The sequence below is a fragment of the Puma concolor genome, chromosome C1, assembly GCF_028749965.1.
Source record: "Puma concolor isolate L17-30 chromosome C1, mPumCon1.1.hap2, whole genome shotgun sequence".
Classification (NCBI taxonomy): domain Eukaryota; kingdom Metazoa; phylum Chordata; class Mammalia; order Carnivora; family Felidae; genus Puma; species Puma concolor.
In genome coordinates, this window is record NC_141674.1 from 55,836,750 (window position 1) to 56,125,107 (window position 288,358).

The following is a 288,358-nucleotide window of genomic DNA, read 5'->3' on the forward strand; positions in this document are numbered from 1 at the left end:
CCACCAGGTGCCTCATTTAGCACTGTGTGCCCTACTCTGAATTCAAGGTAAGGGAGTTGCTGTTTAAATTGCTTCTTTAATATTTCCCATGCAAGGCTGGAATCTTCTTCTTGGTAATAATAATGTGTAAAGCACCAAAAATACAGCAGTTATACCAAGAATATTATAAGCAGCAGGTATGTGTAATAGAAAAATTACAAAATGCACACCTGTAAAATATTTTCAGATCTAAGTCATAATAATCATTTAAAATCTAGACTTGGGGCACCAAACTGTCTCAGTTGGTGAAGCATATGACTCTTGATCTTGGGGTTCCAAGTTCAAGCTCCATGTTGGATATAGAGATTACTTAAAAATAAAACCCAAATTAATTAATTAAAAAAATGAAATCTAGGTCTGACCACCAAATGTATCACATAATCCTGAATTGAATCCTACACCAAGGGCAAGTAAGAGGAGAGATCTGATATCAAGATTATTATTAGAACATTCAACAAAATCTTAATATGAGTGTAGATTATTTTTAGATTGCTGTATCAACGTTAAATTTCCTACATTTGATACCTGTAATGTGAATACTTTAAAATGTATCTTTATCTATACAAAAGCACTCTGGAGTATAACTAAAAGGTCCATAATATATGTAAGCAACCTCTCTTAGATGGCTTAGTAAAATAATTATATCCAACAAGCTTCCGGTTATGGAATGAACAAATCGTGGGAATAAAAGGTACAGCATAGGGAATGTAGTCAATGATGTTGTGATAGCGTTGTATGGTGATACATGTAGCTACACTTGTGGTGAGCACAGCACAATGTACAGAGAAGCTGAATTATTATATTGTATTCCTGAAACTAATGTAACATTCTGGGTCAACTATATTCAGATAATTTTTTTTTTTTTTTTGGAAGAGAGAAATTGTATCAAGAGAAAAAGCAGAGGGGAAGGAGAAAGGGAGAAAAAGTGACAAAATGTTTTAAAATAATCTGGTAAAAGTTATATAGGAATTCTATATATGTATTGCTTTCATCATTTTTCTGTAAGTTTGAAATTATATTAAAATAATAAGGTTAATTAAAAAGGAACACTAGCTTTAGACCTAGAGTTCTGGGCACAGGCTCAGGTTTCCCATTACCCATGTGAGTGACATCTGTCCTTTCACAACACCTCTCTGGACCATGTAAAACACAAAAGTTCTGTTTTAAATGTGAATTGTCATCCCATTATAGGAAACAGCTCAGCCACTCCCTTACACTGGGTAGTTCTGACTTTTTCACTATTACTAACAGTGCTGCAGCTGCATATACATGGTTCTTTGGGCTCAGGTACAAGCTTATCCTAGAGTTAATCCACATGTATCAACTGGGATAAACTCAAGAGTATAAGACTGAGTGAAAAAAAAAAAAAGCACACTGCAAAAGGATCCATTAATATGATTGCATTTATAAAAATGTTCAGACTTTAAAATATATCATAAAAATATACAAACATACACTGGGTTGATATATGCCAAATTCACCAGGCAGCTTACCTAGAGGGGAGGACAAAGGAAGTGAAAGTAATGGGGATTTAGTTGTGTCTATAATATTTTATTTCTCAGAGACAGAGAGAGAGAGAGAGAGAGAGAGAGAGGAGAGAGAGAGGAGAGAGAGGGAGAGAGGGGGGAGAGGAAAGGAAGGAGGGACAAAGAGAAAGAGAGAGATAGAGGGAGACAGAGTGTAATAAAAGGATTCAGCTAAAGAACTTCTCAGTCCCTTCCAACTCTAATGATCTATATTCAAGTTAGATTTGTTACCTTAACAAACATTATAAACTTTAGTCTCCTTATGAGTGTATGCAGACTTAACATAATTCAATGGGCACATATTGAGAAAATACTTCATTCAAGGCATTGAGCTACCTACCAGGTAGTGAGAGATAAATAAAACTTGGTTTGGAATTCTTTGAAGGAAAAAGGACTCTGACATTGTATTAAATGTTGGTTAATCATTTCCTTGAGATAATGGAACATAAGCTACAACTAAAGGAGAAAATGAATGGGGGTGGGGGTGCAGGGGTAGGGCAGGTTTGGTTGGAAAAATGCTTTTAGCCACGTATTCCTGATGTAAAAACAGGAGCTTTTCATTCTCAGCATTGTTGGCTCAGTGAACTTGTTGGCCCAAGGAAGTTACAGCCCAGAAGGAAAACATGTTATTACACATTGAAATTGGCCTTTCATTAATAGCTACAATGTTCTGAAATAGCAGAAAACATAAGCAAAGAAAAAATATTTCTGATTCAGGACTGATATCACTTAAAGTAAAATGAAGGGGAAATTTGGTAACTACCCACTGAATCTCTGCAACTTGATACACCAAATAGGATAGTTCATGCAAAAAAAGTACATCTATTGGTGTGTACACACAATTACAGCAAAACGTATCTCTCCACCTCTGAAAGTCAACTTTCGTGACCTTATGAACAGGAGTTATCCATCAGTCTCTTTTGGTACTAAAGAGCAGGAAACCTGACTCAAATGAACTTACATGAAAATGGGAATTTATTGGATCAAGCAACTAAAAAGTTCAGGGATAGATTTAACTTCAAGTACACTTTGACCCAGGTGCTAAGGCAATGACATCAAGACTCTCCCTATCTCTTAGCTTGCCTTTCTACAATGTTAGTTTTGTTTTCAGGCTTCATGTGGTGGCCACAAGAACTCCAAACTCAGGTCACTCTACGGCTAGTCCCAGGGAAAAAGAGATGGTCTCAGCTGAGTGGTTCCTACATAAATTCCAATAGTGTGTTGGGCATAACATGCATCACATGCTTATCTCTAAACAAATCAACCACTGTTGCCCCGGAATGCAATGTTCTTGCTGACCAGGCTAAGTCACATGTCCATCAGAGAAGTTGCAGGATGTGGGGGAAGATTAGCTTCACTCTCAGCACATATAGGGGATGAGGTGTTCTCAGGAAACACTTCTCATACCTTAATGTGCATTAAGTTGCCAGGGGAACTTTTAAAATACAGATTTCAATTCAGTAGGTCTAGAGAAGCCCCAGAGAGTCTGCATCTATAACAATCCCAGCCATAGGAGACTCCCAAAGAGCATGCTAAATGGCTATTTTAGGATTGTAACTATAGTTAGTTGCAGGCTGGACCAGCTACATAAACAAAGGGGTCTGTGCAAAATGAAAATGTAGGGCTCCTTATTCAACAATTATTAAGAATTTCAAGAAGACAGGGGTGCCTGGATGGCTCAGTTGGTTAAGCATTTGACTTCAGCTCAGGCCATGATCTCACGGTTTTTGAGTTTGAGGCCTGTATCAGGCTCTCTGCTGTCAGTGCAGAGCCTGCTTCTGATCCTCGGTCTCCCTCTCTTTCTCTGCCCCTCCCTTGCTCTCTCTCTCTCTCTCTCTCTCAAAAGTAAATAAGCATTAAAAAAATAAGAAAAGAGGGGCGCCTGGGTGGCGCAGTCGGTTAAGCGTCCGACTTCAGCCAGGTCACGATCTCGCAGTCCGTGAGTTCGAGCCCCGCGTCAGGCTCTGGGCTGATGGCTCAGAGCCTGGAGCCTGTTTCCGATTCTGTGTCTCCCTCTCTCTCTGCCCCTCCCCCGTTCATGCTCTGTCTCTCTCTGTCCCAAAAATAAATAAACGTTGAAAATAAAAAAGAAAAAAAAAAAGAAAAGAATTTCAAGAAGACAACAGCAGAGCATTAAATTAGCACAGGGATTTTCTCAGTGTGGAGTCTGTGTAACTGCACGGGTCACACATCCATGAAGCCAGCCTTAAATTGCAGACTTCTTTTTCCATGAGTTTGAGGCTAGAGCAAGATTGCTGTGAATAGTAAGGGAAAGGCTGAGGCAGACCTTGTGATCTTCTCTGCTTTTCTCCCAAACAGACGCAGCTTCATCTCAGCACAAATTTCAGATAACTGAAATTACCCTGAAAACCATGTTCCTGAAACCATATTAGCCTGCTTGTCAAACCCACATATCTCAGTCCACCTCTCATTAGAAGAGCCCTGAAATGCTTACACACCTCCTCAGTTGCCACTGAGCTTACTCCCATGTTAGGCTAGTATTCTTGCTGTGTGTCCCGAATGCATCTTACACTTTCATAATCGCAGCACTTAGCACATATTATTTCTGTCAACTAGTTTAGTTATCTATCTTCCCTCTTGGACTGTAAGTTCAAGGAGGGAAGTTTAGTGTTTTTCTTCTTTATCTTTGTGACTCCTTTCTCTAGTACAGTGCCTGGGATAATGTTTTATAAATATCTTAACTGGGTCAATACTTTAACACTATTAGATGTTTAGCACTATTAGATGGGTGAGTGGTGGTATCCCTTTGTGGTTTTAATTTCCTTTTCTCTGATGTCTAATGAGGTAGAACAACTTTTCATATGTTTCTTGGCCTTATGAATACCTTCTGTATTAGTCGCCTGGGGCTGCCATTACAAAGTACCACATACTGGGTGGCTTAAACAATGGAAATTTATTTTCCCACAATTTTGGAGGCTAGAAGTTCAAAATCAAGATGTCAATAGGGTTGGTTTCTTCTGAGGCCTCTCTCTCTGATTTGTAGATGTCTGGTTCCCCCTGTTTTTACACAGTCTTCCCCCTGTGTGTCTATGTTCTAATCTCCTCTTCTTATTAGGACACCAGTCATAATGGATTATGGGCCCATCCTAATGGCTTCATTTTAACTTGATTAGTTCATTAAAGACTTTATCTCCAAATACAATCATATTCTGTGGTAACAGAGGTTAAGAATTCTAGATATCAATGGTAGAGCACAATTCACCCCATAACATCCTCATTTGTAGAAATGTCTTTCAAGACTTTTGCTCATTTTTCTTTTGAATTGTCTGCTGCTGGGAGCTATTTTCCTATCCTGAATTCTGTCCTATTAAACCTCTTTTCTCTCTATGGATTCCAGCTGGATGTATGTTAGACCTTTTTATTCTGTTCTATATGTCCTTTATATCTTTTGTCTCTCCCTGCTTTAGTCTGGATATTTTATTCTGACTTGCATTCCAATTTACAAATTTTCTCTGTAGCTGCATCTAGTCTAATATTAAATCAATTCATTCAGTTCTTACTTTGTATTTTTTAGTTCTAGAACTTTCATTTGATTTTTATAGCTCTCAGTTCTCAGCCAAAATTCTCCATCTTGTCATTTAATTACTTAAACATATTCTCCTAGTTATTTTAAAATCATGTCTAAGAACTTCAATATTTGGGGGCACCTGGGTGACACAACTGAATTCAGCTCAGGTCATGATCTCACAGTTCAAGAGTTTGAGTCCCACATCAGGTGAGCATGAGCCTTGCTTCAAGTAAAACACAAGCCCCAGGTAAACCCTGCCTCTCTCTCTCTCTCCCTCACTCTCTGCCCCTCATAGTATTCTCTCTCTCTCTCTCTCTCACCCTCACTCACTTGCACCCTCTCTCTCTGAAAAATAAATATAATTAATTAATTAATTTAAAAAAAGTAAAAACTCCAATATTTCTATCTCCTGTGGCTGTGTTTCTATTGTCTTTCTGGTTTGGGTCAATTATTATTTTCATAGGCTTCATTATTTTTTATTGAGTTTTAGACATTGTACATGAAGAATTACAAAGGCAATTTGAGGCTCTGGGTTGACTTTTACTTCTGGTAAGAAGTTTGGCCAAAGGTGGCTCATCTTAATGCAATCTGAGATTAAAATAATGCAAAGCCAGGCTGTGGTTCTTATGGAGCCTAGTTCCCATTCACATTTACTCCTAGGATGAAGCCCTTCAGAATCTCAAGTGAATGTATGGAGTATTTGCCAGGTAACCTCTGCTGAGCTCAATCTTTCTGTCCCCCCCTTCTTTGTCCCACTCCTCATGGAGCTTCTCAGTCACCACTTTTGTCAGACATCTCTAAAATAGGAAAGAGAGTTGAAATGCCAAACTCCCATTTCTACTGAGTTCTTTTTCTTCCTTGTCTTGGTCCTGCACCTTCTCATTGTCTTCCCTGGTCTCTTGCCAGATGGGTTTGGATGGGAAAAGAAGTAAACAGAATCAGCTTTTTGGAAGCTGACTTTCTCAACATGTTCCACTGTCAGGACATACTGACTGGTCTGCTGAGTTGTGCTCCAGTGTCTCATGGAACCACTGCTATTGCCTTAAGAACAAGGAGCCCCAATTTTGGCTTTCTCTAGCTGGCTGGAGTACACACACCTAGGAACAAGTAAGCCTTAAAAAATATGTTCTCCAGGGGTTCCTGGGTGGCTCAGTTGGTTAAGTGTCCAACTCTTGATTTCGGCTCAGGTCATGGGTTCAAGCTCCACGCCAGTCTCTTCACTAACAGTGTGGAGCCTGCTTGGGATATTCTCTCTCCCTCTCTCTCTCTCTCTCTCTCTCTCTCTCTTTCTCTCTCTGCCCCTTTCCTGCTCATGCTCTGTCTCTCTCTCTCTCAAAATAAATAAACTTAAAAAAAAATGTTCCCTACAGAATTACTGCTTTGAAGACATTCATTTTCCATGACACCTCAGCCAAATCTATATATTTTTTTAAGTTTATTTGAGAGAGAGAGAGAGCAAGCAGGGGAGGGGCAGAGAGAGAGGGAGGGAATCCCAAGAAGGCTCTGCACTGTCAGCACATAGCCCAACATGGGGCTTGATTCCACGAACTGTGAGATCATGACCTGAGCCGAAATCAAGAACTGGACATTTAACTGAGCCACCCAGACACCCCTGTATATGTTTTAAAGTAGATAATAAACTTCATCTTGAAGCTAGGTTTTGGATGTAAGCATAGCCAGCAACACGAGCACTCTGTGTGAGCAGCCCAATGTGACAACTCTGCCTAATAGCAGTTTGGAGAGTGACTGTACTAGGTTGAATAGCGTCCCCAAAATTCACGTCAGCCCAGAATCTCAGAATATGACCTTATTGGGGAAAAGGGTCTTTACAGATGTAATTATAGTTAAGATAAAGTCATACTGGGTTAGGGTGGGCCCTAAATCTAATAACTGGTGTCAAAAAGGTCACATGAAGACAGAGACAGAGATTGGATGCTGCCACAGCCATGGAGTGCTGAGGACCGCTGGGAGCCACCAAAAGCTGGGGAAGAGCAAAGAACAGTTCTTTCCTACAGGCTTCGGTCTTTAGAGGCCCACCTTGATTTCAGACTTCTAGCCTCCAGAACTGTGAGAGGATAAATTTCCATTGTTTAAATCACTGAGTTTGTGGCAATTTGTGACAGCAGCCCTAAGGAACTGGCACAGCGACTAACAAATTTAATCATAAGTTCTCTCATTAGTATTAAATCTGAGACATTGTTTTGATGGTGTGCTCAGGATTTAATTTATAGAGGTGATTGAGTGATGACATGAAGAGGTTAATGCCATTGAGAGAAGCTTTATAACTCACAGTTCCCAAGAGAAGGTGCATATCAGGCCACTTGGGACCACATAGGAAAGATTCAGGATTGGTCAGGAGGCAGAAGGAATAAGGGTATAGCATGGCCTAGAGACATTTTTGTGGGGTGTGTGTGTGTGTGTGTGTGTGTGTGTGTATGCACATAGACACAAGTTTAGAACTGGGATAGTTGGAATAATTTCAGGGGGCTCTGGGCTACAGGGGTAGTCTTTAGTTGTCTGATACCTGGATATGGGATAGTTTAAGGCACGAGAAATTCTGACTTGATGAGTGGGAATGAGATAAAAGTATATGTTTGGAGATATGGGCTTTGGATTAATTGGTGTTATGGACTAAATGTTTGTCTCCACCACCTCCCACCCCAATCCATATGTTGAAGCCCTAATCCTCAGTGTGATGGTGTCTGCAGGTGGGGGCTTTGGAAAGTAGTTAGATTTAGATTAAGGTGGGACTTTCATGATGGAATGAGTGCTCTCACCAGAAGAGGAAGAGAGAGAGATTTGTCTCCATACACATGTACTGAGGAAAGGCCATGTCAGCACACAGTGAGATGATAGCCATAAACAAGCCACGAAGAGAGCTCTCACCAGGACCCAAATCTGCTGGCATCTTGATATTAAATTTCCAAACCTCCAGAACTCTGAGAACTAAATGTCTGTTTTTTCAGCCATCTAGCCCTGTGGTATTTTGTTATAGCAGCCTGAGCAGACTAAGACAGTTGGTTTCTAAGTGAAAGGAGTGTTTTTAGGCAAGTTGTTTACTACCTCAGGAATCAGTTACTCTGAGAAGGGCAGTCTCTCCCTGGGTCCTCAAGGCCCCTAATGTCAAAGCATCATAAAATACAGAAAATGAAAAACATGATTAATACAGACAAAGTCCCCACAAGCAGAAGCAGTATAGAGAAGTTGAGAGAAAAGGAGACAGAATCTGAAATTTCTTTTTTTTTCACAACCAAATTCATTGAAAGAATAACTTACATTTTTTGTTTATTTCTCATTTCCTCACCAACTACAATTTGACTTTTCCCTTACCTAAAATCTAAAAACTTCCTCTTATGTGGACTTCCTTAATGCCAAATTCAATTAATAATTTCATTTATATCACCTTCTGTGTGAATCCTTTCCTTTCCCCCTGCCTTCCACAGGTAGAATTGGTTTCTTTTTCATTGATGCTGTTTCTGTACCTTACAGAAATTTTTATCAGGCACGTGAAATATTTCATCACACGTATTTGCTTATGTATATACTCCCTCTATTAGAATGTAAGCTTCCAAACTCTGAGTTTCTACCCAATTTTTAGAACTGCTTCCATTCTTAATGTTTAGAACCTGACACACACATTAAGTTTCCAATTAACCTTTTACAAATGACTAAAGATATTCCTTCAGAGCAGAACTTAGCATTTTGGACTGTTCCTTCCCTTCTTAAGCTAGTGCCCCCCCACCCCTTAGTTTCCATAGCCTCATTTTCTGCCCCTACCTCTTACTGCTTCTTGTCTAACTCATATTTTCACATCCTTTAAAGACTAGTATTCCTAAGGGTCCCAAGAACTTTATAAAATCTCCCCGGATAATTTCATATACTTTCATGTTTTCAATTACCACCTTCATGTTGATGACTTTAATATCTTAAGGCTTGGCTAGATCTCACTTCAAAGTTTCAGTCCTATAATAGCAAGCTGCCTACTAGGCATCCCCCATCACACCCCCAAAACTGTCTCAAACTCGTCATATCCAAGGCTGAACTCATTATCTTCTTTCCAGACCTTGTGCTCAAGTTTCTTTCTTTCATCCTTCCTTCCTTTCTCTCTCTCTTTCTTCCTTCCTTCCTTTCTTTTTTTAAGTAGGCTTCATGCCTGGCATGGAATCCAATGTAGGGCTTGAACTCATGACCCTGAGATCAAAACCTGAGCTGATAAAGAGTCAGATGCTTAACCAAGTGAGCCACCCAGGTACCTGGCCCCTTAGTTTTCTTAATCTCCCAAGCCATCCTAGACTCATTCTTCTCTGTGACATTCTGTAATCTCCTGGTCAAGGTTTAGAGTGTGTTCCTAGTTATTTCTTCTCCTCCGCATCTCTCTGCTCCACTTGTAATGTACTCATTCTCTCCTTACTCCAAGTCATTCTCCTCTCTATTTATCTTAAAACTTAGTGACTTAAAAAGAGGATTAGGTCAATGTTTTTAGTCCCTCAATATCCCTCTATATACTTCAGGATAATTACCCTTCCCTAAACATAACATGCCCTTCCTTTATACTCTCCCTGGAAGACCCTTCCCATTTTATCAGGCTGCCAGTCTCCTGTCCATGTAATCATTCAATTAACTTTGATGAGTACTTTCCATGTGCAAAACACTGGGCTCTTGTATCCTCCTTCAAAAAGCTTCCCTGATCTGTCTTCCCATTTCACAAGATAGCTACTTTCATAGAATTTATCAGACTCTATTGTGATTACTTACTTGTATGTCTCTTTTTTTCCTCAGCTTTACTGAAGTATAATTGAAAAATAAAATTGTGAGATATTTAAAGTGTTCAACATGCTGATTTAAGTATACATTGTGAAAGAATCCCTCCCACCATCAAGTTAATTAATGCATATATCACCTCATATTTACCTTTGTGTGTATGTGAGAACATTTAAGTTTACTCTCTAAGCAAATTTCAATACATGTCTCTTATCTCTTTCCTGTGGGGTTTACCATAATGTTCCAACCTATACCAGAGATTTAACAAATTGTTATTAGTGGAATGGATGGCTGAATCTTTCATGGGTCCTCATAAAATACAAATGAGTATCTTCTCAATCTGATTCACCCTACATTTCAGCTCATGTCCCAGCACTCTACCCTATGAATCTTGTTTCACAGAAATTACTCGAAACTTCCCAAGCTCAACCTGTACTTTGTCTACTTATTCTAACCACACTATTCCATCTCCATGGATGGTCTCTCCACACTCTTTGAAACTGCCAAGTTCCTATTCATCCTTCCAGACCCAGCTCAGGTGTTACATCATGTGCAACTCTTTTTTTATCCCTTCAGAATGACTTATTCTTCTGATACCCATAACAATGCATATATTCTAAAGTTTACTCTTGCACATACGCTGTGGGTTTTATTAAAATATATACATATGTGTGTGTGTGTGTGTGTATATATACACACATATATATCTTTATATTTGTTTTCTTCACCAGAATGAGAAAAGATGGAGGACATGAAATATCTACATATCTTGGTGTTTCCAGAAATTGACACTATAAACCAAATGAACGGTTGAATGGCTAAACAAATGTTCAAATATGGACTTTAGGATTAAATAAGATTAAATTGGCAAAAGAGTAATTAGGAATGTAACACAAAGACAATGAAGACCTAGGCTACAATGAAGACTAGACACTGGTAGTACTGATAGAAATACTAAGAATATCATGGTGGCAAGGTTGAAAGGATCTGACAACCAAGCAAAAGTTAAGAAGGAGAAAGAAAAAAAGTTAATTGTAAGTCAATTTTATTCAGTTATACACCTTTTGAAAATCTGAAGAAAGCTAAGGGCATTCATTCTTTAAAAAAATGTTCATGTGCTCAGTCACAAACTTTTTTGCACATTAAATCAGGAGATTCCCTTACTAAACATCCGCACCTCAACTTCACACACTACTACTTTAAGGTTGTAAGATTGGATGGTTTGGAGGATGGTAACACAATTAACCAACCTATAAATAATGGGAGATAGCTGCTTTAAAGGAGTGGAAGGAATTTGGGTTTTGAAAATACAGAAGACCTTAGAGTATGCATGGTTTTGACATCCTTGGGGAGACCCTTGGGGGGCATAACATGCATAATTTCTAAGAATGCTGAAGCATATTTGAATCCCGAGGTGCTGCTATATAATAGCAGATCTCTCAGAAGTTAGCCCCGCTGAGCACCTAGCAAATACAACTTAACTTCTTTATACACCTTCCCTAACAAAATGAAAAAGATCAGCTTGTGGAATGGATACATTCAAAAGAAAATCATGACTAATTTAAAGGCCAATTTAAATTCCTTAATGTGTATTTATTTATTTTGAGAGAGAGAGAGAGAGAGCACAAGTGGGGAGGCACAGAGAGGGGAAGAGAGAGAATCTCAAGCTGGTTCTGCACTGTCAGCACAGAGCCTAACGTGGGGCTTGATCTCATGGTCTGAGCTGTAATCAAGAGTCAGACGTTTAACTGACTGAGCAACCCAGGTGCCCCAAAGGCTAAATTTAAATTATGAATCTAAACAAGCATTTTCTAAGGAGAGAATTAGTAGATACATTCCTTCATCTTGTATATCAAGGTTTACTGTGTTGAATTTGAAATGCTAATGAGCCACAGAGCCAAGGATGCTCATTAGATGGTTGAAGTAATTACTGGGGAAAAAAAAACCCTGAAATTTAGATACTGATTTGAGAGTCATTCCTGCTGAGGAATGAATTTCACATACGAAGTATGAGATTACCAAGTGCGGTAGGTGGCAGGTGGAATTCAAAAATGGCCCCTGGTTCCTGCTCCCTTGTAGTCACACCTTTGTGTACTCATCTTCCCTTGAGTGTGGGTGGAGACTGTGACCTATTTACAACCAATAGAACATGGTAGAGATAAGAGGTTATCACTCCTATAATTATGTTACCTTATATGGCAAATGTGAAAGTATTTTGCAGTTAAGGTCCCTCATCAGGTAACTTTGAGTTAACTAAAAGGGAGATTACCTTGGGGGTGTCTGGGTGGCTCAGTTGATTCAACACCCAACTCTTGATTTCTGCACTATTAGCGCAGACCCTGCTTGGGATTCTCTGTCTCCCTTTCTGTCCCCCGCCCCTCTCTCTCTCAAAAATATTTTTTTTTTTAAACAAGGAAAATTATCTTGGATTGACCTGATCTAATTAAAGAGGGACTAAATCTAATCAAAGAGGGACTGAGGCCCTCCCTGAGTTCAAAGAGATTCTCTCCTGCTAGCCATCCTGTGTTCTATAGCTGCATGGAAATGAATTCAGCCAACAACTCTGTAAGCTCGGAAGAGGACCCCAAGACTCAGATTACATCACAGCCCTGGTCAACATCTTGACTGCATCCTGTGAGCCCTTGCACAGAGAACCCAGTTGAATTGTACCTAGACTACTAACTCACCAAAACTGTGAGGCAGTAACATCTATTGTTTTAAACTGTTACACTGGTGGCAATTTGTGATACAATGGTAGAATACTAATACACCAAGGGAAGAAGACTACAGAGAGAACCAAAAAGTGACAGGGAAAAGAAATTAAACAATAATCGGTATTAAAAGGGGGTGGCTGCCAGGTGGTATCTTAGTTCGGGCTGCTATAACAAGAATAATGAAGACTGGGTGGCTTAAACAATATTTATTTCTCACTATTTTGGAGGCCATAAGTTTGATATTAGGATTCCAGCATGGTCAGATGCTGGTAAGAGTCCTCTTCTTGGTTTCAACATAATGTGAGAAAGTTTGGTCTCTTCAACCCTTTATAAGGATACCAATCCCATCCTGGGGACTCCACTCCATGACCTCATGCAAACCTAATTATTCCCAAAGGCTCCATCTCCAAATACCATCACATTGGGGATTAAAGCTTCAACATATGAATCTGGGGTAGAAAAACACAAACATTCTGTTCATAGCAAGTGGAGACTTCCAGATAATAATATAGCAGCTGGCACAGGAAGCTATCTCTAACTCCAAAAATACAGAAATTCTGAATATATTTTTTTAATTGTTTAAAATACAGAGCCAAGCCCAAAGCAGGAAAGCACAATCCCACTGGCCAGAAATGAAGTTAGGCCAAAAGTAAAAGCATCATCAGGGTAAGAGGTAAAACTTAACAGCTCATAGGTTAAAGAAAATACTTACACACCTTTAGGATTAGAGATTTACTATCTCCAAGGAGAATAAGCAGATAGCCTAAGACTCATGCTTAATGGAAAGCTTGAATAATCCTATGAATGACATAAGGCTGTCCTGTTAGTGAAAATGGGGCAAGGAAAACTCTACCAAACCAATAGATTAAGACAATAAAAACAAGTGAGAGAAGACTTAGAAATGAAGAGACAAAGGTTTCATTATTTTTAGGCGATAAACTATAAAAAAAAAAAGATAAACTATGATAGCCAGTAAGTTATTATAATAAAACTATGATAAAAAGTTATTACAATAATTTATCAAAACAAAATCAGTACAGTGAAGCCATTAATGTCCCTTAGTCCCAGCAATACCTAATTAGAAAATATAGCCAAAAGACTTCATTTATAATAGCAAGAAACAATAAAGTAAGTTGGAATCAATATAGTAAGTAACACCAGACCTTTCTGTAGAAGATTTTAAGTAAAAATTATTTAAAAATAAATATAGCATAGAATTTGAAATTTTAAAGTACAGAGAGAATGAAATATTATTTAAAAATTCCCTACCTTTCCCCAGCCATTCAATTCCCTTCTCCAGAGGTATCCTAGGCATACACAGGCAAACATATTTTTTCCTAATTTTTACAAAATAACAGCATAGTAGAATACTTGGCACCCCACCTTTCTTCACTTATCAATACATCTGGGGAAAACTTCACATCCAGACATATGAAATTGCCTCACTCTTTTGAAGTGGAGCATTGTATTCCATTTACATAATCAATCCTACATAAATGGAAATTGGTACAAACAATGCTGTTGTGAAAAATCTCTGTACCTAAATCATTCCCCATAATTTCATGTGCAAGAATATCTCAAGTTAAAATTGCTAGAAGGGGAATTGTTAAATCAAAGGGTATGCTCATTTAAAATTTTGAGATAAGCCAAATAGTTCTCCATAAAAGTTGCACTAATTCACATTCCCACCAGCAACGTAGGCCAGTGCCTATTTTCTCCCAATATATTCTTTTTTTTTTTATTTAAAAAAAAATTTTTTTTCAACGTTTATTTATTTTTGGGACAGAGAGAGACAGAGCATGAACGGGGGAGGGGCAGAGAGAGAGGGAGACACAGAATCGGAAACAGGCTCCAGGCTCTGAGCCATCAGCCCAGAGCCCGACGCGGGGCTCGAACTCACGGACCGCGAGATCATGACCTGGCTGAAGTCGGACGCTTAACCGACTGCGCCACCCAGGCGCCCCTCTCCCAATATATTCTTTACCTCAGTGTTAAAAAAAAAAATTTTATGTTTGCCAGTATGACAGATAAAAATGGGTCTCATGCAAATGGCAACCACAAAGGGATACTGCTTCACACACACTAGGGTGGCTATAATCAAGCGGACAGATAAGTTTTGATGAAGAACCGTCATACGGTGCTAATGGAAGAAAATTTAAATGATGCAGTCACGTTAGAAAACGGTTTGGCAGTTTCTCACAAATTTAAACATAGTTACTATTTGACCCAGCAATTTTACCCCTAGGAATATACCCAAGAGAAGTGAAAACATATCCACACAAAAATTGGTACACAAATGCTGACAGCTGCATCATTCCACCAAAAGATAAAAACAACCAGAATGTCCACCAGCTGATGAATGGATAAACAAAATGCAGTAAGTATATCAATACAATAGAATAGTATTAGTCAGCCAGGAGTAAGGTAATAACACATGCTACAACACAGATAAACTTTGCAAACATTGTGCTAAGTGAAAGAGGCCAATCACAAAAGATCACATTTGATTCTATTTATATAAAATGTCTAGAATTGGCAAATCTATGGATACAGACAGAAGATAGTTGCCCAGGGTCAGGAGGGACAGAGAGGTTGGAGGGGATGGCCAAAGGTTACAGTGTTTCTTTGTGGGGGGTAAAGAAAACAGTCTAAAGTTGATTGTGATGATGGTTGCACAACTCTGTAAATATACTAAAACCACAGAATTATACACTTTAAATGACTAAATGATATGGTACATGAACTGTATCTCAATATATCTCATGTTGTTATAAAAAATGGTCTCAGTGTCGTTTTACTTTGCATTGCTATTACTAAGTGTGAATTTATATATTTGCCTTTCACATATTTTCTTCGGTGAATTGTCTTTTATATCCATTACTAGTTTTCTATTTTTTTTTCCTTACCAATTTATAGTTCTTTGTACACTTTAGCTACATGGAGATGCTTTACAAATTAGCAAAAATTAGAAAGTCGGTATGGTAGGCAGAAAAATGCTACCCTCCCCTCCATCTACATTCTAATCCTCAGAACCTGTGAATAGATTAGGTTACGTGGAAAAAGAGAATTAAGGCGGCAGGTGGAATTAAAGTTGTTAATGAGTTGACTCGAGAGAGGGAGGTTATCTAGGCAGGCCCAATGTAATCACAAGCATCTTTAAATGTGAAAGAGACAGGCAGAAGAGGGAGTTTCAGAGTGATATAATATGAAAAACACTTGACTGGCATTGCCATATTTAAAGAGGGAAGGGAGCCATGAGCCAAGAAAAGCAAGTAGACTATAGAAGCTAGGAAAGGCAAGAAAATGGATTCTCCCTTGGAGTCTCCAGAAAAGAACGCAGCCCTGTCAACATATTGGTTTTAGCTCAATAAAACCCATTTTGGACTTTTAATCTCCAGAGCTATAAAAATGTGTGTTGTTTAAGTCACCAAGTTTGTAGTAATTTGTTGCAAAGCAACAGGAAAGCAATACAATTGAATAATATAAATCCTGAAAAGAATGAGGAGAAACAGATATCCTCAAGTGTCCCTCATATGAGTGGCAACTGGTACAGCCAATTTTGGAGAGCAATCTTGTACTAAGTGCTGTTGAAGTGTGTACATCACTATGACCTAACACTTCTATTTCTGGGTACACACAGAAACATCCACATACATGCACAAGAAAAATATACAAGGATGTTCATTCATCAGGGTGTTATTATTTTTGGTAGCAAGGAGTTGGAGGCAACCTAGAAGACCATCAATACAAGTACGGATGTGGAAATGTGGGTTATACGTTTGATGGAATACCATGCAGCAAGCTGAAACAATGAACCAAAGCTACTTGTAACAATATGGATTGATCATAATTTTATTTCTCTTTAAAACATGTTTGTTTATTTTTTATTAAAAAAAAATTTAGGTTTATTTATTTTGAGAGAGAGAGAGAGAGAGCAAGCAGGGAGGGGCAGAGAGAGAATCCCAAGCAGGCTCCACACTGTCAACATGGAGCCCGATGCAGGCCTCAAACTCACAAACCATCAGATCATGACTAAGCAGATAGCAAGAGTTGGATGCTTAGCTACTGAGCCACACAGACATGCCTCTTTAAAACATGTTTAAAGAGAATTAAAATTCTCTTTAAAGATGTTTTAGGAGAAAATTTAAAACAGTACAAATTTATAAAATAACATTTTAAAACACGGAAATATTAGATACTTAACACAGATTCGTATGTATATAAATAAACACAAGGAATATGGATTGGAAAGACATGTAAATGAGAGCATCAATGGAATGGGAAGGAAAATAGAATAGGACATGGAGGACAGGTGCAGGGGGCACGGTGAGGGGGGAGACAAAACAGAAGTTAACAGGGCATATTGACTAGTCTCACCAAAAAAAGAAAGAGCCTAAAATCAGAAATAAAAGGGTAGATGTTATAACTGATAACAAAGAAATACAAAGGATCATAAGAGACTACTATGAATAATTATATGCCAAAAATTAGACAACTTAAAAGAAATGGATAAATTCCTTAGAAACATACAACCTACCAACACTCAATCATGAACAAATAGAAAATCTGAATGACTAATTACTAGTAAGGAGATTGAATCAGTAATCAAAACCCTCCCAATAAAGAAAAGTCCAGGACCAGATGGCTTCACTGGTGAATTGTAACAAATACTTAAAGAATGCCAATCTTCAAATTCTTCTGAAAAATAGAAGAGGAAGGAACACAGTCAAATTCATTTTATGAGGCTAGCCTTACCCTGATACCAAAATGGGACAAGGCTACTAAAAGAAAATTATAGGCCAATATCCCTGATGAATATAGATGTAAAAACTTCTCAAAATATTAGGAAACCAAATTCAACAATACATTAAAAGGATTGCAGGCATAATCAAGTTAGATTTATTTCAGGGATACATGGAGGGTTCAACATCTACAAATCAATAAATATGATACACCACATTAACAAAAGGATATGAAGGATAAAAATCATATGATCATATCTTAATAGATTCAGGAAAAACATTTGACAAAATTCAAGACCCATTCATGATTAAAAAAAAAACAACTCTCAACAAAGTGGGTATAAAAGGAGCAAACCTCAGCAAAATAAAGGTCATAAATGACAAGCCCACAGCTAACATCATACTCAATGGTGTAAAGCTGGAAGCTATCTTTTAAGATAAAAAACACAAGAATTCCCACTATCACCACTTTTATTCAACATAGTACTAGAAGTCCTAGCCAGAGCAATTACACAAGAAAAAGACACAAAAGACATCCAAATTGGAAAGGAAGAAGTAAAATTGTCTCTACTTGCAGATGACCTAATATTATATATAACACCCTAAAGTCTCCACCACAAAGCTGTTAGAACTAATTAATTAATTTAGTAAATTTGCAAGATACAAAATCAATGCACAAAATTCAGTTAGGTCTCTATACACTATCAGAAAGAAAACAGTCCCATTTACAACTGCATCTAAAAGAATAAAATACCTAGGAATAAATTTAACCAAGACCTATACATTGAAAATTATAACATTGGTGAAAAAAATTCAAAAAGACACAAATAAGTGGAAAGATATTCTGTGCACATGGATTGGAAGAATTAATATTATTAAAATGTCCATCCTAACCAAAGTAATCTACGGATTCAATGCAATCTCTATCAAAGTTCCAATGGCATTTTTCATAGAAATAGAACAAATAATCTTAAAAATTTTTAATTTATATGGAATCACAAAAGACTCCAAATAGCAAAGCAATCTTGAGAAAGAAGAACAAAGCTGGAGATATCACACTTCCTGATTTCAAACTATATTACAAAGTTATAGTAATCAAACATAAATGGACAGCCACATCCAAAAGAATAAAACAAGACCACTATCTTATACCATACACAAAAATTAACTCAAAATGGATTAAAGACAAATATAAGACCCGAGACCATAAAATTCCTTGAAGAAAACATAGGCAGTAATTTCTTTATATTGATCTTGGCGATGATTTTTTGTATTTGATACCCAAAACAAAGGCAATAAAAGCAAAAATAAATAAGTGGGACCATATCAAACTAAAAAGTTCCTGCACAGCAAAGGAAACCATCAAAATAATGAAAAGGCAACCTACTGAATAGGAGAAAATATTTGCAAGTCACATATCTTAAAAGGGGTTAATATCCAAAACATATAAAGAACTTATACAACTCAGTAGCAAAAAACAAACAAACAAAACACAACATCAACAACAACAAAACCCAAAGTCTGATAAAAAAAAAAAATTGGCAGAGTTGCTGAATAGACATTTTTCCAAAGAAAACAGAGATGTCCAACAGGCACATGAAAATGTATTCAACATCACTAATTATCAAGGACATTCAAATCAAAACCATGGTGAGATATCACTTCACATATGTTATAATGGCTATTGTAAAAAAAAAAAAGAAATAACAAGTGTTGGTGAGGACTGGAGAAAAGGGAACTCATGCACATTATTGGTAGGGATATAAATTCCCATACTATGGAAAATAGTATGGATTTCTTCAAAAAATTAAAAGTAGAACTAACATATGATCCAGTAGTTTTATTTCTGAGTATTTATCTGAAGGAAACAAAGACACTAACTCAAAAAGATATCTGCACCCCATGTTCACTGCAGCATTATTTACAATGGCCAAGATATGGAAGCATCCTAAATGTCTATTGATGGATAAATGGATAAAGAAGTTTGGGTACACACACACATCCCAGGAAATTATTAAGTCACTTGCAACAACATGAATGGACCTTGAGGGCATTATGCTAAGTGAAATAAGTCAGACAGAAAGACATATTATATGATCTCACATACACATGAAATCTAAAAAACAAACCAACGCTGAACTCATAGATACAGAGAACAGATTAATGGTTGCCAGGGGCAGGGAGCAGGTGGTGGGGAAATGGGTGAAGGGGGGTCTAAGGTACAAACTTCCAGTTATAAAATAAATACATGCTGGGGATATAATATACAGCATAGTGACTATAGTTAATAATACTTATTGTATATTTGTAAGTTGCTTAGTTAGTAAATCTTAAAATTTCTCATCACAAGAGAAACAAATTTGTAACTATATGTAGTGATAGATATTAACTAGACTTATTGGGATCATTTTGCAATATTTACATATATTTAAGCATTATCTTGCACATCCAAAACTAATATGTAATGTGTCAATTATATCTCAATAAAAAATTACAAAAATGCACTTTCCTTTATGCTGAAAGTGTATTTACAAAAGTGTATCCCATGAAATAGTCACACATGTTCTTAAATACATATATAAACTATGTAAACAATGTTTCTTGCAATATCATGTGGAATAATAGAAAACTACAAATAAAATATCCATTAAAAATGGAAATAGTTCATGAATTGTGGCCTATTTGTACTATATATGTGATGAAGTTGTTTAAGAAAAGCATGAGGTAGACTTATACACTCTAACGTGGAAAAAACTCCAAGATGCATAATAATTCAAATAAAGGAACAATGAATGCACATCCTATAGTCCCAAATACACTCACACAAATCAAGGTGTATGTTTGTTAATACAATGAATAGAAAGTGGGTGTAGAGGTTAGAAATTGTTTAACAGTAGACCCAGGTCAAAGTTGTGTTTGCTTAAAACTTTGCATAAATTGAAAAAATAGAAAGTGTCACTCTCAAAGTATGGTGTAGAAGAACTGATGGAGATTATGAGAGAATCTAAATCTCCCTAAGCCAAATGTTGACAATTGTTGAGTTTGTGATAGAGCTGGGGGAAGATAGATTGTTCATATTGTTTTCCACACTTTTGTATTCTTGACTCTCAACCAATAAAAATAAAAAGTTATAGTGATGTATTAATTATAAAAAAAGGGAAGGGACAGGACTTTAAAAGACAATTGTATGCTGTGTATTCCATATACTAACAATTATACTCAACACAATTCTATGCATCTAGGGCAGAGTCAGCAAACATTTTCTGTAAAGGACTAGATAGAAAATATTTTAGCCTTTGTAGGTCACATAACATTTACCATTTCTAGGGTTCAGTAAAAGAAATTACTAAATGGGCAAATAAGCCCACTAAATGGGCAAAGAGTCACACTTAATGTGACTCATAAGGAGAAAAATTGGACAATAGAGATAAACCTAGAAATAGCAGAGATAATAGAAATAGAAGACAAAGACTTTACTACTATTATAAATGTAATCAAGGATTTAAAGGAAAAACTGATAAGCGATTTGGAAACATAAAAAATAACCAAATGGAACTTGTAGAACTGATAAATATTTTAACATCTTGTATGAAACTAACTGAATGCATTTAACAGATTTGGCACTGAAGATACAAGAGCAATAAATAAACTTGGGGAACCTGGATGGCTTAGTCAGTTAAGCATCTGACTCTTGATTTCAGCTCAGGTCATAATCTCACGGTTTGTGAGAGCAAGCCCTGTGTCAGCACAGAGCCTACTTGGGATTCTCTCTCTCCTCTCTCTCTGCCCCTCTCCCTGCTCATGCTCTCTCTCTCTCTCTCAAAAAAAAAAATATTTTTTTAAGAACAATAAACTTGAAGACACAGCAATAGAAACTATCCAAACTAAAGCAAAGAGAGGAAAAAAGCTAGGGGTGGGGGGGAAGGAGCAGAGCCTCAGTGAACAATATAAAGCACTCTAAAATTGTGTAATTGGAATCTACAAGTGGGGACATTAGAAACATTTGAAGAAATAATACCTGAAAAGTTTTCCAAAGTCAGCAAAAACTAAAAAAGAAAGAAAGAAAGAAAGAAAGAAAGAAAGAAAGAAAGAAAGAAAGAAAAAGAAAGAAAAGAAAAACACCACGGATCTGACAAATTTAACAAACAGTAAGCAGAATAAATACCAAGGAAACCACATGACAGCACATCAAAATATAATACTGAAAATCAGTGATAAGATTTTGAAGGTGTTGAGAGAAAGAAAGACATTACATACAAGAGAATAAGGTGAGCGTTCCACTGACTTCTCATCAGAAACAATGCAAGCCAGAAGACTGTGGAATAATATCTTTAATGTGTAGGGAAAAGAAAGCTGTCATTTCATACACAGTAAAAAAATTTCTTCATAAATGAAGGTGAAATAAAAACATTTTTAGACAAACAAAAGCTGAGAAAATTTGTCACTAACATATCTGTACTACAGGAAATGTTAAAGGAATTTCTTTAGACAAAAATGAAAAGATACCTTGTGGAAACTTTGATCTATACAAAGGAATGAAGGGTTCTGGTAAACACAGCTATGTGGGAAAATGTAGAAAACTTTTGTTTTCTATTTTTAAATTTCTTTTAAAAAGATAAATAGTTAAAACAGAAGTAGTAACAATGTATTGTGGGTTTATATTATATCTGAAAGTAAAATGGACAGTGAAAGAGCACAGAAGATGTGAAGACAGAAGTATATTGTACATTTCTTACATCATATGCCATTTGAAGATACACTGAGATAAATTAATTATACATATTTGTAAAAACTATCAGACATATGAAAAGATGTTTGTAGTGAAGTATGTACAGCTTAAAATGAGATTCCATTTCTCATCTATTGATTGATAAACATTACAGAATATAGACAGCATTCACTGTTACTGATAATGTCGAATGCTGTAGGTGTGAATTACTACAGTTAGGATAAAAACCTGGCATAATCCATTAAAGTGGAAAAGCTCATACTCTGATTCAACAAACCACATGTGAGATTCTATTACACACAAATAAAATTTCTGTATATCTGTATATATGCAAAAATATTTGCATATATTCACTTATTTTGGTGAATATCTTATATTTTTGTTTGGGGGGAAAGTGAAAAAATAAACCCTGAAGATCTGTAAATAAGAGAATCATTAACCAAATCTTAGTACATACACAGTATGGAAAATTGTAGCTATTGAAAACATAATTAGATCAATGATGTGTTATGGAATGTTTATGCCATATGGTAAAGAAAAACAAACCAAAGATAGATGGATAGATGGATGAATAGCATGACTCAATTTTAATTTCCAAATAGAGGGGGAAAAAGTCTGTCATGTTTTTACACATCTGTAAAAGCAGGAAGAAAAATGTGGAAAGATTCTCACAAAACTATCACTGGGGAAAGAGATTGGAGGGAAGAGGACAAATTATGAAAATCTGATATTACTCTGTTGTGTTTGACTTGCAGGAAAGGACACTTAATTGAGATTCTTTCTGTCCCCATTTTAGCAGAGAGCCTATAGGCCAAAATCAAAAATTCTAACACATCACCCAGTAGACACCAGCGCTTCAGACTGGTGTCTTCTGGCATCTCACATGTTTCTCCTTGCCAAAGGGGAGCATTCTCTGTTCCCGTTCCACAAGTTTACATTGTGGGTGGGGTGTGGGGTACAGGTAACACGTGTTTTGGGATTACAGGCAGAGGAGTTATAACCCACTAGGTAGCCACTGCTGCTCACTACCCAGAGGGCTTGGCTCTGAGCTGGATGCAGTGACAGGACAAGATTTGGGCTGTCTCGCTCGAGAAATCAGAGATTATCTTCTATATATGGGAAGCATGGAGCAAAGGTATATTTGGAGCCTCAAATAATGAAATACAGAACAGACTGCTAATGCTCACCAAGCATCCATGTTCCAGAGTGTTCTTCGTTAGGCTTTTATTGAAGAATTCTATAACTAACTAAAGGAACATGTGTGTGGTTTTATGTAGAAATATTTGTGAGAAATTTGTCTTTTATGTGAACCATTCTTCTCTTTATAAGAATCTACAAAACACTTTCTTTTGGGCCACCAAAGTTCTGCCCCTGATGACATGGTTATGAGCCATTATATTATGGAATCTGTGAATCCTGTAACTCATATGTCTCTTAGATTTAGCTGCTGAGAATAGCAGAGCCAGATTATGAATCAAATTTATATTGTGTGGGACCCTGTAGCTGTCCGTGTTTTAAATTTGCCTCCTGTCTCACTGTACTCTTTAACCTTTCCTTTCATTTAATAGGGCCTATGGGCAACCTAGAAACCTCTTGAAATTGCACTGCTCTTATCCAAGACATGGCATTTTCCATGTGGTTTATTCATCTGTAAACAACATCTGTGCTTGCTAAATGTCAGTTGTGGAAAAGTTACAACTCTGCATTTCAAGAATCTTTGGGGATTACTAATAATCTAAGAATCTTATACCATGGTATTTTATATAAGCCTTTCAACATATGACATTACAGGGGCACCTGGGTGGCTCAGTCGGTTAAGCGTCCAACTTCAGCTCAGGTCATGACCTCATGGTTCATGAGTTCGAGTCCCACATTGGGCTCTGTGCTGACAGCTCAGAGTCTGAAGCCTGCTTCAGATTCTGTATCTCCCACTCTTTCTGCACCTCCCCCACTCAGAGTCCATCTCTCTCTCTCTCTCTCTCTCTCTCTCTCTCTCTCTGTCTCTCAAAAATGAATAGACATTAAAAATAAAAAACATATGACACTACAAGTATAGGTAGGAGTTATATCGGTGTCCTTTAAGTGTACTACTTCAGACAGATGAATGAAATTAACAAATGAAAACTTTTAGAAATGAAATTTTTGTGAAGTTGAAACAGCAAGGATGAATAATTAATCTTAGATTCTGATCTTATTAAAGTAAAAGGTTAAAATATATTGTCAAAACTTCCTTACCAAGCTTAACTGGTGCCAGCATCTATCTGATGCACTAAATCACTGTCTTAATACTTAGTCTGACAAATGACACACAGTTGTCATAGCACAGTGTGTGTTAAATATTTTTAGGACTTTTGGTATCAACAATGAAACAAGATAGACACGTAAATGAGTGGAAAAGTACCAGAAATGGAAACCGAACTAGTATTTCCTAGAAAAGTCTTTGTCGCTGTCACTGTGGTTATTCACTTAATTGAGCTTTTGATTTGCAAGTACATTCATCTAGCTACAGCCTTACAGAAGGCCATTTCACACCCATAGACTTAATCATATTAACAGTCATAGGTTGATATTTTGGTTTCTATGTTAGGCTCTTGCTTCATTAGGCATTCTCCACCATCTAGGGCTTATTCTCAGAAACACAGAAGCAAGATTCTTTTTTCCCTCTAACTAGACAGGCAGCTACTAACAGACATGCACCTACTAGGGAAACTCCAAGATACTAAAAGAAGAAGGAGGAAAAGAAAGGAAGAAAGAAAATAAAAAAAACCTCTACAGTCTATCAAATAAATAAGTTAAAACAGAAAAACAAAAGGCCTCTATAGAGGGGCAGATTCCATATGGAAGAGTCACTGGTTTGCCAAGAAAAACTACATATAATTTTCCAACTACTTTTTTTTTAACTTGAAAATTTTGAAGATTGAACGCCTATAAATTTTGTTGACTAAAGAGAGTGAGGTCTTTCCAGAACAAGTCAATTCAGCGCAATAAACATTTGTTGAGTACCTCTCATGTGCCACTCATTGTGCCAGGTGCTGGCGATAAATGAAGAAGCAAGACACATGTGGTCCTTGCATTCATGGAGTTTACAATGCAGGGAGGATGCATGAAGGATGAGAGAACTGCTGTTATGAAAAACTATTAGCACAAGTCTTCCCTCAATGTTTAACCCTAATTGAATGACAGAGATGGACTTAGATGATACCTTCTCTAATAATATTTATGTAAGAATGGTCATCTTGTTTATTTGCATCTAGGAAAAAGAAGAGAAAAAGGAAGGCTATTGTTGCCTGCATCTTATTTGTATTCTCATAATTTGTTTTGTTTGCTTAACAATCGGATTCAAGTCCTTTCTCCAATAGCTTCATCCATGCTCCTAAAGAAGACGGCTCAGGTGAATTTGGAACACCATCTCATATCTGATTTAGCAATTTTGTGACATGCTGCGATCAGAACATTTTAGATTGTGCACTCAAGGAAAAAGGAGATTAGAAAACACATTGTCAATATATGTTTAGTTGTTTTTTCACTTACTTACAAATTTTGTATACACATAAATACGCACTGCAAATATATATTTACTATATTCAGTAAGATGTACACAAAAATATAAATTAAACTTTAAAATGAAATAAAGAGTAAAATAAAATTTGAAATAGTTTATTAACAAAATAAATGCCTTTCTTTTCATGAAAAAAAAAACCACTGAAAAAATAAGCTAATCCATGAATTGTACAAGCTCATTATTAACATTTGGTTACCGTATTTTTATGATCTCTATATTGATTAGTTGTCCTTTCAAACTAAGCAGAAGCTGCATTTTCCTATTTTTTTTAAAAAAAATGGTTTAAAATTTACTGAACTACTCAACTGAAACATTGAAACAAGACAGCAAATTGTTTCCAAGGCTTCTTAAGTACTTCTTTTGTAGGTGACAAACATAATTTTACCAATCCACCCCCACCCCCACACAATTATGGCAACATTTTGAAATACTGTACTTGTTTTCAAATGTTCCCTTAATAGCACTTTTTCACTCAGTGTTAAAATATTATCTTTATCGTGAAGGGACAAAAAAAAGCCTGTGATTTTTTTTTTTTTTTTTCCGAAAAACCTATTTGGAAACATGCTACTGATAGATGCATAACATTACAGAACATATCAGCAAATTTAGAACATTTACCTTTTTTGGTGAAAAAGATAAAAAAAAAACCCTCAGTTTTAAGGTAACTCTTTTGACTTTGTTGCAAATGATTTCCACAACCATTCACCATCTCATTACACAGTAATGTTAAGGTTCTACAATTTAAAATGTTTGTTTTTATCCATTATTTATGGAGACAAATTGCTGAAGTGTGTAAATACCACCATATGTCACCGTCTCATAAAAACAATCCAGGGTACGTTGTTGATTCTAAGATGTTCATTTTTCATATTTAATGTCTCCAATAATGGGGAGTTTTATGCCTACTGCCCAGTTTGGTGAGGGGGCTGGTTCTGAGCATGCCCAGCTAACTTAGGTTGGTTTTGGTGGCCTGGAAGAATACCCTAGAGACAACACTGGGACACTGTTAAGAAATGCTGCCTTATTACAACTCTTCTGTCACTGAGGATGATACTGGGTGAAACAAAAAGGTGATGGGGAGCGTTGGACCCAATGTGAATGTACCTGAAGAATATCTTAACCAATTGATTTTGCTTGTATTTCCCTTTTCCTTTTGTGAATGAAGAAGAGTGTTAGATAATACAAACATATATTTCTAAATAAATCTAAAAGGGATATTTCAATAAATAAAAATTTAATCAAAAGATATTAGGTGTCAAGAAAGCATGTGTCATAGCTTATGTGACAATTCTTATTTCTTACTGGTACCTAAAACACGGTAAGTAGTATCGTCAATGAATTCCTAGATTCAGTGAAATACTGTCATAATTTAAGGGTCCTGCTGTCATCCCCTCTGCATTTGTGTGCAGTTTTCCCCCTTCCCTCAGAACCCCACTTACAACATATCGAACACGGGACCACTTAGGGTCGGTGTCATGCCATCCAAGAGTGCTAGTTATCTGTCATCGCACTGCCCACCGTGGAGAGCCTGCGCGAGCGTGCGGAGAGGCGGGCAGCGCAGAGCGCGCAGAGGAAGGACATCTCTGAGGAAAGTTCTCACTCTAACATGAGTCAACAAAGTGACTCCTTGTGGCTGTGCAAACTGAGGGCATGGTTTTGTCGGGCTGGTCCTACCTCGCACGTAATTCACCGCACGAACTCCGTCAAGGTTCGCTCAACCTTAGAAGCGAAGGCTTTGCGTCCGCATTTTGTGTCGGGAAGGCAGGTGCCCAGCGATAATCCCCCTGCTCCGGGCGACACTGGGAGCCCACAGGGGCGGGGGGCAGGACCAGGTCCTGGCTGGCGTGGAGCGCGGCGAGGAAACCGCAGGCGCCCGCGGGGCCGAGGGTCCGGCAGCTGCGGCGTGCAGCCGCGTGCCCCGCCCTCCTCCACCGCCGCGCGCGCGCCCCCCCACCCCGGGGTCGACCAGCCGCACGTGGCGGGGGCGGTGGCAGCAGGGCGCGCGCTGGCGCCGGGACGCCCAGGGCTAGAGCCACACGTGCGCCCCGAGCGCGAGCGGCGCCGGGGCCGCGGGGGCCTCGCCAGCCCCAGCCCCCGCCCTCATACCGGCGACGCGCGGTGAGTGACCAGGGGCTCGAATGGGGTGGGGGCGCCGGGGACCCCGGGACACGGACTTAGCTGGGTGTCTGAATGCCCGGGCTTCGTGTCTCGCCTCTCCCGGGGCATTGGGTGCGGCTGAGAGTTCTCCTCGTCAAGGTTCTCGCTCTCTGGGTGCTGATGTGCATTTGAGGGTGCCAGGTTGGGGTTCGGCCAGAAGGAGGGGAGAGGGCGCTCAGGCTGAGTGAGCCTCACGGGACGCAGAATGGTGGGTGTGTGGGGCAGGGAGGGCTGGCATCTGGGGAAAGGGCCGAAGGCACGACTCGGGGTCCAGTGTTGGCGTGACTCGGGCTAGAAAATGGGCCTTTTCTAAGGCATTGCAGTCTTAAGTCTCGCGTGGTGGGTGTACTGCCCCATCATCGGCAGCACTTTCCCATAGACACACCTGGAGTCCCTACCTGGCGCGTTAGCTGCTCGTGGAAGGGCAAGCCCAGCCCACTGGCTAGCCACCGGCCAGACTCAATTTCCTCATTTGAGGAATGTCTTTGGGAAGGCTCTTCTCAGCTGGTTAGGGGGCACAAGTATAAACATTATAAGAGATTAAGTATCTGCATGATTAGATGGACATCTTAAACTTCATAACCCAGAAACATACAAAAGACTTTACCCAGGTATGTCCAGAGAACAGGACAAAATTAATCTTTATCCCTCACCTCTGGATAATTGTTATAATCCCTTATGTGTATATCCTCTGTAGATAAAAGTCTTTGCTGAGCCTCTACTATGTACCTGGCCTTTGAGTGTATTTTGTGATCCTTTATAATTCTTTTAAAAGTAGGTGAAGTGGCTATCAGTGTTCTCACTTTACAGATACGGAAACTTCCCTGCTTTCACAGAGATGGTGAGTTACAAGTTCCTGGCTCCAAACTTTGTGCTGCTTGCTGGCTCATAACATTATATCCACTTCCACTTGGACAAACATTATATTCTCATTGCCCATTAACTGGAAATGGTACAGTGCCCGGTTTCTCTGTCCAACATATAACCTTAGTGGCTAAGAGCTGACACTTGTTCCGCATTGTAAAGTAAAATCCTCAATCATTACCAGTAGTACTTTGTTAGGCATGAAACGCTGTATAAGAGTCTGCAACATTCTTTGTTGATGTGTCTTGTTTCTTGAATGTCATGATGATTACATAGGACGGTCAGTTTCCAAATTTTGGCAAGCTCTGAATCATGTGTTAGAATGAGTTTCAGGGTGAAAAAAATTCTAAAGCATATGTAAGATTTTTATGGGAGAAGAATCCTCTCAGTATAGTAGATTTTGCACATTATTTCTCAAGTGTGGACTTATTTTTGTATTAGTATACCTGCTTTGTCCTCTGGCCAGTTATCTGTCATCTTTGTAATTACACTCACAGCACTGCTCTCAACTTCTACATGTAAATTTGTGCAGACCCATGTAAAAAGAAAGCCCAATCCCAAAGAAGGTTTGTCCAGTGCCTTTTGTTCTTGGAATCTTGTGGTGCTCTTTGCTAATGGAAACAATGATTTTTTTTAATATAAATATGTATTGAACAGCTATTATGTTCAAGACATTGTGCTGGTCACTGTAGTAAATATAAAGAAATGTAAGACCCAGTTCCTGTCCTCAAGAAATGAAAACTGTTTGAGAAGACAATAATTATGAGAACACTTAGTATGTCATGGGTGATAGGTGGCATAAAGTCACCTATTACAAGGAAGGTATGGGATCTAGCTTTAATCAAATTAATCTTTCAGTGATGAGTCAGATGAATAGGCAAAGAGAAAGGTCAAAAAGCAAGCCTGTCCAACAATTCTGATAATATCCTTGAAAAGTAGGTGATATTATCCTTTTTTCTTATAATAATAAAAGCAGATAATATTTATGGAACTCTTGATATATACCAGGCACTGTAATAAGAGCTGCTCATTTAATCTCCACAATAATCTTGTGATGTCGGTGCTATTTTTATTCTCATTTTACAAATGAGGAAACTCAAGTATGGAAGGCAGTTCTAATTTATCTAATTTTGAATTTACTTCTGGGTTTTCCTTTTTTTTTTTAAGTTTGTTTTGAGACAGAGAGAGAAAGTGGGGGTGGGGCAGAAAGTGAGGGAGAGAGAGAATCCCAAGCAGGCTCTGAGCTGTCAGCACAGAGACCGATGCAAGGCTCCAACTCCCGAACCGCGAAATCATGACCTGAGCTGAAATCAAGAGTCAAATGCTTAACTGACTGAGCCACTCAGGTGCCCCACTTCTGGCTTTTCTGTGTTAACTTGGTCAACTTGAGGATTTCCCACCTGTAGCATAGAGATACCAATAGTTTATATAGCAGATGACCTAATATTAACAACTCAAATATATGCTCTGCATCGTGATAAATTGCTAAGTAAATGCCTGTAAAAGATGATGAAGATTAGAATCTTAATTTACATCTCTTTTACAGTGATATGCTCAGGAAAAGGTAAACATTGAGTAAAACATCAGGCAGAGATGTTGAGACATGGAGTTGTTTGTGTAGAGACTTCACCTGAATTTTTCATTTATGTTAGAAACCTTTAGGAACATTGTGGAATGATGATCACTAGTCTCAGTTCACCCCACCCCCTGGCAGTGTGCCTCCAATTATCTTTAATTGTGAAATTCCTAGAAAATTCTTTAAACAAAGTAATTGTAATGTGCTTTAATATTTTTGATGCCTCGTAGCACTTTATGAAAAGACTCCATGGTTGAGGTTACAAGGTGAAGCAAAGCTTGCCAGAATCCAAAAATAATAATACCCAAGATGCAAAGGTGAACCCCCCACCCTCTGCCACTGTCCATAAATAGAGACTTCAAGATTGAGGAAGACCAAGGAGAAACCCTTCCAATAAACTAAGGAAAAAAAGTTAGTAAAAGAAATTTAATTTTCTCAATAAATGTCAGTTGCCATTTTTCAAACAAGGAAAAGAGGCTTTGAAATGTGAAGTTACTTGGGATGGTGACACAGGTAGAAATGGAGGAACCAGGCACCCAGGCCTCAAGCCCCAGGCACCATGCTCTTCCCAGTACATCATCCTTCCTGAAAGACAATGACTTATTTTATTTATAGCTCTAGAAGGATATGGAGGGTGAAAATAGAGAAGGTTGGATTTTTTTTTTAAGTTTATTTATTTATTTTGAGAGAGGGAGAGAGAGCACAAATGGGGTAGGGACAGAGAGAGAGGGGAGAGAGAGAACCCCAAGCAGGCCCATGCTGTCACCACAGAGCCTGATGCAGGGCTCGAACTCATGAACCATGAGTTCATGACCTAAGCTGAGATCAAAAGTCGGACACTTGACCAACTGAGCCACCCAGTTGCCCCAAGAATGTTGGATTGTTAAAACTTAACAAGTGCAGGGCATCTGGGTGGCTCAGTCGGTTATGCAACCAATTCTTGGTTTTGGCTCAGGTCATAACCTCATAGTTTGTGAGTTCAAGCCCCATATCGGGCTCCTCACTGGCAGCACGGAGCCTGCTTGGGATCCTCTCTTTCCTTCTCTCTCTCTCCCCCTCCCCTGCTCATGCCATCTCCGTCTCTCTCAAAATAAATTTAAAAACTCAAAAAAAAAATAAAAACTTAAGTGGTATGAAAATTGTTGGCTTGTGGAGCTAATCAAAGAAAGAAAACAGGAAACAAAGCAAATAACACCAATTGACTTGAGAGTACCTTATTTCTTCAGGACTCCATCCATGTCTTGTTTCTTTTATTTCTTTTTTGTAGTTCTCTACAAAATGAAATCTCTACAAAATGAAATGCTTGTTCAATTTATAAGACAGTTCACAGTACAAATGATTCCAGGGTTGAGATAAGATTCCCTTATGCCCTTTAAATTTATTTATATGCAGTATTTCAAGAGTCTGTCTATTATGTCCAGTGTGATATATCTGAAATGAAAATAAAGGCAAATAGAATTAACAGAAGAACATTTCAGAAAAATATAAAAGAAGGGGAAAATGTGTAAAGGAACTTTTGTTAAGAAAAATGATGAAGAGGTCATAAAGAGGGAAAGAAGAAAACCCTCCAACAGAATTAAAAAAAAAAAAAAAAGGACCAACACTTCAGAAACACTTCAGAAGTCTCCTGCTTTCAAGCAAGAAAAGAATGTGCCTACGTATTATAGGTAAAGTTAGGAGTACAAATGCTTACCAGTGAGACTGGAGGAAATTCTAGAGAGCCTCAGCTGCTCTCGAGAAAGGAAAACAGTGTCTGTCTAGTTTGTTGATGTAAAGTGTGTTGGGGCTATTGGGTAGAAAGAAGAAAAAGCAGAGAGGTTTAAGTTGATGTTACTTTCCTTGCCAGTCACATCACCTAACATGACATGATAAGGAGACTGATTTGATGATCAGGGTCAGACAGCACAGCATTTGTCCATGTTAGAGCTTGTGAGATTTTTTTCACCAAATGGCAGACTCAGAAGGAAAAAGGAGATAATGCTTCAGTCAGGAGACTGTTCTTTTTCATGACTTAGCTCATGAAAAGTCATGGAGAAGAAGGTTGACTCCAATGGCTAAGTTGCAAGCTTGCTACTTGGTGGATTTGATTTTCCTTTTCCATCATCCTAGTGGAATAGATCATTAGAGGTGGTTACATATTGTCTCTATACTGTTTTTGTATTTGTCTCATTCTCTTTTGAGGAAGGGAAGGGGGCATCAGAATGATTCAAGCTGTGAAGATTAAAGCATAAGGCATTATAACTGCTTTACTAGTGGGTATGATAAAGAATGCATGTAATGTGCATTGTGCCTGGAATATAGTAAGAAATCAATAAACTAGGCATTAGTTTTGACGGTAGAATTAACATTAGCACTATTTTTACTATTATGCTGCTACTGTTGCTACTAATCAGAAGCAGTCTCACATGCTTGAAGTAATGTTAGATTAGAAACCAGAAAATCTATGTTCTGATCTCGATTCTGCTATTAATAACATTTGGCAAGTCCCCCTCTTTTCTCTAAACCTTGACTTATCTGTCTGTAAAATGGGGAAGGTGAAATAGATAACCTCCAAAGTGTTGTCTTTGTACTGAGATGCCACCACTAAGACATGTCTATAAGTAGCTTTGCCAGCAGAAGGGAAGGATTTTGTACTCCACATCATTGAGTCAACTGGGTAATTAATAGTATGCATTTGTAAGAGAGTCAACCTTGATAGACATCTAGAACATCATTTGGTTGTTCTGCAGTGTCCCAGACTGAAATGTCAGCTGTTGGAGGGTAAGAGCAGCAGGATCATGGCAGTGACTAGCTAACCTTTGAAGTGCCTTCCTCCTCTGACTTATTCAAGTATTTGATACTAGGGTTAAGAATAAAGATAGCCTCAGGGCACCCAGGTGACTCAGTCAATTAAGCATTGACTTCCGCTCAGGTCATCATCTTGAAGTCTGTGAGTTAGAGCCATGTGGGGCTCTGTGCTGACAGCTCAGAGCCTGGAGCCTGCTTTGGATTCTGTGCCTCCCTCTCTCTCTCTGCACCTCCCCTGCTCTCTCTCTTTCTCTTCTCTCTCTCTCTCTCTCTCTCTCTCTCAGAAATAAACATTAAAAAAAAAAGAAAGATAGCCTAGCATATGATTTTTTTTAAACCTAGTTTTACAAAACGTATAGTTCCAGTGTAGTAAAAGTCATAAGTGATTTAGAAAAGACATCCATTGGGGTGCCTGGGTGGCTCAGTCAGTAAGCTTCCGACTCTTGGTTTGGGCTCAGGTCATGATCTCACAGTTCACGAGTTCAAGCTCCATGTTGAGCTCTGTGCTGACGGTGGGGAGCCTGCTTGGGATTCTCTCCCTCTCTCTGCCCCTCCCCTGCTTGAGAGAGAGAGAGAGAGAGAGAGAGAGAGAGAGAGAGAGATGCAAAAGCAGGACCCAGAAGGGAAAATGGGAGCTAGCCTCAGTGGAGTGCCTATTTTGTTCTAGGTAATCTCATAGGTCCATGACACTATCATATTAATCTTCCCAGTAACTTTGTCCAGGTTCCTATTACTGTATGCACTGTAAGAATGAGGAAATGGCACTCTTACAGTTAATAGTGCACAGTGGAACTAAGGTTCACTAGCTTTTTTCTTTTCCACAATACTACACTGCCCCCTTGAACTTAACATAGTGCTACCATGTTAAGTAAAGTAATGTGGAAGTAGGAAGTGCTCCTGCCTACATGCAGTTATCACCTGTGGTAAGGGTTTTTCCTAGCCTACTAAAATACAGTTTTGCAGTAATGTGTATTTTGTGCTTCTTCCTGGAGCAACAGAGGAAGATACTCACCGGGGAGTTATCCTTGCTTCTGCCTTCCTGCCAGTTGTAGTATTTCTGGCTCATCCTTGTCCCCCTCACTGAGATAGTATTTTCACTGTGTGGAAACTGTCACAACTTGAGTGATGGGTCAGTGACGAGTCAGTGAGGCAGCATTCTCTTTGATTTTCTGATTCAAGATAGAGTTGTAGTTTTAATATCAACTCTCCAGGCAGACTGTCTGAAAGATGTTTACAGTTGATAGGAAGTTTCATTTTATTAGAAGATACCTCATTTACTTGAAGGTCTTGGGGTTCTGAGTTTCTTATAAGAGGAGAAACTATTTTACTGGGTATTCAAAGAAAATGAGCAAACACGTGTTTGAGCAAATTCAATGTACTGTATAAACTCAACTCTATCCTCTAATTTGCCTATTTCATATATAGGGGTGTGTGTGTGTGTGTGTGTATTTCATATATGTATATTTCATATATATTTCTTATGTACATATTTAATATGTGTTTTATATATGCATATTTCATATTTATACATTTAAAACATTCTTATAACTAATTAAATATTTTGCTATTACTATTTTATTTATTTGGATAATGTCATAGCTCCATAAATTGCAAAGCATATTGAAAGATACCCTGTAGATACCCCTTATAGTCAAGAAGCAGAAATTTATTTAATCCCCTATGTAACTGTTTGTTCATAATCCAATCATCTTCTAGTTGTCTTCTCATTCAGTTTGTAATTTTCTTTATGCTAGAATATTCCACATTTTAATGAAGTAACTAAGGTAGTGGTAATAAAGAAAAACTTACTATTAATGATGTCAGCCATGATGTGGCAGAATCAGATTTAATGTAGTTGTAGTTACATTAAAATAGAAATAAAATAGACACTACATGAATAGACACTACTGGTCTGCTGGCTTTACTCTGGTCCCCATACACGAGGCCAAGACTAACTTTTTTGTTTGTTTTTTTGCCTTTGCATGTGTTTGTTTAATGTAATTCATATCTTGTAACACCTTGACTTATCCCCAATTAAAACTCAGTTAAATAATTTTTTTTAGGGGCGCCTGGGTGGCGCAGTCAGTTAAGCGTCCGACTTCAGCCAGGTCACGATCTCGCGGTCCGTGAGTTCGAGCCCCGCATCAGGCTCTGGGCTGATGGCTCAGAGCCTGGAGCCTGTTTCCGATTCTGTGTCTCCCTCTCTCTCTGCCCCTCCCCCGTTCATGCTCTGTCTCTCTCTGTCCGAAAATAAATAAATAAACGTTGAAAAAAAAATAATTTTTTTTAAAAACGTTGAATTAAACATCAGTGGTTTCCTATAGATTTGAGAGTAAAATCCAGGCTCCCTTCCATGGTAAACAAACCCATGGTAGATGTGGTTCCTGGCTTCTTCTCCATTTCATGTCCTACCATTCTCCCCACAGTCACTTCCCCTGCCAACCTGCCCTTTTTTTTCTGTGACTCACCCATAGCCAGCTTTTTCCTCTGCCTCTGGGCTTCATCCTGAGTCTTCACTTGGCTTGTGCCAGTCTCAGCTCCAACTTCACCTCTTGCATTGACCAGCTTCTCTCCTCCCCAGTCTTTCTCTCCCCTTAGCTTCTTTTGTGGTTTCCTTTTATCATTGTCTGAATTTGTTATTTATTTGTTTTCTGTCTCCTTATTCCAAAACGTTGGTTCCATGAGAGCAGAAACCCTCATTATCTTGTTCTTCACTCTATCCCTAGCCCCTGCCACACAGCAACTGCTTGATACATATTTGTTGATTGAATGGCTGACTAAAAGGTGTCTGAGCTGAGTTGGAATGGATGCATAAGACTTAGCCATTCTAGGGGTACCTGGGTGGTACAATCGGTTAAGCGTCTGGCTCTCGATCTCGGCTCAGGTCATGATCTCACAGTTTGTGAGTTCAAGCCTTGCATTGGGCTCTGCGCTGATGGCTTGGGATTCTGTCTCTCCTTCTCTCCGTCCCTCCGCCACTTGTGTGTACGCTCTCTCTCCCTCAAACTAAATAAACTTAAAAAAATTTTTTTAATTAAAAAAAAGATTTAGCCATTCTAAGAACAGTGGAAAAGTAAGAGAATAACATCAACAGGATGTTGCAGGAAAACTAAGCAGCTAGAGAGTAGAGATGGATGTGGTTGGTAATATAGACAGAAATTAGCTCACAGAGGCCATTGTAGGCTGTGACCTTGGACTGGATGTTTAGAGAAAGGGAAACTATCAGCTTTTAATTTAGATCAGTGTTTTTCAAACATTTTAAACCAAGACCGATAAGAAACACATTTCATATTTTCTGTAAACTGAGACCCACCCTCAGATCCTAGAGGCCACCACAATCTTTGGCTCATGGCACCCCCCTGAATCTGCCACTGTAGATTCTCATATCAGTCCCTGTCATATTATAGCTCCCTGACTGACATTTTCGCCTCTCTCATCTACTTTTAAAGACTCACCTGATTAGATTGGGCTCATTTGAATAACACAGGATATTCTCCCCATCTCAGATCCTTAGCAGTAATCACATCTCCAAAGTCCCTCTATCATGAATTGTAATATATACACATGTTCTAGGGATTAAGGCATGGACATCTTTTGCGGGCCATTATTCTACCTACCACAGGGATGTTTATAAGGAGTTTTTTAATAGCTCATATTTCTTTCCCCTTCCTCCCTTTTTCTTTCTTTTAATAAATGTTTGTTGAATACTCTTTCCTAGTGCTAGGTGCTGGCATAGAGCAGTGAGCCAGTGTTCCTGCTCTTATGGTAGCTTAAATTCTCACACAAAAATAGATGACAAACAAGTAGTCAAGTAAATAAACACAGTAGTTACAGATTGTACCGTGAAGCAATAAATAGGGTGATGAGTAGAAAGTAGCTGGGCAAGACCACTTTGGCTAGGGGATCAGGGAGGGGCTCTCTGAGGAAGTAACACATGATCTAAGATCTGAAGGATATAAGTCAGCCAGCCACTAAGAAACAGAGGAAGAGGATTCTAGCAGACGAAATGGAAAGTGCAGAATCTCTGGGCAGCAAAAGACATGCCTTATTTAGGGGCACAGTCTGAAAGCCAGTATGAATGGAGCAGAGTGAGCAAGGCAGAAAAGTATGGCAAATGATGGTGACAACACAGGAGAAGTGAGGCCATACATTGCCCAAGAGAGCATCTGCGGTGAGGATTTTGGATTTTATTCTAACAACGATAGACATATTGAAGGGCTGTGAATAGTGGTAGTATGAAACATGTAATGTAATCTTATCTATATTTCTAAAAGGTAGTCAGTATGTGAAAATGACCTAGAAAGGGGTAAGGATGGATTGGAAAGACACATTAAGGAGCTACTATAGTCATCTAGGGGAGAGATGACTGGCTTTTGGACTAGGGTGAGGACAGTAGAAACGGAGAGAAGTGGATTGATCTGTAATATATTTTGGAGGTAAAATTAATGAGACTTAGTGATGACTTGGTTGTAGGGAATGAGAAAGAGAGTGGACTCAAGGTCCACTTCTAGGTTTTTGAGCAACTTAGGGGGCAAGAATGTTATTTACTGAAATAAAAAGGGCTAGGGAAAGAACCAATTTGGAGAAGGGAGACCAACTGAACATGTTAATATTGAGTACTATTAGAGATCAAGAGGTGATGCAAAGAGACAGACTGGAACACTGGAGTCTGAGATGAAGATGTGCATCTGAGAGGCATTAGCATACAAATGATTTCTAGAGCCGGGTGACCAGATGTGGAGCTGGGTGACCAGATGAGATCTCCTGGGGCAGGAGTAGAAATAGAAAATAATGTCTTGAGTGAGCTGAGGTCCTCCAAGAGTTGAAAGTCAGGAGGAGAAGGAAGAGCAACCAGCAAAGACTATTGAAAAGATGAGTGATGACTAGGCTAGAGGTAGAAAAGTTAAAGGGGCACGTGGGCACATTTCTATAAACCCACTAGAGCCGGGGCACCTGGGTGGCTATGTTGGTTGAGCGTCCAACTCTTGATTTAGGTTCAGGTCAGGATCCCAGAGTTGTGGGATCAAGTCCTGTGTAGGGCTCCTGACTAAGATTCTCTCTGTCTCCCTTCCTCTCCCCCCACCCCCCTCCCTGGTGCTCTGCTCCTCTCTCCTACTTACTTGCATATGCTTACCTGCTCGCTCTCTCTCTCTCTCTCTCTCTCTCTCAAAACTAAAAAACAAAAGTAAACAAACAAACAAACAAAAAACACTAGAGCAGTACTGTTATATCTCTAGCACTTAACATTGTGCCTGGCACATGAAAGGTAGCCTGTTAAAGGAATAAGTGAATTTTTCTGAGAATGTCTAGTATGTTCTGGCACATCTCTAGGCATGGGAGTAAGACGTGAACATTTGCATTGGCTGGTTCCCAATAGCCTAACATCGCAGAACTTTCCAGCATATGTTATGGATTTTTGGCCCACCTTAAAATAGAATTTAGAGAATTCCCTAATGATTAGTAGAACCATTCCTTAGGTTTAAATTTGGAAACAATCAGAAATCACCAGCTTGCATTTTCTGAACCATTCGAGATAGGAATACTTAGTAAAATAAATGAGTAATAAATAAACAAGCAAACAAACAAGTAAAATTGAACTTCTGTAGAAGACTCAAACAACTCCCTTTCTTATGACCAAAGAGATCGATTTTTCACTAAGTTCTAGGAGAGGGTTATAAGCCACTTTTTAATCTTCTGTTCTGGAAGCACATGAATAGATCAGAAATTCTCATTAGTCTTGGGATTTAACACCATTATGTTTGACTATGATGGTGCAACGCTGTTTGGAAGAAAACAATTTTTGTGTGCCCCTGAGGCTCGGAAGGTTAAGTAACTTGCTCCCAGTCTCAGAGTTCTTAAACCCAGTTCTAAAGGACTCCACAGGCCATACCTCTTCTCCCACCCTTTGCCAACTCCAAGAAGCATAAGTGAATGGGGTTAGAGGTGGTTAAGATTTTCAGTTTACAAGTTTTAAGGTATACTTCATTTAAAAAGAAAAAAAAAACAAATCTTAATGATACAGAGAGATTAAAGGGGCATTTTAAGCCTTTCTGAATGGTGTTGGTCCTGGTATTTTCTGAATGTATTTAACATGAATGAATTTGTCTTCTTTTACAAGGAAAATTACAGAGGTGTGTTCCAGAGTTGACTGTTCATGGCACAAACAAATGGAGGGTGTTCACTGGCACTTATTTTTATCATTGTGTTGTTGTTGGCTAAAGCAAATATAGGTAAGATATTTTTATAATTGAATCAGTAGAAGGATTTATGGGTTAAATTTTGTTACAGATGAAATATATATTCGTGGCAATTGTTCTGGTAGTTGGTCTTTTGTAGTCAATCTTCTATCATTTTAAGTGGGTATATCTGGTTCCATATCTGTAACTAATATGCATTTTATTTAATTTATACTGATTAACATGAGTCCAATCATATCATTTCTCATTAAGTGACTAGGTAACCACAAAGCTGACTTCATGAATGAATGTTTTACTAAAACGGTAGTGCATTTTAACAGAGGGTGTTTATGAGCAAATTCAACTATGGTAAAAAAAATAATGGCTGACGTTTTCCCTGCCTTTTCTTTTTTGGGAGCTTACTTTTTTACTTAAGATCAATGAAAATTAGAGATGCAGAGAACAAATATGCAAGTAGGATAGGGTGAGGAAAGAGGGAGAGACTTTTTCAGTTCTAAAAATAAAAAAGAATTTTTCATTTATAGGGAATTTTTAGTATTTCATTTATTTGATATAAATAACTTCTTCTGGGGCACCTGGGTGGCTCAGTCGGTTGACTGCCTGACTTTGGCTCAGGTCATGATCTCGCTGTCCATGGGTTCAAGCCCCGCATTGGGCTCTGTGCTGACAGCTCGGAGCCTGGAGCCTGTTTCAGATTCTGTGTCTCCCTCGCTCTCTGCCCCTCACCCACTCATGCTCTGTCTCTCTCTCTCTCTCTCTCTCTGTCAAAAATAAATACACATTGAAAAAAAATAACTTTTTCTACCAATTCCTGTTTAGGGTAGTTAAAGCAGTCTTACAATTGCAAAAAAAAAAAAAAAAAAAAAAAAAAAAAAAAGAAGAGACTTTCAGTAGAGGCTTTCTATCACATTTGAAAATTCAGGGCAGAAAAAAAAAAAAAAAAAAAAGAAAATTCAGGGCAAATCTATAATTCTGATGTTCTTTCACCTGCAGTACCACCAAAAACTGTTCATTTCTGAATAGTTGTCATATTTATTTACACAAAAGCTTCTGGAGAGTAAGAATGACCTCTCTTTTAATGAGTTTAATGTAGTATCTGTCAATAAACAAACTCTTTTCATGTAGTGTCACATTAGCTGTATTGGGTTATGGTTCATCTAGCCCAGGGTCTTGCATCTTGAAGGAATACCAAAATATGGCATGGTAAGACCTAATTTTCATCCTTGATGCCAACCACAAACATAACAGAGCCACTGAATATTTTCTTTTGTTATAAAATAATGTTCTAGATTATACAAACTTTATACCATTAATACAGCAAGAGAAAGTGTTATTCCTAAATCTATCCCTTGTAGTTTGTAATAGCCCCTTACAGCATTATTTTTCTTTTTGGTCTGAGTATTGAAGTAAGCCTTATAAATCATAAATGAGAATGGAAACAAGTGTGATTTACTCTGGGAAGTACTTTTCAGTAGCCTGAGGAATAATCTGCATATAAGAGAGGTTGATTTTTCCTGGTCCCATGTTCCTGAATGTTCTCCCAACCCTATTTTCTCAGCACTTTTGGTTCTGGTTATAGTATAACTGTTTTGAGAAGGATGCGTATTTTAATTCAAATACAATTAGACTTTAATGTGGTTACCTTCTGTTCTCATTGTGCATCACCAATTCAGCCAGAGCAGTTTAGGTTATTTATATTTCCATGATTTGATGGGATTAATTTTACCTTGCTCTTGAGGATTACACAAACCCACCATTTTGAGATGGATTTCTTATGTGCTGACTTGTGTCTTATTGCAGATGTATGCAAGAGAGGAGATGTGACCGTGAAGCCTTCCCGTGTAATTTCGCTTGGATCAGCTGTCAATATTTCATGCTCTTTGAAGCCTGAACAAGGCTGCTCACAATACCCCAGTGTTAACAGGTTAATCCTCTACAAGTTTGACAGACAAATCCATTTTCTGCATGGTTACTCCCTCAGTTCTCAAGTCACTGGTCTTCCTCTGGGTACAACCCTGTTTCTCTGCAAACTGGCATGTAGCAAAAACAAGGAGTTTCGAATATGTGGGGCAGAGATCTCAGTTGGTGGTGAGCATTCCATTCTGAATTCTTAAAAACTAGTCATCTTTCGATATTTGTCATGTGTTATACAGAAATCCAAATATAGGACTGTTCTTTCTTTTCATGCCACATGGATATATTTCATCTTGATAGCAATATGAGCATCTCAACGTCAGAAATCCAGAAATCAATAGAATTGGGGTTTCATTTAGTAGTGTTATCTCTCTTTTTCTCCCTCCCCCTATCCGCTCCCCTGCCCACTAGTGTTTTACCCATTAAGACCATTTACCTGTTGTCCTTGGACTCCAGTGGCAGGAAAGAGAATCTCTGCAGCTGACTCTTCATGGCTTCTTGATTTATGAGAATTTAATTCAAAGCTACAACCTCCTAAAAAGACGAAAGAGGTACCTTTTTTGACTTATGAAGTCCAGGTTGACCACCCAAAGCTGAGCAGTTCTCCTTTCCCTAACTTAATGGTCCTTACATCCACACTTACTCCTGACCACTGGTTATACTTATCAGAGGTTAAAAGAAAACTATTGTCACACTATCTTTACCTGGGTTTTCTAGAAAGCTCCCTAAGGCAGAACTGACATGCTTATGCTTCATTGGGAAAGGGGAATTCAGTAGTCTCAAGGAAGCAAGAGTGAGGGGGTGAGCCAGGAAGGGACCAAAGCAAACACAAGGAGGTCAAGTTACTGAGCTGGCCACAGCATCGAAAGAAAATACAGCTGGTTGTTTGGTCACTAGGGACATTCCCAGAAAAAAAGTATGGAAATACAATGACAGAGAACAAGGAGAATTTAACTATCTGTCATTGGTCAAAGTTCACCCACAGGGTATCAACTCCCCCACTTAGCTTGCACTGCTGGTCCCTCCAGGCAGCTGCTGTGCCTAGGGTGAGCTGGCAGCACACCTGCCAAAAGCTTGTAGCCTACAGCCTACAACCTGTAGCCTTGAAGGTCCAGCCGGGCAATCCAGTGAGATTGCATGGGCTCTGAGTCATCCCATCTCATTCTGTGCCTCCGTGGTTGCAGATAAACTCTGGAGTGGCCAGTGAGAGGCATGGGAGAGTAGGAGGAATTGGTATATTAGTCTGACTGACAAAGATGCAAGGACAGGGCCCCTGACATGAAGACAGTGTTACAGAGCTCAATGAGACTCTTTCCTAAAGACGGAAACCACTATTCTTTGACCTGCAAGGATATGGTTAGTGCCAAGCAATCTTGCTGGAGAGTCACCAGAAGCACTGAGTAGAATACCAAGCAAACAGCTGAACAAATCACTGGAGGCTGAGAAGATATAAACCAGGTCCAGTCCTCCTCTTCCAGTTCAGGGCCTCCTATTCATGCCATTTATGGGTCATGTACTCTTGGCTCTGACTGCCTGTGGTGTCCTAAAAGGAACATGGGCTTTGAAGCCCAACCCTGTCACTAGCAGTAGGCAGTTTCAATTCTCTGAGCCCCAGTTTCTCTGTCTGTTATGAAGATACTAACATGTACTTCAGAAAATGGTTGTAATGAATAGATGACACTCAGTATGCAAAGTGCTTAATCTAGTACCGGGCACATGGAAAGCACCTAGGTGATAAGCATTAGGGTTGAAATTTTATGTGGCTTGACTCTTTTATTCCTGTGCACAGTGTGTTGGGTAGGCGACCCCATTTCCCTTAAAAGAACAGTACAAGAAAGTGATAGACAAAATCAAAACTTTTCTAAAAATCACCATTGGTCCTCACCTTCCTTGTCCTCAGAATACATGAATGTTTCACCCTGGGATAACTTGTTAGTAGACCAACATTACATATGTGTATTAGATATTCCCAGGCATAGATGTCAGTTGTGGGTGTTCACAGTGCTGCTGCTGTTTTCTTCATATTTACTAGGCTAACAGTAGCCTTGAAAGTCAGCGTCCTTGCACATGTCTTTAGCCATCCCATTCCATTTCCTACCTTTTCTTAGGTATGTTAGAGTGCTACAACCCCTTTTCATTTTTAAAACTTTCCATCCAGAATATGCAGATGCATTTGTGACAGTTGCAGCATCAGAAAACCCAGGGAGATGGTCAAGAGGATCTGTCGTGGTGCAGCAAAGTTGGGTGGTGCTGCTGGAATGTTGCTTGCACCGCGTGCTCTAGTTGTAACCGCACCACCAAATGGCTGCTCTTTAAGCAAGGTTAGCACCTTTGAGGGGAAGGACTGACTGAAAGTAGCACCTTTTTCTGAGTACAGCTAGTCATTCCAAGAAAAGACACAATGAATTTTGGTTTTGCCTAGTATAGCAAGCTTAATCCTATCTAGTGAGGAAGTAAAGAGCCCCTTTTCTGTGATAAGTGGTGTCCACAGTGCCTTTGTATATCCTGAGGATGCTGTTATAAAGTTGGCTGTTTTCTAAGAACTGGGAATGGGTAATTTAGCCTTTTCTTCCCAGCCCCTTCCAGGGCTTAGGCTGCTCTGCTGCCAAGACCTCATTCCAATTGTGCAGTAACTAAGCAATCAATGCTCTAGCTTAACCTCGTAGGATTGATCCACAAGCTATTTAGAAAATCAAGGCAATAAATGAAAGACAATGGATTCTTGCTTGGGTGGGTCTTTTAATGTTTGTTTGTTTATGAGGGAGGAAGAGAGAGAGAGAGAGGGAGGGAGGGGCAGAGATAGAGGGGAACAGAGAGTCCAAAATGACCTCTGTACTCATCACAGAGAACCCGACCTGGGATTCAGACCCATGAACTGAGAGATCATGACTTAGCCAAAGTCAGATACTCAACCGACTGAGCCATCCAGGTGCCCCTTGGGTGTTTTCAGCATATGCTTGACTGTTGATATTTCTGAAAGCTATTTTTCCAAGACTATTAATTTCCCATAGTAAGTAGGGCTTTTAAAAACAATAACAACTGTAGTACTCATAACAATTTATTATATTGCAAGCTATCTTAATTTTCAGAGGCTTTGATTTCTGTCCTTTTTTTGGTGTCAGCTATTATACACTTGTATTGAAGAGAATGAGGCCTGGTTTCCCCTGGAACAGATAGTCTCTGTCAAAACCAAGTCCTGGGGTTTGGGGACCTCATGCTAGGAAAGTTGACTTGATTTGTGAGTAAAAACTGTGCTCTTTAAAATAAGAGTCTCTGCAAACTTTTAGGAGTAAAGATACGAGTGAGAACTAACTTTTTAATTACTTAAAAGTACCACGTGCTTTATATGTCATTTGGTCATCAAAAGACCCTATAAAGGGTTAGGATGGGAGGGGAGACATATCAACAAACTTGTGGAAGCTAGAAAGCAGGTAGACCAGTAATAATTGGCTTAGCCAGCAGCTGGCAATGAGAAATGTCATGATGCAACATGATTGAATGCAGAAGATTCCACCCCAGAAAGACTCAGAAATTGGTGATACCATGTCTTTCTGAGAGGAAGGGTAAAATAGGACTAAGAAATGAGAGATTCCATTGAAAATCTATTTGAAAAACAGATTCTCAGATCTCTTTCCAAATTCCATGTAGCTAGACATTCACTGCTCCATTACTCTGGCATAAGACTGGAGGCTTGGCATCAGAGGGTCACTAAACTAGCTCCGACCACTTCAGTTGAGATTGGTAATACCATGCTGAAAAACAGAGGAATTAAAGGAACATCTACAAATAGCTCCCTTCAACCCTGTACTCTCCCCCACTAAAGTTAGAATATCCTTTTCTAAGAAATCTGACAAGGCCAAGAGGAAATATCTAAAATTATTGACGATACTGTGGCACCTGGGTGACTCAGTTGGTTGAGCATACGACTTAGCTCAGGTCATGATCTCCCCATTCGTGGGTTTGAGCGCTACGTCAGGCTCTGTGATGACAGCTCGGGAGCCTGGAGCCTGCTTCTGATTATTCTGTGTCTCCCTCTCTCTCTGCCCCTCCCCCACTCATGCTCTGTCTCTCTCAAAAATAAATAAATATTTAAAAAAATTTTTTAATAAAATAAAATAATTGACAATACAGAAAACCTGGCCAGATCACCCTGGGTGAAGCCCAGAATCAGCAAATGCCCCTCAGCTGACACACATGCAGAGCTCCAATCTATAATTTAAATAGTGCCTCACTTCTATACATGAGTAAAAATATAAGGATCTGGGGAAAACGTCTGCTATGAAAGATAGAAACCAGAACATAGGGAACAAAGCATATAAGCAAAGTGGAAGAAGTAGAGTGTATTCAGGGAGGAAATATTAAAAAACAAAAACTATCCTTGATACCCTCAGAGAATTGAGAGAAACTATTGCATACAGAACAAAGATAGGATGCTGTGTGGAAAGAAAATATTCAGAGAATAGAAAACATGGCCCCCAATGATAAACAAATGAAAAACTTAACAAGAGACTAGATATATACACTGAGGAGGTTTTTCCTTGATGGTAGAGCAGAAAGATGAAGAGCTTAAAAAAATAGAGGGTAATATATAAAATTAGAGGAAGATCCAACCGATGAAAACTAGAGATTTTTAGAAAGATAAAAATAGAGAAGAGAGAATCAACAGAAAAATAATTCAAGACTGTTTCCCAAACTGAAGGACAAAAGTTCCCAGAATGTATACACTCCAAGAATCCAAAAGAAAGTAGACCCTCATTAAGCACATCTTTGTGAAAAATCAGAATAGTGGGGACAAAGAAAAGATTTTACAATCTTCTGAAGATGAAAAACAGTAGTTCAAGAATCAGCATGACTGGGGTGCCTGGGTGGCTCAGTTGGTTAAGTGTCCGACTTCAGCTTGGGTCATGATATTGTGGTTCACGAGTTCGAGCCCCACATTGGGCTCTATGCTGACAGCTCGGAGCCTGGACCCAGCTTCAGATTCTGTGTCTCCCTCTCTCTCTGCTCCTCCCCACTCGTGCTCTGTCTCTGTCTCTTAAAAATAAATACACATTAAAAAAATTTTTTTTAAAGAATCAGATGGCTTCAAGCTTCTCAACAGCACCCTAGAATATGGAAGACAATAGAGTATTGTCTCCAGAATCCTAGATGAAAATTCTTCTCAATTTAGAATTTAATAGCCAAAGTATCAGTCAAGTGTGAGGGTAGAATAAATACATTTTTAGTCATGGTCAAAGTAGTTCCTCCCTGTGCCCTTTTCCAGGGAATTACTGGAGGATGTATCCCACCAACACAAATAATTAAATCAAAGGAGAGGAAAGAATTAGATTTAAGAAATAGGATATCAAACACCAGAAAAAGAAGGTATTTCCATGATACTAAGTACTGGTAATATCAGAATAACAGCTGCTATTGTACCAGGCACAAAGCAAACCTATCTTATTGGAAACTTCGCAAGGACCCAAGAAAGAGGTCTTCAGGCAAATGAAACAGCATTTGAATATGGTGAGCAGTGATTCAGATAATTGGCTTGAGAGTTTGGAATTAATAATAAGAAAAATAAACAAATGGAAAAACAAGGCAATTTATTGCTGGCTCCAAGATCAATAAAAAGTAGTACATAAAATGAGAAGTTAATGTAGTGTTCTAAGTGGATTAGTCATAAGTAGTTATGTATACAGATATATAGAGTGTATTTATACATTTAACCATGTTCACAGTATTTCCTTCCCTGAGCCCTTTCTCAGGGAACTGTAACAGTGTATACAGTATATACAGTGTGTGTGTGTGTGTGTGTGTGCACGCGTGCATGTGTTTCATACATGATATATATTTCAATGTAATGTATACATATTTCTTTTTTTTTTTAATTTTTTTTCAACGTTTTTTATTTATTTTTGGGACAGAGAGAGACAGAGCATGAATGGGGGAGGGGCAGAGAGAGAGGGAGACACAGAATCGGAAACAGGCTCCAGGCTCCGAGCCATCAGCCCAGAGCCCGATGCGGGGCTCGAACTCACGGACCGCGAGATCGTGACCTGGCTGAAGTCGGACGCTTAACCGACTGCGCCACCCAGGCGCCTCTGCATATTTCATATATATATGAAAGAGTCTGTTCTTTTAGGAAAAAGAAAATTTATTATTCCATCAAACAAAACTATATGAGCTTCATACTATTATACCCATTTTATAGATGAAGAAATTGAACCTCTGAGAAGTTAACTTGTCCACCATCACATAGTGGGCAATTATCATGTCTGTGGTGTTGCTAAGGACAAAACAAAAAGGGGGGGGGGATTTATTCCATCAATTACAACTTCTTTTTTTTTGGTGCAGAGAATATCTAGGGATTTAGTGGTATACTTGTTTTATCTCACCCAAGGGAAACATCTATTACATGTGGGTCTCAGTATTACAGTACAATGAGATGAATGATTAACAGTGTCTTTTCTTACTTCCACTAAATCTGAGAAACTCCTAGCTTGGGTTTTGCCTTTGACTATAACATGGCTTAATTTACAAATACACACCTTATGGTAGAAGGGATCTTGCCTTGTACACCTTTGTATGTCCATAGCTAGCACTGTGCCCAACTCATGGAAGGTACTCAGTGTCCATGCACATAAAGAATTAGCGTAAATATATGATAACTAATTTGGATGTAAATTTAAAAAAATAAAATTAAAAAATATATTAAAAAATTAAAAACAGAAAGTATTCAAAAAAAGAATTAGCTTATAAATGTTTATAAGGTGTTTCAAGTGATTCTGCAGAAATTAGATTTAGATGATACAACTCAGAAGGACATGACTAGGGCTAGTGGGTAGAAGTGTCTTGGCAGCAAATATCAGGTCTAGGAAGAGAAAGAGCCCCTAGTTTTTAAAGGTTTCTAACATTTGGGGACACCTGGGTGGCTCAGTTGGTTGAGCATCCAACTTTGGCTCAGGTCATGATCTTGTGGTTCATGAGTTTGAGCCCTGCATCTGGCTCTCTGCTGTCAGGTCAGAGCCAGCTTGGTTCCTCTGTCCCCCTCTGTCTCTGTACCTCCCCTGCTCATGCTGTCTCTCTCTCTCTCTCTCTCTTAAAAATAAATAAACATTGGGGTGCCTGGGTGGCTCGGTCGGTTGGGCGCCCGACTTCAGCTCAGGTCATGGTTTCACGGTTCATGAGTTCAAGCCCCACGTAGGGCTCTGTGCTGACAGCTCGGAGCCTGGATCCTGCTTCAGATTCTGTGTCTCCCTCTCTCTCTGTCCTTCCCCTATTCACGCTCTGTCTCTCTGTGTCTCTCAAAAATGAATAAACGTTAAAAAAATATTTTAAATAAATAAACATTAAAAATATGAAGTTTAAAAAAATTAAGTTTAAAGGTTTCTAATATTTGAGTGGACCTCACTCTAAACCAGTAAACTCATCATCACCATTGGTAATGAAGCTAGCACTGGATGTTCAGCTGTCAGGGGAAATGGTTGAATATGGTGGTAAAAGGCTTGGACTCAAGTCAGCTACACCTGGGCTGGAGCCCTGATTCTGCCACAACACAGTTTTGTAATTTGGGGCCAGATATTTAACCTCTAAGTTTTAGTTTTCCTCTTCAGTACATTGAGGATGATAACAATAAATACTTGATGTAGCTGCTATGATATCTAGTTGAGAAAAACCATGCACAATGCATAAGACTCAGCATGTAGTGTTTGATCCATTTTCACTATTGTTATTAAAAGACATTCATGCCTTGGAAGCAAATATGAACTTGATGGAATCTAGACATAGGGGAAGTATCATTGTCTTATTGTCAAATAACAATGTGATTGAGATATCAACTGTGTGGTGTTTAAAATATGAGGCCTTGCACTTTCTTTTTAAAGTTGTTCCGGAACAGCCTCAAAACTTATCTTGTATACAGAAGGGAGAACATGGGACTGTAACCTGCATCTGGGACAGAGGACGAGACACCCACCTATATACTGCATATACTTTACAGTGAGTGAAAGACTATATTTTTGCAGCTGCTTTGTAGGTATTGTCTTAGACTACACTTAGAAATTCAGTTAGATATACATTTAGAAATAACAGTTTTATATTTACCACAGAGAAGCAATAGACACCTCTAGATAGGTACTTTAACAAAAATTCTAGTGTTCATCAGTTAAAACTGGTTCATTCATCCAAAGTGTGAGAACTGATGTCTTGGGTCTGCGATCTAACTCAGAGTTCTCTTCAGAGCATCCAAGGCTTATGTTATGGATGTTCCTCCCTGCTCTAATAGGGTTAAACTGGCCACATTATATCCCTTCTTTTGTGGTTGTAGACTCTTAGGGTCATAATATATAAATAGACTCCTCGTTGTGGTAGCTTTCCATTAGCTTCGGAGGAGTTTCTTTTTAAAGCATCTTTGTGTGACCTGGAAGTCCATACAAAGAAGAGTCTGGGAGATTCTGTTCCCTGGAGTTGATTCCATAATCCATCCAAAGGATAGGATAGTTTGCACATGCCTAACTGAGCAGGAAATGGAAAGAAAGTGGAGCCCAGGGTTCCAGGCTGTACTAGAAGCTGGCACTTCTTTTTGTACAGTAAATGCTAGGGCCATGGATCTTTGGGTAACAGTTGGGTCTGCCCTGAGGAGCCAGGATGTCAGCCAGGGTTTCGGGTTACTTATCTATATGCACATCAAAAAGTCTCAATCTGGTGTGCTTGGGTGGCTCAGTTGGTTAAGCCTCTGACTCTTGATCTCAGCGCAGGTCTTGATCTCAGGACTGTGAATTCAAGGCCTGCATTGGTCTCTATGCCGGGTGTGGAGTCTACTTAAAAAAAAAAAAAAAAAGGTCTCAATCCTACTAAAAAAGGGGAGAAAATATGGTCCTATTTATTACCATAGAATACAAATATTCCCTTAATGTATCCAACTGACCTTAACAAAATGTCTAGAATTTTGAATATTCAAATATTATATCCCTTTTGTACTAAAAGGAACAAGTACTCATAAAGTATGTTGCTAAACACAATTGTCTTTTATTTACAGGCTAACTGGACCAAAAAATTTCACTTGGCAGAGGCAATGTAATGATCATTATTGTGACCATTTGGACCTTGGAATTAACCTAACCCCTGAATTGCCTGAATCCAGTTACACAGCCAAGGTTACTGCTACAAATAGTCTTGGAAATGCTTCTTCAATTCCATCCACATTTACATTCTTGGACATAGGTACATTTTATTTCACACTTTGTAGGTATCATTCATTGGTAAATGAACATTATTCTTAAAATCACTTGAATGTTCTGTACGTGATTGTTTCAAAAGGGACAATGGCACAAAGAATAGATATTACTTTGATGCAAGGAAAAGAGTGCATGATCTCAGAGCCTTATGGAGATGGCCATACAGAATGGAATGTTCAACATTATTCTCTCTGTTGGAGAAAAAAGAACTTAGTCCCACAGAGGCACTAGCTGCCAGTGATAACCATTTGACTGAGGAGAGGGTTCTGCAAGATTGATTATTCATGAAACTCAGTGTAGGCATTTCTTGTCAGAGATATCTTTTTACCCCCATGGTTACTCCACTATTCTGAGATAGGCTACCTGTGGGTTTGCTGGGCCAGCGCAGAGGTGCAAACTATCAATAAAGTGTACCAAGGTACAGGGGTGCCTGGGTGGCTCAGTCAGTGAGGCGTCCAACTCAGTTTCAGCTCAGGCCATGATCTCATGGTTCATGAGTTTGAGCCTTGCATGGGGCTCTGTGCTGACAGTGCAGAGCCTGCTTGGGATTCTCTCTCTCTCTCTGCAGCTCCCCTGCTCATTCTGTCTCTCAAAATAAATAAACATTTTTTTTAAGTGTATCAAGGCACAAATGTATCTTGTTCTGAGAATACCTACTACCATTCTCATCACCTTGGGACCTGGAGTGAGCCAGTTGTAGCACATTTCTGAGCAAATAAAATTGGCCCAGTTGAATTAGAGGCCAGTGTCAAATATCCCTCAGGTAGGACTGTGCTTCTGGTCTGCCTTAACTTCCAGCCTTACATTATGTGTCTCTCTTCTCTCTTCCCACAGCACCTCTTTGCACAGGATATATTGCTATGGGTATCAACACAGGCATTTATTATACATTACTTATCATACTTCTCCCCGTCTTACTACCTTCCATTTCTTTACATTGACTATTTCTGTGTAAGGCACCCTCTTTTCCTCTTATTCTTTCCCTCTGTTCTCTGGTTCCTGTGACCCTTCTGTATGACCTTTCCCTACCACCATTTCTTCTTCTGAGAAGTGATCACCACTAGCCACCTCTGCCTTGTCAGCCATTGGTACTCTGGGGCTTGGTACGTTGGTTTTCTTTATGCATTGGATTAAATGCAGTTGATACTATCACTAATGTTGAAGGTAGTTTATTTGGTAAAAAATAAGGGTAGATTAAGGAGAATTATTTTAATTATTTAACAGTGGATCAAACTTTTTTTTTTTTCTCTGTAAAAGCCATGGATTTCTTTCTTCTATATCTCACCAGCTTTGGTAGTCGTGCATCTTAGAAATGAGCTGTGTTCACCTCTTTCTGGCTTACGTCAAAACAAAGGTTATTTCTGATTTTGGAGCCTGAATCACACGTTTTTGTTTGTCCTGATTACTAGTGAGGCCTCTCCCTCCATGGGACATCAGAATCAAATGTGTAAATGCTTCTGTGAGCAGATGTATCCTTCAGTGGAGAGATGAGGTGCTGGTGTTGCTTAATCGACTCAGATATCGGCCCAACAGCAGCAGGTCCTGGACTATGGTAATGGTTTTTAGAGTAAAGGGGAAAAACAGGGAGGGGCTCCTAATATGACTGCACAGATCTCTGCCTTTTCATGCCAGCAAAATATGGGGTTTAAGAATATTTAGCCCTGGGGCGCCTGGGTGGCTCAGTCGGTTAAGCGTCCGACTTCGGCTCAGGTCACGATCTCGCGGTCCATGAGTTCGAGCCCCACGTCAGGCTCTGGGCTGATGGCTCGGAGCCTGGAGCCTGTTTCCGATTCTGTGTCTCCCTCTCTCTCTGCCCCTCCCCCATTCATGCTCTGTCTCTCTCTGTCCCCAAAATAAATAAACATTAAAAAAAAAAAAATTAAAAAAAAAAAAAGAATATTTAGCCCTAAAGTACACACTTGAGATAGATCAGAAAGTCATATGCACCTCTATTTATTAAGAAATATCTTGAATTTTGATTATTGATTCTGAAATTTTTTAAGCCGCAGGCTTCTGTAAACTAATATTAATTTTCCACAATTAGTTAAGTATTCATTGTACCTTGTTATGCTACCCCTGTTTTACTTTTTAGTAATCTTTTTACATATTAGAAAGAGAAATATTCGGAAATGTCCATAGAGGCTTATATGGAATTGAATATTGCAAAGATAAAGCCCCACACTTTGATATATTAGACATTAATGTTTTTAAATTAAATTTTAGGATTATAATTCCTCCTAGTATATTTGTAAAATAGAATGGCTTATAATAATAACAAAGGATAAGTTCCACATATAACTGAAACTCATGAGAAATTGCTTTTTTAATATAATTAAAATTTTCTTTTTGAAGTCCGTTCTATGTCTGTGATAAAACATTTATCACATTCTAATTATGACCAAATAAAAAATAATCTCTAGAAAATTCTCCAAGTTTTTTCTGAAAATTGGTATTTTTCAGCCTTTACTTACTTTTCAGCTTGTTTCAGGATCCCCCTTGGGACCCTTATAGGTGGGTTCTTAGTCCCCAGAGTTTGTTTTTAATGAGAAGCTATTTCATATTAACATCATGTATATTCAGTAGCCCTGTCATTGGTATTTTTTCTCAATGAATGACAGATCTGAAAAAAGAGAAAGGGTTATCTACTCAAGTTTCTTACCTATGTGTGTCAAAATTCTTTAATTTTAATTGACACCTTTAAAAATCTTGTCTGATTCAAGGTCAATGCTACAAATGCCAAAGGAAGACAGGATCTGCTGGATCTGAAACCATTTACAGAGTATGAATTTCAGATTTCTTCTAAGTTACATCTATATAAAGGTAGTTGGAGTGATTGGAGTGAACCATTCAGGACACAAACACCAGAAGAAGGTATGTGTTCTAAAAAGGAGGGTGGGGAGAGAAGGAGGAAAGACGGGAGAGGGATCTCTAAAGTACTGGTACTGAATCAACAAGTTAATTTAACACATTAATTAACAAGTAAATGAGTACACTAATTAACAAGTTAATTTTGACTTTAGCTTAACTACTGTAATTGTCCAGGGAGATATGTTTATATTGTTAGGGAAATTTTAACATTAAGTAAGTCCTACCCCTGTTTGCCCCATGTTTTCATGTTGGTTACAAGCTTATGCTTCAGTAATGTTTGGTTATAACTCTTATTTCTATTTTTTTTTAAGTTTATTTGTGTATTTTGAGAGAGAGCACGTGTGTGCAAGCAGCGGGGAGGGATAGAAAGAAAGGAGAGAGAGTCCAAAGCAGACTCCACGCTATCAGCGCAAGCCCAACGCTGGGCTCAGTCCCACTGACCATGAGATCATGACCTGAGCAAAAATCAAAAGTTGGAGGCCTAACTGACTGAGACACCCAGGCACCCCTTATTTCTATATCTTGTTTCTATTACTAGCTCAGTAACTCTCTCATTCCACAAAACCATAACCAGTAATTTCATTCCTTTATAGTAAAACTTGATCATTCTACCTTTTGGATTCTATGAAAATTAAAAGCTTAAAAGAAGGTAGACTCGGGGCGCCTGGGTGGCTCAGTCGGTTAAGCGTCTGACTTCGGCTCAGGTCATGATCTCACAGTCCGTGAGTTTGAGCCCCACGTCGGGCTCTGTGCTGATGGCTCAGAGCCTGGAGCCTGCTTCGGATTCTGTGTCTCCCTCTCTCTCTCTCTCTGCTCCTCCCCCGTTCATGCTCTGTCTCTCTCTGTCTCAAAAATAAATAAACATTAAAAAAAAAAAAAAAAAAAAGAAGGTAGACTCTGGAGACATACATTTTAAAATACAGTTTAACATCCCCCAGCCCTCTCTCCTCCAAATATTACAGCACTGCACTTCATCATGCCTCTGATATACACTGCTCAAATGAGGGCCGCCAGCCTGCCCATAGCTATGGAAAGGATATCAAATATATTTCTTAGTCTGATGGGCTTTTCTTTTTGGCAGTTATAGGGATGACAATTTACTGAGGTGTAAAGTATAATCAAACTAAGGTGCAATCAACCATTGATCATATGAATATATAATAGCTATATGAACTTGATGTCAACATTAACAAATCTTTGGGTACACAAGAAATAACTATCTGAATAATTAGTTTTTAAGAGCACTCATTTAGTGACCTACTATACAACTTTTCACAGTCTGTGTAACTTTGGCTCAGAAGAAAAATTATTGGCATATAATCCATTGCTTTATCATCTGGAGATTGTGAAGTATTAACGTGAGAAAATCTAAACGCTTATTTGTAAAACTTATGGGTATGTGTGACTGTAAATTAGTTTCATGATATAAGTTATATTCATTTTTCTGTGAGCTGCTAATGGCCTTTGATAGCTGATTACACTTATCAATACCCAAGTGACTTTCAAGGACCCAAAGACCCTAAAATATAAAATATTTAAATATTTAATATTTAATAAATATTATAAAATATTTAATGTTAAATATTTAAATATACTAAAATATAACACCTAATATATAAATTGTAGAATAATGTATATTTTTCCTTTCTTCTTATATTAATTGCATTTCTGTATTTTAAAATAACTCCATCTAACAAATTATAATTTATTCCCTCTCATTTTATGATAAAAATCTCTTAAAATTGATGTTGAGCCACTTGCTCTCTGTTTAAATGTTTGTCATTTTTATAATCCAGAGTTTTTTATTCTTTTATTAAACATAGTCAAAGTAATGTATTTTTTAATGCCTTATCTATGAGACTTTGTTTATATGTCCTACAGATAAAATTCTTGAAAATGGGCCATATTTTCTGTCCATGGCCAAGGTACTAAAGAGGCTGAGTAGTTTTTAAGTATGTCACATTCGGCTTAACTATAAACCAGGGGTATTCTGGGCTTGTGAATTCTCGTCATTCTTACTGACATTTAATAATGACCTGTTTGGAGGTGTGAGGAAAAGTTTGGGGGTTTTTTTGTTTTTTGTTTTTTTTTCTGAAAGGGTTTATCTGTTAAATTAAAAACAGTTCAAGGTAGGACAGTAACAACAGTAACTTTCTCATAGCCCTTAAATAAACCACTATCATAACAATGAATGAGTGCAGCAACTTGTTATGGTTGTGAACTCATGGACAGTTATGAATCAAATCAAGGAACTGACTTGTTCAGAGTAATTGCAGGCATTCATGAAGAGAGAAACCCATACTCTGAGATGCACCACATTTACGAAGCTGTTGGCTTCCTTTCAGTGTCTGCATTTCCCTTTTCTGTGTTTCATCTTTCTGTGGGTTGATGTAGGACCTCTTCCCTCTTACTCTGAGCAGCTTGGTTTTCTCCCCTTACCGCTATTTCTGTCATCAGTTTCTTTATGAAACACCAATTGATGTAAACTTAAAAGGTGTGAATTTTTTTAACACTTCTTCCTTTTCAGCCTTTGAATGTGTACTCATATGTAACTTGGCATTTAAAAAAAATTGCTAGTAAGCTTTTTTTGTTGTTGTTGTTACTCTTTAAAACTCTGAATGACCTTATAATAGAGTTCTTTGGAGCCTTTGCTGCCCAAAACTGAGAGCAATGTTATCTTCTGGTGGATTGAGCACAGTTATTTAGATCATGTCGGCAGAGAATGAGGTCTTCATTTACTCCATATGGCCCTTTCCTGTGTCATTAAATTCAACTCCTGTTATGGTCCTCCATGGAAAACACTTTTTAAATGACCTTTAAGTAAGGAGTAGAAGGAAAGAAACTGCTTTTCTCTGTTTAGGAGAACAGTCCCTCAATCTTTATCCGTCAAAAGCAGGTCTGATACTGGGAACTGAGCAACCACATTTGGCCTGTAGTGGGAAAACATTCTTGAGTTTGAGCTGCAGGGTCTCCAGACACATCTGGAGAAGGAAGGTGTTGGGGAGGTGATTCCCTCACCACCTAGAACACCCAGGAGGAGACTCCATAAAAAAGATGAACAAGCCATTCCTTAGAGCTATAGTATAAATTAGGTATTTCTGTTTGCTCATTCACCACTTTTTAAAGTCTAATTTACATGTTTTGGTCTTGTTAAACTCTATATAGGCAATTAATAAATAAAGCAAGTGCTGCATACTCAACCTTAACACCAGAGCAATGAAGGAGTAGCCCTCCTCCCCCCACTGCCATAGAGGTGGTGGCATGGGTGGTTGGTGAGAGACTCCCAAAGGGGAGAAAATGCAGGGTCACCAGTTGCAGCCACCCCTTCTCACATTGAGAAGCTAGGCAATTCATTCATTCATTTGTAATTCCGAAATATTGCTAAGATGGGTTAATTTTAATGAATAGAAGAGCTCTGACCATGGTCAGCACTCAATAAATTTAGCTGTTGTTTTCTTCATTTGGAAAATTAAGTGTTAGAGCTAATAGAACTTGTTCAAAGTCTCAGAACTAAGAATTGGAGAAGCCAGGTTTTGAGCACTGGTCTGTTTTATCACATAGCCCAAGCTCTTGGCTCTGCACCCCACAGTTACCTGACTCTGAGAAGGCCAATTAAATACTAGAGGTTATTTTATCATTTTGGTTAACAAGTTCTTAAAAATGATCTAGCTTAGGGGTCAGCAAACATTTTCTGTAAAGGTCCAGACAGTAAATATTTTCAGTTTTGCAGACCATATCTCTGTCACCAGTACTAAAATTCGCTATTGTAGTGTGCAAGCAGCCATTGACAGTGTATAAATACATAGACAAAGCTATGTTCCAATTGAACCTTATTTATGGATACTGACATTTTAATTTTATGTAATTTTCACATGTCACTGAAAATTACTCTTCTGTTTGTTTTCAACCATTTAAAAATGTAAAAACCATTGTTAGTCCACAGGCTGTACTAAAACAAGGAGCAGATATGACCCACTGGCAATAGTTTGCTGACTCCTAAATTAGCTCATTTATCTGAGTGCCTAAGGCTTGAGGATATGAGAATCAAAGGTTCTTAGCCTTCTAAAGAGATTTACATGCAAATGTTTTCATTAGAAGGAAAATGTTATGTTTGAGAGCCAATGACAGTCCCTGCCTTCCTTTCTTTTTGGGTCCCCTCTAAGCCCACCATCTATCCTGGAAGAAATCAATGTCTGAGCTCAATTATTTGACAAGATGGTGATCACCCCAATAGGAAGAAATGCTTTCCATGAAGCCTTCCAAACAGAAACAAATGGGGGAAAAAATGCTTCTCAAGATGGATCTGTGAGAAAAGTGTGTGTGTATCAGGAACTATGCCAGGTGCTGGGACACAGTGATAACTTGTCAGATCCTCAGACTCAAGGACTTCTAATCTGTTTTGGAACATTAGGTAAAGATTCCTGGAGGATACAACACCACGAAGAAATGTAAAGTTCCAATGCAACTTATGGACTTCCCTCATCTGGAACATATGGCCTCCAAAGTCATTGCAGTAGGAGAAGGGAGCTATTTCCTCCCTGAAGTACTTGATTCTTTTGAATTCTGTGAAATCTCATGTTCCTGGATTTTATTCTTCTTCATTGACCAGGTCTTCTTGGTTTCTTGCTAGTCAGTTTTCTCTTCTCAATATCAATCCCTATGGCTTTTCCCTGGGCTCCCTTCTTTTCCCAGGTGACTTTATCCAGTCCCACAGTTCGAAAACTAGACAGACAGATGATAGATAGATAGATAGATAGATAGATAGATAGATAGATAGATATCTCTTTGTTTTTCTCCAAAACAAAATGTTTCCAAAATACTTCTGTTTCAATATTTTCTATTTTAGTAAATGATACCACCATCTTCCTAGTTACTGAAGTCAAAAATCAAGAAGTTATCTTTAAATTCTCCTTTTCCAAATAAAAAGAAATTCTTTTTCCTTATTCCCCAATACCAGCACTTGACTCTCCTAAACATATTCAAAATCTGTTCATTTCTTCTGTTGCCACTATGATTATGCTAGGTTAAGCTACTTTCTCCGTACAAAGGATAACAGCAAAGTGAGCAGTTATGAACCCACCATTCAACTTAAATGCTGTGAAATTACCAATATACTATTGACACTATCCTGAATTATATGTTTATCAGTACTTTTCACATAACTTTCAGAAATGTATGTATCTCTAAACAGTTACTAGTTTTTCTTGTTGCAATATCTGTAGAATGATAGGAGAAAATCTCAGGTGCAACAGGCTGAGAGTGAGTGTGAAGTGAGGGAATAAAGACTAACAATTCACAACTCTTCATGAAGTTCTGTGAAGGAGAGCAGAGATGTGGGGCAGTAGTTGGAGCAGGATATGGTATCAGGAAATGCTTTGTCTGGTTTTGTTTTTAGGATTGGTGAAAAATTGTAGTGTATTTTCAAGGTAATGGTAAGCTTCCAGCAGAGAGGGAGAAATTAGTAATGCAAGAGAAGTAGGGGAGAAGTCCTTGATAAAACAAGGGAGGATGGGATCCAGAACTCAGGTTGGGTTGAACTTTGATGGAAGTAGGGATACTATGTTAGAGAATTGATGGTGAACTTTTCATGGTAGAAAGATGAGGGAATCCCTGCCTTGTTACTTCCTTTTGCTCAGTGAAGTATGAAGCAAAAGCATCAGTTGACAGAAACAGATCATTAGAAGTGGGCAGGTGGAGGGACTGACAGTACCAGCTACTGGGAAGGAACACCTTATGGATGGTGGCCCTTCACAAGTAGTAAAAGAGGTGACAGAAAGAGGTGAAAAGAGAGAGTGAACCAAGTGTTAAACTTCATTTATCAAGAAGGAAGTGGAATGGGGTAGTCTGTATAGGACTTCCCGTGGAGGCATAGCAGGTGATAACGTCTGAAAGTAAAACTTGTTTAATCAAGTAGATACTTGTAATATCTGTTTGAATTGAGTTGTTTAAAATTAGATTTTAGACAAATGGGTCAACCCCAAAAAGTGAACTTCAAGGAACTGAGGCAGTGAGTGACTTACCTCTGTCTTGTCCTGCTTGGAACATGACTTGGACCAAAAAATCCTCGTGTGTTTCATTGAGCCCACTACCTGAAACCTCCCAAGATATGCCTTTTCCATATTTGCTTTGTGTTAAATTCTCCATTTTCACTCTTCTTGGAAATCTGTATGCTCCTTGAGGAAACCTCTGTTGAGGGATTGCTTTCCACCCACGATTAAGTTGCTCTTGTCCACATTCCTGCGTTCGCCTTGGCTTCAGATATGGATGCTCATCTCAGAAGCACATGGATTGGCTCAGATTTGTTTGCCACACCTATTGTTTCATAGAATCCTAGAATCTTGGGATTTTAGAGTTGAAAGCACCTTCAGGGTCATTTAGGTCAATCTCCTGCTTAATTTAGGATCTTCGCTTTTTTTCATATTGGTAACTCTATTCAACTCTACGGTTTTCTCCTTTATCATATAGGAGGCAGTTTCATCTCAGGTGACCTGACTTCCATTTCCAGTATTTGTATTTTTAGTCATTTGTACCCATTTGTTTTGTAATCACTTGGACATTTGGTCTTTGACTTTTCTTTTCTGGCCTGCCTATAATAGTTTTATCTGCCTTTGTTAGGTAACACTGAGGTTAGAATTTCAAGTGATTTTGTGTCAGTTGAATGTCAAAGATTCTCTTTAATATCAGCTCTTATGCTGTTTTAAGCAGCAGTGGTTTGACACCCCTGGTCATGAAATTTTACACTTTGAAACTCATACAGATTCAACTAATGATTTCTCTCCCACAGAGGCTAACACTGCAGGTGGGCACCATTAAAATTTCAGTTTCACTTGCAATTTTTCCTTTGAAGAGACTGTGATTCTAGAATTCAATTCTTAGCTCTGTAGTAATCTGGTAGTTGTAGATCTTTAATGAGACAATGAGTATTCCCTTTATTTGTTACTAATATGTAATTAACTGGAGACATTTAGCACTAATAAGTCATCTGGCTTCAACATGGAGCACATCCAAGTTTCCACATCCTGATTATGTAGTCAATGTCTGGGTTATCTAGTTTGCTCAGATCTCCGCTCAATGTAGTGAACTGTAATGGAAGAGCAGGGTCTTTGGAAATAGTGAAACCTGGGCTCAGCTGGCTTTGCCATTTACCAACTCCACGTGTTCTGGAAATCATTTAACCTTTGTCAGCCTCCTTGGCCTCAGCTCTAAAACAGATGTAATCACACACACACACACACACACACACACACACACACACACACACACACACTGCATTGTGCGAGGATTAAATGAGATAACGTGCAGTACATAAAATGCCCAAATATTTCCTGACACGTTGTAGGTGGTTAATAATGGTCAGGTCCCCTTTCCTTCTGTTGCCTGTGCTTTTTTCCTTTTTGCATCTGGACTAGCAGATAAAAGTGCTAGGCTTGTTTTCTGGGTCACTCTTCATAATCCTGAAGGATGGAGAGCATTTTCACAATGTCTTGGGTAAGCATTTCTTACCTTTAGGTCCTCAATGCAAGGGTAGAAGCTACCACTGGTGGGAAAAGAGGGGAAGAAAATAAGTGAATGTTTAGAAAAAAACAAAAGGAAGAGGGTGAGAGAGGCAGGAAACGGAAATAAAAAAGGAAGAGGGTAGAACACAGAAGAGCACCTGTTGGGCGTGGAAGTACTGTTGAGAAATCACAAGCCTCAGAGCCAGGTAACTGCGGGGTGCAGAGAGGAGTGCTGGCTATGTGATAAAACAGACCAATGTTCAAAACCTGGCTTCTCCGATTACTAGTTCTGGGACCTTGAACAAGCCTCATTTCCAAGTGAAGAAACAACAGCTAAATTTCCTGAGTGCTTACCTTAGGTCAGGGCTGCTCTGTTCATTCAATTCTCACAACAGCCCCATGTGACGTATAGAACTACAATCCTCATTGAACAGATGAGGAAACTGGCTTCAGGATGTAGAGTATGTATTCAGGATGTGGTTAACATTTGTTCAAGATCACAGAGCTGGGATTTGCCCATAGACGGTCTAGCCCTGGAGTTCACACTTTAACCACTGTACTAAAGCTGCATATGTCATGGGGTAAAGAGGATATGGGATGCAAGTGTAAGTGGGCCACGGGACCTGCCCATAGTATGTGTGGGTGCATGTGCTCCTTCCCTTTTTCTCTTCTCCTCTCCCTGGCTGCTTGTCTTCTCTTTTCCTGGTGGGAGTTAATGTTCCAGAAACTTCGTCTGGTTAAATGGGACTTGTCACCCCAGAAGGAACCCCAATGTAGCCTCATCTCAAATACATTCTAAGTGTCACAATGAACAAGTTTCATTGGTGCAGTTGAAGCTTGTTTTCAGGGGCTGTTTCTGTGAGTTCCACCCCTGGCTGTAAATCAAAATAAATCTGATAATGGGAGAAATAAAACTATTCACCCACTCACGCATGCACATGTGCACACACACTCTCTTTCTAGCACATAGGAGTTGACTATTCAGTTTCTTATCAAGTCTGTTTGATTGACTTTCTCAAATTAAATTAGGTCATATTTGACCATTGTCTTAAAGATGGTGGTTTTTCCTTCAATCAGTTCATTCTCTGTTTTAGCATCAAGTAGCTAATATTGTCTGAATTGTTCATTTGCACATTTGTCACCTGACAAAGAGTTGTCAGGAGCCTGTTACATTCTAAGCACTATGTAAGTATGAGAGATATTAAGATGAATGAGATGGGCCTTCCTTTCAAGTAGATCATGATCTAATGATCTAATGATCATAAAACCAAATAATTATGCCACAACATGGTAAGTTCAGGAATGGACGTGAACACAGAGTTAATCATTTGTATTTTTCATTTTTACAGGATCAGAAATGTGTTCCTTATGATTCATATTTTTGTTTTTCTGCTGAGAATTAATTCTTTCTGCATTCCAATAAAAAATAATCACACATACTTTCTTTGAGTTATTTTATTACTACATATTTTAAGAGTAAGTTAGGAATCCAATTTCCTCATCATCATTTTTTAAAATTTGTTTTTAAGGTAAAATTTGTGTTTTCTATGGCCGACACATATGTTCATTGTTTAACAAAAGGAAAGAAATATGGGGGCACAAAGAAAATTGAAATTACTTGATAATCCTACTCTCCTGGAATTGTTTATTAAATAAGCAATTGACTTTAAGAGGTTTTATATTGTGCATGTATGGATATATACATGTATGTGTGTATACATGGAAATATGTTTTTTTTTCCTTCAAAACAGAGCCTACTGGGACATTAGATGTCTGGTACATGAAACAACCCATTGACTACAATAGACAACAGATTTCTCTTTTCTGGAAGGTAAGTTTTCATTGTCAGTGTAAAATTCAAGAGAAGTATATATTTGGTTGATTTTTTGTTTTGTTTTTATTGAGATATAATTAACATATAGAAAGAATTATATATTTGAACAATGTTTAAGGCCAAAAAAAAAAAAGTTTTATTTCCATAGTGGCTTTATACAAGGCTTCAGAGACTTGGTTGAAGCTCGTTTCCTCAGCAATATCCTCAAGACACTTGACCCAATGTCATTTCCTTTTGTCAGATAAGAGTGAGAGTTCCCACTGAGTTCCCTCCTGCACACAACTGCATCTTTTCCTCATCTGCTTGCATCCGTTCCTATCTCCAGGCATGTCCACACTCTGTCCCACTGCACCATTTCTTCTGCCTCTTGCCCCTCCCAGCCACTCTTAATATCCCCTGCATATAACATGCCCACCAGTGACCACGCCACCTTACTGATTCACTTTTTGGGAAATTAAAGATGGGAAGTCTGTGGATGTGGATATCTAGGAATGTATTTGCTATAGTCACTGAAAAGGGAGAGGGTGGAAAGAAGGCTGTTCTACCTCAGGAACTCAAGTAATTGTAGACAATCGTGTGAAGAGGAATGGAAAGCAACTCCTCCTCAGGAATAGTAGTAAAACAGTAGTGATTCAAACAACCTTCCAGAAAACAGTAAGACCTAATGTTATTACAGGATGTGAGAGTTTCACACAGTGCTGATTCTGGTGTGGTTGCTTCATTTAATCCTTTAAAAACCCTGTAAGGTAGGTCGTAGGTATCCCCACTTAACAAATGGAAAACCTGAGGGTAAGAGAGAGGATGTTCTTCCCACAGTCACCCAGCTACTAAGTGCAGAATTGAGACTGAAACCCCATCCAGAACTCTTTCTGCTCTGTCATGACTCATCTTTGTGAAAAGAAAATACTATTTGAATTGAGCTCCTGATTGGCATGCTGCTAATAAGAGGTTTTCAGGTGAGCTGTACTCCTCTTTACTTCCCTACTCCTGCATCCCTCTCACTGCACCTCTTCCATTTAAGGGTAAATCAACAGTTTTGGAATCATGAAGCTGATGAGCACGAAAGCAGAAGAGTCAGAGAAATGAATATCAAGTCCTCTGATGGGGTTAGCATGATAGATGTTGATAACTGCAGTTTTCTTCAGTTTTAAGAAATGAGCCAGGCAAGAATTGAGCTCTTTCTCCCTCTTTTCCTTTCTGTCTCACACACGCACAAAATGTCTGGTATGAGACTACTATAAATAGCTTGGTGAGTCATAATCAAGCTCTTCACTTTGAAACTAAAACTACAGTTTAAAATTTATTTTAAAATGAAGCCATGTTTAAGAGCAAGACAATTCTCAAAGCAAGACATTTAGAGTGGCCATAATTTGTGAATACTATAGAAGAACACAGCTCAGTTCTTGAGTGTTGGTTTTCATTTTCACAAGTAAGCAACTGGTTAAAACCAAAATTCCTCCTTCCATAGAGAATCCTTCCCCCTGAGTGTCCTCAGCAGTGATCTGAAGAGATAGACTGTTTTAGTTCCAATAAACATTTTTTAGCCACAGGTAATGCTCAGCCAACATGCATATGCAAATTCTTCTCTGCTTTTCATTTTAATCTTGCCCCTAAGCCTGGAAAAGCCTAAACTCTAAAGTGAGATCTTGGAATTCAAAAGAACTTGAATTCTCTTCTAGTCTACCCTCCTATCATTAGCACTGCTCCCACTCCAGCCAGGACTGACACATGCCCCTGCTTGGACCGTCTCGGACAGGGAGAATTCCACTTTGTAAGCAGTCCATGCTCTGGTGGGCATCTCTTACTGTTAGAAAATTTTCCGTTTTGTGGAGCCAGAGTTGTGGGTGCATTGGACTGGAACTGGCGTCACTAAGAAACCAAAAATGTAAATACTAGAAACTTCCTGGCACCAGATGGTGATCAAGACAGGGCAACTTCAAGACCTTCTGTGCCTGTCCTGTTTGAGAGAGGCTCCTTAAGGAATGTTGGATCTAGTCCTCAGTTTTTCAGGACCATCACAAGACTAAGTCCTTTTCTGCCAAACCCTGGGGTTCTTCAGTGGCCCCAAATAGGCCACTCACCTGGGAGTGGCAGTAAAAGACTGACGACAGTTACTGAGATGAGCAGGCCTGCTTTGACCACAGAGCCACAGAGCCACAGAGCCGGAGGGAATGTAAGCAGCATGCAGGCCCACCACCCATTTCACAAACAGAAACAGGTCTAGGGAAATGACGTGATTCCAAAGAGAGGATTTCAGGTACTGTGGTGCTTGCAGCTGGGAGCCTTCCTAGGCAGAAGTCACTGCTCCTGTCTGGAACCACTCCAGTCCCACTTGTCCTCCTGGGGATTCCCCATGCCACTCTCAGGCAGGCTTGGGAATTGATGGGGTGGTGCCATGACATAAGGGACCTGTTTAAATGTCAGACTAGAAAGAAACACTGCAGCCAGATCAGGTGGTTTGTGGTGGGGCCCAAATCAGACCTCACCAAGGAAAGGAAGCAAAGATGTATGTGTGTTGATTTTGGCTTTTTTTTTCACTTTGATCAATACTGGGAACCCCAGTGAGAGGGACACCCTGCCACTGCAAAGAGGGGGATTTCAGGTCTTGGCACCAAAGGAAGCCCCAGGTAAAACCCCATTAGTCTATGAACAAAGTGAGAGCATGTTTCTCTGACAGCTGGGGGAATGTGAGATGACCTTTCATTTTTGTAGGATGTTTACATCAGAAGAGAACAACTTGCTGCTGAATGGGTACAGCCTGGGTGTGTGAGGGAGTGAAGTGTGAATATAGGTGAGTATGAGTATGTATGTGTGATTGTACATGTATGTGAGTGATGTGTGCATGTGTGTGAGTGCAGAGAGTAAACGTGAATGTGTGTGTGACTGGGTATGAGTTTTTTATATGTGTGTGGGATGTGAGTGGGAGTGTGGGTATGTATTTATGAGTCTGTGTGTCAGTGTGGGTGCATGTAGGTGAGTGTCTTAGTCCCTTTGGGAACTATAACAAAATACCATAGACTGGGTGGATTATAAACAGAAATCGATTTCTCACAATTATGGTGGCCGGGGTGTGTGTGGGTATGAGTGTTCGTGAATGTGTGTATGGATCAATGTGAGTGTGGGGGTGTGTTGAGGGGGAAGGAGACTTTTGCTTTATTGTTCTGGCTCTTACCTACTTACTCTGGGTTTCTCCTAAAAGCTTTCTTCTAAAAGTTCTCTTTCCTCAAAAATATCTGGTAGTATGTTTTGCCATAGCTATTTTTAAGAGAAAAAATACTTTCTTTGTTGAAGCCAAAAAAGTACAACTTAATCTGTGAAATAAAACACCTCAGTATTGTTCAAACAATAAATGCAATAACAAGTAGAAAATGTTGCTCTGTCACAAACAGTGCCAGTGTCATGTTAGAGCTCTTCACAGGGGGCTTTCTAGCATCCCCTCCCTCACATTCCCTGTATCTTCCTTCTCTGCAAAGATTCATACTGTTTCCTTTGTTTTGATTAAGTGTTTCAATCCATGATTCCAGTACAGATTTCTTTCACTTAACATAGCATGTATCCTTTAGGAAGAAAATCACCTTATAGATAGATAGATAGATAGATAGATAGATAGATAGATAGATAGATAGACAGACAGACAGACAGACAGACAATGTATGGAAAGATGTGCCAAACCTCATTAACCTTTACAATTTCCTCTGTTAATTTCTTAATCATGGCAGGTCATAAACTTTCTGGAATTATGTTTGAGGCCATGGATCTGGAAGTAGTGTGTATAAATGAAGCCAACTTCACTTTATTCATTCATTCATTCAAACTAGCAAATATATTGAAGGCTCTTATTAGTACTGGACACTGTGCTGCATTCCAGAGATATGGAAGTGAACAAGACAAACGCAGTCCTCAGGTGCTTGAACTCACAGTCCAGGAGAAGGACAGACATGGGGATGATGACAGCACTCAGGTGTTAAGGAGGAGTTCAAGATCCAGCTAGGGAGATGATTATCGGGGTTACCTAGTAGACCAAGGGAATGGGTGAGGAGTCACAGAGGATCTCTTGCAAGGTAATACTAGAGCTGACCCCAGAAGAACAGGTTAGCTGGGACAAGGGTGGGGGAACATTTGGCAGGAAACCAAGGACTATGGATTCAGCATGTAAAGGATCACTGTAGTGAAGCCCCATCCCATAGAAATATAAAGCAAGCCACAAAGGAGAGTCATATGTATAATTTAAAATTTTCTTGTAGCCACATTTAAAAAATAAAAAGAGACAGGTGGGATCAATTTTAATAATATATTTTATTTAAGCCCAAGTATGTATGGAATATTATCCTTTCAACATGTAAATCAATATTTTAAAATTATTGATCAGCTATTTTACATTCTTCTTACCCTACTAAGTCTTTGGAAACTGGTGTGTCTACTAAGTGCCAGCGGGTCCAGTGGCTAAGAGCTTGCTTCCAGAGGACGGACATGTCAGTTACACATCAAGATCTTTATGGCTGCCTGCAGCTAGTGACTCCCTCATGTAGCAAACAGCGCCCCTCTAGGGCCCTCACAAGCAATACAGAAGAGAGTTAGAGAAACTCAGTTCCAAAAGTGGGGAAGGTTTGGTGGGTTTTGTTCATTTGTTAAATGATGTAACTCATTCGGATAAACAGCTGCCCTCAAATCACAGAAGACAAGAAGAAAGAAAAGAACAAGCCCCATACACCAGTTCACAGCAGAGCCTCAGAAAGGTCTGTGACCAGAGGCAGCTTAGTACATTCCCTTCATCCCTTTCTCTCTGTATTTCTCTGTGTCCTATGAAGAGTATTACAATCCATATCACATTGCACTGATGAGATGTGTCCTTTGGCCTCCTCATATGAAAGAAATCCAGTAAATGTAGGAAAATATTACTTGTAATCTGATTTATATTGATGTAGAACAAAGGTCTGTCATAAATCCACAGGGAAGATTGGCTGTCAGGAGCCTGAGGCCTTTATATAATTAGAGGAGGCATCCCAATCTCAGAATCAATATTTAAATACAAAAGCAGCAGATGGGAAGATTTTGATAGTTTTGTTGCAATATTCAACTCTGTCTCCTTTCCTTTCCCAACCCCGGTCCTATCACAGGCTGGCACAGCATTTCTGAAGGTATTTTCAGAAAGAAAGGGTTGTTTTCCCTTGCTTACTAGTCACACATATTATAGTATCTGTAATGTAGAGAATCTTAGTTGGATAACAGAAGGTGGTCAATGCAAAGATAAGAAAGTGGGTAGCAGAGAATTAACATAAGATAGAAAACAGAGACAGAAGGGAAGTTCAAGTTTTGCTCTAACAAAGTTTCCATTGTTTTGCTGATTTTCTGCTACAAAACAAGTTAGAAACCATGATGTCATGAGTTATTAGTATCCATTAAATAAGTTCAGGGTAGCAAAACAACTGGGAGAATCTAGAAAGTGCTAACACGACAGCAGTTAAGAGCTTACCCTCTAGGCAGAACTGAGCTGCCTGGGTTCAGGGTGCAGCCTCACCGCCTACTGGCTGTGTGTTCTTAAGCAAGGTGCTTAACCTCTCTGTGCCTTCCTTTCCTCACACATGCATATGGTAATAGTATGTACTACATGAGGTTGTTGAGAAGATTAATGAGAGAATCACGAAAAGCGTTTGCTAGATTATTAGGAAGCAAACGCTGTGCAGGACTCTGAGGACACAAAGGTGAGTCAACAGGCTCATGGGAGGACAGATCCATAGATGGATCATTTCAATACAGTGATTTTTAAACCTTCCGATGAGGGTTATCTTTTGAGGTGCTCCTTCACTTTGGGCTGGGTTGCTGAAAGCCATCATGAGTTCTGAAATCAATACCCGGGCTTAAATTTTTTTTTTTTCAACGTTTATTTATTTTTGGGACAGAGAGAGACAGAGCATGAACGGGGGAGGGGCAGAGAGAGAGGGAGACACAGAATCGGAAACAGGCTCCAGGCTCTGAGCCATCAGCCCAGAGCCTGACGCGGGGCTCGAACTCACGGACCGCGAGATCGTGACCTGGCTGAAGTCAGACGCTTAACCGACTGCGCCACCCAGGCTCCCCTACCCGGGCTTAAATTATACATGCTTTGTAATCAACTGTATGACATTGGTGAGATTTTCATACAGAGCTGTGGTGGGATCCAAGTCAAGATGGCTTGACCTTCCATAGATTGGTAGAAGAGTAATATGAATATAATGGAAAAGTGCCAAGTACGGTGATTTTTATATTAGGGTAACTGACAGCAGGTAACTCACCAAGTGTCTTAACATTTGCCATGCATCCAGCACTCTTTGAAACTGTTTGCCTCCTTCAGCCCATTGAATCCTCCAGTAAGCCTATGCTATACACAGAATTACCTCATTTTACAGATAAGTAAATTGAGCCTCAGAAAGGTAAAATAATTTGGCCAAGGTCACACAGCTGCTATGTGGTGGAGTAGGAAAAACTAAGTCAGTAGCTTTCCAAAACCAACCTTGCCACCCCAAAAGTCTTCATAGACAAAAGTGTGACATATTCAAGTTCCCTACCTTTCTAATATGTCTTGACTACAGACTCTCTTCTTTGACATATTGGCAGCTCTGACATATTTTTGTCTGTTTGCATCAGGGAAAGTTAGAATAAAATATTATTTTATGACAAGTACAGTAGGTTTTTTAAAGTCCTAAGAAGACATGATTTATCAATTCACAGAAACACCCTTCTTCCTATATACTTCAAAACAAAATAGGGACATCTGGAGGGCTCAGTTGGTGGAGCATGTGACTCTTGATCTCAGGGTTGTGAGTTCGAGCCCCATGTTGGGTGTACAGAGTACTTAAATAAAATCTTTAAAAACAAAGCAAACAAAAAACAACAGAGGTCTTGCATTCTGACGTGTACCAGATTTTGTCCTATCACAGATACATTTACCAAGGTATTTTTGATGGTGAAAGCCTTTTCACCCAACAGAACTCTCACAATAGTTTATGAGAGAGCTGTTCACTCTTTGCTTCGTAGACAAACCTGTCAGAAAAGCTAACTTAATACTAAGTTTAGATCATTTCTTACGGAGCAGAAAGAAAACTGAAGGAGACCGTGGGACAGCTTTTCCTGATTAGCACACTCTTACCAATAGGAGAGGCTGACAATGACAGTAGGAACACTGGCTTGAGATCTGCTTTCAGCACTGCCCACAAAGGTACAAGAAGTACCAGAGACATTGGACACATTTTGGACATTGCCTTACACCCACCGTACACCCTCTTACACCCACCTTACACCCTCTTACACCCACTAGGGGGCGCACTAAAAACTTACTTTTCTGTGGGGACTACTTGCATCAGTCTCTTAACCTCTCCAAGCTTCAGCTCCCTCAGGATGGGGAGATGTGAGGACTAAATGTGACAATAGATGTAAAGTTTCTGACTCATGGTATGGCCCAATAAATGATAGTTTCTCCCTATCACTCACCCAAATATACATTAGAATAAAATAATAGAATAAATATTAAAAATAAATACATTAGTGTATATATATGTGTGTGTATATATAATATTGTATATATACGTGTGTATATAGTGTATATATATGTGTGTGTATGTATATATATATGTATATTATATATATATACATACACATTAGAATAAAAGAAGTTCATCTAGAAAGACCCAGCTGGCTCCTCAGATGGCAGTTCTTTGGGATTCACAGCTTGTCTCCTTGTGACACAAGGCCTGTTGGTTCTGGAAAAAAAAGAATTCTGGATCTCCACCCTCCCAAAATTGTTGACCTGATGTCTGCTGTTGATGTTCCACATCAGAATATACTACAACCTTGCAATTAGACAAGCTGCTTTCCAACATTGGGCCAGAGAGTGACTGGGGATTCCAACTATGAAACATGGTGCCCCCTGGTGACCAGTTGTCTCAGGCTTGCCAACAGAAGGAGCAGGAGTAGAGGGATCACTAGTCAAGAGCCTTGGATTCCAACCTCAGCTCCTCCATCTATCCCTTGAGAGCCCTTAAGCAAGTCACTTCATGTCCCAGACTCAATTTCCCTATTGGTAAAATGAAATGTTGAATGAACTGTTAAACTGTAGAATCTTGCCTGGTTCTGAAGTTCTGTGATGATATTCCATTACATCAAGACCAAGTATAATCTGGAGGTGATGTATTACATGCATTATTTGCAAACTTTATGTCATTGTTTTTTTTAAAAGGCAAATTGCACTGTTTTCAGTTGCTTCAGGAGACTATGTGCCCAGCTGGATAAATACCTGTTTTCCTTTTGGCTCATTGAGTTTTTTGTTCCATGGACCGTGTTGGACAAATTGTGCCCGTTTTCAAATTGGTGAAGGAGACCAATTGTCTGAGTGATGTTAACCTTTATCCTAAAACTTGAGCTTAATATTTTATATAAGCATAACTTGTATGTGTATATGTATAAGCATATGTGTATGTGTATACATATATATACATATACATATATATACACACATATTTATACATACATTTACACATATGTATAAATATGGGATACCATATTTATTTCTCTAACTACCTAACTCCACCTTCACCTTCTCAATGATATTTTCAACTCCGAAATATGGGATGTGGAGGGGAAAATGCAAGGGTTTGGGTCCAGGCCCTTCACTACCCTCTAGGAACCTTCACTCATCTTTCAGATCCACATCTCTGTTCACTAGATCACTGCAGTGTGTGGTGTGTGGAAATGAGCTAGATTTCCACAGCAGTCCCTAGGAAGTTCATTGGATCCAAGATGATTTGGCATTTCCCCCTTCTTCTAGCACTCTCCCATAGGATTGAAGGAGATTGCTGATGTGTCTATGAAGGACAGTGAGAGGAAGGTAGTGAGGGTTGAGTTGCAAGGTGTTTTTTTTCAATTAGGGCTCTATTTTCTCAGTTGTCAGAGTAAGACTGAAGCCCCTTGTGTTCCTGTCAAGAATGGGGAGCTTTGTGAGCACAGTTAACTCTTGAGGAGTGCCCTAAGGGGTATATGGTGTGAGGGTGGAATAATAGTCCTATCTCTGGACCTACAGAGGAGATAGGGAAGGATAGAGTAATAGCTAAGGGGATTATCTTCTCCAGCCAGCTTTTGCTTTAACTTATCCTTTTTTTCTCTTGTGACAAAAGGCATGTTTATTTTTTATTTTATTTTAATTTACATCCAAGTTAGTTAGCATATAGTGCAACAATGATTTCAGGAGTAGATTCCTTAATGCCCCTTACCCATTTAGCCCATCCCCTCTCCTACAACCCTTCCAGTAACCCCTGTTGTTCTCCATATTTAAGAGTCTCTTATGTTTTGTCACCCTTCCTGATTGTATATTATTTTTGCTTCCCTTCCCTTATGTTCATCTGTTTTGTCTCTTAAAGTCCTCATATGGGTGAAGTCATATGATATTTGTCTTTCCCTGACTAATTTCACTTAGCATAATACCCTCTAGTTCCATCCACGTAGCTGCAAATGGCAAGATTTCATTCTTTTTGATTGCCAAGTAATACTCCATTGTATATATATACCACATCTTCTTTATCCATTCATTCATCGATGGACATTTGGGCTCTTTCCATACTTTGGCTATTGTTGATAGTGCTGCTATAAACATTGGGGTACAAAGGGCATATTTATTAATAACAGTTCAGAATATCGCAATTTCAAAAGCACTCACTTTAATCCAAACAACAGGCCTATAAAATTGACTGTGGTGTACAATTAAAATATTAACTTTCTTGGTTCTTGCCAGAACACAAAAATGTCTTCTAGGGAAAGACTGAATGTGCACCCAAAAGAGCCCTCAGCAACATGGCATTCATCTGGTGCATTGACCATGGTTTAAGATCCAGTCCTGGACCTTGTGGATCCAGAAGGGCACCTAGGATAGGACCTGCATTAATCAAGTTCCCAGAGACTGAAATATAAAAAGCTAGATGTTCATGGATTAATTTATAGTGAGGAATGCAGCTGTTGGGCTAACTAGGAGGCTTGAGTCAGCAGATAGGAACATTCTCTCTCGGCATGCTAATTATTTCAGAAGCCAAATTATAATCAGAAGGCCAATTTATTCACTTAAAGTGAAAAACATAAATTTTAAGTAAACCAGATGTTCCTGTTATCCCAGTCTCTCCTGAAAGATAAACTTCACAGGAAACAAAATTATTAGAAGATTGCTTGAGGGGCAGGGAATCAGAGAAAGGGGCATTTGGCAGTCCTAAAATGTGTCTTTTAGCAGCTGCACCCATGAAGGAATAGCCTTGCCAAGAAAATGGTAATGCTTAAGTCTCACGGGTTAAACCTTTTTCTCCCTGTACTAGGCATGGACGGGCACTGCCATTGCTGGCCTTGGCAGCTCTCCATTTTCATTGCTTCTGTTTCCCATGGTCCTTATCCAAACAGGGTTACAATACAAATAATTAGTTTTCTGCTTACTTTCTGGGATCCCTCCCAAATGATCTCAATTGGAATTCTTGCAATTCCAAAACTCATTAGTCACACATTTATAAACAGTGTCTTACTTTCCTAGGACAGATGGCTAATCCAGTTCATGAAGTGTGGATTTTACTAGTTTAGCTCTTGAAAATCTCACTTTTGATTTAATGAGCAGCATTACACTTTCTACATAAAAAGTTTGTGTGTGTGTGTGTGTGTGTGTGTGTGTATTTCACAGATTTAAAAATGGAGATTCAGAGGTGCTGAATGCCTTGCGTTGGCTCACACAGCTAGTAATTGGTGGGGCTGGAACTGAAACCTAGATCATCTGAGTTCAGATTCCACTCTTGTTCCATTGGATGTAATTGAGTTTTCTACTGCTGGAAGTTTCATTTTGAAACAAGAAAGGAAAATCAATGTGTCTTTAAGAATTAGCTTTAAAAAATATTAACTGATTTTTTCCCCTAAATGGTGGGTTTTGGTGGAGGCACAAAAATATGCAGTGCAGCAGATGAGAAGACATAAATAAGTCATTCGGATGTAACCTGCTGCTACAGGAGCCATAAGGTCCAGGCACAAAGATCCAGCGACCTTGTTTGAGACTACACAATAAATGGATGTGTTTCTTTACAGAATATGAGTGTATCTGAGGCAAGAGGGAAAATCCTCCACTATCTAGTGACCTTGCAGGAGGTGGCAGGGGGGAAAGTCACAATGCAGAACATCACAGAACACACCTCCTGGACCTGGATCATTCCCAGAACTGGAAACTGGGCTGCAACTGTGTCTGCAGCCAACTCAAAAGGCAGTTCCCTGCCTACTCGTATTAACATAACGGACCTGTGTGAGGCAGGTAAGTACCAAGTTTCCTTCAATTATTGCCTGTGGGAAACTGTATCTTACTTACCTCATATCTCCCACCGGCTCAGCCCAGGGCCTGGCATGAGTAACACAGGAGTTTGGAGCTAACAGCCTTCAGAGGCTCTTTTGCACCCGGCCTTGGACAAGTGAAGTAACATGTCTGAACTTCAGTTTCCCCCTCTCCAAAGTAGGGATTATATTATCTGTCTTGCAGCTCATTGTCAGATTAAATAAAGACTAATATATAGTAGGTGCTTAACAAATGTTAGGAAATATTAGTTACATTAAATTGAACACTAATATTTGGCTAATTTTTCTAGGAGCAAGAATAACATGTGTTGTCAAGTTCTAGAAAAAAATACTCTACACTTAAGCATATTTTAAAACCAATAGTGTTGAAATTCTGGCTGTAATGAAATCATAGTAAAATTTTTCTGTACTATAGCTCTTTATTACACAAATTTAGATATGTACCAATTATCTATATTGAAAATCTCCCGACTAGCTATACACATTTTACAGTTGCATGCTCTGAAAACTAATTTCTCAAGATAAAAGCCTATGATTAGTCAATAAAATGGATATAAATGCTGTTTCTCAAATCTGTATTATAAATAGATTCCATGTCAAGATCACTGGCCTAACTTTTCCAAAAATGCCTAATAAAACTATAAGTAAATCCTTTCTTAAAATCCAGTGGAACAATCTTATCTACATGTGAGTCTAGCAATCATCATTTGAAAGAAGTTTCTACTCAAACATGATTATTTTATGTACACTGTTAAATCTTAGTTATATATCTTTTCAGTCATACAGCCATAAACATAGAGATAATAGAGTAGCTAAAAATAACTAGAAGAAAATACAAATAAATATTGATGTAACTTTGGGTTGGTATATGAGTTGGGAATTGCTCTTAGCAGTAAGGGGTTGCTCTTACCAGAGGTCTGACTAGAGTGTCTTTTATTAATTCTCTCACATATAAGAAGTTCAGAGGTAGACAGCTCAGGGCTGATGTGACAGCTTGGTGATTCCAGGCTCCTTCTTTCTGTTCCCTCTGCCAAGTTGGCTTCCATCCTCAAGATGGAAGTGGTCCAAGATGGCTGCCAGAGCTCTAGCTACTTTCTTCTAGGAAAAGAAGGAAGAGAGGAGGGCCCTCACCCTGAGGAGCTTTGTTCCAGGTCACACAACACACTTGGAGTCATTGACTCTGCCTGGTCACCTGGTCACAGGTGCAAAGGAGACTTAGAAATATACTCCAGGCAGCAGTGTTCCCTTGCTAAAGATGATGAGGAGAGAGTGTTTGGGAGAATGATAACTGGTAACTGATAACCTCTGACAAATGTGGGTAGGTATCTAAGGCAGAAACCCGAAGGAAAAGATGAATTAACTGTATGGAAAAAAAGCTCAAACTGTACGCATAGTAAAATAAAAATTTTTTAAACACCACAAACAAAGCTTTAAAAATGTAGATAGCAATTTGGGGTACCTGGGTGGCTCAGTCAGTTAGGCGTCTGATTTAGGCTCAGGTCATGATCTCACTGCTCCTGAGTTTGAGCCCTGAGTCGGGCTCTGTGCTGACAGCTCAGAGCCTGGAGCCTGCTTCAGATTCTGTGTCTCCCTCTTTCTCTGCCCCTCCCCTTCTCATGCTCTCTCTCTCTCATAAATAAATCAACATTAAAAATTTTTTTAAATAAATGAAATGTTTTAAAAATGTAAATAGCAATTTAAGAAGTGTTTATATCACATTTTCAGCAAAAGGAGATTATCTATTTTTTCAAATAAATAAGTGACCAGGGGATATGAACTGGCAACTCAAAAAATAAATAGAAAAGTAGCAATAAAGATGTGAAAATATGTTCAACCTAACTAGCAATCGATGACATGCAACTTTTGAAAAAACATAAGAAACCAAATCAGACTGAGAAAGAATAAGTAGAGTTAGTATAACCCATGTGGGGAGTGTGTGGGGAAGAGATACCCTTGTAGCCTGCTGGTGGGTATGTAAATTTGTACAACTTTCTGAAGACATTTGGCCATATGTAACAAACTTCAAATGCTAATATACCTTTGACCAAAAAATTTTACCATTAGAAATGAATCCTCAGCAAATGGTAAGTGCTTAGAAGTGTAGGCACAAAGATGTTTGTGGAAAAAATTTTGAAATAGTGAAACACCACAAACAACCTAACTGTTAAATAATAGAGAATGGACTGGCTTAATGTATCATGACTCTCACCTGCCTAATCCCACACTAGCATTAAAGTGATATTCTAATTGTGCTTTTATTGACAAGCAAAAATGCACATAATAAGTAAAAAGGTAGACTTTTTGTAGTATGTATGGGATGATGCTATTTAAAATATGTATTGGGGTGCCTGGGTGGCTCAATCAGTTAAGCATCTGACTCTTGATTTCAGCTCAGGTCATGATCTCATGGTTCATGAGTTCAATTCCCACATCAGGCCCTTTACTAACAATGTGGAGCCTGCTTAAGATTGTCTCTCCCTGTCTCTCTGCCCAGGCCCCACTCACACTCTGTCTCTCTAAATAAATAAATGAAATAAAATAAAATAATAAAATATGTATTAACGGGGTACCTAGGTGACTCAGTTGGTTAAGCATCCAACTCTTGGTTTCGGCTCAGGTCATGATCTCACAATTGTGAGATCGAGCCCCAAGTTGGGTTCCTTGCTGGGCATGGAGCCTGCTTCAAACTCTCACTTTCCCCACCCTTTCTCAAAAAAAAAACAAAAGAAAAAAATGTATTTATATGACTATACATTTTTTGCATCTTAAAAAAAAATCTAGTAGAATGTATATGAAAATGTTAATAGAGGTCATGACGGCATCATAGGATTACAGGTGATTTTCCTTCTCTTTTGCTTTTTTTTATAAGTGTATTTATTTATTTTGAAAGAAAGAGAGAGAGAGAGTGAGCAGGGAAGGACAGAGAGAGAGAGGAGAATCCCAAGCAGGCTCTGAGCTATCAGCACAGAGAGCTTAACCTGGGGCTCAATCTCATGAACTAAGCTGAAACCAAAAGTTGAATGCTTAACCATCTGAGCCACCCAGGGACTCCCCACTTTTGCTTTCTGTATTTTTTAAAAAATTTTTCTTCAGTAAGTACTGCATATATAATTTTTAATATACCCTGTGGGGGTAATTGAACTCATACCACTATTTAGTATCCTGCTGTTGTTAAAATGTAATATGTCAGAATACCTTCTTCAAATGCCACTGCAGTTGGGTCTTGAGGATATAATCTTGGTGAATTTTCTGGGCCTGTTCCAAGTGCTTTATTTATTTTTTTAATGTTTATTTAGAGAGAGGGAGAGAGGGCACACACTCAGAGGAGGGACAGAGAGAGGAAGAGAGAGAATACCAAACAGGCTCCATGCTGTCCGTGCTGTCAGTGCAGAGCCCAACGTGGGGCTCGATACCACAAAGCTGAGATCATGACCTGAGCCAAAAAAATCAAGAGTCTGACGCTTAACTGACTGGGTCACCCAGGCACTCCTACAGATGCTTTATTTAGATTTGGTAACAACTTCTCTAAATGACACATTCATTATGTTAGAGTTGGCCTCTACTTTATTCATTCAGCAGTCATTTATTGAGCATATACTACATAAGGCAGCTAGAATCCAGCAATAGGTAAAATATACTGTTGAGGTCCTCCAGTTATATTCAGTCATGGGGAGGGGGGGCAAACAAAAACAAATAAACTCTGGTACAGTGAACAAATGCAAGATTAGATGGATGCACAGGGAGCTCTAGGAACAGAGAAAAGCTGAAGCATGGGCTTGAAGAGAATGCCAGGGAAGGAGGTAACATGTGACCCGAGCATGGAGAGCTCTGTGAGCCAGGTGTGGGAGTGGAGGTGTGTGCGTGTGTGGGTTTATTTTAAAGTGAGATCTCAGCAAGCTTGTAAGCTGAGAAAAAGACTTGGGTAGGGAAGAGTGTGAGGATTAAGGGGAGAGAGGGACTAATTAATGGAATGAAGTCCCTGGGGAGGTGAAAGATGGTGGAAAGCAGTGACAAACAAAACACCTGTTTCTCTCCTCTCAGACTGGATAGGTGTTAAAAAAAAGGATGAGGCTCCATACAGATGAACATGCAGGGGAGGTAAGATAGGACAGTACTTGAACTGAGCAATAGCGAAGAGAGTTCTGGTCCTGGAAATCTTGGAGTATCAAGGATCTATGCTTCTCCTAAGACGACACCTGAACCACCCAATACCCTGCACGTCCCAGGTGACATAGAGGACACACTGGCAAATTACATGGTCCCACCCTTGAGCGCTCTTGTCTCACACATATTCTGAATGATCTGTAGGGATAACGTACTATGATTTTGTCTCCCTTTCTTTCAGTGTATGTTAATGTATACTCCTCACATACAGAGCTTTCCTTTTAGGAAAAGAAAAATAATACCCCCCACAGGCAGAATTATGTTGATTTTGAGAAAGTAGGGAAAACTTTGTTGTAAAAAAAAAACACCTGCCACAGCATTGCCTATAAAGAAGCACAAGAGTGATTTTGTTGGTTTACGATGAAAATTGAATGTGTGCTAAACCCATCAGTCAGCAAGTAAAAACATATTTAATATTTCAGACCAGTCCCTGTACTCAAGAATTCTCAAAACTATGGGAAAAGTCAGAAGCCAGTACAGGGGTGCCTGAGTGGCTCAGTCAGTTGAGTGTCTGACTCTTGATTTCAGCTCAGGTCATGATCTCACAGTTCGTGAGTTTGAGTCCCGCATTGAATTCTGTTCTGAAAGTGGAGCCTGCCTAAAATTCTTTCTCTCCCACTCCCTCTGCCCCTCCCCTGCTCTTATATGCTCTCTAAATAAATAGACAAATAAATAAAAAGTTTTTAACAGAAGCCAGTACAGTCATAAACAGAGACCCATACAGATGTCAGAGACTGAGGCCCCAGGAGGTGAAATAACCTAGCCAAGATCAACAGATCCAATTAGTGGCAGAACTGGACTGGAAAACAAGGCCACCTGTCTCTTAGATGGGTACTTATTGCAAATACCTTATGAACCTTATAACTCTGTTCAGAAGCTCTCAGGGAAAAAGGAGATGGGAAGTTGAATGATTGAGGCTAAAGGAATAATTCTGAAAGGTGATAGAAAGAAGGTGAGTTGTTATCAGAGTTCTGAAGGAGAGAACATGCCCTGACAAACATCATGGGAAGGAAATTCAGGCTGGTTCCTGGTAAATATGATGAGTCAGGCAGAGCAATGCCAAGTTGATTTGCCTAGCAAATTCCAGAGAAAGCAGTGGTCAGAAGGGGTCTCTGGCTATTTTAGTCCATCACCTGGCAAAGGTACTGGAACCTATAGGTGCTCAATAAATATTTACCAAATGAATGCATTTCATCCTCAAAAAAAAAAAAAAAAAATCATGTGGCATAGCCAGGACATTGATAACAAGGCAAATGAATATAAGGGAACCCCTAGTGGGGAGTTCCAGTCCCTGACAAGATGGCCAATACTCAGGTTATAGGCCCTCCCCACCAAGCACAGTACTGAGGATGCCATTGGAGGGACAGAATAGATGGCTGAGTGCAGTGGGGAATAGTGTTGAAAGGGAGTGCTGAAGTAGCACTTTCTGGTTTCACTCCTTCTTATCACTCATGTTGCCCTGATATGATCATTGCTTAGACATTTCTACTATGGAGCAGGGAAGTCCAGAGAGCAGAACAGAGTAACTTCAGAGAAGCCCCAGCACCTGGCTGTGGAGGGGAGCTTAGAGCAAAGACTGCCTCTGAGCTGGCTGGTCCTTGAGATTTCTCCTGCCATCTACCCCATGGGCCTGGCAATTACAAAAGAGAGTAACAGTCCCAATCCCCCATGCAGAGCAGTGCCAGCCATTAAGACATGAGTACTGGGTTCTGGAGGTACTAAGTATACCTCAGGGGAACCTGAGGACAGGTAGAACACAAGCTAAATCACTGTAGACTCTCTGGCCTGGAACTTTCCACCCTGAAAAGCTCCTCCTCCCCACCTGAACTTACTTGGAGAAGCACAAACTACAGTGAAGCTTTCACTGTCTTCCCACGGAAAGATAAAGGCCAAGGCTGCAACAGCAACCCAAGAAAATAAGACATCCCAAAGGAGAAAATTAGGAGAAATCTGAGGGGCACAAGTTCCGGGAAAGAAAGGCAACAAAGGGAACAACATGTACCATAGAAAATCTCACTAATGCCACAGAAAGAACAAGAGTTGAGAATAAGCATAACAAATATCCTTAGAAAGATTAGAGAGGCTGGTAGAAACATGAATCAGTCAAGTCAGGTGGTTATGAAGAAGCCCCAAATGAAGAGAGTCGGTATGGAAAGTTTAATTGTTGAAATAACACAGCCAATGCGTTGAATCGCAGAAAGGACTCAAGACCGAGCAAGTGCAAGTTTGGGTGAGAGACTTCCAAAAGGCATCAAAAGCCAGGAAAGAAGTTGAAAAATGAGAAAACTTAAAAGACTGAAAGAAGAGAAAGAGAAATTGTGACAACTACTTAAAAGGAGTCCCAGGCAGAGAAAAAACTAAATGAAGGGAAAAAAATACTTGAAAATATTTATTAAAAAATCTTACTGTGTGTACTGCTCTAGTACAGGACGTCAGTAGTGGGGCAGGCTATGCATATGTGGGGTCGGGGTACACAGAAAAGCTCTGCACCTTCCACTCATGCTGCTGTGAACTTAAAGCTTCTCTAAAAAATCAAATCTGTGTTATAAAAGTCTCTGAAAAAAATAATTAGTAGAAAGTGGAGGATAGAGAGGTCAAAAAAAAAAAAAAAAGAAAATAGTGCAGAATGATCAACAGATTGATCCCAAGAATGTAAAGATGGATAAATATCAGAAAAATGTATTAATGTAATTCATCACAATAATAAAAAAGAGAAAGGGGTATGTTTTTAACAGATACAGAAAAGTATTTGGTGAAAAATATTTTTTAATAAATAATATTTTACAAAAATAAACCTAATTGGAAACTATGAAGAAACTAAAATGTTTTAGGTTTTTAAAGACTTGGTACCAAAAACCTTCAGCAAATATCATCTTAATAAAGATATATAAGCACAGTCTCCTTAAAATTTGCAACAATGAAAACAAAAGGAAATAAGAGATTTAAAGATTGAAAGGAGGTGATTTTTTTTTGGAAAAAAAATTTTATGCTTATTTCTGATAGAGTGCAAGTGGGTGAGGGGTAGAGACAGAGAAAGAGAGAGAGACAGAATTTGAAGCAGGCTCCGGGCTCTGAGCTGTCAGAGCAGAGCCCAGTGTAGGACTCAAACTCATGAACCGTGAGGTCATGACCTGAGCCAAAGTCGGATGCTCAAACAAATGAGCCATCCAGGTGCCCCAGAAGGAGGGGATGCCTAACTGTGCAGCTAATAAGATTACTAAGTGGAAAGTTCAACAAAGGCAACAGACAAATTATTAGAACTAATTAGAAACTTTAGCAGTTTACCAGAAATAAGAATGACACACACAAATGGTAGAAAAAGCATTAGAAAATAAGATGTTATTTAAATAGCAGAATAACATGTATAAAGTGTCTAGGAATTAGCCTGTAACAAGGAATGCATAAAAACCTTAAGAAGCTATTTTTAAAACTCCATTGAAAGATATAAAAGAGGATCTGGGGCGCCTGGGTGGCTCGGTCAGTTAAGCGTCTGACTTTGGCTCAGGTCACGATCTTGCAGTTTGCGAGTTCAAGCTCCATGTCAGGCTCTGTGCTGACAGCTCAGAGCCTGGAACCTGCTTTGGATTCTGTGTCTCCCTCTCTCTGCTCCTCCCCCGCTCATGCGCGCGCTCTCTCTCTCTCTCTCTATCAGAAATAAACTTAAAAAAATTTATTTTACAAAGATACAAAAGAGGATCTGAAAAATTTCAATTAAACAGCATATTTATGAATGGAACAAATTAACACTGGAACACCATCATTTCACCTTGAATTAAACTATAAATTTAACTTAATTCCAATAAAAAATAACAGCTGGAATTTCTGGGGACTCTGATAAACTGATTCAAAAGCTATATGGAAGAATAAAGTGTCATAAATATCCTGGACCACTTTGGAAAATGAAGAGCAAAATGAGGAGGGGAATTTACCAACCAAATAGACATCACAGAGCCTAGTAGTATGAGCAGTGTGTTCTCGCAAAGAAGCTGACCCCAGACATAGACCCATTAAATATATGGAACTTGGTGTATGGAACTTAGGGATAGTATCCATTAAATATATGGAACTTAGGGATAGTATCACATTTGGAAAAATTGACTCAAAGTGTGGAAAATATAATAAAATCTATTCCCCTTAATAATTGTATTCCCTTAGCTAGATTTGGATTAAAAACTTAAATGTGGCAGGTAAAAACCAGAAGCCAAGAGGAGAAAATGTAATTGAGTATCTTCATGATCCCAAGATGGAAGGATTTCATAAACAAGACTCAAAATGCACAAGCCAGGGGCACCTGGGTTGCTCAATAGATTAAGCATCTGACTCTTGATTTTGGCTCAGGTCATGATCTCCCCATGTCAGGATTCTCCCTCCCTCTCTCTCTGCCCCTTCCCCATTCGTGAGCACACTCTCTCCCTCTTTCTTTCTCTCTCAGAAATAAACACTTTTTTTAAAAACTGCACAAGCCATAGATAATTTACCTAAATCAAAGTAAATATTTATGTGCAAACATATCATAAAGTTATCAGACTTAAAAAGCTGAAATACAATATTTCTAGTGTTGAAAGCTGACAAATGATTGATATCTAGAATATAAAACCTATTTCTGTAAATCAGAGAAAAGACAGGAAACTCAACGGAAATAATGAGTTAAGTATATGAGCAGGGAGTTCACAGAGGGGGAAGTCAGAATGCTAGTAACATATGAAGAAAAGCTCAGCATCATAAGAAATCAGAAAGCAAAAACAAAACCGTAGTTAAAAACTGCTTTGCATCTACCAGATTGGCGAAAATTAGAAAGTCAGAGATACCAAGTATTGGTGGGGAAATAAGAATCCTTACGCTTTGCTTTTCTTTAAAAAAAATTTTTTTTAATGTTTATTTTTGAAGGAGAGAGAGACAGAGTATGATTGGCGGGGGGGGGGGGGGGGGGGGGGGGGGCACGTCCAGAGAGAGAAAGGGAGACACAGAATCTGAATCAGGCTCCAGGCTCTGAGCTGTCAGCACAGAGCCCGACGCAGGGCTCGAACCCACAATCTGCAAGATCATGACCTGAGCCCAAGTCAAAGCTCAACTGACTGAGCCACCCAGGCGCCCCTCCTTATGCTTTTCCTGTTGGAGTGTCAACTGATTGGCTATTTTAGAGATCACTCTGGCTGTGTTTAATGAAATAATACATGTATTTATACTTGAGCAGCTCTGTGCAGATATATCCAGAGACACTCTTGGGACAGGGACACATGAGAATATGGAAGAGAATGTTCATTGCATCCTTGTTTGTGTTAGCAAACAGCTGGAAGGAACTGCCTGATTGTCGCTTGGACAGAAAAAGATTTGAGGTAGCAGTCAGAAGGAATAAGCTGGATTTACATATAGCAGCAGGATGGACATATCCCAGAAATATAATATTAAATGGGAAAGAAAAAGTAAGAAAAAGCATTATATTTACTCCGAGCACATTTCATGAAAATACAAAGCACAAACACAAAGCAACACTAATTTTCAAGGATACGTAGATCTCTAAATAAACATATGGGAGGTAGATTAGAAGGATGCATATTATATTCATTACAGCAGGCACCTTTGGGGAATGGAAGATGAAGAGGAAAATAATAACTACACAGGGTCCTTGCACTGATGCCAATTCAGATTTGTTGAAAACAAATATGAAGTCCTTTTTTTTTTAAATAAAGTTCATTTTATTTATTTATTCTGAGGCGAAGGAAATGGGGGAAGGCAGAGAGAGGGGGAGAGAATCCCAACCAGACTCCTCACTGTCAGTGCAGAGCCTGACACAGGGCTCGAACCCACGAACTGTGTAATTATGACCTGAACTAAAATCAAGAGTTGGACGCTTAACCAACTGAGCCACCCAGGCACCCCCCCACCCCGCCGCCAAATCTGAAGTTCTTAAAAAGAAATTGTTTTTTTGGAAAACTTTGCTGGGATTAGTTGTTTTTTATATCTTTATCCACCTGTGAATTTGTTTTTGTCTTTCCCCCTTTTCCCCATTAAGAGTTGTTGGCTCCTCGTCAGGTCTCTGCAAACTCAGAGGGCGTGGACAACATGATGGTGACCTGGGAGCCCCCTGGGAAAGCCGCCCCTGCTGTCCAGGAGTATGTAGTGGAATGGAGGGAGCCCCATTCTGGGAGTGACACTCAGCCCCCTCTAAACTGGCTGCGGAGCCCCCCCTACAATGTGTCCGCTTTGATTCCAGGTATTTAATTGTTCACCTTCCTTTTGGAGAGTTACTAAGCTCACATTTTTTGGAGGAAGTCACAGGTGGGAACCCAGAACCTTCTTCAGTTTACAGGCGGCTGCATAAGAGGAATAGTAATGACCTAGGGTCCTTCAGGACAGCACCTCAGAGTATACCACTGCAGGCATAGAATACCAACTGATTGACTAAAATCTCTAGTGTTTATGGAAAATTCATGTGCCTGGCACAGAGCCGTATATGCCAAATGCATCATTGAACCAAACAAACATGGCTGAGAGCTAAGTAGTAATCAGTCAGTGTGATGGGCACCTTTCACTTAGGAGTTTAGGTAATTCTCAGAACAATCTTATGTAGCAACTACTGTAGTCATTGTACAGATGAGGAAACCAGGAGATCTTTCATTACCAATTCTGCATAGTATTTGTGTGATAATAAATCCAGAATTATCTATGTGATAATTAGCATCTCTAGACCCCAAATCCAAATACGTCAGTAGTTACAATCAAGTGATAGAAGGCATCTGAAAATTTATTAAAATGATTGGACAGAACTTAGTCAATGTCACTTTTAGGAATAAGTTCAGCAGAGTAGCTGAAAGTCCAGGTTCTGTGGGTTTGAGTCCTGGCTCTGTCCCTAGGCTGTGTGACCTAGGGCAAGTTATTTAACTTCTCTTTATCTCAGTTTCTTTATCTGCAAAATGGGCAAAATAATATTGCCTACCCCATTGGGCTATTGTGAGGACTAACTGAATTGATGTAGAGAAAACATTTTGAATAGTGCCTAACACATTTTAAGTACCTGATAATTTAGCTGTCATTGTTGTTATTATATGTGACAGGGCTAACATTCTTACAGGCTTGCAAGCTCTAAATTCTATAATATTTTTGTTACACCATGGCAATCATTACACCTGCCCAGGAGGATATACATGCCCTGCCTACAGAGACAAGACAGATGAAATAAGCAGAGCAGAACATGTGACAACACGTGAGCTAGTCATTAACTGTGTGCCTCTTTTATACTGTAGCTGCTCAGATTTCTAGTGGGTTGCATTCGGTTTTAATCACTACACTTAAAGTCAATGTTGTCTAGATAACCCAGTGAACATCAAAGGAAGATGAGAACAAGTCATTGGAGGTCTGGAACTTTTAATGTGGGAACCATTTAGCCTGTAGAAGAGAATTCTAGATGGGGGTGGGAGGTTTGATGGCTGTTGCTGGCTTTGATGTATACATGAGAAAGAGTATGTGTCCTTTGTTGCTCTGGAGAACACAACTAAATCCTCTATGTGGAAATTATAAGGCAGATGTCAGCTCAATTTTGAGAAAGAAATTTCCTTACACATGATGGTCTCTAATAAGACAATTGATTGGCCCTCAGAGTGGTGCATTACCTGTCACTAGAATTGTTGAAATAGGACCAACTTCCCTTTAGGGCTGTTATGCCCATCAAATCAAATGTAACAGTGTAACTCTAAACTGCTACGAAATTGTAAACGCTTATTATAAACTATATTAGGATTTACCTCTGTGGGATACTTTGAGCCCTGTGGTCCCTACAGTTTCTTCCTTTTAGAAATTCTGTAATATTACCCAAATACCATAAAAGAGATGACAGGAGAGAATGTTTTTCATATTTAAGATATTAAATTATTTTTAAGCACTTTATAAATACTCATTTGAATGAAATCAGTATGATATTGGGTGAAATAATTTTACTAATTAAAGTTGTTCCCCTGTTTGAAAATATTTGGTTAGCTATTAGTGTTGATGTTACATTCTGGAAATAAACACTTAACAAATTAAGTAATTCATACTTATGAATTCAATATGGTGCTCTCCAGTCAGTAAGGTGACTCATTGCCTTCGGATCCTTACCAGCCTTTTCTCATCATCTGGCTAGGGCAGAGTTGGGTGTTTTGGAATATATCCTGAAGGTCAGAATACCATCCGGCTCCTAGATTATAGGTTTATGGGCCCAGGCTAGAGACTGTCAGCCCTGTCTTGTGTGGGTAAAAATGGTTCTGACCAAGGGCGCCTGGGTGGCGCAGTCGGTTAAGCGTCCGACCTCAGCCAGGTCACGATCTCGCGGTCCGTGAGTTCGAGCCCCGCATCGGGCTCTGGGCTGATGGCTCGGAGCCTGGAGGCTGTTTCCGATTCTGTGTCTCCCTCTCTCTCTGCCCCTCCCCCGTTCATGCTCTGTCTCTCTCTGTCCCAAAAATAAATAAATAAACGTTGAAAAAAAAAATTAAAAAAAAAAATGGTTCTGACCATATAGATCCACTCCTTATATAAATATGTAGATATCTATCTGTAGATGTCTAGAAATACCTTCCCTGACGCCTAGGCTATTTGGGTCCCTCTTCTGCATGCTCCCACTGGACTTCCTCTATGATCATTCTTCATTACTGATCATTTAATGTTTGTCTTCTCCCAAATTTAATAGGTGAAATTAGCTTTCTGCAAAAAACCCACCATAGCTATAGTTTAAAAACATGGGACAGAGCCTTTGTCCAAGGGTGCCAGGTATATATGTATGCACGGGAGTAGTGGGAAATAGGCCTGGAAGTTGGGGCCAGACTATAGAAAGAAATAAAAAAACTTAGGAATGTGGACTTTGTGCACTGGACGGCAAAACTAAGGAATTTGGAGCTAATGATTAGGGTGTGTTTGTGTAAGAATTAGCCAATAAAACAGGGGTCCTTAAGGTCAGAACCAGGGAACAAGCTTATTAGGGCTCTCCTCTGCATGCAAAGGGAAAAGTCAACTAAGTTATGGATCCACATTTTCTTCCCTCCTCCACTAAGGGTGGGCTATTCACAAAAAGAAGCCACAGCTTCTGATGCAGCAGTCCCAAAGCCTCTGCCCTGAACTCACATTTTGCACGGCAAAATGCAGTGATACTATTTGCCTAATGAGCTCGTCTGGAATTCCCACAGCTATACACAGGCACAGTGGTTGGCCGGATGCTTCCAGGACCAGCGACAGCAGCCAGGCCCTAGCCCCTCCCAGATGAAATATGATTCCTTATTCCTTGTTGCCCTTTTGGCTCCTGGGTCTGCATGCCACTGTGAAGAAGCTTTGGATGACTGGACTAAGCTCACTGTGGCCTTTTCTCTGTATCACCTAGTTCATGAATATGAATGGGAATTCACCATGGCATGAGTTCGGATCTCCTTGTGGTCTCTTCCAACAGTATTGGTTACACATCTGAGGTTTCTGTAGGGCACTTGCTGGAATGTTTAAGGAACAATGGATTTTCATGTAAAACACACCTTATTTAGTAAATTATTCTGCGATACAAAATTCCTCTTCCCCCAAAATAAAATGTTAAAATTGTCAGTGTAGGGGATCAGATCTGCATTAAACAATATGGGAGACAGCCCTTACTCTGACCACATAATCCTATCATTGCCTAGTAGGGATTCGCTCTCTTTTCCCTTTAAATTTCCATTGCGAATTTAAAGATCTGTCCTGGGCAGTGTTTATGAGAAGGGCCTTTTCTTTACAGGAAGTAGAATCTAAAATTCATGGAAATAAGGAATTTTGACGGGAAAGAGCAACTCGCCAGCAAACTTCATGACTCACAGAAAATTGCAAAGTGTGGCATTTTAAAAGCTAGGAAGGGGCAGTAACGTTCCTAGGTATCCTCCTCATCTCCAGGCTGTCAAGCAAGTGAAATGTGACTGGAGCATAGAGGGGGAGGTGGGGGGGGGTGGGGAGAAGGGGAAGGAACAAGGGGTTGGATTACACTGAGCATGCCCTGGTTAGAATGTGCCATCCCGCTGCCTGTCAGATCCCCAAAAGCGTCTGTGGAGTTAGGAGAGGGTTCAGGTTCAAAACAACAGTCGCACTTCTCTGCAAATAGCAAATGATTTGCTTGTAGAAGTCGGTGGGTTTTGCGGGGTTTTTTTTGTTTTTTGGTTTTTTTCCTTGTGAGTTTTGTTTCAAAAGCAGTCTCTGTGGTTATATTTAAATCTTTGTTGGAAATGGAATAGCTTTTGTCTCCTTAATCATGTTGACCCCGGAAAGAAGCTTCAGGTCTGCCTGTTGGCTCACCTTGAGGTGAACTTGAGAGGTAGGAGCAGTTGCTTCCAGAAGCCAGCAACTTGGCAAACAGGATGCTGAGATTTTGTGACTTAGGTCATCCCTTCACCCTCAGTCCAGAAATTTTTAAATGTCTCCCTTTAGTGACTCACATGTGATGCCAAACCTGTTGTAAGAACTCCCTTTTCCTTGCAGGGAACATAAAACCCTACAGCTGTTATGAAATCTGCGTGTGTGCACTGTCGGGGGACCAGAGAGGATGCAGCTCCATCCGGAGTAACTCTAAGCACAAAGGTGAGCCTTGGAACCTTTTGCCGAATTTTACTTTAGTTCAATAGTTTGGATTTAAAGGGTGACAAAAGCTTTCTGTGTTCTACTTTGCAGCACCACTGAGTGGCCCCCACATTAATGCCATCTCAGAGGAAAAGGGGAACATTGTAATTTCATGGAACGAAATTCCAGCCCAGGAGCAAATGGGTTGCATCCTCCATTACAGGATATACTGGAAGGAACAGGACTCTAATTCCCAGCCTCAACTTTGTGGTATGTGTGAGGCACAAATGCAGTGGGGCCTTTCTTATTTAGATGTTGGGAAAACACAAGTATGCGCATGTGCATACATACACACAGGTGCTAACACTGTGACTGGCACATAGTAGGTGCTCAGTAAATATTTGTGAAATTAATTGAGTGAAAAAAAATGGAAGATATCTAAACACACACGTACACAGAGTTACTGACTATATGTTATGTGCCAAGCAAATTGAAGAAATGAAGGTAATGGACTAGGCTCTCAAGGAGCTACTCACATGGGGAGATATTTCAAAAAGCAGTAACAGCTGGGGTGCCTGGGTGGCTCAGCTTGTTAAGTGTCCAACTTCAGCTCAGGTCATGATCTCATGGTTTGTGGGTTCAAGCCCCACGTCGGGCTCTATGCTGACAGCTCAGACCCTGGACCCAGCTTCAGATTCTGTGTCTCCCTCTCTCTCTGCTCCTCCCCCACTCATGCTCTGTCTTTCTCAAAAATGAATCAGTGTTAAAAAATTTTAAAAAGAAAAAGCAGTAACAGCACATCAGTACTATTATATAGACCCTTGAGGTGTGTAAGGGATGAGTTAGAACTTCTGAATCCCCCACATTTGCAAACACTATCATAGCACATTATTTTCTCCTTAAAATGGGTAAAATACAATACAGTTAGGTAGCTTCTTATGACCCATAATTATTCTATAACTATAAAAATCTAAAGCAATTAAATTCTGGCTAGAACATTATCTCAAATGATTTCATCTCTCATTTATGTAGCAGCTCCAAGTCACTTGCCAGATATGATGTTCTAATCTTTGATTTATTCAGAGTTGTTATGGGTTTTTTTCCTGGCTTGACCTTCTTTTTATTTCATAAGCAACTGGCTTTCTTTCAGGAGCATTTATCATAAAGAAGCAACATTTTTTAACTAACTTGAGAATAAAGAGAAATAAGGAAGCAATATTTTTATTCCTTCATGAGAGCTGTTAGGTCCAGGAAGAATGTAACCTGAGATGTGGGTGCCAGAGAGCTGCCTGCAAGATTGATTTTTACCTGGAAAACTTTAGAAGTTGGTCCTTTCTCTTGACCTTAGAAAATCTTCAGTATTGCTTTTCTGAAAGTTATGACTTTTAATGCTAGTTAATTTTTATTATGTAAATACAACTTGCACATAGTAAAAGCACCTAAATAGTTCAGAAAGATACAAAAATGTAAATTATCCCTTCCTCCATACTTAGGCTGTTAGCAGTTCTTTACATGCTCTTCCAGAAAAAAACAAAACAAAACAGAAAAATTAATGCATATATTTAGGGTAATCATCTGCATTCTGATCTACACTTTGCTTTTACCTCTCAATAATACAGGCTGGACCTCTTTCTGCATCAGTCCATATGGATTTGCCTCATTCTTTTTGAACAGCTCTATAGAATTCCATTATAAGGCCTCACAATCTGTCAATTAATCCACCACTAATGAACAGCACATATCTTTGAACAGAACCACTTTGGGCCCGTCAGGGTCAGTTATTTCTGAAATGCACCCCAGAACATGACGAATTGATTGACCGCTTCCTGGGCCATTTGGACACCCCCCACTTTGCATTTTAGCAGAATTGAAACCAAGATGTCTGTTTACAATCAGCATGGTCAGTTGGTTCTTAGAGCTACTCTTGTACATGTTGAAGAAACTACGTATCTTATTTTACCACAAATCTGATGAATCTGAAGTTTATATAAGGGCATTTTAAAATAAATTAAAAGGAGAGGAGGTGCATTGACAGCCTGGAGCCTGATTTGGATTCTCTCTCTCTGCCCTACCCCCACTGGCACTCGTGCTCTCTCTCTCTCTCAAAATAAATAAAAATTAAAAAAAAATTTTTTTTTAAGGAGAGGAGGTGCAGATTCAAAGTCTACTTCACACCAGTTTTCCTTTTATTCAGTAAGCATTCATTGATGAATTAGACCTGTCTTCAGAGAGCTCAATCTACCAAGGGAGGTGGAAAAGCACACAGAGTGATGTAACCATTGTAATCAAGGACTGACAACTACCTATTGTATTTGGCAACTAGAAATCATTGGCAAAGCCACAGGTGCAGTCTCCAGAGAGTGGTAGAGAGCAGTAGGTTGAGGAGGAGGGAGAAAGACACCAGAGAGAGAGGCATTACAAACTGAAGAGAAGGATGGCGAGCCAACGAGGAAGGGGGCCCTGTCCTATGTGTCTGGGAGCTGTCCACTGGGCAGCAGCACTGTGGCCACACGCAGAATGAAGTTGGAGCACTCTGCCCTGCCTGAGCAGAGGAGAGGGCTACACCTGGGGCGGAGCATCCGCATTTTAGTGCCTCTCTCAGGTGGTTCCGGTTCACAGCCACTCCTCTGGAAATGTGTTGATGCTGCCATGTGCACCAATAGCACATTTCTCTACTGGCACACATGTTGGGTTTTGTTACTACTTGGCCGTTTTTGTCAACAGACTCTGAGCATCATGAAGGCAGAGGCCAGGGCAATTTGCTCACCATTGTCTCCGCGTACCAGGCATACAGGAATGAATACTGCCCTACTCTTTGTTACACCAATGTAGATTGTTAGGTAATAACTAGTTTCCAGTAACAATGTGCCTGTTTTGTCTGGTACCACTTGACTTTCTTACCTGCAGCCTTTCAAATGATTGGCAACTATCCCATCTTCCTAAACTGGTGCCTCATTTAACCACCCTGAGCCTCAAGTTTCAGCCCCCCACGGATTGAATGCCCACCTTTATCTCTGCTGGTGATCACAGCCCAGACCAGGCAGCAGAACCGGAATTTCCTGCATGACTTCTTTCTCCCATTTCTCAACCAGGTCTATTTTGCTAGCCAAACTGAGAGAGCCATCACCCTCCTCACTGCTCCCTCCATAGAGTTTCTGTTTTTATTCTCCAAGTATACATATGTGTGTGTGTTTGTGTATAAACTTTTTTGGCCCAGCAAACCTTTCAAGACCCTTCCTTTCTGTTCTGAGGTCTCATTTCACTCTGAGTTAAGGGTGCCTTCACACAGTCGGATGGTTGACTCTGATGCTCACTGATGCTTTGCTGCAGCAAGATGAGAGAAGGTCTCTCCAAAATTAACTTTTTAATCCTCTGCCATAGGAATAAAGACAGAGTTCTTTTTAGTTTAATCACATAGTTTAAGTCTGTGCGAATTCATCAGGTTAGAGTAGGCTTGGAAATTTTCCACATGGTACTTTTTCTCAACAGGATGTTGAATATAGGGGTACCTAGGTGGTTCAGTCAGTGAAGTGTCTGACTTCCACCCAGGTCATGATCTCACAGTTTGTGGGTTTGAGCCCCACATCGGGCTCTCTGCTGATAGCTCAGAGCCTGGAGCGTGCTTCGGATTCTGTGTCTCCCTCTCTTTGCCCCCCCCCCAACATGCTGTCTCTCAATAAATAAACATTTAAAAAATTAAATTAAAAAAAAGGATGTTGAATATAGAAATTGCTCTGATAGTCACAGCTGTTAAGTGATGTGCTTAGGCCCCTTTGGATGGATATTACAGGACTCCTTGCTGGTCACCCATAGTAATCAGGGGTGGGGGGAAGTATAAGGGCTCTCTCTGTTTTCTCTACTAGCTGGTGAACTCTTTGAGGCAGATTCTGTGCCTTTGTATACTTGGTGACTTATCCAGAGCACAAGCTCAATAAATATTTGTGACTGTGGAAATAAATTTAGCAAACAGGAGCATTGTCTGACCTGCCCTGGGGTTTTTGAGCTGGTAACTGAAGTTGAGGCTCAAAAGTGCTGGGTTCAAGTTTCCACTTTGATCACCCACACAGGTGCATGTCAGCTGAGGGAGCCAGCAGGTTACTCCTGCCAAAGTTCTGCCCTTGATCTTCTAGTCCTCCTGCCTCGCAGCCCTGGCTTTTGAGAAGTCAGTCCAAACCTTACACCCAGCAGATCACTGGAAAAGAAGATTGCCTATGTACTACAGGAGGGAAAAAACATCAGCGTGTTGCTCAAAAAACCCAAAATCTTCCCTGCTGAAACTCTGCAGGGGTGTTGAGAGTGTAAGGGACTGATAACCTAGTTAAACTGCCAAATAAATCCAATGTACGTGCCACTGATCTCAATTTTAGATTTTATGTCAGATTGAAGCAGATCATCATGTTAAACTCATTAAGACCAGTATCTAGAACCTACCCCAAAAAAGCAGAAAATCAAAATTAATGTTAAATGTCTATTTCATTAATTGCCTAACTTAGCTTTCTTAAAAATTCCACTGAAAACAATTGGTGTATTTAATTTCCTCCCCAAGAGTTCTCAAATATATCTAATAAATGTTGGAAACAGTATAGTCATAGGAAATAAAGGAATTACTACAGCTGAGTAATTTCAAAGCAGAATGATGAAAGTTCTTTCAAAAGATTTTGCCACAGAAAATTATTTTGGTATGTTGTAGAGTGAGACCTCCGTAAATGACAGTGTCTAGGGCCTAGCAAAATATTAAGTACTAATGAATTAGTAGTTTTAAAAAATTAGTTTTAAAACAGCAATGTGCTTTTCTCTTTCAAATTAAAACATTAACAACAACAAAAATAAGTAAAAGCCCACATTCAAATAGTTCCTGTAACATGTGCCTTTCTTCTATCTTTATCCTCCCTTCAGAAATTCCCTATAGGGTATCCCCAAATTCACATTCAATAGACAGCCTGCAGTCCGGAGTAAGATATGTCCTGTGGATAACAGCTCTGACAGCTGCTGGTGAAAGCCCCCCAGGAAACAAGAGGGAATTTCATCTGCAAGGTAGGAAACAACTTTATTTTTTTTTTTAATCTTTTTTAATTTTTTTTATTTTTTTTTTATTTTTTATTTTTTATTTATATATGAAATTTATTGTTGGAAACAACTTTAAAGATGGCACAGCCACCCTGGATTCTTACCTAGGTGTATACTCCCACTATGTTTGGCATGGAGATTATCAGATTTTCTTTAATTCATTAATTACTTTCTTGCTGTTCCATCTTTGCACTTGCTGTTTCCTTTAGCTGGACTGCCCTACCACTGCGTAGAGAAAGTATCTACTTATTTTTCAAAACTCAGCCAAAGTGTTTCCTCCTCCAGGAAGCCTTCCCAAGTGCACCTCCGTAATTCCTCCATAATGCACTACATTTGACCCCTCTTCAAAACACGGAATCCAATAGGCAGGAACTGGTATCTGTTTATCTTCAAGGTCTGGTTCGGTGCCGAGGACATAGTACTTGTTCACTAAATATCTGTTCAGTGACCAATGAGAATAATCTCAACAATAACAATGGCAGCTATTGCCTATCAGGTAGTTACTATGCACCAGTCGTTGTGTTCAGTGCTTTGCACACTGTACTGGTTTGCTGGGGCTCTTGTAACAAAGTGCCACAAACTGTGTGGCTTTAACAACAGAAGTTTATTTTCTCACAGTTCTGGAAGCTGGAAGTCTTGAGTTCAAGGTATCAGCGGGCTTGTTTTCTTCTGAGGACTATGAGAGAATCAGTTCCCTGCTTCTCCTCTCATCTAGTGGCAATCTTTGGTGTTCTTTGGCTTCTAGATCTCTGCTTTCATCTTCACATGGAGTTTTCCTTGTGTGTGTCTCTTTGTTCAAATTTCCTCATTTTTAAGGACACTGATCATGGTGAATTAGGGCTACTTACACCAGTTTGACCTCATCTTAACTAATTACATCTGCAATGATCCTGTTTCATAATATGGTCACTTTCTGAGGTCCTGGAGGTTAGGACTTCAGTGTATGGATTTTTGGGGTAAAAGGACACATTTCACCCTTCATGACACGTACTTTTACTCATTGAATCCTGACCTCAACCACGCAAGGTGCCTGCTTTACACTGTTGTACCTGGTCACATAGTATCAGGCACTCAATTCAAAATGAATAAAGGAACAAGGGATTAGGATGCCTTTTTACAAGGTTCAGAATGTACAGAAAGATTACCCAAAGTCATGGAAGTGTCAAGTGGCAGAACTACAAATCAAACTCAGATTTAGTTACTTGAGTTAAATTTGAGTGACCTAGCAAACATGGGCTTCTCTCCACTGGCTAAATTGTGATGTTCTCTCTGGCAGCACGTGCCTGCATCTTGCTCCAAGCATGAAACAAGCTGTTCTTGCTTTGCAACATGGAGTATCAGGTTGATCATTTAGGACTTTGTTGTTCTATGCCCGGTACTTCTCCACTGGGAAAGTTGACAAACCCTCTTCTCATCTTCTAGCACGCTAGCACGAAAGTTAACTTGTGAGCAATTAATCAATTAAAACTCAGCATCTTTCTACCTGTGGTACTCCATACTTGCCCCATCTGCCCAGGAAGGAAGACAGATGCTAAAGAAATGTCAGATTGTGCTGATTGCGTGGGGTGGTAACACAACTGCCTGCATCAACACCCTGTTCAGCCCTGGTGACACGCCTGCTAGTCCCTCCCTGCTCACGCTCCTCCTGAACCTGTCCTGCACTCTACCAGAAGAATCTTTCTGCAAGATACCTTGCTCCATGTTGACATCCCACCTCCATCGCAGCCCATCAGTGGTTCCCCAGGGACCTTGAAGCTAGAATTCAAACTGCTTCGTCACCAAGCCCCGCATTATCTGCTCCTGTTCACCCATCTAGCTTCGTCCTCTACCACACGCTCATCTTTCATACTTGAAAGTGTGACCAGACTACCTGGAGTTGCCTGAAGGTTCCATGCCTTTGTATAGTTCTGTCTAGTCTGCTTCCCTAACTTGACTGCTTTGCTGGCTCCACCCTCCAAACCTGAACTTTTGACATCATGCCTTTTGGGACAACATCCTGGGCTGCCCTTGGGATTATTTCCCATGCTGTTCCCTGCTACACTGCCTTGTACATGCCTTTTGTAAAAATGCATATCCCATGGCATCATGATTTATTTACATGTTTATGCATCTATCTCCTGGACTAGATTAATGACTTAAGACAACAGAGTCCATGTCCTCCTCATCTTTGTATCCCAGCACCTAAAAGGGCCTGATACATGGTTAATAATAATGAATGAATAATAATTATAATAATAAAGAATATACTACTAATAATAAATGGATGAATTAATGAAGAATCCCAACACATAGCAAAATACATCTTCATAGCAAGGAATCCAAACAATTTCAAAGACCCTAGTTAGAAGGCTTATCCAGTGGTTTGTTAAAATCAGTAATACCATTTCTCAAGGGCTTCCTATGTTCAGATGCATTGCCATGTGCTTTATATACACCATCTCTAATCTTCACAACAACCTGCAGGGCAGATGTCATCATTCACCTTTTGTAGATCAGGAATCTGAAGTCCATTGATCACATAACAGTGGAAAGTCAGGATTAGAATTCAGGGCTCCCAGTTCACAGCCAGTGCTTGGAACACCACACTCACTTTCTTTCTGCCCCTGTTAGAGGAAGGAGCCCCTTCCTTAGAACCATAGAACTGGATCCCTTAGGGCCCTTCTCCCTAGCTGAAAGAAGAAAAACAAGTTGGCCTTTTTCCTGAGCCCATCTAGCTAGCCAGTAGCTGTGGGTAGGTGCCAGAGGGTTCATGCAAGTGAGTATTTTAAGATGTTCCTTGAAGATAACTTAGTCACAGGGTTTGCTAACTTTTCAGGTAAAGCCAATTGGAGTGTGTTTGTGGCACCAAGCATTTGCGTTGCTGTCGTCATAGTGGGCATTTTCTCAACGCGTTACTTCCGGCAAAAGTGAGTTGGTTACATTTTCCAATTTCAGCAATGTGATTTTTTTAAAATGACAATAGCTGTTGCCACTATGAGTCAAAGAAACGGACGTTCTCATACATTGCTGGTAGCAGACTAAATTTATTCAACTTTCTTGGACAACAGTATTATGTTAAATTTTTTTTAAAGTTTTAAAATAGACCTATGACCTATCAATTCCTAACTGGAAATTTAGTCTAAGTATATGCAGATATTTAATGGCAAATACGTTCACTGAAGTATTGTTCGTTGAAGGAAAATATGAAATAACCTGAATGTCCAGTGAGATGAGGTTGTTTTACTACATCACATTATCTCATGCTGTATAGCATATTATATCCATTAAAGACAGAAAATAAAATGATATATTTGTAATATTACATTTTAAAAAGGTTGCAAAGCAGTATGTACTTTAAAAAGTACATGTACACACGCATACCTATATGTAAGACAGACCATTTAGCATTAAATTTGGTTCTATATGCCAAATAATAGAACTTAAACTAGCTAGCCCTGGACTTTCTCGCCCAGGCTAAGGAAGTAAATTCAGGTTAAGGGCTGGTGTGGTAGCTCTGTAGTCACCAGGCATCTAGGCTCCTTTGATCTTTTTTGTGCCATTATCCGGACTTGGCTTCCACAAGCTCACTTCATGGTCCAATGACTGCAGGAACTATAGCCATCATGCCTGCATTCTACAACTATAGGGAGAAAGAAGCAAGGTACCCATATTTCCCTTTTCAGGAGCTTTTACATGAAGAAGTCAGACATGATACTTCTGATTACACATTGGCCAGAACTGGAGCAAGGGAGATTTAAAATTGCGGTCCTACAGCTGGGCTTGTTGTCATCCCAGTAAATCAGGGTCCTTTTCCTAAGGAAGAGGATGAGGGAGTATTGGGTAGTGATTAACGCTCTTTACCCCAAGGATATGCACCAAAATATTAATGAATGGTAGTTTACCAGGATATAGAATAACGGGATTTTAGTTCTATTTATTTTCTACAATTTCTTTAGGCATTATTTTGTAAAGAGAATTTTTTAGAGTTATTCGATAAAGAGTTTTATTCAAATGTTGTGTAAAGTAAGAGAAGAGGTCAAAATGAAACCAGCTCAAAGTCATTCTACTAGCCATTGAACTTATCTGAAAGGCTTTACATTTATTGAAGCTCTCATATGTGATAGATACTTCAAAGCAGAGCTCTCTTTAGGTAGACTTTGAAAAAGTTGAATTCAAATAGAATCAAGTAGGATCACATTCATCCTCTTCAGGGAAATATTACCAGTTAGGGTGAAAGTTTTTTTTGTTAAAAGAAAACAAACACCCCCAGATATATGGCTTTAAAAATAGTTTATTTCTCTCCCACATAATAGTCCTGAAGTAAGTCATCCAGGTTGTTTGGCAGCCATGCTCCACACAGTCATTAGGGACCCCGTTGTCTTCTGCTTTAGTGGCTCGGCATCCCTTGGACATTGTCCTCATCTGCATGATCTGTACTGGGTCACAGGTACCTCTGCTCACAGTTGTTCGGAGAGAAACCAGTCACACAGACACATCACTTGCTTCAAAGGGCTAAACATCCTGAAAGCTTTCCATTCTTATTAAACATCAAAGCTTATTAAAGCCAATTCTTCAAAAATGTTTCATATTCGCTTTGAATTTTTAAAAAATAATGAAAACATTTAACTCACATGCATTTATTAGAAACATTTTTAGGACTTTTTTCCTTTCATGTCATAAAAGTAATATAAACACATTTTAAGGTATTTTTAAAAAACCAGAGAGGATAAAGGAAAAAAGAAGACCCATAGTTCTTCTGATCATCAAGTACAACTACTGTTAACAGTTTGGATATTTCCATATGGTATTTTTTTCCTAGGCATTTTTTTTTTAACATTGTTATTGTTCCTGTTTTGTTCTTTGTTGTGGTGGTTTTTGTTTTTGTTTTCCTTTTAGCATAATACTTTACCCGTTATTACAAACCTTAAAAATTTTTTTTTAGATTTACATCCAAGTTAGTTAGCATATAACAAACTCTATTTATAAACATTTTAAACTAAATAGTAAGTTCTCCACAGGTGGGAACCATGTCTTCTTGTTTGTTTTTTCATCCCCAGGATATGGCATGTGCTCAACATAATTAGGGGTTCAGTCGGTGCTTGTTGAATGAATGCATGGCTGGACAGTGACAGCTAAACATTTGTTGAGTTAAAGTTCCATAATTTATTTAGCAAACTCCAAATGGTTGCATCATGACTCTATCATCTATGTGAACTTCAGAGAAAACTAGTCTAGCCTTGGATGATGCATCATCTTTCTCCTTCAGTGTTTTTTTATTTTATTCATTTGCACACTCCTACCATGAAATCACCGCACTAAGAACTGATGCTTCCATGCCACTGTGTGTGTGCATGCTTAACCAAATGTCATTGTTTTCTTTATCTATAGGGTATTTGTTCTCCTTTCAGCCCTCAGACCTCAGTGGTGTAGTAAAGAAATTCCAGACCCAGCCAATAGTACTTGGGCCAAGAAATACCCCACTGTGGAGGTAAGGTTATAATGCCTTAGTGGTGAATTGATAGAATTCCAGTGATCTAAGTTTCCCATTAGTTATCAGGAGACCTAGGTGCTTATTAGTCCCTATGGATAAGCTGAAGCCCCTAGTGCTAGGTTACCAACTGAGTCAACACTCCCATACACAGGAATTTTCTGAAGCTTATGCCCAAAAGACTAAAAGACCCATAGCTTTTCATTCCTCTCTATGCCATAGGTTCCCTCCTCACCTCCATTCTTCAAAAGACATAAAAAAGTATTTTTGCCATTTGCTGAGCACTAGCCTGACTCATCCAAATTTAAGAGAACTGAAGCTTTACTGTGACATTTCCTGTCCTGAGCATTGAACAGATAAATAGAGCTCAGACTATTTTGGCATTGGCAGGAAGCCAGTCATTCCATTGTGCAAGGAGAAGGTTTCAAAGGAGAGGTTGCTCTGCTGGCAGATGGGAGAATGGAGAGTAAAGGATGGGAAGGGCATTGCTGCATTGCCCGAGGTGGTGAGAACAGCTCACGGGGGGCAAGCTGGTCATCTTGGGTGAGGGGTCTGGAAGTTGGAGGCATCTGGACATGGAGCAACACTGTGCATTTAAGGGGAGCCAATGGGACAAAGTCAGGATGCCAGTATTCTTCCCGTTGCCCAGGACCTTGCAGCCCCACACTCTACTTCTCACACCTGCTAGACATTCTCCTCCAGGATTCTTCTCCTCAGTTATGCAGTGCATTCTCTCATCCACACCCTTCCTCAGGCCAGAAGGTAGTGGTATCAGCCACTGCTCGGGGAAAGAGCAGGTTTCAGCCGTGTCTGTCTCCGTGGAAATTGAGGTCACTGCAATTAGTGCCTTTGAAATAAAGTTTGGGTGCAGACCCACCTCGCCACTCACCATGTGGATGGCCCTTGGGCAACCTGCCTGATGATCTGAGCCCAAGTTTCATCCTCTGTAAAACAGGAATTGATAATATCTCCCATGTATACTGTTTGTGAGGATTGAGTAAGATGCCATGTAAAGCACATGCATCATACAAGGCAAAGATCCTTCACTTTATTTCCGGAAAGACTCACACTTGACATCTCCTTTCACTATTGAGGGATTTTGTCTCTGTTAAGTTACATTAACAAGAACAATAATAATAATAGTAGCTTTTATATATGTGCACATATGATTATATATTTATTTTATACATATTATATACAGGATACATAATTATATATAATATAGTATATAACTATATTATTAAATAATATACTCAGGGGCGCCTGGGTGGCTCAGTCAGTTAAGTAACTGACTCTTGATTTCAGCTCAGGTCATGACTCGAATTCATGAGATCGAGCCCCGTATCAGGCTCACACCGGGCATGGAGCCTCCCTGAGATTCTCTGTCTCCCTCTGCCCTTCCCCCACTTGCACACATGCACTCTGTCTCTCAAAAAAATAATATATTCATGTTTATATATACAGGCACATGCCAGATTTATTGCAGATTTGGTTTCAAACCACAATAAAGCAAATACTGCAATAAAGGTAAATGACTTTTTGGGTTTCCTAGTAATGTTTTTACTATACTGTAGTCTATTAAGTGTGCAATGCGCTGTCTAAAAACATAACGTATATACCTTAATTTAAAAACACTTTATTACTAAAAAATGCTAATCCTCATCTGAGCTTTCAGCAAGTCATAATCACTCAACACAAATCACCAAAACAAATAATGAAGAAGTTTGAAATGTTGCAAAAATTACCAAAATATGACAGAAACACAAAGTGAGCAAATGCTGTTGGAAATATGCCAGTAGACTTTTTTGAAGGATTGCCACAAACCTTCATTTTGTAAAAAAACAAAACAAAACACAGTATCTGCAAAGTGCAATAAAGCCAAGCACAATGAGTTATATCTATAATATATATATATATATATATATATATATGTATATATATATATATATATATATATATATATATAACTTTTATATGCCAGGCACTTAAAAAAACCTTTCTCAAGCATTAAAATCTAATCCATACAACAGCTTTATGAGGCTGTACTATTGTTATGCCCATTTTTCAGATGAGAAAACTGAGGCACTGAGGACTAAGTAACTTGCCTAATGCTAGTCAGCTAAAATGGTGGATCCTGGATTCACATACAAGTAGAATGTGCCATCTGCCTTTGTATTATAGGCTCTAAAAGATCTTTAAGCATAGGGTGAGCGGAGTATTTCTAGTAGTCAACACCTCTGAGCTGAACAGACTAACCGAAGAGGTATTCACACACTGGGCCCTCACTTGGTGGCAATCTTGCAATGATCTACGGTCATGCACTCAATAAGGATACCAATGCTAGTGTCAGAGGGGATTCAAGTACCAGGAGCTGAGTCAGCTGAGCTTTAAGATCCCTGTCTTCCAATGCTGACATTCCACAGTCCCAAGTCCTAAGAGCCTGAAATAGCACAGTGGGAAGCAGCTCTGGGTCAGTCCCGGACACCTGGCTCCCAAACTTGTAGCTTTGGCGTCATGGTCTCTGTTTGCCTGTTTGAGCATGAGGGGATACAGAGGCAGACAAGGCCTATAAAGGGCCCATAAAAACCTAGAAGAAATGCTGAGAAAGACATACAAAGGGTTAGAGACAGTAACAAGGAAAAAGGTGAAAGAAATTGCCATACATAGGCCTGAAGTTCATTGTAGCATTATAAATAGAAGCCAAAAAATTGGGCATAATGGAACCTGCCACCAGGGGAGCAGGTTAAACATGTGGGTACATCCATAAAACAGGATATTATAAATGAGATCTATAATGTGTCTAAAAGTCCCTAAGACACCTAAAGGTAAAAAAAAATTTTTTGTAACAGCTGTCTGAAGTGGGTTTCATTTGTATAAGGAGAGAAATTTTATATACACTCAACTCCAGCAATGTATAGGATATTTCTGGGAAGCCTACATAGGAAACTGATAATGTTGGTTGGCTTTGGGTAGTGACTTGGAGATAAGAGGGCCACTTAATTTGCATTACAGAGTCTCTCTTTCATTACAAAAAGATGTGCATATATATGTCTTTTGCAAAACAAAAAAACAAAAAAAGCCCAGTAAATTAGAAAATAAAATTTAGCTTAAACATGGCATCTGTGGTGATGGCCTTGAGGCAACCTCAGAACCCCATGTCACTTGACCCTTGAAGTGGGCAGACTGCTTCTAAAGACCCTTCTCTCCCGTTAGAGGCTGAGGCAGACATCAGAAGCACAACAGTCTTTCACCTCCAACAAAATTCTCAGGCCTTAGGTCCCTGTACTTCTTAAGATGTGGCTAAAAAACAGGTCTTTAAGCTCTGGAGGGAAAGGCCAAATCATAAAGGCGACCACTAGGATGTTCTCCATTTTGAGCCTGTAGAAGCTAAACAATGCCCTTGAGATACCTGAGGACTTGCCCTAGGACATGTTACCCAGAGAGCCTGCTTTGTACACACTCTGAGGAGCAGGCTCTACCAATATGGCCAAAGCCTTCAAGAAGGCAGAGCAAATGCCCCACTTATGGAAAAAAATAAGCCATTTCTGTACCCCGTATAGTCCCTCCCACATCTGGGGTAACCGTGCTTTGGCAGCCAAAGCAGAGAAAATGGCAGCTGTGCTTCCCAGAGCTGAAGGCCATCTTCCAAGCCAGACTGTTGTGCCAGGGCCAGTTTGAGTAACCATCAGAAAAGAACACTTCCCCCCACGCCCACCCCCCAAAAAACCCCACACACGCACTTACCCTCTAGCTTGTCAGTGTCCTTTGTGGAAGTCTGTCCCGAGACCTCACCATCATTCACTTTTGGATGCTTGTCATGCTCAAGGAAAGGAAGGGGACATCAGAAGCAAGTCCAGACCAAAAACCACTCTTGCACAACTTGGCATTTGACAGATGAGGGAACAAAAAGCCAGAGAGGTTGATGGAGATTTCTCAGGCTATTGAATATCAGAGTTGGGAGTAGTCCTCAGGGTTTTCCCTGTCATCCTACTCTTCCCTTCAGGCATGAAATATCTCTATTCGCAGATGGCTTACGGACATGTAAAAAACAAAACAAAAAAAAATTGACCGTATAAAACATCATGTACAAAGAAGGCCTTCATGAAAGAGGAAGGCATCAAGCAGAAAAAGGTGCAGAAAACAGGAGGGTGGGAGGCTAGCAGTGGAAGCCCAAGTGTGTTGGTGGCTTAGTAATGTGCTTAGTAAGACCAGGACGGTGTGCCTGAAAGTTTTTGAATGGAAATATGGGGAGGTAGAGGAAGGTGCAGGAACCTGACTGCCAAACTACAGGCTGGGAAGCTTCACTATGTGAGTCTGAGCTGTTAAAGGCTTTGGAACTCTGCTTTAAAAAGATCAAGCAGTGTGAAAGAGTTTTGAGGGGGTAGGTAGAGCCCAATGAAGCCCAGAAAGAGAAATGTTAACAGAGTGGTTGGACCTGGACGACTCAGGAATCTATAGTAAGTTTGGAAAGGAAAGAGATTGGACATTAAAGAACTGGTAACTGAAGTGATGCTGACCAAGATAAGAGTAGAAAAAATTAGCTATAGGGGAAAAAAAGATGAAAATTTTTTCCAAAAGTTACTCCAGAGGGTCTTTAAGAGCAGAACTGAGGAGATTATTACCCTGAACCGTTTAGTTGTATCAAAGCTCAAACTCACTAGCATCCCTTAAAATTCTCTTCATCATGTGACCTTATATTTCCAAAGCTTCCGTTTACCTGTCAAAAGAGAGAACTAGCATGTTCCAGAATAGACCAGTCCTCCTTGCCCATCACTTTCCTACCTGGAAAGTCTCTCTCAAGATTCAGCTCTAGTGTGACTTTTAAAGTCCTCCCTGCCTCCTCCCCTAGACGGAGGCAAGCTCAGCCTTCCCTTTGCACCCACCATGTTCCCTATCCTAAGAAATAGCTAGTGCAGTTGGACTCCTCAGAAATAGTCTGGTTGAAGGTTAAGTTTGGTAGGTAACCACTCATTGGCAGGGGGTTGAGAAGTCCATGGCTCCTGTCTGCTCCCTGACGATGTTAACTGTTTCACTCCTGCCACAAAGTCAAGGTCCCATGATGTCCCACCTAGAACCAATCAGGCGATGCAGGCTGCAAGGCCTTTCAGAACCCTGAAGTCAGTTGTCAAAGGATACTTCTGTAACAGAGCTGTATTATTAGCCCGTTCCTCCCCTTTCTCAGGAGAAGATGCAGCTACCCTTGGACAGGCTCCTGACAGACTGGCCCACTCCTGAAGAACCTGAGCCTCTGGTCATCAGTGAAGTCCTGCATCAAGTGACCCCAGTCTTCAGACATCCTCATCACCCCAACTGGCCAGACAAGGGACAAGAAATCCAAGGTCACTATACCTCTGAGGAAGACACAGGATATAGTGCCTCAAGCCTACCACCTCCCAAAGCTCTCATTGCAGAGACAGGACTAGTGGATCTGTACAAGATGTTGGGGAGCAGGAGCCCTGACCCAAAGCCAGGACACCTAGCTGGCCCTGTGACAGTACTCCCAGTGGACTACCTTCCCACCCATGAGGGATACTTACCCTCCAACATAGAGTATCTTCCTTCACATGAAGCTCCTATAACTGATCCTCTGGAAGAACTAAAGCCTCAGCACATCTCTCTTTCCATTTTCCCAAGTTCTCTTCACCCACTCACCTTCTCCTGTGATAAGAAGCTGACTCTGGATCGGTTAAAGATGGGGTGCAGCTCCCTCATGCTGTGAGTGGTGAAGCTTGGAAAGTCCATGTGCTCCCAGCCCCCAATGTGTCTCTCATCCCCAGCCCACACTGCTCCAGTGGTCATCACCTCTGAGGTGCTGCTATCAGGTCCGTTTCCAAATAGAGGGCAAACAAAAAGCCCAGGGTTTGTCTTGGGAACTGAGAATTGGCTGTAACCCAGATGCCTGTCTTGCCTTCTCCAGAGCCTTAGGACTACAGTTAACCCTTGAACAATGTGAGGGTTAGGGGCACAGGCTTAAATCTGCATAACTTGTGACTCCTCAGAAAGTTAACCATTGTTCACTTTTTGACCACTCTTACTGGTAACATAAACACTTATCTTGTAGATGTATTTTATATACTGTATTCTTGAAGCTAGAGAAAAGAAATGTTAAGAAAATCGTAAGGAAAAAGATTTATAGTACTGTATTTATTGAAGAAAATCCACCTAAGTAGACCCACACAGTTCAAACTTGTGTTATCCAAGATTCAATGGTACACCGTGTGTACCTAGAGACTCCAATCTGGGTTCCCACAACTTTCTTTGCCAGGTTGGCCAGTAAAGGGAAATGATAGAATGGAAACCAAGGCTCTTACTAGCAAGGGCTAAGAATCCAAGCTTTATAAAGCTGCTACTCCATACCAAGTCATACACCTAGATCAGAAGCATCCAGTAGGCCTAAGGCAGAAATGTTCTCTACATTTCTTTACTGTTCGCTGCAGTTGATATGAACCACATTGGCTATTGACCACTTTGGAATGTCTAGTATGACTGAGAAGTGAATTTTGATTGTAATTAGTCACATATAGGAGGGCACAGGTCTAAATTACGGATCCACCAGTAAGAATTACAATGAGTCTTCAAAACAGATCAACCCAGTTTTACAGAGGATGTAAAAGATCATGGTGAACATCAGTATTACAAGGGCTCCCAAATGGTCATGACTGTTCTTATTTGTGAAAGCCTGTACAAATACACCTTTTTGCTAGTTTTCCTATTGTTTTATTTTGTCTTCACTCTCTTTCAGTGAATCAAGAACAACTTACTGGTGGGAAGTTCCTGTAAACCCGCAATATGACCTTGGGCAAACAGCTTCCCCTCTCTGAAATCCAAGGTTTTGGAAAGGAGTGGGCCAAAGGCTTTCTGTCACCTTGTTTCCTCTTCTTTCTGCTGTAGCAGCTGTTGCCTTCAGGATCAGGGCTATCTCAGGGTCTAATGGTTGCACTCACTTATGTCAACCCTTTCTACCCAAGGCATCCTGCTTTTCCTTCCTCAGGAAGACAGAACTGATGCTGAACTGAGCCTAGGAGGTAATTCTTTTTCCCAGCATGAACTTGAAACATGATACATGTTGTATTCACTTAAAGCTGTGGCCACTGGCTTGTCACCTTCCCCACCCCATCACTGCTTCTATCCCTTCACTGTAAGCCCTTCTGCTAAGCTGGTAAGGGAAGTCTTTTCAAAATGCTAATAGTACCCTTTCCAAAGTAACAGGATGAAAAGTCCAAGAAACCTTCTTAAATCCCTGTCAAGCCCAGGGCCTACACCCCAGCCTGATCCCAAACCAAACACTGGCACTGAGACCGCTTTGGTTTACCAAATGTCCCTCAGAGCTCTAGGAACTCAAGTGATGAACATTTGCTCTGCTTGTTCATGTTCAATTCTTTATGCTTCCTGCCATTCCAGATTTAATACAGTTCTTTCAGGCTTTCTTTGAAAAGCTTAGCAAGTTCCTTCCTTACATCCCTATTCTACTCTATTTAGGTGCTGCTCAGCACCGCCACACATGGTTTCTTGAATCTCAGCAGCTTCAGCGTTTGTCTATACCCAGGATGCGGTGCCCCTTGTTTGACTGTTTACAGTGGGTCGTAACAGACAAGGCCACCTCCTCAGAAGCAGGCTAACCTGTCACCTCTTGACAATGGGAGCCAACTTCTCTTGTTGCAATACCTGCTTTACCTAGCTCCGATTTTTCTTTTGCTGGCCTGATACCCATCTTAGTCATTCTTCCCCTCCCCACTCGGACCCAACACCCAACTCCCAGTCTCCCTATTACCCCTCTAGACCCTTTCCCTTTCCCAAGTGATACTACAGTTATTTGTGTTCCTAGAAAGTAAAAATAGGGGCGCCTGGGTGGCGCAGTCGGTTAAGCGTCCAACTTCAGCCAGGTCACGATCTCGCGGTCCGTGAGTTCGAGCCCCACGTCGGGCTCTGGGCTGGTGGCTCGGAGCCTGGAGCCTGTTTCCGATTCTGTGTCTCCCTCTCTCTCTGCCCCTCCCCCGTTCATGCTCTGTCTCTCTCTGTCCCAAAAATAAATAAAAACGTTGAAAAAAAAATTAAAAAAAAAAAAAGAAAGTAAAAATAAAGAATTTACTGGACTGTAAATAACTTGAAGGCAGGAACGATCTGCTTCCCTCACACCATACCTGGTTCACAGTAGGCTATCAGTAAAATTAAGGAGCCATCACCTACCAGTTTTCACCTTGTTCCTTCTGTTCCAGAAGCCAATCTAGCTGTGCCTGCTTCCTTTTGTTGGGACACTTAAGTTTGTATTTGTTCTTCATTCCCAACATTCTACTCTACTGTTCACTGACAGCATTGCTATATAATACATGTAGCAGTGGTTCTTATTTTAAAGACCTATTTGAGCATGCCTTTGGCTGCTCACTCTGCCAGATAAAATATCCTCTTTCCATGAATGACAGAGGATGGGTAACCCTGTTCTGCCCTTGCCAAGTAGTTTTTGATTACAATCCCCTCATCCTGCAGATGCAGTCAAAATACCAAATTGGGCTGCCTCCTTTAACCAGGACTAGGTGGAACTCATAAATATTCACACATATTCATACACCCAACTTTAATTACACAGGAAAATTAGCTATGATTTTAATCCTCACGCCTTCCATACATCCCAAAGCCAACACGGAAATCTCTGCTCTACTGAAACACATCAAACTCCTTAATTCTGAGACCTAAATACTACAAATAGAGTCCAAGTTTACTTTTAATGGATTCATGGGAATCTCCACCACTAATTCTTGTGCAGAGATTCTTATCTTACATTGCCCCTTGAAAGGTCCCTCTTTCCCAGAAGCTAGAGATTCTACTTCCTGGGTCTCTGTCTTCCTTTTAGGCAATAAGAAAGTCAAACTAGTGTTATCTAGTTCTTTCCCTTTACTGACTTTTCCCTTCTGTCCTAATTTCTCAGCTTCCATTAATAGCCCACAGCTGCAACTCACCAATGCCCTGAGGCCAGTGAAAAACATGCCAGCTAGGCACATTCTATTCTTGTCAATCCCCTATGTTCGATTCTTGGTTTTTCTCCATTAGGCTGTCTTTTTCCTTCATGATACAGTTGTGATCTGTTCCAATATCTCAGCTCAAGTCCTCCAAAGGAGCCCAGTTTTTCTCTTCCTAACCTGCAGGACTCCTGGACATTCATAGTATCCACCCTATGAAAGGCTGATAGGTGAACTCTCAAGTAAATCACTTGTCTAGAATTAAGAGATCAGAAAGGTTTCTTCCTTTCCACTAATAAAAGATAAGCAATTCAATCAATTGCCTGTCAGTGGAAAGAAGTCAGATCTTTACATCGCAGCCTATACTAAAGCTCCAATAAACTAAAACTTTGCAAAACACCACACCAAGTTAGATAAAAATAGTTATATATGCCCCCAAATAACTAACTAAATTAGGTGCTCTTACAGATCAATATGAAAAAAGCCAACACTTTAAAGTAAAATGGACTGAGTAGAGCCAACTCACAACACATGTAACTGCCTGGTAAGCATAAAACAATCACCTATAATCAAAGGAATGAAAGATAATGCCATTTTTCACGTATCAAATTAGAATAAACTGGTGCGCACAACCAGGAATGTTAGTTGGCTTTCTGGAAGCAGTTGGACAATAATATTCAATAAAATTTGAGTAAACCAACTCCACACCTAGCAATGCAGACTAAAGAACAGTATAAACATCAAATAGGATAAAGGACTGATCACACCATACATTAAAATGGAGAGGGGGGCCTAAATGCCCTTCAATAGGTACCTGGTTAAACCATAATCTATATAACAGTTTTATGGAATCTAAGATTCCACTAGTTTTAGGACACACCATTACTTTATGCTCTGAGTAGGAAAAAGTGCTAAACTCTAATATGCCATCAATTTCCATGATGGATGTTCCCCCTGCCCCCACCATTTTAACATGCCTGAAATTGGAATGGATCTTTGAACTGATGAAAAGCATACTATACATGCATTTTACAAGTATAATATTGGACATGGAAATGGTCAGTTTCAAAAGGCTGAATTGAATCATCTCACTTTTATAAATCAATGCAAAACAAACAAACAAACCCTGGAAGAATATACACCAAGATGCTGCAGTGGCTATCTCTAACCATAGGTTTTTAAATTACATTCTTTTCACCAAAAACTCATTACTCTTGTAATAGGATAAAGTCAATAAAATATGAAGTTATTACCAATTTCCTTCCGAAGACTTGAAACAGTGGATCTAGAGACAGACCCTATTGAGCACTTTAAGCCCATGCTGCTTTCATCCTCCACCGTGTTTGGCACTTTCACTGACCATTAGTACTCCTGTCAGAGGGCACAGCAGAAAAGTAAAAAAGGCAAAGTAGATGACATGCTTGGTAAGGGTGGGGTTAGAAATTTTAGGGTAATAACTTAAAGCAGTGGATCTTGGAAATACAAAGTTTTTATCATAAGCCAATTTTTCCCAAATCCCCATTCTAATAGGAATAATGACCAGTATCATCAAACAGTCCTTCGTACATGCAGTTTTGAAGGGTGTAATTAATGCAGTGCTCACCCTGACTGGTTAAGGTATAATACCCACTATCAGGTGGGGAAACATACAAATTAAGTAACTTCTAAGTCATATAACTAGTACCTGATATTGGAGAGTCTTGTTTCAGAGAATAACCTTTATAATTCTTTCCTATGCAAAAGACTGCTCTACAAATTTATGTCAACTGGGGTTTTGACTATAGTTGACTATACTATAATTCCATAAAAATCTTTGATGCTATTTTTACTAGGTAACAAAAAACTGGCATTTCCATACTTTTAAAGTTCTACATCGTTATTTTTCTTGAGAAATCTACATAAAACCTTGGTAAATCTTAAATGACCAGAAAATATCTGGCACTCCTGAACTTGCTAATTTATCTCTCCAGCTAATCTAAGTCCTATAAGACACAGGCAGGCCACAGAAAGGAAGTGACTAACACTCCCAGTCAACTCCATTATTTAAAGGAAATTGGTAAATGGAGTATTTAAAGCTACATATAAAAACATTATGCCTTTTCAATAGAAAAATAACCAGAGCAACATTGTCTTTAATTAAAATAGCAATTACTCTACTTAACTTACCTATTGATTTTTTCCAAGTAAAAGGCTCTCTTAGGGCTGCATTTGACTTAATATTTTTGCTTACGTGAATTGTTGAAACATTAATGTCCTTCCTCCATTCTGTAGTAACTGACTCATTTTGCGAGGGGTCATTTATTTCAGCAGCAAAACCATTCTTAAGTTGGTTCTGCTGAGATTTCAATCATATCTCTGAGACACACAAACATATTTATGTGCTGTCATAGTTTACCTTTAAGTCAATTCATGCCTTTTTAAATTTCCACAAGTTTAAAGAATTCTTCCTTACGAGATCCTGGCCTTATGTAGGTAAAAGAATGTTATGTATCTTGTCAATTTTAGATATCTTACTACCTACCTAGAGGTTACTAGGACCCCAAGGGAATACTACAGTAACTATTAGGGAGTTTCTCAGAGAAGAAACTGTTCTCAAAGCCCTGAATTGTCACTGAAAAGGCCCTAACACCCCACAGCAGGATACTTTTACTAGTTCAAAAAACTGAAAATATTCCTTATAAACCAGGTGAAAACCAGTAACATAAGACATTTGTTCTTTATGAAAGAAAATCTCAATTCAGCTGCTAAAATGGCAATTATATACATCTTCCAACATTAGTGGACGATATGCCTATGTTAAGCTGAGGGCACATTTCTTGTGCCATCTAAAACCAAGGAGCCTGGAGACACACATCCCTACCTCTCCCCAACCAAAAAACCTCTCTCAAGGTGAAAATAGAGGGTCATAAGATTTCATTTAGAAACAGAAATCTTACTTTATTCCACCACATAGAGAGTAAAAGATCATTTGTCCCTCTGTAGAAAATACTTTTCCTAAGTTTCTTCTCCTCATACTTGTATTACAACTTTGACTAGATTCCTCTGCATTCCTATACATTCCCTTTAGTTTACCCCTCCTGGTCTATGGCAGGGTAGATTTTCAGAGCAGCTGCAAAGACAATTTTTAGAAAACACCCACTTTGACCTGCTTGCAATAGACTAAAATAACTTGCAAGGATAATTAAGTCAGTAAGCCATTTCTCCAGCTATAGATGCAATCTTAAATCAATTCAAATTTTTCCTCAAAAAATCTGTAGCTATTTTAAAAATCTAATAACTCTAAGGAGCAAGACTGATGATCCTGAAAATAAGAGGAACATCCATACCCTCCTGTAACTGGAGGATGCTTGTTAAATTTCAATTCTTTAATCAACAATATATCGGCAATTTTCTCTTAATAAATTTTGTTCGTTTTCTCCTGAAGAGGAAATCTTCTCAGATGATTTCACTTAGCATTATTCAGCATCCAAAGCCCTTTTCTTCTTCTGTCAACATGACTTCCAGAGCTCTACCAAGACTCAAGAAGTGTGTTGGGGTTTGGGGGCGTCAGTCTAATTATTAAAAACATCGATTTACCAGATTTTGTTAACACAGTGACTAAATGCCACTCAATCTTCAAGGGATACATTAACAAAATATACCTGCTATGGATGCTGACTTCCTTCCCGGTGACCAGTAAAACTTACATCTTAAAAGTAGCTTTATCCAATCCAGTCCTCTCATGCATCCTTCAGAAGCTCTTTAGACTTTAACACTTAAATGAAACCTTGGTAACTATGTACATGAATCAAGTTGAAACAAAATTATCTGTAGTTTTTGGAAAAGTTCTTCCTCTACTGGAAAAAAAAAAAAAGTGTGGAAGCTTCACTGGAAATTCAGAATTTCCAGGGAAAAGACAAACCATCTATCTATCTATAAACAGAACGGTAACTGTGTTTAGTTCAATTCACCAATTATGAAAGCTTATACATTTTCAGCCATGAAACTGGGAGTTGATGAGGTGGTAGTGACAATCAGCATCTTCTTTAATGTGTTTAGTCATCAATTTCCACAACTACCTCTGGCAGTCTGAGCACTTTGAGAGTGTGGCTGCCAAACAAAGCAACATTTTGTTATGGATTACTACACCCTAGGTGTGAGACAAGGAATTCATTAAGTTCCCAAAACAAAGTTTCTGACATTATTCAACAGCTAATAAAAAATTTTAGTCCAATGTAACCAAACCAGGCAAACAAGAACCACATTCAGCTGGACCACTTCATACAACTCTTCATGCTAGGTAGATGGAAACCAGTGCCATTTCTTCAAACTAAGAGAGCTCTTTAAGTCCTAAAATCTTTAAGAGAAATGATCAGCTACAACTGTTAACTGAGGGTAATATAGTGTAATCAGTACCATCCATTTTCCCTACTCAGTTCACCAAATATCAAAATCCTGAATATTAACTAGCCCTTTGCTCTCCACATTTCCATACCAGTAACACTGAATACAGCTGTTTAACTGCCCACACCCAGCCAGAGAGCAAAAGGGACAAAGTTACTGATTTAAAACACTTTAAGTACCTACATAATTAACATATCAAACAAAAACATAATTAGGTAAATTATTTCCTAACTTGCATGAGTCATTTTTCATCTTTTCTTTCCTTCCATTCAGAAGTAAACAATTGACTCCTAGTTATTTATAAGGTAATCAATGGCACAAAACCGAAATTCTGCCCAAATGAATATTCTAAGCTCTGAGAAATGCAGTCCTCAAGAATCCAGTAATTGATACCCCAGCTCAACCTATGAAGTTAATTAAAAGACTTTTGTTTCCTCACCTATATAAAATGTTCACAACTCTCAGCTCACTGAAAAATCACTACACATCAGAAAGAGCTTAGCATTGACAAAAACTGCCGAAACATGAAACATTAAACTATAATCATGGCATTAAGCATAATCTTACAGCGAATTTACTTTCCTAAACAACTTTCAGGAGAATATATTTGAGTTACAAGCTACATAATCTTTTTTGAACAACAAGACCCATCTTTACTTAAACAGGCTACCAGATACCTTGCCCTTATTCTGATTGTAGAAGTTAAGAGGTAACTTGCTTTAAAATACTTCTAACTTCACAACTTCCAGTGGGGTAGGATTTAATTTGTACCTAGAACTCTCACATGTTGACCTGGGAGTGATAGCTTAGATCAGGGGTCAGCAAAGATTTTTCATGAAGGGACATATGTTTCAAGCTTTGTGGGCTACATCTTCATATAGGATTAGTTTTTAACCCTTAAAAAATGTAGAAGTCATTCTTTGCTCAACTGTACAAAAGCAGGCCACAGGCTGAAGTCTGTGGACTCCTAGCTTAGATACAGAACTTAAACACTCATTTCCAATGTTAACTATCTCCCTGAAGCCAAAATCTTGATAGTAATAATGTATCTTTATATCATAACCATTTTATGAAATTAAACTTCTCATCCTTTAGTTACAATTTTTCTCTATATTCTTTGATCTAGTGAATTCCTCTCAGCCTGAAACAGGCTTACTTCAATCACTCCTCCTACGACCTTCATATTTACCTAACTTAAAAATCACATAGGATTTAAGTTGAGGACATGTCCAACGTAAACCTAGGCTGAGCAAAAAGGAACTGAACCCAGATTTCTAAAACCTGCCACTTTTAAACATCTTAATGATAAACTTTGACAGTTTTGTAAATCATGTTAATGAATTATTTCACTAATTTCTAGGTCTGAAACTTTGGTAAGAGATCATTTTACAAGTTGTTATTACTCTGTAAAGCATACTAGTAATCACATTTTGGGCCTTCTCCGGCTAATTTGGAAATGGGACTTATGTTTAGACTCGCTAAACACAGGTTAATTTCAGAATTAGAAAAATATGGGTTATAATCTACTTTTTAAGTATTAATTTACTTTCTTTAGAAAGTAGAATTTACGTGTATTGGAAAGCCCTAGAATTTGCTATACCAGTTCCTTCAAAGTTGGGACAGCTATCCATTAATATATCTGATATAATCTTACCTTAAAATCACAATCATTCAGGTTCCAGGAGCTTCACACTTGTTTTAACCTTTTAATATTTTTGGTTCCTTCCACGTAATGCTAGTGCTCTTAAAGATGTGTTTTAAATATCCAATACACAATATTTAGATTTTGTATGAAACTTCCTAATGGCACAATAAAATTTTCCTATTTCAGTGCAATGATCTCTAGCAATTGGAAAAATAACATAATTAGAATGAGTACTTCATAGTCTCCCTTCAAACCTATACCAAGAAATAAGCCCCAAATATATTTACAACCCTAGAGATGTGTCCTGCTTCCATGTTTAAAATAAAACTAAGTAACTGAATGTGTAGTACCTACTACATTTTAAAATCTTTCCTAATTCCACACAGGTCTCAAAAGACTATTAAACTAAAAAATAAACTAAATCCCAATTATGTGAATGCAAGCTGAAAATGTCTTAGTAATAAATATCAACTCTGGCATTATTCCCATGTAAAAGCACCAAGATAAAAGTTTACTACAACATTCAGTCAGGGACCACTATTATTTAGAGACCTGTATTAAGGGATTTTTAGTATTGTATCATTTGTTTAAAAAAAAAAAGTGGTATTCAGTATGATTAACTTTCACACTCAAAATGTGATTTGCTAAAAGAAATGCCAATTGTCCTGTTAATCCTTGAAATTCATTTTACAAGTTAAGAATTCAGCTTTCTAATTGAAATAGGTATCCCTTCCAAATGTGATCCAACAGCCTGGTTTAACAAAAACCCCACATAAACAAAATCTAAATATAAGCAGGGGGAATGATTATTTTGGGGGTGCACACACAGGTCAGAAAACACATAATGATAAATGGGCTCCTATTTGTTTTCATGACTTTTAAGAAGTGAGCATGAAAATAAAATCTTTATTTTCAGTTATTACCCACCAATAAGAGAAAGTTAGGTTCACAGTTTTAGCTCTTGACACAAAGTGAACTAGGAGGCAAATTTACATCCATCAGATACAACTAATGGACCAACTTTTTAAAGTTCAGGCTATCTTGAAAGCTTGCAACATACCAGATATTGCTGTATTCTACAGTGACAGAATGCCAGCAATGGCTGACACTAAGTAGAACTTGTGAAGTGTTTTTAATAGGAGATGCTTTCTATAGGTTGCTAAAAATCAAGGTTTACAAACATTACACGTCCAGAAACAAGTTTAAGGAACTTGGAAGTCTAACCACAATGATTTAGGAGGGTGTATGTTGCAATCTCAAGAGGGGTCAATAGTCCATATGGACTAAATTAATACTTGCCTCTGGGTAGCAGGTACGTTTGTAAATATAAAATTATATTAGACATTAGCACCAGTGCAGAACACGCTCAGCATCATAAGATCCAAAACACCAGCACAAAAGTTTATGCATCATTAAAAACCAATTACCTCCTTCCTAAGATGTCAAACTAACAGGTAACTAGGTTATAAATCTAATCCAAATGAATAACTCTTGTACTGTACAATTTCTCTTTTAGAAGTATATGGGAGAATTAATCAGCTAAATAGCAGACATTCTGATTTAAGATCTTCAGTATTTTTAAAATTGGACATTACCATACACAGGTAGAAAATACTGAGTGACAAAAGATCTTTAAAACTGTACATTAAGTTCCTTTCCTGTTTACCTGTGTGACCAAAAAAAAAAAAAAAAAAAAATCCTAGAATATCTGATCTGTTTGTTGAGAATTCTCTCCATGTATGTGGTGATGCTCCCATTCAAGGAACCCATTAACCTAATTTTCTGAGGAAGAGGTAAAAGATACTTACTTGTCACTTTCTGTGGAACAGTCATCTATCAACTTAAGACCAAAATTAATAGCAATATAGGAAATTCAGAAACAGTAAGATTTTTGGTTTATATTTCAAGGACGGTGCTGCTGTTCCAACCTTATAAAGTAAAGCTGTCTGCTCTCCAAATTCCAAAAATTAACATACCCCCGCCCCCCCATCTTACCATACAAACCAGTGCCCTTTGGTTTCTTAAGAAAAAAGCAAGGGTTAAAAGGCTGCTGATTATGGAAGAACAATTTTGATTTGGGACCTTCCACACACAAATCATACTGAGTGGCCAGACACTTATTTTACAGAACAGTTTAAATAGTACGCAGTAGCCAAATCAACTTGTTCCACCCACCCTTTGGAGAGGAAAAAACCCAACACCCATAAAACTACTTCACTTGATAGGATGTGTACCAACAAGTAGCTTAAACCTTCACCAACAAGGTGTCTAGTTTGGTTTTTAAAATGGGGGACAGTCACACATTTTAAAAGTAAATATAGGTGAAATTGTCAATTATAAATTTGAACCTAATGAACCATGCAGGAGCAAGGGTTAATAAACCAATGTGCTTTGAATTTGTTCAAGTACTGATAGTTCTGTATATAAAGATTTAGCATATATAACAGCTATCATGAGAAGTGAAAAAAGATTTTCCCCAGAAATGAAAATATTAAAACTAAGTTAAAATACATAAAGTAGTATTAGTATTCCACACAGCATAAAATTTGACAAATCAAAGTTTACATGACCCAGTTGACCATGTGTGAAAATGCAAAGCAGGTATTAAAACTGATATTATGTCCAATATTTAAAACCAGTTTGTAATTGAGAGAACATCTAAATCCTTAATTAAAAAACACAAATGAAGTGAAAGCTTTAAACTGGTACACACTGTTCACACCTATATTTCAAGTTTGGAAATGCATATTTGCAAGCAGCAATACAAAAGTATTCATGAAGAATGCATAATCTCTGAAAATTATGAAAACATCCCTGCTACCAATACATTTCTAAATACAAAACTGACTACCATATTGTTACTTCTGTGTAGCGAGAGAAGTTCATTTTCAAAACAGATAAAATTCAGTCTTTAGGTGTGAATGGTATGAATGACAGTCTTTTTTTTTTTTTTTTTTTTAAATTCTTAAGTCGTTTGGGATCCTTAAGCATGCAAAACCTCAGATGGGAGGGTCCACAAAGGAACCAGGGTTGTCTTATGGCATCCAGTTAAGCCAGAGCTGGGAATGCCTCAGGGTCATCTACATCAGGAGCAGAAGCACTTGACTGAAAAAGAAAGAAACCAAAATGAACAATTCTAGAATCTTGGATTGCCAGTGTCTACATTCAGACACGCAACTCTAAAAAATCATGAGGTTAAATAAAATACTAAGTAAAATGTGGCAAAAGCTTTACTTAAAAGTCAAAGTTATGGATCAGAATAAAACTATAAATATTTACAATGAGCCTTTTCCTAAGTTTTTATCAAAACCTATAGCACTTGCTTAATAATATCATGGGTTTAGTTTTCTAATAAATCACACAAGTAGACTCACATGGAATATGTGTGTGGAATTCTTACTTTGTTGTTTAGTAATTTTTTCCTCCCTTGCTCAATATGAATGGCATCAATTTGAAAGCAGGCTAAGAAACTTGTTACATAAAATGATTTAAGCAGCACATTCATCAGTGTTAGAAAGGGACCCAACTGCTATTTATAAAGTACAAATAACAACAGAAATGTGTTGAAAGAGCCCATATACACAACAGTGATCTTTTTAAAAAAACCTGATGTCAGAGGAAGAAACAAGAAATTATCACCCATTATGGACAAGCATAAAATCTGTTATACTAATCTACCACTATAATCAAACACTGACAGACTAAATCAAGTAAATGGGTCCCCAATTTGCACATCAGGTGTTGAGAATTCAGGAAGGCATCATTGTTGTTTCCTAGCCACACCATTAGAGACAAAGAACTAACTTAACCCAAGTATTACCTCTAATACTTTAGTTTAATAATATCTAGTCATGATACTTTGGCATCAAACAAATCAGAGTTCAAATTCATCAATTAGTAGGGCTTCTATCAAAATATTTCTTAAGAACTTGTTTCATGTCACACACACTGTGCAAGGCATTAGATTATAAAACTAGGACATGAATGAATTCCAGCTTTCACACTATAGTAAAAAAAAGTGACAATATCATCTTGTGTCACACAATTATGGACACAAACGTTATTAATGTTAACATTTAGCTGAGACCTAAAAAAAGCAGCAAAGAGTCAAGGCAAAGGAAGAGGCTGGCATTTCAAGTAGACCTTAGCAAAGGCCAAGAGTTAACTTGGTTCCCTGTATCTAAATTTCTCCTTCTGTAAAACAGGGATGTCAGTGTGCTAACAAGAATTAAGTACCTAAAATGCCTAGCACAGCACCATGACCAGCACCTAATAAGTACTGAACAAAGTGATAATTTTACTAGCAGCACAATTCAATCACTTTAAATACTTTAAACAAAAATATAGCCTAAAATGTAGTTTCTTGAAGGTATGTCTACTTCTTTTTTCTTCTTCTATTCATATCCCCAAAATGGACATAGGGCACTGCTTTACCAAAGAGAGGTCTTCAAATTACTTAAAGAAGTCTTAAAATTACCTTGTCAGTTCTGCTGCCACGGTTTGGACGTCCACCACGCCCACGGCCACCTCGCCCTCCCCTGCCACCACGTCCTGGGCGGCCAAGGTCTCCAAAATTGATCTCCAGCTGAGACGTTATATCATTTGCTGGCTTCCGGAAATGATGGTCCATAACCGAATCTTCAGCATGAGCCTAAAAATTTAAGAGTGGGCCATGGGATGATTAATAGGAAAGCAACACCACTAATTTCTAAATAATTAACTTTCTTTTAAAAAGACCAAAATCCAATCTGCACTTTGTGTGAATATATCAAAAATGATATGTGTCCTTCAGATGAAGACTTCTGGATAGATGTAAGGTTTCTACTGGTGATTAACTGAATCCCTTTTTAAGTTATGAAGAGAACTCTGGCTCTGTACTCTTCCAAGTATGACTTGGAAAAAGAAGTCACGTATAAACTTCTCAGAATGCTTTTCTGTTCATGTACAACTATATGTTCTTCCCCTTAAACTGGAGAACTACAGATTCAAATGAAACACAACTCTACATCAGGGAACCTTGAAAGCTAAGCACAAATAAATCCAAGCCTTAAATATAGCCAGGTAACCTTAAAGTCAACATGTTTGTGGAATCCAGATCCTCCTCTGTATTTATGTATAAGGTATACCACCCACTCTGCAAAACAAAACAAAAGCCAGAGAATTTTACACTGTTTAATTCTTAATTTCTTCTATGTTTGGGATGAATGTGTTTTAATTTTTTTAATGTTTACTTTTGAGAGAAAGCGAGAGAGAGAGTGCGCGCAAGCAGGGGAGGGGGAGATAGAGAGGGAGACACAGAATCCGAAGCAGGTTCCAGGCTCAGAGCTGTCAGCACAGAGCCGGATGCGGGGCTTGAACTCACAAGCCTTGGGATCATGACCAGAGCCGAAGTTGGATGCTTAACTGACTGAGCCACACAGGCACCCCGGGATGAATGGGTTTTAATCTTCTAGTTGGAAACTTTTCTTATACTACTTGAAAAGTATGTTTTAGTTTTCCTAAATACAGGTACAATCCTTTTCTGAAGGAACAATGAACATTTTGTTCTTTCTAAATGTTGTAACACTACAACTGTTAATAACTACCCTTTAAAGTACAAGTAAATTTTGTAGTTATATCTATGTTTTCACCCCTCTAATTGTCTAATATCCAAATTGTCATTCCTCAGTGCTAGGCCAACCTAATCTAAAAGGCAGTAGAAGGTTCTTTTTAGAATATCCATTTAAGTTAATGTTTAAATGTAAATCCACAAAACTGGCAAATTAAAGTCAATTATATATACGAATTGCTTAATTTTTAAACATTTGCTACTGCAAAGCAACAGTATCAATTCATTAATTAGAAGTGTTTTATAAGTTTCTAGAGCACAGAAGCAAAAAAGCGTAATTGATATACTACTGAAGCACCTCAAAGGTTGTACTACACTAATAAAGACAAAGTCTGGATGTTCAGGGCACATCCCTTTAAAGCAGCTAGAACAAATCTGCAGTTTTTTTTCTAGAACCATGAAGGATAATCAGGAACTAAGAGCTCTGACTTCAGCTGTCAATTAACAACCTAATTCAGTTTTCCATTTCTAAAGTTTCTTGTTTTTCCTAACTACTAGTTTGTTGTGAGGATTAGGATATGTAAAAGAGAAAGAGCACTTAAAACATACTGCAACAATCTTGAAGACCCATACATAAACTGCAAGACCATATATGTCAATAAGGCCAGATCTAAACAGGTACCCACATCACAAAAGCAACATGAACAAAAAGGATCCAAACACATAAAAGTGGTTTGATAACAAACATGTCCTGGTTTTAAAGTTATTCATAACAAATTTCACAACTTAATTTTCAAAAATTTCTAATCATATACATCAGTTTGTAGAATTATTTTTGAAAAGTTCAATGTAAAATAGTACTTAAAACTACCATACCTAACCCAAGGTCTATAAAATGCATGAAGAGACTTCAGGGTATTCATGAATCATGTAAAATAGATCAGTATTTTGTGTATGTGTGTCTTGTTCTAGAGAAAAGTTCTATCGGGACCCCAAAAAAGTTACAAATCATTTTGTCAAGTTGCCTAAGTAAATCTTTCCCATTTTAACCTAAGCAGTTTAATAATTACTGCAAATTAACAACCTCTCCAAGATGAACTTTCATGATTTTTTTAATCAGGAATCCTATTTGCTTAACCCTAATACACAACTTTATCTGCAAAAATTACAAAAAAAATAAACAAAGGCATTCAAATGAAGCAAAAAGTTTTTTTTTTTTTTCCTACAGGACTTGGCACTTAAGACAAAGTCCCCATTTTTATGGAGTCAATGCTTAAAAACTCATCTCTAAACCCAGAATATTTAAGTCTCTTCAACCTTTATTTCAAAATGTTTCCAAGTTTGTTTCACAGCTATTTGTTTAGAAAATTAAGATGCAATATCTTACCGAATCTTTTTATTGCAGGTTGCCTTAGTAACAAAAACATTTCAACTTCACTTTATAATCAAAATCTCACACTTGTACAAGCCCTAAATCACGGGCAATGGGCCATTCCTCTAAGAACCCGCCCCTATGACTGTTACCAAATCAAAAACCACCAACATGCCTTTCTCAAATATTTTTGTTAGTAAACCAATTTGCTGGTTCCTGTAAGACATCAATCCTCAGTAAAGGAAAACATTTTTTGAAGAGTCTTGATCATTATAAATGGCACAGGCAGAATATGAAAAATTTAATACTAATGAAGCCACTAATTTATTTTAGATTAAACCACATGAATATGCAAATCTTTCAACTGATTCCCAGTTAGGCAAGACTTTTTAAATATTAGCACAACTCTGAAAAGACCTACCTTATTTCTAAGACACTAATTTTATGATACACAACAGCTTTTTAGGAAAAAAACAAAACCACATTAGATACATTGTGGACTGATTAAAGGACTACTTTTCTTGACACATATAGTAATGCAATTTATTTCCTTTTTGAAAGTTTACCCCAAATGATCCTAGGTAAAGGTTTTCTAAAAACAGATTACCCATGTCATATTTTTAAAAAGTATAAATACAATTCAATACACATCTGAACATTTCCAAACACCACAAAACTTAATTTTACCTCTTCACTCTTTGACTTATGAAGAACAAATCCCTTCTTCCACTGCCCATCAGCACCTTCATTTGGTTTTCGGATATTAAATTCTACTTTTGCCCGGTCCTTATTTTGAATAGCTTTCCACTCATCCAAAGTCATTTCTTTTGGACCCTCTTCCTTTACTTCTTCAACTTCATTCTCCCTGTGAAAACATATTTGTTTTATAGCTGGTAGTTCTTTTAAAGCTGATAAAATCCTAATTTACAATTATAAGGAAGCAGCTAATCTTGACTAGTTGGTATTCTTTAAGAGACTACTCAAGGACAAGAAGACCCCAGTCCTCTTTGTAACCCAAAGGTTAACATGTAACTTGGTGGAGGCTAGAATTCAGTACTTGTTGAATTAGTGAAAGCATGGATAAACTGAGGAATATACAATTTTGAATTATCTTTACCTAAAATACACATTTCTTAAAAACATACTTCTTTAAAACCACACATACCCTTATGTGATTAAAATATTAGGCTTAGCTTCTCCTAAAACACTTTTTAATTTTCCTAATTTCCCACAATATAGAACTTATAACAAAAATAAAGACAATCATCTAGGATGACTGAACAACCAGGACTCATATTCTAGAATATGGAAGAACTATTCCTCTATCCTTTCTTTTATCAACTAACGCTCATAGCAAAACAATTTTAAAAGCCAAGGACACCTATAAATCCAAAATCCTGTATACTCCAAACTTTCAAATCAACCTGACATGGACAGGAAACTGCAGCTTCACCAATACTGGAACCTTCCACAAAACACACCAATTTCAAAACTTAATACTAAATTAGTTAGAACTATTATATACTATCCTTTCCCTTTTTTTCAAAAACAAAGCATGGGCCTAGGAATCCATTATTTCAGTCTAATCTCAACTTGTAATTGTCACCAAACAAGTTGTTTGCTATTTTGGGAGCCTTGCTTCCTTCCAAAGATAGCAGGTGACTCAGTTAGCCTGAGAGCTCAAATATCTATCTCCCTTCCATGCTACTTTTCACTGTTCAACATATCCTATCTTAAAACTTCCTGTACCAAGTTTACACTTAATAAATGATACCTTGGCTAGCAATATCAAATCCAACTCTGTCACTTTGCAAATGAGAAAACGAAGGATCAAAAAAAGATCCTAGTTACTCCCAAGTCATGACACAGCCAAGAATAGAACTCAGCATACCTTTACCACGTCATGAGATCATGACCTCTATCTTCAAGGGTTGTTGAAACGATCAAATGAAATAAAATAAAGGCTCTGGGAACTAAATATAAGGGAGTTAATCAAAGTCAGCCTGTGACTCTTAATCAAAGCTATGCTTCCTAAATTTATACTTCCACATAGAAGATGGAATACTATATTCAGATTCTCCCCTGCTCTAATGTCATAATCTTGATCTTCTTTAGCCCAAATACCCTCAATTGTATTCCTGGGTCCTGAGCGAAAGATTTGCTTGCAATACACTATCAATACATTAATTTCTTCCGATAAACAGTTTTACCACTCAAAATTATGATTTCGTAGTTTCATATAAGTGAAATTTATATTACCCCAAGTGTAACAGATCACTTAATACCATGTATGTTTATCTACTCTAATAGTAAATTATTATTCTTTCTTCAAACAAACCCATGGAATATGATACTATTACCAATAATGGTTCACTGTAGGCGCAACTTTTGGAGAAAAAGAAGAAAAGCATCCCCTCTCTGACTGATTTAAATATACTCTGATTAAGATTACACAAACCCGGGGTGCCTGGGTGGCTCAGTGGGTTAAGCATCCAACTCTTGATTTTGGCTCAGGTCATGATCTCACGGTCGCATGTCAGGCTCTGCCGACTGTGGAGCCTGCTTGGGATTCTCGCTCTCCCTCACCCTCTGCCCCTCCCCCACTCGTGGGCTAGCCCTCTCTACATAAACAAAAACCCTAAATAACTAGCAATTACACAAACCCTAAAAAACTGGCAATTCCAGACTTTAATCCATATTACTATATATAATAAATGACTGGCATGTAACTTCTGCTTGGGTTGATGGAAACTAGAGGAAGGCAGTAAATTATTTCCACCAGCATAACTTGAACTTTTACAATTCTTCCACCCTTGAATGAAAACTTCAAAACCAAGTCTTATATCTAAAAAACTCAGAAAATGAAAAGGATTAAGAAAGCCAGTAAATTAGTAACATATTCTGGCTCTTGCTCTCCTCATACATTTAAAAACAAGACAATAATGCTATGTTCCAAATTCTATGGTGGGGGGGAGGGGGGGAAGCCTTCAGAGACAGAGAAACCAATTTTAAAATGGTCACATTTTCTAGTTTTAAACTATTTTGGAATAAAATTTATATAGACTCCAAAGTACTACCACCTATGCATTCTAAATACTACAATTCTCTTATGTCAACCATTTGGTCTAATTTTTAGAAACCCCCAGTTTTAGCTTCCACCTATTCAATGTCTCTGGACAGCTATCATCACTAGGATTATTCATTACAACTTGTCTACCACATAAAGTATAGCTAAATAAAATGCAGGGCACCTTTCTCCTATTCTCCATTCTCAGGTTAAACAGTTAATTTTTGTTCTTAAGGTGAACAAGTATTACTGTTCATACTGTAAAATATGCATTTTCCTTATCTTTTAAAAGACAACAATGGTAATTTCAAATAGAAATATCCATTTCTATTTTTCAAGCCATTATAGTCCAATATAAAAATGTGTAAAGCAGTCCTCTAAATAGATACTATTTGAGGGATTGGGGCACCACAAAAGTCTCCGGTTAAAAACCACCAATAGTAGCATTAAACCTGCATGCTCTTTTCTTGGTAAAAACCCAAACTGATTGCAATGCTGGGGCATTACCAGTACACATAAAACCACTTACTTATTTTCAGTGTCTGCAACTGGATGTTCTTCACCTTCAGGTGTTTCCTCAGTCACATTTGATTGATCCAAGTCACTGCAATTATAAGATATTGGTTTCTGAATGTATTTTGGGGACTCTCTAAGGAAAAAAGAAAAAGAAAAGCATCTAGGTCCATTTACATGTAGCTGAAGAATTCTTTATACAAAAATGTTTTAAAGTCTTCACATTCCCTAACAATCTTTTCTTACTAAATAAACTTCCCGGTAGACCTAACAGAAAATAACTTAAAACTGCATACTAATTCCAAGTTATAGTTCAAGTACTTTATTCAAAAAGTAGCAGGACAGAGTAGCTTGCTCAAAAACAAAGTTTCAACAGCCTATCAAACTTTTCTAATGACCACACAGGTCAACAGCTAGAAAAGGAACTATTAAAAACATACAGGAAATCAGCATACCCAAATAACTTAAACGTAGGGTTTGAAAAGCTACACTGCCATATGAAAAGAAAAATGAACATCACATATATTAAAATATAGAAAAATTGGTCATTTGACATATTGTATTCAAATACATCCAACGAGATAGTATAAGGAAGTAGCTCTCAGATGAGAGCATCTGTTCTTGTCCTAGGACAAGTAAAACTTAATAGGTATAGATAAAACTCTAATAAAGTATAGAATCTTATTTAAGCATTATTTTAAAAATTCAGAATACCAACGTTAATTCATCTTTGACAGTTCCCCAGTTGTGAGAGCCGCTACCTCCACGTTTGTCTTCGTGCTTCAGGCCACTGTAATGTGAAAAAGAACTAACAAAACTGAGTTAACATAGTACTCTTTAATTCTAGAAATTCAAATTTTGTCTAATTAAGGAAGCAAATTCACATGTAAAAATATAATAAAAACCTATATAAGACTTACGATCTATCACTTCCACTATGCCTATCAAATTCACGTTTGCCACGAGAATCAAATCCATCTCCTCGGCCCATTCCACGTCCACGGCCTCCTCGACCTCTTCCAAGACCACCACGGCCTCGGATAGGCCGATCAATAATCGGTCTACAACAAACAAAAAAATATTATATACCTCCTCCAAGGTTTCCAGGAAAAAAAAAATAAGGAAAATTCATCCAAAGACTCAAATGCAAAAACATATTTACTGGCTAATAATGCAGTGGTTAAACACGTTTCAGAAAATTCAAAACAATCTACTTCCAAACACAGAAATCAGAACTAGGAAGCTCCCCACAGACGAGAAATTTTTGCTTTCTCTAAAACTTTACTGCCAGTGCCTGTACTTTTTCATGGTTATTCATTTCGCATTATAATCCAGTAAAACCACTACACCTCACCAATACACTTCAAAATAAAAATAAATGCATCTAATGTGCACAAGTCATCTGTTTTCCTATAAACAATTACCCAACAGGACTTTCCTGCTAACAACATCTGGGGACAGTAAGGAAAGGAATTATCCACTGATTCGATAGAAGTATTTCATTACAAGAAGTCCAAAACTGAACACTAAAAACTGTCACTAAAATGTTCATAGTAAAACAATGCATACACTCAGACATTTCTCTAAAAAACTGATCAATGTAACCAGCCACAATGCCACCTGGCAAATTATGCCCAATTTATAGCTTTGTGTTAATATATGACTCTATAAACTGACAAATATGAAGAAATTAAAAAATCTTGCCTATCAACTGAAAATTCTCCTCCTTCACCCTTTTCTTCAAGTGGCTTTTCAAATCGCCGTTCACGAGGTGGTCGCCTTTCTGGTCTCCTATCAATTATTTTCCCTTCACCCTGCAGCTGTTGATCAGGTCTTCTTCCAACACGTCTTATTCCTAAAATGATAAATAACCTCCATAAGCACAGTGTTTTTGCAACACAAAAAATTAGGCAGACTACCGAAAAGACAAAAAAAGAAAAAAAAAGTTGCTATTCTTTCAATCCACTATCCAGCACTTGCTGCTGAAAATGGCAAGTGGGCATCTCTATAAAGTATAAAAGTACTTCAGAGAAATTCCTATTTAAAGACAATAAATTTGTTTCAAACTTCTATTTAGTTTGCCAAATCATATCCCACTCCCTCCCCAAGCATTCCTGTAAATGACTTGTAAGTCATCAGGGTAGCCATTATTCCTCTCACTTTTCAAGATGCCACAATCCCTTAATTTAAAATTCCCACTTTTAGAAATTTTAGGCATATGATACATAGTGGCTTTCAAGACACCAAAGATTAACACCAGTAGCCATTCATTAGTTAATACTGAAGCAAATCAACACACTCACCAGATAAGGACCCTCAGAAAAACAGTGAAGGCCACCTACTTTATTTTACATAATCTGGAGGAAATACAACTAATTTCTATGAAATTACAAAACTGATAGGAAAACAAATGGCACAGAGGAATACATCTTCATTGTTTCAAACAGCTAAGTAACCAGAAAAAAGTATCATTTTCCTCTATTAATTTTTGTATGTATTCACATATGTATCCATCCATATCCATTCACAGGGACACACACTGAGAAAAAAAAAAATACTGCTATGCAACCACTAGGAAATAGTCCAATCATTTCATTATTATAAACGGAGAGCTTTCTTTGTTTGCCCTTACAAGTATCTTTGTTTCCGAAGAATCTTTAAAAACCACACACACATAGATCCCTTTAAAACAGTATTTAAGAAATAAAAACCATCACTAGGTGATGGCTAAAACATTTACTGATTTCCCCATTAGTTTTTTCCTGTGTCAGTGGCCCACAAAGGCAACCAATATGCATTATCAGTGGCCTCAAGTAGATTAAATTCATGACTGTAAAATTTCAGGTATGCCTAAACTCCTAAACCATAATTTCTGCCCGAGTCAAAAAGCAGCTGAGGAATTGGTTTTGTAACAGGATCTTAAGTTGATTCACTGATTCTTTCTAAGAAAGTGACCACCACCAGAATGCACCCAATCATTCAGTTGCTTGTAACTAAATTCAAATGGTAAATATCAAACTCTTAAATAAAATTTTAAGGTCCAATCCACATAAACTCTCAGGGTAGACCACAAATGTTAGATCGTAAGGCATCTTAAACAAATGTTGTCACAGGTATAGTGTATTGGGGTGGAGCTATGGAACCAGTCCTTTAATAATGATATTCAACAAGCCAAACACACCCAAATGAACAATGGCTTCCTTCCCCACCCAATATTCATTATTATGCTTACAGAACCTAAAAAATTTACTAAATAAATTCACCCAATGACAGATATTTTTAAAAATTCAAACTTTTCTTACCCTCTTATCTGCACTTGCAAACTCATTTGATTTGCAGTAGATTCCAGGCTTTCAATAAAAAAAAAAAAAAAAAAAAACTAAAAAACACCTTAGTCTACACTCTTAGCGATGTTCTGTGTCAGCTCTCAAATTCTTCAAATGGACAAGCTATGAAACTCATAAAATACGAAATACATATCTAAGATACTTCTAGCATTTGCCAGGACTTATCATCCAAAGGCAAAGAACACATGATTAGGTAGCAATTCTTCCCACTGCAAGAGGCAGGGAGACAGTTTACAGGTCTATCCTTCTCCAATGCCCACAACATCAACTGACAGGTAGTAGGGATCTGAAATCTTTTTCATTCAACACTTTTCCTATATTTATATGCTTGTGTTCCATGCAATTTAAGGTTAACAAGTGAGTGCAATGTATTGCTGATCTGAAGAAAATGTTGACAGCTAATATGGAAGTTTTCCTAAGGAAAGTGTACAGAGTGTGAACTCAGTCCTGGTTATAAATTTATGAAGTAATTCCATAACTTTGTAACCTAAAATACTAGGTTTGAGGTTAAGAGCTTACCTCAAAAGTGGGCTTTATGATCAAAACAACTGAGGGGTTTAAACCAATCTTCATGCTTTGAACATTCAAAATGGGTGAACACATTCACCTGGTACACTTTGATTTATACATTTGACTCAATTTTTTCACACTTTTTTTGGATTAGTGATCAAGGGGGTGAACTTGAGCAAAAAATAGTAAATAATTACACAGCTCTCTGTTACTCAACACAGAAATTAAATAATTATTCCACTGTGCTACAGGTTGCTTTAAAACTTAGATTAAATAGATACTTGGTCTAATCAATGTGCACACATGCTTTCCAACACTCCAAATTGTGCTTCTCCCCACCCTGTAATTTTAATACAAGAATTGTTTTGTTTTAGTCATCACACAGGTTCTTCATTCCAAGCATCACAGAAGTTCTGTATTAAAAAAAAAAAAATCCCAAAGCAAAGCCTAATATCATAATAAATCGTAATTGTTGTGATTTTTAAAATTAGTTGAATGCAATTCAACTAAAATGAGAAACTACTACTTTCACGAGCACGTGGCAGTGAAGAATAATTTCAACTTTCAACGTAAAAAGGCAACTCCAAAGATTCAGAGCTTAAGTTCTACACCTACCTGCTACCGATCCAGTACGCTTTTTTCTGATCCTCAACTGTTTTTGCTTTTTCATCCATCACAGAAGACAAACCAGCAATAAGAGAACGCAAAAATCAACCCCAAGACAACTGTGACCGGCCAATGAATCCTGACCATGCTTCGTGCACATGTGGAGAAAAAGCTACAGACTCAAAGGAGCTCTGCCACGGCTAACATTGTGACAGCCTCTGCACTCATTTCACCACGAGGCCCAGGCGGGGCCACCAATATGAAATACTGAGAGGAGGGGTGACGGGACAGAGGACGAGCCTCACGATTTCCTGCAATAACAGGTCTTCGTTCGGAATTCCCGCTTCTGCTTGCTACAGTGTAACAAAATGTCTCTTCCCAAAAGCTTCCTTCACTCCAAGTTTATAGTTTTTAACAGTTAAGGGGATGGGGGGGGGGCAATAAAGTACATGTGGCACCTGGAACAGCAGCTTGCTCCACAGTATGATAGCGTAGGACACAGAACTAGCTCAGGTGCAAACTCCGACCCCCCCAGCTTTTCAGTGGGGTACTCCGCGCCATCGTGGGACAAGATGGCAGGAGAGAAGCCAACCGCACCTCAAAGCAGCCTCGGGAGAGCTCCGTGCAGCAAGAAGCTGTGGATCCCACACTTCCCCGTAACTACAAAAGCTTCAGCAAGTGGCTAGCTTCCCCGAACCTCGGTCCACGCGCTCGCCCGCCAAGGAATCCGGCGGGAAGGCAACAGCCTCCCAGGATCGCGAACACGCTCGAGGAGCAGCTTATCTCCAGAGCACGCTCCTCCGCTCAGAAACTGAAGCGGGAAGGGGATGGCTCCAGGATCCTTGCAGGTGGTTTGAACTTGGGGCTACCACGCTCCCAGCACCTTAGCGGGACCTGGCTTTTGTCGTGTGGAGGAAACGTGAGGAAATCGGCGGCAAAGTCTCCCGCGGACCCTCAGAACTCCAGAAGCAGGTGGTAGCCGTAAAGTCCCCTCGCTCCTTCCCTCCATCCCGGGTCTCCCCCACCTTCTACCACAGCTTTACCTTCTTTCTTAAGCGCCACGGGCGGCTGCGTCTCCTCTTTCTTGTCAACCACGCCGACGTTGGGGGGCAGTGGGTTCTTGCGGTCTTTCTGGGACTCTTTACGCAGCTGTTTGCCTGCCGCGTTGGAGTTGGTCTGGGCTGCGGCCTGAGCTGCGCTCTTGGCCCCGGGGCCCCCAACGCCGCCCCCGCCGGCTTCTTTTTTCTTGTTCTCTGCTGCCTTCAACACCTCAAAGGGGTCGGATTCGTCGTCAAATAACTGGTCGAATCGGTTGGTGACCACGCAGCCGAAGCCTTCCTGTAAGTGCCCAGGCATGATGGTGGCTCGGCGGCGCGTTCCTCCACGGATTGCAGCGGGCCGCGCCGAGCCAAGAGCGCCTGCTTCAGCTCTTCCCACAAGATGGCCGGGCCGAGAGAGGGGGGCCGTCTTCTCTTCCGGCGCCAGGCACACATCCGGGAGCGGCCAGCGCCGCACGGCACCACGGGGTATGTAGGCCAGAGTCGCTTTTCCTGAGGCGGCTCTCGGCTCCAAGACTACAAATCCCAGAATGCACGGCGCTGCAACTCTTCGCGCGCGCCTAAGAGGAGGGACCTCAAGGAGGGAGTGGAGCGTGCGAGCTGAGGGCGGGGAAGCGCTGTGGTGGGCGGAGTCCTGCCACCTGCTCTTGCCACCCTTAAACTCTCTGGGTCTCGGGCAACGCTGAAAACAGGGAAACGAGACGGCGTATTTTGCTCGCGAAAGTTCTCTGCCTTTGGTTTTACTTACCCGCCTCCGGCCCAGGGCTAACTTTCCCCACCTCCCCGGGGAGGGTCAAGGTGACTCCAGATTTTACAATTAGAGACTCACAAACTTCCAGGGCTGGGAGGTTGCTGCCTCGCGCAGGCATGTCCCGATCTGTTCCAAGTTCTTAGCTGCCCAGGTGTTGGAGTCGCCCTGTTGCACCGCCAATAATGGATCGAGACTCTTGTGTTTAAATGAAGGAGGAATACGCTTTCTCTCGCGGGGACGTGAACTCGGTTAGCAGAATGAAAAAGACCACTTGAACTATCACACAGGAGCATTGCGCGCCTTTCCTGAGTGTTGCGATGGGTGCTTTAATTGCTGTTAACTCTTAACAGTGCAGCACTAGCTAGATACGGGGCAAACCTCAAAAAGGCACTGTTTGTAGGAACACTTTCTGAACTCGATCCAATTGTCCATCAGTGTCCAGCAAGGTAAGGTTGGTAAAATGTGATCAAGAAATAATATTGTAAAGCATCTGAGTGTGTGGGGTGCTGAGAAATGCAGCGAGGAGAAAGAAATGTGTCAGCAAATTAATTGCTGTTATTAAAACCGTTGATATTAGTTGAGAATAGTAAGGTCCATTAAGGCAATAGATGTCAGTGCATATTCAAGCATATTTGGTAACACTTAAAGAGTGTTTAAATATATCACCATAACTTTTCAACCTTTTCCCTTTTACACAAACTAGAAAATGTGTCTCTTATGTTCAAGGTGTTACAAATAACCTTATCTCAACAACAGTTTGTTAGGTAGTTTCCCCTTTTCACAGCTGATGAAACCATTTCAGAGGTGAAATGAGTTACCAAATTCACACCTCTTTAAGTGCTAATGCCAGGAGGTAACCTAGTCTTCTAACTTCACTCTGAGACTGTTGACATCAACTTTTAAATCCAAACTCTGCCTTCTGATAGAGGTCAGTCCATTATTAGTTAATTTCCAATCTTTAATAAGATTTAAATACTGTTGCATGTCAGGCAGGGTATGTAAACATGGCTGAATGTAATCTTATCAATTTCTGAGCAAATTTTAAATCAATTCCTTAACAGGGAAAACAAGAGTCGTATTTCAGGCATGTGGCAGCAAGCCTGGTGATTTTCATGTTTCTAAATCCAGCCCCACTCCTCAAAGTCACTTATTTTTCTGTCATCTCAGCCCCTGCCACTTGCACCCCACCCGCTTCCACAAGCTCTGATTCTTGTGGTTCCTACCAAGACAAAAGGCAAGGAGGTTTTGACTGTACGCTTTGTGCCCCTTTGAAAATAGCTCAAGTGCAGTTTGGAAGATCTCCATGCTTTTAACACACCCTTTCTCTACCAAGGACTGTTAATATTTGCATCTTTGAGGCATCTGCTACAGCTCCTTTTTACCTCTTTCTGGCCACTACAACAACAGTAAGAGCGAAAACTTGGCATTTTACTGTGTGCTTGGTGCACTTTACATGTTGTATTTCATTTAATCCTCATCAACTCTATGAGTAAGTTCATGTATTCCCTCTTTAAGGTGAGGAAAATGAAGTACAAAGAGACTAACTTACCTACTCTTACCACAGTCTGGGAAGTGGGGCAGGCCTATCCTTAGTAATTTTTTCCAATGTACAGATCCCCGGTTTCCTCAAACAGATCCTTATGACCACCAAGTATTATTACATTAAGAATATTTATAGATAAGCTACACATAGGGGAACTGTGTAGCTATGAGTTTCTAGAGTTCACTTAATGCTCCTCAGAGAATTTTACCCATTAATATAACAAAAATAAAAACCTTTGGGGGGAAAAGGGAGAAACTTGTAAGTACTTTTAAGTTCCTTCTCTCCCTTTCTTCTTTCCTGGAATTTTGGTTAATATGGGAAAATTTTAAGGCCCATTTTTAAAGCACACAAATAAAGCTCAAAATGGCTATTCTTTTACCACAATCAGTTACTATTTTATAAGTGGTTATTTTCACTAATGTTTCCCTTCTCCTAAAAAGTTAAAATAGTCCTAAAAAATAGTCAGAAGTTCTTGCTACTTTCCATAGAAAAAATATTGGTTGAATAAACCACAAAGGAGGAGGAAAGGAGACTTCTTGGCAGATTTGTTACTCAAATTACAGGCATAAGTTGTAAACTGAAAAGTGGTAAGATACCACTGATTAGAAATGTAGCCTAAAATATCAGGTCTCTGTAGCAATGCTTGAGTCACATATTGTTCTCTGAAAAATATTCATACAACTTCACAGCTTTATCTTTAGCAAGTTCTTATATATGAGCTCAGCTCTTTTTTTTTTTTTTTTAATTTTTTCTTTCAACGTTTTTATTTTTATTTTTGGGACAGAGAGAGACAGAGCATGAACGGGGGAGGGGCAGAGAGAGAGGGAGACACAGAATCGGAAACAGGCTCCAGGCTCTGAGCCATCAGCCCAGAGCCCGACGCGGGGCTCGAACCCACAGACCGCGAGATCGTGACCTGGCTGAAGTCGGACGCTTAACCGACTGTGCCACCCAGGCGCCCTATCTTTAGCAAGTTCTATAAGAGTTTTCTATCAGTAAATTCTGGAAACTATCCAAATATCTTGATTAAATGTCAAATATAGTTACCTAATGTTAATGAAACTGAGAATAAGAATATTATACATCCTTCCAGTCCTCACTTTTAGGATTCTAATACTCAGTTCTCAACCACATTGCAACTTGTTTTTACTCATTTCTTAATAATCTCAATCCTCTATCGCTAACTGTTGCTAAATTAAAATAATAATTGCTAACAACTACTACAATTTGAGCATTTACTATGCTCTTGACATCTTGTGCTAAATTCCCTACATGCATTATTTCCTTTAATTCTCAGAACAACATTATGTAGTAATTAGTTTCACTACCTCTGCCTCCCTTTTACAGATAGGGACACTGAAGTTAAGTGTCTCTCCCAAGTTCACATTGCCTGAAACAGTCCAGGCAGTCTGATCGCACAGCCTGGACACCCAACTATTATACTTGTGAGGACCATGGCAGAGGGAACAAAGTGTTTCATCTTTATAGTGCTATCATCTAATAGTAAAACTATTATTATAACACTTTGGGGACACTAGATACAGGCACCACATAAATGTAAATAAGAGACTAATTTTTAGTGTAGTCTAAATACATTATGCATTTTTAAAACAAAAGCAGTAAAGGTGGTACTTGTGAAGAAAAGGGCAAATCTGTGTCTGAGGATGCAATGCTAAGCATAAAATTGCAAGTCTACGCTCTTGCTAAAGTTAGAATATCTAAGCTAAAAATAGAAATATACTCTCTATTTTGCCACCTCAAACTCACTTTGAAGTTTGATCCTCTTAATTTTAAACATCCCTTCCTTTTATTTCCCTGCATTGTACTCTTAAAAACAAAAAGATTTATTGAGATATAATTCACAGGTCATACATAATTCACCTGTCTAAAGGGTACTATTCAAAGTTTTTTGGTATCCCCACAGAATTGTGCAACCATTGCTGCTACCTAATTTTAGAACATTTTTATCATTCCAAAAAGAAACCAATACCAATTAACATTCACTTCCCATTCCCTCCACCCCATAGTCCTAGGCAACCACTTATCTACTTTCTGTCTCATTGATTTACCGATTCTGGATATCTCATATAAATGAGATGGTCTTTTGCGACTGGCATCTTTCACTTAGCATAATGTTTTCTAGGTTCATTCATATTGTAGTATGTGTCAGTATTTTATTTCTTTTTATGGCTGAATAATATTCTATTATATAGATAGATGACATTTTAATTATCCATTTACCAGCTGATGGACATTTGAGCTACTTCTGTCTTTTTCCTCTGTTTTGCTGTTGTGAATATTTGTTTACAGGGCTTGTATGGACATGTTTCCATTTCATATATGAATGGAATTGTTGGGTTATATGGTAACTCTATGTTTCATATTTTGAAGAGTTAAGCTGTTTTCCAAAGAGGCTACACCATGTTACAATCACACCAACACTTAATGAAGGTTCTAATTTCTCCACATCCTCACTAATGCTTGTTTCGTCTTTTTGATAATGGCCTCCTAGTGAATGAGTGTGAAGCTATTTCTCATTGTAGCTTTGATTTATATTTCCCTAATGGCTAATGATGTGCTTTTCACATGCTGATTGGCCATTTTTGTATCTTCTTTGGAGAATGTCTATCTACATTTTAACTGGTGTATTTATCTTTTTATTATTGAATTGAAAGAATTCTTCATATAGTCTAGATTTCGAGTGCCTTATCAGTTATATGATTTGTAAATATTTTACCCCATTTTGTAGGCTGACTTTTCACTTTCCTGGTGGTAACCTCTACAGCATAAAAGCTTTTTATTTGATGTGCTCTTTTGTGAAGTTCAATTTATCTGTTTTTCTTTTGTCACTTATACTTTTGTTGTCATATCTAACATGGGTTTGTCTAACTCAAGATCACAAAGATTTCATCTATGCTTTCTTCTAAAAGTTTTAGATATTTTTTACAGTTTTAGCTTTACATTTAGGCCTATAATCCATTTAAAAAATTTTTTTTTTCAACGTTTATTTATTTTTGGGACAGAGAGAGACCGAGCATGAACGGGGGAGGGGCAGAGAGAGAGGGAGACACAGAATGGGAAACAGGCTCCAGGCTCTGAGCCATCAGCCCAGAGCCTGACGCGGGGCTCGAACTCACGGACCGTGAGATCGTGACCTGGCTGAAGTCGGACGCTTAACCGACTGCGCCACCCAGGCGCCCCGCTATAATCCATTTTAAAATAAGTTTTTGTTTCACATATACCCTTTCCTTTTAATTTAAGTTAATTTTGAATATGTCAAACCAAAAAGAAGAACTTTAGGAGAAAAAAAAGATACTGTTATTATTCATCTTATTTTTTTTTAATTTTAATGTTTATTTATTTTTGAGAGGGACAGAGAGAGAGAGAAAGAGAGAATGAGTGGGGGAGGGGCAGGGAGAGAGGGCTACACAGAATCCAAAGCAGGCTGTAGGCTCTGAGCTGTCAGCACAGAGCCAAACACAGGGGTCAAACCCACCAACCGCAAGATCATGACCTAAGCCGAAGTCAGATGCTTAACCAACTGAGTCACCCAGGTACCCCATCTTATTTTTTTTAAAAACATTTTATTTTGGGCATTATAATAAATAGCAAGTTTTTAGGTTTAATACATCCAATGAAGCTCCAAATGCATCTGTAAAAACCCCTTTGGAAATTGAAAATATAGTTCACACTTAATACTACATCTTCATTCTGATAATAAACATTTAATTCAACAATTATTTATTAAACACCCACTAGTGTGTCAAGCACTGTTCTGAGCCCTGAGGATTATGTGGTGAACAAAATAGGCAAGGCTTTCATTTTCATGGAGTTTACACACTGGAGGAAAGAAGCAAAGAGAAAACAAGTAAACAGATACATCACTAAGGTTATTTGCAAAGTGATAAGTACTGTGAGAGTGTAATGTGAGGGAGGGACAACTTTTTTGTATTGCATGGTCAGAAAGCCTTCTGTGCTGAGGTCTGAATCATGAGAAGACATCAGCATTGCAATGATTTAGTAAAAAAAAGGAGGAGGAGGAGGAGGAGGAGTAGGGAGGGAGGAAGAGGGGACTGAAAGCAAGAGACCAAGAGTTAGGAAAGAGCTTGTAGGTTCCAAGACAAAAAAAACAAGAGCAAAACCGAATATCTCTGAGTGTCTGTAGGCAAAAGAGCACAAGATTGGGATGGCAGACTGGAAGACAGATCTTGAAGTGAATACAAGGATAATTAAGACTGTGTATGCTTCCAGTTTCCTTTTTTTTTTAATTTTAATATTTCTTTATTTTTGAGAGAGTGCAGGCAGGCGAGGGGCAGAGAGAGGGGGACAGAGGATCTGAAGCAGGTTCTGCACTGACAGGATGACAGTAATGAGCCTGATGTGGGGCTTGAACTCACAAACCGTGAGATCATGACCTGAGCTGAAGTCAGATGCTCAACTGATTGAGCCACCCAGCTGCACCAACCGCCCCCCCCCCCCCAGTTTCCTTTTTAAAGAAGAATCCTCAGCTAACATGGTAATAAAATTTAAAATTTAGATGAGGAAAATATTCTGTAATCAAAATTAGCACTTCTTATTCTAAAGAGGCCAAATCAACACATTCTTGAAATTCTGACCCACTACCTGAGGCATTGGGAGGCATTCCTACTTGATCCAGTGGGAACTCAAACATCATTTTATTTTTTTACTAAGAGAAAGCCAGCCCCCCTCCCCATACTCCAACTATTGTTGGCTTCTGTGAAGTGGATTAGAGGAAACAACACCAAAGATTGTTGGCAGAAGCTTTCTTCAATAGTGATATCAGATTATTTATCAGGAGTTACCGAAGAGCTGAGACAGAACATGTCCAGGTGTTATCCCTAAAAATGAAAAATCAGAAGAGATAATTAATTATAAGCACATGCTCAACCATAATCAGCACTTAATAAATGGTAGCTATTATCTCAATAGCTTTGGCTGATCTTCAGTGATACTACTCTTGATTGCTGGCCGGAGTCTCTTAGGTTTCTGTTGTTCCCAAAGCAAACAAATGATAAGGGTATGGGGAGATGAAGCCTCTGTCCTCCACAGTTAATGTTCACAGGTGGAGATTATGTGTAGAAACTTTGGAGCAAATTTTGTATATGCAGAGATCACAGGTTAGGCAGAGATACAGGTGTGAGGGCTATGTGCGCTTACTGCCTACCACCACCACTGGGAGTTTCTTCCTTCCTCTAGTGCCAACTTTGTAAAAACTCTACAGAGCACTGTATTAGGTGCTTTAAATGTACTTTATTATCATATAATCAACTTTGAGGTAGGATTATTATCTATACTAAATATGAGACCAACAAATGATAAAACTGGATTTGAATTCAATTCCACTCAGCTCCAAAAACTCATGTTCTTTCCATTATGCTACCAGTACTTCTCAAATTTTTCCAACTAAGTACCCATAATACCTAGAAGGATACCATTTTTGAGGGCAATGTAGAATTGTCCTCATTCTTCCATTCTCCTCTTATCAGTCGTTACATTCCAGCAGTTCTTCCTATATCCCGCAAACATCTCCTCTTCTCCATCTCCATGGCCAGCACTCCAGTGCAGACTATCTACGAGTATCACTGTAATGGATGACCCTGACTTCATATTTCATCCTGGTCTGGGTTACAGATCATATCATTCCTAGACTTGACAGTTCTTCCCCTATTACATACAAGATAAAGTCCAAAACCCTCAGCAAAGCACTGAAGGCCCTTAATAATCTGGTACTACCTTCTTTCCAGCTTCCCATCCCATGCACCCTAACCCTCAAACCCTATAAGACTAACTCACTCTACCCCATGCACATGCACATACTCCATATCCTTTCACATCCTGTTCCAAGAATTCTTGTGGCAAATTCCCTCTTATCTACCAGGTCTCCCCTTGAGTTCACTTCCTGTGAGAAGCCTCCTGACCCTTAAACATCATGTTCCCTTGTCCTACCATGTGCTCTAATATTACCCATTTCTACCCCCATTTGCACTACTCACCATGCTGCATTATCATTATCCAATTTACCTCTTCCAGTAGTTTGTAAATATTTGCAGTGGGGTTGTTTTGTTTAGCTGTTTGCCCCCAGTGCTGTGCTTAGCACGTAAATCTCTCTATTGAAGGAATGTGCCCCTTTTTACCCCCCCACTAGATTATAAACTTTTATTTCTAGTGCCTAGCATACTTCTAGTTCCTAAATATCTGTTCAATGATACTTCATGCTTATTGAGCATTTACTATGTGCCTGGCATAATCTAAATAATATTTAGTGTGGATTAACTCATTTAAAACGCATAATAACTGTGTGAAGTCAATGTTATCATTAACCCATTTTACATAAGGAACCTGAGACACAGAAAGGTTCAATAACAAGCAGTGTGACCTTGAGCAAGTAAATGGCAAAACCACCATTCAAACAGAGTACAGTTGATCCTTGAACAACACAGATTTGAACTGTGCAGGTCTACTTGCTTGTGGGCTTTTTTTTTTTTTTTCATTAAATGCAGTATAAGATTTCTTTTAAAAAAAGTTTTTTTAACATTTATTTTATTTTTGAAAGACAGACAGAGAGAGAGAGAGAGAGAGCAGGGGAGAGGGAGAGAGGGAGACACAGAATCTGAAGCAGGCTCCAGGCTCTGAGCTGTCAGCACAGAGTCTGACGTGGGGCTCGAACCCACAAACTGTGAGATCGTGACCTGAGCCGAAGTCTGACACTCAACCGACTGAGCCACCCAGGTGCCCCTTCATTAAGTGCAGTATAGTATTATAAATGTATTTTCTCTTCTTTATTATTTTAATAACATTTTTCTTTTCTCTAGCTTACATTATTGTAAGAATGAAGTATAAAAGACTATGCAAAATATGTGTTAATGGACTGTTATATTATTGGTAAGACTTCCTGTCAACAGCAGGCTACCAATAGTTAAGTTTGGGGGGAGTCAAAAATTATATGCAGATTTTTGACTACGTGGGGGTTGGTCCCTCTGACCTCTGAGTTCAAGGATCAACTGTAGTCTGGTTCCAATATCTGCACTCTGACGCTATGCCATGTTGCCTATATGTGTCTGTCCAGTGAGGGATGAATAAATAGAATCCTTTCCAGTTTCTACAGGAACAAAAGCCCAAGAGTCCTGAGCCTATTTAAGGAGGGATAAAGGAGCCTATACAAAGAGGTTCTTAATTTCTCATAGATTTCATTGCGAATGGTTGAAATAACTGTGAGAACTTCAGGTACGTTAGAGGTAGTATAAGCAACAGTGAGTTAGAGCCATCATGCCAGTTGTTGGCAGAGCCTTGTGCCTAAGGCTTTGTAAAGTTGACTCCCATGGTGGACTGCTGTGAGATTAAAGGCCCTCCTATCAAACCATCACCCCACTTCATAGCCTCGTGTGTGTGGCTCAGTTCTTAAGCTCTATATCCTCGGTTTATCTGTTAAACAGAGATATCATAGTTAGGATCTTTTAGGATTGTGGGGACTCAGTGAGTTAAGATATGTAAATCACTTAGAGCAGAGCATGCAATTAAGTACTTGAAGAAAGAAAAAGGAGGAGGAAAAAGTGTTTCCGCTTACGGAGGGTCAGTAACGCCAAGTGGTCACGTCAGTGGTTTGTGAATAGCTGCCAGCACCTTTTCTAAATGAGTGAAAGAGGGAGAGAAAGGATCCAGACTTAAGCCAATTCTTTGCTACTTTACATCAAGTTTGGGAATTAAATGTTAGGAAAGAGAAGGCCACTGTAAACTTTTGCTTAAAGGGAAAGGTTGGGGATAAAACACAATAATCACCTTAGGGATTCTCCGTAGCTCATCAAGAAATGCCTGACCATTTTTTTTTATACTTAGAGATACCTCTCTTTTGAGGAATTAAGTGGCTTTTAAAATTAGAGCTTGGGGGCTCTTGAGTGGCTCAATTGGTTAAGCGTCTGACTTCAGCTCAGGTCATGATCTTGCAGTTCATGAGTTTGATCCCCATGTTCGGCTCTATGCTGATAGCTTGGAACCTGGAGCCTGCTTTGGAATCTGTGACTCCCCCCCGCCTGTCTCTCTCTCCCTCTCTCTCTCTCTCTCTCTCTCCCCCTCCCCCCCCCCCGCTAGTGCTCTGTCTCTCAAAAAATCAACGTTAAAAAAAATTTTTAATGAAAAAAATTAAAATTAGACAGAAATTTTCTAGCTCAAGGGGATACTGAATTCTGTTAATCCTTTTATGGCTATGTTTCCTCCTTTTCCTCAATCACCTTTTTACTTCCTTTCCTCTGCAGCTACAAATTTCCCTCACAAACTGCTTTTTCAGATACATTTCTACTAGTGAGCTCCCTGAGTTCTTTTTTGTTTATTTTGAGAGGAAATGGTTAAAAATGAAAGTGGAAGAAAACAGAGGAATACTCAGTCCCCTTGGCTGCCTGCCAGGAAAAATGCCAAATGTCAGAGGCCTTGATGAAAGCGACCCAGCCACAAGCACGAGGGATTGGCCCACCACAAGATTATCCTCCAGGGGAATTTATACCACAGCCTAAAAATTGGACGGCCTTGGGAACTTTCTCCTAATAAGGTCCTACAACTGGACCTGATAGTAAAATATTAAGCTTAAGCTCTCAAATCATTAAACAAGAGCCTGGGATCTCAGGTTATATGCAAAGGGTTTAGATATATGAATATTTTAATCTGTCTGGGAAGCCATATAACACATTGGGGAAGCACAGGCCCTGGTGCCAGATAGACCTTGGTTTGGATTCTGGCCCACCACTTGTCACCTTGGTGATTTTGCACAAATGGCTTATTCTCACCCAACTAGTATGTCTTAATTTTTAATATTAAGAATAATACAAGATCCACCTCAGAGGGTTGTAGTAAGGATTAAATTAAAAGTCCTAACACTTTTAAGTACCCTGCTCAGCAAATGTTAATTACCACGACTACTAGTTTTGCTAGCCCTCAACATTGACAGGTGGAAACGAATACCTCATACTATAGCTTCTAGGACCAGGCCACTCTTAGGTTGTTTTCATTATGTCTGCACCAGTAAGTAATCCCAGAGGATTTGAGTGGTTCTAGTAACTCAACCTTGAGTTTCTAGGGCAAAGGAAACCTAAAAGGGAGTAACTTGAATCAAGGACAAGTGATAGACTTCTTAATAACAGTACCTATTTGAACACCTAATACATTATTTTACCTAATCATCACAATAGCCTCTATGGGAGAATCACTAGAATTCATAAATAACGACACAGAAGCTCTCAGAGGTTTACCTACCTAGTCAGTGGAAGAATTGGGATTTATCCCAGAATTATCAAATACCAAACCTTCTCTTTCATCTCTGCTATAAAGTCTTGGAGCTGAAAGCTTCAAGACTTAGTAATGTATTCTAGAAAAGCTCAATATTTTTACTCAACTGAAGTGTGACAAAAAATCAAAAAGTAGTTCCTCTCGGCAGTCCCTTACCCACCTCAAGATCAGAATCTTCCTTAATGGTATGCTTCTTATAGACACATGCTTGATTAGAAGAAATTCTGAGCAAGACCCATTTTAATCATTTTAGAAAGATACCAAAAGACAGGACCAATACCCTGAAGCTGTTTGTCTATTTACATTTGGTAATGAATGCCTACCAACAGGACAGAGCTTGCAGGAAAGGCTAAGAGACAGAGCACCCAAGTGTAGAAATGGTGTGCCTCAAATAGAATAGCCCTGTGGCAGAATGTATTTTTTTTAAGAATAACACAACAATGTCTCATCCCACGTGCTCTTCTGCAATGTTATCTTGCAACACCCCAATATGAGGTGGAGTTCAACACACTTACCCTTGAGTCTGGGCTGGTTTTAATGATTTGCTTGACCGATCAAATGTGTTGCAAGTGACAAGACATATTGGGTCTTCCAAGGTTGTGTCATTAGAAGCATCTCAGCTTTGGCTTGGGTCTCTTGAACCACTCACCCTTGAAATACTCTCTCTGAGAAGCCCAGGCCATATAGGTAAGTCCTGTGTGGGGACTCCAGGTGATAGCCCCAGCAGAGCTCCCAGTTAACAGCCAGCATCAGCTGTCAGCCTTGTGAGTCAGGCGTCTTGAATATCCCGCCTAGTCAACTCTACAGATTACTGCAGCCTCAGCCAGAACCAGCTCCATAATTTGTAGGACTCAGTGCAAAATGACAATCCTGAGCTTCCTGTTCAAAAAATATTAAGAGATTCAAGACAGCAACAGCATTGAACCAAGTGTGAGGCCCTTCTAAACATGGGGCCTTGTGTGACTGCACAGGTCACATGCTGTATGAAGCCTGCCCTGGCCATGTAGTAGACACTGATTGCATCCAGTTAAGAGGCCCCAAGTGAGAACTTCCCAATTGAGCTTAGTCAACCCGTATAGCTTTGAAACACAATGGGACATTGTTATTCTAATTCACTATGTCTTGGGTGGTTTGTTATGCTGCAAAAGAAAATTAGAACATTACCACAAAACACCTGTAGGTAGCCCTACGAGAAAAAATGCTAAAGGCAGCAAGGCTACCAAAACACCCTCTGCTCAAATACATATAGGAGGATGATTTTACATACAAAAACACAAAAAAATCTCAGATCCAGGAGTAAGGCTTCTCTGGGGTCAGAGAGATTTTTCTCATTGGGCAGATCCTGGGAGAAGGCAGGCAAATAGCTTAAAAGAAGAGGCATTACCATTAAAAATAAAAGTCACACAAAATATGAATGAAATTATACTCTGCTATTAGATTTATTGGAAAAATGGAAGAAAATTAAAAGCGAGGAAGCCAAAACACTTTGGTTATCTCTAAGGTATCAGGGAGAATGAGAAGTTTTCCTGGGGATGCATAACTAACTTTATTTTCTAAAAAAGTTAAAAAGCTGGATTCTGCAAACTATAGCTTAGTTCCCTCATTCTGGGCTAGATTCTGGAATAACATGTTAAAGGAATACTTTGTGAATTACTAAAAGACAAAGAATTGATCACTAAAATCCCATACCAATTCATTAGGAACAAATCATGGTAGACACAGGGCTTGACACACAGTAGGTAGTCAAGAAATACTTGTTCTACGAACTAATTTTCTTTCTTTTTTGATGAAGTTATCACACATTTTGTAAAGAATTCAAGACATGTAGCAACGCATTTCATGAATTCACTGATGGAAAAAAAGAGAAATGTGGGCCAAAGGATAGTGGCATTAGGAGATTACAACTGACTCAACAATCAATTACAAATGCTTTATAAAAGTCAGAAGAAATAGACCACCTGGCGTATGTAGTGTAGGGGAATTAAAGGATGGATTTTGATGTCATTGCTCTGCCATTTGCTTGTGGTAAGACCTTGGGCAAATTGCATAACCTCTCTTATTCTCCCTCTCCTCGCCTGAGTCATAACCCATGTGGGATAGGCATGAAGCAGTTAAACAGAAAACTCAGGTCAGTTGGCTATGTTCCGCCCCCAGAGAACCGGGGCAGGTGGTTCCTCTGCCAAGGAGACAATTACAGTGTGAGGCGGGAAACAACCAAAGAGGAAAAGATTTTTGAGCAAGAGGAAAGTCTTCTGGGCAGTACTTGGCTCAGAAGACTGCCCTTTTATTTCAACAGACTGTAGATACAGAGATCCCTAACAGCCTGTCCTTCACCATAGGTCTGAGAAGAGTCACTGACAGTCTAGAGACTTTGCAGGGATTTTGACGTGGGGGGAAGGGCACCTGGTATTTGTGTGTCTGTTCTAGAACTATTAGGTACAGAAACAAAACATAAGAATAATATAAAATCAGCAACAGAAATACATAATTCAGGGAAACACCATGCTTGAAAGACCCAACTTAGAGCAGTATTGGAGACTGAGTGAAGGCTCTGTGCAGATCAGCATTAAAAGAGAAAAGCAAACAATCCAGGGATAGTCTAGGAGGCCTGACAAAAGGACTGGGCCTCATGTCCAAAGCTCTCCAGTGCAGACTTTTTATATTATCTCCAAATACAGTTATATATTTGGTTGTCCTGGAGATACACTTACAGAATAGAAAGACGGTCATGTTCATGATGCAACTTTAAACTTACTAAACCACACCCCCTATGATGTGTTGTCAATTGATACTTTTAATAATATCAATAAATTTAGTAAGACAATCTCATCATTATTTTGTGCACGACAAAAATAGATTGCTTTTATCATGTTAACAAAAGCGTTACTAAAAACCACGTAATGTAAGTATGTGTGATCACAAGTTTTACAACCTTATTTTAGCATTTTTAAAAAAACATACTAGGATTCTCAAAATCCATACATGGCCTGTGCTTCTTTCAGTCTCTGCAAGAAGGTAGAGGAAAACCAGGTTCAGAATCATGAGTGTGAAAGTAGATGATTCAGGCAGGATAGCATGGACACCACTCCCTGGCTGAATTTCTGTAGAATCAGAGATTTGTCTTGCAATGTTGGCCTTAGCTTTATGAGTAACCATTTGTATTGTTGAAGGTGCTTTGTCTGTGAACACTAGTTTTTACTCTTTAAAAAGAGAAAGATGTTGAACTTCATGATCTCTAATATATTTTCCTTCTTTAACATTTCAATGCAGCTATTAATATCTGAGTCAGGAAGCGTCCCTATCCAAAACATTTGGAGCCAGAAGTTTTCAGAATTCAGAATTTTTCAGTTTTAAGAAAGACAGTTATGTGCATAGAAAGTATATTGTTAGTCTAGTGGGTTATACAGCAGAACTGTAATTGTAATCAAACATTAGTTCTGCAGTAAAATGTATGATTATTCATAGTAAGTGGGAAATAAAGGCTATAAATAGGTATATAACATGTGAGCTCAGTTCAGGTTTGCCACTAAATGAATTCAGGTCAGGTTAGGTCTTGCCAGGAATGAGTTACAAAACAAACAAAACAAAACAAAACAAAACACCAACTTTCAGCTTTTAGAACTTTTCAAAAGCTTTCTGAGCTTTGCAGTTTCAAAAGATTTCTGAGTTATGCAGTCAGTACCACCCTAAAGGTATATCTTCATAGCAAATGGAATTTATGCATATCTAAGTATGTTTCAATAATATTTACCAAACTGTACATTGTTCATGTAGAATGTGCCTTGTCTTTGCTTTTTTATCACTGATCTTTTTTTTTTTTTCCCCTTACAAAGTCCCAGGGTAAAAGAAATCCTTCAAAAAAGGAAGAAGGAAGGTAACTGGCAATTACAAAACTAGTTTTTCATTTATACGGATAACACGTTATTTTAAAATATCAAAACATCAGTAATTTCTTGGTATATATATTTAAATCTGAAATTGAAGCATTTGCTTTTTGAGATGTATCTAAAGAATTATACACTGCATTAAAATCTCAATTCAGACAAAGGTACATGTTTACAAAATGTTTTGATCCTATCCCTCCCCTGTTTAAAAAGTCTTCCAAGGTTTGTTAGCTTTGTTGTAAATTTCCATTTCCATTTCTCAGGTTTCCTGACAAGTTGGCAGTTTTCTTACGTTCGTTAGACCTTTGTACTCCCCCCTTCCCCTGCAGAGTCTGTTTTTGTCTGAGCGGGTCCTTTTAGAATGCTGGGTGGGGAAAGGGAGGGTGGGTGGTGGGTGGAGGAGGTTGTACAGAAAGTGTATAGCTTGGTGGTCAGGGAATGGAAGAAAAGGGGATTAGGAGATGTGATGGGGAAAGATGCAGGAAGGTGTCAAGTCAAATTCCTGTCCTTGCCCTGGAGCCTAACCACTTTCCTTTCCTTAGTTCTGCCTTTCCCTCAATACTCCTTCCCTTTTATCTTCTAGCATCAGCTCCATTTTCTCACAGCCTGACTCTACCACACTTCTAGGATAATTTATTTTAAATGGGATTTTTCCCCCTAGGGATAAGCATGCTACCTGGAGAGAGGAAAGTCTGAAGTGTAGAGAATGCCTGCTTCCCCACATGGAAGAGCATCCTTCCCACATGGAAGAGCATATAGGACAGTGAGGACATACCTCAACCAAGTGCAGAGATACCCATCTTGTCATTTTACTCTGGTGTTGTAATCCTGCAATTGTGAATATTCATCATACTCAAGAACTAAAATTCGTCATCTATCTCCTAGTAGACCAGAGGAGATTCTGCTAAGAAAATCCCTGTGGGTTTACTCCAGTCTCTGTCTTTGCTAGTCTACACGGAAAAAGAGCATGAGCTTTGAAGTCAGACTAAGACACCTTGGAGTAGATATTTAGCCTCCTTGATCCTCAGTGTATTTCCTGTTTAAAGTGTGGACTAAAAATACCTACTGCCTGTAAATTGGTATGTGGTAGAGGTAAAGAATGTAGCATGCCTAATGTAGTGGTGATGTGTACTAAATGCTTAATAAATACAATTTCCCTTTTTCTCCTTATAGGAACTTGTGGCCTCAGCAAACTGACGGAGACGTTAGAGAAGATAGAGAAAGGATGGAAGTTGATATGGGCTCCTGGAATTTCAGGTCTGCTTAGCAAGAGCTGAAGAGAAAGTTGACTGGTACATGTTTTTTTAGATATGAACCGTGTTGGAAGGGGAGAAAGGGACAATTTACTAGAATCTAATTATTTTCCCCAGTTTATCTGATACTTTGGTCATATCCTTTGCCTCTGTCTCATTGCTATTCTCTTCATGACTCTTCTGACAGAAACATGCCATAGCAATAAAGTATCATCTGTGTGGTGTTTCCTGAAAGCAGTGGGGAGAATGAGGTCAATGGTTAGTGACCAGGTTAGAATCAGATAGACTTCTTTACAGTCTCAGCTTTGCCATTTTTTGGTGTGGCGTGGGGAAATCTCAGTCTCCATTTCATCAGCAGCAAAATGGTATAAGCTTACCTAACTCAAAGGGTTATTAATTTGCTTATAAGTATTTTTTTCTGAGCACTCATCATGTGCTAGGTACTGTATTAGATATTGAGGATAGACAGTTAACAAAACGATCCCATTCTTACAGACTTTGCATTCTAAGGAGAGACACAGAGGATATACCAAGAATGTAAATACGTCAGATGGTGACTAGTCAGATGGTGGCTATGAAGAAAAAAAAAAGCCAGATAAACGCACTGGGGGTAAGGGAGCAGGTTACCCTTTTATATAGGGTGGTCTGAAAAGCCTCTGTAAGAAAGTACCCTTTGAATAAAATCTAAAGAAAGTGAGAAAATGAAGTGTGTTCTAGGCCATTGTGAGATTTAATGAGATAATGCTGATAAACTTAGCATATTATCTGGAATACACTGGGCACTATATCAGTGTTAGTTGCTTATGTTATTAAAGAAGGTATTTCATTACAGTGAAGGCTACAGGTAGCTGAAAACCTTTCTAGTTCACCCTAACACACTCCCGAGGGACCCTTAACCATTATGAAAGACAGGGGTGATGGCTCAGAGGACTTCATACACACACATTTTATTGCTGGCAATAAAATGCCAATTGTGTGAGCAAAAGTATTTCTGTAGGAGTGGGATATTTTAAGCTAGCAGAAAAGAGAGTGTGGGGTAAGAGAAACTCTATAGGGTAGTCTTCAGATTCATATTCTCTGTAACAAATATTCCCAACTCTGAAGTTTGCAGGTGTGCACACATATTTCACCTCATCAACAACAATAATGGCAATGATGACATTAATTATGCCATTTATAGGTTTGTAAAAGCTCTTCTTTCAAAGACCTCAAGTGTTTTATGTACGTGACCTAATTCACCCTCACAGCTTCCCCAAAGACAGGTCTAGTCCCATTTAATAGATGAGGAAACTGAACTATAAAGAAGCTAAGTCACCTCTTCAAGGTCAAATAATTACCTAGACAACTCTGATCTAGATCCCAGACTTAATTTTCAGGTTAGGTCCCTTTTTGTTTGACTCTTCATCTTTCTAGATGTCAGAGACTATAAGGTGGGTGCAATGGAAGGAAGCCATGATGCCAGGATGTCAAAGTGCCCACCCTTTGCTCATCACATAGTTAGTGATCAGTAAATGTTGTGTTTTTTTTTTTTTAACTCTTTAAGAAGGGGCTTCTTTAGTGCTACCAAAATATTAACTATCTAGCATACCTCTCAAAGTTTGGTTGATGGAGAGAGCCCTAGTTTAGAAACACCCACATACGTAAATACTGACATTTGGCTTTCCTCTGTGAAAGTCAACAGGAACATAACAAGGGCTCTCATTTTTTGTTGATCATCTTCTCTGGGGTAGGCCTTTTACATATGTTATGTGTTATGTAATCCTCACAACAAAATTTTTCAGGAAAAATAATTGACCGTATTTACAAATTAGGAAACAAAGTATCCCAAAAGTTAAATAATTTATCTAGTGTCACATAGCTTATATATGACAAAGCTGGGATCAAACCCACATCTCTCTGACATCTAAGTCTTGATATCTTCTATAAGGCCAGACTGCCAATTCATAATGCCTCACTCAAATTACCTGCAGTCTGATGATCCAGTGTGAGTCATTTATGACCCATTTCTCCCTTTACATGAAATATTAGCAAAAGAATAAAATCAGCAGGTAAAATTTGAACAGTACAATTTTGCTGTTTTTAAAAAATCCTCTTAAAAGTTTAGCAGGTTGGTATATGCAGCTAAAATTTGGAATTTTGAAAGTTCTGTCTGGATTTTAATTATCTAGTCCATCCCTTTGCTCATCAGCAAGACCAATTGGTAGTTTTCTAAACATTTCAGTGCACTTCCTTTTCCTGTGTCAGAGATAGTCTAGTTCACAGGCAAGCACCTCTGGAGATATGAGGAAGGAATGAAATCTTGGTTTCAGTGACATCAAGACCTTCTCAGGTGCCAGAGGCAAGATCTTGTAGATCTATGCTATTGACTTGGGAAAGAATTTCACTTATAATTTAATTATCTGAATCATTCATACTGGTAAAGTCATGACATAAGCAGATAAATTATGTATATGTAATCTCTTATGCAACCATCAAAAAAGATATACAAAGAAGTATACTCAAAAACACTACAGATAAATAAAAGTGAAATTCTTCAAAACATTCAGGTAACTCATAGGAAGGCATTAAAAAGAAAACAGAAATGAGACAGAATAAAAAGGATATAAAAATAAAATGGCAAACTTAAGCCTTCATATCAATAATTAAACGTAAATGGTCTAAGTACATTACTTAAATGACAGAAATTGGCAGAGTGGATTAAAAAATGTAATCCAGGGACGCCTGGGTGGCTCAGTTGGTTGGGCGTCCAACTTTCACTCAGGTCATTATCTCACAGTTCATGAGGTCCAGCCCCACATCGGGCTCTGTGCTGACAGCTCAGGGCCTGCAGCCTGCTTTGGATTCTGTCTCCCTCTCTCTCTGCCCCTCCGCCACTCATGCTCTATCTCTCTCTGTCTCTCAAAAATAAATAAACGTTAAAAAAATTTTTTTTAAAAGGTAATCCAAATATGTTGTCTGTAAGGAACTCACTTCAGATATGATATAGGCAGGCTGAAAGTAAAAGGGTAGAAAAGATATGTCATATAAACCTTAATCAAAGGAAAGCATGATTGGCCATATTAATATCAGAAAAAGTAGACTCCAGTAAGAAGAAAACTAGCAAAGACAGAGAGAGACAATATATAATGATAAAAGGAACACTATACCCAAAAGACATAACTATTTTATTTTATTTTATTTTTTAAGACATAGTAATTTTAAATACGTATGCACCAAACAACAGAGCTACAAAATATGTGAAGCAAACCTGAAAAACTGAAAGGAGAAATAAACACACAATTAAGGTTGGAGGATTCAATATACTTCTCTCAGTAATTGATAGGATACCTAGACAAAGAACTCAGTAACACAGTAGCATCAGCAAATAGGATTTAATCAACATGTATAGAGTATTCCACACCATGACAGCAGAATACAGACGCTTCTTAAGTGCCAGTGGATTACCTACCAAAATAGACTATATCCTATGATGCTTGCCATAAAACAAACCTCCACAAAATTAAAAGAATTGAAATCATACAGAGTGTGTTCTCCAGCCACAATGAAATCAGCTTAGAATAACAGAAAGACTACAGAAAAATCTCCAAGCACTGGGGAAACAAAACCCATCAGATTATCCCTAGGTTAAAAAGGAAGTCTTAAGAGAAATGAAAAGTTGCACTGAACTAAATGAAAATGCAATATATCAAAATTTGTGGGACACAGCTAAAGCAGTTCTTTGAATGCTCTGAATGTTCCTTTAGCAAAACACAAAACTTTCTGTTTTAAAACCATTCCTTCTAGGGGTGCCTGGGTGGCTCAATCAGTTAGGTGTCTTGACTCTAGGTTTCAGTTCAGGTTTCTTACAGTTTCATGAGTTCAAGCCCTGCATGGGCTCTGTGCTGACAGCATGGAGCCTGCTTGAGATTCTCCCTCTTTCTTAGCCCCTCCCCTGCTGGCACTCTCTCTGTCTCTCTCAAAATAAATAAGCTTAACAAAAAAAAAAAAAAAAAAAAAAAATTCCTCCTATATCTTTTTCTTTAGATTTGAGTGGACAATATCTTATTTTTTATGCCCAAATCTGGCTTAGTGCTCAGTAAAAGTTGCTTGAGCAAATGAATGACTGGATAGAATAAGCTATTTAGCAGAATGGAATTGAGGCCAAACCAATTTCTGCATGGGATCAATCAGAAAGTGTATATGCATGGTAGGTGGGGCCTTACACAGTGGGAGCTGCTGCACAGACACGGTTCTGAGCAGCTGCCTAGTTTGTCTACCAGGAGAGCTTCCTTGGATTTATAGTTGCCAAAAGTGGCATTTGCCTATGAACAACAAAAGTAGAGAAAACTCAGCATACCCAATTCCATATCTCTGCCCTCAGTAAAAGTAATTTCTTTAGTTAATTAAATCAGATTTGGCCTTCTCCTTATCATTCTACCTCAACTATCCAACTTTTCTCGCCTTTTCCTTCATGCCTCTGTGAATAGAAGGGCCATAAAGGTCATCTAGTCCAGCTTCCCTTTCAATAACTGAATATCCTGTAGTCAGTACAGGGGTGAGCTGCCAGTTTTTCTCACAATTGACTCAACTCAACTCTCTGAAAAGAACATCAGTGAGAATCCAAATGTAAGGCGTAAACTCAGTAATTGAGGAAATGACCTAAGAGAGAGTCTGTGAACCTTCCCCTTTCAAAACAAGTGTTTCTACTAAACACATAAAAGCAGACTTATTCTGGAAAACTAGTTAAAGTCAAAAGATGGGAAAATGTTCCAAAAGTTTGAGTATGCTAAAATCACTCAATGGTCTTACATGTTATGAGGCTGGTTCTATTCCTAGGGAACTAAAAGTATGATAAAATCCCTAATTATACACAGGCTTGATGATATATTTCCAGGATTATGTAGATGTGTTTAAATCTTATCCCCCCCCCCCCACAATTGATAATGTGAATTAGTTGACACATCCTATATGCTGTGTAGTTACACTTCTCAATGGGAAAGAGTAAATGGCATTCTAGTTTTTATATATGTCTGTTGTCAGTTTGGTAAGCTAGTCTCAGCATTTGATCTTACCATGGTGAACTTGTAATTCAATTTATGAGCCTTTAAAGGGGAGAATCCTTCCTGGAAATCTAGTGACTCTAACTAATTAATGCCACCATTCTAGTAAACTCTCTAGATGGTCAACTAGCTTGCTTGGCCAAGTCATATCTGACTTTACTCCAGGCCTTTCCTTTCAGATGACAAGGCCCTAACAAAAGATCACACTGCCTATACTTGACTTCTGCTAGAGAGAAGGGACTCAGTATTTATTTCTTGGACTTTACTTGGTGCCTTTAGAAATGCTGGAACTTGTCTTCTTTTCCTTTTCTTCTCCTTGATCTTTGTTGTATCCCTTGGGGCTATGATGAGAAACTTCAAGTTGGTTTAGTTAAGCCAATGTTAAAAACCTAAAATGGCAAAGTAAAATCAGACAAAATAACCAGATAGTAGCAACAATGTTCTTTTTTCTTTTTCTTTTTCTTTTTTTAATGTTGTTTGTTTTTTTTTTTTTTGAAGGAGAGAGAGACAGAGCGTGAGCGGGGGAGGGGCAGAGAGAGAGGGAGACACAGAATCCGAAGCAGGCTCCAGGCTCTGAGCTGTTAGCCCAGAGTCCAACGTGGGGCTTGAACCCACGAACCGTGAGATATTGACCTGAGCGGAAGTCGGAGGTCTAACTGACTGAGCCACCCAGGCGCCCCAACAATGTTCTTTTTTCTCTTGTGATAATTAAAAAGAAAGAGAAGTACAGCAGTCATCACCCCCATTGAAAACCTCACCAGAGGGGCAATCCCAGGAAATCCCTAGGAGCCTCCAAGGGTGTATAGCTGTAAGTCAGCAGCAGTTACCCTCCGACTATGAAGCCAGCAGGGCTGAGGGCTGACTGTATGTGTCCTCGAAGGCCTCATTCAAGGTGCATAAGACTGGTTTTTAATAGTGTGTGCAGTCTGTCAGGATACTGAACTAAGAAGGGTAAGACCGGTGGGACTTGTTTGTCAAGGTCCTAAAATGGGAATTTTCCTGGTTATACACACAACAATGAATATGAGCAACATTAATAGTGGCATGAGTGATGAAGTCAAAAGCTTGAGTCTTGGTCTGCTGTAATTATTAGACAACGTATCCCCAAAGTAGGCTAACAGGGTTCACATTTCTAACTTAGAAACAGTCTACATCTCACCTTAGCTTTAAGATGTGTATTTGGCTCAAGTTAAATTTTGCCGAAGCTCATTTTGCACTAATTGCAGAGTGTTTATACCTTGAGAAGGTTGTGGGTAAGTTTATAGAAAATGTGGATTCCAGAGCTAATATGTTCCAAACAGCTGCTTCGAGGTGATGATTGAAAACTTCAGGTCCCTCAAATAGACGAGTGTTTTCTACATTTGAATTTTCTCCTCCCCGCCCCCCCCAACCTTTAATTCCTATTGAGATGCTGAGATAGTCTGAATTTGGAATACTCAACAGCACATCTGCAAGACTAAGTGTAGGCCTTTGAGCATTTATAACTGCAGCTCCTAGAATAATAACTGTCACAAGATAACCACCAAGGCTTGACAGACTAAGCATCTTCCCCAGTTTGCTTCCCCTGTTATTCCATGAGACACCTTCACTTTATTCACCCTGGCTCAAAGACAGGGGCTAATTTTCCTCAGCTTCGTCTTTTCCTACCCTCCTGTTGATTTTGCTTTGGAGCCATTTTGTATCTGTCCCTGCCTCTTCATACCTTCTCCTAGCATGCTTTACCTTTTCTGTGAATCCTTGCAAGAGCCTCCAAACTAAAGGAGACATTGACTGTTAACAGTTGTTATCTCTGGGCTAGAGATCAAGAGGCACTTTTATGTTCTTAGTTATACATTTATATAGTTTTTGACACTCTTGACTGGCACGAACTGCTTTTGCAATCCTAAAAATTTTTTTTTTCACTAAAAAAGGATGTAGGGAAGTGACATGGTACTCAGAGAGGCCTCTTAGATGTGATGTTACAGGAGTGGGATAGGAACATTTGAGAACAAACACATTTCTATAAGTTTTTCTCATGTAACATAACCCGGAACCAAACTCCAGTTCCTGTAGTAGCTAAAGCAGTGCAACCATCTTCTATAAATAGTCAGAAACACTCAGTCTGGATTCTTATACAATATCATCTGACAGACAAGATGGAAAAGGCATGTTAGTCAGGAACTGAGAGAAAGAAAGGGGAGGGAAGGAATGAGGAAAAGAAAGTCCTAAACAGCTTATAATATAAATTAGTTCTTAAAGGGACTCCTCGGTGTTAGACCCATGTAATAGGAATGGGTTTTTGTTTGTTTGTTTTTCTGAGAATTATTGCTTAGACTCACTGGTTTATGATTCCTGAGGAGCGCCAGCTTGCTCTTCTGACCCACCTCCCATTTAACTATCATGGGTGCTATTTATAGAGCTCCCTGTCCCGGGAGTGAGCTGCCTGTCCCAGGGGTCCAGCCCCAAGCAGGCCCTGTGTACTCTGTGACACGTTCTCCTGAGGGTACACAATTTCCAAGACTAGCCAACAGCTGCTACTAATTTTTACTAAGAAAGGCTAACATAGCAAGGGAGAAGACAACACGAGAGACTCCTGGGTAAAATGGTCTTCTGGCTTCCTCACTTCTGGTTGGATCCAGGCTGGACATGTAGTGCATCAGCTTCTCATGAACCCAAAGCCTAAAGGCTGTGGGGGGGGGGGGGTTGGGGAGGGGGGCCTGTGTGTTACTCTTCTCTTGGTTCATCTTCCCTGCAATTAGTTCTTATGGGGACTCTGGAATTAGGCCACAGGCTTGTGTTTGCTGAGGTATGGAGAGGGTTCTGGAAGCCTTCACCAAGCATGCCTTCACTAATGAGCACCTGCCTCAGTAAGAATACATGAATTATAGGTACAGTGGCAGGAAACTAAGAAAACAAGACACAGTCAACAAATGTCTGGTGAATGACTAGAAAAACATGGTAGTCAAAAGCACAGGCTCTGAGGCGGACTCCCTGGGATTCAAGTCCCACTTACGTAGCTGTGTGACCTTTGCAGAGTTGAAGCTCTGTGGGGAAGAATGCCTAGTTTCTAGTCCAGACTCTGTTTAATAACTGAATGTGCTGGGTCAAGTCATTTCACTTCTCCGGGCCTCAGTCCTGTCATCCATAAAGTGGGATAATTATACCTGCCTTGTCTACCTTACAGGGTTGTCAGTGGGATCAAATGAGATAATGTCATAAAAGCCCTTTGTAAATTAGAATATACTATACAAACGTAAGCTATTATTACATTTAATTCTAGTGACTAGTAAATAATAAAGTGGTGGAACCAACAATCCCATTGTCACCAACTTGAATCTTACAGAGCAATTTCCCAATTCCACCCACTCTACCTGCTAGGCATTTCCACCTACCTACCTCCTCCCATGACTTTAGTCAAAGACAAGAGAAAGAGAGTACCATAATAACCAATTAACTTTCTCAATCAGAGCCCTATAAAAACATATCCAAAAGAAAAAGGGAATGCATCGCAGAGTGTGTACTGTTTCTTTTAGGTAACCTCTCTAATCCCCCAGAGATTTTAGTTCCATTTCTTTGTTTCAGTGCTCCAAGTCTGAAGTTATTTTCACACTGCTCTTTGGGGGCGCATCAGCAAGCTAGGCTTTGGGTCTTCTGATTGCCACAGTTGGCTAGTGAGCACACACAGGTTGTCTTCCCCTCAGTTTCTACCATCTGAACATTCAGGTGTTAAAGTAGATGACCCATTGATCCTTTCCAGTCCTGAATTATAGACCTAATTCATTGGGTTCTCTGACTCCTTCACCCGCTCCAGACAACTGTCTTCAAACTTTTTGGTATTGGGCATATGTGATTTATGCCGGAGTGAGATTAAGAGCAAAGGAAAAATTCGCAAACAGAGCTATCACAGGAACTACTTGCCAAGCTTCTTTTCAAATCTTCTTCCCATCCCCTCTTACGGCTCATCTCTGGAGTGGGTCAAAAAAGCCCTTTTTAAAGAGATAGAAGCCAGAATGGGAGGTTGGAGTGGATATAGAGTGAGAAACTGGATCAGTTCCTCAGCCCCCATTATATTTTCTGCAGTTTGGGCAAGTGAATTAACTCTGGTCTCAGTTTCTTCATCTTTAAAATGGGGCTAACACCGTATTTACTTGCCTTAATTACGTATTTACTGCCTTGTTGACAGGCCTGTTGTTAGGAATAAAAGAAACTGCTTAACGTCAAAGCACTTTGTTGTTATTGTTTACAATACAACAGAGATTGATTCTGGAATCTGAGGGCATAACAGGGCACTTAGATCCAGGCAGACTGTAAACCAAAAATAGCATCACAATTGCACAGAGCCTAGAATAAAGCATTACTAGCTGCCTACCCATCCTTCCCTTCTCCACAGCAAATTCTTCCCAGGACCTTTGTGTTGAGTTAGTTGTCAAATGTTCCCATTCTCAGATGATTCAGGCTCACTTTCTTTAAAATGTCTCTGATGTCTAACACATAACCACCACTGTGGTTTAGAAAGCTCTAAGCAGAGCTGTGGAATTTGGAACTGCTTCCCGCAGCTAAGCTCCATAGGTGCAAGACACAACTGTCAGCCGCTTCTCATTGCAGATCAACTTGATCCAATTGCACTGACAGTGATGGGCCGAATATAGGCCAGCAGCAGGGGCTCACATTGGCTAGGGTAAGCCTGCTCACAGATGTGAGGAGGACTAGCTAGGACAAGTCACGTCACCACTTAGCCTAATTACCCTTAATGGGTTTAGAGCTGTCTACCTGGAGGAAGGGAGTAACTTGCAAGGTTCTGTGGACATGTTTTTCTCTTCTCACTCTAGTCTCTCCCCTGGGTGATCTCACCCAATTCTCATCCTTTTCCAATGACTTCTTCTGTCTTCAACTGAGATATTTTACCTGAGGACTAAGCTACCGTCTATTGGCTGGTCGTGTCACTTGGATGTCCCACTTGTACCTCACACTCAACAGGCTGCAGGTTGATGTCCTCGCCCACGCATCCACAAACCAGCTTCTCCTGTCCTGGTGCTTCCCTTCCAATGAGCCCCATCCTAGGGAATGACCCTTTGCCCACCCAACTGTCCAAACAAAAGGATGGTCCTGACTTCTCCCTCTCACAGTCAATCTCTGATCAGCCTTAGCAGTCCTACTTCCTAAATATCTCTGGAATTCATCTCCTTCTCTTCATCCCTGCTGCCACTCGCCTAATTCAGGCTGTGATTATCTTTTGCGTCATGTATTGCAAGAGCCTCCCAACTGGTTTTTCTTACTTCCATTCCTGTCCCCGCTCTGATCCATATTCCACAACAGGGATGCTCTGAAGACTGCAAGTCTGATCATGCCACCTGTTCCCTTGCTTAAATGTATAAAGAGCTTCCCAGTGCTCAGAGAAGAAAACTCAAGCTCCTTGACACAGTCTTCCAGGCCCTGTGTGATCTGGCCCACTTCACATCTCCAGCCTTAACCTCTTACCACGCCCTCCCTTTCATCCCATGTTCTGTTCCAGTGGCTCTTAACCCGGGCTGCACATTAAAGCTACCTTCTTTAAAACATACTCAAGCTTGTAAATCATCCCCAAGGCTGGGCTCTATCCAAGACCAATTAAGTCAGAACCTCTGGCAGTGGAGCCCTACTCGGCTGCACCTCATTCCCGTAGAGCATCATGCCCTCGCTCATCCTTCATCCTTTGCACGTGCTCTTGGCTTTGCGTGGAAACTTTCCTTCAACCTCGCTTCCCTTCCTGCCACCTGGCTGACTCATTCATCCTTCAAGCCTCACCTGGGGCATCGTGATGTCCTCCAAGAAGCCCTCTCTAAGCCTGGTGCTTTGAGTGACATGTTGTCCTCCATGTGCTTCCAGATAGATCACCCTGTACGTTCCCTCTGGCAGTAGCACCTGTCACACTGTATCATTCTCACTGGAACACTCCAACTTTGAGCTCTCTGAGAGTGGAGACTGGACCTGCTTTTTCTCACTCTGTATCCCCAGCATCTGGCACAGTATCTGGCACATACTATGTGCCCAGAGCATTTGTGGAAATAATTAGTTCATTTTATAAAGTCACCCTGCTTATTCCAGACTTGCCCATCCCTCATAGCAGGAGGGTCAACAGCCATATCCATTTCTGAGTTCCTTTATTTAGTCACTTATAAATTCTTCTAGCAAATATTTGACAATCTGGTATGTGATTGGCATTAGTCATCCTGAAATACATTGGACTTCTGCAAACGAAAAATTCCCCAATCTGGGGCCTGAGACCTATCTGCGGAGAGGCTAGGAAAGAGTCTCACAATTTCAGATTGCCTAGGTCCCAGAACCACAGCCGGGAGACATAGGCAGCTTCCTCTGTGCTCACTCTATCCCTCTTCCATACAGGGAAACAGGCCAGGAATTACTCATGATTGTTTCCAAGGATTGCCTCTCTGGATTCCTGAGAACTTGAACAAGAAAGGCTAAAAAATTGAAAGGATTATAGTAAACCATGAACTGATGATCCCAAAGGATAGAAACTGGTTTCTTAAGCATCGTGTAAGTGAAAACACAGGTGAACATCACTCCAGCCCATGCTGCCCTGGGGGCCTCATCCCCTGCCTCTAACAGCTTTAGAGGCCCAACTGTGGACCCCAGACAGTCACAGCCTGAAGCCCATGGGTTGGTGTGCAAGGTTCCCTTGGAGCCTGGAAAATGCTCAGCTTTTCTTCAGCCCACACCAGGCTGGTTCTGTCCAGTCAGAATTCTGCATCACCACCAAGAAGACCTGGCAAGGTCCTAACTTCACCTCATATAAATGAACCAAGGAGAGTACAACTAACCAAATAGGAGTGAAAGGGGAAGAGGAGAAGAAAGGGAGGGAGGCAGAGACCAAGAAGAAACTTTTTTTGTAATAGTGATAGAAATGAGACAGGCTACCATTGAGCACTTTTAATGTGCCAGGCTTTGTGCTCACTTCATCCTCACAAAAATGCTCAAATTCAGGTCACTGGTGTAACTACAACCCTATCTTCCTAGCCACAAAATTCAGAGAGTCAAATGGAGAGGAAGCTCATGGGGTTGGGGATTTGGGAATTTGCTTTAGTGGAAGTGGGTAAAAGAGGTTTGGAAGATGTATATATAGGCTTTGAAGAGTACAGAGTAGTTCCAAGTAGGAGATGCTTGGGCATGATGATGAAGGCCAGAATATGGTTCTGCTGGTTTCTTAGTGGTACTGAGGGGCGATGAGAAGGAATCAGGTGTAATCCAAGTAGATGATAAAGTCACCAAAGATGGCAGTGGGGGAGAGAGTAGAAAGGTAGGAGCTTCATTCTTCCCATTTACAAATAGATACTGAGCTGAGCTGTGCTGTGTGCCAGGCAAGGCTTAGACTCTGTGGATACAATCATGAACAGGACAGCTAGGGCCTTATGTCATGGAGCTCATGTCCCTGTAGGAGTGACAAACAACATAATCAAGGAGTAAGTACACACACACACACACACACACACACACAATGCCAGAAAGTGACTAAGTGCTGGAAAGTTGTGGTGTGGGTACAGATCTGGGTTTGCACTGGGTGATTCAGGAAGGTCTCCTTGTAAAGGTGACATTTGAGTGGGATGTGAAAGGCAAGAAAGGCATGCAATATCCAGGGAGGAGAGCATTTCAAACATGGAGAACGGCTGGCACAAAGGCGCTAAGTGGGAATAAGCCTGGAAGAAGAAGAACAAGGCCAGGGTAGCTGGGACATGACGAACAGCCAGAGAGTGGTGTGGAATGAGGTCCAAGAGGCGGGCAAGTGCTGGATCACATGAGACCTTATTGTCCACAGTTTGCTATTTGGATTTTAATCTAAGGACAGTGGGAAACTGTGAAGAGTTTTGATTAGAAGAGGGATGATCTGATGTGTGTGTGTGTGTGTGTGTGTGTGTGTGTGTGTGTGTGTGTTAAAGTTATCTTAACTGTGGAGCAACAATGAAGTAGAGAAGGGAAACAGGATCCCCAGCAGAAATAAACCATCCTTTACAGGAGGTTGTTGTTTTGGGTTTGGTTTTGTTTTCTTAGATCTTGAAGTCGAATGCATTTCTAAGGGTCAACTCCCAAGGTCAAGAGTAATCTGAGAAGTCTGTCTGCTCCCTGGGGTTGTTTGTGAGGAAGTCAAGAGAGGCACAGACCAAACCACTTATTATGGAGGAGAGTGTGTGTTTTTCCATTCCACTGAAAAGCAGACAACAGAAGAAGAAATGTACTTGTTTGAATCTCTCCCTGCAGAGGATGTGCCACCCACTGTCCCCTCTCCCAAGGTACCCGGAATCCCTTTCCCTGTATCTTTATCCTTCCAATGGTTTAACATGTTAAACCCTGCTTAATTTCCTAAACTGATTTCCCAAGGGCTCTGGCTTGCAGAATTCCCTTTCCTGTCATAGGAACCAGCTGACTGACTTGGTTTTCCTCTCCTGCCCCTGTCACTAGGGCAGTGGAGCTGGGCGTCACTTTCCTGACTCCACACTGCCCCCCCTCAGGCTTCAGATCCTCCCTCTGGGCCCTCCATTCCTCCTGCTGCTTTGGTGGTCCAGAATCCTCATTTATACCAGATTTCACTTGGACAACATGCTGGGATGAAGGAGGGAGTGACCCGGGTGAGGGAAACCCCCAGATTGTCTTTGCACCCCTGGAGGCTGCTGCCCTGGCTTCCCAAGCCTGCAGCAGTGGGCAGGCTGTGCCTGCTCCCAGCCTGGATTCCATAGATCACCTACCATGAGGTTGCTGGCAGAGCCCCTGTGAAATGGTGGATGAATTCAGTGCAGGAAACTCACCTTTTCTGACTCTTTCTTTAGTTCTGGTTGCTAGGACACTGCACTGAAGGTCACTTTACAAGAGTGGCTCATGCTGAGCGAGGACACAGTATGTGCCTGGCTCTGCGCTAAGATCTGTATAGGCCCATCTCACAAGATCCTCATAATCTTCTTACATAGAAGGGATCTTGATCTCCATTTTTATGGAAAAGGCTCTGAGAGGTTGAGCAACCAGCCTGCCAAAATGGGATTCTAACAAGCTCCAAAGCATCCAGGGGCTTAGCCATGACATGCCTATGACAACCTTAACATTTGTTTGTCCCTCACCATGATTTCAATCTGAAAGTACTCATTTGGTGCAATTTACTTTCATGTCCTCAATAATAAACATTTCTCACCGTGGACTAACTATCCACTCTAATATCTTTTTTCAATATGGGCCCTGGGAAGATGTGGAGAAGGTTCTGACTGATGATGTCAAATATAAGGTACCAAATTTCTCCCAGACAGCCTCATTTTCTTAATCAATGATTTTTATTTATTTTTTTTATTTTTTTATTTTTTTTTAATTTTTTTTTTAACATTTATTTATTTTTTGAGACAGAGAGAGACAGAGCATGAACGGGGGAGGGTCAGAGAGAGGGAGACACAGAATCTGAAACAGGCTCCAGGCTCTGAGCTGTCAGCACAGAGCCCGACGGGGGCTCGAACTCACAGACCGCAAGATCATGACCTGAGCTGAAGTCGGCCGCTTAACCGACTGAGCCACCCAGGTGCCCCTTAATCAATGATTTTTAAACACCACACATGAAAGTGTTACCAGGGGCGCCTGGGTGGCGCAGTCGGTTAAGCGTCCGACTTCAGCCAGGTCACGATCTTGCGGTCCGTGAGTTCGAGCCCCGCGTCGGGCTCTGGGCGGATGGCTCAGAGCCTGGAGCCTGTTTCCGATTCTGTGTCTCCCTCTCTCTCTGCCCCTCCCCTGTTCATGCTCTGTCTCTCTCTGTCCCCAAAAAAATAAATAAACGTTGAAAAAAAAAAAAAAAAAAAAAGAAAGTGTTACCAATGTTTGTAAATTTAGATGTAATGTTGTAGGTACTTAATTGTTCTTTGGAGAATTAAAAAAAAAATTTTTTTAATGTTTATTTATTTTTTAAGAGACAGAGAGACAGAGTGTGAGTGGGGAAGGGGCAGAGAGAGAGAGGAAGACACAGAATCCGAAGCAGGGTCCAGGCTCTGAGCTGTCAGCACAGAGCACGATGCGGGGCTCGAACCTACCAGCCATGAGATCATGACCTGAGCCGAAGTCGGACGCCTAACCGACTGAGAAACCCAGGTGCCCCTGGAGAATTTTTTTTTTTTGCATCAAGCATGTATTTATTTTACTATCAGGATGGGAAAAAAGGAGGAATAGTGGGAAATAAAACAACAACAGAACAGGGAAAAAGAAAGGGAAAAAAATTGTTCAGACTTGTTTCTGACCATCCATGCTGATAAGTTCCCTGTGCAGAGGATCTCACATAGACCATCCTTAGACTTGAGTCCTCCCCTGGCTAAAGACCACATCTCATATCTGTAGTGCATGGTCAATACCCTTGAGCAGAGTTGAACGAAGATTGGTGAGTTGAATCAGATGTGGCCCATGATACACATAGTGCCAATATTGGCTGGTTTGAGGTTAACAGGCCCATAGATTTATTCCCCTAATGAGATGTGAGGTCATTTTTAGTTAGAGATTTTAGAGACTTGAGAAAAAAAAACCTGATGTCATGATTCAATGAGTTCCTGAGGAAACACATAGAATTTTTTGGCCACATATTCTCAGTTTTTTGGTTCATTTGGCATATCGCTATGCTAAATTTGAAAGCAAATGTCAAGCATAATTATTATATATGTACAAATTCACCTCCCAGGGATCTACATTCCTCATCTGGAAAATGAGGGAGTAAACCAGATGCTCCCTAAAGGGCTTTCTAGTACTTGTGCTCTCGGGTTTATGTATTTTTGGACATTGTATTTCACTTTTTGTTTATTATAAACTGAAAAGAGTAAAAAAGGATAATATCCAGCCTCGAATTTCCCAACCATGCTATAACTGATCTACAAATTGGATGTCTAAAGGATTATGTTACTTTGAACTAAATAAAAAGAATAGGTTAGCATTCTGAGAAGATGCTTAGATTGTGGCCTTCTAGATAAGTCCCATGCCTAGGCATTTGCAATGACTTCCCTGTGTCACAAACAAAAGGATTTTTCCATGCCTTTTGAGAGTATACATGAGAGGGAATTAAAATAAGGTACTAAACCAAAACCCACTATGGTTATTCAAGTACTCCTAACTTTGTATTTTCATCCAGAATACGTGCGTCATTTTTTGATTCTTTTTGTGTTTCTTTCTCCTTTTTTAAAAAAACAAGTAATATAGGAGCACCTGGGTGGCCCAGTCAGTTGAACATCTGACTCTTGATTTCGGCTCAGGTCATGATCTCAAGGTTCGTGAGATTAAGCCCCATGTTGGGCTCTGTGCTGACAGCCTGGAGACTGCTTGGGATTCTCTCTCTCCTTCTCTCTCTGCCCCTCTCCCCTTCAAAGTAAACAAACATTAAAACATAAAATAAAAATGAATAATCTATAAATAATTACTTAGGCCTCTTTTATTTTTAAAGTCATGCAATATTGCAGATAAACCCTCCAATGCTCAAGTATATGTGAGGTGATATTTAGTGACAGAAACATGTAGTGGTTAAGAGCAAAAGTCTTCAGTCTCTGGGAGCGTCTGGGTGGCTCAGACAATTAAACGTTCGACTTTTGATTTCAGCTCAGGTCATAATTTCATGGTTTGTGGGTTCGGGCCCTGCGTCGTGCTCTGTGATGACAGTGTGGAGTCTATTTGGGATTCTCTCTCTCCCTCTCTTTCTGCCATTCCCCGGCTGTCTCTCTAAATAAATAAATAAATAAATAAATAAATAAATAAATAAACTTACAATTTTTTTTAAAAAGTCTTTGATCTGTGTTTTGTCACTTAATTAGCTGTACAACCTTAAGCAAGTTATTTAACCTCTCTGACTTCCCATCTATGAAATGGGGATATTAAGGATTCTTTCTTCCTTCCTTCCTTCCTTTCTTCCTTTGTCCTTCCTTCCTTCCTTCCTTCTCTCCCTCCCTTCCTTCCATCTTTCCTTCAATAAATACTTTTTTGAGCACCTGCAGTGTGTGACTCAAGCCTCTGGGAATAAATATAGCAGTGAACAAGGACAGAGTTCCCTTTTTCATGTATGTAAGAATTTAGTTGAGTGAAACATAATAAATAAATATGAATGCCTGGTGGCAAGTACAATGAGCAAAGCATAGTAACGGATATTAGGGATGGAGGGAAGCTACTTAGAAGAGGTAGTCAAGGAAGGCTCCTCTGAAAAGGTGACATCTGAGCTGAAATGTGAACTAAGTGTAGAGAAGAAGATTCCAGGTGGGGAGAACATCAGATGTGACAATCATAAGGAAAGTGTGCTTTCAGTGAATGTTTGGGGAAGAATAAGAAGGTCAAGATGACTGGAACATGTAAAGCCTTTAGATTTTACTCTAAATGCATTGGGAAGCCGCTGGGAGGGTTGAGAGGAAAAGTAAAAACATGATCTGATCCATGTGGAAAAGGACCAACTTTCCAGATGTTTTAACATGTGATTTGACTATGTGTCTAAAGATTGACTTCTCAAGCATGTGTTAAGATTGGTATGCGCTCATTAGGCAGTGTATGTGAATTGCATAGTGTTTGCAGTAGATTGCACTCAAGAAGTAGCTCTGATTATTATGCTATTAGTCAAGTTGATAGACCATCACCAAGGTTCTGCACTGATGATGATAGGACATCTGTCTGAGGTCCAAGGAAATAGGGAGAGAAAACCATCATTTCTTGAGTACTTACTCTGTGCCAGGCCTGAACATATTTAGCTCTGGTACAATAGAGCGAAGCAGCATGCTTTTTTGTATCAGTCTTGTCATGATGCCCAGAACTATTCATAACTCTGGGCTGAGGTGACTTTTAAAGTGTACATTTTAACCTGGGGTGGCAACATCAGGTCCTATTGACCCCTGTTACCTTAATGTGATTTCATGGATCAGATGAACTAGCTAGCCACCCCAATGGCTCTGGAGTCTGAATGCCTATGGTCAAAGTCCAGCTCAACAGCTTATAAGCTGTGTGACTTTGGGCAAGGTACTTAACCTATCTGTGCCTCAGGTTTCCCATCTCAGGGATGATAGTGATAATTATCTTTCAGCGTTTATGTGAGCTAAAGAGAGGTACTGCATGCAAAAATGCTTTATCTGACATAACTATATTATTTTCACAGTTAAGTTCATTAATGAGCCAATCAGAAGAGCTTTCAGGGGTAGAACACAGCACTGGTAAGGTTTTAGGGGAAAGCAGAGGGCCAAAAATGTTATGGTGCTACCATGAGAAGTTCTGTAGGATGAACACTTACTTCCAGGAGTGGGAACAGCTGGTAAAAAGATACTAAAACATGTTTTTAAAAATCTAACTTAAGTCTTTGCAAGTTCTCACTGTAGAGACAGAAGATTCAAGTGATCCAGTGAGAAGTTTTGATCAGTATGCTGCAGGGTGATAGATGATAGGGAGCCAAAGAAAGAGACAGACCTTATAAGGAGTTTAAAAAAAGTAAGAAAAACAGATAAATGTGGTAAAGAAATCAGAAAATCCATAGAGTAAGAAATGCAACTAGAAAACAAATTAGTGGGAAAAATGTTTGCCAATCAAATTAGCAAGGATTAAAAAAAATAATACAAATCCCCTTGCAATTAAGGCAATAAAAATTGCTGAAAGGATTTATTGCTGAAAGGATTATATGTTGCTGAAAGGAATATAAATCAATAAAACCATTTGAGAAATCACTGTGATGACATAGATCAAGTGCCTTTAAAATGATTATTCTCTTTGACTCAATAATTCTATTTCTAGATTGTTATTACCCATTTGTAGATTTTTCTAGGTTTTATTGATTTATTTCAAAAAATTAATTTTAGTATTTTTTAATGTTTATTTATTTTTGAGAGAGAGAAAGACAGAGTATGAGTGGGGTAGGGGCAGAGAGAGAGGGAGACAAAGAATCCAAAGCGGGCTCCAAGCTCTGAGCTGTCAGCACAGCTCCTGAAGTGGGGCTCAAATTTATGAACCACGAGATCATGTCCTGAGCAGAAGTTGGACGCTCAACTGACTGAGCCAGCTAGGCACCCCTGAAAAAAATTAATTTTAGATATAGAGTCTTCATAGAATTTATTATAGCAGGCCCAAATTAGAAAGATTAAAATATCTTCAAATAAATGGCATATTTTGCAACCATTAAAAAAGACATTTATATCCCCATGAAAGAGAATGAAGTTGGACTCCTTCCTAACACCATACACAGAAATTAACTCAAAATGGATTATAGACTGAAATGTTTAAGAGCTAAAACTATTAACCTCTTAGAAGAAAATATAGGAGTAATAGACCTTGGGTTAGGCAAAGCCTTCTTAGATATTACACCAAAAACACAAGCATCAAAAGAAAGAAAAATAGACAATCTGAACTTTATCAAAATGAAAAACTTTTGTGCTTCCAAGAACACTATCAAAACACTGAAAAAACAACCTGAAAGGATGAGAGAAAATATTTGCAAACCATTTATCTGATTAGGGACTTGTATCCAGAATATATATCCAAAAATCACAACTGGAAAAAAAAAAAAAAAAAGACAAATAACCTAATTAAAACATAGGCAAAGGTTCTGAATAGACACTCACCAAAGCAGGTGTAAGAATGGCCCATAAGCATATGAAAACATGCTTAACATCATTAGCCACTAGGGAAATGAAAATCAAAATATGATGAGATGTCATTTTGTACCTGCTAGGACCGTTGTACTAAAAAAGACAGATAATAACAAGTGCTGGAAAAAAATGCAGAGAAATTAGAACCATCATACACTGCTGGTGGGAATGTAAAATGGAGCAGCCATTTTGGAAGACAGTATAGCAGTTCCACACAAAGGTTACCCAGCAATTCCACTCAGAATTCCACTCAGAAATAGAAATATATACTTATACAGAAATATTTAAGGTGGCATTATTCATAATGGTTAAAAAGTAGAACCAACACAAATGTCCATCAACTGATAAACTGATAAGTCAAATGTGGTATATCTATGTAGTAGAATATTATTTGGCAGTAAAAAAGAATGAAGTATTGATACATGCTGTAACATGGGTGAGCCTTGAAAAAATTATGCTAAATGAGAGAAACAGTCACAAAAGACCTGTATTGTATAACGTCATTTATATGAAATGTCTAGAAATGGTAAATCTATAGAGACAAGAGAATAAATTAGTGGTTACCTGGGCTAAGGCTAGAGCGGGGATGGGAATGGGGAGTGATCACTAATGGGCACAAGCTTTATTTCTGGGGTAATGAAAATGTTCTCAAAGCAATTACAGTGATAGTTGAACAACACATGTATACCAAAACCCATTAAATTGTACACTTTAAATGGGCAAATTATATGGTATGTGAATCGTATCTTTATAAAGCTATTAAAAATACATTTGTGTAAAGTATATACTAAAAGAAGAAATGTTCATAATATTTGTGAATGATTTAGAATCATGTATTGTAAATTATGGTTATAATTATTTGGAAAGGAGATTCAAAGCTTTGACATACAAATATAGTATGATTTCACTCATATGTGGAATCTAAGAAACAAAACGTGAACATAGGGAAAGGGAAGAAAAAGTAAGATCAAAACAGAGAGGGAGGCAAACCGTAAGAGACTCTTAAATACAGAGAACAAACCGAGGGCTGCTGGAGGATGTTTGGTGGGGGGATGGGCTAAATGGTAATGAGCATTAAGGAGGGCACTTGTTGGGATGAGCACTGAATATTGTATGTAAGTGATGAATCACTGGGTTCTACTCCTGAAATCAATACTGCACTGTATGTTAGCTAACTTGAATTTAAATAAATAAATTAAAACAAAAACCAACACCAAACAAACAAAAATCCTCTGACCTAAATTCTGACAAGAGATCTACTACCATGTTAATGAAGGCTGTCTTTGGATGGTGAACCATGGTTGATGTTTTTCCCCCTTTGATCATCAGGCCTTACTCTGGTAATAGGGAAAACTTCTGTTAATAAAAGAAATAAGGAGGCCTTTTTTCCCAAGCAGTCCTTGGGCATAACCGTTGTTCATCCTTACCCCCTGCTAAACAGAAAGCATCTGAAAAGTGTTTCAGCTGTTATTCTATAGAAAACAAAGTCTGACTGAGACCAAAAGTGACATTTTTCCATGTTCCCTCCTCCCTCCTGTTCTTCTACCCCACAGGCCCATAAAAGAAAAATGATTCAGAAAGTCCTGAGCAAGTGAAACCTGGAAACGTGCTACACTTGTGTCTGGCAGCCTCATGCCCTGGAGGTGAGGAGCGGACAACCACCATCCAGGGCTTCTCACAGTGAAAGTGGAATGAGGGAGGCATGTGTTCCAGCTGGGGGCATGAGTTAGGGCCTGTGCCAGGTACAAAGAGAAATTTTATTTTTGACTTGAGCGCACACTGTATGCTTATCTCTACTGAGGAAACCAGCTTTTCCTTCTTACCTCCCAAGAGGAGGAGCCAGTCCTGGCTCACATCCCTGGACAGAGTTACACTTCCCAGCTGGCCCCTCTCCAGGCCAGCCAGTTGTCCATCTGTATCTTGGAGGAACAGCTTTGACAAAGTCCTTGGCCCTGTTTGGAAATCCCCTTCCCCTTGCTCTCCCAAACAAAATTAATTTGAAACGGTTGGGTTAATCTGACATTTTTCCTCTGAGGAACATGTGTTCATATGAGGGGGGAGGGTCTCCTGGAGACAGTCTCCAGGCTATCTACTTGGAATCCATATACCTCCCCAACCCTGCCAAACTGCAGTGCATTCAGGGGCATGCGCCTGGGTTGCAGAGGGGTCTGGGGACCAGTTCTCTGAGGAATGGTTGAAGGACCTGGGGCCGCTTAACTTGGAAAAGAGAAAACTCAGGGAGATCTTGAGAATTGTCTCAATGAGCTTATTAAAAGTTTATTTTGGAATAATATCTCAGAGAAAAATTGGAACCAATGTGGAGAAGTTGCAACGAGGCAAATTGCCTTAATATCAGAAAGAACGTTTTTAATAATGAGAATTTTCCAACATGTAATAGGCTCCATAGTTGAGGAGGTGATTTTCATTGGAGGAAATCTATACAACAACTTTCTTTTGGGCACCATCAACTTGAGAGTGTAAAACTTTTTTCCAACAATTATGTGGTGGTGCTCATTATGTACCAGGCACTTTATATATATAATACTTTATATATATATAAATATATATATAAATTATAATATAATATATATATATATTTATATATATATAAAGTACTAAGTACTTTATATATATAATTCTAGGAATACTTACAACATCCTTCTAAAATAAGTGTATTATTATCTCCAATTGTAAGTGAAGAAAAATAAGACTCAGAAAGAGGTTCAATAACTTGCCCAGGGCCACACTGTGACTCAAACTCAGGTAGAATGGCTCCAACATCCATACTCCATCCATTAACTCCTATATTGAGGTCACATTTATACTAATACCTCCAAGATATGACCGTAGGCTCCTACATGTCAAAATATAGGATTAGTCTCTCTCTCATCCAGAGGTGCTCAGATCGTTTCCAGAAGTCCCCACAGAGTGCCTACCTATACCAACAACTTAGTGGATAAGGTACATGCACCTGTCATACACCATGGCTTCCCTCTTGTCAACACTATTCATGCAGCCTCACCAACTATACTAATTGTGAGACCACCAATGTCTGTTTCAAGGGGGCTTCCCCACAATGCACCCTAGTCCATAGGGCTCAAGGCCTGTGTGTTGCTAGGTTCTGAGAGGAATGGAGAATGGTCCCACGTCTGTGCTGCAGTTTGTCATCTGAGTCCCCAAGAAACAATACTTTTGGCTGGAGTCCTCTGTCTCTCACAACAATATGTCCCTCTCAGATACTGGTCCTCATCTCCTTGGGTATAGAGTTTCAGAGACAGTCCAATGATTGGAGGTGGGTCCTACAACTCATGTCCCTCTCTGTCTCCTTTACTTCTTTCTCGACTGTCTCCTATCACTTGGACAACCAAAATAAAGAAAACTCTCTTTCCCCCAGCCACAAAACACAGAGCCTCCATGCAGTAGGTGAAGAGAACTCTGAAGAGATGTCACCTCATTTCTCCCCAGCTCTTGCTCAGTCAAAAAGGACATGGGATATCTGAAAGCAGAAGCAGGAAGACTATTCTCAGGTGTGCTGGAGAATGGGTGTGCTGGATGAAGCTGGAGGCTGGAAAGAATGGTAAGGTCTCATCAGTTCAAAAATGTTAGAATCCTAAGTCCCAAATAGTTTGTTAGAAATGGAGTTGCTTCAGCTTGTTTCTTCAAATAGCCCCCACTGGGTTTGTTTAGGAAAGAGTAGGCTGTGTTTCTAAGTAAAGTTTTTACCAGTTTCTGGATTCTGCTTCATTTATGGAAGGTACAGGGTGAAAGAACTGACTGTCTAGTGTAGCCCATCTTTAGGCAAGAGAGAAAGTTGGGATGTGGAAGGCTAGGGTCAATTTACTGATGGGGAGCAATTAATGGCTCTGATAAGCCTTTTCCTTGAAGAAAAGTTTCAGAGATGAGCTTCCTCTGTTTGTACCCAGTTTCTCTCATGTTTTTCAGGTCTCCCATGTTCTTCAGGTCTTCTCATTGTTCTTTATGGTCAATGTGAGGGATATGGGACATTTAGATTCTTTGAAGTTTCCATGAGAATATTTGGCTGAAATAGGGGAAAGAAGATAGGGACAAGAGTAAAATACATCTCACTGTGGATATGAAGAAAGGGTGTGGTAACCATTCTCAAAATGGCCTCCAGTAATCCTTGTCTTCTAGTGTTTTTATCTTGCATGGCGTCTCCCCCTGCATTGAATCCCTTTTTGTCTGTATGACCAATAAAATATGGCAAAAATGACAGTGTGTGGCTTTCTAGACCAGGTCATGGCTTCCACCTTGGCTCTAGGAGAAGCCAGCCACCATGTTATGAAGGACGCTGAAGCAGCCATGTGGAAGAGTCTATAGGGGGAGGAACTGAGGCCTTCTGCCAAAGCCAGCACCCACTTGTCAGCCAAGTGAGTGAACCACCTTGAAAGCATATTTTCCAGTCCCAGTAGAGCCCTTGGCTAACTGCAGCCCCAGTTAATATCTTGACCACAACCTCATAAGAGATCCTGAGCCAGACTGCCTGAACTCTTCCTTACCTATAGAAACTGATAGAGGGGCACCTCGGTGGCTCAGTTGGTTAAGTGTCCAACTCTTGATCTCAGGTCAAGTCTTGATCTCAGGGTTGTGAGTTCAAGTTCCATGTTGGGCTCCAGCATGGAGCCTACTTAAAAAAAAAATAAAGAAAGAAACTGTGATATATGTTGATGATTTCAAGGTAATTAATAACACATCAATTGATAACCCATGCAAAGAGCAAGTCTGATTATGTGAAGGGCCCTCTAGCATAAGCCCTGTTGGTTGGGCACCTTCATGCACCGTGTCCTTGGGAAGCCAGAGGATTGGCAAACTAGGGCCCATGGGTCAAATCCAGCCATCCAAAGGCCAAATCTGCCCACATCACTTGTCTCCATATTGTCTATGGCTGGTTTCTTGCTACAGTGACCGAAGTGAGTAGTTGTGATACACTGGATGGCTCACAATGCTGAAAATATTTACTGTTTAGCCCTTTATAGAAAAAACTTGCCAACTCCTGTTCTATAGGAACTTGCAGTATGATGGTGAAATGTCTTTCGCACACACATACAGATACACACACCCACTCCAAACAAGATCCTGAAGTACACACATTTTATTTCATCTGCCTGGTAAGCCCTCTGTACTTTCTTCATCTGGCTAACTCCTACTCATCCTTCAAAACTCAGTTTAGATGCCACCTTCTTGAATCCAACCTTTACTTGTGAAATCCCTCTCCTTCTTTGAGGTTGGCTTATGTATCACCTCCTTCCCTTGTTCCCCCAAGCCAAATGAATTCTAACAGCAGTGTTTCCATATCTCTTTTAGAACTCTAATCAATCACATGATGAGGAATTGTTTAGTGTCTTTCTCCCCCACTGGACTATAAGCTCTTCAAGGACAAGGATTGTGCATTATTCATTTTATAACCTCAGAGAAATATACCTTTACTTATTTATTCATCACAAATACTTATCGGATGCTTACTATTTGTCAGATAATTTGCTTACACGGGGATTCACGGAGAAAAAGACTGAGTTCTTGCTCTCAGGTTGCTCTAGGATGGGAGTGGGAAAGCAAACTGGCATTAGGCTGTGATGTGGTAAAGGTGTGTGCAAACTTCATTGTGAGTATATTTGTTGTAACCATATAAACACCTGCAAAAAGAAATTGTTTTTCAACACTTTCCTAGCATTTCACCATAGTTGGACACCGTACTAAGTACTTAAATACATTACAATTTATTTAATCTTTATACAACATGAAGCAAGTACTACAATGTTCCCTTGTACAGGATATAGAGAATAAGAGACGTCAAGTAACTTATCCAGGGTCACAGAGCTAAAAAAAAATGTCAAATGAATTTTGGAGCAATTATTTAGCTGAATAATCAATTCTAAATCTCAAAAACAACTTAAGTAGGAGAAATTGGGATAATGCTGTCCCTCTCCTTAGAACACTAAGTGGATGGTTTCTGTCAAGCTGGAATTTCCAGCTCCAGAGGCTTTCTGATGACTTACACTATGCTTGGCATTTTATTTCTAGGAATTGCCTTCTGGGAGATTCTGCTGTTTTAATGATTGTGCAAGCCTGGTTTCCTCACTGAATTGCACCGTTTGCCACTTTGAAGTCCTCCCTAGTTGTTAGTTTGACTTTCTTAGGACCCCGTGGGGGAAGAACACATTCAACAGTGCCCAACTCTGTTCTTTCCTTGCTAAAGTCAATAGGACTATGGATTGCCTACAGCTGGGATGTGAGATGGGGCTCCAGTTCCTTCTCTCTGACATCACTTATCTCCAGCTGTGATCTCAGTTGTGGATTAATTGGTTCAAACCTTGGGTGTCATTCAGTGAACTGGTTCAGAGATCCTGCATGCAGTGGCTACTGGTGCGGGCTCTAGCTTAAAGAAAACCATTTCCCCGTGTAGTATGAATCACTTAACTGCATTCTGTTTTCCTTTCTAGGAATGAAGACTGAAACTCCGGAGCTGGTCCCTTTTAAAAATACATAAATAGGTATTCTGAGCCATTTGTCTACTCTGTTCAGATCACTCATTTGTGCCTGGTTCCACCTTCCTGCACAAAGATGTGAGGGCTTTGTGGTAAAGACTGGAGGTGGTGAAGTGGGGAAAAGCTTAACGCAGGACAGTGACAGGTGCTGAAAGCAGGTATGTCCCTTGCTCAAGAGCCTTAGCTCAGCGATTCCCTTCCAAGGGTAAGGGTGCAGAGTGAAGTGATGAGGAGTGGTGTCAAAGTAGGTGGGAGAGGGAAAGGCCAGTATGTGCACTCACGGTTTTCAGCCTATTCACCCTCATTCCACAAGTCTTGATGGAATTGACTACGTGCCAGACCTTGTTTACAATCAGGTCCTGGAATTTACAGTGGCAGATGAGACAGATATGGTTCCAGCCCTTCCGAAGTAGTGGGGAAGATCAGAAAGAAGCTAACACTTAAATAAAGTAATTGCAAATTATGGTAAGTGATGGTAGGAATGAAGAGTGGGCTATTACAGAGAATAATCGGGAGGGGGGATGGGACAGGACCATTTATTTTGAATGGAATAATCAGAGAAGGCTTCTTTGGGAAAGATAATGAACATGAAGGATAAGGAAGCCAAGGGAGAATTCCAGGCAGAGGGAACGGAGCATGCGAATGTCTTGAAGCTGAGGTCAGCTCAGGCAAACTGAAATGGCTAAGCTGCTCTTGGTGGGGGCCCCCAGACTTCCAGCCTGCACTGCTTACTCTAGGAGTTCCCCCTGCCCCAGGCCCAGTGCCTTCAGTGCTTCCCTTTGCTCCATCCAGTCATGCTCCTGTGATAGCCTGAGAACCCCCTTTGCAGGATCTACAGTTCATCTGGGGTCTCAGCCTTCAGCTATAGCTCTGAGCCAGAGCAGCTTCATCAAGAAAAGAGGGACACTTAGGGACATGGGCTCCCTTCTCTCTATTTTAGGATAAACAGACCTTACTAAAGCTTAGCGTTACAAATTACTTAGGTCCTCTGGGCTCAAATCCTGGCTCTGCCACTTGGAAGCTTTAAGTATAACGTGTTACTTAACTGCTCTGTGCCTCAACCCCCTTATCTGTAAACTAGGTCTTAAAAATGTATCTATCTCATAGAATGGTTAGTAGATTTAATTAGTTCAGGCCGGCTAAGTGCTTAGGTCAGTACCTGGCTTATCAACATTCGACAATCATGTTATTATCATTATCATACTTCAGCTCTTGTACCCCACTGCCACCTGGAATGGCAGTGAAGGTGTGTGATGCATTCCCCAGAGACTGGGCTCCCGGGGAATCAAGCTGTATGTAGCCTTCTCCTATAATTCAATCCAGATCATTTTTATACCAGGCACTGTACTGGACACTTTGCTACATCATTTCCTTGATCCTTCCAACAGTCGTAAGAAGCAGGTATTACCCTTATTTTACAGATGCAGGGACTCAGGTTTAAAGAGGTTACCCGACTTACCCAACACCACAAAGCTACTGTGGTTCCTAGGTCCACTGCTGCGATCTGACTCAGTAGGCCTGGGTAAATCATTGGGATCTGCATTACAAATACCTACCCCAACCTTCCCAGTTTTGATGTGGGTGACCTCTTTACTGTACTTTGGAAAACCATGGTGTAGATGATCTTTTTAAAACAAAGTTTTTTTGATGTTCATTAAAAAAATTTTTTTTATAAAACTTTTTTTAAAATGTTTATGAGAGAGACAGAGACAGAGCATGAGTGGGGGAGGGGCAGAGAGAGAGAGAGAGGGAGACACAGAATCTGAAGCAGGCTCCAGGCTCTGAGCTGTCAGCACAGAGCCCGAGGCAGGGCTCAAACTCACAAACTGCGAGATCATGACCTGAGCCGAAGTCAGATGCTTAATCGACTGAGCTGCCCAGGCGCCCCAATATTCATTTATTTTTGAGAGAGAGACAGAATGCGAGTCAGGGAGGGGCAGAGAGAGAGGGAGACACAGAATCTGAAGCAGAATCTGAAGCAGGCTCCAGGCTCTGAGCTGTCAGCACAGAGCCCCCTGTGGGATTTGAATGCATGGATGGCGAGATCATGACCTGAGCCAAATTCAGACACTAACTGAGCCACCCATGTGCCTCTAGATGATCTTTAAGGCTACCTTTGGCTGCAAAGTCTGTGAAGATGAGAAAGTCCATACATGCTGAGTATGTAGTTTAGTGAGGAAAGCCGTTTACTGCTGTTGATGTTTATCGTAACAGAATTAACTCAGTTCATGGCACTGGTTGCCTGCTATGGTTACTGTCCAACAGTCACATTGGGGCTGAAAAATGTCCCCAGAGTGTTTTGCATTATGTAATCTCAGTTCATAATTTCTCATCTACAGTTCCAAGTGAAGATAAAATTAAAATGTTCTGAAAACCCAAAGTCTTAAGTTTGGGAAACTCATTTCGGAGTCAAATGTGACTGAACTGAAGTAAGTTTATTTGCAGATATTATTTAATTTTTTTTTTTAGTGTTTATTTATTTTTGAGAGAGAAAGAGAGCATGAGTGGGGGAAGGGCAGAGAGAGAGGGAGACACAGAATCCGAAGCAGGCTCCAGGCTCTGGGCTGTCAGCACAGAGCCCAATGTGGGGCTTGAACTCACAAACCGCGAGATCATGACCTGAGCCGAAGTCAGACGCTTAAATGACTGAGCCACCCAGGTGCCCCAGCAGATATTATTTAAACCACTTGCTGTGAATACTTAAACATTGCACTGCAAAATTATCAGAGTGCTTGATTATGGGGTTGTATTAATGATCTATTGTTGCATAACAAATTACCCCAAAACTTAATGGCTTGCAACAACAAACATTTATTTTCTCACAGTTTCTGTGGGTCAGAAATTCAGAAGAGGCTTAACTGGGTAGTTTTGACTCAGGGTTTCTCATACAGTTACAGTCAAGATGTTGCTACGGCTGCAGTCATCTGAAGGCTTGCCCAGGGCTGGGGGTAGGGGGGAGTCCCTGGCAAGATGGCTCACTCATATGGCTGTTAGCAGGGGAAAGTACAATGCTTTTTATTATTATTAAGTTTATTTATTTATTTGGGGTGGGGCTCACACAAGCTGAGGAGGGGCAGAGAGAGAAGGGGACAGAGGATCTGAAGCAGACTCTGTGCTGACAGCAGAGAGCCCAATGTGGGGCTCGAACTTGTGAACCGTGAGATCATGACCTGAGCCAAAGTCAGATGCTCAACCGACTGAGCCACCCAGGTTTCCCATGCTTTGTGTTTGAGCCACCGAGGTGTCCCATGCTTTGTGTTTCTTGAAAAAGAGTTAGCAAGTTTAGCCCACACACAATAAAAGGAGATTTCGATGACACTATTCGTTAAGAAAAGAATGTAAAAGTTTTTGTGGACTTATTTTAAAACCACCACAGAAGTGTTACCCATATCTTCCTGGAGGTGTTCTGTTATATGCAAGATATGGAGCAGTATTATCCTACAAAAGAATTCAGCAAAGATTACTAAATAATTATGAACTGCACCTGGCACCGAGAGTTTTGGATAAAGGGTTATGTTTCTGTAGTATCATGATAAGCTTGCACTATGGTTTTTACCACTGTAAATAAGCTGAGGAAACCTAGAATGTTTTGGAATATTTTCAAGCCTCAAGGAACTTCACGGATTATCCAGTAACTAGAGTGTGCCCTCATCTCCTTCACTCCATAGATGAGTAACTTGAGATTCTTAAAGGAAAAAAAAATGCTAAAAACATGCATGCTATGTTTCAGACACTGCTAAGTGCCTTAGATATATTATTCTATTAAATTTTTCCAGCTTTACAATGAGGAAAATAAGAATCAGAAAGGTGAGTAGAATGTCCTGGATCAGACAGCTGTGTGTTTTAGAGACAGGGTTAAAACCCATGTCTCTTAAGTGTCAGCCAGAACTCTACACACACAACACCCCCTCTTCTGACCCTCTGGGATGTGAGAGCAGAGCTGGCAAGGTCTAAACACCATATCCCTGGAGGATCAAGGTGAAAAGTCTTCTGTCCACCCATCCAGAGGTCTCTTTCGTCTGAAGATCTCACCAGCCTTCTGCTTCCCTAGCTAGTGTCCAACCTAAGATTCTCTTCTGGGAACCAGAGAAGAACCCCAGAAGCTGAGAAGCAATGACCCCACAGCCTGTTGCCTCACCCTCAAAGTGGGATTCTGAACTTCAAGCTAGGTGGGTGCTGCTGAGGTGTGACAAGCTTGGTTTCCACTTTGAAATGCCTTCTCAGGGTATCTGAGATACACCTCATGTTCACATTCTCACCTAAGAGGCATTGGAGAACAAAACCTCCTGCCCAGGGGACTATGGCTGGAGAAAGCCTTTCCAAGGACTGTCAGCTTTAAACTCTATGAAGGATATGTCAGCATTAGGAATCTAAGTTCAAAAGTTATAGTAATAGCGATTATAGCAATAGAATCTGTTAGGACTCTTTTAGTGACATGTGTCAGAAAATCCAATCTGAAATGGCATAACCTGAAAGGTAATTAATTGAAAAGTCAAGAGGTAGTGTTGATTTCAGGTATGGCACGATGTAGCAAATCAAATGCTCCAGAAGGACTTGGTCTCTCTTTCATCTCCACATTCAGCTTACTCTGTTATTGACTCCAATTTCAGACTAATTGCTCCCTGAGCCAGTCACTATCACCAGAGGGCTACAGTGTTCTCATTGGCCAGTCTTGGGTCACATGACACTCCTGGATGAAAGGGATTGGGGAGAGTACAGACCATCAAACAAAAAACTGGAGGCTCTTACTGAAGATAGGACAAAGGAACGTTGCCAATGAATTAGACAACACTTGAGCTCTTATTATGTGCCAGACTCTACACAAAGCACTCCACACACAAATCTCATTTAATCTTTATAAACAACTCTGTAAGATATGTATTATTATTACCTCCATATAACAGATGAAGAAACTGAGGGTCAGACAGGATAAGTAATGTGCTCAAGGTCACACAGCTAGTAAGTAATGGGGCTGAGTTTGAACCCATTCTGATTCAAGAGCTATCCTTCTTCCATTTCCATGAAGTTGTCTATGGCATCGGCTTCCTCTAGGTCATTTAGGCTGGAAGCGGCAGTGTCTTTTTCAACATCTTCTCTTTATCATCTACATCTGGTAGTCATCCTATCTGAGCTATCTGCTTCCATCTTCTGTTCCTAATGCCACTTCCCATTGCTACTGATCTCTTCTCTCGGGATAATTGGAATAGCTTATTCTCAGAGAACACACATGTGAAGTCTGAGGGCCATTTTAACTTATGAATTAATATTTAAATGTTAGAATCACATAAAAATCTATATTGCATGGCATTCTTCGAAAAATGGAAAACCTTGCTAACACTGGACCAGCCTCATGGCAACAATGAGCAGCACTGTCCGCTGATGATTAGGTGTCTGTGTTTCAGTTGGCCAAGTCCCTGTTGCTTCTTTCCTCCAGGCCTCCTCACTCATGTAAGTTCCTCACCTACCCTCCGTGAGCATCTGAGTTTGCAAGCCTAGTGCCTAGTTTCTCCCCATTTTTACCCACCCTCCTATGACCATTTGGTTTATCTTCCAAAACCGTGATCTGATTATCTCACTTTCATATTCAGAGACATTTAACAGTTCCACACTGCCTATGGGCCCGCTACAAATTGGTCCCAAGCTCCTTTTTTAGGCCAATGTCCTGTTGAACAAACCTCCACACACTTGTTTCTGCCATACCCTTCTGGAATATGCCCCGCATTCCCTCTCCCACTTGCGTTTGCTCAGTTCTTATTCTCTGGGCCCCTAATGTCCTTTCTTGGTTCTCTCTGTGCCTCCTCACATCTGCTCTTTGAGTGCTCATACAACTTTGAATGACAAGGTCAATTCGCACCTCCTCCAAGAAGCCTTGTTAAATCCCCTCCACCAACATTATGTGTTCCTGCTCCATATACCACCAGTACATTACTTTCGAGCACCTATTGTGAATGACATTCATAATACAAAATACTCTTTATCATCAATCAATCAAGTTAATACTTATGGAACGCTACTATGTGCCAGGCACTTTTCTGAGTGTCTCGCCTTCACAACCGTTTTTTGACACATCCTACTCTCATTACCATCATGCACAGAGAAATCTGAGACACAAAAAGTTTAAGTCATTTGCCCAGTTTCATATGGCTGGCAAGCAGTAGAGCTGGATGCCAGGTAGTCAGGACCCAGAGCCTGGGTACATTATTACCACCTTAGATATGTACTCAGAATACATTTTAAAGAAACTGCTCTGTGCCAGGCACTGTAGGAGATGTTGCAAAGGTAAAGATGAAGAGCAGCAAGCTCTCTGCCCTCAAAGAACTCACAAGCTGATGGAAGGAGATGGACATGGTCCAGTGGGAGGAATGAATGTCACAGGTGCCTTGACATAAGTAGAGAAGGAGAATGGGGGCAACACGGAGGTATCCATGAGAATTTGGAAATTGGGCACAAAGGGGATCATAGCCATTGGAAAAGGTCAGGGGAGACTTTGTGGAGGCATCTTAAAAGGTGAGTTACACAAAAAGCTGCATATTATTCCATTTATATGAAATATTCAGAATAGGCAAATCCACAGAGACAAAAAAGCAGATTTCCAGGGGCTGGGGGAAGAGGGGACTGGGGTGTGACTGTTTAATGGGCACAGGATTTCTTCTGACGATGATGAGAATATTCTGGAATTAGGTTGTAGTGATGGCAGAAGACCATGAATATAGTGGAAGTCATTGAATTGTACAGTTTAAAATGGTTAAAAAGGTAAATTTTATGTTATGTGATTTTCATCTCAAAAAGAAAAAAAAAGATGAGTTGCTATCTATCAGGTACACTGAGCAGGGCATGGGGTGGGAAGCATTGGAGGTGGGAGATTTCAGGTGAAGAATGACAGTTTGGAAAGCAGTGAGCTGATTCAGAATGGCTGCTGTTATAGTGCACTTGGTTGATACGGGCAGGGCTTAGGTCTCACAGCAACAACTAAGGCTCCCGAGGAATATAGGAGTGATATAATGATCTTGTAGGCCACTCCCAGGAGCTTGGACTCTATGTTGCAGGAAATGGAGCACCAGTGATGACTTTCAGCAAGACCATGATGTGTTCTGGTGTATAAGGAAGATCAAGCCAATCCCCATATGAAGGATGGGGGAGTGTGCAAAAATCTGGAGACAATAAGGGAATTATTGTAATAGTCCAGGCAAGAGCCAACAAGGAGCTGACTATGTGACCATGGCTGCATGCTGGAAAGCAGAACCTATGTCATTTGCATTTGTAAATTTCACTCATTCAATGAAATATCCCCTCAATGCCCATAAATGGATTTCCATTATGGCCCATTATGTGCTGGTGCTGAGGACACAGCAGTGAACACAGGTCTGGCCTAGCAGCCCTCCTGGAGTGTATTGTCTGGCCAGGCAGGCATATGATAAACCAATAATGACACAATGGATGATTTACAACTGTGAGATGTCCTATTAAAGGACAAGGACAAAGTATTAATTCCAGCCAGCCAGCCCTAGTTTCAAACCCTGGTTCTTCGCTGCTCAGGTGAGAGCAAGTTTTTCACGCTCTTGAAGCCTTGGTTGCCTCATCTAAAAATGTGGGTAGCGACAGTACCCACCCACAGATGGCTAAAGAGATTAAAGTTAATGCTGTAGATGGAGATGGCTACCAGTGCCTGGCAAGCAGCAGAAGCTCAGAAGGATCATTTGATTCTTCCACTTGGTAGGCACAATAAATCCAAGTTGGGCAGAACGATGTTATTGACCTTGAATTCATCAGTCTCTGGGAACATGATGGAAGACACTGGGAATGCTGATTTGCTGTGTATAGAGTGGCCAATTGATCTGTGAAGAAGCCCTTGAAGAAATGTTCATTTTTGAGAACAGCAGGCCTGCCTTAGCATTGTGGAAGGTGCTGTCCTCCCCTTGCTACTCCATCCCTAACTAGGCTTCTCATGGTGTGAAGGGAACAGCCATGGGTTTTGGTGTCTCCCTATAGTTCATCCTCAAGGGAATGACATTCCATAGCCTAGTACAAAATATCCTTTTCTGACCTTTGGAGGCCAATGTGCCCATGCCCCTTGTAAGTCCAATGGAATGATGCCCACCAGTGTCTTTCTCTTACAAGGTTCAGGCTTAGTCATAAACTCCCTTACACATGAGTATCTTCATCCAAAAGTCATGGATTGAATGCCTACGTGTGGCAGTCACTGTGCTAGATGTCAGGATTGTAGTATTGAAAAGAATAATACCCATCCCCTGCCTCAAAGGCATCCTACCTCATGGGGAGTTGGAGAGGTAAGTGAATGCATGCCATTTGTGGTTAAGAGCCTAGAATCAAAGTGGCACAAGCCCTATGGCTGCACAGAGGCACAGAGGCAAACTGAGGTGCCTTGTCTGGGAATGCATATAAGACTGTGTTGGACAAGCCTGGGCCTTGGTGTCCAGCCCCTGACCTACTACTTGGTGATAATAACTGTCACTTATTGAGCACCGCTATGTCCCTGGTATAAAGTGCCAGATACTCATGTTGCTTAATTTATTCTCATGATGATACTATGAGGACTGTTTTTAAATGAATCAGTACATTGCAGCATTTAGAAGAGTGTCTGACTCATGGTAAATGCTCCATAAGTGATACCTATTTTTATTCTATATTCTTTTCTCTCTCTCTCTCTCTCTCTCTCTCTGGATAAAACTGAAATTAGGTGATAGAAGATTAAAAGTCCATAGGGTCCAAGCATAAGTCTTGGGCGAATTCCCAAGGAGGCCCCAAAGGCAGCTTGGGTTTCCATCACTGGCAGAGGGGATAGGTGAAAAGTGGTGGATTCACACAGTGGGCACCATGTAGCAGATAGAAGCGGTAGATTAGCAACATACGTAGCGCTAATGCCAGGAGGAGGACTTGATCATTGGCTCCTTCTGAAGAGGGCTTCTCAGCCGCAGCAGATGGCTGCCCTGTGGGAACGAAGCCTATGACAGATAAACAGAATGACTCGCTCTGCATCTGTCCCTCCTTCCTCCTCATGCCTCCCTGAATTGCAGAGGCTGGAGACATAAAATCCACCTTTCTCAGCTTCCCCTACAGGTCCTGGGTATGATTAGAATCTGCCATTTAGATTTGCTCACAGGAGGCTCAGACTGAATTAAGTGGGGATGAAGGTGAGGTCACCTTGTTACTACACTGTGTCGCTGGTGCAGGTCTGGCCAGTGCAGAGCCAATACCAATAATGGCAGTTCCCCCATCCTGAGTTGTGGCTAAGGTGATAGGAGCCTGGAGTGGGCAGTTGAGATACCATCTGGGTGTTGTTCTGGGTGTTGTTCCGGGGGACCCGGACTATAGCCCGCTCCTCCATCAATTTTGTAAGCACCCTATACCCTGTAATGTTTTCCTGCTTAACATAGCTAGAACATCTTTTTCTTGTCGTGTGTGTGTGTGTTTATGTGTGCTTTAAAATTTCAGTGTGAAATCTCCTGATTTATAAATGAGGACAAAGCAGCTGACCTTTCTGACCCTGGCTTCCTCACCTATGAAATGGTTGTGTGAAGCCGCTTCTCATCCTGTAGTGGGAAGGATTCCGTGAAATGTCATTTGCAAAGTGCCTGTCACACAACAGCTGCTCAGTAACAGAGAACTTCGTGTAGCATAAAAAGCATGGGTTTTTGGAAACTGGGTTCAAATTGTGATAATACTGCTTACCAGCTGTGTGACCACAAAAACCTTTCTGAAGCCCTGGGCAGTGTGGATGATAAAATACCTACTATAGCATGGCCTTTTTGTTTGTGTGCTGTTTTTGGTGAATATTAAAATTTTTTTTTCAACGTTTATTTATTTTTGGGACAGAGAGAGACAGAGCATGAACGGGGGAGGGGCAGAGAGAGAGGGAGACACAGAATCGGAAACAGGCTCCAGGCTCTGAGCCATCAGCCCAGAGCCTGACGTGGGGCTCGAACTCCTGGACCGCGAGATCGTGACCTGGCTGAAGTCGGATGCTTAACCGACTGCGCCACCCAGGTGCCCCTGTTTTTGGTGAATATTAAAGAGCTTGCATATACAAAGATGCCCAGCACAGTGCTTGCTTGGCACTTAGTCGTCGCTTCCCAGATGGTGGTCTCCTTCTTCACCTCCTATTCCTTTCAATTCATAGTAATATTTAATATCCTTGATGATAATGAGAATGGTTGGAAAGAAACTAATGAGGAAAATGGTTGTAAAGGATGCAGTTACACAACCAGCCATTTGCTCTCTATTAGGAGGCTGATAATTTTTGTTCCCTCCATAATACAGGAAATAAAGCAGTATCTACCATTTCTGTGTGTGTGTCTGGGTGCTCTGGAGACTATTCTGCTCACACCTCTTTCCTGCCACCAACTGTCCTTTCTTCTGCTACCAGAGCCATGGCTCAGCTCTGCTTCAGGAGATAGGAGTTGTGTGCTGGGCATCTGGGGACCTGCCAAGTGAGATAAGAGAGGGTTAGGGAAGGGAAGCCCTCTGAGATGCTTGGCAAAGTGCCAACAAAGTAAGAGGAGGAAGGGATGATGCTGGACACATAGTAGGTCTGTTGGTTTGTCAAGAGTGGTAGGAGCCTGGTGTTCTCCGTGGAAGGGTGTGGTCAGGTGTGGAGTAGGCATATTGAGGAGAGTCAAAGCTAGAGACTTGCTGATAGAGTAGGGGACATAGTGGCTATTGTAGGAATATATGATTATTTGTTAGCCTTTATTGCTGTGAGATATACTTTTTGGCAAGAAGTGTAACCAATGGGATGCACTGAAATGTATTTGTAGAAGCCATCAATAGACTCTTATGTTGGCCACTGCCCACCATATGCTCCAATGAACATTGGAGGGAAGAACAGTGTTTTGTTGTTGTTGTTGTTATTGTTATTATTATTCCCTTCCAAAGTGTAGCAGTGGTGATTAGCACACAACCTGTTATTTATTGTTAATGTAGGCAGGGCATCTTGTGGAAAGATTTGGCCATTCAACAAACATTTGTGGAATGCTCACTGCCCACTATATTCCTGTCAGGATCCTTTCTAGAGTCTGAGGATCCAAAGATAAATGAAACAGTCCCTGAACCCAAGAAACTGACATTCGATGGACCGAGGTAGATGTGCCTGCACCTACCAGCCTCTGGGGATGTAACAGTAAGATCTGCTCCCTGCCCTTAAAGATGCTATAGGCTATTGGGGTGGGATGGTGGGAAGGAAATGTCAGGTGGATAGGAAGTTGCAATCTGGTGTGCTTCAAGCTGGTATGGGTGAATTATCCAGGTATGAGGAATTATCCAGGTGACGAGGAGGGGGTCATGTGTGTGTTTATGTTGCTGAGGGTGAGGAGAGGCCATTTCAGGCAAAGAAATCTGCAGTTAGTACAAGAAAGGGCATGGAGCCCTGTCCCCTGAGAGGACAGGGTGAGTTCAATATTGCCGTAGGGTAGGAGACAAGGCTGGGAGGTGTGGATAGGAAGTGAATTTTCAAGCAAGTTGAGACTGGATCTCGCTAAAACTTGTTTGTCATGCTAAGAACCTGATCTTCATTCTGAAGGCAATGGGAAACCAGACAGGTATTTTAAAAGGTAGATTGAATCCATTAATTCTATACCTATTTATTGAGTGTTAACTATATACGTATTTGCTACTGGACTAGATTCTGGGAATTTGATGATGTGTAAAATCATTCTTGACCATATGGGCTTTTTTATGATCTAATGTGAGAGAGACAAACTTTTTTTTTTTACAAGGATAATGTATTAAGGTCGTGTTTACATAATTAAAACTCAGTTAAAATCATCATATACCACACAGTCACCCAACATACATATAAAGTTATTAAATAAGACTAGTGCTGTGAGGGGACTCCAAGTCAGCTGGTGGTAAAATGCCAAATAATGGCTAATAATAATAGTCACAGACATTTGGTAAGTGATCATTATGCAGCTGTCATCATGCTTCATGCAGATCATCTCATTTAATCTTCAAAGCAATCAGATGAATGAGTTTTATCTCCACATAGGGACATATGTCTGACTCCAAGATTTGTGCAACTCATTGAGGCTGGGTTTGGACTTCATCTTTTGCTAATAGCAGCTATGATATCAGACTGGGTAATGGCCAGCCAAAAATGCCCATGCCCTAATCCTTGGAACCTGTGAATATGTTACTTTACATTGCAAAAGGGACTTTGCAGATGTGATTGCATTAAAAAGCTTGTGATGGGGAGAGTGTCCCAGACTATCCAGGTGACTTCAGTGTAATCACAGGGGCCTCATAAGAGGGAGGCAGGAAAGTCAGAGAGAGGGAGGAGCAGAGAGAGAAAGCAGAGGCTGGGGTGATGTGCTTTGTAGACGCAAGAAGGGACCACTATCTAAGGAAGGGCTCTAGAAGCTGGAAAGGCAAGGAAATGGATTCTCCCTTAGAGCTTCCAAAAGGAACAAAGCTCTGCTAACACATTGATTTTAGCCCCTAAGAACCATTTTCCTCTTATTACCTCCGGAACCATAAGGTAATTAATTTGTGTCATTTTAAGCCAACAAATTTGTGGTTATTTGTTACAGTGGCAATAAGAAACCAACAAAACAGCTTCGGAGGGTACTTACTTCACATGGCTGAATCAAAAGCCCTCAAAAGAGGGCAAACTGAGTGTTTTAGGAACTTGTAGAAAATCTGCAGTTGGGGGAGTGAGTCTGAAAGCAAAAGGAGGATGGAAAGAAGTGGGAAAGAGGGTGTTTTAAGTGCAGGGACCAGCAGAAACAAAAGCATAAGGGCAAGGGTGGGACATAGAAGGCATGTGTGGGGGAGGGTTTGGCCAACACGACCAGGCATATCAGAGGGCCAGAGAGCCACCTAAGGTTGGAATTTTGGCTGCAGTCGGACCATGGAGCCGGACCCTGGTGTGAGCCGTGACTAGGAAGCTCACATGGGAGAACTTTGAGTGGGCTGTGAGGTAATCATGCCGCGTTTTATGAAGAATTCCCTCCATTGCTGGGAATGGTGAAGGAGAGGGGCAGGAAACCAGTGCTGAGGCCTTGCTGTTACCTGCCTTGAAAATACTAGTCTGAACCAGGCTGCTGGCAGGGAGAAGAGGGAGAGGAGTCTCCCTGCCATAAAGAACACGGTCTTATACACCAGCATGTCTCAAGGTGTGGCCCCAGGACCTTTGCAGTGCCCTTGAGACCCTCTCAGGGAGTCCTCAAGGTGAAAAATTTTTTTTTCATTTCAAGGTTAAAGTTTTCTTCATTTCCTTTTTCACTCTCATTTTCTCACAGTGCATAGTGGAGTTTTTCAGAGGTCATGCTGTGAAATATCACTGTAGACTCAGTGCAAAAAGAGAATTAATCCCTATTTTATTAAGCCAGACATGAAAAAGACTTGAAAAATGTTTTATTTGTTTTAGAAAATATTTCAAAAAAAATGTCCTTTAAGCTAACAAATAATGACTGGTTACTTTTTTTTTTTTTTTTTTTAGTATTTTATCTATTTGGTATAATTTCATATAATTGTAGGAATTATAGTAAAGTTTTTACATATCAATCAACAGATATCCAAATTATAATGGAATGGATTTTTAACTTATTATAAACTACTATAAATTTTTAAAGTTATAAATTCAGCTTTATAAAAGTTTTTGCTACTATGGCTTATTCTAAATATGTGATGCTCCATAAACATGATATTCCATATACAGATTTTATTTTATTTTATTTTATTTTTTAATATGAAATTTATTATCAAATTGGTTTCCATACAACACCCAGTGCTCATCCCAACAGATGCCCTCCTCAATGCCCATCACCCACTTTCCTCTCCCTCCCACCCCTCATCAACCCTCAGTTTATTCTCAGTTTTTAAGAGTCTCTTATGGTTTGCCTCCTTCCCTCTCTGTAACTTTCTTTTCCCCACTTCCCCTCACCCATGGTCTTCTGTTAAGTTTCTCAGGATCCACATAAGAGTGAAAACATATGGTATCTGTCTTTCTCTGTATGACTTATCTCACTTAGCATAACACTCTCCAGTTCCATCCACGTTGCTACAAAAGGCCACATTTCATTCTTTCTCATTGCCACATAGTACTCCATTGTGTATATAAACCACAATTTCTTTATCCATTCATCAGTTGATGGACATTTAGGCTCTTTCCATAATTTGGCTATTGTTGAGAGTGCTTCTATAAACATTGGGGTACAAATGCCCCTATGCATCAGCACTCCTGTATCCCTTGGGTCAATTCCTAGCAGTGCTATTGCTGGGTCATAGGGTAGATCTATTTTTAATTTTTTGAGGAACCTCCACACTGTTTTCCAGAGCGGCTGCACCAGTTTGCATTCCCACCAACAGTGCAAGAGGATTCCCGTTTCTCCACATCCTCGCCAGCATCTATAATGACTTGTTACTTCCAAATGAGTATATATTTAGACACCTTAGTATTAATTTATAATATGGTAAATATTGATAGACATAAGCCATGTAAACAATAGTTCTTTGGGGTCTTCAATAAATTTTTAGGAGTATAAAAAGGTCGTGAGACCAAGTGTGAAATCTGCTATTGTACACAAATATTTGGGCTTGTCTCTGTTTATTTGGGATATATTTCTAGACTTAGACGAGGGATCCCAGCCTTTTAAATTCTGGAATAGGCAAGGCAGATGTGGCTCCCCCCAAATGCTGGAGGAGGCTCCGCGGGATTAAGGTATGTGCACAAACACACACAACTTGCATAAGTGGAGTAAGGACTGAACGCCATGTATTTAAGCCCAGATCGTGGGCTTTTCCCATTATTCCGCGTGCTGGAGAAAGGGTTGGCCTTCTGGGAGGAAGCCTGGGGAGGACTCGCCCTCAAGCTGCAGCCAGCCCCCAAAGCGCCTGGGTGCGCTCCAGGCTCATGCTTTCCAGCCGTGCCCAGCGCTCCCTCTAGAGGCTGAAAGTTGAATCTACACCCTTCTTGCTTTGTCTTCCTACTGTGGCAGCCAAACTTCGGCCCTAGGAGGAGTTTGAAGTTCCTGGCTCTCTGATGCCTTGGAACAGGCGGTGGGGAGCAAGCAGAACTCCATTTTCACGTGAGGAGGCTGTGGAGTCGAGAAGTAGTGTGTTGCAGTGACTGAGTTCACAAAGTTGGGGGGGTTGCACTTGACCTCTTTGGGTTTCAATTACTCAGGAGGAAGTAGTCTGCACATCTAGCCATAAAGATCCTTCCAGCTCCAGCAGCCTACATCCTAAGTGCTAATTGTCCCCATGGTCCGTTCCGTGAGAAGAGACCTCAAGGAGAAGGCTTGGAGTCCTGGGCTGTAGTCTCTCAGGGCTCTGCTTGCATTTATGGGTTTAGCTCAACCCGAATCCAACTTTAGGATGAGTCTTTGTAATTGTGGAGATCACACATTCTCTCCTTTAGCAAGCTTATTTTTTAAGAACTTTCCTAGAGTTGATCCATTTATTAGGCAAACAAGAATAGGCTGGCATTGACGGAGATATGTGTCAGGCAGTGGGTCAAGGACTATATGTATATTTTCTCATTTGATTCATGCCACAACCCTATAAGCTAGGTGCTAGCATTATTCCCACTTTACAGAGGGGAAAACTGAGGCCCAGGGAACTTAAGTAACTTGCTAAGATCATGAAACAACTCTGGGGCAAAACTAAAATTCAAACCCAAGCAATCTGGCACAGCCACAACACTATACCTAGTCTTGATAATAAGAGTTTGCATCTTTTTGAGGGTTTGTTATGTCCTTGGAGTTTTATGTATGTTATCTCATTTAATACAGCAATTATGTTTTTTTTAAGTTTATTTATTTATTTTGAGAGGGAGAGAGAGAGAGTGGGAGTGGGTGAGGGGGAGAGAGAGAGAGAGAGAGAGAGAGAGAGAGAGAGAGAGAGAATCCCAAGCAGGCTCCACACTGTCAGTACAGAACCTGATACAGGGCTCGATCCCATGACCCTGGGATCAAGACCTGAGCAAAGATCAAGGGTTAGATGCTCAACTGACTGAGCCACCCAGGTGCCCCAATACAGCAATTCTGTAAAGTAGCTTTTGTTATCTCAGTTTTATAAGGAGGGTGCTTATTCTCAGGTGGCCCAGGGCCAGGGCTGAATTTCATCTCTGAGACTGCAAAGCCTGAGCTCTTTGTTGTTATTCAGAATTATTTATGTGCCAGAGAAAGATGAGGAAGACTGACTGAGTCTATGGGGAGCTTCTATTATAGTCTCAGTTATAGTAACAGTTGCAGACATTTACTGAGCACCGTTCTAAGCCTTTACACATATAACTTCAATCCTCACAACAATCCAGTAAGATAGATCTGATTAGTATCCCATTTTACAGACGAGGAAATAAAAGCATGGAGACAGAGGGGTTAAATAAATTGCCCAAAGTGCTTCCCACATTTGGTAGTGGTAGAGTTGGGACCCAAACCCAGGAAGCCTGGCTTTAGTACCAAAGTTTTTAGCCACTACATTATCCAAAGAAAAAATAGTTCCTACAGAGATGCAGAGGCCACCAACCAGGGTTGAAGACAGCCAAGGGGAACAAGCCCAGCCCTGCAGAGATCCCAAGGAGGGAAAGGAGGCATCCCTCCCTGGGCCCTGTTCCTCTGGCCCTGGCTTTCCATCTGTTTATCAGACTGCTACACTTAGAAATTGTGCCTTTTCCCCAAATGTAAGGGCTAAAAGCAGAATTCAGTACATTTCCCCAAAAGCAAAGTCAATACAACTCAATACATTTCCTTCTCTGCATGTCCCTTCCTTGCCAATGTTATCATCATTCCCTCACACCACCAGAACCAAGCTCTGATGGATAATTTGTTGGTGTTAGAGAACTGTATCAAGAAAGATTCTGAGGTGTTGCTTTGTCTCCAGCATGAGCAAGAAAGAGCAATATGATCAATGAAAACAGCTCTGTAGTGGGAATAGTGGGAACTGACCCCATGCGCCATGTATTTGCTATTTCTGAAGGGGGCTCGGTGCTAAGGAAGAATGAAGGAACTGGGTCCTGAGAACAGGTGCTGACAGGCACCAAGCCAATATGAATACCCTGGTCAGTGGGGGCCACGGCTGAGAGGACAGCAGTTCCTGGGTAGAGAAGGCAGGTGCTAAGGCAAATTGGCCAGGCTTAGAGAAAAGGAAATTCTGGATAAGAGGGATCAGCCTGGGGCATGAAAATAAGGTTGCCAAGCTGGGGAAGGATGGCAGGGTCCAAAGGAAAGACAGGGAGCAGATGATTTCTTGTTCAAAAGCCATGCAGAAAAGCCTCAAACCCCAGGATGGTATGAGGCAAGAACCAGCCAGATCCACTGGTGAGGATTTCTCCTGAGCTATGACATTCTCTCCTCCAGAAATACAAAGCAATGGTGCCTTTCGACTGGGTAGGGTAGGGTTCCAGGATAAGCTCCAGTGGAAATGGATTGATCCAGGGTGAGTGAACAGAGGTGGAAGAGGTCAGTTGGGACTTAAAGTGTGAATAGCAGTGACCATGGTGAGTGAGCCTGAATGCAACAGGAACTTGAAATAAGAACAGAGCTGTGATTGTCTCATGGAACCCAAGGATAAGAATGGGCCTGAAACCTGGGAGCCAAAACATCATGCCAGAAATTCTCACTGCCACCTGTCTCTGCTTCTCTACACTTCTACAGCTGTCCTCACTTCTTAGCCCACTTTTTAAAATGAGGCTGCCTCTGGATCCCAAGTTCTCATGTCACAGCTTTAGCCAAAGAGCTTATCAAGACTTTGGATCTCATTTCCTGATATTGGGGGGGGGGGGGGGAAGACCTGATTGGCCAGTCTTTGGTCTGTTGTCTGCCCCTGGGCCAGTCAGCTAAGACTAGAAAGGTGGGGCAAACACATCTGTTAAAGGCTTATCCTCGTGGATGCAGGATGTGAATGGGGAATATCCCCAGGAAGAGGGACTAGAGATGGCTTGTGGGGCTAAGAAGATACCCCAGATGGTATCTGCTAAAGACATGAGTGTCTAAACGTAAAGCACTGGAAGACACCAACGTTGATTGGATGTCAGAGAGAGGAGATGGGGAAGGAAAAAGTCTTCAGGAAGTTAGAAGAAAATCAAGAGAGGGAAGAGAGTTTATTTAAAGAAGGGGTAAAGCATAAAGGGTCAAAAGTCATAGTACAGTCAAGAAGGATGAGCAGGGTCAGAGACCATTTGATTATAGAAAGCACCTTTGAAGGGTACGTTGGTGAAGAAATAATATTTCTACAGGTTAAAGGATGGATTTGGTTGCATTTTTATGGGTAAACATAAAAGTATTTAGTGTTAATGTATTGTCAACTTTGGGGAAAGAGTCCACCTTCACTGTGTTGAGTTGGCATTATTCAGAATTTAACATATATTGACATAGAAACAGTAAATTTTTCTCCAGTCCTTACAGGGTAACACATTGCCTGCATAGTTTAGGTAATAGAAACCTATGCATATTATCAAAACAATGTTTAAAATGGTGGGATGGGGAGCAGGAATCCAAAAGGCCAATAAACGTGAAGATGTGCTCAATGTCAGTGGTAACCATGGAAATTCAGTTGAAAAACACAGCCAAACATAATTATATATCCACCAGATTCACAAAAATTAAAAAGTCCGAAAGTTCTAAGGGTTGGCAAAATGTGGAAAAATAGAATTAATTCTCAAAACTGCTGTTGGGAGAATAAATTGGCAGAGACACAGGTTGCCAATTTACCTTACATTTGAGATGGTACCATTTGTATAGAACACAAGGGGTCATGATGCTCCCTCCAATTCTGCGATGAGAAGCCATCCTTTGGAGAACTACTAGGAAATTTTTAGCAACACTGAAGGTTCACATACCTTATCACACAGCAGTTTCACTATTAAGTATATGGCTAGAGAGATTTGTTTATATGTACACCAGGATAAAATCCAACAATGTGTGAATATCGGAATATGCATATAATAGACCCAAACAGTCGGAATGTAAACAGTCCAATGTCAAAAATAAAATAAAATAAATTGCTGTGCATTCATAATGGAAGACCAGACAGCAAAGAAAATGAAGACCTCACAGTTACACACATTATGGATACATCTCACAAATGTAATGTTGAAGGCAAAAGGCAAGATACATAGGAATATAATAATCAAAAATGTTTAAAAACAGGCAAAGCTAAACTCTATGGTATAAGGGATGACTGCTATAGAGAAAAGTGAAAAATAAATGGGAAGTAAGTGAAGGATTTTCACAAAAGCCAGGATGGTAGTTACCCTGGATTTCTACAAAATTAGGATCTTAGTGGGGCTCACTGAGGTTCCTTGAGTACTGGCAGTGTTCTCTTTTTTGACCTGGATAATAATCACATGGACCTTTGTTTTACAATTATTCATTAACCCATATATATATATATATATATATATATATATATATATATATATATATTCATTAACCCATATATATATATATTCATTAACCCATATATATATATACATATATATAACCCATATATATATATACATATATATAACCCATATATATATATATATAACCCATATATATAGTACATATATTTTATGTACTTTTCTGCATTTATGTTATGTGTGTAAAGAATTAAAGTGTAAAGGGTGGAGTGGGGTTAGATCAGTAAAGATGATATATAGAGCATACCCATTTTATTTTTTGCTCTCTCCCAGAGCCCAGCTAAAAATGGGGTGTGTGTGTGTGTGTGTGTGTGTGTGTGTGTGTGTGTGTGTGTGTTGTGTAAACTCTTAAGGCCAGGAAAGCAGGAGAGGATAAAACAAATTAATGAGTAAAGAATGGCTCAACAAACTCCGTGAAACAAAAGCCTAAACTGATCTTGAAAAAAGCTAAGAACCAACTTTATTTTCACTGCAAAATCTTGAAAAGTTTCAGGAACTTGTGGTACCTGGAATCTCCAGAAATATTGTTAAATAAGTGTTAAAATAAGGAGGACTTTTTGGCAGCTATTTAAGACGTAATTAGGCCCCTAGATTCCCTCTGGTGCCCAGGACTGCTGGATGACTGAAACTTCCTTCTCCACATAGAAGGTTAGAGGTTTTTATTCTAGAGAAGGCAAAACACAGGGTCTCTGGCAGGGGAGAGGCACAGGTGAGGATCGAAGGGAATTTCAAGGCCCTTACCCAGCATTTTTCACCCAGCTCCCTGAAAGCCGGCCACCAGGCCTTTACCATCTATGTCAGATTATGGGTAGCATCTATTTTGGGAAATATGACCAGCCCCAGCTAAAAGACCTAAAGATATGGACATTCAGAGTTCCTATCAAATGACTGAGGCAGATCACTTTATGGTGAAGCTCAAAGTCAAAAATAGCCACACCCCAAAGTTATAATTCAATTTTTATTTCCTTAATTTCTCTCTGTCAATCACGTATGCACTTTCTGTCTTCAAAAACACCTTATTATGGGGCGCCTGGGTGGCGCAGTCGGTTAAGCGTCCGACTTCAGCCAGGTCACGATCTCGCGGTCTGTGAGTTCGAGCCCCGCGTCGGGCTCTGGGCTGATGGCTCGGAGCCTGGAGCCTGTTTCCGATTCTGTGTCTCCCGCTCTCTCTGCCCCTCCCCCGTTCATGCTCTGTCTCTCTCTGTCCCAAAAATAAATAAACGTTGAAAAAAAATTTTTTTTTTAAATAAAAAAATAAAATAAAATAAAAACCAAAAACACCTTATTATGGAATATTTTAAACATAAACAGAGTAGAGAGACTAGCATAATGAATGTACACATACTCATTGCCCAGCCTCAACAATGATCAATTCCTAGCCAAGCTTGCTTCCTCTTGGCCCTCATCAGCTCTCCCAACCCTGACCCCATATCAGCTGAGCTAAATCCCAGCCCTCATATCATTCTGTCTGTAATTATTTCATTATGAATCTCTGAAAGACACAGACACATTTAAAATATAACCACAATATCAGTATCAACCTGAAAAAGTAATTCCTTATCATCAAGTATTCAATGTTCATGTTTCCTTGATTTTTCTATAACTTTTTCCCCCTACAATTAGCATGAACTGGGATCAAAGTCAGTTTACAACTTGATTCATATGTGTCCTGATTATTCTCTAATCCCTAAATTCTCCCATTTATTATTTGACTGAAAAAAATATAAGAATTTGTGTTGCCCTATAGGGTTTTCTTTACATTGGACTTTGCTGATTGTGTCTTTGTGATTGTAACATTTCCCTGTATTGCCTGCAACATGGTAGCTAGATCTAGAGCCATGATTAGTTTCACTCTTTCTCAAGGCTACTTTATAAATTGAATTGGGTACTTCCATCCTGGGGCATGCAATTTATCTTTGTCTCTCTTTTTATGGTGTTAGCAGCCAGGGATGGTCATTGAATAGATCTATTAATTCATTAGGGGTTGCAAAATGATAATATTTTTTAATCCCCTCATTCATCTTTCTTTGTTAGCCAAATTGCTTCAGCATAGCTGTCTCTTCAGCCACTCGGTTGCCAGAAGTTTCTTCTGATTCCTCAGAAAAGACTCCAAGAGGTACTGCTTCCCAAGTTCTTGTCCTTTTCACAGCAGTGTGCTCACTGCCTACATATTCAAAGATCAGTTTAAAATTGGAATCAGCATCACAATCCCAGACTTTAGCCTCTACTACAAAGCTGTAATCATCAGGACAGCATGGTATTGGCACAAAAACAGACCCATAGACCAATGGAATAGAATAGAAACCCCAGAACTAGACCCACAAAAGTATGGCCAACTAATCTTTGACAAAGCAGGAAAGAACATCCAGTGGAAAAAAGACAGTCTCTTTAACAAATGGTGCTGGGAGAACTGGACAGCAACATGCAGAAGGTTGAAACTAGACCACTTTCTCACACCATTCACAAAAATAAACTCAAAATGGATAAAGGACCTGAATGTGAGACAGGAAACCATCAAAACCTTAGAGGAGAAAGCAGGAAAAGACCTCTCTGACCTCAGCCGTAGCAATCTCTTACTCGACACATCCCCAAAGGCAAGGGAATTAAAAGCAAAAATGAACTATTGGGACCTCATGAAGACAAAAAGCTTCTGCACAGCAAAGGAAACAGTCAACAAAACTAAAAGGCAACCAACGGAATGGGAAAAGATATTTGCAAATGACATATCGGACAAAGGGTTAGTATCCAAAATCTATAAAGAGCTCACCAAACTCCACACCTGAAAAACAAATAACCCAGTGAAGAAATGGGCAGAAAACGTGAATAGACACTTCTCTAAAGAAGACATCCAGAGGGCCAACAGGCACATGAAGACACTTAATGTCGCTCCTCATCAGGGAAATACAAATCAAATCCACACTCAGATATCACCTCACGCCAGTCAGAGTGGCCAAAATGAACAAATCAGGAGACTATAGATGCTGGCGAGGATGTGGAGAAACGGGAATCCTCTTGCACTGTTGGTGGGAATGCAAACTGGTGCAGCCGCTCTGGAAAACAGTGTGGAGGTTCCTCAAAAAATTAAAAATAGATCTATCTTATGACCCAGCAATAGCACTGCTAGGAATTGACCCAAGGGCTACAGGAGTGCTGATGCATAGGGGCACTTGTACCCCAATGTTCATAGCAGCACTCTCAACAATAGCCAAATTATGGAAAGAGCCTAAATGTCCATCAACTGATGAATGGATAAAGAAATTGTGGTTTATATACACAGTGGAGTACTACGTGGCAATGAGAAGGAATGAAATATGGCTCTTTGTAGCAACGTGGATGGAACTGGAGAGTGCGATGCTAAGTGAGATAAGTCATACAGAGAAAGACAGATACCATATGTTTTTACTCTTATGTGGATCCTGAGAAACTTAACAGAAGACCATGAGGGAGGGGAAGGAAAAAAAAAAAAAAGAGGTTAGAGTGGGAGAGAGCCAAAGCATAAGAGACTCTTAAAACTGAGAAAAGAACTATCAAAATCTCTTCTACACATTCCCATCCTTTCCCTTTGTTTCACTTTGCAACTCAGGATACTCATATCCGAGGTTTGCTTTATAAACAATACATTGATGTAGAACCAAATAGGTAGCTTTTCCATTTTTAAGACCATGTGCCACCAGCCGGGTGTGAAGGTCACCTGCACAAACAATTCCACCAAGCGGCCAGTTTCTGAAAGCCATCCTGACACTGGTTGCCACTGACTACCCCACTGATCATGCTAAGGAGAGCAAGTAGAGTCAGAGACACCACTTCTGAGTTTCTTCATGGCCAAGACTTTTCCTTTTCTAATACTGGGTGGATGGTATGAAACCACACACATCCCTTTTGGTAAAACGGAGAGCCTGATCCCTTTTGGTAAAATAGCTCTTGCTGTTTTTCCAGCCGGTGGAAAATAGGCTAGAGAACCTGGAAATAGATGACAGTGATGTTAACTGTGGTCCAATCAGCAGGGAGGTGACATCCTGCGCTGATGGTGGAGGCACAGTGCAGCCTACTGGTTAAGCATTGGGAACTGCAGTGAGACAGGTTGGACTGCAATCCTATGGGTACTTTTTATTAGCTGCGTGACATTAGGTAAGTTCCTCACCCTCTCTGAGCCTCATTTAACCTGCCTTATTGTTTACTTCAAAGGATTACATGAAATAATACATAGAAAGGATTTGGTGTAATAATAGGCCCTAGCAAGCATTAAGTGCTGGGCTAGGTCACCGGGGGTTGTGAGCTCCCTGCAGAGATAGAAAACCACCCATTTTTGCAGTTTGAATTGGATAGAACACTTGCTTTAGGCACTTTTCAGCTTTACTAGGCTTGGAAGAGCCCCCACGGAGTTGGTGCAAAACAGAATTATAGGGAAATGTCTGCAGAGAGCAGACTTGCAGTGAAGAAATAATCCATCATTAGCTGTGTATGCAACATAACCACGTTAGCTATTTTCACTGAATGATTTTCAGTAGAAAGAAGCCTTGCACACTGTGACCAAACGTTCCATAGAAACCACTGCTGACAGGGTGGATGTGGTCATTCTGTGCTGTGGATACACACCTTTTGTCTCCCGCCCAGGAAGCCTGGTGTGGGGCGAGGCCAGGCTGAGCTGTGGGCTTGGAAAGCAAACCGGAAGGGCAGGGAGAGCCACCCGAGGGCTGGCAGCGGGCTGTGTGTGTGTGAAAGTTGCTGCCTCTGCGGGTTGTTTTGATCTTCCAGGCACAGAACATTCGAGTGCTCTTTGCAAAACCCTTTTTCAGGACTCATATTGATGATGAAACCATTCCACAGAGGCAGTGAACAAAAAGAACTCGGCTGGACATCTGTATGGGGCGTCCCCAGGCCCCTCCGCCCCAGTGGGTCCTCAACTACACTCATCTCCTGCCTCCCAAAGCTGTTTCTTCTCCTCTGTTCTCTCCTTCAGTGAATGTTAATTACTAAGTCACCATTACTGAGTCACCATACTGAGGCTCGGGGCATCCTCTAGCCTCTTCCCGTCCCTCCCACCTGCCTCCTTCTGTCGCCCTGTCATTCGTAAAATCTGGCTGACTCCGCCCCAGAAACACCCTAGTGCTCCCCATTCTCTGCACCACCCACAGAATGTTCAGTATTTCTTTCATCATGACCTCGACAGCGGCCTAAGTGGACACTTACCCCTGGCCACGTGCACCCCACCATTTCTCCACAGTTCTCCAGAGCCTTCTTTCTAAAACCAGGCATTCACCCCACTAAAACTTTGGTTGCCATTATTGCTAGGAAAAGAAGCGGAGTGTAGGCACTAGGAAACAGCAGTCTTCGTCACAGGCAATGAGAGGCAGGGACTGTGCTAAACAATTTACATAAACCTCTCAATCGTCAGGTGTTTATGAAACAGTACGTGCAGAGCCCCACTTCAAGGCCATTCCCTTTCCTTTTCCTGAGTTAGCCTCTCCTCAAGTACAACTTCCTCCTTGAGGCAGCAGCTAGAGGTCTTTGCTCAATGGCTGGGGAAGCTCCCTTAGGGAAAACATTATCATTATTTCCACTGAGACTCAGAGGCTCAGAGAGTTGAAGTAACTAGCCAAACATCACACAGCAACGAAGCCTTCATCTTATCTTAGATAATCTGACTCCCCAGGCCATGTGGTTAACCGCTTATACCACCCTCAGGATGAGTAACGAGGTCCTTGCACCTCAGGAGCACCTGGGCTGGCCGAAGAGCTAGACACAAACAAGTAACTCCTAGAAAACATGATTCCTACATTAATGAAGTCTGACATTTTCTGGAGCCCCGAGGAAGTAGTGGGCCAACTGTTGTTTCCCTTAGCGCCTCTGCACACCTCACGGTCTGGCTTGTGCGCCACATCAGCACCGTCTTCACAATCTTTAAGTCTAACTATTTCCTTACAAATACTAGGAAATACTGTACAATTGGAGAATGGACCCAGCACTACGCTCCTGTGCCCCCAGATCGCACCCCTGATCAGTGCAGGGCCTTTTTATCCTGCTATTGGAATCATGAGTAGATTCTGACAGGATCTGTTCTTAGGCTGCTGGTGAAGTCGCAAGGGGTTCTCTCCCTTTGTGGGGTTACAGCAGAAGGTCTGACAGCTCACAAAAGCAAGCCCCACAGATCCATCCATCAGCTTTTCTCGCTCAGAAATGTAACTGGTGACTAAACGGGCCCTGGTCTTCATTTCCAGGAGATATGTCCCTGAAACTGGTGTCTCTCCTTTCTCTCTTATGTCTCTCTTCTTTCCTCTTTGAACTTCTAGGAAGCATCTATCTCTGCCAGGTACAGTGCTGGGAGCTCAGATGCAGGGATGAATAAGACATAGACCTCATGCCTGGAGAGACTATTTCCACAGCAGCAGGAAAGAATGGACTTTAGAGCCTGAAGGTCGTCACAGTTATAATTCTAGCTACACTCCTTACCAGCTGTGTGACCTTGACAAGTAACTTAGCCTTTCCAGATCTTAGACTCCCCATCTGTAAAATGGTATAACATAGGTATCTACCTTCTGGGGTTGTTGTGTGAGTTAAAAACAAGATTATATATTCTGCACGGAGAACAGTGCCTGGCACATGAAAATACTATGTAAGCATTTATTGTTATTTGCATACACTACAGTATACTTCTGAAAGCTGTGATTTGATCCCTTTTATTCTCCCGAGATACATCACACAACATGCTAAGAGTTGCCTGGCACACAGCAACCTCTCAATGAATAAAGTTAGCAATCATCGTGATTGTCCCTGGTGTGATTTGAATGGAAAAATCCGGATTATTTCAGGGAAGCTGGTATTTCATTACTCGTTGCTAAGTGTGAGGAACATAAAACTGATTTGTTCGGGGGGTTTTCTGAGCATGACATCTATTATGTCAAGTGACAAAACAATGGTGAAAACCTAGTTGGGAGGAGAAGCTGCAAGACTCAACAGTAGAAGGAAACATGACATCTTTGTTGGCCTGTGGTGAATTCTCTCTCCAGACAGCCAAAAAGTGGTGCTAAGCCATGTAGTTAAACTGAAAAGACTGAATTGTTGGCCTGCTGAGTCTAACTGGGGCTGGCCTGTGCGGTGGACTTCAGCCCTGCACCGCCTGGAGGAGGTGAAAGGAAGAACCAATTTCAACCAAGTTTCACCGTCCACAGGATGCAGATTGTGTGTTGCGCGTGTGTGAGTTGTGTAATGCAAGTGTGGTACGTGCGGGGGGTGTGGTGTGTGGTATGTGTGTCTGATATGTGGTGTGTGTATGCGTGTGTGCATGTGTCTAGTACGTGTATGTTGTGTGGGAGTTATGTGGTTTGGATGTGAGTGTAGATGTGTGGTATGTGTGATATGTGGGTGTGGGGGGTGTTTGTGTGTAGATGGGTGTGGGGGTGAATGTGTGTGTGATGTGTGTGGTGTATGATGCATGTGTGGTATATTTGTGGTGTGCGTGGTATATGTGAGGTGTGTGTGTGGTATGATGCATGTGGGCTGTGTGTGTGTATGTCCATGTGCATTGGGAGTAGAAGGCAGGGAACCTGATCTTGCTTTATCAATGAGGAGGCAAGCATTTTAAATTATTCTTGGACTGGATTTTTTCTGTTAGTTGGGCCATTTCTTTAAAGGTGCTGTTAGTAATAATTATTGCTCTCCTGGGGACCTTACTTTATTTTTATAAACTGAAGTAATCATATGTGTTTGAAGTAGGTCAACAAAAAGGAGTTGTCTGGTTTTGCTGTCTAAGCAACTCTGCCTGTATTGTCATCAGCATGACTTTTTAATTAAAGCCCCTTCCAAGTTCACAAGTTAGAACTTCACCCCCTGCCTGAAACCACAGAATTATTCACACTACCAGATGTCCCAAGAATGGCATGTCACAAACATGAGTAGACAGAAAGATTATGCATGTTCAGATGACTTAAAGCTTTGGTTCAAGTGTCTCTACAGAGATGAATGGACTGGAGCCATCAATATTATTTTGGAAATCATGATATAGCTTGGGGCTTAGTAGGACTCAGGTTGCTTACCTGAAGTCAAAATTGAAACAGAATGATGCTAAGGGTGAGTCAGGCAGATTGACAAACATTCCAATTCTACCCACACCACTTACTGTGTGTCCTGGGCAAGTTTTCTTTTTCTTTCTTTCTTTCTTTCTTTCTTTCTTTCTTTCTTTCTTTCTTTCTTTCTTTCTTTTTATTTTTAAAACATTTTCATTTATTTTTGAGAGACAGAGGTTGATCTTGGGAGGGGCAGAGAGAGAAAGGGAGATGCAGAATCCAAAGCAGGCTCCAGGCTCCAAGCTGTCAGCACAGATCCCGATGTGGGGCTCAAACCCACAAACTGTGAGATCATGACGTGAGCCGAAGTCAGACACTTAACTTACTGAGCCACCCAGGCGCCCCATGGGCAAGTTTTCTGAGCCTCAGTTTCTTTGTCTGCAAACCACAGCAAATAATATAGCCCCACAATGTCTTATCTACAATCCCCAAATCCAAGCGCTATAACAACTGGCATCCTTTTCTTAACTCATTTGGCAGTGAAATCTAATTGATCTGAATTAATTTGGCCATAAAACCCTTCCCTGAACTCACATAAGCCTTGTTATAGTCTGTTTATTTTACTTAATGTGACTATACATGTTTTGCTACAGAATTATGAATGTATTAGTTATGGGGTATAGCCCCAGACCATTGGGTACATAACATTAAATGTTTGGTGCACTTCTCATGATGAGCACCAGGTATTGTATGGAATTGTTGAATCACTGTATTGTACACCTGAAACTAATATAACACTAAATGTTAATCAACTGGAATTAAAATAGAAACTTAAAAAGCCAAAAAAACCTTAATGCTGTCTATTATGATAATAAAAATATACTAAATTTCAATAAATACCATTAGAGTAGAGCCCAATAAATAATTTCCTGAGTTTATAAATGGTATTATCAATTGACTCAAATAATATATTTTAACAAAAGAAATAATAAATTCTTGCAACATATTATTTCTCTAAATTCCAGAAATGTCTGAATTCCAAAACACATTAGCCCCAGGGAGTTTTGATAATGGACTGTGGACCCATGTCTTCGTCATAGGATCGTGAAGACCGCATGAAACAATATTTGTAGAACACCTCGAACACCCTAGGTCATGCTATTTCCATTCCCCTTTCTCTCAGTCAGGTGCAACTTCCTCCTTCAGGTAGCAGCTCAGAGGCTGGCTGGTCAGGTTTATTGCACTTCTGGCACTTCTGGCTATTTGCCCACTTGCTTGCTAGTCTGTAGACCCCTTGAGGGTACGGGTTCAGTGTTAGTGATTCACAGCACAAAGTCCACGAGCAACATTTAAAAAATTAAAATTTAAACATTTAAAAAATGAGTTCAGCACTCATTTAGTGGGCATCTGCTGGGCCTCATGGTCTCCAGATCACCTCTCTTTCTGGCAAAGGTGTACTGAGGGAGGGAGCTGACGTCAGGTGTCAGAGAAGACAAGGTGCACAGTCCTGGGAGCGCCAGCAGGAGAGGCCAGCCCTGGGGAGGCAGTGGCAGGGGTTCCTATATCTAGGTGTGCCCAGCACAGTTCTGGTTTGCCTGTTATCACAGGGTAATTGTTAAGTCCCGCTTTTACTCTTTTATTTTGAAATGTATCCTCATTTGGGTAATAAATCATGTGGTCACCTTATACAATGAGCATCAGCAGGAGTCTCAGGGTGCAAAGCTTTTGTGTGTGTGTATGTGTGTGCCTGTCCTGCCTAAAATGGTAAAGATTGAGGGGTAGAAGAGACCAGAGGTGAGGGTCACTAGCAACAAACTTGACACCCCAGCAATGATTTAGAGCATAATCTCTGTAATTTATCAACTGTAGAACATAGGACATTGAGTTGAGTGGTGCCTTCTCCTTTCCCCCTGAAAAAGAGAAGTCTACCTTCTAATCCCAGAAACCTGTGAGTGTGAGCTTATTTGGAAAAAGGGTCTTTGTAGATGTAATTAAGTTAACGATCTTGGGGTGAGATGGCCCTAGATTATCCTGGTGGACCCTAGATTCAATGATACTATCCTTATAAAAGAAGCACAGAGGACCCACAGGGAGAAGGATGAAGCTGTATGAAGGCAGAGTCAGAGACTGGAGGGATGTGGCTGTGAACCCGGGGATGTCTGGAGCCACCAGAAGCTGGAAGAGGCAAGGAAGAATTCTTCCCACGAGCTTTTGGAAGGAATACAGTCCAGCCAACACCTTGATTTAGGATTTGTGTCCTTTATAACTGTGGAAGAATAAATTCCTATTGTTTTAAGCCACCAGGTTTGTGATCATTTGGCACAGTGACGGTAGGGAACTAGTTCACATAAGGTGAATTACCTTACCTCAGTTACCTCATCTGAAAATGGGGATAAGACTCAGACCTACTTTATAGGGTTGCTTGGAGGAGGAAAAGGAATGATGCATATAAATTGCATAGCACTATAATCGATAGAAATTATAATAATGGCTGATGAGTGGCCATGAAGAAATGCTGCTTTCACCCAGCAGATGGCAGAAGATGGATTTGCAAAGGAGAGGACTTGGATAAGGTTTACTCCCTAGCAAAGCCTGGCTGACCTAAAGTGGTCACAAGCTGAAAGGGAATTAACCCTCACTGCCTCAAAATGAGCTTTCGGTTGTGTTGAAATTAAACTGATTCTGTTTGCCTTTGACATCGTAAGCAAGACTGGCATTGGGGGCAACAAAAAAAGTTGGGGTTATAGGTTCAGCTCTGTGACCTCAACAGGACTCAGTTTCTGCATCTGTAAAAATAACAATAAAGTGAAATACAAAGGGCAATATACATTAGAGGGTGCTATGAGGACAAAATGACCTAATGTGTGTAAGTGCTGGGAAAGCAGCATGTTACACAGCCCAGCAGGGGCCCAGCAGAGATTAATTCTGCGGGAATCGCAGGTCATGGTCGATCTGCTCGTTCAGTTACTCACTTGGCAAACATTTATTTGTGCCAGGCATTGTGTTACGGCCTGGAAACGCCGCTGCGATAAGCTCACATTCTAGTTTGGGAGGACAAACATGTGACAAAGGCGAGCACAGGACATGATTTTCTCCTAGATGCCAGGATAACATCCCAACTCTGTATTTTGGCTTAAGAACACATTTGAATGAACAGACTATCGAATATTTATATTTCCTTCTTAATTGCTTTAAAAACTTCCACCCTTTGGGTCACCTGGTGGCTCAGTGGGTTGAGCATCCAACTTCAGCTCGGGTCATGATCTTGTAGTTCATGAGTTCGAGCCCCACATTGGGCTTGCTGCTGTCAGCCTGTCAGCACAGAGCCTGCTTTGGATCTTCTGTCCCCCTCCTTCTCTTTCTGCCCCTCCCCCACTTGCACTCTTTCAAAACTAAATTAAAATATTTAAAAATAAATAAATAAATAATACAACTTTCCACATTAAAAAAAAAAAAAACAACTTTATGCTTAAGCGAAAACAGAAAATTACAGGATGGTCTTCACAGGAAGCTCCATACAAGTATCTGAATAGTGGCTACCTCTGGGAATGGGTAGAGGTGGTATTTGGGAAAATGGGGCTTTCCCTTTTATTTTCTATACTTTCATACCATTTACGTTTTTTTAACAAGCACCTATTAATTTTCCCATTTTAATAAAGAACAATAATAATGTTTTTAATAACCCTGTCCCCAGAAAACTCTTCTGCACTTGGCTAATTCAAACACTGTGATGTGCATTAATGATGGAGTGAGTTCTCTCCCTTTTTAAAAGAAAATTAAAAGGAAGAAAAAAGTTCATACGTGCTCTTTGTACTCTTATAGGTCATCTAACCGGAAGTGATCTAGTTTTAAAGCCCTTCTCCTCTTCTAAGTGGTTTGCTAACAGTAGCTCAGTGACCCACAGGGCCTCCTAGTGAGATGGACTTATAATAAGAGGCCCATGAGTCACTCAGAAGTGCCAGGCTGTAGATGCCCTGCGTCAGCCGGTCATAACACCCCTAACGTGTGTCTAGGGTTTTATAGTGTTCAAAGGGCTTTCTCCTGCATTATCTAGTATGACCCTTTCATGACCCTTGGGAGGTCAGGTTAACATTCCTATTCCTGTAGTGTAGATGGGGGTGGGGGGGTAGGGTGGGCGCAGAATGAACCTTTTGAATTTTTTTTTTCAACGTTTATTTATTTTTGGGACAGAGAGAGACAGAGCATGAACCGGGGAGGGGCAGAGAGAGAGGGAGACACAGAATCGGAAACAGGCTCCAGGCTCCGAGCCATCAGCCCAGAGCCAGACGTGGGGCTCGAACTCACGGACCGCGAGATCGTGACCTGGCTGAAGTCGGACGCTTAACCGTCTGCGCCACCCAGGCGCCCCGGAATGAACCTTTTGGAAAGTGAAATGACAAGCCCAAGGTGGGGAAGCTAGTTAACAGCAGAGTTTAAAATCACTTACGTGGGGCGCCTGGGTGGCGCGGTCGGTTAAGCGTCAGACTTCAGCCAGGTCACGATCTCGCGGTCCGTGAGTTCGAGCCCCGCGTCAGGCTCTGGGCTGATGGCTCAGAGCCTGTTTCCGATTCTGTGTCTCCCTCTCTCTCTGCCCCTCCCCCGTTCATGCTCTGTCTCTCTCTGTCCCAAAAAAAAAAAAAAAAAAAGTTGAAAAAAAAAATCACTTATGTGTCAGCTACTGCTCAGCACAGAAAAGATGACCACTAACATCAAATTCTCATATAACATACCTTGTGAATTGAGGGGGTAGGAGAGGGAGAAAAGGAAGAGGAGACAGTCTTCCTGTCTAAACTTACCCTCCCTTCCTTTCTCCCTCCTTCCTCCTACTCTTCTGGGAAAGAAGAGGCGAGGAAGAGGAGGACCCTGTGAGAGAAGTAAACAGATCATTACAGTTCAGAAGTCAAGTTGTGTGCAGTTTTTAATTACACTGCAGATTTGAAGCAGTGTGGTAGAAATATAGTAATTGAGTCCAATTTATGTGCCAATATTGAGGAAATGAGAAGCTTCTCAAATTATAAATTGGTTGAGTTGCTTAAGTTTAATGCAGGCAAACCTGGTGGTTTGCAGATGACGTCCACACTTTTGCCACACGGGGCACCACCATTACTGGTAGATAGACACATGTGCCATCCCGTCAGGGTTGGTGCTGAATTACGGGAGTTTTGCATTATACAACGTTGTCAAGGACCTCTTCTGCCTCCTCCTCCAGCCCACCAAATACAACCACTCGATTCAGCGTGATGAAGGCTAATGGAGACAGACAGAGCTCAGAGGAAGTCACCTAGCTCAGCTTGGAAGGTAGAAAGAGTGAAGTGGCTCTCAAAGGAGATGATACATAGTCCTGAATCCTACAGTGATGGAAATGGTTTCCATTCGGGCGTGTCCTTCTCTGCATAGCCTGCTGTCTGTCACGTGGATTTGTACAAGCCAGTGATGTGGTCTTGGAGGATAACAGAAGCTGTGGAGTCCCTCCCCTTCTCCCAGGTTGGGCAGGGTGCCCCACTGGGCCCTTACTTGGACTGTTTACTCACATCACTCTGCTTAAAATGACTACTAACACAACTGTCTCTTCCACTAACTTGTGAATTCCTCAGGGGCAGGGACTAAACTTATTCTTCTTTTAAGCTCTTTCTCCTTGACCAGTGTCTAGCATGTAGAAACTTATCAGTAAGATTTTTTGTCTTTTAAAATATTTTTTTTATTTAAAAAAAATTTTTTTTTCAACGTTTTTTATTTATTTTTGGGACAGAGAGAGACAGAGCATGAACGGGGGAGGGGCAGAGAGAGAGGGAGACACAGAATCGGAAACAGGCTCCAGGCTCTGAGCCATCAGCCCAGAGCCTGATGCGGGGCTCGAACTCACGGACCGCAAGATCGTGACCTGGCTGAAGTCGGACGCTTAACCGACTGCGCCACCCAGGCGCCCCTTAAAATATTTTTAATATTAAAAATTTTAAATACATACAGAAATACGGAGAACAGTAGAATGACTTCCCGTGTACCCATTATCCAGCTTCAGCAACTATCAACTCATGGCCAAAAATCTGTTCTCTGTATTCTCCACTTGGCTACTTTCTCATCTCATTAGATTAAAGTAAATCTTAGACATAAATACATAGAGGTGGATATTTGGGTGTCTATAAGTCATTGTAAGTAAAGAAACAAGAAAAATGTAACTTCTAGGTCTCTCTCACTGTCTTAGAAATGCCTGGATGGGCAGGGGTAGGCAGCGGGAAGGAGGAGCTTTTTGTGAAGGTCTAAGGCTTTTGTGAGACAATTTCCAACAATGAAAACAATTGGAAAGGGAAAGAGGAAGGCATAGTGCTTACTGTGTGCCAAGCACTGTGCATTATAATTTTATTCATCCACCTAGGAGATACAGTTGTGCTTTTTAAAATTAAATGTTTAATTATTTGTTTTTGAGAGAGCATGTGTGCAAGCAGGGGAGGGGCAGAGAAAGAGGGAAAGAGAGAATCCCAAGCAGGTTCCGTGCTGTTAGCGCAGAGCCCAGTGTGGGGCTCAATCCCATGAACTGTAAGATCATGACTTGAGCTGAAATCAAGAGTCAGATGCTTAACCAACTGAGCCACCAAGGCACCCAGGAGGTATAGGTGTTATTATCCCATTTGAGGATAAGACTGAAAGAGATAGAGCGCTGTATCTAAGGCAAAGCTGGGATTGGAAGCCGGCTCTATGTGGCTCCAGGGGCTGTGTTGGTAATCCTATAACAGGATGACACCTGCAATGAAGACCCAACAAAACCCATCCCTGGTCTGAGGCTACTAATGAGAATTTCCTAGGCTACTGGCTCTTATCTTCCTTTCCTTTTCAGGTAAAATCCAGCTTACTTCACAGGGTCCTAGAAACAAACCCTACAGGCTACTCCAACCATAGGAGGAGGAAGGGCTTCCATGCCCAGGATGAAAAAGGGGGAATTAAGTTCCTTATCAAAAAGAAGGCCATTTCCTCCTGGTGCTAGTCCCCAGGAAGTGACAGCCAGGAGTCCTGAAGGACTTGTAAATAAATTTGTAAAGGGTTAAACACTGAAATAGACATATAGAGTTGAGATAAGCCATTTGTGGGAAAAATCCAGGAGATTACGTTTAAATGTGTTTTTGAACAGATGAGGCTGGATTTGGTTGTGACTGAGAAGGAGTCAATAAAGCCCCAGTTACTTAGGGGGCAGGACGACCACATAGTAAGAGATGGGGACCAGCCAGTCGTGGAAGCTTAATGGCAAGTCTCAAGGGCAAATGGTGGTAGTGTCCGTCCATTCTGCATCCAAGCAAGAAGCAAGGTTGGCAAGCCGACCTGAGCAATGAGGTTGACTGGGCACAGCCCCTCCCCGTAGGTGGGTGAGATCTAAGAGATATAAGTCTAATGCTCAACCATCACCCTGCCCCCGATTCCTTGCTCACAGTCTTCTGGATAATTTGGCATCTATAGGATTCATTTTTCAACCAGGAAAGAACAAGCCGTTCTGGCCAGTGTGAACTTCCAGTACTCTTGAAAGTTGATTTTCTCATTATAAGCAAATACATTGGCTTTCTCATTGTAACTTAGCTTTTGCAGCAATTTGCCTTCGGGGAGGGAATGGTCAGATCTCCCTACTAGCGTGTGCTGTCTGCCTGACAGCTGTATTTCTCTTTGTAAAATAACGAATGGGAATTCTGTAGTTTAGATATCAGCTTCTTGAGTGTGTCTGGTTAGTGCCTGGATGCCTGGGTAAAAAGGCGCCGGCTGGGCAGTGCCAACAAAGTCGGGTCTCCAGGCTGGCAAGAGAGCAGGCTCTGTAGGGGGAGAATCCATCAAGGCAGTGAATGCAATGTCCTGGGGTCTCATGGGAGAGAGCTAGCTGCCCTTTCCCGAGGATAGCTTCTGGACCACAGTGACACCTGGGCCTTAATACAGGGAACTCCTTCCTGCCCTCAAGGAACCGAGTTTGGATCCCCTTACCCCTAAGTAGGCCTGGTAATGCCAGTTCAGTTGAGGAGTGTCCCTGCCTTTACTCTCATGGACAGGAGACAAAGTGGTTCAGGGAAGCAAAACTTTGCGGTATTACTCCTTCGGTCCAAACCTTCCCTACCACTTACAGCATAAAGTACAAACTCCTTGGCAAAACTAGCCCTCGTGGAAGAAGAAATAAAAAGGTTATTACCACCCTGTTTCACCAAATGAAATCCTCTTATAATTGTAAGGTGCATTATTATTTGAAGTACTAAAAAAAATCGCCAAATAAGCTGTGATACCTCACTGGGGATAAGACACATCCAATTTCAGAGAGGTTAAAATATGGAAAACATTTCACTGAAATATGGTATTTAAAACAAAATCTGGGAGTTGTTTTTCCCTCTAAAGGGAGAGACACAATTCATTTTAGAGGAAAAGGATTCTGTTGTGTAGGAGCATCATTTATTTGTTTGTTTATTTTGAGAAGAGCTGCCCTGATGGTCTAGGCCTGGATAAGTGAGAGCGAGTCAGAGAGAGGGAGAAACAGACAGCAAGAGGAATTGCTCTGTATAATGAGGTAATGGGAACCAGAGCTTTCCTTAGTTAACTAGGACAATGGGGGAAGGGAGGATCTGAGCAAGGTCTAGATACAGAGCAGTAACCCCAGCACTGGAGGCCCCCTAGACTCACCTGGAAGCTTTAGGGTATATACCTGCCCAGTCCCACTCCCAAAGATTCTGATGTAAATGGCTTGAGGTGGTCCAGGGCATTGGTATTTTTTTAAATGCTTATTTATTTATTTTGAGAGAGAGAGGGCACACAGAGCATTAGTGGGGGAGGGGCAGAGACAAAGAGAGGGAGAGAGAGAGAAACAGAGAATGAGAGAGGGAGAGAGAGAATCCCAAGCAGGCTCCACACTGTCAGGGCCCTCTATGTGGGGCTCCAACTCATGAACTGGTAGATCATGACCTGAGCCCAAATCAAGAGTCAGACACTTAACTGACTGAGCCATCCAGGCACCCCTGGGGCATTGGTCTTTTTAAAAGCTTCTAAGTGTTGGGACAGAGAAGGGATGGTCACAGGAGCCTATGAAGGTAAAATTGGCTGGTAAGAACATTCCTTTGCTGGAGGTGGTCAAGGCAAGTCGGGGCCACCATGGCTAGTGTTTAATAGGAAGCTGTTTCCTTTTGCTCTCTCATGCCTGTAGCAGAAGTTTGCCATGCCTGCAGTTGTGGAAAATGAGTTGGTGCCCAGAAACGATCAAGGGGATGCACAAATGGACTATGGCAGTGGAGACTTAGAGCCATGATGAGTACCCAGTGACAGGGGAGTGGGCAGCCAAGGTGCCAAGTGGCCCAGGAAAGTCTCACCTCCACCAGAACCCCATGAAGACTTGGAGATATCAGGCTTCCCACTGTTCATGGCATGGCTGCTTCGGCTATTTCTATTTGAATATTGAACAAAAGGATGTTTCTAGAAGGCTGGTGGACATGGGGGTCACTCAGGACCAACACTTTGGTTACACTAAGTCTTTCACGGTCTGGTTCCTGCCTATCTTATCATTCCCTCTCTGCATCCTATACCCCACCCCATCCCACATGCACCCCATATTCCTCGGAAAAATGCCCATTCACCTGTCAAGACTCAGTCCAAGGTTTACCTGCTCTGAGAACCCTTTTCTGTACCCTTTCCCCACCCCCACCTCCACTGGAGTAGATTATTTCTTTCACTGCCCCACTGAATCCTGTGCAGACTTCTCTCAGAGCACCTCCAATCTGGGCTAAATTGTGTCCCCCCCAAAAAAAAAGTTATATTGAAGTCCTAACCCTCAGTACCTCAGAATGTGACCTTATTTGGAAATAGGGTCTTTACAGAGGTAATCAAGTTAAAATGAAGTCATTATGGTGGGGCCTAGTCCAGTATGAGTGATATTCTTTTAAAAAAATGAAATTTGGAAACAGAAACAGGCACACAGAGAGAACGCCATGTGAAGACTGGAGTTCCACCGCCATGAGCGAAGAAACCATCAGACACTAGGAGAGAGGCCTGGGACACATCCTCCCCTAGTGCCTCTAGAGGGAGCAGGGCCCTGTTGACACCTCAATCCTGGACTTCTAGCCGCTAGAACTGTGAAACAATAAATGTCTAAGCCAGTTTGTGGTACTTTGTTAGAAAGCCCTACAAAACCCATCCAACATATCACTGCCTTTATCTTTCTAGGACTTATTACCCCCATTAAGCTATAAGCCCCTTAAAACAGAGACTTCTTTAGTCACCTTTGTACCCCACTTAGCTTCACCTAAACATTTATTGAATGAATTAGTGATTGTAGTGCCTCCACCACTTTTCTGAATCGGCTCTCAGAAACAGCACCAGGTGGCAGAAAATGCCCTGGGGCTTAGCCTGGTTGCTGTGATCTGCTTGGCCACCAGCTGTCCACAGTCATCATCAATAACCACAGCAACAACAATAATCCCATTTTCAACTAGGTTTCAGTGGTCATCAAATTGTAAGTGTGCTTTCAGGCAGTCAGTCACTGGACAACCATTCACTGAGTGACTCCCACAGACTGGGTTCTGTGGTAGGAACTGGGGATATGGTGGTAAACAAGACCAGCTGGGTCCCAGGTTTCATGGAGTTTCTATACTAGCAGGAGAGACAGATTAAGTAATTATGTAGTTACAATGAAGGTAAGTGCTAAAAGGAGAAACACAGGATACCAAGAGAATAATTAACAGAGGACTCTGGCTAATTCCAAAAAGCTTCTCAAAGAGAGTGGTGTTTGAGCTGAGCAAAGAGGGAATTAACAGGAATAAGCTAGGCAAAAATTTAGGGGAAGCATGATCCCTGTGGCGCGCATAACACATAAGAAGGCCATTCACTCATCAATTATTCGTTGAGACTTTGCTATGGGCCAGGCTGGTGTTCTAGGTCCTGGGTATGTGGCAGAGAACCGATAAAAACCCCAGCTATTGAAACGCTCACATTTAAGAAGCCAGAACGAGCCGAGGAAAAAGTACCAAAGAAGGAAAAAGCATGGTGGGCGTCTTCAAGGACATGAAATGTAAAAGGTCTGACTCACCGAATCTGTTTTGATCATTGCTACACTTCCCCCACATATAGCAGTGCCTGACTCATGGTAAGAGCTTACTACATTATTTGCTGTGGATGAATTGGAATCAGTGAGGAGGGTGGAGTTGGGTGCGTGTGGTGATTCTAGCACAACCTGGGTGAATGAGCCCTGCACTAAAAAGTGCTTTAGCGTTTGCAAGAATGCTCTTGAGCTGTAACGTTTGCAGCCCGATTTTTCACTGCTATTCAGTGGTATGGGTTGGTCTTGGTGATCTTAAGAGCTCTTGTGGTAGTAAGGTGTTCTCAGCGAGTGAGTGGCACCATGACCTGTCCAGTGTCAAGTCAAGATTCATGACTGTTGGCATTCTTCACCTAAACCAGATTGTATGGCTCTCCAGTGCTTAGAAACCTCAGAAGGAAAATCTCTGTCCTTCCCATTCTGGTGGCTTCCTCCCTTGCTCAGGTCATTAAGACCTTTACTTGGGGCTATTACATAAAGGGAGAGGTACAATCTAGCTCCAAGGTAGATGAGTCTATTGTTTAGAAAAATACTTTGATGGACTTTTTGGTTGATAGATGCCCCTTTTTTTTAAACACGTGATATTGTTCATTGTAGGAAATAACATACACAAAGTCAAATGAAAAATAAAAGTCTTCCGTAATCCCACCTACTGAAAATAACCAGTGTTGCATTTGGGCATATTTCTTGCAGAGACTTTTTTCTCTGCAGATATACCTGGTACATGTGTGTGTATTTATATTTACCAAAAAGTGAGATTTTACATAATATCAATTTGCAACTGACTTAAGCTTAGAAATTTATATTCAACAACTTTCTGTGTCAGTAGATATTCATCAACATCACTATTTTAAATTTTGGCCTGGCCTGGTGTTACAAACTCCCTAATTTTCTATTTCTGACTTCCCCTCACCCTGGGGGCAGATTATTCCTCCTGAAACATCATCCTAGTCCTGTCACTTTCCTGTTGAAACCCTTTCAAATGCTTCCCACTCCTCATTTCCTACAGATGCAATCTAAATTATTTCACCCCAAATTGGAGACCCTCCATGACATGACCCTGCCTCCAAACTACTTGCCCATTTTTATTTTCCATTTCTTTCCTAAATGGACCCAAGGCTCTAGTGAACACTGGAGTTCACAGCTTTTCTGGGTTACCTGTTCTGTGCAAGCAATGGCATTCAGGGACCAGACTCCCTGAGAAATTGAATTTCCTCAGCTTTTAGCTTGGTGTTTCCCAAGGTCCTCACTGTCCTTTCCTATCCCTGCTCAAACTGTTCCCTTCCACTTAGAACGCCATCCGCACAAACCCCCCAGCTACTGGAACCTCAGGCCAACTTCTAGATCTAGCTCAGGTGCTAACTTCCTTCAGAAAGCCTTGTTCCTCTCCAACAATTGTCCTTGGCACTAAGCCAACTGCTTTTCTCATTGTGGGGAAAAATATCATTTACCACAACTTGTCACTGCTAAAGCATACTTTGTTGCTTTGAATGTGCATGTGTGTGCACACACAAACACACATACATGATGGTAAATTGTGCAAAGGAGGGTTAGTTACAGGACAGACTTAGGACTTCACTCCCACAAATGCTTTTCTCATTTCCATAAAGTATTTGCATACATCTACATATCCACGTAGGTATGTCCATAGAACAGATATGCATGTGTGCATTATGTGCTCATATGTAGGCATGTATGTGTGTGTATATATATATATATGCAGTGCATATCAAGATTCTTGCAATTTATTTTCTGGAAGCTGCTACTTCTAAGGTAAAAGCTAATCTTCTTACAGCATTTATAGGTTTCAGTCAACCATGGCATTGTATTAGGGAGCTTGCAGGGAAAAGGCACCTGAGTCATACACTGCATAAACCTGACCACCTCATTCGAGAATCTGGCTCCTCCTTGGTTTTATGCTATTAAATTGACAAATAGCTCTTAATAAATCTACTGAGCTTACATAACCCAGTTTGGGCACTGTGAGACTTGACAGCAGGATGGTATGCTGATTATGGGTAAATTCATATTTCACCAACTAGCTCTCCTGAGTTACCTGTTCTGTGCAAGCAATGACATTCAGGGGCCAGCCTCCCTGAGAAATTGAATTTCCTTAGCTTTTAGAATTAACCCTGTAGGAGTCCAGCATTTCAATACTGCAGAAATAGTAAGGAGGAGCACAGGAAGGAGGTTGACATGGAGACTTTACCAAGAGAAGTTTAGAGTTTCAGTAGTACCCCTCTCGGGAACTGACTTCTTTCAGGGTTATCAGGTTGTAAGAGTGTACTTCCTTCCCTCCCACCTCCCAGCCAAGGCTGCCTTGCCAAATTGCTTGGCTGACCTTCATTCATTGCTGATCCCATAAGCTCCAAGCCCTACACGAAAGAATCAGTGTTGGCCACACGTGATCATCTTCTGGCCCAAGTCTTTACTGTTGATGATGCAAGTATCATGAGGACTTTATTCCAGACTGACTCCTGTCTGTTTTAACTTTCTCTTTTCACTCTGGCCTCTCCCTGAGTGATCTCATCCATTCCTATGGTCTTTAATGCCACTTGTATAGTGACCACTCCCACATTTATACTTGCCCTTTCAGATCTGTCTTCTGAGCTCTGTCCCACGTGTCCAGCCACCTATTTGTCATCCCTATCTGCATATCTGCCTGGCGCCACAGACTCGATACAGGTTTAAAGTGAATTTGCCAGCTGTTCCCTAAACTCATTCCTCCTCTTTGGTTTCCTATCCAGAGGATGACACCACTTCCCATCTAGATACCCAAGGATGAAATCTGGGATGTGTCCTCATTGACACCACCTCTCCCTTTCACCTCCCCTGCACCCAACTATTTGATTGGATAATCATCAAGTCCTGACAATCCTGTAATCTCCTGAGGAGTTCCCAACTCTCTCCGTGGCTCTGCATTTCTCCTGCCAGCTCCCTGCTCCCAGGTACCAGAGTGTCTTACCTGGACCACTACAAAAGACTTCTAACCAGTTCCTCCACATCCATCCTTGCATTGTCTAATCTAGCTCCCACATAGGAGCCTGGGAGACTTAGAAAAAACAAGAACAACAACAACCTAACCGGGATGCCTAGGTGGCTCAGTCGGTTAAGCATTGGATTCTTGATTTCAGCTCAGGTCATGATCCCCTGGTTTCTGAGTTTGAGCCCCATGTCCAGCTCTGAGCTGGCAGCATGGAGCCTGCTTAGGAGTCTTCTTCTCCCTCTCCTGCCCCTCGTCCACTCTTACTGTCTCTCTCTCAAAATAAATTCTAAAAACTTAAAAAAATTTTTAACTAAAAAATAAAAAATCCAATTATATTACTCTCCTATTTAAATACTGTCAGTGGTTTCCCATTTATTTTATTGAAAAATTCAAATCCTTTGCCACAGCTCACAGTGCCATGCATGACCTGGCTACACCCTCCTTATCAATGTCACTCACTATCCCTATCTCCCTTTTTCTATCCTCTTGGTGCTCTTGCCACACAAGCCTACTCTAAGTCCTTAGATGTCATGGATGGACAGAGATCCTTCTATTCTTTCCTCTTTGGCTAATTCCCATTCATCTTTTAGGTTCCAATTTAAATATCTTCTATAGCCCCTGGGACCAGATTAACTCCTGATTATGCTTCTTTGCACAACACCTCTGTGCTTCTGATCATAATGGCTGTTATCTGAACAATGATTTGTTTAATGTCAATTTTTTAGTATGTAAGCTTCATGAAGTTCGGAATTTACTTTTTCCCAAGTAAATGTCTTTCTAACACCTACCACAATGCTTGATATTTAGCAAGTGTTCAATTAAGTATTTACTAAATGAATAAAAAATGTTCTAAGTCTAGATCTTTCTGATGTAGTGGAACACATTAGTAATTTTTGTTAGTGTCCTTCTAGTTTTGAATAACTAGCTTTAATCATTGTTTGTGTGTGGGTTGGTTTTACCTTTCGTTGAATGAACCCTAAGTAGTTGCTGTATCCAGATAATGCACTGGGTACCCAGAATCAAAATTGAATTAGACTTTGATCCTGCCCAGAAGTTTACCAATTAGCAGGGGATAGTTCAAGTTTATATTTTCCATGGGAGGACACAATGAAAGGTTTGGGGATTTTCATAGAAGCAAGAACACCTACACCTGTTATATTCAGTGAAATCATTCATCTAAGAGCAGGCAGGGAGCCAGAGAAAGGGTTATAGGTTCTCTTGGCTGAGCCACTATGGCTGTGGCCAGGTTAATTACAGTCAGAGTACAGCCCAAGGTCAGGAGGGTTGAGCTGACTCATTCTGCAAAGAGAGCAATCCGGAGTCAGGCCAGGTAAGGTTAGGAGGTTGGGGTTCACCCACAAGGGTACAGCCGCAGAGAACTATGGGTGCTCAGACTCACTTTGTTAAATACCTGGCTGGCTCTGGCAGCATCTCCCTGGCCACCACAAGGCCCCTTTGCAGTTGCAGTGTCCAGGTTTATAACTTCTCAGCAAGGGCTGAGCCAAGGTCTTCAGGCAAAAGGTTGAGCAATAAGCCCACATTCAGGCAGAGCTGGATTTGCATCTGGCACTGCTGGAGCTCCATGATTCTAAGCAAGTTTCATCAATTTTCTGAAACTCAATGATGAGTTTCAGTAGTAAGTGAGACAGTTTTATATCCATCACTCATTGGGCAGATAAAACAATGTATGGGAAGTACCTCTCTATGGTTGCTACTCATTTTTTATTGAGTTATAGCTGACATACAATATTAGTTTCAGGTATACAACATAGTAATTCAATATTTGTATACATCACAAAACGATCACTATGGTAAGTCTAGTTACCATCTGTCGCTATACATAGTACTACAGTATTAACGACTATATTCCCTATGTTGTACTTTACATCTCTGGGACTTGTTTATCTATTAACAGCAAGTTTGTACCTCTTAATCCCCTTGAATCATTTTGCCCACTCCCCTGCGCTCCTGCAACCACTGGTCTGTTCTCTGTATTTATGAGTCTGTTCCTGGTTTGTTTTGTTCACTTGTTTTCTTTCCCAAAATTCTACATATATGTGAAATCACAAGGTATTTGTTTTTTCATGTAGGACTTATTTCACTTAGCATATTGCTCTCTAGGTCTATCCTTGTTGCAAATATCCAGATTCCATTATTTTTTTATGGTTATCTTTATCCATCCATCCATTGACAGACACTTAGGTGGTTTCCATATCTTAGCTATAGTAAATAATGTTTCAATGAATATAAGGGTGCAATACATATTTTCAACTTAGTGTTTTTTTCCCTCAGATAAATATCCAGAAGTGGAATCGCTGAATTGTATGATATTTTTATTTTTAATTTTTGAGGAAACTTTGTACTGTTTTCTCCAGTGGCTGCACCAAGTTGCATTCCCACCAACAGTGCACAAGTGTTCCCTCTTCTCCATATCCTTGCTAACACTTATTTTTTTGTCTTTTTGATTTTAGCCATTCTGACAGGTGTCAGTTGATCTCTCATTTTGGTTTTGATATATACCTCCCTGAGGATTAGTGACATTGAGCATTTTTTCATGTGCCTGTTGGCCATCTGTGTGTCTGCTTTGGAAAAATATCCAGGTTACCTGCCCGTTTGTTAATTAGATTGCTTTATTTGGTGTTGAGTTGTATAAGTTTTTAAATATATTTTTCATATTACCTTCTTATCAAATATATTCTTTGAAAATATTTTATCCCATTCAGTAAGTTGCCTTTTAATTTTGTTGATGGTTTCCTTCACTGTCCAAGGCTTTTTAGTTTGATATAGTCCCAATTATTTATTTTTTGCTTTTGTTGCCCTTCACTGAGGAGACAGATCCATAAAAATATTGCTAAGACCAATGTCCAAGAGTTTACTACCTATGGGTTTTGTTGTTGTTGTTGTTGTTGTTGTTGTTGTTTTAGGATTTTTATGTTTTTTGTTTTAGGTGTAACATTTAGGTCTTCAATCACTTTATTTTTGTATATGATGTAAGGAGGTGGTCCAGTTCATTCTTTTGCATGTAGCTATCCAGTTTTCCCAACACTGTGTATCGAAGAGCTGTCTTTTGTCTTTTCCCCATTGTATATTCTTGCCTCCTTTGTCATAGATTAATTGACCATATAAGCAAAGGTTTATTTTTGCGTTCTCTATTGTGTTCCATTGATCTCTATGCCTATTTTTGTGCCAGTACCATACTATTTTTGTGATTACTACAGCTTTGTAGTATAGTTTGAAATCTAGGAGTGTGATATGTCCACTTTTGTTCTTCTTTCTCAAGGCTGCTTTGGCTATTTGGGGTCTTTTGTGGTTCCATACAAATTTTAGGATTATTTGTTCTAGTTCTATGAAAAATATTATTGGTATTTTGATAGAGATTGCATTGAATTTGTTTTGCTTTGGATATTATGGACATTTTAACAATATTAATTCTTCCAGTCCATGATCACACAATATTTTTCCAGTTATCTGTGTCATTTTCAGTTTCTTTCACTAAGTCTCAAATTTTCAAAGTATAGGATTTTCACCTCCTTGGTTAAATTCTTAGGTATTTTATTCTTTTCTTTTAAGTTTATTTATTTATTTTGAGAGCAAGAGAATGAGGGAGAGAGAGCATGCTCACTAGTCAAGGAGGAGCAGAGAGAGTGGGAGAAAGAATCCCAAGCAGGTGTCATACTGTCAGCAGTATGCCCCCCAACAGGGGGCTCAAACCCATGAACAATGAGATCATGACCCGAGCCCAAATCAAAAATCAGATGCTTAACCGACTGAACCAACCAGGTGCCCTGGTATTTTATTCTTTTTGATGGAATTGTAAATGGGATCGTTAATTTCTCTTTTCTTTTTTTAATTTAAATTTTATTTAACATACAGTGCAATATTGGTTTCAGGAGTAGAATTCAGTGATTCGTCACTTACATACAACACTCAGTGCTCATCACAAGTGCCCTCCTTAATACCCATCACCCATCTAGCCTATCTCCTACACCTCCCTCCATCAACCCTCAGTTTGTTCTCTGTCATTAAGATTCTCTTGTGGTTTGTTTCCCTGTCTTCTCTTTCCCCCTCTTCCCATATGTTCCTCTGTTTTGTTTCTTAACGTCCACATATGAGTGAAATCATATGGTATTTGTCTTTCTCTGATTGATTTATTTCACTTAGCATAATACATTCTAGCTACATCCTTTTTAAAATTTTTTTTAATGTTCATTTATTTTTGAAAGAGAGAAAGAGAGAGAGAGAGAGAGAGAGAGAGAGAGAGAGAAGGGGAGGGGCAGAGAGAGAGGTAGACACAGAATCTGAACAGGCTCCAGGCTCTGAGCTGTCAGCACAGAGCCTGACCCAGAGCTCAAACTGTAAGATCATGAACTGAGTTGAATGAAGTTGGACGCTTAACTGACTGAGCCACCCAGGCGCCCCCCTAGCTACATTTTTAATTTCTCTAATAGTTCATTAATGTATAGAAATGCAAGAAATTTCTGTATGTTAATGTTGTATCCTGCAACTTTACTGAATTTATTTATTCTAATAGTTTTTTTGGTGGAGTCTTTAAGGTTTTCTATATATAGTATCATGTCATCAGCAAATAGTGGCAGTTTCACTTTTTCCTTACCAATTTGGATGACTTTTATTTCTTTTTCCTTGTCTGATTGCTGTGGTTAGAACATTTAGTACTATGTTGAATAAAAGTGAAGAGTGAGTATTCTTGTCTTGTTCTTGGTCTTAGAGGAAAAGCTTTCAGTCTTCCACACAGCTAACATCATACTCAATTGTGGTTTGTCACATACGGCCTTTAATAGGTTGAGACATGTTTCTTCTATACCACCACCTTATTGAGACTTTTGATTATAAATGGATGTTAAGTTTTGTCAAATGCTTTTTCCATATTTATTGAGATTGTCATATGATATTTATCCTTTATTTCATTAATGTGGTCTATAATGTTGATTGACTTACAGATGTTAAACTATTCTTGCATCTCTGAAATGAATCCCATTTGGTTATAGTGTATGATCCTTTCAATGTATCATTGAATTTGGCTTGCCAATCTTTCACTGAGGATTTTTCCACCTACATTCATCAGGGCTATTGGCCTGCAATTTTCTTTTCTTATAGTGTCTGGTTTCTTATAGTGTCTTTGTCTGGTTTTGGTATCAGGATGATGCTGACTGTGTAAAATGAAGTTGGAATTATTACTTCCTCTTCAATTTATTGGAATAATTTGAGAAGTACAGGTATTAACTCTTTAAATGTTTGGTAGAATTTTTCTGTAAACTCATCTGAACCTAGACTTTTGTTTGTTGGGAGTTTTTGATTACTTATTCACTTTCATTATTAGTAATGGGTCTCTTCACATTTTTTATTTTTCATGACTTAGTCTTGAAAGACTACATGTTTCTGGGAATTTATCCATTTCTTCTAAGTCACCTAATTTGTTGGTGTATAATTATTTATAGTATTCTCTTATGATCCTTTGTATTTCTGTGGTATCCATCCTAATTTCTCCTCTTTGACTTTATTTGGGCTCTTTCTTTTGTTCTGGATGGGTCTAACTAAAGATTTGTCAATTTTTGTTTATCTTTTCCAAGAACCAGATCTTTGTTCCATTGAGCTTATTTATTTGGTCTCTATTTCATTTATGCTCTGATCTCTATTTTCTTCCATCTACTAACAAAATCTTTGTTCTCCTTTTTCAAATTTCTTTAAAGGTAAAGTTATATTATTTGAGATTTTTCTTGTTTCTGGAGATAGACCTGTATTTCTATTAACTTCCCTTTAGAACTGCTTTTACTGTTTCTCAAAGATTTTGTTTCCATTTTCATCTTTCTCAAGCTAGTTTTGTTTTTCTCTTTGATTTCTTTATTGACCTATTGGTTGTTTAATAGCATGTTGTTTAGTCTCTATGTATTTGTGTTTTTTCTCAGTTTTCGTCTTATAATTGATTTCTAGTTTTATACTGTCATGGTCAGAAAAGATGCTTGATATGATTTCAATCTTTTTAAACTCATTGAGATTAGTTTTGTGTCCTAACATGCAATCTATCCTGGATAATGTTTATGCACACTTGAAAGTAAGGGATATTCTGCTGTTTTGGGATGAAGTGTTCTGTATATATCTATTAAGTGCATTTGGGCTAATGTGTTGTTTAAAGCCAATGTTTTCTTATTGATTTTATGTCTGGATAATGTATTCATTGATGTAAGGGGGCAATAAAGTCCCCTATTGTTGTATTGCTGTTTATTTCTCCCTTTATTCCTGTTAATATTTGCTTTATATATAGGTGCCTCTATGTTGGGTGAATAAATGTTTGAAAATGTTATGTCTGCTTGTTGGATTGAGTCCTTTACTGTTATATGATGCTTTTCTTTGTCTTTTGTTGCCATCTGTTTTAAAGTCAATTTTGTCTGATATAGCACTGCTCTTCCATCTTTATCTTTATTTCCTTTGTATGGCATACATTTTTTCCATACTCTTACTTTCATTCTGCAGACACCTTTAGGTTTGAAGTGACTCCTTCAAACCTATCAGCAGCACATAGATGGGTCTTAGTGTTTTAATCCATTCAGCTACCCTATGTCTTTTGATTGGAGCATGTAGTCCATTTACATTTAAAAGTAATTATCAATAAGGTGTACTTATTTCTATTTTCTTAACTATTTTCTGGCTGTGTGTGTAGTTCCTCTCAGTTCCTTTTTTTTTTTTCACTCTTGTAGTTTGTTGTCTTTAGTGCTACACTTAGATTCCTTTCTTTTGTGTATTTATTATAAATTTTTTCTTTGTGATTACTGTGAGATTCACATACAACATCTTTTATATATAATAGTGTTTTTTAAGTTAACCAGTAACTTAACTTTGAACACGTGCCAAAACTTTATATTTGTATCCTTACACACACATTTTATATTTTTGATGTATCCCTTATTTTATGTATCCCTTAACTAATTACAAAGTTTTAATGAATTCTACTACTTTGTCTTTTACTCTTCATACTTGCTTTATAAGTGGTTGATCCACTACCTTTATTATTTTTTACCTTTTCCAGTAAGATTTTACTTTTACATGCTTTCTTATTATTAATTAGTGCCTCTTATTTTTAGCTTAGAGAAGTCCGTTAACAGTTCTTGTAAGGCCGGTTTAGTGATGATTAATTTCTTTAGCTTTTACTTGGCTGGGAAACTCTTAATCTCTCCTCCAATTCTGAATGATAAGTTTGTTGGGTAGAGAATTCTTGATTGGCAGTTTTTCTCCTTCAGTACTTTGAATATGTCCAGCCACTCCCTTTTGGCTTTCAAAGTTTCTAAGAAGAAGTTTCTAAGAAAAATCTGATATCCTTATGGGGTTTCCCTTTGTACATAATACGTTGCTTTTCTCTTGCTGCTTTTAAGATTCTCTTTTTTTGCTTAACTTTTACCATTTTATTTATAATGTGTCTCGGTGTGTATCTCTTTGGGTTCGTCTTATTTGGAACTCTCTAGGTTCCCTGGATCTAGGTGTCCATTTCCTTCCCCAGATTAGGGACATTTTTGGCTCTTACTTCGTCCAATAACTTTTCTATTTCTTTCTTTGATCTCTTCTCTCTATGGGACCCCTATAATGCAAATGTTATTCCATTTGATTCCTAGAGGTTCCTTAAGGTATCCTCACTTCTTCAATTTTTTTTTTCATTTTGCTGCTCTATCTTGGTTTTCCACTACATTATCATCCATCTTGCTGATTTGTGCTTTTATTTTATCCATTCTGCTCTTGAACCCCTCTAGTGTATTTTTTTCACTTCAGTTATAACTTCCATTTGGAACTTTTTAATATTTTCTCTTTGTTAAAGTTCTTGCTGTGTTCATCCATTCTTCTCCTGAAATGGGTAAGCATCTTTATTGCTATTACTTTGAATTTTTTTTACCAGGTAGGTTACTTATATCCATTAAAATCTTTTTCTAGGGATTTGCTTGTTCTTTGGTTTGGAACATATTCCTATGCCTCTTCATTTTGCCTATCTCTCTGAGTTTGTCTATATGTATTTGGCAAAATGGCTACCTCTCTTGGTCTTAAAAGAGTGGTCTTGTGCAGGAGCTGTTCTATGTGGCCCAGAAGTGCAATCTCCCCTGGCCAACAGAGCAAAACACTCTCTGGGCATCCCTCATGTGGGCTATGTGTGTCTGCAAGTGTGATTGGGCTGTGCTTGCTGTGCAGAGAAGGTGGGGCTCATTGCACTCATCTGGACTGGTTTCAGCTAGGTTGCTGTGTGGGGTGGACAGGGCTCTGAGCATTTGTTTGGCCCATCTGGCCCATCTGCTCCAGTAGGGTGTGGCTTGGGGCACTTGTCCATTCAGGATATGGCACAGGGTGGACAGAGTATGGCCTCTGGAGCTAGCAGTTTAGAGGGAGGGCACAAAAAATGGCACCTGTTTGCTCCCACCAGCAAGTCAGGATGAGATTGTAAAAATGGTATCTTCTAGCACTCCCATCCCTGGATAAAGTCTCTGTGGTTTCCTGCCTTTACAGTAGCAGCTTTAAAATTAGTAAGTGGGTCCCCCTTGTTTATATTTTAGTGCTTTCCAATTTGTTGCTTTTGTGCTGGGGTCTCAGGGCAAGTGGGTTTGTATGCAAGCTCTTAAGAGCTGGATCTCCATTCCCTATAGTTCTACAATTCTTCTGGTCTTAATCCTCATTGATTTTCAAAGCTAGATGTTTTGGGGGCTGGTCTTCCTGGTGCTGGCCCCCAGGATTGGTGTCTTATGTGGGGCACAATCCCCCCACTCCTCAAGGGAGAGTTCCATATTTTGGGGATCCCTCCTGATTGTGGGGTCACTGAATCTGTGGTAAGGTTCTGGGCAAGGCCATGTCTCTGCCTTTCCTACTCTTCTCAACACACCTCTCTAATCTTTTGTTGTGGAGATGCTATTCATCTAGTTCTCAGGTTCTTTTCAGGAGAAAATTGTTCCATATGTAGCTATAAGTTGGCTGTGTCCATGGGAGGAGGTGAGTTTAGGGTCTTCCTACACAGCCATCTTGAATCCCCTCTGAAAGTCTTAATTTCTAATTCAATTCCACCACAGTCAGCAGACAACCTTTAACTGTCAATTCCTTCAGGGATGGCTTTGCTGTTCAGTCACCTTGCCCAAGGTCCTACCCCTTCCTAAGGTGACCCACAGTTAATGAGTCATCAATGCCTGAGTGTATACCTGTCAACTCTGCCCAGCTCCAATAACTCTGAAGGCTATTCTAGTGCCAGAGTCTGACAGTCTGAAGCTGTCATCATCAGGCCTCCATTTGGCTTGAGTCCTTCTGCATTTTCTGCTCCTTTCCCATCCTTTATTCAAGTGTTCATCTCTAGGATGCTCTTTAATAAATATCCTTCCCCCCAAACTCCATGTTGGAGTCCACTTTCCAAAGAATGAAGCTGTGACATATTGTCTCAAAGTGAAAGATCTAGGGGCTATCAAGCATAGCAGAAAGTTAAGCTAAATATGATCTCTGACCTTACAGTATAATGAGAAGAGAGATCTTAAATAATGGCATATCCAATATGTTAATCATGGTCAGATGGGAGTTACCAAGGAAAAGAAGGTGGGGTGAGAGTTTATAATAGGGGACTTGGCCTGGGGAGGCCTCCCCAAACAGGGGACCCATAAGGTGATTTTGTAGGATGAGTTGGGAGGAGCCAGGTAGGGGGACAGCCTCCTGAGGCCAAGGGGACTACACATCATAGGAAGGAGTTGTGTTGGAGCAACCAAAAGGCCAAGATAGCTGGAGCCTAATGCAGCAAAACTTCAATGTAGGAAAGAGCTTCATTTCACGGGCTTCTTCCATTCTTCACCTCAGCCGCTCACTCGGAATCCTCTGTCTTCATGTTGCCTGGCAGATGCCTGAGCCTTCTCATTCTTTGTGCCTCTTTCTCTTTCTCTCTCTCTCTCTCTCTCTCTCTCTCTCTCTCTGTGCAGACCTGCTGCTTTCCTGACCATAACTCCCTTTCCTTTGCCCCCCAGAATTAATCTATTCTGCACCCTTTGGATCCCCTTGGACTTCTTTAATGAATCCAAAAAATGAATGACAATGTGCCCCTTCTCAGATCATCTGTCTGGTTTCTTAGCACCTTTGGGGCAATAACTTGGTTGCAGGTGTGCAGAAGGATTATACAGAGAGGAAATGGTGGAGGCAGAGGCTGGAGCCAAGTGGAGAAAGAAAAACCTTTGCTTAAATGCCACGCCAAAGGGGGGTGAGGTGCAGGAGCCAGGTCCTGGCATGAGGGAGATGGACCAGAACCAGGAAACAGGTCAATCAGAGGCCCGATTATTGGAGTGCCGGAAAGCTGAGTGTGGGGGCAGAGTGAGCTGGAAGGTGATTGGTCTGTGGTTGAGCTGCTCTTTATAAGGAGCCAGCCCTGCCCTGGCTCCACTTGGGAGCTGCAGCCGGAGGCCCTGCCTCTGTCTGCAGGTGTGAGTAATGCTGAGAATGGCAGGCACAAGGAAAAGGGGAACTCTCTGGAGCCAGGAACCACACCTGTCTACGTTTTTCAAAGCTTTATCACCTTTGCAATTTAAGCAGTCTCATTTCCACCGAGATTAAAAGTGAGCGTGAGCAATTAGGTAAATTATGTCTGATTTAGTACTCCCTAAGGAAGTGTGAGAGAATAACCTTGAACTTCATCCCACCTATCAAATATCTTGGTCATAATTACCTTCTTTGTATCTTAAGAGTTTTGAAGTATTTTTTTTGTTTTCTTAGGTATACACCTATATTTTTATAGACTTAATATTTTTTGCATACTTAATATTTTTGTAAAGAATACATACATTTTTGTAAAGATGCTTTTATGTTTTTATCTGTAACCATTCAATTCAACGACCTCTTCTCACCGTGATATTTTAGGTAGGAAATACTGGTTTTGCCTTCCCTTGTATTGCGTGGCAAGAGGCCAGGGGTTTGTTTTCTCTCTGCACAGACATTTCCTTCTGCTAGTAGCTCTCCAAGCTTGTCCAGGCCTCTCTCACCCCCAACCTCTGCAACTCCTATTCATCCTTCAACTTCAGCTTAAATGCAACTTTCTCTAGGGAGCCCTCCAACCTCCTGGATCTCCTCTGGCATCCCCCTTTGGGCTTCCACATGGTAGGGGTAGTTTCCTCAGGGCGGCGTTTATACTCTGTTGGAATCGTTATCTGCTCATCTGCCTCTTGTACCAGACCCATGTTTTTGAGACTGAGTTGCAATCACTGATGGACTGTGAAATCAGTGTAATGGGTCATGACCAGTACACTTAGATTTTGTGATCTTTATTTGGGGGATTTTTTTCTATATCGTATTTGAATAGTAATAAAATCACATTTGCTACTTTACTTTTTACCTGTTCATATGTAATGAGTCAGTTTTGTTTCAGTGTGTGTGTGTGTGTGTGTGCACATGTGTATGTTTGTGTATCTGTGTGCACAAAAGTGAATAAGACATAGGCCCGGGCACTTTGGAGCACATGGTGTGGAGTAGTGGTATTTTTTCTTTTTTCAGATTTTTAAACTGTGACCTGCAGTAAGAAAAACATTTTATACTGTAACATTTGTATATGGTAAGAAAAACAGTTTATAAAGTGTTTTATACTGTGTGTATATACCCATTCACATACTTTGCAAAGCATATATATGTGACTTTGATATGTGCACCTCACATAAGGCAACTATTTTTAACTCATTTTAGATGTGATGAAATGGAGATTGAGCAATTAAGTGACTGCAAAGGTCCTACCTCTCGAGAAGTTGGAGCTCAGGCTTCAAAACCAAGATTTGGATCTAGTCCTTTTTCTCACTCATGTGATTTTTATGCACTTACACACACAATCAAGGTAGCATGAGCTCTGACATCCCATCACTACATATAGGATTGCAATTTGTTATACAGAACATTGTTCTAAACCCTAACTGCATGGCTGTGGAGTGAGGCAATAGGTGACAGACAGCCCTGGCACTTGGGAAAGCCACTTAGAAATAAGTGCATGCAGCAAATAGGGTGTTTTTGCAAGTAGAGAGCTGACCTTGTCACAAGTCCATGTTTTGTCCACCAAGAAAAGCCTATTATTTTTATTTCTGGACCCCACCAAGAGAAGTAGAGTATGAAGGAGAGAAGTGATTATTTTGTACTTTCCTAAGGGCCTTGTATTTCATCCTGGGTAGCACACTTGGAAACTAAAGACAAATGATAGATTGTTTTTAGAAGAAAATGCCCTGAGAGGGGAAGAGGGCTCAGGACCAAGCCATAGGAGAAGATGGAAGGTCAGAAACCGGGGGAGGGGGAGCAGACTGGAGGTGGGGGTGGAATGGAGCTCTTCAGATACGTGAAGGGCAATCTGGTGGAGAGAACTTAGACTTTGGCCTCATGTGGCCCCATGGATGGGAACAGCATGGGGACTGAGTCCCATGTAGAAACACTGGGGTAGAACTTTGTGGGGTTTGCCTGCATGGCGTCTGCTTTTCTTGTCACATAACCCACATCTTGTTCAGGGAACAGCCTCGTTTTACTCTTGGCCTGCACGGTCATTTTGGTGGGGTGAGTCTTTCCCTTCATCTAGGTGATCTTATGGCTCTGGTCTAAGATAATCAGCATACCCTATCCTTTCTAATCACAATGATTGTCTAAGAATCAGCTTGTGACTTAGATCAGTTCAATGAGAAGTATATTTTGAATGTCTATGAAGATGCTTGTAAAAACCTTCTCCCGCTCTGGATTGACAAGTGCATATATCTGAAGGTGAAATCAACACAAAGGAGCACACAGCTAAGAGAGGGGATAACACTGTGCCCCAACTCTTTCATTCTGAGCCCCTGGAACTGGAACCAGCTGTGCCTGATATCCTATAGATCTCTCAGTTAGGTGAGCCCATATGCCACAATTTTGTTCCCTGGGAAGTGGACTCTGAAATGGAGTCTGGGGTGCAGGATTTTATTGAGAAGTGTCCTGGGGATGAACACTTGAGAAGGGAAGGGAGCAGAAGTTGCAGAGGAAGAACTCAAGCCAAACACAGGCCTTACAACAGCTTCAGCCATGCCCAGGAGGAGCTCTGAACTAGGATATCCTTCCAGAATTATAGGAGTTGGGTGGAGACTACCCAGACATCTATGCTCCAGCATTGATTACTCAATAAGTAAGTCACCCCAAGAAAGGCTGAGGCAGCAAAGCAATCCCTGAAGGAATTGAGGGTTAAAGGCTATTGGCAGCCAGCTCTCCAGCAGCTGGTGCTAAATGTCCTACTGGTTGGCACATCAAGAGTCCACCACACGATGTATTCCTTAATTTTTTATTTTTTGGTGATGAGTTTCAGCTGGGCTTTTCTGTCGCTGGTAGTTGAAGGAATCCTGACAGGCAAACAAGGAAACATTTTCTAAAATTCAGAGCTGTCCATATACATAAGGGGCTGCCCTGGTGGGGAGCAAGCTCCTCGTCCTCAGTTCAAGCATCTACTTTCATGCCCTGGAGGGAAATTTGAGTTGCATGACCTTTCGTTCTAAGATTCCTTGACTCCTCGTTCTCTAAAGACAAGCTTAAAGAGATTCTGATTACATGGACATCACACAGACAAATCACATGGGCATCAGAGCAGCCCAGATCAATCTGATTAAGTCTATTTCTCCCAGATAATTTCACTTAACTGTTAGACTTGGAAGAATTTGACTTGAATTTGGAGATGAAGGGAATGTTGCTTGGTTTGCTAAGGAAAGATACTTTTTTTTTTTTTTTTTTTTGGTCATTAGAAGGAATCCTAAAGGACTACCTTAACTGACTTTACCATAGACTGTTTTCACTTGCCATGTCCAAAAGGCGGATGCCGTCTTCAGTTAATACTACCTTGGGGCCTCTTGATGAGGTTTCCCTCCCTCTATTTCTGCGTTCTTCATGTCTCCTAGTCTCCAGCCTCTGGCTTCTCATGTCACGGTGGCACACCCTGAGTCAGGCTTCATTGGCTGCTTGTTAGGCCATCTGTCCTTTCATGCCAAGGACCTCAGCCTCCCACACCCCTCTGGCCCTTCCTGCCACAGACTCAAACTCTGAGGCTCCTGAGCTCTGTGCACCCACTCATGCTTATCTGGTGGGCCCCCCACTCCCTATTTGGCTCCCTCTGATGTGGCTGTTTCTCCAGCCCTGAGCTCTCCATCTCAGCTGAGTGTCTGCAGACTTGGCCGGGAGAACAGGCACCATATATATGGTGTGAGGAAAGGGCGCCAGACCGAGTGCCTAGAGAATCAGAGTTTGAGCCCCAAGAGGCTCTGCCACTCACGTGGATCAGTCATTCCTGTCTCTGGGGCTCTAATTTCTTGATCTATTAGGGAAGCCTCCCCTGCCTTACAAAGTTGTGGTGGGAATCATCATAGTCCTAGCTCTTCTTGACTGAGTTTTTGCCATGTGCCGGGTGTTAAGCTTAGCACGTACTGTTCTTAATCCTCGCAATGCAACACTTTGAGGATGGCATATTTTTTTTAATGTTTATTTATTTATTTTTAATTTTATTTTTTATTTTTTTAAAATTTACATCCAAATTAGTTAGCTATAGTGAAACAATGATTTCAGGAGTAGATTCCTTAATGCCCCTTACCCATTTAGCCCATCTCCTCTCCCACAACCCCTCCAGCAGCCTTTGAGGATGGCATTTTTATTCTGACTTTATAGATGAGGGGATGGAAGCCCAGGGAAATTAAGTAATTTACCCATGGTTACATAGTAAGGCTAAAATTTGAACCCTGATCTGTCACCCATAAAACTCTTGCCATTTATACATTTCACTATAAGATGAGGAACACAAATGCTTTATAACAGTGAGAAGACTTTTCTGCACATCAGCATTTATTATTATTTCTAAATCATCCATGAATCTCTCTTGGTCTCAAAGGTGCAAGGACTGGCCGGTAGGGATGGCGCTGACACATCTGTGGGCAAATTGTAAAGAAAACCATCGTGAGTTAGCAATTGTTGACATCTCTAATTTCTTCCACCTCAAGAAATGCATACCTAGCAAGTAGGGGGGACAGAAGACTTCCTGTTACTGAAGATGTACTGAACGCTAGAATCTGGAACTTGATCCCCAGATCAGCTTTGAGGAAACAAAGTTTGGCTGGAATCAAATGGTCAGTGTCTTTGCACCATGCAAACGTGCCTGCAGTGACCTCTGCCATCATCTTCCGGAGTCTGCGGGCACCGCAGACCGTGGTGCACGCGCGGGGGCAGGACCCCCCCCCCCCCCCAACACCTCCATGCTGGCTGCAGAAACCAGAAGCAGATGCTGGGAGAAAGTTTGCTCCCACTTACCCAAACATCGTATTCAAAGCTGGCTGGAAAGATTCAGGGAATGTTGCTGGAGATTGGCAACTGCAAGCTGCTGCACCTGCGGTGGTTGCCGGCTCCAGGGTGGATGGCGCTGCGGTGCAGGCTCACCAGGCCAAGAAAGAAGCGGCCAGAAGGTGGGTGCTGGTGCTGCTGTGCCCTCTTAAACAAGGAAAACCTGACTCAAAAGACAACTCCTCATGGAATCAGCTCAAGGTTTGAAGCTTGTCCTATAAACCTCAACACCCAGAACCACGAATTGCAAATTTAATAGATCATTTTGTATCAAAAGGTCAATTATGAAGTGCCTAGAATTTTTCGATTGGATTAATGTATTCTCTGGGTTCTGCTATGGCCTGGAGGGTGTTAGCATTTTTTCTGTTGTGATTTTTAAATTTTTCTCCCCTAGAAGTGGATTTCATTTAATGTATCCAAGTCTTCAATTTCCCAATAAAGTAAAAATCTATTGAAAAAAAAATTTTTTTTCCAGTTTTGACAAGTTCTGGTGGCAGCAAACCACCCAGCGGATACCAGATGGTGGCGCCAGAGAGGCAGTAGTTGCTGGAGGGATTCGCCTTGGAGGCTCCTGACAAGAGATCTTGAGCCTTCGGTTTCCAAATGCCCGCGCTTAATTTGCCAGGCGCTCTGCATTCTTCATGTGTCAGTAGCCTGACTGCTCTTGTAACTCACGGTATTACGAGGTGCCTTGGGGTTTGTCCGTCGCTGGTCACCCAGAGTCTGCCACAGAGATCATGCACATTCTCATGTGCCTCAACAGATGTTAACCCAGAACTTCCTAAAGTGGCATTACCAGAGCTACAGGTGGCTCAAATCTTTGGTTCTCTAATTCTTGGCTGTGAGTAGTTTCTTCCATTTCTCTGGGTGCTATGATGTAAAAAAGTGAGAAATATTAGCCTCATTAGACCTTCACAAATTAATGGGATAGATACCACTGATATCCCCATTTTATATGTGAGAAAATGGAGGCCCCACAGGCTTACTTACTGTACCAAGTTCACATAGCTATTAAGTAGCCCAGCCAGAGTTTGAGCCCAAACAGCCTAATCTCTAAAATTTCCATGCTTTTGACCCCAGACCAGAGGTCCTAAACCCTGTGTATTTGAATCTGAAGAACTTTTAAAGAGACCAAAAAACCAAAGCCAAGAAACTGTCAGAGACAAGGGAAGCCCAAGGAGACAAGATAACTAAATGTAATGTGGTACACTGGATAGGATCTTGGGACAGGAGAAGGACATTAGAGAAAAAGTGTGGAAATTTAAATAAAGTATTAGCTTCAGTTGATAACAATACATCAATACTGGTACATTAATTTTGGCAAATGTACTGTACTGATGTAAGATGTTAATTGTAGGGGAAATTAGGAATGGTGTAGACAGGAACTCTCTCTACAACCCTCATAATAATTCTATAAACCTAAACCTGTCCTAAAATAAAAAGTTTATTATTAAAAAACAACAACAACACACAAAGCCTGGGATCCCACCTCAGATCAACTAAATCAGAAATACAGGCGGTGAGGCCCAGGCATTAGTATTTTTTTTTTTAAATCTCCTCAGCAGATGAAAATGTCTCTGCAGGGTTGAGAATCCCTGCACTGCCCCCACCCCCACTGCCCATGGAGCTAGAGTGCAGGGATCTTGTCTTACATGTTTTTATTCCTCTAACGCCGCCGAGCTTGGAGTCTGGCCCTGATCAGTCATTCAGTACACATTTGATGAATAAGTGAGTGAATGAATGAATGAATGAATATTTTAACTTTTCTCCAGTTCAACCCTGGCATAAGCAGCCCTGAAGAGAAGAGATTACAACATATAATGTTGTCAGGCAAGTCTGTCAGTGGGTACTGATGATTTATTATGAGCAAGCTGCTAGGTGCCAGCCACGGCGGGAAGTCTGGTGGGAGGTGATGCCTGTCCTCAAGGCATATTCCATAACGACAGGGGGAGGTCCTGTGGGGTAGTAGTTAAGCAGGCATGGTCTGGAGTCAGGTGGCTTGGGTTCAGATCCCAGCTCCTTCATTTAGTAGCTGTGTGACCCTGGGCATTTTCCTAACCATGTTGAGGACTAAGGGAGATATGAAAATGAAGAAGAAACTGAAGCTGCTGCTGTGTGAACTGCAAACCCAAGAGAAGAAATTGATAAAATGGAGCATATTGAAGAGTTTTGCTCTCACTGGTTTTCCACAAGGTGTATTTCCAGTCATTAAAACTCCACCTGTGCCTTAGCTGAAACCACCTGCAGAAAGAATGGGAATGGATGCTGTGATGACGTGAGCAGCTGGGGCCATGCCTGGGTCCTGGGCTTGGGGAAGGGGCACAAAGGAGACGTTAGGTGCAGAGGAAGTGGGGTCCTCCTGGACCTGCTGGGTGCTGCCGGGGCCATTGCTCCCTTCATGGGGACACCCCATGACCATTGCTCATGCCGACAGAGGCCTGTCTCTGCTCCAAGAACTTTTCCAAGTGCTTCCCTTGCTGAAAGTGCTATAAACCTAAACCTAAAGCACTTCCAAGTGCTTCACAACCTTTTCCTGAAGTAATCATTCTTTTTGTATCACTCCCATTTTATTGATGACAGAACCAAGGCCTAGAATTAGGTAACTCACCCAAGGTCATGTAGCAAGAAAGTGGCAGGACCAGAATTAAACAAGAGGAGTCCGGCTCAGCACCCAACCACTACCCCACAGCTGGCAAGAGGGACACAGCCTGGTTTTGAAAAAAAAAAAAAACCCAAAAAACAAAAAAAACCAACAAAAAACAAAGAAACAAAAAACCCAAAACAACCCATCAACTTCAGAACGAGGCATAGTTAGGGGTCTATCTAATCTGCATCTGCAACCTTGGATGTAGCACTTAACCGTTCCAGGCCTCACTTTCCTCATCTGTAAAGTGGACCTCACAACAGGGTTGTTCTGAGGGTTAAATGAGACAATGTATTTAGCCATTCTTGTCCCCTTCTCCATTCCCAAGCATACTTCCCTCTGTCCCTGTTTAGTGTTCACATTTATCTTTGCTTTTCAAAGCTCGGGAAGAAAAACAGAATCTTCCAGGCCTTGATCTATTCTTCTAATGGAGCAAAAACAAGAGCTGAGTTATCAAAAATATATATGTATGCATATACACACACACACACATGCACACATGTTTGTATATGGTATACATATATACCCATATATATGTGTGTGTAAGGATGGATAGATAGGTAGATATATAGATACCAAAAATGTTTGAAAGCCTGAGTTAAAGATCCAGCTTTGTCTGTTATAAAAGATCCTTGACCAACATGGCACAGTATATACAGAAGGCAGTCACCCAGTTAGTGATAAAGCCAAAAGTATAAGAAAGTGTGGCAAGAACCATAATTTCAATAGGGATTCAAAAGTGGGAGCGCTTGGTTTGGTTAAAGGAGTCAGGGCATCCTTCTCAGAGGAGGTGACACTGTGTTGGAGGGGCAGGGTTTGGTGAGGCAGAGGGCACCAGCCTATGACATAGAGAAGATGCTATAGAAGGGAATAGAAGGGGCATGCCATGAAACCATCAGTTGAATGCATCGGTGGGTGGGACGACCTGGTGAACTGCAGCATAGAAATGAACCCGGCCCTGCATCCTACCTGTGTGATTTCCTTTGATCATCTGGAAAACTTAGATTATTATGCTCATTTTACACAGGAGGGAACTCAAGTTCAGGGCGTTCAAGCACTTGCCCTAAAGCACATAGTAGAGGAACAGAGGCACCAAGATATGGTGGTACCACATGGTTTTTCACGCTGAACATATGAAGGTGAGGAAGCATGCTGATGTGGAAAGACAGGCCAAGAAAACAAGAGGACAGAGTTTTGGTGCTAACTGTCCTTTGTGGCCCACAGAGTTATTTATCATAGGTTTAAGTGAGATAGCACATTTTTATTTTATTTTTTTTAATTATTTTTTTGAGTTTATTTATTTGTTTTGAGAGAGAGAGAAAGACTGTGAGCAGGGGAGGGGCAGAGAGAGGGAGAGAGAGACAGAATCCCAAGCGGGCTCTGCACGCTGCCAAAGCAGAGCCTGACGCAGGGCTCAGACTCACAAACTGTGAGATCATGACCTGAGCGGAAACCAAGAGTCAGATACTTAACTGACTGAGCCACCCAGGCACCCCAAGATAATGCATTTTTAAATGCTTTAATGGTAAAGTGCACTGCAATTGGCAAATGGTACCAGAATATGGGGAATCTCATGATGTCTACCTACATTTCAAAAGAGCATCTAGTACAATAATGCAAACCAGGGGCTTACAACCCCCTCAAAATTGGAGGGTGCTGGAAAGTATATGAACTTTGGCATCAGACAGACCTGGGTTCTAGTTCTCGTTCACTCACTAGCTCTGTGGCTGTGGGCACATCCCTTCTGTGGGCCTCAGTTCCCTTCTCATTGAAATGGAGAGGCTATACCCAGTGTGGTCCAGGGTCTCATCCAGGCCCATGTGGTCACGTTCTGGGTCTGCCCTCATCAGACAACACAGCGGGGCTCAGATTAACTTTCAAGCTGGCCTACAGTGACCCCAAAGATAGCCAGCCAATCTCAGAGAAGGAAAGCTAACTTTACCATTACTTACAACACACTTGATCAGACTCTTTGATTGTAAGTATAGTCTATGGGAAAATCCAGGTGATATTAAACATATAGAGTCTATACATAAAATTTAGAGGATGCAAAAAAATGTAAGGATTAATATAAAGTTGACCTAGACCTACACACTATTAACTTCGTGGTGTGTGTCAACAAAAATTTACATGTATTGATTTATCCTAAAATCGAAAAAGCCGTATTTAAAATCTAGATCCTCTTCTTTTGTATAATCTTCTTTCATTGGCTAAATAACATAAATATAAATGATACTCTCTACATATAGAAACTACTTTTTTAAAACTCTAGTTAGATTCATTTAACCAATCAAAAATGTTTTTGAAAAATCAGTTGAGCATTTTTGATGCCAATATAAATTGTTTTACTATTAATGCATTTGCCAAATAGAAAGTAATAAGCCTGTTAGGTTATGTAACTAATTATCCTTAAAACTCATTACAACCTTTAAAAAACCAGTCAAATACATATCTGGCCAATTACACCTGACTCTGCATCTTTAGGAGATATGGCTGCTAATCTCAATACTTTATGAAAAGCTTTATGAAAAGCTCACTCTCTCTAAAATATTCTATTCACTGAGACAAATTAATACAAGGCACACTTTTAGGAAGGGGGTAGGTATCTGGTATATCAAATAAGCAGAGCCAAGCTGTCAATGTCTGTCTAAAACCTGTCAGGGGCTGGAATTCTGCAGCTGTCTTCCCTTCATGCCATAAATAATCCACTTCATTCAATCCAAGAATAGTCCAGTGGGTGAGGGGGAGAAGTCATTGGTAGGTAAGACTCGTGAGTGTCTATTGTTGACTGGGACAAGGTAATGCAACAGAAGTTGTATGAGGCATTCGATTACTTGGGCTCCCATTCTTAGTTCTACCTGTCTCAGTCAGGAGAACCCAGGCTCTGCTGTGATAACAAAACCTTCCCAAATCTCAGTGGCTTAACATAATAAAAACTTATTTCTCCCTTAATACTATCATTGGTAGGCAGGTGGACTATGCTCATTTTAGTCACTCAGTGACTTAGGCAGATAGAGGCCTCATTTCAACGTGTGCTTCTAAGAAATGTGGCAAGTTCTTAAAGCTTCCATCCAGAAGTGCTATATGCAATTTCTACCCACATTTGATTGGATAAAGTGAGTCACATGGCTACATCAACTTCAAAGGGGGAAGGGAAGTGGAATCCTGCCATGTCATGATCATCTTAGCTGTTAAGTTGACTGTGTGACCTCGAGCCAGTCATTTATACTCAGTCAGCCTCAGCTTCAGTACCTGTGGAAAAGAGGGGTACCTGGTCTCTATAGTCATTCATTCATTATTCGTTCAGTCAGTCAAAGTCAGTCAGTGAGTGCAGTGTTCCGGGTAGGAGTCCAAACTCTGGAGCCAGCTTAACTGGCTTCATCTCAGCTAAGTTACATACTACCTATGACATTAGGCAAGATATTTAATATCTTCTGGAGTCTGTTTCCTTAGGAAACATCATGGGGATGTTAATAATACCCAGAGTTCATAGAGTTGTTGTGCAAATATAATGCACATAACATATAAGCTAAATAGAACAGGTAAAGTACTTAGAACAATCCTGGGCACATCGTAAGTGTTCTGTGTTTGTTAGTTTTATTGTTGACCCACCCATGTAGCCATTTATTCAATGAATATTTATTCAGAGTCTTCCCTAGTTATTTTTGAAAGCTCTTATGAGTCTTGAAGGGGAAAACAGATGTAAGTCCATGTTGCAAATGACAGGGTAGCCACAGAGAAGTCTAAGAGGAAGAGGTAGCGTTTCGTAAGGTTGGATTTATTTTTTGCTTCCACTTATTAAGCACCTAGTATGTGCTAGGCTCTATTCTAAATGCTTTCATAGTGACCCTAAGAGGTGGTCTTATAGATGAGGAAATTGGGGCTTTAGGAGGTTAGGTGACATGTCCCAGGCCCCACAGAGGATGAAGGGTGGGGCTTTAGTAGGATACAAAGCCAGGATGTGGTCAGTTTTGCATGAAAGCCTTTGTTCTTTCTCTCAAGCATGTTATTAAGGATCATCTGCTCATCATTTAATCTGCTCGTTTCTCTACTAGACTGAAAGCCCCTCAAAGGCAGAAGGTGTTACCCTTAATTCTTGGTGCTCTTACTTGCCCAGAACCATACCAGTGACACCATGGGGTGGCCATTAGGAGGAGGAGAAGGAAGAGAGAGAGTTAAGCCAAAGATCAGAGTCTTGGATTTAAATCCTACTCCTACCCCAGCCCCTGCCGAAGCTGGCTAATAATCTTCAGAATGTCTCTTCTTCTCTGAGACTTTCATTTCTTGACTGTTAAATCAGTTCCACAGGACTTTCTGACCAGGCTTCACAGCCCCAGTCTTCCAACACTTACAACTTAATAGATACTTGTTGACTTGACAAGAAGATAAAACCACACTAAAAGACTACTTATTATCAATTTTAGGCCATTTGGCTTTTCTTTGACACACTTCAAAGTCAGAGAAGAAAAGATATTATCTAAGACATTACACATCTTTTTTCCCCTGGAGCATAAATTTTCATTTACGTCAGATTCTGCCAAAGAAGGGGGGGAGAGGAGGTAAGAGGGGAAGGGGACACAGCCAAGACTATGGAGTTCATGAGCCCTCATGCAATGTGTCCAGAAGAAATTTCTCCAAGCCAAGGCCCTCTTTGGGTAAGAAAGCAGACTCTGCCTGACCTCTGGAGAAAAGGGCCCCTGGAGATAATGTTGTGGGGTCATGCACTTCCAGCTTGCCAAGGCAAAACACATGTGCTGTAAACACAATGGGCTCAGGCTGAACCAGTCCTTCCTGCAGATACCAGCCTGCAGAAAACACACTTTGGGAGCTGCTGGTCAGAGGAACGCCGTACGTGCTGCTCGGCCCGGGAGTAGTCACAATGGCACAGCAAGTAGACTTGCTCGGTCCTTGAGCAATGAGGGATCGGCCAGAATCCTGGCCACCCTGGTGTTGGGGTCTCCCCTCAACGGTTTTCCTTTCCTTCACTCACACAACACCAGCCACTATTCTCAAGCGTCTACTAGGTGTGCTAATTGCTCAGCACCGTGTAGAGCTTAATTCTTTTAATCTCACAGGAGCCCTATAAAGTAGGTACCTTTCTCTTCCCCATTCTGCAGAGAGGACTCCGAAGCCCAGACAGGCTGCGTCACTGGCTCTTGTCTCACTGCCAGGACTCTAACCCTCTAACCCAGGACCCGTCGTCTAAGCCCGTCCCTGAGGTTTCTTCTAGATGAGAAGTCCTGGAGGGAAGGAGAGACACACACTTCCAGACCTAGCCTCTCTTCCCTGAGTGACAGTGCTCATTCTTCAGACCCTCCTGCCCATCTCCTCCACAGGGAGGCTCCAAGGACGCTGGGCTGCCTGTGATTTCCTGCCCTGGCTGGACAAAGACGCATACAGCAACCTGACTTCCTGGGAAACTTTAGCGGCCCTGGTTTTCCATGGGCTGAGTCATTGTAGCTTAGCTCAATGTTCTTAGCTGGAACAGTCATAGGAAAGTGTCTGGAAACTCCCCCATGTCTTATCGACAAAAGAATTTGTTGAAGACAATTCAGCTGCATTCCTCAGCTTTCTCAGACCTCACCTTGCCCTGGGAGGATGAGAAAGGCCGGGAAGGTATGAGGGTGAAAATAAGCCCTGGAATTAGGAAGAGCTTTGAGTGCCAGCCCAGAGAGCTGGCAGCTCCTGAAAACACACCACAGCTGGCCTGTGAGGACCCAAAGGTAATGGACCTCTGTCCACTGCTGTACTTCCTGTGGAAAACTTGCTGGTCCCTACCCCATACCATCCATTCAACTTGTCATCTGATACCAAGTGCTTAATATGAGCAGAGAACTGAGTTAGGCACTGGTGGTCATAGAGGAGCCCAGTGGTTAATAGCATGATAGGCAGATCTGGACTCAAAATTTGGATCTACTGCTTACTGGCTGTGTGACCTTGGACAGGATATTTAGCCTCTCTGAGCCTTGTTTTCCTATCTGTCCTTAGACTTCATGAGTTTGTTGTGAGGATTAAATGAGATAATAGATATGCTCAGCATAGTGCCTGACACATCATAAGCACTCAAGTAATCATATCTATTATCAAGTCAAAATAATCATGTTATACTTTCAGTTCCACAACATTCTTGGAGCACCTGGTATGCGTCGGGACTGTTTGGCTCTGGGGGAGGTGGAAAGAGAGAAACAGTCCTTTCAAGGAGCTCACAGAGAGAGTCCATTAGCAAATTATTATAATAGTATGAGGGAGATGTAGCAGCAGAAATACATAAGGGGTGTTAAGAGAATAGAAGCATATAAGAAGGGTCAGTACAGATTTCTGGAGGTGATGCCTGAGTTAGGTACCCAAGGAGAGTAGGAACTTGCCAGGTGAAGAGATGGAGGGCTGAAAGGCCATGGCAGTGAGGAAAGGGCATTCTGGAAGAGGGGACAGTTTGAGCAAAGGCTTATTGCAGTACTCAAGATGTAGAAGGAATTATCTCAAGGGAAGCGGAATGGTCTAGGACAGAACTCAGGGCTTGATGGAGGGGAGCTGGGTTCAAGATTATTGTCCTTCCCTTTCTAGCAATTCACATTTGGCAGGTCCCACCCTTCAGAGATGTAGAGAGAGATAACACTAGCTACTTAACAGGGTTAGCTCCACGCATAAATGCTGCCATGCTTGCTCAGAGACAGGTATGTTTGCGGCTGTGTCTTTTGCACTCCAGCAGGGTCCCAGGTGACTTGGTATGGGGTGACTCAAATACCCCAACACTTTTGGGTCCTCAGAAGGGCATCATACTAGCTTACTTAGCGGAGCACTCACTGTGTGCCAGGCACTGTGATAACCCCAGCAGGGTCATCTTCACAGTGGAGAAGCTAAGCATGATCGTTATCTTCTGCATGTATCCAAGCAGAGGGGGCTCCCAGCACTTGGAAAATCCTGGGCAAACCTGAATGAGTTGGTCACCCAACAAACAGGGACATAGAAATTTACCCAGACATAGTTTTGATGCTCAGTTTGGCTGAGCTGGAATTTTAATCCAGGCCTATTTGCCCTCAGCACCCAAGTTCTTAACCACTGCTCTATTACTTCAACCCATAAACGATGTCCTTTCAAAACAGAGTCATCGCTGGGTTCTGATTCATTCCCAAACAGACTGATGAGTCTTTCTTGTCTCTAAACAGACTAACTCTCCTTCCGCACAAGGGGCCTGGCATTCAGTCCTGGGCTGTGATGTCCATATTTTGAATACTTCAAATATCGTCCCGTGAATAGACTGTAAACAGAGAGGCAAGAGGGAGGAGGAGAGGAAGGGTGGGGGGAATAGGATGAGACTTAGCCACCAGCACCTGTCCTCCCGGGACCACAGCCGAGTGCTGTCTCAGGCTCTCTGCCCCCGTCCCCTAGCCTCTCTCCAGAGCTGGGGGCACCAGATCCAAATATTTGGCTGGCCCACCCTGTGAGCCCTGCAGTTGGACAGCAGCTGTGAAATGAGAGTTGGGGAGGGACCCTCAGCTGAGCAGAAGCCATCAGGACTTTTGCTGTCTTTTCCAAAGCACATTTTAAACCAGCAGCATGGTGTGAGACTGGCGGCCCACAATGAAGCATGAACGGGATGCCTGCTGGGCGACAGGCAGGCGTTATGACACAAGGGCCAAGTATTATTTACTCCCTGGGAACAGGTGCTGCTCGGGACTCGCAAGCCTTTCTTGCCGGACTCCTCTGCCCACATATTCCAGCCCTTGTCAGAGGCAGCTCCTTCCAATGCCCCACACGGCCCCAGCCCTCAGCACTGCCTCATTCTTGGCCCTTGGAAGCACGCAGCTCAATGGCGCCTGGAAGATGCCAGCAGTGGGCCGGCTCCTGCCTGGGACATGTGCTTGCTGGAATCAGCTTGTTTTACATAAGCTGTTGGCACAAATGTCAGGTGATAACAACTTTTCGGCCCTAGTTAACCTGCAACCACCTTATCTGTGCCCACGCAGATGTAACAGAGGCAGCAAAGGGAAAGTCATGGAAGAGGGAGGGAGAAAATACTGCCTACAAGTGTGTTTGTGTATGAGCAAATTCACCTCTGGCAAATGCCCTAGGCTACAAACCACGATTGACTTTTCTGTTGGAGGAGAAACAAACAACCATGCAGGCAAACTCCAACTACCACCAGCTGGTCTTTCCTCCCCTGATTATACGTTATTTCCTTAAAGCTCTGGTTGGTAAACATTGCAAGACTCTTTTGTTGATTCACAAAACAATACAGAAGTCAGCTAAAACATTTCTTTGCACAGTTTGATTAGGGACAAATAGAGAAGGGGAAGTGAGCAGACGGCCTGGAGGTCTTGTTTGGCTCATGAACTGGACCACATGCTGCATTCACCTCATGCCCTTCTTTTCAAACCCCATGACCCTCAGAACTCATCAGTGCCAACTGTGAATGAGCTCTTGGGCCCAGTGTTGCTGAGAGGGAAAAGTGCTCCCAACCTGGAAGTGGCGGGATGACAAATAGACAGATAGTCCCAACACAGGCAGGGTCACAGGGTCATGAGTGAGGGATATGCATGCTGTGGTTTCGAAGAGGACAAGATTGCATATGGTTGCGAGGAGCTTGGGAGAAGACGGTCACTCGGTTTCCTGGTTCAGACCCTTGCTCTATCTCCTGGACCATAGAAACTGTGTCTTCACTGGCATCCTGCCTCCAGGTTTTCACCCATTCCAATGCACCTCACATTCTGCTGCCAGAAGGGTCTTTCTAACTGAAAAATTGGACAGAGTTCTCCATTCATTTAAAACCCTTCCTTGGCCCCCATCACTCCAGGAAGAAGGCTAACGTGAGCCATCATCATCTAGACGCTCCCTCCCTCCCGGCCTCATCTCTCAAACCCTTTTAACTCCAGCAGTGGTGAACCTTGCATCATTCTCCCTTCCATAGATTGCCTCCCTGAATCGATCTATTCATCCTTCAAGACCCACCTTCCATATGACCTCATAACATCAATCATGCTGTCTTCTGTGTTATCTCTCTTGTTCTCATTTAAATTATTTGGATTCTAATACTTTATTTTCATACCTATGTTTACCAAGAGCCTGGAGCTTCTTAGGGCAGGACTCATGCGTAGTTCAAGGCTGTCTCCCCGGCATCCAGCCCAATAACTGGCACTTAGTCATGCTCAGCACATGTTGGTATCCTCCCTTTCCACCAAAGGAAAGCTGACATCCTGCTTGCGGCTGGCCATACCTAATGTCTTCAGCACCTACCTCCCCCTTTCTGGGCTTTTCCTCTGTAGTCCTCACCACAGCCTTTTCTAGCACCTTATGTTCCCTTCACCCTCATCCTCAACACTTTCTTCCCATTGTCCTCCCCCCCCCAAAAAAAAAGAAAAAAGCCCTTGTCTCAGGACTTAGGGGAAGATAATTTAAAATCTTCCAATGATTTAATTTGATTTGTTCTCTGACGGCAGCTTCCAGCCTGTCCCTCATTCCAGAGGTAGTAAAATACTCCTCAATCTGGTAGGCCAGGGAAGAGGGCCAAAAAACATAGGTGGGGGGAGCAATTGATTTTATTTGATCATCTTGTGTCTCTCATCTACTAGCTCCTTTGGCCCCACAATAACCCTGTGAACAGGTCATTTTTACCTCCATTTTATTGATTAAGACGCTAAAGCTCAGAGATAGCAAGTGACTGTTCCAAAATCACTTAGCTGAGAAGCAAGGGGGCCAGGCTTTCAATCTAGATTGTCTTATTCCAAAGGGCTTGTTCTTTTCACTGTAATGTGGAGGGAGAGTCTGTGGAGAAGGAGTATCTAATGTTTCCTAATCAACCTTCAGCCAAAAAAACCAGAAAGCCACTGTTCTAATTATTTCTTCACCTTACAAATCCCAGGTTGAAATCCCACTTCTTCCAGGAGGCCCCAGTTTTCTCCAGCTGCCTGGTTAGGAATGCACCCTATTGCATTGCACTGGTCTAAAGTTGTTTCTTGTGTATGCATCTTTTCACCCCAACCCAAAGGCTGGAAGCATGTTCCCCAGACAGGATCTAGGACAGTGCCAGGCACATGAGAAGAAGCCAACCAATAAGTCCTTTTATCCCAGACAGTTATTGATTCACAGAGGCAGAGAACACTCAGTTCCACTTTCAACTCCTTTTACGACCTTGGACAAGTCACTACCCTTTCTTTGGATTTCAGTTTCCTTACCTCTAAAGGAGGTTGGACTAGCAAGATCTCTTATAATATCTAACACTTTATATAGAGTTTACTCTGTGCTAGGTATGCTTCCAAGTGCTTTCTATCTACTAAATCATTTAATCCCCACAACAACCCTAGGAGGCAGCTACTCTTGTGATCTCGTTTTATAGAAATAGGAAACCAAAGCATAGAGGGGTTAAATAACGTTCCCAAGGCTATATAGTCAGTAAGTAGCAAAGCCTGGATTCAAAGCCAAGCTATCTGCTTCCATGTCTATGCTCTAATCATTACACCGTACCTCCTCTCCTAGATATCTTTTTAAGATGTAAATGTATTATGGGTCACCTGTGTGGCTCAGTCGGTTGAGCTTCTGACTCTTGATTTTGGCTCAGGTCATGATCTCCTAGTCATGAGACTGAGCCCTGTGTTGGGCTCCACATTGAGCATGGAGCCTGCTTGGGATTCTCATTCTCTCTTTCTCTATCTGCTCTTGCCCTACCGCTCACATTCTCTCTCTCAAAATAAATAAAAATTTTAAAAAAGAGATGTAAATGTCTGCTCATTTATTACATAGCCATCTGCTGACCTACTCTGTACCAGTCACAGGTACACATTGTGATGGGCCCCAGAGCTACAAAGCCCAATAAGCTCCTGATTTCGCCCTTGGCGTCCCCATGGTGCAGTGAGGGAGAGGTAGCCGAGTAACCACAAGCGATTCTAGGTGTCCTGAATGTCTGTACCAGCTTTGGGACAGGCACATTCATCATATGTGTCCCCCAAAGTAGCCCTACATTGGATTTCTCAGTACTTAACTGTTTTATTTTCTCATGGATTCACATTATAACTCAGAGGTTCTCTGTTGGGAACAGAGATTAAGCACTGCTGACCTGTGGGTACCTCTGACCTGTCATCTGTAAAGCAGTTTGTTGGACCGAATTTCAGGCCTTATTCCAGGGCCCCTCCCAGTGTAGTTCCAGTTTTCGCTCTATCCTCATCACCCAGCACCACCCTCCATACGACTTTCTCAGTCTAGACTGAAGCCTCTGTGTTCCCACAAGCATGTCGCTGTCTCGCACTCCCTCCCTCGTCTCTGCCTGTTACAGCCCCACTCATCCTTTTTGGCTCTCATAGAATCCACCTCCGTGAAGCCTCTCTTGATTCCCTAACCAGATGCAATCACTCCCTCCTTACCCTTCTGTGCAGAGTTCAAGTTCCTCACAGGCTAGAACATGTTTTATAGGCAATTTCCCAAAGTGAGCATTATAGCAATTCCTGGTACAGAGCAGAAACTCTGAGGCACAGTAGAAGGTACAATTAACTTGGCTGCAAAGTCCTCATTTCTAGCCTCTTTTCCGCTATTTAATACTTATGTGATGTATGCCAAGTCATTAATTTTTTTTAGTGTTTGTTTCTTCTGACTAAAGAATACAGAAGAGTGTAAAGAAGGTCTAAATTATCCATAATTTCTACCATTCAGCGATAACCACTATTGTTCTTTTGGTATATTTCCTTCTTTTCTCTATGCGTATAGCAAACACGGAAATAAATACTCTCTAAATATTGTTTTGTAAATGTCTTCACTTAATATTTTGTGAATATTGCCTTTGATAAAAATCTTTTCTATGGAAGATTTTTTAAAAAAATTATTGAGGTATAATTTATGTACAATAAGTGCCCCCATTTTAAGAGTATGGTTTGATGAATTTTGACAACTGTGTAACCATTACCACAGTCAAGATTTAAAACATTTCTATCATTCCCCAAAGTTCCTGAACACCATTTTGAAGTCAGCCCTCATGTTACTCCTGGGTTTAGGCAACCCCTCATCTGTTTCTACAGCCTGATTTTCAATGACCATTCAGTGCTCCATCATATGGGATGCCCTAATTTGTTTGGCTGTTTCCTGACTGTTAGACCTTAAGGATGGTGTTTAATTTTTTCTAGTAATAAATTAAAGCCCAGTGAGCAATCTTTGATCATACATGTGATTCTTTCCTTGGGATAAATGCTCAGACCTGGAATTGTTGGATCAAAGGGTATGCGCAGTGTTAAGGCTTATGATAAATATTTGGGCCAGTCACTTTTAATCCTTCTGCATCTCAGTTTCCTCATTTGTAAAATAGGAATTAAAAATTCCAACCCCAAAGACTTGTGAGGATTACATGAAACAATCTATAAGACACTTTGAGTAACTAGTAAACTGATCCACAAATCCTTGGGAGCTGAGTAGAAGGAAGAGTTTCTCGGATGGATCTGAATCCTGACTCTCTGCCTCTTTTCTACGTGTTGACCTTGAATAAGGTACTTACCCTTAGCAAGCCTCAGTGTTCCCATTTGTCAAATGGGAATAACAGGGTCCATTCTCATTGGGTTCTTATGAAGTTTAAGTAAGATACTCCACATGAAGATCTTAGAATAATTCCTAGCTCATAGCTGCTCACTAATTTGCAGTGATTAGTTCCGGCCAAGGTTCTTGGTTACAACTAAATAGTCACCGACTCTGGTTAACTTAAGGAAAATAGGAAGTTACTGAAGGGATATTGGGTGGCTTACAGAATCAACAGGAAGGTTAGAGAACCAGGCGTGGAAAATGGACAGGAACCAAGGTAGACTGGGCAGTTGAGAACATAGTCCAGCCTTGCCTCTGGAACTGTCTGGTTGTGACCTGTGGCTGGTATTGCTGCTGCCAGACACCCAGACTGTGTGACTGTGACCATCTCGGCCATCCCCCTGTCTTTGTGCCACTTGCTCCCGACTTAAAGTTCCAGATGGAGGCATCTGAATGGCTGAGCCCAACATACAGATCAGAGCCCTGGCTGCCAGGGAATGGGATGGAAAATGCCTGCCTTTTTTCCGCTTTCTGTAGGGGGAGGAAGTTTCCTGCTTCTTCCCCAAACTCACAGAATGAGAGCATTCCCTGAAATAGGAAGCCTACTCAGATGCTGGGTAGCTGAAAATGATGCTATTATTTTTAATAATGTGATGACTGAATAAATATTTAGTATTTGCATTTATTCTATAACTATATGCTTGATGCTATAGGACATACATTTTAAAGAAACTTCTTGATGAATGCTCTGATAAAATATACAGCAAATTTGCACATTTGGATAGTGTCATATTGGGTTTTCTTCCCATGGGAACAGGTCTGCACAACATCTTGGTTTTAAGGCGTGTGTGTGTTGTGGGAGGTGATGACAAAGAATGCACAGGAAGAAGGTGGACTCTGATGTACTGCAAATGAGCACTCTTGATCAAATATTTAAATTCCACTGTTCATTTCCTTTTGGTTTGATTTAATTTTTTCACTAAAAGTGGTGAAGTACAGTCAGTTATATTGAGGTAGACAGTTACCCAGGTAAGGGTAACCTGGGGCTTGTTTGATTTTAGTGGGGATGAGTTGAACACAGTCAACAGCTGATTTCTGTTATTTATCTTTTCAAAGCTGTGATTTATTCAGCCCTTACTGGGAATTGCCTTATTTACTTCTCACGATCATCCTGTGGTGGGAGAACTGAGGCTCAGAGGGTAAGGGTAGTTTTTTCGAGGCCACACAGATAGTGAGTGAAAAATTTGGGACCTGAAGCCAGGTCTGCTTGCATTGAACCCAAATCTCTTAGGTACAAGTGTAGCAAAGTAAACAGCATGCACATGACTGTGGGGAGCTGGGGCAAGCCACTGTGTAAATGGACATGTCGGCCAGGTGGACAGAGCATGAGGACCAAGGGTGGGAGGTGAGTTCCCTGCTAGTCAGCTCAGACACACAGAGCAGATTCCCAGGGCCCCAGGGCCTCAAGCCTATGGGTGGACTAGCCATTCATACAAGGGATGTTTTAAAAATTTGTTTTGCCTTAAAAACTCTTTTGTTGTAAAAGATTAAATGAATATATGCATCTGTATCTAATATCCCTGTCTCTCTTCCCCCATCTTGCCAGGCTACTAATGTTACCAATTTTTATACATCCTGCCAGAGTTCTTTCTATGCATTCACAAACATAAGTAACTATGCATATATCCTCATATTTATAACATAAATGGTATCATACTATGTGCATCGTTCTAACATTTAATTTGCTCACTTAAAAATACCTCTTGGAGATCCTTCCATGATGGTATATATGAATCTACCTCATTTTTAACAGTTTCATAATTTTCCATGGTGTGACCATTATATGAATATATTATAATTCACTTAACACTGTCTATTAAAGATTTGGGATGCTTCCAGGGCAGCTGGGTGTCTCAGTCTGTTAAGCACTGGCTTTCGGCTCAGATCATGATCTCACAGTTCTTGAGTTTGAGCCCCGCTATCAGCACAGAGCTTGTCTCAGATCCTCTGTCTCCATCTCTCTCTGCCCACACCCCCATCCTCTTGTGCGCTCTCTCTCTCAAAAATAAATAAACATTAAAAAAAGGAGGGGGGGCCCTGGGTGGCTCAGTTAGTTAAACGTCCAACTTTGGCTCAGGTCATGATCTTGCAGTTCATGAGTTTGAGCCCCGCATTGAGCTCTGTGATGACAGCTTGGAGCCTAGAGCTCCAAGATTCTGTGTCTCCCTCGCTCTCTGCCCCTTCTTCACTTGCACTCTGTCTCTCTCTCTCTCTCTCTCAAAATAAAATAAATGTTAAAAAAAATTTAAAAAAAGATTTGGGATGCTTCCTTTTTTTTTTAGCTATTCTAAACAAAATTGCAGTGATCCACAAATGATTTTTCAGCTTCTGAAAACATATTCAGACTGATGACATATATCAACCTATTTCACTGATTTATAGGTTTGTAGGTGTCTGTGATTTGTAAACTCAAGGAGAAGATTGCAGGTTTAACTTGGCTCCAATCGCTTCCCCAACCCCACCTCTCCCAGACAAGCGATCTCTGACCAGCCCCCTTCCCTTGAGTTAGTCACTTTTTCCCTGTTAACTTTCAGTCTGTACACATTTTGATCACTGCACTATCGCTCTCAGATATAATTGTTTATACCCTTGTGCTTTTTCCATCAGATTGTGAGTTCCTTGAAAGCAGGAACTCTATTTTCTTAGTTTCTAGGCCAGCCCCTGGCACATGGTAGGATCAATAGATATTTGTGAAACTAAGCTGAACCCATGCTTAACACACCACAATCCCCTCAAGAACTTTAAAGGCATGGTTATGCTCTGTCTTGTACCACATCATACGTATAATCTGTGTAAAACATGTACACTATCATAGAGGAAATAAACTGCCCTGTGAAATACTTGAATTTACCAATGATTAGAAAATGGATGGAGTCTTTTTTCTTGATCTAAAGAAGAGTTGTTATTAATTTTCTGTACTAGTTTCCTGTACCTACTGTAACAAAGTACCACAGACGGGGGGCTTAAACAACAGAAATTTGTTGCTTCAGTCCTGGAAGCTAGAATTTCAAAATAAAGGTGTCATGGGATTACTTCTGTTAAGGAAGGATGTGTTCCAGGCCTCTCTCCCTGGCTTGTAGACGGCTGTCTTCTCTCTATGTTTCTTCACATTGTCTTCCCTCTATGTCTTGTCCAAATTTCCTTTGCTTAAAAGGACACTAGACCTATTGGATTAGGGCCCATCTTAATGACCTCATTTTACTTGATTACATCTGCAAAGTTCCTATCTCTAAGTAAGGTCACGTTTTGAGGTACTGAGAGTTAGGACTTTAACATATGCCCACTATGAATTTGGGGATGGGGAGACACAATTCAATCCATAACATTCTTCTTTTGAAAATTATTTTTTAAATCATGTCAAAGAACTCTGATTAGGAGTCTTCTGGGAGTATAAAAATTAAAAAAAAAACAAACCACAATGGTCTTTGAGTATGTGATTTGCACAAGACCAAGGCTGGTCAAATATTCCCTTCCCAGCCAGGAATTTGAGGGTCACCCCCCACTCCCTGATTCTGGCCCCATAGCATCAGGAGCCCAAGCTCTCTTCTCCCTTGAAAGCTGGAGGTGCTCTACTTCCTGCAAATTATACTGCCAGCCATTCCCCATGGTCTTGAAAATATTTCTCTGATGATACCAAATCTGAGCTCCTGTGACTGATAAAATGTTTTGATTTCACAAGAGTTTAGTTCTTCAGGTATTTTTTCAGCTCAGGATAAATCTGACAGTCTAGCTATGTGTCATCTATATGCACTTTATTTAAGATGAGGCTCTATGATGGAGCCTAGCTTTAGATCTAAGGGGAACTCCTGCCCAAGGTATGGGTTATGGGCCCCTCCTCTGTGGCCCCACTCCTGGGCTTCTCTCTGACCCAGATCCAATGCAGATGTAATCATCTCCCTTCATCTGTCTCTCCCACTGTACTGTCTGTCTCCTTCACTGTGTCCCCTTAACAGCTGACACTGGGCATCTGATTTTTCTGAATTAGTCAACAATACCAAATTGCTTGTGTAGGAACCCCACCTCTGAGACAGTTCATGGCTTTGGCAAACTAGGCCAACTGAGGGGAAAGGAGCAAGAGAACAAGTCTGCAGCAGGAGTCAAGGGAAAGGGAGGGGAAGCCTGGTAGAAATGGACACAGAAGCTTCCCAAAATGTTCATGGATCTACCCATCCATCCACCTACCCACTTACTCATCCATCCACCATCCACTCTTCTAACCGTGCACCTACCCATTCACCATCCAACCATCCATCTACCATTCACTCATCCACCCATCCATCCATCCACCATCCATCCGACCATCTACCATCCACCTACCTATCTACCATCCACCCACCCACCTACCTACCCATTCATCCATCCACCATCCACCCATCCATCCACTCACCTATCCACCTACCATCCACCCACCCACCTACCTACTCATCCATCCACCCACCCACCTACCCAATCACCCATTCATCCATGCATCCGTCTATCCATCTGCCCATCCATTCAACAACTATTTCTAAGCACTTGCTATTGGCAAACATTCTATAGGGAACTAGGAATGATAGAGTGAGTAAGGCAAAGTCCCTACCTTCTTGGAGCTGACATTTTAGTGTGGATACAGACAAAACTCAAAGTAATATACAAATACTGTGTCTGGCACTATAATACTATATACTATACACATGAGATAAAACCCAAAGTGTTCTTTTAGATAGGGTCTAAAGGGAAGGCTTCTGAAGAAATAATACTTTAGCAAAGACCTACATGAAGTAAGGGAGGAAGTCACATGACTATCTGGGGAAGAGCATGCCAGGTAAGAAGAAGAGAGATGCAAAAGCTCTGAGGCAAGAATCGACCAGTACCTTAGAGCAATAGGAGGAGGTCCGTGAGGAGGGAATACAGGAAGTCAGCAACAAATGATGGCAGCTTAAAGAGCGACTCTCTTCTAGGGCTTTGAAAAATGTCTTAAGCTGACATTTATTAAGAGCTTATTATATATCAGACTTTGTTTTAAAGACTTTAGATATATTAACTTATTTATTTCTCACAAAAGAACATTAGATAGATACACAGATAGATCATCATCCCTATTTTATAAATGAAGAAATGGCACCAACATTAAACAGCTTGACCAAGCACATGCCTAGTAAGTGATGGAGCCCAGATTCACACCCCAAGCACACTACATAACCAGTAACCACAAAAATTGAATAGAGCCTCAATTTTGGTTAGTGCACACAGTAACAACTGTACCGCTCCCTCATGTGCTCCTCCCCAAGCACTTCAAGGAACAGCAAGTATTCATTCATTCACTCAACAAAGGGAGGTGTTTGTTAGCCTCACTGTGTACACATAAGAGTACTGGGTGCACAGGAAAAACAGGAAGACAATTTTGTTAGGAAGGCAGGAAATCGAAGAGGCAATAACTGGGTACTTAAAGCCATGAAGGAGAGAAGAACAGGATGTTATGAAGACACGGAAGAGGACACATATCCATGCTTGAATGGGTCAGGAGTTGCAGAAGCCTTGCTAGAGAAAGGTGACCTGGGGTTAGGTCATCCTATGCCCCAGGGGACAGGCTGTAAAGAAGTCTCTTCCTCTTCTTTTCTGGAAAAAACCTTGCGTGCAGCAAGCCTCATTGTTGACCTATCAGTATGTAGCACTCACCAATAAGTCCATTTTTTACTGTTCACTAATCACTAACCACTATTACTCCCCTTCACTAAACATGCCTGCTTTCCTCCTACCCTCCTGCCCATCCCTACCCCCAGCTGGGCTGTCAAGTGTTGGAGCAGCTAAAAAGGGACTCCTTTCCTTTGGGGAAGGGCTTTAGTCACTGATGGCAAGAGGATTTCAGATGTGACAGCATCTTTTGCAAGCCCCCTGAAGTCACAGGATGAGGGCAGCTCATGATGAGGATGAAGAGGGGGTTGGGGAAGGCCATGCCTACTCATCAAGCTGGTCCTGGAAGAAAGACAAACAGGCAGGAAGGAACCATGAGGCCTTGGAAGCACAAGAAAGGAAAAACGACAGCAGAGTCCAGGAGAACCCCCTTGGTCTGGCCAGCCCAGAGGCCTTCTATGCCAACAGTAAATCCTGGGGTGCTGCAGCCCACAAACCCTGGCCCTTACTTTCTTCCTCGGAGAGGAAAAAAAAAAAAGGTAAGGAAGTGGGTAGCTCTTAGAAGACTGTTATGATTTCAAAGTAAAAAGGAGTTGTTTTTGAAGTCTGCCCAGAGATACAGCCAGGTCCCAAGGGGCTGCATTTGCGGTTCCAGTAAAAGGAGCGATGTTGACATGGAATTCTTGGATTGGCCTCATTTCATGAAAAACAAGCTGCCAAACCAAATGGGAAATGGAGTTCAGCAGAGAAGTATGTGCTGACTCCCCTCCCCCTCACCAAACTTGGCTTCCGACAACAATCAGCACACGACTTACGTTCTCTAACCAGAGTTCTAGCATCAGGGAATTTTGCTGGCAGATCCCTGGGTTCACAGGACATACGGTTTGCTCCTGATGGGCTATTTCTTCCCAGCACAGTCAGCCTGTGCCCATTCCCTGTCACTTCTCAAACTTCCTGTTCTTTAATGGGAAAAAAAAAAAAAAAGCTAGGCAGAGAAATGATTGGAACCAGACCAGTGGCCCCAAGAAGGTGTCCAAGAATCCAGAGATATCTAAAGAAGTTTCATACTTGTAGTTCCTACTCACCATGTCCCAGGGTAGAATATCTGCCACTTTTCACAGTCTGCTTCCATGGTTAGAAGTCAGGCCAGCTTCCTGTGCATCAATCACTGGAGATGGAAGATTAATTCCATTCCTACTTTATCAACCTCCCGGCTCTGTGACCTTGGACAACTCGCTTAACCTCTTTATGCCTTGGTTCCTTCAGCTGTCAAATGGAGATAAAAAATCTATATTGTAAGGTTCCTATGAAGATTAAATAAAAGCATGAATACAAAATGCTAAGGCATAGTGTTCATGCACATAAGCCCTCAATACATTGTAATGGTTCTTTTTTATTATTAATATCAGTCAATGTAATTAGTTAAGATTCTTTTGAATATAAAACGTAAAACGAGGACTGAAATCTATGTCAAGAAAAAGATAGTGTGGGAGAGGTAGAGTGGCAGGTGAGAATTATAAGGATACAAGTAATCTTTTTTTTTTTTTTAATTTTTTTTTTCAACGTTTTTATTTATTTATGGGACAGACAGAGACAGAGCACGAACGGGGGAGGGGCAGAGAGAGAGGGAGACACAGAATCGGAAACAGGCTCCAGGCTCTGAGCCATCAGCCCAGAGCCTGACGCGGGGCTCGAACTCACAGACCGTGAGATCGTGACCTGGCTGAAGTCGGACGCTTAACCGACTGAGCCACCCAGGCGCCCCAAGGATACAAGTAATCTTATGGAACATGGGCAAGAGGATTCCAATATGTGAATTGGAATTAGGAATGCAAACTGAGAACTAAGACTTCGTATTCTCTATCCTAGTGCGTCTCTTAGACCAGTGCCATCCAATAGAACTATCTGTAATGATGGAAATGTTCTAGATCTATGCAGTGCAACTGAGGAACTAAATTTTAAATTTCTAATGTTATTTAAATAAATTAATTTAACTTTAAAAAACTAAACCAATCAAATAAAATTATTATTTGAATAGAATTAAATAGCCCCATGCAGCTACCAAACTTGACAGCATAGTTCTAAACTTTGCTTCTCTCTCTCATGCACACATGTGCACCCCACCCAGCTTCCTCTGAATCCCACCCCTCCCCCCACGTGGTCAGCCCCAGTCATTGGATCTACCTTTACTGTTTCACCTCCCAGCCCAGGGCCCACTTACGACTGACTACCATGCCTCTGCTTTTGGGTTCCAAATCCTGGGAGAGTAATTTGATCACTTATCTTTTCATGCCATGCTGCAAGGTAAAGGTCACTCTGTAGAAAACCCTTTTGGGTCAGGGTTCACTGCTGAGCCATGGGTCATGGAATCTTACACTCTCTCCACAAGGGCTGGGTGGGGATTCCCCCAGGAGGGGCTGGGTGGGTACCCCGTGACTTTTGTCTGAAGGTGACAGTGATCCAGTGTTTGGCTTCGATGCCTCAGCCAGGCCCAGGAACTGGATAGCTGGGAGAGGAAGTATGACGAGGCCTTTCCCGGGCTTCTGTAGTGATTCAGTCCCTGTTTGTGAGGAAAGCCCAAAGGTCCTGCATTAAGTATCGAAGCTGGGAGGAAGCAGATAAAGAAGGAGCAGCCTCTGCCCAGTGCGCCCTGCTGATCCACACCCAAGCCTGGGGGTGCTCCTAGTGAGGCTGGATGATGATGAATGACTAAAGACTTGAAAACACCAGGTTTGACAAAAAAGTGTTTTGTTTTCCTCCAGATTCCTGGAGGTGCAGAGATGCAGATTAACGTTAGTAAGAGAGAACAATGGCAGACTTGGGGAACTCTTGTGTCATTGTGAAGTCTTAGCTTCACCCTGTTGATTGAGCTTGACAAGCTTTCTCCGTCAAGCAACTGACCAGGGCTGGCAAACAGCTGCTATGTCTGGGCTTTGTTTTTAGGCCTTTTAATTGGTTTGTCTGAGTCTTTGAATACATGGAATCAATGGGTTGTTTAACTTATTAATCAAACATCAAACATTATTAAAGGGACAGCGACATGCCCCCAACTGCGCTTGTCTTTGTAGAAGATGATAATAGGATCCTCCGTGAAAACTGGGCGTGATAACCCCCACCTCTCCTGGCTGTTTTGAGGAAGAGGCTGTGATGAGGTGATGGGAGCACAGAAGTGAGCCTGAGCAGGAGGGGGATGTGGGTCCTCATCCCTGCTCCCCGGGGCCCAGCCCACCCTCCAGGCCACAGCCAGAGGGATTGGGTGTGTGAATATGCACGAAGGCTACTCTCCTACTAAAAGCCTTCAATGGGTCCCCATCACACTTGGAATAAAATCCCAGCTCTGACCTGTAAGACCGCCTGCTCTGGGCCCTCACCAACCTCTCAGACCCCATCTTCTGTGGCTCTTCCCCCTGGCTCACCCCACCTGACCACACAGGCCTCCCACTGCATTTCCACATGAAACTCAGTCTTGCCTTAGGATGTCTGCTTTGACAGGTCCCTCCTGGAATGATCTTCTCCCAGATTTTTTTTTTCTTTCCTTTTTGTGTGGCTGGATCTTCTTGATATTCACAACACATCCTCAGAGAGGTCTTTCTTGATTATCCAATTTAAAGTATCTCCCCTGTCACTCTCAGTCCTTCCCACCTGGCCATAGTATTTATCCTTCACTACCTGACATTTTCTAGGTTGTTGTTATTTGTTGACTTTCTGTCTTGCCCAATTAAAATAACCTCTTCAATATAAGAAATCATTCAGGTGAGAATTTGCCTTGTTAGCCTCATATGTTTGCAACTCCCGGGACTACACAAAGCACCTCTCGGTTCTCGGTTATGGTTTGGTGAGAAAATGATTGACTTAGAGGATTAACTGTATAGGTTAGCGGTTTTGCAAAGATCTAGGGTTTTATGTTGTGCTTAGCTGTATGGTCTAGCTATTAATTGAATTTAATTTTTAGCACACCTAAGGGACTAACCCTCTAACTTCCCTGATTGTAGGTTTTGGATCTTTCTGGGCTCCATTTCCTCTGCTATAAGTGTGTATTCCCTTATCACTAACCTAATGTGGCTATTCAGAAGTGTGCCTAATTCACTTTTTCGAAATGCTTTGAAAAGACTCATTCTGGGTTGAGTACAAATCCATACGTATTCCCAGATACTCGCATGAATAATATCTAGTTGACCCCTGAACTTGAACATTTGGATGTTTTTTGCAGGTTCCACCAACGGAGTGTGTCTGAACTGAGATCAGCATCTTCCATGTTCCTCCTCAAACCCACTCTTCCTCCTCTGTTCTCTGCCTCCAAGAATGGTTCAGTCATCCTTCCAGGGTAATAGCCAGAAATCTGGGCCTACTCCACAACACCCACTTCTCCCTCTGCCTTCATGTTGAATCAATTGATTCTACCCCCGGTTATTTGAATCTGTCCAAATCTGTCTTCTTGTGTCCATCCCCACAACCCCTACCACAGTGCAGGCCCCTTTGATATCTTGCTTTGATTACTGAAACAGCTTCCTTATCGGCCTCTTTGGTTCTATTCTCCCATCTCCAGTCCATTCACCATCCCACAAACACTCTTAGTTAAAAATCAAGTCACAGCATCTTCCCTTCACTGGTTCTCCATTGCCCCTGAATGAAAGTCAAAGCCCCTTAACACGACCTCTAAGGCCTTGACATTGCTTACGTCACCAGCCTCACTTCTTGCAACTTCCTTCCCTCCTCTATCCCTGACTCTTTCTGTTCCCCAAACTCTGTGTGTGTATCCCCTTCAATGCTGGTGTCTGTGCTGTTTTCTCTGCCCAGAACATTCTTGCCCTTTACCTTGGCTGAATGCCTAATCGCTCCTTCAATCCTGTGTGTGTGTCAGGACTTCAGGTCCCCAGGTCTGAGATAGGTGCTGCTCTTCAACACACCATAAATGACTGCTGTTACTAATTGCTGCTGCTACTACAACTACCACTAGTAGTAGTAGTATTAATGAAACTAAGAGGAGTATTGGTTAGAATATAAGACACTGCCTGCGGCGCAGACAAGATCAAAGTATATTCCTTTCTCCTCTAAGAGACAAGATCGGGGGGTGAGGCGGCAGGTCATGTGTCCTTCGATCTTATTGTTTCACTAACCTGAAGGACGGCCCTTGCTGGCATGGCTCCAGATGGCTCAGCACCGTATGTGATATCCCAGCTATCCAGCCAGTATGGTGGTTGCCATGGGCTGAATGTTTGTGCCCCCCACAATTCATATGTTGAAATCCTAATCCCCAGTGTGATGGTATCTGGAGATGGGGCTTGGGGGAGGTAATTAGATCATGAGAGTAAGACCCCTCATGATGGGATTAGTGCCCTCATAAGAAGAAACACAGGAGCACCACCCCTCCCTGCCTCCCTCCTTCCCTCTCTCACCACAGCATGTAAGGATACAATGGCCAGCAGTCTGTAAACCCAAAAGACAGCCTTCACTGAGAGCCCAGGCATGCTGGCACCTTGATCTCTTACTTCTAGCCTTCAGAATTGTGAGAAATAGAGATTTGTTGCTTAAGCCATGCAGTCTATGGTATTCTCTTACAGCAGCCACAGCTAAGACAGTGCTAGAAGAAGAGAGCAGGCCCCTTCTCTCTGGCATCCTAAGGGCGTCACCTGGGGGTAATTGCATGATTACAACAGAGGAAGAGAACAGACAACACAACTTGCCAGTGTTTACAGAGCACCATGCTAAGTAAATGCTTTTTCTCATTTGACTGTCTCAACCGCGTTATGGGGGTAAATGCTGTTATTATCCTCCCTCTCATTTTTAAGCAAAGGATGTTTTATCAACAAGCCAACTTTGAAAATCTGAGAAATAATATGAAGAGCCAGCCAGCCTGGCACAGCATGTGATGGCAGCTCCTTCTCAGAAAAGGTTTCATGTGATGTGCCCATGACTTTTATATTTGTTAACAAACACAGCGAGAAATTCCAGCACTTTCTGTTCTTGTGTAGCTATTATTTCAAGTTAGGTCTATGTTTATCAAAGTTATATGTGCATGTAGTTAAACAATCAGAAGATGCTTTGATATGAAAGACGGTAACTATCTTCCTGTTTCCCATTGTTTCCCCAAATGTCCATAGTGCAGCTTCCCATGGTCCAGCAGCAACCATTTCAGCACTTTATTTACTCTCTTTACTCCACCTCTCTCACCAACGTACCTATATTGTTACTCTGATTTCTCGGGTTTAGGCACGATCTCTTGATTCCCTACCACTAGAAGATGAGGATTTGGCTCTGACGTCTACCCCTGTCCCACGTACAACGTATACACATACTTTCTCCCTGTTCTCCCGCCTTCCCAGTATAGATTCCGCTTCCTTTTAGCCAGGTCAGCATTTTCATAGCTGTGTCATCTAGCACACTTGATTTTTCACTTTTCCTCCACAATTTTTTATTTCCCTGGTAATCATTTTCTTGCATTTTAAGCTTGCTTCATTTTCTGTGTACTTACCTCCAATTCAGCCTCAAAACTGTCCACAGTTGCATAAAGCTTTTCTAAATGTTTTCAAAAACACTTGATGTTCTATCAATTTCATCTTTTTGAAGCAATCTCCCTGGGGGCCTTCTGCCTGGCTCTGATCTGGACAGGCGGCCTCCATGCCTGGGCTAGCACTGTTGTCCCAAGATCCCTTCGCCATCGGCCTGGGCCTGCCTTGTGCCTCTCTCTGAGGTTGGAACTCTATTTGTGGGCGCCATGCCTTCCTCTTTTTTAGATTATTCTTATAGCTTGGAGTGTGAGAAAGAGACCATGGGAGGTTTTGGTTATGACTGTATGTGCTCATGTTTCACGTGCCATCTTTAATAGAAATTCTTAGCCTCATTTCCGAGATGAAGCAATTGAAGTTCAGGTATATTAAGCAACTTGGGTCTTGTTGAGTTGGTCTAGTAGGGTATTTGCTCTGTCAGAGCACCTGTCACGCTGTTTTCTTATCTGTTTTCCCTTCTGCTCTGCAAGCCCCCTTGGGGCAAGGGAGTCTATCTTGTTCCCTTTTGCATCTCCAGTGTCAGGGCCATCCTAGGCACTCAGCTATTATGTCTTAAGTGATTTCGTTGGGTCTGATTTTGGAGGACAGTATTTATTACATCCCAGCAATATGCATTTTGCTTCTAATTTCCTAAACCCAGATGATCTGTACCTGCTGTCATTCCCCATCGTTGACATTTTGTGCTTGCTGCCATCTCAGGAGAAATTTAAGTGTCTTGTCTGCACCTGAAACAGCTAAAAAAAAAAAAAAAAGCTCTGTGTAGGTTTTGCTTGCATTTTGTTTTTGAATCAGAAAACGTTCTTCCACAGTTCACTTGTGTGAGATATACAATAATATAATCACAAAATATTTTTGCTCTGAAAGAGCAACTTACTCAAGTGAAGGCAATGCTATATTTATGACATTTCTTTCCTGTTTTTAGGATAGCTCATGGAAACTTGACAGAACAAAGGATTTATTTTTATTAGGATAAATCTGTGTGTATCGGGTAGTGTTTGCTTGCTGCCTGTTAAGTCTGAACATCTCAACTTGGAATAAAAACAACACTCTTTGATTAATAAAAACAACCTGAAACAGTTCCCTTCAGCCAGCTTACTCTGTGTTATGTTAAAACGTAATGTAACAAACACGGCCTGGTGCCCTCCCCAGAACCCAAACCTTCCATGACTAAAAATAGCCCTTGGTCTTTCCCTGCAGCTCAAAAACAGGAACAGTATAACTTGTTTGCCTCATTATGTGTTCTGCACAGGGATCAGTCCCCTCTCACATCCTGGCCCTCATACAACGTGAGCACATTCTAATCTGCTGATTACAAATCCAACAGGTCCAACAATAGGAAGTGAATTCTACACAAACATGGCTTCCCTGGGTCCTTAAACAATGCACTGCTCACCCTGGATTCCCAGGTAAGAATAATTACCATAACCGCTACTTAGAGAAGGCCCTCTTAGCCTTTGCAAGGCTCTGTAGACACAGTAATAGGTAGTATATATGTATTAACACCTTTAATCCGTACCATGTTTGAGGGTAAGTCCCGTTATTATCCCCATTTTGTAGATGAAGGAACCACAGCCTCAGGAGATGAAGGGACTTGCCTGTTCACCCTAGGCAGTATGGGGAGGTATGCACACTCATCTTGGTTTGACTAATGAGCATCACGCTAAGTGACCTTGCCTGGGCTTCCATCATGCCGTGGCCACTCAGAAATCGAGCGGGATGAAGGACCACCTTCCCTATCCAGCCTAACTCTGATTACTGTTGGCCCATAAAGATAAAGGCAGGGACTATACCCTCTCAGTCAGGAGGGACTGTGAGGATCATCTGTCCTTGAGTACCTTTCCTTCTATAGCACATCTGCCTAGTTCCCACCCAACTCCATGGGAAAATCATAGGCTCTGGAGTTGGCCAGGCCTGTTTTCATGTCTTAGCTCTCCCATTCACTAACTGTGATACTGGGCAATACTGATACTACTAGTGATGGACAGGTAATAGGTACACTTTGTGTGCAAGGCACTGGCTAAGCTCTTCTAAGTGCATTATCTCCTGCAATTCTCGTGACAGCCTCTGAAGCATGTCCTTGCCATCATTTTGCAGTTGAGGACCCTGAGGCTTGAGGAGCAAAGTAGGGGGGCCAGGTTAGTGTGGCGGTTAAAAGCATGGGATCTGGAATAAACATCCCTAATTCAGATCCTGCTTCCTACTGTGTGACCCTGGGCCAGTTACTTGACACCTTTGAACCTGTTTCTCCATAAGTAAATGGGGTACATAATGATACATACCTTCCTTGCAGGGTTGTTGTGAGAATGAGACTAAATAGGTACTAAATAATAAAGGTACTGCATAATAGTTCCTTGAGCCTTTCCCTCTTTCTAGAAGAGCTCAATCCAAACATTAAAAATTTTTTTTTTTTTATTCTGTGGCTCCCTCTTTCTCTGCCCCTCCTCTGCTCACGCTGTCTCTCTCTCTCAAAAATAAATAAACATTAAAAAATTTAGAAGAGCTCAATCCATTTATAGTTCTAATTATTTGAAAGGCCTTTTTATATTTCATCTGAAAATCTTTCTCTTGATTGCTCATGCTTGCTCTCACATCTAGCTATAGGGACAGATTCTAGACTTTGGAATGTAGAATCCATAGTTTCTAATTCATCCAGTATGTTTTTGAGTATCAGTTACTCTTCTAGGCTGGCGAACAGGAAAAAGCATAGATTACAGTCTAGAGTGTATGTGTATGGGTTGCAAAGGTATAGGGGAGGGAGGCAGAAAGACACTAAATAAGCAAACAAATAAATATGAAAATGCCAGGTGGTATTTTTTCTTCACCAATTTTGAAGAAAATATAACAAGAGAGTGTGATCACATGTGTATGTGGTGGTGATGGTAGTGGAGTGATTCTTTAGGTTGGATGATGAGGAAAGGCCTCTCTGAGGATGCTGTGCTTCAGCTGATGCTTGAGAAGGATCCATGCATGCAAACATCTAGAGAAACAGCATTCTAGGCAGAGTGGAGACAGAGCTAGGGTCCCAAGGCTGGAACAACCTTTTGAATCCGAAGCACCAAAAAGGTCGCTGAGTGGTGCAGAGCTAACAAGAGGGAGAGTAGGCAGAGAACAGGTCCTGAAGGACTCTGTGAGCTGGGACAAGAAGTGTGGATTTTATTCCAAGTCAGCTGAGATCATTTTGGACGATTTAAGTGACATATTATGCTTTACTTTTCAAAAAGGTCATTCTGGCAGGGGTGTGAAGAATGGATCATCGGGGAAGGGGCAGGAGAGGAATCAGAGAGTCTGAGTAGGAGCTTTTTGGCAGGAGTCAAGCTGAAAGATGCTGGGACTTGGGGGTGGCAATAGCAGAGGAGGCGAGAAGCGGATGAATACCGGGAGTATTTTGGAAGAGAAAGCAAAGAGCAATAGCTGATGGGGACAAAGGAGAGGAGGAAATCAAGATAATCCTAGGGGTTTTTTTTTTGTTTGAACAACTAAGTGGGTGGCGGTGTCATTGACCAGGTTTGGGAAGCCCGATGAAGTTCAGGGTGACAGGGAAAGGAAAAGCAGGGCTATGACCACATTACATTCAAAAGGTCTATTTGTTCCCCTCATGAAGGTGTCAGGAAGTGGTTGGAGATGTTAAGTCTCGAAATCTGCCGAGAAGTGCACAGCTGGAGATTTAGATTCAAGAAACATAGCCTTAAATTAGTACATGAGCTGTGGGATTGAATTAGATCACCAAGGGGGAGAAAGAATATAGAAAAGACCTCTAATATTTGAAGTCAAAGAGGAGGACTCCAGCAAAGGAAATGAAGAAGGAGCTGCCAGTGAGGTAGTGGTAAAACCAGGGGAGTTTGGTGTCACAGAAACCAAAAGAAAGAAAGAAAAAAAAAGTCTTTCGGAAAGGAGAGTCTGGTTAGCTGTGTGTAATGCTATTGCAAAGTTCTAGTAAGCACAGCAAAGAGACCATTGGGTTCGTCATCTGAAGGTCAGTAGCCACTTTGCCAAGAGCCGTCTTAACAAAATGGGGAGGCAGAAGCTCAGAAGGTGTGGGTGGGGAAGAGAAGAGGGAAGGGCAGACAGCTGCAGTAGATAACCACTTCTAAGATGTTTTGTAGTGGTGGAGAGTAGACCTGTAGACCAATAGCTGGAGGGGAACGTGGGGCTAAGAAGTTTGTTTTGGTTTCATTTTTGAGAGCCTTGATTTTTGACCCTCTGTGGAAGGGGAAGGAGGACAAATGGAACGATCCAGTGGAAAGGAAGAAATTGATGCAGGAAAGACAGATACCTAGAGAAGCACTGTCCAAGACAAGGCAAGAGGGGATTCCATCTGGGCATGAAGAGGGGCTGGGGCTGGGGCTGACCTGAGCAGGACATGCCCTCTACAGAAAGAGGAGGAATGCGGGCACAGGCTGGGTTAAGTTGGAAGTTTTGTCAGAGAGAAGATGTGGCAGTCTCTATGTGATCGTTTCTCTTTTGTCTCAGTGAACTACAAGTCAAGGCCATCCACTGAGCGAGGGAAGGAGTGGTGTAGGAATTTTGAGGAGAAAGGAGATGTGAACAATAGTTCCGGAGAGGGTGGGAAGTGAAGATACTAGAGAAGTGTTTGCCAGTTGGTGGAGATTGCCCACTGGAGATTTGCACCATAGATATAAAAGGAATCCCATCCTCATCATCAGCGGCTTCAGTGAGAACAGGTAGAGGCTCAGGTGCAGGCGAGTGATGGAAAATTGGAGCTTGGCAGGTGAGCTTGGTGGAGGGAGTCTAGACTATAGGAAAGAACTGTGAGTCCATGTGAATCCAAGGTGAGTGGGGATTGTGAGGCCTGACGACAAAGTGGTAGGATTAAGAATCACTGGAGGTCTCCACAGGTTGAAAACTTACTGGACCAGAGAAAGTGAGCTGGGAACATAGAGGCTAGGACATTTGAAGTTGAAGTTTCAGAGGCGGTGCATTTAGTGCAGTTTACAACTTGATATGACCAAGGAGGAGGAGAGCTAGGTAGGATGGAGGAAGGTGCCTTTAGCGTGAGAGGGGTGACGGTTGAGCAGCCTGGGTATCAGATGGATGGCCCTCTGTGTTATGAAGTGACCAAGCATGATGGTGATGCAAGGGAATGAGAATATGCTATAGGTCATCAGTGGAAGGGGTGAGACAGAGTGGACAGGAGAGGGCAGCGACCCAGAAGCGAGGGGGAGGTCTGATGAAATGAACTTCCAAGGAAGAGAGTGGAAGGGAAAGGAAGTAAAATCGTTTGGAAGTGGCCATGGGAAGCAAGGTACACACCCATCCCGTCTCCTGGTTGTGTGGCATGGGCAGGGTGTGAAGGGGAAACGCCAACCTGCTTTCAAGTAGCAGCAATGGAAGCAAAACTTCTAGGACAAATTCAGGCACTAGTCAGGGCAAGAGTTCAGGGGAACATTCTAAGAAGGGGTAAAGATATGGGCTGGGAGGCTGCTGAAAATGTGGGCAGGGTGACGCTTGGTCAGGTTAATAGATGTGCAGAGCACCATGGAGCTAAGTGTTGGGGTGACAGTGGGTGACTTAAGAGTGGGCCTTGACCTTCTGGAGGTGACTGAGGTGAACAAGGAGGTGGGAAATTATGAGAGTAGTGTGGGTGATCTCATAAGAATCTGGCTTGGTAGCAGAAAATTTAGTGAAATCTGTTCATTTTACATCTCTGTGTAAAACCCTTCAACAAGCCCAGACTCCTCAGCGCCATGAACAAAGTTGGCATGTGTAAGGAGATCTCCTACCTCCCCAGCCATACCTCTGAGCCAGCCACATCAAAAGCAACCTGGTCAAGTTGGGTTTTTCTGCTTTTCTGATATCTCAGGCAGCACAGCACAGTGGTTACGCACAAAGACTCTGGTTGTAGACAATCTGGGCCCAAATCCTGGCTATACCACTTTCTAGATCTGTGGCCTTGAGCAAGTTATTTAACTGCTCCGTGCCTTAGTTTTCTCACCTGCACGATAGGGCAAATGATAGCACCTACCTTAGACAACTGTATACCTGCAGAAGCACTTAGATCTTTGTCACGTGAGCTAGTTGTAATTTTTCCCTCTGTGCAAGATTCCCTAGCCAGGAATTCACCATCTTTCTGACCCTGGTCCCACCCTTTTCTCTACCCGCTTACCTTCTGGGGTCACCCAAGACATCATTTCCTGCAGAAAGCTTTCCCCAGCCCCCTTGAGGGGCACAGGCTCCACTTCTAGTTGTGTGGCCTTCCCCGCCACACTACCACCGTGCACTTGTGTGACCAACCTTGCAGGCTCACGTACCAATCTCTTCTCAGGGCCTGGCACACAGTAGGTGAGCATAAATGTTTGTTGGATAACAGAATGAATAGACGACCCCTCCAGAAGGAGGGGTGGTGAGGCCCAGGCTGAAGAGGTCCAGGGCTTGGAGCCGTGTGTGGAACACAAGTGACTGAGAAGCGGATCAGCTCAGACCTGCCAGGGTAGGCTTGGGGTGAGCCAGCCGCTGTGTGCATGCTTGTGTAAGGAAACCTCTGGGGTTTTATCACTGTCTCTCTTTTTAAAATTGCATTTTAGTTAGAAAAAGAAGATGTTGCCTCCCAGAATTTGAAAGTCACTGATCCTGGTGCTCTCTGGACTTTCTTCCAGCTCAGAAATTTATAATAAGCTCTGCTTATTATATCCAGCCTCTAAGTATGGTGACCCTGAGGGAGAGCATTTGCGTCTTTAGGATCTATGGATTCAGATATGGACACCAAGTTTCTGTGAAGGTGGCAACACAAGCAAAATGAATTTTATTTGTCTATCAGCATAGAAAATGTTGTGTATGCATGTGAGAAACATGTTTCTTCAGCCCACAGATGATGCTTAGTATGTGTGTGGACAAACCGCCTGTCTACAATGCCCGGGGCTGGCCAAGGGCAGTAGCCCCTGGGCTGGGGATCTGAAGTAGGGCCTACCAGAGTTTCTACAAGCTGAAGTTCTCTGTCCCCGAAAGGGGGAATAAAGGCCCAGAGCTCATTCCAGAGGCCTGGCTGTGAGAATGTCAGTTGTCTCTGAAATTTTATCTTAGATTGAGCAACTCGCCCTGACCTCTGACGCTGTGGAGGTGCTGTCTGCCACCCTGGCCGTAGCTTGTTGTAACAGGCGTGGAAGAGACCAGAAACACTGAGCCAAAGTGCAGACAGGCACTGTCTGAGCCAGCGTCAGGGCTCTGTTACTCGGAGGGAGGGAGAGCTTGAAGATGAATCATAACTAAGGAGCAGCATCTGGATGAAAAGTCTGTCTCTCACTAATAGGCCTAAGCCCGTCTCTTGGTTTAACAACTGCCAGTTTCTTTTCCTAAATATCAGCAGCCTCCAGCTATCACAGAAGATGGGATGGGAATGAGGGCACACATCCCATTCCACTCATCTTGCCACCTGGGGATGTGCTATTACATATGAAAGCACATTTTGGACCAAATTCTGCCAGACTTGTATTAGCAATTTAGGCACAAAATCCATGGTCAGTTCCTATGTGTAAGAGAGAGGAGGGAGAAAATCCCATATGCATCCTGTGGAAAGATCCTCTCCAACCCACCAGGTAGAGGGACCAAGCATAAAAGTCCTACACCAAGAGGGAGGCACGGGTCCTCGAGAACTGCTCTGAGGTACAATGCTACCAAATTTGCTGATTTTTCTATCTAGCTCTCTGCAAGCAAGTTGAGCTTTATGGTCTCTCTAGCTATGCTACCTGGAGCACTGCTCTTTACTTGGCAACAAATAATTATTTTTGACATTTCTAATGCTAATTAACGAGCACCTGGTATAGGTTTCTATATTTGAAAAGCTTAAGCAATCTCTAGAGTATGGATTGTGAAGTAGGGCACTATGAATATTGTCTAACTACCTTGAGGGTAGTAGAGATTAAAGTTAATATGCAAACATGCATCCCAGTTTTTACAAAAACATATTTTTAAGTGAATTGTCAGACATACAGAATGATACCGAGAGACTCTCTGGTTGATTTTGTTCACTTATTCATCCATTCCTAAAGGTTTTGGAATGCCTGTTTTATGCCAGGCACGGTTCTAGGCACTGGGGAACAGGAAATAAAGTCCCTGACATTGTGGAGTTAACATTCCAACGGTAGAGGCTCATGATAAATAAAACATAAATATATCCTCCAATGTCTGGTGGTGATCGTTCTCATGAGGGAGAATAAAGCAATGCCAGGGGCTAGAATAGCTCTGTCCAACAGAAATGTAATGAAAGTCACATCAAATTTCCTAGTAGCCCCATTTAAAAGAGTAAAGAAAAATGGGTGAAATTCATTTCAATGGTATATTTTATTTAAAGTAATGCAACATACCCATCACATTGTCATTTTAGCAGGTAGTAAATATAAAATTTGTTAATGAGATATTTTACATTCTTTTCTCTCAAACTAAGTCTTTGAATCCACTGTGTATGTGACATGGCCATCACGCCTCAATTTGGACCGACCACATTTCAAGTGCCCGACGGGCACGAGCGGTTAGTGGCTGCTACACTGAATGGCACAGAGCTTAGTAGGAAAAGGACAATGGCGCTATTTTAGACAAGGAGAAGAAACTGCCTCTTCCCTTAGGAGGTGACATTCTGATGCAGAGCTGCATGGAATGAAGGGGCAAACCATTTGGTTATCGGCAGAAGAGAAAATACCGAGAACAAAGGCTGTGCGTTAGGGAACAAACTTGGCATGACTGCCAAACCCCAAGGAAGCATGTGGCTTAGCTGGCATGTCCCTGTTGCCCTTTGTCTTCCCATCTTCCTCCTTGGAATGCACGTGGGGTGCCTGGAGGGGCAGCAGCTGTTTTTCCACCCTGAGGACAAGCACGGGCTCTGAAGTTAGACTCCCAGGTCAAATCCCAAGCTGGGTCAATGCTTCCCCAGCTATCTATCTGTGGCCAAGGACCAGGGATCCACCCCTAGCCCCCACCCCTGATCTGCTGCAGACCAATACTCTTGTAAAATAAAATCGAATTTGTTAAAAATGAGATGAAGTAAAAAGAAATGAGCATAACGATATACGAGAATATTCAACCAATATAACATTGTTCTGTCGAGTTACTGCAAAACACGGGTACGCTATTTCTGTGCTTCTTTTGTTAGCAGACCGCTGACAAGCAGGAAGGTCCGAGGACAACACAGTGAGCAGTGGTGAGGTCTAGTACCATAGGTAAGTTTTTCCACCCACCTAAGCCTATCCTCTCATCTGAAAAATGGACTTCTCGTGATAGTATCTCTTTCACAGGCTATTAGTTTGGTATGCTTAAATAAAACAGCTCCTGTGAAAGCTAGCCCAGGAGGTCAGCTTATGTGAGCTATTGCTCTTATCACACATTTTGCTCCCCAACGGGCTGTCAGCTCCCTAAGGACAAAGATGACTATGTCTGACTGTACAAATCCAGTACCCTGTGATGTCTGCAGGGGAGAGATTCAACAAATTACTGTTGAATTCTTGAAAACCGCTTTGAAATCCTCCGGTGAAAGGCATTTGGAAATCACAATCCCCAAAGTTGTCAGTCAGTCAGTCTGTCAGCCTGTCATCCGTTCAGTTCCAACGTAGCGTGATGAAATGGAGAGCAGCCCCGGACAGACCTACGTCTGAATCTAGTTCCTTCCACTCACCAGTTTGGGCAAGTCACTTTACCTCTCTGAACTTCAGTTTTCGCACCGAAACGTGGATATCACCACACTCACCCTATTAGATTGTTGTGGAGATTAAATATGCAAAACACCAGGGCTCCGCTCCTGGAATCTGTTGTTCCTGCTCTGCAGACAGTTCAGAGAGTTAGTGCAGATGGCTGTGTTGGGCGCTGACCGGGGTGGAGGCCTGGCATTTCTGGCTTGGTGAGCATTCCTGAACCTTTTATTGGCAGCATCAAAGATGCCGGCAGCTGGTAGCAAACTGGCACCAGTGTCTGGCAGAGACATAAAAATGGGACCTCACCCCGTAAGGCTCTGTTCTAACCCTACCCTGCCTGGAGGCTAGTTCCAAACACTCCCTGGGCCTGTGGGCTGTCGGTGGTAAGAGGTATCTGCTTTGAAGTTGGCAATTGCACCCAAAGTCTTCCCTGCTTTAAAAAAAAAAAAAAAAACTACCACCAACAATAAACCTCTCTGTGTGGCCTGCCACACAGGATAAAAGTCTTGTAGTACTCATCACTTCTTTAGGGCTAAAGGTATAGAAACCTTTTAAAGTGCAAAGTCTGGAATAGACACTTCTCTAAAGAAGACACCAGATGGCCAACATGAAAAGATGCTCAACGTTGTTCCTCATCAGGGAAATACAAATCAAAACCACACTCAGATACCGCCTCACGCCGGTCAGAGTAGCTAAAATGAACAAATCAGGGGACTATAGATGCTGGAGAGGATGTGGAGAAACGGGAATCCTCTTGCACTGTTGGTGGGAATGCAAACTGGTGCAGCCACTCTGGAAAACAGTGTGGAGGTTCCTCAGAAAATTAAAAATAGACCTACCCTAGGACCCAGCAGTAGCACTGCTAGGAATTGACCCAAGGGATACAGGAGTACTGATGCATAGGGGCACTTGTACCCCAATGTTTATAGCAGCACTCTCAACAATAGCCAAATTATGGAAAGAGACTAAATGTCCATCAACTGATGAATGGATAAAGAAATTGTGGTTTATATACACAATGGAGTACTACAGGGCAATGAGAAAGAATGAAATCTGGCCATTTGTAGCAATGTGGATGGAACTGGAGAGTGTTATGCTAAGTGAAATGAGTCATGCAGAGAAAGACAGATACTATATGTTTTCACTCTGATCCTGAGAAACTTAACAGAAGACCGTGGGGAAGGGGAAGAAAAAAAAAAAGAGGTTAGAGAGGGAGGGAGCCAAAACATAAGAGACTCTTAAAAACTGAGAACAGACTGAGGGTTGATGGGGGGGGGGGGGGGTGGGAGGGAGAGGAGGGTGGGTGATGGGCATTGAGGAGGGCACCTGTTGGGATGAGCACTGGGTGTTGTATGGAAACCAATTTGACAATAAATTTCATATTTAAAAAAAAAATAAATAAAGTGCAAAGTCTGAGGGAGATCCTAAGATAGTTGGGCCATTAACCCCTTAACTCCCTACAGTTCATGTGCCAGACTGTATCCCATTTTACCCTCACAACACTCCTGTTAAGAAATTCTTTTTAATTTACTAAGTTTAAAAATTGTGGTAAAATACGTAACATTAAATCTACCCACTTGACCATTTTTAAGTACACAGTTCAGTAGCGTTAAGTACATCCACATTGTTGTGAATGTCCCGAACCCACTTCCTGTTGCAGAATTGAAACTCTGTATCCGCCTAGCAATAACTCGTTTGGTCTTCCCCCACCCCAGCCCCTGGCAAATACCCTCCTACTTTCTGTCGCTGCAAATTTGACTACTCTAGGCACATAATATGAGTGGGATCATGTCGTCTTTGTCCTTTTGTGACTGCCTTATTTCACTTTGCATACTATCCTCAAGTTTCATCCATGTTGCAGCATGTGTCCTTCCTTTTCAAGGCTGTATAATATTCTGGTGTATGTATATATCATATGCTGTTGATCTGTTCATCTTTGATGGACACTTGGGTTACTTCCACCTGTGGTGTTATAAACAATGCTGCTACGAACATATAGGTGTACTGATACCTTTTTTGAAACTCTGCTTTCAGCTTTTTTGGGTATATACCCGGATGTGGAATTGCTGGTTCGTATGGTATTTCTATTTTAGTTTTTTGGCACAATCACCAAACTCTTTTCCACAGTTGGCTGTGCCACTTTACATTCCCACTGACACTGCACAAGGGTTCCAACTTCTTCACATCCTTGCCAACACTTGTTATTTTGTTTCTCTTTTCTTTTTTAAAAGGAGTAGCCATCCTAATTGGCGGTGAAGTGCTATCTTACTGTAGTTTTGATTTACTGGTTTGTTTCTTTTAAATCACCATTTTGCAGAAGAGCAAGCTGAGGCTTAAAATAGGAAGTAACTTGCCCAAGGTGATCCAGCTCATCCGTAGAGAGACCAGCCTGCACCATATTCTCTTCTTGGGGCAGTTCTGGAGCTCAGCAGCTGAAGCCCACAGACCTGGAATGTGGCCCCTGCTGCACCCAAGCACCCATCTGTCCAGCCAGCCTGTCCCTTCCCTATCCCCACCCTCCAAATATCTGTCAAGTATCTGTCAGCATGGTGGAAGGGGTGAGCGTGAGGACTCTGGAGCCTGACTGTTTGGTCTGAGGCGTGGCTCTGCAGCTCACTAGCTGTAGAATTGCAGCAAGTCATGAACCCTGCTGTGCCTCCTATTCCATATGCACAAAAGGTGCGCGATCAGAGCGCCACTTCTCAGGGTGGCTGCAGGGTAATTCCAGGGAAGGCTGCCTGCCACAGCACACGCAGAGAAGGCAGCGCCAGCCTGGAGTTTCAACCAGGACACAGCATCGGGGTCCCTGTCCTCCTGTAGGTCACTGTGCAGTGTGGGGCACAGCCATTAACTAAATATTTACACCAACCAGTGTCAGGGGAGGTGTGATAAGTGAGTGCCCGGAAGGAGAAGGGCCAATGAGAACCAGTCTTTCTTACAGTCTCTTCCCCCCAGTTCTACTCCTGCCAGGCTGCCATTTATATAACAGGTAAAATAGAAACTCAACTCTGGGGAATACGCCACAGAGCTAAAGGGAAAAGGTTAAAAGACTGAGTCTGGCATTTAAAATTCTTGGCTCATCTGGGTACCCCAAACTAATAATCTCCTTTAACTCTTAGAGTGGAATCAACAGTCTTTTTCTTTTAGGAAAAGAAACCTGTGAACAGGTTTTAGGGTTTTTTTTTTTTTATTTAAAAAAAAGTTCTCAAGTGACGCCTTTTAGGAGTAGAAGGACAACATGGAGGGAAAATTTGAGAGCTGAGAGAGGTTGTCATCTGATAGACACATTAGCTCTGTGAGGACAGAACTGTGTCTGTGGTTCATCACTGTATACCCAGGGTGTGCAACACCCATTTTCCCTGGCCTGCAGGAGATAAGTCAGTATTTGTCGATGAAAGAGTTCAATCCAACCAATTTTTCAAGCAGCTATTATGTAGCAGGCGCTACCATTATTGATTAGTGTTAATTAAAACATGTGCTTTTGGCGTCCAGCATGAACAATCTAAGCCTTACAACTTGGAGGTAGGAAGTATTATCCTCATGTGAGCAAAGGAAGAACCAGAGTCTCAAGGGTATTGAGTGTTTTGCCTCGATTCTCATATCAGTAAATGGCAGTTAGGATTTGAACCTTCATCCATCTCTTGCCACGGCTGAACTCACTTGACCTCTATGCTCTGCTTGCCTCCCTGTGCATCATTAACCCCTATTCGTGTAGATCACCCTGCCTTGAGAAAAAAGAAATGAGAGTTGATCCTTTTCCTCAGTTGTTCAGAGGAGTGCACGTTTTGCTCCACCCACAAAGAATCACAAAATCCTAGGGCAAGGAGAAAACGTGGAAGGTTCTTCTCTCAGTGCTGAAGGCTTGGGTGGAATTTGCAGAGGCCCCTCCCAGGAGCTATAAGTAGCTCTTTGGTGAGTACAAAGGGCGGAGTCCGCCCTGACTGGCCTGCCTGCGGTCATTGCTGGCCTTGCTAATTAGATCTCCTTTCATCTACTGAGCTCCAAGAGCTTTTACCCACATTAACCTGTTAATCTTAGCCCCATCCTTCTGATGCAGATGACAAGCATAATTAGGTCTAGTCAGGAGACAAAACAGAGCCAAGAGACAGCGGCAGAGCCAGAAGAAAACACAGGGTAGCTTACTCCTCCTGCATTCACTGTCTCCCCTGCTGACAGAAGTGATTTCAGTTGGCCTTGAACTGGCTTCTGCCTGCTTTTCTGTATCCCAGTTTTGAAAATAAAGCGTGGTCCGTTTGAATCTTAATGCACAAGTGTGGATGTGCAAAAAATATCACATTTCTTCTTACCTTTAAGTTCAGCTCAGTCTACGTTGGGTCCGTCTCTCTGGGCTAATGGGAGATTTGTCTCAACTTTTATTGGTACTAAAGGCACCCACATCCTACAGAAGCGGTATCAGTTCTAGGGTCCATAGTACAGAAAAACTTCTTAGCAGTCCCTGCCTGCAGTCTTGGATCCACACTGGCAGGTGCCAAGATGTCCATGATCTATGCCTTGAGGTGCCAGTGCTCTGTTGCACAGTATCCCGGGTCAGTAACATTGGCCAAATGTTGCCTGGCTGGGCAATGATCATTCCCTGTGGTTCTGTAAGGAAATGAGGTTTGGGTCCCGCTTGGTGGCACCGTCATATTTCTATCACCTCTTCACCTCAGAGATTCCACCTCTACCGCTTAAGGCCCTCCCATCTCTCCTTCCCTTCTAGGATGTACTGTGTAAATCTCAATGAATTTGGCTCTTGCAAAAGCCAGGAAAGAGAACTGTCTCCCAGTGGCTTTGGCTCAGCGGATGCCCCTGAAGCTGGAGTTGCATGTCGTCGTGGGGAGGGGAGGCCAGAGACCTAGATTTCTCATTCTCTTCTATTTTACAGCAGAGAAAACAAAACATAGCTAATATGCCTTTTAAACTTTCCCACCATCGAAACAACGTACCAGACAGTTTGATTGTTAGGGCTGCCATAACAAAATACCACAGATGAGGGGTCCTAAACAACAGAAATTCATTTTCTCACAGCTCTGCAGGCTAGAAGTCCAAGATCAAGGTGCTCAGCAGGTTTGGCTTTTTCTGAAGCCCGCCTTCTTCATTTGCGCATGGCTGCCTTCTCACGTGTGTCTTCACGTGGTCTTTTCTGTGTATGCACATCCCTGATATCTCTTTCTGTGTCCAAATTTCGTTTTCTTGTAAGGACATCCATCATATTGGATTGGGACCCACCCTGATGGCCACATTTTAGCTTAATCACCTCTTGAAAGACCTTCTCTCCAAGTACAGACACATTCTGAGGTACTGGAGGTTGGGACCTCAACATATGAATTCTGGGGGGACATAAATCAGCTCATAACACAAGGGTTAAGTGTGTTTAAAAAAACTTCCCAGTCTACCCTTTTGTCCTCTGTAAGTAGCAATCCCTTCCTGTCTGGATTTGGAATCTACAGACCTGGGTTCAAAGCCCTGCTTCAACATTTCTTAGCTGTGTGGCTTTAGGCAAGTTATTAATATACCTAGGCTTCAGTGGCCCCAGCTATAAAATGGAAATAGCAATTGTATAAACCTCGGAAAGCATTTCAGGGATTAAATGAGATAGTAAAATACTCAGCATAGTGATCCAAACACAGAAAGTGCTCCATAATAAAAGCTATCCCCCATACACCCTTCTCCGATTCAGTCTTCCTCTGCCTGAAGTCTTAACACCAAAGCTACTTTCTCCAGGAAGTCCTCCCTGATGTTCCAAGCCTGGGTTTAATAACCTCTTTCATATTTCCCCAATGCTAACATTTACCACACTGGGCTGTAAAGGTCAGTTGAAGTGTCTGTGTTCCTCAGTGCAGGGAATCCTGAAGCAAGTCCGCAGTCTCCTCTGTCTTCCTCACAGTTGACTGTTAGAGGTTGGCATGTCAGTTATTAACAGCTGTGAGGTGCTGAGAAAATCTTACAGAAAAGAAGGAAGGGAGGGCTGGGTGGATGTGGGGGAGTGAGGCTACCTTAGAGTGGTAAGGTCACTCACCTCAGTACCCTTGACCTTTCAGCCACATAATTCTTTTGTACGGGGGCCGCCACGTACATTGTAAGAGGTTAGCAGTATCCCAGGCCTCTGTTCACAAGATGCCAGCAGTACCAGTCACTCAGCTGTGATAACCAAAAGTGTCTCCAGCCACTGCCTATTGTCTCCTTGGAGGGACTGGGGGAGGAGAGGGGAGATGAAAACATAGCCCCATTTGAGAACCACTGCCTTAGATCAGTGGTTCTTAGACTTCAGCATACCTCAGAATCTCCTGCACTGGCATTTCAGAAACACAGATTGCTGGCCCTCTGCTGGGGTCTGAATGTATCCCCATAAAGCATATGTGTTGGAATCTAACCCCCAGTGTGCTGGTATTAAGAGGTAGAGACTTTGGGAAGTAATTAGGTCATGAGACCAGAGTCTTCATAAATGGAATTTGTGCTCTTATAAAAATGAGACCCCACAGAGCTCCCAAGCCCTTTTCACCATGTAAGGATAAACACGAAGTCTGCAACCCAGAAGAGGCCCCTCCCCCAACTGTGCTGCCACCCTGATTTCTGACTTCCAGCCTCCAGAATTGTGAGAAACACTTTTCTATTGTTAATAAGCTACTCAGACTATGGGTATTTTGTTACAGCAGCCAGAATTCACATCCCCAGAATTCCTGATTCAGTATGACTGGGGCAGAGTCTGAGAATTTGCATTTCTAGCAAAGTCCTTCTGGTGCTACTGGTCTGGGCCACTTGGAACCCACTGCCTTAGAGGTGCCATAGCACTGGTCTCGGGAACATAAGAGACATGTGCTGAATACTTTTGGCCTGTGACTAAGTCTGGCAAGGTAAAGAGAATTCCCCTGACTTGGGTTCTCAAGGCACACATTTAAAAAAAAAATGTTTATTTATTTTGAGAGAGAGAGCAAGCTCATGGGAACAGGGGAGGGGCAGAGAGAGAGGAGGAGAGAAAATCCCAAGCAGGCTCCATACTGTCAGTGCAGAGACCAACGCAGGCCTTGTTCTCACGAACCGCAAGACCATGCCCTGAGCTGAAATCAGGAGCTGGACGCCTAACCGAATGAGCCACCCAAGGACCCCACGAGGAACACATTTACTCAAGAATTTCCTCAGGCTGCAGACAGCAGGGAGACTGCAGAGACAGAGAGAAGGAGGGAGAAAAAGAGAGGCCTCAAGTCAGGTCAGCCTGTGTGTCAGAAGACGTGGTGGGGAGGGGCCACTGCCTCCACGGTCTTACTCAGAATCCAGCATTCACCAATATTAGTTCAAGACAGATTTACTGAGAGCCAGCGAGGTGCCAGGCACTCTTGTGGGTGTGGGGATGCATGAAGGACCTAATAGAAAAAAAATCCTTGCCCTCATGGAGCTTATATTCTGTGATGGCTCAGGAAAGGATGATACTGAAAAATTGGGCAACGTGATAGAAAGCAATAGGTTCTGTTGTAAAAATCAATCAGGTACGTGGGGCCAGTGGTGGGAAGGGGGAAGGTGGCTAGCAGTAGTGTACTGGTAAATGTTGCCTAACTGGCTTTCTGGGGGCAGAAATGTCCCGATTCTGTAGTAGTGGCCAATTTCAGTGGTGCCATGGAAGATTGTAAACTATGAATGTGAGGTCATTAAATAAGAAATTAGGAGGAAGTACACATAGTAGCACAACATTACATAGTATTTCTACCTTATGGGCACCATACACATAAATAACTGAGTATATATACTGGTAAAATGTAAAATAATTAAGAAGGGATAGCTTTGGGTATCTTGAACCTTGATGTCTAATACAGTTAATTCAATTGTAAGTTTATGTAATTTGACTCACATTAATGATTGTATATACTAACTGGCTTGCAGATTTCCTGAAAATTTCACCGTCTACTCTCGCGAGCTGGCGGTAGCTGGCTTCAGCTTACCGCTGGTAGTTAGGGAAGGTCTTGTTGAGACAGCGACATTCGAACGGAAACCTGCAAGAGGTGAAAGAGTAAGGCATGTGGATATCTGGGAACGAGCACTCTGTGTCCTTCCTGGGCAAAGTGGCGTGTTGGGCCTGGTGTGTCCACATGGCCAGGCCCTTGCACAGGTTGACCCCTGGGCCAGGGAGCGTCTGTCCTCACTGCTGTGCCTAGTGATAGTCTTTAGGGCCTGAGCTCACAGATGGCCTCTTGGGCAAATTTCCTTATTTCTCCCAGGCTTCCTTAGATCCTTTCTGGAAACACAGGTGGTTATGAAGGTAGTAAATAAATGACCATAAGCAGACAGATTATTTCCCTCCATGATCCCTTGGTACTTTAAACCATGTCGTTTTAGCCCATTTGGTATTATTCTATCTTTGTCTTTCTCCCTGTGGAGCCCCTTTTTTTCAGGTGTATGAAAATACCAGGCTCATAGTTGATGTGTCTAAGTGCTTAGCTACTGAATGGATGAACCCTGATCTTAATATGGGGTAGTTTACACAAACGTGGGTTTTAGTGAGTGCTCTTCTGTTGGGTGAATCCACAGGCAGGGTTCCTTCAGCTGTGGTGACATTGTTAGCATGACCGCCCCTCTCTGTACCGATGAGGCTCGGGAGAGCCTGGTAGAGCCAGCCACAGCCTCAATCATGCACAGCAACAGCCACCCACTGTCAGGCCACGGGCTCAGTTCTTTACTTGGGCCACGTTACTTAATCCACAGAGCAACCTACAGGTGGGTGTTCTTACCCCCATTTTACTTATGAGGAAAATGAGGCTTGGAGAGGCTTAGGTAAGTCACCCAAGGTCACTGGGTAGAAGGTGGCAAAGCTTTCCCTTTGCTGCACAGATTGAGTAAGAACTGGTTCCAGGCAGTAAGGAGGTCAGCCATGTAAAATATTAACTGTAATAATGTCGGGCAGCAGGGCTAAGTGCTAAGTGTTCATTAGAACCACCAGCCATGCTGAGAGCACAGGGGAAGAAACCTGTGATTCCACGCGGGGCAGGTGGACAGGCAGCACCTAGATGACATAGAAGCTTTGACCCTGAGCTCAGACTTCTGGTAGGAAAGGTGTGGGGGCTCTAAGCCCTTCTGACAGGCACAAAGGTGTTCGTGGAAATTCAGGAGAGAGGTTTTTCATGAAACTGGTTCAGGATCAAGCACCTTGGGCCAGTGCCATGTATTCATTTATTTATTTACCGAAACAAGCTGGAATAATATTTTTTAAATATTAACTTTTTTTTCCCCTTTCCTGGTATATTTCCCCTTGGAGGCAAAAGACTGGTCTGGGGAAGGGTTGGGGGAGGCACTGTGAAGAAGGCATAAAGAGCCCACAGGCCTCTTCCTGGCATTGCTTCCCAAAACTTGAGTCTTTAAGGGAATGGAGAGGCTTGGGGTATACCCAAAATGTCTGGGGAATATTGAAGATAAAAGATCCCTCCAATCTAGTTGGGTTTGGGGAGGCAGAGGGGCATGTTAATAAGAGTCGAGGTAGGATGGTCTCAGAATGAGGGGCTGGCATGGGGAGGGGAAAGCTTTGGGCAGGTCCTCTGAAAGGAGGTACTCTACCTCCTTCACTGTCAGAGCCCTGGAGGAAACAAGGAGACCCCATGAGGCAGTGGCTGCAGACATGAAGCCTCAGACAGACTCTATTCCAGGCTAGTATGGAGGCAACAGAAGGGACCCATGTTCTGGTGCAGCATGCAGGTGGTGGAGAGCCCCACAGACCTCGGGCAGCGTTCAAATGGGAACAAGGCCTGTGGCGACTGCTGCCTGAGGACCAACCAGGACACTGGGACAGTAGACCAGTGAAATAGGAACCAGTTCCCATGCTTCTACTTCAAGGCCTGGCATGATGCAATTCACTGCAATTTAGCCACAATCCCAGGAAAATGGAGAGGGAAACTCCAAATTGGCAGAGTTTTGGTTTCTGTCGCCCTGCAAGGACAGTAGCTCGAAATTAAAACGAAGTTGAGTTATAGAGTCATAATCTGCAGAAAATATTTATTGAGCCTCCAAGATTCCAGGCACCAGGGGTGGGGGAGGAAAGAAATGAGTAAAATAAGGATCTGTCAGTGGTCCCTTTGTCTACATTCCTGAAATAGAAGTGATGCCAGGGCCTGACTTCCATACATAGTCCTCTAGTGCCTGCAGTGGTAACCACTGATGCTTATTAAGCCGTTACTTTGTCCAAAACTTGCACAAAGGGTGCTCTTTGTCCCATTTAAAACAGGTTACTGGGGCTAAGGGATATTAAGCAGTCCTTGCAAGACCACACAGCTAGTAATTTTCGTAAAACCACACAGCCAGTAAAGTGGCCAAGTTGGGATTCAAACCTAGCTGGATGTGATAGGTTGAATTGCGCCCCCCTGAAAAGATGTTGGGGTCCTAACTTCCAGTACCTGTGAATGTGACCTTATTTGGGGAGAGGGCCTTTAAAGAGGTAACTAATCTTAGGTGAGGTTATTAGGGTGGGCCAGATCCAATATGACTATGTCCTTATAAAAGAGGGACAGTTAGGCAGAGACAAATGCACAGACACAGAGGAACTGCCATCTAAAAATGGAGGCAGAGAACGAGGTGATGCATCTACGAACCAAGGAACACCAAAGATCGCCAGCAAACCACCAGGAGCTAAGAGAGAGAGATGCAGCTAATTCTTCCTCGTAGGCCTGAGAAGGAACTAATTTTGCCAACACTCTGATCTTGGACTCCTAGCCTCCACAACTGTGAGACAATAGATTTCTGATATTTAAAGTTTTTTTTTTTTTTTAACGTTTTTATTTTATTTTTGAGACAGAGAGAGACAGAGCATGAACGGGGGAGGGTCAGAGAGAGGGAGACACAGAATCCGAAACAGGCTCCAGGCTCTGAGCTGTCAGCACAGAGCCCGACGCGGGGCTTGAACTCACGAACTGAGAGATCATGACCTGAGCCGAAGTCGGCCGCTTAACCGACTGAGCCACCCAGGCGCCCCTAGATTTCTAATATTTAAACCACTAAGTTTGGGGTAGTTTGTTACAGACACTAATGCAGTGGATGACTCAAGAGCCTGAGACCAAGTTATATAGCCATTTTGCTAAACCCTAAGCCACTGTTACAGCTGGAGTCCACAGAGCAGGATCTCTCTTTTCTCTCTGCTCTGTCAATGCCTCTTCATCTCCTTCCATCTCCTTAGCACTATTTTCTACATACTTTTTAACTGAAGTCATCCCTACTTTTCTTATTGAAGACCTGACTTGAGTACCCTATAATTCTATATTTCTATGTCACTAGGAATTCCAGAAACATGCCTTGGCCTCTCAGACTTCCAGAGGGTGGAAGTCTGACATGCCCTCCACTGGAGGGCCAGTGACCACCTGGAAATCTTAATTACCCTTCAAGAGTGAGTTCTTCCAGTTCACTTTCATGACACCCTCCCTCAGCCAGATTTACTGTCTCCCTCCCTCTAACACCAACAGCATGAGAACATTTCCACATGGAATCATCTTTGGTAATGGGCATGGCTGTCTTCTTAAGTACCTTGAATGCTTCTGGAAGGCCCAGGAGTAGCAGGTGTTTTAAGCCTTCCTACATTTCAAGACACCTGAATTTCTAGACTTCAACTGGAGTTCCTCATCCCTTCTTTCTTTTCTGGTTTCTCAAATTCACCTTCCCAGGAAAGAGAAACACCTTCAAATGACTCTGTACTTGGCATGTATCTGTCCTATTAACAGATTTTCAATCCAGGCAAGGAAAGTTTATTCCACTTCCTTCCTATCCCCTTCCTGTATTTTAACAAGGTTTTGTCATCTCCTTGAGCTAGCCTCAGCAGAGATGGTTTGGCTGGGTGAGCATTTTATTTTGGCATTTGAGGATGGTGTTGGTTGGAGCCTTCTGTCTGTATACTGTAAAGAACACAAACAGAACAAAAACGTTCAGTTTGAGGCCATGGATCCTGTCCAGTTCCAGATTAAGGCAGAGGCCCTTCTCGTCCAGGATCGAGTGCTGGCTGGCCTCCAAGAGCAGAGAAGTGGGGAGCAAGGCCGACAGTGGCTGCTGCTGCCCAGTGGGCCACCTGCCCTTGACAGCCACAGGAGTTTGGAGAAACTGCTAGCCTGGCCCTTTGCAGGGGATGTGCTGAGAACTCTCTTCTCCTTTTTGGGAAAAACAAACCAATCTCCTGTGAGGAAACCTCAATCTGTGGATAGATTTTCCTTGAGAAGAATCCGTTCTGACTTATGTGTCTCCGTGGTGGCTTTCTGCCTCAGGCTTTGAAAATTAAGGCCACTTAACGGGTTGCTTCTCTGAAGAGTCTCACAGCTCCGAAGTTTACAAGAGTTGACCCAAGAAGCCTGTGCTTGCCTAACCGAGGGGAAAGGTGGTAAATACTCCTTTTTTTAATATTTATTTTTAACTGAATTATAATTGACATATAATATTGTATGAGTTCCACATATGCCACATAGGGATTTGATATTTTTATCTATTACAAAATGATCACCTCAATAGGTCTAGTTATTGTCTGTCACCATAAATATTATTAACTATATCCCTTGTGCTGCACTAAATGTTCCTTTCTTATCTACCAACACATCCCAGCAGGTCTACAGGCACAATTTATAATCTAGCAAATATTTAAGGAACTTGTATAGTATGTTTAAAGCTTGGGGCTAGCTTTGAGGTAGGGAGACTTATTTCTTCCCTGCTTTTTAAATCCTCTACCAGACAGGTAATACTCTAAGCTGAAATAGTCTATATTACAACAAGACCCTAGAGCACAGTGACTTTTGCAAGATACAGCTTCATGTACTAGTAGAGAGGTAGATGGCTGATAGGGTGGCCCTGCCACATTCATTGTATTTATTCCTTCTTAGAATCCCACCCAAACCTCTGTATTCCAGTCAAGGGGAAGAGAGAAAACAAAGTGATCACCTCATGTTCCACTCACCTCCCACTCGCCAAAAATTGGTAACGTGGCCACCTCTAGTTGTAAGGGATATTGAGAAATGTAGTCTCCAGTGGCACACCTATGTATTTAGCTAAAAATTACAAATTCCTTTATTAAAGAAAAATATTGATGGACACGTACCAGTCTCTGCCAACCTTTCTTTCATTTATTTACCCAATCAACAATTATTTATTGAGTGCCAGCATATTATTTGGCATTGTTTTTATACAGTTGCTTATGATTCACTGGTGTGTACATAAACCTATGCTCAGCTGGAAAGTCATACTGTGCTGTGTTCCCTAGTAAGGAGTTCAAACACTATGGATCTTCAGGGAAGGAAAGACTCATCCTGACTAGAGAAATTCATCTATTTTTTCAGTATACTTATTGAGCACTGTGGTAGGAAGCTTGTAAGATGGTCCCTGTGATTTCTACCTCCTGGTATTCACGTCCTCGTGCAATCCCCTCCCATTGTATATGGACTGAACCTAGTGGCTTGCTTCTAAAAGACAAAAATATACCAAAAGTGATGGAATGTCAGTTCTGAGTTTAGGGCACAAGAAGACTTTGACTTCTCCATCTTGCTTGAATGTTCCCGCTCTCTGTCTCTGTCTGTTTCTGTCTCTGTCTCTCTCCCTCTGAGCCCTTATTCTGGGAGAATCCAGCTGCCATGTTTTGAGTAACTCTAAGGAGAATCTCATGTGGCAAGGGAATAATATCCTTAGTCAACGGCCAACAAGGCCCTAAAGCTTGCCGACAGCCATGTGATTGAGCTTGGAAGTCAACTTTCTGAGGCCTGCCAACAGCCTCATGAGTGAACTTGGAAGCAGATTCTCCTGCAGTTGACCCTTGAGATGACTGAGCCTGACTGACAGCTTCACTGCTGTCCTGTGAGAGACCCTGAGTTACAGTCATCCAACTAAGTGGCACCTGCACCTGATTTCCTGACCACAGAAACTGTGAGATAGTAAATATTGTTTTCAGCTGATAAATTTTGAGGTCATTTGTTATGCAGCAATAGATAGCCAATAAAAGTACCTACTATTTTCAGGTACTGTGCTAGGCCATAAGAATGTGAAAAATGAGGGATGCCTGGTCACTGTGTTTGGGGAGAGGAGACAGGTGTACGTGCAAATATGGTACTAACAACACACGGTGGTAAGGGCAATGATGGAGATGTGCTCAGCGTGAGATAGGAGAGAAGAAGGGCTCCTTATCCAGGACAGAAAAGGGGAGGGGAAGGTCATCCTGGGGAAGGCCATACTTGGGGAGGGGCCATTCTATGGAGAGGGGACATGGGCAATGCCTGGAGGGGAAATGGTGTGGTGTCTTCACAGGAACCAAGCATGATAGTTTGTGTGCCAAGCAAGAGGTGAAGAAAGGCGAGGTTAGAGAAGTGACTAGAGACTAGCCCAGTCTTGTGCCAGTCATTTATTTTAAAGTAGTCAACATTATGAAATCCTGCTTTGCGTGAAATGATGTAAAAACAAAAGAGTTAATAAAAGAGCTAGCATGTTCTTCTCAACATTCCAACACCTGAATTTTAAGAAGCCAGCTTCAATTATCTAGAGAACACAGGCAAGTGTAATTTGCTTCATTGTTTTTGCTCATAAAATTGAGCAGAGAACTGTTGACATGTGTCCATGGAATAATTGTGGTTCTTATTGAAAAACTGGCTCAGGTGATGTTTGATGCTTTTACAAGTGGGAAATTGACCTTTCCAGCTGGAGGACTTTATGAATCTGTAGTCTGAACATCTGAGGAGAGATTTGGGAAGCAATGTATGCTTTTTGTGTGGTTGATTGTTTCCCTCCTTTTCCCTCTGTCCCTTTCTCCTTCTTTCATTCCTTCTTTTGTCCTTCCTTTCTCCCTCTCACTGCCTTCCTATCTCTTTCAATTCTTCAGAATGTTAAAGATTTCATAATATGTCTAAACTCTCAGTATCAGCTCTGCAAGGGATGAAAAGGAAACAAAAGCACTCCTCTTTCCCCTGCCTGGAGGATTAGCTCTAAAGATTCTTAACTGGTTCTTGGAAGGTTCTCTGGATCACAACTGAACATGAGTGAGTCCAATGATTCAGCAGATAACAAGTTTATTTGAACCAAGATGGTTATAAAACTAGACTTGTGGATAATGGTTGCTCTAGAATAGGAAGAAATAAAAACGATATATAAATTAACTTTAAAATTGAAATGTTTTATAATACCATTTCAGAATGATTTTCTGTATCTGGAATCCTTTACTTACATGAAATAGCGGTTAGGGGCATCCTTGCATCTGGATTGTAAGTGCCTTGAATCTAGAGTCCCCCTCGTGCCCACAGGGACAGGGGTTTTGAGTAGATACCTAGAAATAAAACATCACCTGATCTGTTGGGTTTGGCTGGAGGTTGCCTCCCTCCCTTCCAGACTGATTTCATCAGGCACCGTTCTCATATCATGAAGTTATTTCTTCCTCTAATCCCTGTAGATGAGTGCTTTGTGCCTCTGTTAACTACCTACAGGAATGATAGTATTATCCTCTGTTACTTACCTACAGGAATGAAGTATTATCAAAAAGGCAAAGGCATCAACCAATCAGAATGGACATGGTGCTGGGTCAGCACCCTGGAATCTCTCTTTTATGCCATCACCCTCTTCTGGGGGTTCCAGAAGAGGGACCTGGTGGCAAGAGGCTCTCGGGTTCTCAGGTTGCTTGAGGCTCAGACTCATACACACTAAATAATTGTTTCAATGTCTGTCTTTCCCACCAGACTGTGGGCACGTAGAAGGTATGGGCTCTGTCTCTCTCATCTTTGCCTCTCTACTATGTAAGACACCGTCGAGCCATAGTGGGTGCTTAGTAAATATTTGTTGGGCAAAATTGAAATACACCTTTTTATTCAGACATTCAGTAATTATTGAGGCACTGCCTTGACTTAGACACTGCACCATGCACTTTGGAAAATGTAAAGAGAAAAAAGAGTTGGCTTTTTACCTTTGACAAGTTTTCAGTCTAGTTACTAGACTCTGTTAGAAATTGTCTTACTCCTCTTATTCATCCCAGTGCCCAAGACAATGCTTGGCATATAACACGCACTCGGTAAACACTTGTTGATTAACTGTAACTTCACATGTCCAAGCCAAAGGAATTGCTTCAGACTGGTCACTCATCATCCATCCCGCCAAGTCTGCCAGTCCAGCAAACTCGGTCCTGCAGAATTACTCCCAGTGATCCAGCAAACTATATGGTCAGCCAGGAACAAAAGCCACTAGGAAAATAACGCATCACTTTTCATCTGGGTGTTTCAAAAGGCACTGAGTTATTAAAATAAGGTCACAGCTGTCCCAATCAAATCATCTTTTCAAAGGAATTACAGGGTTGTGAGCCAACAGTGACCACATACACCTTTGCAGTCCTCAGAACCAGTGTTCTCGACACTGAAAGCAAAATCAAGTAAACAAGGTTGTGTTGTGGACTTCCTTGACCCAGACTTTCAGGAAGGAGCTGACACACTGCCCAGACTCGCGCTCACCCACATAGCTCTGAAGCCAAACAAACTGGAGAAGCTCGTGTTTTCCCAGCTGTATGATGCACTCACTTCACCAAATGATTGGCCAGAAAACAAGGAAAAGAAAAAAAGTACGTCTAGTTCAGACCAGGCAAAGAAAGAATTGCTTCAGCTGGGCTTTGTTTTTTCTCTTCATGAGGTAGCAAGAAATATAAAAATGGAGGAGGTTAGATCTCTGATTTTTAATTACTAAAAAAGACACAAATACTTTTTTTTTCTTTTAAAGATCTGATCATGGCATTACTTAGCTTGAAGACTTCAGTGACTTTATAGCCTTCAAACCCTTTGGTGACCCCTTAGGTCTTTAACAACTTGTTTAAAACAACCTTTCTAGCCACATCTGCCCCGTTTCCTCCCACTCAAAGCTGTTCTTGAGCTTTGCCAGGTTCCCATTGTCTTAAATACCTTGTGTGCTTTTTCATCCACGTGCTTTTGTTCATGCTGCTCCTTCTGCTTGCTAACACCCTTCCCTGCCTTGATCTCCAGGGAAACTCTAAGTCATCTTTCAAAACAAGGTGTTTTTCACTGTAACTCACCACTCATCCCAATAACAGAATTAGCAGCTCTTTCATCTGGGTTCACCTAGGACTATTTTGTGTGACCTCTTATTGACTTATTCCTCGTATTGTTTATTCATTCATTCAACATTCATTGATGTTCTACTTGGCACTGGGTACTCTCTAGGCAGTGGGGATCCAGTTATGAAAGCCCCTAACTAGTGGCTTTCAATAAATCAATTGTTGCGCATCGGAATTATAAGTTCTTTGCAAAGGTAAACACAGGGTGCTCTCGGAGATCAGAGAAGGGTCACGTACCCCAGTGTGATTGGTGGGAGAAGATCTGGAAGGCTTCTTGGAGGAGGGGGCACCTGAAGAGCCTAAATGACAAGGAGTTTTTATATTTATCCCCTCATTTTTGGGAGAGCACTCCTTGAGGTAAGAGATCAATCACATATCATATTAAATCAGGTCATTTATTCCACACATGTTTACTGAGCTTTCTGCTGGGAGACAAATGCTCCCAAGTGAAAGCAGCTTGGGGGACTAGGAGTTGACAGGCAGAGAAGTGGATGAGGGAAAGAGAGGAAATCAAGGATGATTCTCAGGTTTCTAGTTTAAGCAAATGAGTGGATAGTAGATCAGGGCTGCCACGTGCAAGTGCGCAGGTTGTAGACTCATGGTGAGTGAGGCAACATAGAAGGAGGAGCAAATTCGGAGGAAGAGTCTTATTCTTCATACCATAGTAACCAACCCTTGATATATAATGTTGGCATGGGCTGGAATTGGGAGAATTATTTTGTTTTCTTGAAAGCAGGTCTTCCTTCTTGTGTAGACTGGAAAAGAAACTTTCCTGTTATACTCACTTGACTCCTTATTTTCAGATATCAAGAGTCCCGGCTGTCAATCAATCAGATTATTTCCCACTTCCCTTCTGTCTTTAGATCATTTTGACACCCTACCAGAAGAAATGTTAGGATTTCTGTCTTACGTGAAGCTCGGAAATTAGGTGTGAAACTGGATAATTTATTCAATTATTAGTATTATTAACCAATAGATGGGGTTAATTAACAACATCTATCATTATTATTAACCAAAAGTTAGCTTTAGTTATTAGAATTGATTCAAGCCACAATTTGATCATCTCACCACAGTGGCAATGCCATGTTAACTTAAAGCTTTGTTTTCTTTTATCTCATTTTGCCTTTTACTTAGTGGAAGAAATCGAAGCAGGAGTTTTGATCACCCAAGGTTCTCTACCAAAATAAATAATCTCTTCAAAAAATATTTCAATGCATTCTTAGTATACACTAAGTAATTCCCTCCAGAGAAGCTGGACTCTAAGATATCCATTGGGTTACCATTTGGCTTCCTGTTACATTTAGAGAGAAGCATAACTCTTTTAATAAATGTACTACTTTAAAGTGTATCCAGACCTTTCTGTACAGTCAGCTCTTCATTATTCTTGATTGCTATTCTTTGCCTTTCCATCTCTTTCTAGAAATACTGAGCCCAACATATGTAGATGAACTATTATAATAGATTCCAAACACCTGTCTTTGGTGATTAAATGGGAGAGAGACAGGAGGTAAAGCTTACCTTTGCATTATCTATGTGTAAAAGTGTGCCAGGTACATGTATAATGGCAAGGCAGTGATCGTAATTAGCCTTTGTAAAAAGAACAAATGGTTGTAGAAAAACTATTTCCACAATATCATTCTTAATTACTTGTAATCTTTAATCTATTCATGAAAACAGATCCGCTAAGGCAATGATCTTTACATTTCTGTCATCCCCCCCCAAATTTTGAAAACCATATACCCCTCATCCATTTTTAAAGTAAACACCTAATAAATTTAAATAGTTGCAAAGGATGTGACTTCTGACATATTTTAAATATTGCCATTTAAAAATAAAGCTCTTACATTACTCTCTTAAGTGTTTCCCAAGGAATTCGAAATACCACAGCAATTTGACACCTACCACCACGATTAGATATTCCATCACCACCTAGTTAAAGTACTTGAACAAGCTTTTCTTTAATCAACATTTTCACCATGTTTACCATGGTTACACCATGGTTACTCCATTCTACTTCTTTAACAGAATTTTTAAATAATATTTTGATGCTTGAAAGTATTTTATTGGTCATTCTGCTGTACTTCCTTACCTACCTGCCTACCTACACACACACACACACACACACACACACACACACACACACGTAAGTTAGAGGCTTAAAGTGTTGTAAGTTTTTTTTCTGCATTTAGTTATCATTAGCACAGAATTAGTCAAAACAACAGACAAATATTATCTATTTTGCTGCATAATTATGAAACATAAAAAGTAAATGTTTATTGGAATTGCATTCCTTAATAAGCTGAGTAGCTCCTTTCCTTGACTGTTTCTTGTATCTGTGAGTGAGGTATTTATTGCTGAGGGAGAGAGGGTGCAGGATCCATTCTGTTCCCACTTATAAATTTTACAGACGCAGGCATTGAGAAGTGGTGTTCACATAAATAAGTAGGTGAAAATGGATTGAATGGCATTGCCACTCAAGTCTGTACTATTTCAGGGGTGCAAAACAAAGATCACATAGTCATTTAGCATTGAAATAACTTTTAATGATCTGTCAGCTGACAATTCAATTAGGATGCCCTTTAATTCTATTGAAAACAGAGAATTGGGAACCACATGGTTTGCACAAGGTTTTATTACCCAGCCATTAGAATCCAGTTAAACACCAGTATTTGGAATTGTCCCTCTGTGGCACAGAGGTTTCTACACTTTAACGCAACACACCGGGGTAATTTCTGGTCAAGTAGGAGATGTGCCTTTCTTTCGTAAGCTGGGAGGATGGATGTGGTGAAAAGACAGAGAGGCGAGCCATAATGAGAACTCCTTAGACACCTTAATTTTTAGAAAGAGTACTAATGGCAAATGAGCATCTGAAATGGATTCTTTAAAAATACCCCTTTACACACATCTTTTGGAAAGCCCTCAAATGGGATACCAACTTGAAACCACTGTTATAATGATCTCTACCAGGTACCACCGTTTGTTCACTTGGCAATAGAGCCTTTTCTCAGAACACTTCATATCTGAAGAACCAATGGTTCTTGGAATACTCTCTGGGAAATGATACCTTAGAGGTTCATTTAATAAATCATAATTTATTCCACAATTAGATAATAAAATCTAAAGCTGTGAGTTGGAGGTTGTTGCAGATGTCAGAGAATAGATATGATGCTGATGGTGATGACGATGGTGATGATGATGCTGACGATGATGATGGCGGCAGCTGTGGTGTTGGTGGTGATAGCTATTGTTCTTTAATTGTGTTTGCTTCACATAGCCCAAACCCCAACAAACACTGGTAAATATCAGTAAGGAGGTATTTGTCTCACACAAAAATAATTTCTGGGCAGGTAGCCATGGACTAAAATAGTGGCTCAACAGTGTCATCAAGCACCCAGTTCTTTCTGTCTTGCCACCCCATAATCCTTCACTTGTGATCCTTGTGCCTGTTAGCTCATGACTTCAGGATGGCTCTACCTCATCCGTCACAGTTGAGTTCCAGGCAAGAAAGTATGAGGGAGGGAGAGAAGGATAAGAACTTGCTGCTCAGAAGCTCTACCTTTTTATTTTGAAAAGTCAAGGACTTCTGCCTACATCTCATTGGCCATAACTGGGTTTTGTGGCCACCCCTAGATACAGGGGAACCAGGATTTTGAGTATGATTTCCTTTTCTACCCTCCTTAGAAGAGGAAAGCAAAGAAGAAAATGTTTGAGAATAGAGTTTGAGTGAACCAACTTATAGGTTCTGTCACATCCTCCTCTTCTGAGACAGGAACCTTACATATATTATGTCTGTTCGAACAATCTTGTCAGAGGTTTAGTACTGCCATTTTTCAGGTAAGGAAACTGAGGCTTACTAATGCTGAAGTAACCTCCCAAGGTACCATAACTAATTTGTGACAAAACTGGGGCTGGAATCAGATCTTTTTTTTTTTCTTTTTTTTTTTCTCTTTTTTAAAATTTACATCCAAATTAGTTAGCATATAGTGAAACAAGGATTTCAGGAGTAGATTCCTTAATGCCCCTTACCCATTTAGCCCATCCCCACTCCCACAACCCCTCCAGCAACCCTCAGTTTGTTCTCCATACTTATGAGTCTCTTCTGTTTTGTCCCCCTCCCCGTTTTTATATCATTTTTGTTTCCCTTCCCTTATGTTCATCTGTTTTGTCTCTTAAAGTCCTCATATGAGTGAAGTCATATGATTTTTGTCTTTCTCTGACTGACTAATTTCACTGAGCATAATACCCTCCACTTCCATCCACTTAATTGCAAATGGCAAGATTTCATTCTTTTTGATTGCTGAGTAATACTCCATTGTATATATATATACCACATCTTCTTTATCCATTCATCCATCAATGGACATTTGGGCTCTTCCCATACTTTGGCTATTGTTGATAGTGCTGTTATAAACATGGGGGTGCATGTGTCCCTTTGAAACAGCACACCTGTATCCCATGGATAAATGCCTAGTAGTGCAGTTGCTGGGTCATAGGGTAGTTTTATTTTTAGTTTTTTGAGGAACCTCCATACTGTTTTTCATAGTGGCTGCACCAGCTTGCATTTCCACCAACAATGCAAAAGAGATCCTCTTTCTCCACATCCTCGCCAACATCTGTTGTTGCCTGAGTTGTCAATGTTAGCCATTCTGACAGGTGTGAAGTGGTATCTCATTGTGGTTTTTATTTGTATTTCCCTGATGATGAGTGATGTGGAGCCTTTTTTCATGTGTCGGTTGGCCATCTGGATGTCTTC

The 288,358-nt window shown here is 41.0% G+C and overlaps 2 protein-coding genes and 3 long non-coding RNA genes across 13 annotated transcripts; 2 read left to right on the forward strand and 3 right to left on the reverse strand.

The window, feature by feature from the left end:
* The first annotated feature begins 27,189 nt into the window (after positions 1-27,189).
* Positions 27,190-105,787, forward strand: IL12RB2 (interleukin 12 receptor subunit beta 2). 2 transcript variants are annotated; one of them, XM_086717247.1, is made up of 16 exons: positions 27,190-27,310; positions 39,105-39,216; positions 40,984-41,271; positions 48,963-49,077; positions 50,117-50,301; positions 51,725-51,867; positions 53,036-53,186; positions 62,431-62,510; positions 73,590-73,809; positions 84,025-84,225; positions 88,470-88,568; positions 88,659-88,817; positions 93,444-93,581; positions 96,430-96,520; positions 98,982-99,081; positions 104,264-105,787. In XM_086717247.1, the coding sequence occupies exons 2-16, from the start codon at positions 39,141-39,143 to the stop codon at positions 104,798-104,800; spliced, it is 2,583 nt and encodes an 860-aa protein (XP_086573373.1). In that variant the 5' UTR covers positions 27,190-27,310; positions 39,105-39,140; the 3' UTR covers positions 104,801-105,787. The 2 variants fall into 2 exon arrangements, with proteins under 2 accessions (XP_086573373.1, XP_086573372.1); XM_086717246.1 differs by lacking the exon at positions 27,190-27,310 and adding an exon at positions 27,371-27,720.
* LOC147578088 (uncharacterized) lies at positions 101,044-104,268 on the reverse strand. The gene is made up of 3 exons (XR_015254774.1): positions 103,965-104,268; positions 102,826-103,921; positions 101,044-101,680 (listed from the first exon to the last, which is right to left on the reverse strand). It is a non-coding gene; the product is annotated as an uncharacterized LOC147578088 (long non-coding RNA).
* A 9,162-nt stretch (positions 105,788-114,949) lies between the features above and the next one.
* SERBP1 (SERPINE1 mRNA binding protein 1) lies at positions 114,950-130,489 on the reverse strand. 4 transcript variants are annotated; one of them, XM_025912195.2, is made up of 8 exons: positions 130,070-130,489; positions 126,268-126,418; positions 125,484-125,624; positions 125,282-125,353; positions 124,580-124,654; positions 121,671-121,848; positions 118,541-118,714; positions 114,950-117,168 (listed from the first exon to the last, which is right to left on the reverse strand). In XM_025912195.2, exons 1-8 carry the CDS (start codon positions 130,380-130,382, stop codon positions 117,112-117,114), a joined length of 1,161 nt encoding a protein of 386 aa, XP_025767980.1. In that variant the 5' UTR covers positions 130,383-130,489; the 3' UTR covers positions 114,950-117,111. The 4 variants fall into 4 exon arrangements, with proteins under 4 accessions (XP_025767980.1, XP_025767978.1, XP_025767977.1 ...); XM_025912193.2 differs by having other exon boundaries at positions 124,580-124,699; XM_025912192.2 differs by having other exon boundaries at positions 124,580-124,699; positions 125,282-125,371.
* LOC147578089 (uncharacterized) lies at positions 128,579-170,655 on the forward strand. Of its 3 annotated transcripts, none has more exons than XR_015254776.1 (5): positions 128,579-129,998; positions 146,730-146,848; positions 167,978-168,067; positions 169,819-170,001; positions 170,367-170,655. It is a non-coding gene; the product is annotated as an uncharacterized LOC147578089 (long non-coding RNA). The 3 variants fall into 3 exon arrangements; XR_015254775.1 differs by lacking the exon at positions 128,579-129,998 and adding an exon at positions 130,497-131,281; XR_015254777.1 differs by lacking the exon at positions 128,579-129,998 and adding an exon at positions 145,959-146,635.
* Positions 170,656-272,131: 101,476 nt separating this feature from the next.
* On the reverse strand, positions 272,132-282,101 carry LOC147578090 (uncharacterized). Of its 3 annotated transcripts, XR_015254192.1 has the most exons (5): positions 282,010-282,101; positions 281,725-281,823; positions 274,420-274,561; positions 272,596-272,769; positions 272,132-272,467 (listed from the first exon to the last, which is right to left on the reverse strand). It is a non-coding gene; the product is annotated as an uncharacterized LOC147578090 (long non-coding RNA). The 3 variants fall into 3 exon arrangements; XR_015254193.1 differs by lacking the exon at positions 281,725-281,823 and having other exon boundaries at positions 281,842-282,030; XR_015254191.1 differs by having other exon boundaries at positions 281,725-282,030.
* Positions 282,102-288,358: the final 6,257 nt, after the last annotated feature.

What these genes read in the sequence shown, in the direction of transcription:
- IL12RB2 (XM_086717247.1), top strand. Translation starts at nt 39,141, where the DNA reads ATGGCACAAACAAATGGAGGGTGTTCACTGGCACTTATTTTTATCATT. An exon ending in GTTGGCTAAAGCAAATATAG is followed by an intron (nt 39,217 to 40,983) that starts GTAAGATATTTT and finishes GTCTTATTGCAG; the next exon opens with ATGTATGCAAGAGAGGAGAT. An exon ending in AACGGACCTGTGTGAGGCAG is followed by an intron (nt 73,810 to 84,024) that starts GTAAGTACCAAG and finishes TTCCCCATTAAG; the next exon opens with AGTTGTTGGCTCCTCGTCAG.
- SERBP1 (XM_025912192.2), bottom strand. Translation starts at nt 130,382, where the DNA reads ATGCCTGGGCACTTACAGGAAGGCTTCGGCTGCGTGGTCACCAACCGA. An exon ending in ACTGTCAAAGATGAATTAAC is followed by an intron (nt 124,700 to 125,281) that starts GTTGGTATTCTG and finishes TTTTTTCCTTAG; the next exon opens with AGAGTCCCCAAAATACATTC. An exon ending in GTTGCAGACACTGAAAATAA is followed by an intron (nt 121,849 to 124,579) that starts GTAAGTGGTTTT and finishes ATGTTTTCACAG; the next exon opens with GGAGAATGAAGTTGAAGAAG.